Below are 288,358 nucleotides of genomic sequence, written 5' to 3'. Positions count from 1 at the left end.
GATTCCCTTGACTTTTTCCCACCTTCCCCTTCAAATTGGGAAGTTCCAGGCTTAATCTTGTTCAAAAGTGTTGCTTCCTAAGTAACTCTGAAGGTGTTGAATCTGTGGTAGTGTGGAGATTGTTCTATAGTGAAACAGGAAACGTGAAAGTTTAGTCTCCACTGATCCTCCTGATAATCTTTTCATCCCAGCTTTAAAAGCCAGGACTGCTCTCTCAGCTAATCTGTTAGAATGACGGATGGTAAGGTGCCGTCTTTATGTGTTTGATATCATTTAGGCTCACAAATCTTTGAAATTCAATGCTAGTAAACTCAGTACCATTATCCGAGATGATTACTTCTGGCAATCCATGTATAGGAAAGCTTTGCCGTAAATTTTCTATAGTCGTATCTGACATTGGCGACCTAATCTTGTAAACATCTGGCCATTTAGAATGTGCGTCAATTATTAGTAAGAATATGGTGCCTAGAAAATGACCAATGTAATCTATGAGCAGTCTCACCCAGGGTCTACCAGGCCATTTCCATGGGTGTAGTGGGCCCACAACAAGTAACTTTGTGGTTGTTGGCAACGTATACAATGTTTAACCACCTTCTCGACATCACTGTCCATGCCCGGCCACCAAATGTAACTTTGCACAATCATCTTGATTCTTGAGATTCCCGGATGTGCGCTGTGCAACTCTGCTAAGAGTTGTTCCCTTCCTGTGAAGGAACAACTACTCGCACACCCCATAACAGGATACCATCTTGACTGCTTAATTCATTCCTTCGAGTGAAGAATGGCTTCAATTTGTCAGGGACTGATTCCTGGGACCATTCTTTCAACACTTGGTCTCTCACTCGAGACAGGACTGGATCACAATTTGTCCAGTTTCTTACCTGGCATGTGTAGACTGGCGAAGAATCCAGGAAATTTATTGCTGATATTATCTCTTGGGGAACTGGGGCATGTTCATTGCTCTCCTGCAAAGGAAGGCGACATCAGCATTGGCTAGATGCATCCCTGGTCTGTGCACAAAAGTGTATTCATATGTGGATAAAATTAGAGCCCATCTTTGAATTCGTGCAGAAGCTATGGGAGGGATAGCTTTTTTTTCACTGGACAGACCCAAGAGCGGTTTGTGGTCAGACACTATCGTAAAGTGTCGGCCATGTGTGTATTGATGGAATTTTTTAACTTTGAAAATAATCAATAATCCTTCTTTCTCGATTTGCAAATACCCTTTTTCGGCCATGGAAAGGGTCCTGGACACATAGCCTATTGGCCTTTTTGAACCGTCGTCCATCTTGTGCGATAGTACCACTTCCACGCCAAAGGGGGATGCGTCGCAGGTTAGTACCAGTTTCTTTGTTGGGTCGTAGTGAACTAACAGGCTTGAAGAGTGCAAGAGTTGCTTAACTTTCATGAAGGCTCCTTCGTGGGGCGGGGGGGGTGCTTCCAAACCCAAAGCTGGTTTCTCTTTAATAATGAGTGTAGACGGCTAGGACCATTGACAAGTTGGGTAGGAATCAACCATAATAATTAACCAAGCCTAAGAATGACTTGAGTTCAGAGACATTTTTAGGTGAAGGTGCCTCCTTAATAGCTTTAACTTTTTCTTCTACCAGGTGTAACCCTTGGGCATCCACCCGGTGGCCCAAATATATGACTTCGCTTGCCTGAAAGGTACACTTTTCTTTTTTTAAGTGCACCCCTGCTTCCAACAACCGTTTCAAGACTTTCTCCAAATTAGCCAATTGTTCAGCTTCTGTGAACCCCGTTATTAGGACGTCATCCAGGTGGACCACAACTTGGAGTAGCCCTTGCAGCAAACTCTCCATCATCCTCTGGAAAATCGCACAGGCCGAAGAAACACCAAAGGGCAGACGTGTGTATTGATAAAACACTTTGTGGGTGTTTATGGTCACAAACTCTCTGGAGGTATCATCCAGTTCCAGCTGCTGATACGTGTGACTCATGTCTAGTTTAGTATAAGTTGTTCCTACTGCTAATTTAGCATAGAGATCCTCAATCTTGGGGATAGGTATTTGTCCAACTTGGTAGCTTTGTTTACTGTTAGCTTATAGTCCTCATAGATCCGGATGGTCTGATCCGGGTTTAAGGCAAGGACTATCCGCTCTGAGAATTGAACCAGCTGTATGACCTCCAGCCCCTCTGAACGGTTCAATTCGGTGTCAGTCTTCTCCCTCAGAGCATATGGCACCGGCCTTGCTTTAAAGAAACAAGGAGTTGCTTCCAAGTCATCATAGATCTTAGCCTGTAGGCCTTTGATTCTCCCCAGTTCGTCTCGAAAAACCTTGTCATATTTCTTTAGCAGCTCTGGCAGTCCTCCTACTCGTAGCTGGAAAATTTCAGACCAATTTAGTTTAATTTCTTTCAACCAATCACAACCTAGAAGGCTTAGTTCTTTGCCTTCCACTACCATCACTGGGAGTTGTGCTGTTTGGTGCTTATAATAAGCAGGTACACTGGTAATACCCTTCACTTGGATAGCTTCGCCAGTATAAGTTTTCAATTTGGCTGAAGTCTGCTCCAAAATCAATTGTTGAGTACCCTTGTTTAAATATTTGAAGATGTGCTCTCCCACCTACAGTGGTTGAAGCACCAGTGTCCACTTCCATCATTAAAGATATTCCCATTTACCTACAGAGTAACAGTGATTGGCTCTGTCTTCCCTACTTTTATATTAAATAGGGAGTAAATGTCAGAATTGGTGGTTTCTGGTTCTTCCACATATGTACTTAGATTAACTTAGTTTGCTGCCTGGGAGTCTGTCTCAATCCTGTTTCACAATGCTTCAGTATGTGCCCTCTTTTATAGCAAAAATAGCATTCCACCTCTTTAAAACGGCAAGTTTCAGGAGTATGATTGCTTCCACATCGGTAACAATTCATTCTCAGATTTGCTGCTGAGCTGTTTCCTGTATTTATTTTAAATTTTCAGGTAGCGGGGACTGTCTCCCGCTTCATGGCAGAGTCCTGGCTTTTCGTGCCATGCCCAGCTGACCGTTCCTGCCCCAACTAGAAAACAGCACTATTTTGTGCACCTTGTATAGCCTGCACTGGGTGCTTTCCATCATGAACGCTATTTCCAGTGCTTTTTTAAATTCGAGGTTTACTTCAGCTAATAATTATCATTGAATGGCATCATCTTGCACACCGCAGACCAAACGATCCCTGAGCATATCGCTTAGGGTCTTCCTGAAATCACAGTGTTCAGGCAGTTGTTTCAATTTCACCATGTATGTAGCAATGGTCTCCCCGGGGATCTAACCCTCCAATTAAATCTGAACCTCTGCATGGTGACTGAGGGTTTGGGTTGCAAGTATCCCTTAACGAGATCTACTAATTCACTGAAGGTCTTCGAATCGGAGGCGTTCAGGGCCATAAGTCTTTGGATTAAATTATAGGTTTTACTCCCGCAAATGCTTAGGAGAATTGCTCTCCTCTTTTCCATCCCCATTATTTCATTTGCTTAGAAATAGAACCCGAAGCATTCTACATATTGACACCACTACTCTGTAGATGGTTCTAAGAGGCCAATCCTGCCAAAATGTGGCATATTTGGTGAGCATATCTTCCTTTTCTACTGTTTAAACAAGATATTCACATTTGCTGGGTGAGGGACAATGCCAGACCTGATTTATCCTCATTGCCAGTCTGTTATGGACTTGATTTTTCAGATAGGTTTCTCATTAGAAACATCGAACTTTATTTACAGGTAGCAGCAGCAGTTACATGCTTACATCAAGCTCCACAACTAGAAGAAGGACTCACACTCTAAGGTTCCCTGCACTTAGAGCCGATTCATTGACACTGTCATATGACACTATACAACATAATAAGTCTTAAAGCTACAGTCACTACATTCCTTAAAGCTATAATTACTACTCATGATTAGTCCTTGAGTCTCCCAAAGTCCAACAAGAGTGTTATAGATATCAGATTATAAACAGTTGTTCTGTAAACTATCAATTTACTTCTAAAAAGAAAGAGAGTTGGGATCAAATATAGCCAATTAGCATTTCTACCTAGATATAAGGTTATGGTGTTTCACATTGCCATAGCGAAGAGGGCAGAGGAAGCCATTTTTGAGATCAGGGTACATGCTTCCCTACAAATCCATGAATATCAAACAGACAGTACTTTTTTGGGTGGGGTCTGCAGCCATCTGAGAAGCAGAGAGCGGGAGATAAAAGCAGCCAGTCCTGCACCTGAAGCAGAAAAATTGCTGTTGATTCTATTGATTAAAATGTGGAATGCTGGTGGGAGCTCACATTCAGATTGAAGACTGACTTTCTGAGGATTTAAAGGAGGCTGGAAGATCTGTCTAGCTTGGGGCTGAAGGGAAGGAGTCTATAGAGTAACTGTCACAGTAAGAGTCAATTCTGGGATCAGATGTTACCTGGCTGAGAAAGTGAAAAAGGAAGCAAGCCATTGGGAGCTGAGAATTATTTTAGACTGGTTTGTGGAGGATGAAGTGTCCACTTATGGGGCAATGTTATGTATAACCATAGTGGGAGATTTTCATTTGTGCTAAGAATGAAATGGTAACTCTCTTTTCTGTAGTTCAAGGTACAAGTTACCTACAAAAAAAAATAGTGTTGGTCATTAGGTTTTTTTGTTCATTTGTTACAGTATAAGTTTTAAAACATGAAATCATGTCAGATCATTCTTTCAGCTAATAAGTGGAAATTTAGAATCGTTTTATCTCTATGGAGATCATAACACTAGGTATGACTCCAACCATTGGCAAGATTTTTTGACTTTCATTGTGGAAATGATGAAGATTGCAGCCATTTTGAAGTTACAGTGACTGAACATTCCCTGATTATCATTGATGAATTGGGAAGAAGGACCTCTAAACACAATATGGCCTGGGCCATATCATATTACCCTGATACCCATTGACTTCAATTTTATTTGGACTCCTTGATGCCAACTCAGTCAAATGCTGCCTTGATGTCAAGGGCAGCCACTGTCACCTCACCTCTGGAATTCAGTTCTTTAGTCCAATATTGGACCAAGGCTGCAATGGGGTCAGCAACCAAGGGGTCCTGGTGGAATCCAAACTGACCATTGGTAACCAGGTTATTGGTAAGGGCTGATTGATAGCACTGTTGATGACACCTTCTGTTGATGATTGAGAGTAGTTTGATGGGACAGTAAATGGCTGGACTGGATTTGTCCTGCTTTTGTGAACAGAACATACCTGAGCAGTTTTTTGGGTAGATGCTAGTGTTGAAGATATACTGGTTAGAGACATGGCTACTTCCGGAGCACAAGTCTTCAGCATCACTACCGGAATATTGCTGAGGCTGACAGTCTCTGCCCTATCCAGTGTACTTACTGTTTCTTGATATAAGAATCTAATTGATGGAAAACGGAATCGGTGATGCTAGAGACCTCAGGGGGAGGCCAACTTGGCACTTCTGGCTGAAAATGGTTGCAAATGCTTCATCCTTGTCTTCTGCACCCATGTGCTGGGCTTTGTCATCATTCTCCTGCAGTTGGTTGTTTAATTGTCAATCACTATTCATGACTGGATGTGGCAGGACTGCAGAACTTTGAACTGATCATTTGGTTGTGATGTTACTTAGCTCTGCCTTTGGCATGCCGCTTCTGCTGGTTAGCATGTATGTTGTCCTGTGTTGTAACTTCACCAGGTTGTCACCTCATTTTTCTCCCTCCTGTCCTCCTCCGAGGAAGAGTGCCATTCCAGGCCCTCCTCTTCATCCAGTTCCAGGTCTTTTTGTTTATTCATGGTATACGGTGCACAGCAGAAGACCACAATATGAGACACCCTGGAGAGCTTTTTTTGGATCCTGACCAATCAAAGCAAGGGAAGCATATCTTCAAGATGCCAATGGTCTGTTTAATGCAGGTATGGATTGGTAGATGGGGGTAGGTGGAATGCAGAGCTCAGACCACAATCAGATCAGCCATGATCTTATTGAATGGCAGAGCAGGCTCCAGGGCTGAATGGCCTACTCCTGCTCCTATTTTGTATGTTTATATGTTCATATGTCTTTGGTTGCAACACCTCTCTACTTCTGTGCCTGGGTGCCAATTGTGAGATGCCTCTCATGTCTGCAGTGGGTCCCTGGTACAAATTGGATGCATAAAAGTTCAAGGCCATGGTGACCATGCCATGGAGGCTGCGAGGCCTCAGGTCATTATGGATTATGGAGCAGAGCACAAATGTCCAAGAGCAACTGCCTGGATAGGCACAGTCTCCTATGGCACTGGCATTCTGTTATTTACAGGTAGCTGACTCTTGAGCAGTACACCTGATGTCTTGAGTAGCGTCTTTTTTCTCTTGCAGCCCTTGCTCTGCTCCTCGGGCCTCCTCCTGACCAGGTGATACATCTGCTGAAGCTTCTCCTCACCGCTCTGTCCAATGTTAAGACTAGGCTGGTTACACCACAGTTCATTCACCTGCTGCCCATTCATTCACCAGGGTTTCCTCTGATTCCTAAGTGATGCCAACAGCTTCACATCCCGCTCACGACTCCAACCACTCACTGTTCACAAATGCAAGCCTCTCAGCAACAACAATGACAACTCTGTGCCATTGGCTGAGCAGCTGAGTTTAAATCTCCCTTTTCTCATAGCTGTTGAAGAATGCATTCATTTGCATTCCTGGTTCCCAGCCATGTTCTCAACAGCTGCATCCTGATGTGTCCCAGATCCTCCTTTTTCCCCATGCCTCCCAATTGAGAATCTCAAACTGCTGCTGTAAAGACTGTTAATGAGCCCGACAATGAGCTCAACAAACTGTTAATTGGAGGAGTGCGGATTGCTGCCCCCCCCCCTCCCCCCCCCCCCCCCCCCCCCCAGCTTCCCTCCCTTTGAAAATCGTATCACATTCAGAAGGCATCGGCAAGAAGTGATGCCACCCAAAATCGTGATTTTCAACGCACATCTGCACTCGACCTTGCACTCACTGATTATTGAAAATCCAGCCCATCCTTTCGGCATCTACCCTGTTAAACCCCCTCAGAATCTTATATGTTTCAATAAGATCACCTCTTATTCTTCTGAACTCCAACAAGTCTAGGCCCAAGCTGCTCAATCTTTCCTCATAAGATAACCTCTTCGTCCTAGGGATCAACCTTCCTTGGACTGCCTCCAATGCAAATATATCTCTCCTTAAATAAGGAGACCAAAACTATACACAGCACTCTAGGTGTAGCCTCGCAATGTCCTGTACAGTTGTAGCAAGTCTTGCCTACTTTTATGGTCAATCTCCCTTGCAGTAAATGCCAACATCCCGTTTGCCTTTCTAATTACTTGCTGTACCTGCACGTTAGCTTTTTGTGTTTCATGTACGAAACACCCAAATCCCTCTGTACAGCAACATTCTGTAGTCTCTTTCCATTTAAGTAATATTTTACTTTTCTATGCTTCCTACCAAAGTGGATAACCTCATATTTTCCCACATTATACCCCATCTGCAAATTTTTGCCCACTCATTGAAACTATCCATAATCTTTTGCAGACTCTTTGTGTCCTCCTCACAACTTGCTTTCCTACCTATCTTTGTATCATCAGCACATTTGGCAATGCACTTGGTCCCTTTATCCAAGTTATTAACACAGATTGTAAATAGTTGAGACCCCGCACAAATCCCTCTGACACCCCACTAGCTACAGTTTGCCAACCTGAAAATGACCCATTTCTCCCAAGTCTCTGGGCAGAATTGTCCCAGAATTGCACTAAGTGTGGTACCGGGCATGAAAAACAACGTTTTACCCGCCAGCCGCTATGGCGGGCTTTCATGCTGTATCGTCCGCCTCCCGCCTCATTAATTATGCAGCCAAAGGAAACACGCCACCTTGCTGATGGGCAGCCTCTGAATCGCCCGCCACGCTGTTACCTCACCATTTCCTCACTCCGAGTGCCATATCTAAACTGTAGTCACGCACACAGTTCTCAATGCTTGTAGCCCAGGACTGCTCCACTGAAGACATGGCCCTGAAAGCCAGGAAGAACTCAGTGATCTGTCAATGGAATGCCTCTTGGAAGCCCGCCATGATGACCTCCACCCCCACTTTGGCCGCAGGAGGTCCAGCAATCTCACCGCTCCATCTTGGGAAGCAGTGACAGTGGTAGTCAGTGCCAACGCTGCACAGAAGAGGTTGGCCATCCAGAGCAGAAAGGGGATTAATGATCTCATCTATGCTGCCAGGGTAAGGCAAACATTTCATCACTCTAAACTCACACACTCACAAGCCCATGACACATTCACTGGCATCTCACTCACTGCCAGCTCAAAGGACATCACCATTCATTCTCTCACACACATCCTCACATCTCCATCTGACCTCATCTCCTCTGGAGACTGCCTCCTCAGCCCTCACCATCTTGAGGCCCTTGCACAGATTAACATGTGCCCCCACAAACATCCTGGGTACACCTCAGTACAGCCCTTGTCCTGCAGCTTCTTTCCTGCAGCCTCTTCCTTTGCCTGAGGCCACTTCTCCCCTTCTCCAACAAGCCCTAGCCATGAAGCTGTTGAAAAGCCACTCCCACCTTACGCTGGTGGTACATAGAGACCTGCCCGTGAACCCCCTAAAAAGTGATGTGGTGCTGCCTGTGAAGCCTGGCACTGATGACCGGAGTGCTACACAAAGCTAGGTATGCAAGCAAACCTCAAAGCATTGAGTGAAGTGCAGCTCGCCAGGTGCACGTCGCTTAAGTACAGTTGTGAAACACATTGGTTTGGAAGATCCAGTGAGAAGGTCTGATAATGAAATGCTAAAGTATTGAAATTAGGTTCCCAACATGCAGTGGCAGGAAACGCGGCCCACCATTGACAGGTGGAGCAGACAATCGGAAACTGGTTTCACAATGGCATAAAACCAATTTTTGGTCTTCTTGCTGTATTGTGCGCTCAAGCTGCCAAACACGGCCATTGCCAAAGGGAGTGGAAAATTCCACCCTCTGTTTTCTGTTAGTTAACTATGCCGTACACGCTAATGTGTTGATTACCCTAACATCATGAGCTCCAACCTTGTGGCAATTTATCTAATGCCTTTTGCAAAACCATATACACTACTTCTACTGGTTCCCCTTTATCCACCCTGCTCATTTCATCCTCAAAAAACTTTAATAAATTTGTTAAATATGATTTGCCTTTCATAAAACCATGTGGACCTTGTTTGATTATATTATGATTTTCTAAATTGTCTACTGCTTCTTCCTTAACAATGAGTTGCAGCACTTTCTCAATGACAGATGTTAGGCTAACTGGCCTATACGTTCCTGTTTTCTGTCCTCCTCCTTTCTTGAAGAGGTGAATTAAATTTGTGGTTTTCCAATCTTCTGGGATCTTTCCAGAATCTAGAGAATTTTGGAAGATTACAACCAATGCATCCTTTATCTCCATTGTCAGTTCTTTAAAGACCCGAGGAAGCAGGCCATCAGGTCCAGGGGATTGTTAGTCTTTTAGTATCTTCTACCGTGAACAACAGTTACAAAATATTTGTTCAAAGTCTCTGCCATTTTCTTGTTTTCCAGTCTCATCCTCTAAGGGACCAATGATTACTTTAGTTACTCTCTTCATCTTTATATGCTTCTAGAAGCACTTACTGTGTGTTTTTATATTTTATATAGTCCTTTTTTAGGATAAGTTTTTTATTCTTAGAATAAAACAACTAACTTGGGGTAACAGTTTCTTCCTGTGCACCAGTGTTACAGGCACATGACCAGTGTAGGGGGTTTAGAAAACCAGGTTCAGAGGCCTTGAGTCCATTTTGCACTGATTTACACCTGCGCAGGGTTTTCGATTGGACTTGCACAGTGAGGCACAGGAGCAATCTCATTACAGAATTCATTTGGGAACGTGTTGGGGTGCGTTCTTGTTGCTCCAGGAATCATGATATACTGCACCCTTAGCGCCAAAAGATTGAGTAAAGCACACATCCATAGGTGCACAACTACCTTAAATATTCTTCCAACTGACTTTTTGACTTTATTTATGAAAACTCATTTTTGGCAATGCTTATTTGTATTAAATTTTTGTTGGCTTGTTGTTTATTTAGAGCGGATATTTATTTAGTTGTCTTTTTTGTTTTGAATTTTAAAATTTGCATCTATACATTTGAACAATGGGGCAAACACCTGTGGCATTATCGGTGTATTCCCGCAATAACATCAGGGGTACCATGCTAGAAACATCAGAAAGTGGTCCGGAGCCTGTCACAGTTTGCAGCCTGTGGGACAAGTTAAACATCCTAGATGTGCCAATGACATTAAAATTAAGAGAATTTGACAAGGTCAGCTGTAGAGATCCCAGGACTTTATAAAGGGTCTTGGTAAACTTTATCAGGGCGTTGAATTTATTCCTCAGGTGGTTAAATGATCTATATACTACAGGTACTGTATTGCACTCTTCAGGCACCTCTTCTCAGGCAGCCTTGATGGTAGCTTACTGAAGGGGGTGGCCCACATACTCACAAATAATGGTCCAGATACCAATGGGGCAGAGATGTAGAGTTTTGGTTTGGATGCTCCGCTTTCTGTGCATGTTGAGGAGTTTTAACTTCACAGTGTCCATATTTTGGTCCTTACAAGTTCCTTGCCTGGAAGTCAGCTTGATTGACAGGCTGGGATTTCAGTTGGGTGGGGAACATTTTGGAGCAGGCCGCAGGATCAGGTAGGTCCAATCCACAACTTCAGAGGTAGTATGATCCTGGGTAGGGGTTTACAGGGTCTAATCCCTGGCCCTGGAGGTGGGTTCCGATCCATGACTTCAGGGTGTCTGATTTGGGGCGTCCAATCCCCAACCTTGAGGGGGAGGGGGTTCTGACTTCTAGGTGACACTGGGGAGTCTGACCCCAATCCCAGAGGCCTTTGTATGGAGTAAGATGGGGGAGCTTGGCAGGCCCAGCAGAAGCACTCCTATTCCTCCTGGCCCACAAGCAGTGCTATGAAGGCTCTTAACTTCTGTCCTCACCTCACTTCAGCTGCCGGATTTCCTGAGACCTAGGAAACCTGGCAGCTCAATGCAAAATCTGCAAAGCAGGTTAAATCAGAGGCTGCCAGCCTCATTAAAATATTTCAGTTGCCAATTTTCCTCCTGGAAGTGGGCAGGTTTCCTGCCCTTTGCCCCACATCCATGGCTGTGGGTTAAAGTTAGAGTTCAGCTATTTAAAATTTTAGCATCTGACCCAAACCATCTATTTTTGTGTGCCAAAATTCAGTCTAAGAAGTCTCCAAGCCACCACTTCACTCAGCATGACCTACCAGACTCTCTCAAAAGTGGGATCTGTCCTCTTCCTCTAAACATTCGTCCCTTAAACTAAATATTTTATCATAGTAGCATATTTCATGACTAGAATAATCAATTTGGAAAGAGTAGAGTGCCGGAATTGGACATATTTCATGTTGGCCCATGCATTATATAATCCACAATGAAAATAAACTGTTATCGAAAAGATTAACACCTGCACAAATCATTCAAATGCTGAGTTATAATATCTCTTAAAATTGCAGCTGCTTAATAGGCTGTATATAGGATTCATATTGGTACAACATTGTGAATTTGATTACGCAAGTTGATGATACAATCTCTTTAAAATTATCATCCTACAGTAACACTGAATGAAAGAATTGCAATGGTAGACAAATCTCAGTGCACCAAGGTATTTCCATCAATTTATTATCATGCACAGGCTGAATCTATTTTGTGATGTACTTTGCTAAAAATTCCCAGTTTGCTTTAACAAAAACTGTAGTTGAAGGAAGTACCACAATTATAATACATTCTGTATTTAGTAAAGCTAAAGCAGTTGTTAATGTGATCCCTCCCTGCATACTGACAATGGGACTCACACTCTTTGGACACTGAGCTAGAAGTTCATCTAGGACAGTGATGCACAAAAGGCGGTATCGGATCACCCACCTGTTCAATGCGGCACCTGATATTTCATTCCATTGACTTCAATGAAACTGAATATTAGGCACTGCATATGGTGGGTGGTGATCCGATGTCACTCATTTTGTGTCACTATCCCAAAATGAATTTCTAGTCCTCTTTGTTGCAATAGTTTGAGGCAGCCTTCATTTGACAATGCTAGGAAAACTCCAGGTTCAAGCACACACATCAGAGCAGCTCCATTTATTGAACCAGGTACTGCTGAAGGTCTTGTAGAAAAGGGTAATCCTTTTTGGAGCTGAGGGCCAGCCTCCAGTGAAGAATAGAACCAAAACAACCTGGATAGCCATGGCTAAAACAGTGACTGCAGTCTGACCTGTGCACTGAATGTGGAAACAGGGAACAGTGACTTTTGCTGGTCTCAGGAACATTGTCAAGGTAAGTATGCTTACATTTCATGTAATGGTATGATGTTGTCTTACAAGGCATCTCATTAGTGCTTCAGTTCAAGTCTGTAGCACCATTGCAGATGCAGGTATATATAGCACTTAGCAACTCTTCATGTAATTTCCAAATGCACTGAGCACTATGTAATGTTGTCATGGCAATACAATTGTCTGTGGACCATAACATGTGGCAAGCAACAAACATCGACCAGACACCCTCAGCAGTACATGTATAATTGGGGGTGTGGGGCAGGGTGAGACAGGGTGAGGTTGTCATCCAACATGACCTTTGGTCCCTTATGAGGGGAGGTCCTGAAGATTCTTAGATGAGCGACTAATAGAGGGATGTGGATGATGAGGTCATAGGTCTCTCCCAAATTCATGAATGGTATCGTCTTTTTTCATTCTTTATCTTCTTTGTCACTCATTCACTCCCTAAGACAAAGGCATCCCCTTCAACAAAATAGTATGACATACTGGAATGTATTGGCATGTGTGTTCTTTTTCAAGGTGTCTTCCAGCCAGTATTCCAAAACCTATTTTTCTTCAGTAAGAAGAGGAGATGAAAGGGCTCTGTGTGTTGTCTCAACTGAGCATCTCAAAATGTCATGTGTCACCCACCTCTATAATGGCAAACACTAGCATAGATATATCCAGCTCAGGGAATGTCAGTTTAGTGGTGAAGCACAGAACACAAGTAAGGAAGAGCAAGTAGAGGGGAAATTGGAGGTGTTGCACTTTCTGCCTATGACTTAGCTCAAGGGAGCCAACAAGTGCTGAACCAGGCACTTACATTTCACAGTTCTTGCTTACAAATATTTGGTATCTCAACATCAGCAGTTCATGCAATCATTCAAGAACGTGCCAAGTGGCCCGTAAAGTTTAGGGATGTTTGTAGAGAAGTCCACAACCCACAGCTGTGCAATGCAGGATAACTGGGACTCCAAATACCTTGGGCTGCAAACTACATCCGTCTTCTTTGCATTCACCAGATGCCCCAGGCCCTCAATATCTTTATAGTTGCACAGAGACCTCCTCCCACAGGTATGTCAAGTTCCAGGTGAGCCAACAACAAGATAACATTCCTTTGCAAGAACTACTCTGAAATTATCGTTCCAGTGTGTATGAATTGATACCGCCTTAATGTTTTGAAACAAATGATAAATTGACTTTGGAAAGCTTTACTGGATAAAATGCTTCAACTGGATGGGAAAGAAAACACCCACTGGGACCTCGATACATAACTTAGAAAAATGATCCTAATTATGAACAAACTTGTTTAATTATTTTGTAGGCCAGGCCCTATGTAATGGTGAATTCACTATATAGCACTTTTTAATGAACCAGGTAACTATAAAAAGATCACTGGCAAATCTGGTGAATTCCTTGATTGGGGATTTAACCTTGTTTATTTACATAATTCCTGTACCGTGCTTAACAGCCCCTATGTTTTGATATTGTAGAAGGAACAATAATCTAAACTTATTCAACATTACAGTTATGCTTATTTCATATTTCTTTCATTGGTTAAAGGTTCAGATACTAATTGTAATTCATAACTGGAGTTGATTGTTAGCTTGAATTCACACAATAGAAACACGTACACAAATTATTAAATTACTGGGAATGTAGCAAATATGACAGTTATTTTTCAGGGATTAGTATATTTCAATAATATATAACAGATAACCTAAGTTTTTAAATCTCAGTTTCTGTGGTAGTTCACTAGCGCAATTAGGCAACACGTGGATCCATGGGATGTTAGTAATGGGTTTAAGCCAGTTCCCAGTATTGGGTAGGATTTCAGGGCAGGCACATGCAGGGAGGAAGAACTGGAGAATCAAACTATTCTCACCTGCAAAATAAAATATGGCAGATGCTGGAAATTGTAAATAAAAACAGAAAATGCTGGAAGAACTCAGCAGGTCTGACAGCATCTGCGCAGAGAGAAACAGAGTTAAGGAGTGGAATCGTCTGTGCGCAGTAATGTTGGGTGATCGTCCGCTCAGCCTGTCGATGGTGGGCCACATTTCCTGCCATTGGACATCGGGAACCTCATTGTAATACATCTGCTTACCCTTATAAGGCTAGCCCACCGGACTCAACGCCCCCCCCCCCCCCCCCCCCCCCCACCACCACCACCGCCACCACACTGGATCGGCTGCCATGCCGATGTGTTTCACAACTGCACATAAGTGACATGCACCTGGTGAGCTGCACGTCACTTGGGACTTTAAGATCTGTTTGACTGCACCCGCAGTCACCAGCACCAGGTTTCACAGACAGCACCACAGCACTTTTAGGGGGGTCTCACAGGCCAGTCTCTACCTACCAGAGAGGCTGGGGTGGCTTTGTGCAGCTTCAGGGCTAGAGCTTGCCTGGGAAGCAGGAGAAGTGGCTTCAGGCAAGGGAAGAGGCTGCAGGGTGAAGGCTGTACGAGGGAAGGGGAGGTGTATCCCAGGGTTTGTGTGGGGGCATGTTGATCTGTGCAAGTGGCTTGAAGATGGTGAGGGCTGGGGAGGCAGTGTCCAGAGGAAATGAGGCCAGATGGAAATGTGAGGGTGTGTGTGAGAGAATGAGTAGTGATGTCCCTTGAGCTGGCAGTGAGTGAGAAGCCAGTGAATGTGTGATGGACTTGAGCGAGTTTAGAGTGATGAGATGGTTGCCTTACCCTGGCAGCATGGATGAGTTCATTCATCCTCCATCTGCACTGGATGGCCAACTTCTTCTGTGCAGCATTGGCCCTGATCACCACTGCCATTGCTTACCAGGCCGGAGTGGTAATGTTGCTGCCCCACCTGCGGCCTGAATGGGGGTAGAGGACATCATGGCAGGTCTCCATGGCATCCAAAAGGCACTCAAGGGATGCATCAGTAAATCTGGGGGCTGCAGTCTTCTTGCCTTTCGGGGCCATGTCTTATTTGCAGCAACCCTAGGCTGGAAGCACTGAGAGGTGTGCACGGGGCTGTACTTTAAATGTGGCAGTCGGCGTGATGAAGTGGCAAGGTGACGGTGTGGCAGACAGATCAGAGTGCACCCACCATGGTACCAGCGTGTTTCCCAGGAATGCATAATTAATACGGCGAGTTTGGGACAATATGGCGTGAAAAGCCGTCATTGCGGCTGGTGGGTAAAGCATAGTGCAAATCTGGGACAATTCCATCCCACGTTTCGAATCCAATATGAGTTCTTTAGAACTCATCGAAGTCATTTTGGACTCGAAATGTTAACTCTGTTTCTCTCGACACAGATGCTGCCAGACCTGCTGAGTTTTCCCAGCATTTTCTGTTTTATTTCAGATATCCAGCATGCGCAGTATTTTGCTTTTATTTTACTGTGTTACTGCCACTTCTCTTCCAGGAATGCCTACCTTGAAGAAGTTCTGCTCTTCTCTTCAATGTGATTTCCATTAGGTGTTTACCAAAACTTGCTTTCGCAGCTATATTTCCTTCCTGAGTGACTGTCTCTGGCTCCGACAGTTCTGAAGGGTCATATTGGACTGGAAACGTTAACTCTGTTTCTCTCTCCACAGACGCTGCCAGACCTGCTGAGTTTTTCCAGCATTTTCGGTTTTTATAAACTCTCACCTGCAGCTGGCCAATTACAGAACAGCTTCAGAGACAAGAAACCAGGACACATCACTGCATTTTTTGGCCAATGAATTATAGCCAGCCCGTGATGATTTAAAGAGGAATAACTTTAAAAATCAAGTCGTTTAACTTTAGAAATATTTTGGCAGACCTCCCTGTCATTCTTCACTGAATAAGGTGAAGGATTCTCCACAGGCTCTTTCATGCTTATTCCATGGGTTGCACACTTATGGAGAGATGGAAGAGTTATTGGAAGAAATTCCAAAACTGAACTGTCAGATGACCTGAGGCATTTACTTTTCTTAATGTTTATCCCTTTTTCTGATATATTAGCTCCTCGACATGAGAAATGTCATTAGTCAGAAAAGTAAAATCTTCGATTTTTGGCGTCCAGCATGGGTAACAACTTTTCACAGGTTCTGGCTTCCAGCTGGGCTTGCATCCAATCAGAAAACCCAGGCCCTGGTGTTAAAGCCTTAAACCGTGTGACTGTTTAAAAATGTGATTGTCTATGTTACAGTGCTTGTTTCAACTTGTAATGACAGAACTGTGCCTACAGCCTTGTAATGAATGAAAAAGTGATATAATTATAAATTGTTCCCAGGATATGTTCCAGCTTTGAATTGAAGATGTGCATACAAAGGTGTATTAAATGAGGTTTCTCTAAAAATGTAAGAGGCAAAAAGTAAATGATGTTACAAGAACTGAATAAAACAATTCAGCACAAAGTAGAGGGAAATTACCTCACATAATTGTGAAAAATTAAAAATATGAAGCAGCATTTTGGAATGTAACCTAAAGCTAACTTATTTAATAAATAATAGATAGAAGATTCATGTACTCCATCACTCTCAACTCACACACTCACAAACCCATCACACATTCACCGGCATCTCACTCACTGCCAGCTCAAGGGACATCACCACTTTGGAGATTGCATCCTCATCCTGTCCATGGCTCCCCTCACTACCCACACATGCCAGGCATCCTTATCATCTGCCCTGGCATGAGTCCTGCTTACGCTTTTTCCAACTGTCTTTATGCAGAACAAGATCACACACAGTTGCAGGGAGAGGTACCAGACCTGGGGTGGACTGCAGGAACTCAAGGTCCTCTCTCAGTTCAAAAACCAAGCCATTAAGCTGGCCGGAGACGACATGGACCATGCCTGTGGTGATGGTGAGTTCGGCGGCAAACACCTACGTGAGGATCCTACGCCAGCTCATCCCTCAGACAACTATACTATGAGTGCGTTGTCTTGTTTTAGAGTCACCTGCCATGCACTAATTATCTCTACTTTCTTTCATAGGAACCTCAGCCAAGTGCCCAATGGCCTCAACCAGCAAGCCCTTAGCTTGAGCCCCAACAACACCTCGAAAGAGGATCCTGAGGACACCACAGCAGGAGACGCATCATATTGCTCACCCACACCCTCCACCAGCGCAGAGACACACACCTCGGAGGGACCTAGTTCTAGACGAGTCTCGGGGTCACAATCTGGTGAGCACAGCACACAATCTAGTCCTCAGTAGGCGGAGGCAGGGACATACGAAGTTGCCGGCACTCGGAGGACTGCTGGAAGCCAGGATTCTGCTGAGTCCGAGTCCAAAGACAGGCCTCCGGACTAGGTCCTAAAGTTGGTGGAGCTGCAGCGACAATCACGGGAACGTTAGGAAGGGATGCCAGCTGCATTCCTCAGATTGCAATGGGCGATGGAGTGGCAAAACACCCACATGAGGATCCTGCACCAGCTCATCCTTCAGACAGCCATACTGTGAGTGCGTCGTCCTGTTTTAGCGTTGCCTGCCATGCACTAATTATCTCTACTTTCATGGGAATCTCAGCCAAGTGCTGAGGTCAACCCTGGCAGCATTGCAGCTGCTATGGAGACTTTGGTCCAGGACATCAGTCCTGAACTGGTGCAGGAACTGCACTCCATTGCTGTAGCCATTGGTGACATCCATCAGTGGCTATTTGAGAGGGAGCGGGGCACCTCGATCCCACTCCAGCTGCCTCTTCTCCTCAAGGAGTCAGCCTGGGGCCCTTGGGCACCCATAGGGAGGAGGACCAGCAGATGGACATCCCAGGGCCATCAACCCAGGTGATTCCATGAGTGTCCAGTCGATCCCCCCTTCCTGTGACCCCATCATTTCCAGCTCCACAGGCCAAGGAGAGTCCACCTGCTCCACAGCAGGAGACCCAAATCAGGCTGGGGCCCTCCAGGTTCTCTGCTGTCCAGAGGACGCCTGCCAAAGTCATCCCAGACAACAAGGCGGAACTGTCAGCTGGATGCCTCCACCTCTGCTGTGGATGTCGGGGATGCACCCAGACATTGTGGTAGGGCTAGGAAAGTTAGAAAAATTTAGGAGCACAGTGATAGAACGGGTCTTCACAACATGTATATAATGTTTACAAATGTAAATAGATTCGGACCCATTTCATACCTCCTCTTGTGCACACCTTTTTATGATGTGCTGTATTTCTGTCAATTCAGGTGTGATACCACAGTGCTTCCCCCCATTTATCACAGATGTCGGTATCATAGGCCGCTCGTCTATGTAGTGCGCTTCCATATCACCACAGTGTGTGCCTCTTTTTCAGATCATTCTTGACCTTAGCGATGCCTCAACCTTAATATTATGTGTGCTTGTGCAAGGAATCTCATTCACATGTTTTGCAGGGTCATGTCATGTTTATTCTTGGCTGTGTAAGATTGAGGCAGAGGTGTTCTCCTACCTTGTCTGCATTCTTCAAAGGTGAAGGTGTAGTGTACAGGACATATGTGTTTACGCATGGGGAACGGTCATATATCATGCAACTCCGTGTGCTCTCTGCCTTCCGGCAGGGTTTTCATGCTATGAGCCCATACTCAGAGCTTGTGCACGCTGCTGTGTCCAACCACGTTTCTGACTTTGAGTATACATCTGCTAAGCTCACCAATAAGTGGGAGGACCTTGCACCTTAAGGTGGCAAATCTCTGCCTCTCTCACCCACAATATTCCCCTAGTGCTCGAACTGACAACCTTGATCGTTTCTCAACCTGTAATTGTCTGTATTGCAGCCACAAGGCTCTCATCACAATGTTAGGATGCAGCGCTGTGCATCCCATCGCCTAAATGCTCGCTGAGACGTGTGATGCTAATTGCAAATGGTGATTTTTGATGGTCAATGGAGCCTTTGAACATGCTCTGGAAGTGCACATTGTAGCTTTAGACAATGTTGAGGGGAGCAATCGGATAGGAGCGAGGATGTACTGAAGCTGAAGTCTGCTCTTTATTAGCAATGACTCATCACCTTGAGGGCCTCATGGTGTCTGAGCATTTTGGAGTTCGCATGGTCCAGGGCTGGCCACGAGTCCACAATGTGTGGCTTAAAGAGGGGGCATTATAATGTCTGGCACGCAAGTGGTTGAACGTCGTCATCCTCAGGTGGTCCACATGCATAGTAAGGGGAGGATAAAAGCAGCATCCCTAACTGAGAGTGTCGAATGTTAATGTGATAGAGAAGAATGTGACACAGAGGATTAAGTCATCTCCGATTAGATGCATACCTGCGGAATGTCCTCAGCTGCCTTGGCCCAAGTTTCACCTATTAGTTTCACCATCAAGGTTACACAGAATGCGTTGTCCCATTGTTGGAGGTGGATCTCCTTGAGGAGTTTTGTCACATTGAAGACATACAGCTACGAGCCCACTGATGATAGTGGAACAGCTCCTGGCTCTTGTAGGCTGCTGCTGCGAGTGGGATGCTGGAGAGCACCTTGAAGAGACATTCTAATGTCTGATGCTGGGACTCCCTCCTCCAGTTAGCACCTCATCTCAGCAAGGACACATGCTCCTGAGGCTTCATCATCTTTCAAAGGATCAGGACAATGTGAGCCTGATGTGTAACTATTCACTCTCAGATTGAAGTACATGTTTGAAATGAGAGGAATGGCAATGCTGGTGTTAATGTTGGCCCATGATGGAGGGCACTTGTCCAAGAGGTTACTCACTGCAACTCGTCATCCTCCTCATGGAACCTGGTGCCTATATGGGTCTCACCCCTGCCTATCTCATCTGGCCCATGCTATGGCCTCTTCTTCTGGAGCCTCAGCTTCCTCACATTCAACGCCTTCGTCCCCTTTGATGTCCTCCTCATCGGCAGAGACGTGCAGCTCCTCCATGTCAGCATCTGGCAAGTCCTCCCTCTCTGCAGCGCCAGGTTGTGCAGCGCACGATGATTCATGAGACCCTCTGAGGACTGTAGTGGAGTTCTCCGCCAGATCTGTCCAGGCATTGGAATCACATCTTTGGATGCCTATGGTATGCTCCACCAATGCTCAGGTAGTGGCATGAGCAACGTTGTACCTTCTCTTTGCAAGATTCTGTGGCCACCACACGGGCACCATCGCCAAGTCCTTTGCAGGTACCCCTTGTCACTGAAGAGCCAACCTTGTATCCTATATGGTCCCTTGAAGATATCCGGGATTTGCAATCTACTCAAGTTGTGTGAGTCATGGACGCTTCTTGGGTATCTGGCCCAAACCTGCATGATAAGTTTATGGCCGCAGACCAGCTGTACATTGAACGAGTGGAAGCCTTTCCTGTTTATGTGTTGGAGTTCCTGTTGCCAAGGAGTTTTTATAGCCACATGAGTGCAGTCAATGGCACGCTGCACCTGTGGAAATCCGGAAATCTTGGCAAAACCCAATGCTCAGGCTTGCTTTATCTCGGTCAAAGTTGACTTATCTGTGGACTTTGGCAAAAATGGTATTGTCATGTCATGTATGCATTTGTGGGTGGACTCTTGAGAGATCCACAGAGGTCCCCAGTAGATCTCTGGAAGGAGTCACTTGTGTAGAAGTTCAGTGCGATGGTTACTTTCATGGCCAATGGCAATGGATGCCCTCCCAGTCCCCGTGGTGCCAATTCCTGGAGAATGTGGAACATTTGAGTCACCAGATCCCTACATGCTGAGGCATCGGCGACACTGTTTCTCGCTTATCTGCAGATAAGGCATGCGAGTTCTGTACACCCGCCGTCTTGCGAGGCCCACTTTACCTAACTGTATTTTTTCATAGTCTTCCTTTGGTCCTCTTCACAACTTACTTTCCTACCTATCTTTGTGTCATTAGTAAATTTGGCAACTATCCCATCCATCCCTTCATCCAAGTCATTAATATAAATTGTAAACAGTTGAGGTCCCAACACTGATACCTGTCATCTTGTCAACTTGAAAAAGATCCATTTATGCCTACTCTCTGCTTCCTGTTAGCCAGCCAATCTTCTATCCATGCCAATATGTTACCCCCTCTCGCCTGAGCTTTTATTTTCTGCAATAACCTTTGATGTGGCACTTTACCAAATGCTTTCTGGAAATCTAAGTACAGTACACCAACTGGTTCTCCTTTATCCACAGCACATTTTACTTCCTCAAAGAACTCCAATAAGTTGGTTAAACATGATGTATTTTCACCAAACCATGTTGACTCTGCCTGATTGCCTTGAATTTATCCAAGTGCCCTGCTATAGCTTCTTTAATAATACTTCTAACATTTTCCCTATGACAAATGTTAAGCTAACTGGCCTGTTGTTTCCTGCTTTCTGTCCCAGCTCCCCTTTTCGAATAATGGAGTTACATTTGCTATTTTCCAATCTAATGGGATCTTCCCCGAATCTAGGGAGTTTCGGGAAATTAAAACCAATGCATCAACTATCTCACTAGCCACTTCTATTAGGATTAAGACCATCAGGACCTGGGCACTTGTCAGCCCACAGCTCCAACAGCTCACTCAGTACCAACTCTCTGGTGATTGTAATTTTCCTGAGTTCCTCCCGCCCTTCCATTTCCCAATTTATAGCAGCTTCTGGGATGTTACTTGCATCCTCTATAGTGAAGACTGATGCAAAATACCTGTTCAATTCATCCGCCATTTCCTTGTTTTCCATTATCAATTCTCCAGACTCACTTTCTATAGGACCAACGCTCACTATGTTAACTCGTTCCTTTTTTAAATATTTGTAGAAACTCTTACTGTCTGTTTTTATATTTCTGGCTAGCTTTCTCTCGTACTCTAATTTTTCCCTCCTTATTAAACTATTAGTCATCCTTTGCTATTCCTTATATTCTGTCCAATCTTCTGTCCTTCCACCCAAGTTTGCACAATTATACGCTTTTCTTTAAGTTTGATGCTATCTTTGACCTTTCTAGTTTACCGGGGATGGTGTGTCTGTCCCTTGGACTTTTTCTTACTCATTGGAATGTATCTATTCTGTGCATTCTGAAATATCCCCTTAAATGTTTGCCGCTGCATCTCGATTAACCTATCCCTGAACCTAATTTTGGGTGTTTGACAGTTAACTGCCACTAAGGCAGCTGCCTGTTTAATGAGGCTATCTAACTTACTTAAAAGCTACTAGTTCTAGGTTGTTAGTTCTAGGTCAGAATCTGACCCTTACTCTAAAATTGAGCTTGAAAAAGATTTACCAGTTGAATTTCCACTTTGAACCAAATTCCAAATATATCAATGATTTGGAAGAGGGAACCAAATGTAATATTCCCAAGTTTGCTAACAACATGAAACTTGGTGGCAATGTGTGTGATGAGGAGGGTGTTAAGAGGCTTCAAGGTGATTTGGACAGGTTGAGTGAGTGGGCAAATCAAGGCAGATGCAGTATAACGTGGATAAGTGTGACATCTGCTTCGGTATGAAAAACAGAATGGCAGAGTAATAGATTGGGAAATGTTGATGTACAAAGGGACCTGGGTGTCCTAGCACACCAATCACTGAAATCAGGCATGTAGGTGCAGCAAGCAGTTAAGAAGGCAAATGGTATATTGGCCTTCATTGCAAGAGGACTTGAGTACAGGAGCAAGGATGTCTTACTGCAGCTATACAGGGCCTTGGTGAGACCACACCTGGAGTATTGTGTGCAGTTTTGGTCTCCTTATCTAAGAAAGGATATACTTGCCACAGAGGGAGTGAACAGAAGGTTCACCAGACTGATCCTTGGGATGGCAGGATTGTCGTATGAGGAGAGATTGGCTGACTAGGCCTATATTCACTGGAGTTTAGAAGAATGAGAGGAGAGCTCATTGAAATGTATAAAATTCTGACAGGGATGGACAGACTGGATGCAGGGATGATGTTTCCTCTGGCTGGGGTGTCTAGAACAAGGGGTCACAGTCTCAAAATATGGGGTAGATCATTAGAACTGAGGTGAGGAGAAACTTTTTCACTCAGATGGTGGTGAACCTATGGAATTCTCAACCACAGAAGGCTGTGGAAGCCAAGCCAGTGAATATATTCAAGGAGGATATAGATAGATTTCTGGGCTCTAAAGGTGTCAAGGGGTACGGGGAGAGCGTGGGAGTACGGCATTGAGATAGAGGATCAGCCATGATCATATTGAATGACAGAGCAGGCTCAAAGGGCCGAATGACCTATTCCTGCTCCTATTTCCTGTGTTTTCATGTTTACCAAATATACTCACTCGGTCTCTGATTCACTCAGGCCGAAGTCTCCACTCACTGACCGTGCGCCTCTTCTGCTTTCTTGAGGTACATAGCAAAGAAACATGCTTAGGTTTTTTTGTGTTGTGTTTGGTTATAACCATTTTTTTAAAGACACAGGCAGGATTTTAGCTTCCAGTTGATAACAAACCATCTTAATTTCATTGTTATTTTGAATCCTTTAATTTAGTTACATACATGTGATTTAATTACAAGTAAATACATTATTACATACAGCAAAGTAGAAGGTGTTTGAAAACTGCTGTTTTAAATGAAACAAGCTGGTGTAAAGATGAGCACCATAATGCAAGTCTCAAGATCTGTATATGTTTGGACACATTTATTCATTCTCAGGAATTGTTGACAAAACCAGCATTTCTCTCTATTCCTAATTGTTGGTGGTGGGCCACCTTCTTGAACTTGAACTACAACTGAATGATTTGCTAAGCCACTTCAGAAGTCAGTCAGACATGTTCCCTATTTTACTTTCTGTAATTTTCAATACTTTTCCCAGGAGGTTATCTGGAGGTTTGGTTTCACAGAGCTATATCTCAGATATTGGCTCCCAACAGTAAGCAGCACCATAAATTGATATATCATAATGTCATCTTTTGAATCATTCCAATCAGGAAGCTTCTGAGACTGGAAAATTCAGTGAATAAATGTTGTGGGTTGTTCTATTTTGGAGCTGATGACTGAAAAGAATACCGAACAGAATGGATAACCCCCAAAAACAGATGTAGTGATCGCAATGCTCGATTAAGTCACCATGTCGCTTCTCACGCAGGCAGCACACAAATTTAGTACTGTAGTGTAAAGGGTTATTGTAAATTGACAGTCTACATCATCAGTGATATAAGGTCACATGACAATGGAGCACGCTGAGAGATAGTTCCATGTAAAGCCTCGTGCTAAACCTTATCCTGGACGTAGTTAGAAGAATGTTCAATAAAAGTTAAAGTTTACCAACAGCCTTGCCTCCAGCAGTCTCTATTGATCCTAACCAAGGACAACCTAAGCTAAATCTCACAACGATGATAATAGATGGTGACAGTGGTAAAGACAACAGAAAAAGCACTAAGTAAACAGCCCAGCAACTGAAAAAGCAGCAAGCAAAATGCTTGTGAGGAAAGGACAGCATGGGAACAAATGCCAACAGAATTCGAAGAAAAGCTAGAGTGTGGCCAAGAGGATGCTGTGAGAGTCAGTTACAGGAGAAAGGTAATGTGCGACACCATCGTTGAATGGGGCATTCAGATTGTGTTCACTGGTACCACAGTTGGATGAGTTGATTATGGACAACCCAGCGGAAAGGGGGATTTGGTGGCTACCTCCACCCTTCCTCCTCCTCCCTTTCAGCTGCTCTGCATATACATGGTGGCAAGGTTGTGCAGGGTGCAGCAAACCATAACAAATTGTGAAATACACTCTGGAGAGTACTGCAGGTCTCCCCCAAAGTGGTCCAGGCTATGGAAGCTTGCTTAAGCATCCCAATAATCTGCTTGATGACTTTTTGTATGGCAACATGACTCTTGGTATAAGTACAATATGCAGATGTGCATGTGTTATGCACCAAAGTTATGAGCCAGGTGATCAGTGGATAACAGTTACTGCCCAGTAGTCAGCTCTAGTTTCTCATGGTGGCTCAAATATTGATGGTACAGAGGACTGGTACAGAACAAAAGCAGCATGACTGCTGCCAGGATATCAGGCATTGACCTACATGATGTCTTGACTGTTGTTGCACATCAACTAGACATTAAGGGAATGGAACCTTGCAGTTGTGATGCATCTCTGGATTTTCATGCAGCACCTGCAGCGTGATAAGTGTGCAGTCAATGGCACCCTGCACCATAGGAAAGCTATGTGCTCACTATGCCTGCATAGAGATCGTCAGTGACCTCCCTTACGCAATGATGGATGACAAACTGCGAGATGCTAGAAATGTCACCTGCTTCAGCCTGGAAGGAGCCCCTTGTAAAAAAAATTCATGGCCATGGTCACCTCCACAGCAACTGGCAATGCTGCCCTCACCCTTCTCTGACAGCAGGTGTGATTTCAATAGGTGACAGATTTCCTTATCGACACAAAAGCCATACACTGTTCTTCAATGAAGTTGAGGTAGAAGAATTGCTCCTTGAAGACCTTGGGCGGATATGACTTCCTGCGGAGAGCCCCTCTCCCCTTCTCCCTCCTTCCTGTTTGAGCAACTTGCCCTTCTCTGTGTCACCTCTGTTCATTCTCCCTGCCATACTGCAGGCTAAGGGGGAAGGAAACCACAGTGCCCACGACTCGAAGTGGTCTGAGCAGAACCTTTGAACCTTCACCACATGCTCCCTGTAAATTTCAGCAACTTTAAGTAGCAGTACAAATCAGTCCAAAATGTCATTCCTACTGTCAAATCAGGTTAACCCATGAACTGGTGTCATGATCTGGCTACTCTGTATACTTCCTGTGCACATTCACAGTGCCCACACTAACTACCCATCCAAAATTACATCCGGCACAGCCCACATTAGAAGTGCACATGCAGAGCAGGGATGCCATTTTGGAGCCAAAATGGCACCTGTAATGCCAAAAATACATGATACACAACAAAGGTTTGCGGCCTGCGGTTCCAAACATTCATCATCTTATCTTACAATTGCTGGGGCACCACTGCAGTAATCAATATAATTGCTTAACATATATAATAGATTTTGGATTATAAAATCTTAAAGCCGTTAATTTTGCATGTGCCAACCCCTTGTTTTAATGTTGACCCATGAGCTCACCTGCACCTTGTGCCAGCCAATTCAGTTTATACTTTTCTAATTGCCGGTCTCGAATCTCGAACTTTTTGCTATCAGAGTCTCATAACTGAACTGACTCACTAATCCAAACCCTTCCCATAAAACCTAAACATAATGTAATTTGTGAGTCAGGTTTTTTTTTTAAACATATAATCATGCTTCTTTTTCAAGTCTTTTTGTTAACGCCCCACGTTACTGATTCATTTGGCATTTGGACATCTGGGTTTTATAAGTTTGCTTATACCCTGTTGACTACATATTTTTCTAAAAGAAAAGCTTACTTTGCTTGACTGTTTCAATTCAGTGGGTAAAGGTTGGTGCTACGAATTCTGTGCACGTATTTCAATAGCTAAATTTATCAAGAATCTTTAAATTGAACACCTCCTTTGACATGTGATCTTGGGCGCAGTGAGGAAATAGTCTGTAAAGAACCGAGGGATTTTGTTTTACTTTAATGGCACTATGTAAATGAACAATGTCGTAAATGTCTCTCTCACGGAGATGAGCACGTATCTTTCAACCAGAAATCTAAAAAGGTTTTTTGATATATAGAACCTTATTATGGAAAAGTTGGAGGAAATTAAACATTTATACCGTGACATAATCCATCTGCTTACTCTGTGCATCAGAAACCTGTCAGTAGCTTTTACTTGGAATGTGACTAAATTCATTCCAAGTAAAAATGCGGTTAGCTTTTGAACATGGATTTTCATTTCTCCTCACATTAAAGGAATTCTTTCATCACAGTTCTAGTCATAATGTCAAAGAACTGATTTGTTCCGAAGTCCCGAGCTTATCGCTGGAGTTGTCAAAAGGAGATCATGAAAACTTGCTTCTGACAGCAGAACCCCCACAGGCTTCCCAATGCAGGTGAGACATTGGCATTCTGCCAGTTGGGTTGGAGTACACGTCAACCCTTCATCTACTTACTTCAATATAATTTCACCCGCTCCTCCAGGTATTCCCATCTCCCCTTTGCCCATTTGATCATGCGGTGCCACCCTCACGTTGTCCATATAGCTGGGAGGATGGTGAGCTAGGGCAATCCTCCTTCTATGTGCCCTTGCATTCAGTGCCCACTTTTCCTGCAAGGACAAAAGAGAGAGAGAGAGAGAGAGGTAAAGCAGCGCAGGCCTCTCTCACCAATGCCAGCAGTTCATTTACCTAAGAAGTTACATGTATCAGTGCTGCCAGATTCTCAACATCATGAGGGCTCTAAGCCTTTCTGATGGGTCATTAACTACCCAAGGCACATATATCTCCAATATTCAGGAACACCATGCACCCTCAGGCTGCTCAATTTGTGTGTCTGCTGGAGACTGCAGATCTGAAAGCCTGCCATCCGGTTCTAGTGTTGCACAGAATCATGGAATCACAGAATGGTTACAGCTCAGGAGGACACCATTCGTCCCATCGTGTCAGCACTGGCTCTCTGTTTGAGCAATTAATCTAGTGCCATTTCCCCACCCTCTCCCCAAAACCCTGTACATCCCTCCTTTTCAGATGATAATCCAATTCTCCCCTAAATGCTTCGATCGAACTTGCCCCTACTACACTTTCAGGCAGTGCATTCCAGATCCTAAGCATTTACTCCATGAAATAGTTTTTCCTCATGTCGCCATTGCTTCTTTTGCCAATTGTCTTAAATCTGTGCCCTCTTGTTCTCGATCCTTCCACAATGGGAAGTTTTTCCCTGTCTGCTCTGAGCAAACCCCTCATGATTTTGAATACTTCTATCAAGTCCTCTCTCAGCCTTCCCTTCTCCAAAGAAAACCGTCCCAATTTCTCAACTGCACTCACCTTGCCTGAATGAAGAAGGTCATTAAATCTCTTGCAGAACTGCACCCAGTTCCTCCAGACGGCACTGTGGCTAATGACATTTGCTGCCACCTCCTGCTTGGTTTGATGGGGTGGCCTTCTTCTGCCGCCCTATAGGAACAAGATGCCTTACTTCTCTTGTACTGCCTCCAACAACTCCTCAAGAGCCACATCTGTGAACAGTGGGGCAGCCCTGCCCTGGGTGCCAGACCTCTGTCTTTTCTCCTGGTGACCTCGGCTTCCATTGATATACAAGGCTGATAATGGCTGATGTTCTGCTTTAAATCGGGTGTGCACTTTAAGAGCCCTGCCTCCATTCCTTGGGACAATGAGATCACTATGGAGATGTGCAGCACACATTGGTGGTATAAGTGCATCTATTCAAGGTTGTGTTTTCAATGGATGTGTTCTCACAGGCAGATCAAAGTGAGTGCCAGAGATTGCAGTTCTGCTGGATGAGCAGCACCGAGATGATACGAGTCTGGATCAGAGGTGCCACAGCATTCTCATCATCCTGATGAGAGCTTTGACTCCTGAGCTGGCCCCAGATACCTCCCTGCACAGCATGAGCAGCGTTCTGCTCTGCATCTTCCTCCTCCTCTTCCTGCTCCTTGATCTAACTCTTCACCCTCTTCAAGGTTTTATCCTCTTTGGAGGACCATAATAAATGGAGGGTGAAGCAGGAAACCATAAATGAGCGAGATCCTTTGAGGAATGTGTTATGAAAGCCATGACATTGAGAGCAGAGGTCAGAAACTTCAACTCCTGACAGACCTCAGAATTTTTGTGCATGTGCGGATTGGCATTTTTACATTCTTTGGGTCCAGCGCACATGTGCAGCAAGAAAAACAGCATGAATACACAGGTTATGTGACAGAGTGGAGCACCATGGAAGACTAGTGTATCAGACAAGGAGCAGGGAGAGATCCCAAAGGGAAGAGGGGACTGAGAGAGAGATCCCAAAGGGAGAGGGAGCAGGGAGAGGTCCCAAAAGAAGAGTCCCAGACAGAGAACTGGATCAGGAAAAGGTCTTGGTTCAGTTAAAAAGAGAGGAGCAGAGAAACAGGCTCCAAATAGGAAAAGGGCTGCAGGAACCAGACTTTAAGAAGAAGGCAGCCGGAGGTTGGTGACTCCATGCTGCGGACTGTTGGAGCAAAAGTACCCCTTTGGAGCTGGAGTGTTCTGTTTTATGCAGCCAAAGAGCTGAATTTGCACTTGTGAGTTGGTGTTTGAGTGTATACTTGGGAATCTAGGGGAACGGAATCTCAGGAAATGAGGTCAAAGCCCTGCATGGTGGGCCATCATTGATGCCATCTGAGTTGGAGCGATCTTTGGAGAAAATTTCCAGGTTAGACCTTTGAAGGTGAAGAATGGAGTCCCTTGTGAGACAAAGACAGGGTTTCAGTGAGACTGATTGACTCACAGTGCTTACTGATGTCTGGGTGGGTTGTTGAGAAATCCACAGACTCTGTCTTGGTCGCATCTACCATTTATTGTGCAGTGTGGTATGTTCGACCACAATTTGTTTGTTAATTCATATGTACCACATATTAACCCGGAATGTTAGAGTATAAGATAGATATTGTCAATTGTTTTATCTTTCTGACTTTGTATAGTAAAGTTATTTTTGTTTGTTCAAAACCCATGGAATCTTGTGGCTTTATTCACTGGGCAAGTGTCTTGAATCTTAGACGTTGTCTACTTGAAACAAAATGTTATTAGTCCCTAACTGTATCTCCCCACATGACTTGGGGGTCTGGTCAAAGATCATAACTAATGCAATGCAGCAGGTCACCTGACATGGCCAGGCACCAGAACCATATTTTCAAGCCCAATGGCCTGCTCGATGGTGGTCCCTGTGAGCAGATGCCTCTGTGCCTCCATTTCAGGATCAAGTAAAGGGGTGAGTAGCCATCTTTTCAAGCAATATTTCTTGTTACCTAGAATCCAACCACAAGGCTTGGATGGTGGCATGAAGAGCTCTGGCATCCTGGACTGCCAGAGGATGGAGGGGTAATTGCAGCAGCCAGGAGGGTCCCCTAATATCCCCATCCTCAATGATGGGGAAACCCATTAGTGCAAAAGATAAGGCTGAAGCATTTGCAACAATCTTCAGCCAGAAGTGCTGAATGGATGATCCATCTCGGCCTCCATAGGAGGTCCCCAGCATCACAGATGCCAGTCTTCAGCCAATTCAATTCACTCCACATGATATCAAGAAATGGCTGACGGCACTGGATACTGCAAAGGCTATGAGCCCTGACAACATTCTGGTAATAATACTGAAGACTTGTGCTCCAGAACTTGCTGCGCCCCTAGCCAAGTTGTTTCAGTACAGCTACAACACTGGCATCTACCCAGCAATGTGGAAAATTGCCCAGATATGTCCTGTACACAAAAACCAGAACAAATCCAACCAGGCCAATTGCCACCCTATCAGCCTACTCTTGATCATCAGTAAAGTGATGGGAGGGGTCATCAACAGTGCTATCAAGCAGCACTTGCTTAGCAATAACCTGCTCACTGACACTCAGTTTGGGTTCTGCCAGGGTCACTCAGCTCCTGACCTCATTATAGCCTTGGTTCAAACATGGACAAAAGAGCTGAACACCCAAGGTGGGGTGAGAGTGACTGCCCTTGACATCAGGGCAACATTTAACCGAGTGTGGCATTCAGGTGCCCTAACAAAACTGGAGTCAATGGGAACCGGGGGGGAAACTCTCAGCTGGTTGGAGTCATACCTGCCACAAAGGAAGATGGTTGTGGTTGTTGGAGGTCAATCATCTCAGTTCTAGGACATCACTGCGGGAGTTCCTCAGGGTAATGTCCGAGGCCCAACCACCTTCAGTTGCTTCATCAATGACCTTCCCTCCATCATAAGGTCATAAGTGGGGATATTTGCTGACGATTGCACGACATTCAGCACATGGACAGTATTCCATCACACTCCTGACTTGTGCCTTATAGATGGTGGACACGCTTTGGGAAGTTAGGAGGTGAGTTACTCACTGCAGGATTCCTAGCCTCTGACCTGCTCTTGTAGCCACAGTATTTATATGGCTACTCCAGTTCAGTTTCTGGTCAATGGTGACCCCAAGATATTGATTGTGGGAGATTCAGTGATGGTAATGCCATTGAAGGTCAAGGGGCGATGGTTAAATGCTGTGGCTACAACAGCAGGTCAGGGGCTGGGAATTCTGTGGAGAGTAACTCACCTCCTGACTACCCAAAGCCTGTCAGCTATCTGCAAGGCACAACTCAGGAGTGTGATGGAATACTCTCCACTAGCCTGGATAAGTGCAGCTCCCACAACACTCAAGAAGCTTGACACCGTCCAGGACAAAGCAACTGGCTTGTTTGGCACCCCATCCACAAACATCCACTCCCCCCATCACCAATGCACAGTGGCAACAGTGTGTACCATCTACAAGATGCACTGCAGGAACTCACCAAGCCTCCTTAGAAGCACCTTCCAAATCCACGACCACTACCGTCTAGAAGGACAAGGGCAGCAGATACATGGGAACTCCACCACCTAGAAATTCCCCTCCAAGCCACTCACCATCCTGACTTGGAAATACCTTGCCATTCCTTCACTGTTGCTGGGTCAAAACCCTGGAACTCTCTCCCCAACAGCACTGTGGATGTACCTACACCACAGGGACTGCAGAGGTTCAAGAAGGCAGCTCACCACCACCTTCTCAAGGGTAATTAGGGATGGCAATAAATGCTGGCCTGGGTATTGACACCCACATCCTATGAAAAAAACAGTAGGAATCTCTTGTTATGAATGTTATGGAGTGGAAACCTTTCCTGTTGCTTGACGTCTTGATGGCCACAGGGGCGCAATCGATGATGCCCTGCACCTGTGGGAATCCAGTGATGGAGGCGAAACCCACTGTCCTCTGTGCATGTGAGGCCCTATCTATCTGAAGTGCATGTACTCATAAATAGGGCATCAGTGAACTGCAAGATGCAGCAGTGTGTGGCTGCTTGCAAGATACCACCAAGGTCTAATGATGATACTTGGAACAAGCCGGAGGTGAAGATGTTCAAGGCCAGAGTGACTGTAATGGCTATTGGCAGAAAATAGCGAGCAGTGCTGCAAAGCCTGAGGTCATCCTCAATGAGGGTATAAATCTCAGATACCATCTGCATGAATAGGCAATCTTCTGTGGCACTGACTCTATGAAATGTCCAGTTAATTGCTTCTTTGGTGGTACACTGTATGCTGAGGGTATGAATTTCATGGCCTTCCTGACCCTCTTCGCTCTCCTCTGCCCTCCTCATGTCCAGGGTTCTGAGGATGTTGGTCCTCATCAGTATTCATCCCTATGCCCAAGTATTTAATCCCATCTTCAGCTGTTGCCTTGCTTGCAGTCAGCTGTCTTCATAATGCTTACAGGATATCCCTCTGATAGCCCCGTGATCCTTGAAGGGGCAAAACCCCCTACACTGATCGAGTGCAACTCTGCTCACCCAAGAGCATACGCTGTCACCCTTTAATGGGCCCACCTAATTGAATGGCATGGTAAGGACTGGCTCCCCACTACCTCCATCCACTTGAACTGTTCCTGATCCACCATACAACCTGTGCATTCCATAAAAATTCCAAAATGGCCCTTGATGAGCTGACAAGAAGCTCATAAACAAGCTCAATTAGCCAATACTCTGACTCGGGCAGGTTGCCAGGTCTCACCTTCTGCTGCCCTGAGAAAAATCACCAACAGTGAGAATTATGATGACAAACCAACATGATGGCCAATGGCACTAATTTTCATGCCCTCCTACATCTGTACGGGAAGAGTCTCTCTGAGGTGCAACTCATACCTACAGAAAGGCTTTCAGACCTGAGCATATAACGGGCTGAAAATTCTGCTCCATGTTAACAATCAAGGAAGGTTTGGTGGCTGAAGGAAGGGGGAATAAGGGTATATGAGAACAAAGTTGCATATCTGAATTTGGATTGCTTCTCAAGTGGGTGGGCTGAATGCTGTTTCTATGGTGTGCTTTCTGTGCAGTTCTGTGTAAAATATTCTTTTACTGCATATTTTGAATACAGTCAAACTGGAGGAATACTGACCCTTTGAAAGCTTTGCAGTACTTCCATGTTAGATGAACAAAATATTTGCATATGTACATGAATGCACTGTTAAAATTCAGAACAAAGCTACCGTGACATCAATTTCAATAGCGTGGTACATAAGCTAATAAGAGCTTCGTGGTTCTCTGAACTATGAATAATGTATGATTCCCAATTCAGTTAATGCAATTAAACATGTGGTAACATGTATTTGTGAAGTGCAACGTGTTGTTAACTTGAAAGTACAAAATGACAATCCATTATTCAGGTAGGAGCATATGCAAATAATCTGATTAAAAGGCTGGTGAAATAACAACCGTATCACATCAAAAGTGATGGTGACCAGGCTGAAAGGAATCTTTGAGCTGAATTTTATTGGTCCCCAGGTGATGGGATTGGAGGTGGGAGGGGAGAGTGGAGAGGTGGCTGGGGGAGTGACTGGTAAAATGGCAGAAGAACACATTGGAACAGGACCCTGGCATGTTCCCACCAACTGCAAAATTTTCAGGTGGACAATGACAATACACCCGAGCCTGTGACACCGAGGGCCAGCAACATGCGTGCCAGGGAGACACAAGAATCACTCATATGGGCACATTTCTCCTGAGCTTGCCTTAAACACCTATGTATGCACTTCCATTATCTCCCTGAAACATCCTTGTTGTTTTTTTCAAAATGCCCTTACCATCACAGTTGGTCCATCTTGACAGGAAATACACCATTGAGGCCCATTGCCCTCATGCAGACTGTCTCCTCACCTCCTTCTCAAGAGCTCACCAACTGGTGACAGCCCAATGGTGCAGAAATGAACGATCGGGACCTGAGCTGAGTAAAAACATCACCTTTAATTTAACACGTTCAACTAAATCTTTTCCTTTACAATTTAAACTATTACCCGATGAGACCCAAGTGCAGTTAGGTAGTTTTACATGAATGTTTGTGGCTGTTCCTAGAGTATGCTGTTCTGGTACATGAAGCTGAAGCAGAGGCAGGCTGCTTTCTTTTCTGCTCCTTTAGATGAACAAGGCATTTGTCCTCTGGGTGGTTCAGATCCTGAGGACCTTGGCAACTGTTGGTAGCCACCCGCAGGAGCTGCCTCTGTTATTGTGGCTTCGTGGAGCATTGGTGTCATCATCGAAGGGCCAAGAACCTGTGATCGAAGCCAGAAATGTCCTGAGAGGAGCCTCCAGAGGCTTCAGACATCTGTTCCTTCACCCTTTCAAGGCCCTCCCCAGTGCTTCCCTGTGCTCCTTAAGTACTTGAGTACCTGACGAGGGGGGCCATGCATCTCAAGCCCATCTCACACACCCATCGCTCCACAGAGCTCATGGATAAGGCAGTAGTATGCAAGTCAGCATGTACCTCTTGCATCCACTGTGTGGTTGCTGTATGTCGTTCTCCTTGAGGGTCGCCACTCTCTTGATGGAAGATGTGCTCATAAGCCAGAGACATGGTGCCACTTATGGCATGGATGGACTCCTTCATCCTCCGTTTATGGGTGCAAATAGCTGCTGGGAACTGACAGATTTCCACATATTTCATGCTGCAACTCCAGCATCTGCTGCCTTAATGACTCCTGAGGCTTGCCATCTGCTTGATGCTAACTACTGCTAGGCCCTTCCCCAGGCCTTCAATGACCAGGGGCCTCTGTTGTGAGGCAACTGTGCATTTCTCTATGAACATTGATGCTTTGTCATGCCAGATGTTGGAGTCTTCAACCTTGTCTCATATTGTATTGGCGTCTTTTGTGACATCCAGGGTTGGGAGTCTAGTATAAAGATGTTCACTCACTTTGCCATATGTCAGCAGATCATTGAATCACTTGAGGCACTGTAACCAAGCCCATTTGGCTACGCCACAACTGCTAACCTCACCTGCAGCCTCAAGCCACACCTTCTTAATAAGGCTTGCTGGCCTTTTCCATCACATGGGCAAAGCATATCCCTCCATGCCCTCATCGCCTGGAGAAGTACCTCCAGGGAAGCATCACTGAACCTGGCTGCCACTCTTCCTCTAACTGGAGCATTATTTGCATTTGACCTTCTTCTTTCCAGCTTCCCCATTTGGTAATTCCTTTAAATTTAGCAGCAATGCATCAGCTACAGGGACTTCCTCCCACTCTCTGCTCATCCCTCACTACTGGGGGCTCCCAAGCCTGTCAGCTGGTGGGATGTGAACAGCAAAATCCTCTTCCAGGCCCTGCCTTCTGCTCAAGCGGCCATGTGACCCAATGTAAGCCCTGACGTCAGTATGTCCTCGCATTTGGTAAAACTTAGTCCTTTGTTTATTAAAATGTAGTTCTGAATTAATCATTAAAAAAATTTTAGAAAGAGACAAAGCTGCAAATGCTGTTAATCAGAAATAAAACCAGAAAATACTCTCTTTACCGATGCTGATTTCCATCATTTTCTGTTTTCATTCCAATTATGTGATTAGTGAATATCTGGGTCTGGGGCTTCGAAAAAAAAAACCTGACACAGTCCAAGAAAGTTGAAACTCAAAAAATAGCATACAACTGAAAAGCTGTCCTGAGTAAAGGCAACCGCTTCAAGGTGAATGAATAAGTATGTTCAACCCTTCTTTATTACATTAGGAGTAATATGAACCTAGATGCCAACTGTGGCTCAGTTGGTAGCATTATTGCCTCTGAGTCACAAGGTTCTTCAAGACTCACTCCAGGACTTGAGCAGAAAATCTAGGTTGACGTTGCAGTACAGTACTGAGGGAATGCTGCACTATCAGAACGGCTGTTTTACAGATGAGATGTTAAACCCTGTACACCCTCTCAGGTGAACAGAAAACATTCCATGGCACTACTTTGAAAAAATGTATGAGAATTATCCCCAGTGTCCTGGCCAATATTTATTCCTCAATTTACATTCCAAAAAAAATTATCTGATCATTATTATCTTGTTGTCTGTGAGAGCTTGCTGTGCACAAATTGACTGTCGTGTTTCCTCCATTACAACCCTGACTTCACTTCAAACGTTGTCACTGGGTGTAAAGCACTTGGGGTATCCTGAGATTGTATAAGGTGATATATCGAACTGGATCTTACACTCCTCGCTGGCGGGCGGCCCTTTGCTGTCATTCGTAGTCTGATCCAGTGCAACGCTATCTCGAGGGATTTGTGGCATTTGTGAGCAAAGGAAGGAACAGCACATCTCATTAATCAATCCAGATTTAAAAATCTTCACTGACCCATGCAGAACTACACCAGGAAGTATGGATTAGATTTAAATCATGCACAGGAAGTGAAATTATTATTGGGAAAACAAGATGCGGATTAAGAGAGAGAGAAAAAAGATACAGAAAAAAATTAAAAAGTGCGGTGAAAGCAACTGCCCTTCACATCAAGGCAGCAGTTGACTGAATGTGATATCAAGGAACCTGAGCAAAATTGAACTCAATGGGGGAAATCTTTCCACTGGTTGGGGTCATATATAACATAGAAAGTGGTTGTGGTTGTTGGAAGCCAATCATCTTCTGGATTTCCATCTTTAACTGTGCGTGTACATGGACCAGAATTTGCTGTGCGACTCACACCATGTTGAGTGCTGTAAACCTTGCTGTTGTTCTTCATGCAAAACCTGGTCCAACTTGTTTTGCTCTTTTTGTTTACACTATCTGAACATTAATACCTGACAGTCAGATTAAATACTATGGCCTGAATTTTCAGCTTGGTAGGTCTGGGGGCAGTTGGGAAACAGACCCGCCAACCACAATTGGTCTCCGATCACAATTTCACGCTGCCTTGCCAATTAACGGCCAGCCAGCATGAAGCGTGCGCTGGAAAGCTCAGCACTGCCAGGGTAGGGGTGGGAGAAGGGCGGGCGATGAGGTCAACGCGGGTGCGGGCGAGCGCCGACAGAAAGCTCCCTGAAGGCAGAGAGCTGTCTCGGGGAGCTGAAGACCTGAAACCCAGGAAATAAAGATGTTAAAATCAGGAAAAAAATGCTCAAGCATCACAATCAGGCACCTGAACATACAGATTATAAAAATGCTGCCCACAGATTTCTATTTTTATTTAGCTTAATAATGGAAACCTCATCCCGCCCTTGGATGAGGTTTCATGAAAAATGTAATGGCCGCCTGGCTGATTCGCCCGTCTGCTAACCGTAAGGTTGGACGGACTACGTAAAATGACAGACAATTGCGCTGTTTATGGGCTTAATTTCCCTCTTAATTGTTGGTGGGCATCCTTCCGATTTTTGAGTGCGCCCGCCGACCGAAATATCACGTGAGCGCGGGATGACGTCGGGCGTGTGTCTGATCAGCGTAAAATTCAGCTCTGTGTCCTGTAACAAAGTGAAAACCTGAAAACCTGGATTGATAGCTTGTATAGAAATATCAGCATCAAACAATTAGAATTGACATCTAAAGCCTACATGAAAGCATAAACTAAGTGTCAAACTGACTTATAAAATATGTGCCTGAATGGTAGCAAAAAAGATATCTTTAGGTCCGTCACTAAACTAGGAGGGAATCTTAATAAGACATCTTATGAGACAAACTGAAGAGAAAACACATTATGATCTGTATTACTGTACAGAGAGATCTATTTTCTGGCGTGTTTAGATTTTGGGTAGGAATCTGTCTCACATTAAAATTTCTAGGATTAATACTGAGCAAAGACTGCTCTGCCACTGATGTCCTGGTGTATTTCCCTTCCCATTTCTCCCAGTTTTCCTGATGCCAGTTACTCTTCCTGGGGCACAAATCATGATGCCAAGAGCCCTCCAATAACTTCCTCAAGTGTTGCAGCCTTAATATGTGGGTTACAATTTAATAACTGCTATTTTGATTGCTACCTAGATGTTGTGGAAATCTGCTGCTTGTGGTGCCTTTCTGAGAGTTCTAAATATATGATATTCTTTTCCCCTGCCATTGATTCTTTTTCTTTTACCCCATACAGTGCCTTGAGCAAACTTTAATTTCCCAAGAGTGATTATTGAAGATAAAAGCAAGTTGTGACTGTCCCTGTTGGCATTACCTGATGAGACCAGATGTTACCGTCAGCTGCAGTTGGTATAGTAGCACTGTTCTACACCTATAATGGAGATGCCTTTCAGAAAGCTGGACCCAATATTTTCATATGGTCAATTTTTCCTGCCTAAAACATGCTTGACAGTGAGTAGCGTCCTGGCCACAAGAGCTTTGTGTTCTTTAAGGGCCGTCTGGGTGAAACAACAGACACGGAAATTAAAGTTAGAAAACTGAGGATGAATTATATTTTTCTTTTCTCTTTTCTTGTTTTTGAGGTCTTCCAAAAGATTATGGTAAAAGTTACTATCTCAGTAAGGGTGTGAATGTTTCTGTGCTCCTGATCTATCTCTAATTGGAGATTATGCTGAGGTGAAATGGCTGAGGGAGTGGGACTTGCAGCTCACCTCCTGAGCGATTTTCTTAAATGGCCTCAGTAGACGGATGAGCCCCTTAACCACAATCCAGTTGCTGAATGTTAAGCTGTGCTAGTTTCAGCTTATTTTTCCCCATGTGACACATTGTACAAGTCTAAAGTTCTTCTTCTGTTGCTTTGTGTTTTCTTTTGAAGCTGATTTGCTGTTTTCTTCTTTGCAGAACCAAAGGTTGCAGATTCTATTAAACAGAAGCAATGATACTAACTGGCAGATGATATCTGGCTCTTCAAAGCATTATATGAATGAGATTGAATATGTACAGAAAGCAATTCACCTTAGAAATATTTCCCTAAGTAACTTTTAGCATGTTGCCACCTTTTGTGGCAATCTTTGCTACTGCTTGGTTGGGGCCAGACATCCAACAAGAACTACTATATATAAACAATGATACTAACTGTGTGTTTATGCATACACTGAGCAACATGCAATAGGGACACTCTACAATGCTATAGTATCATCATAATGTTCTGTGGACTGTGGTTAAATGTGACTCAGTGTTGAGAAAAATGCTTGAGAAGCCATTGTATGTGAGAGTGTCAAGTGAATAAATGAATCTCTTCTACATACTTTTCCCTACTTAGGAAGAACATAGGAACATAGGAGCAGGAGTGGGCTGTTCTGCCCCTCAAGCCTGCTCCACTATTCAATCACATTATGGCTGATCTTCTATTTTAATGCCATTTTCCTGCACCATCTGCATAACTCTTGATACCTTTAATATCCAGAAATCTATCAATCTCTGTCTTGAATATACTCAATGGCTGAGCTTCCACAGCCTGCTGGGGTAAAGAATTCCAAAGATTCACCACCCTCTGACTAAAGAAATTCTTCCTCATCTCAGTCCTAAATGGTCTACCTCTTATTCTGAGACTGTGTGCCCTGGTTTTAGCCCCCGCCCCCGAGCCAGGGGAAACATCCTTCCTGCATCTACCCCGTTGAACCCTGTAAGAATGTTGAAAGTTCCAATGAGATCCTTTCTCTTTCTTCTAAACTCTGGAGAATACAGGCCCAGTATCCTCAATCTATCCTCATAGGACCATCGCTCCATCCCAGGAATCAGTCTGGTGAACCTTCGTTGCACTCCCCCTATGGCAAGTATATCCTTCCTTAGGTAAGGAGACCAAAACTGTATACAGCAGGGCATGAATTTTCAGCTTGGCGGGCGGACGCGATCATCGGGCCTTGGAGTGGCCGGGAAACAGACTGCCAACCGCGATCAGCCCCCAACCACGATTTCACGCTGGCTGGCCAATTAAAGGCCAGCTAGCGTGAAGCGTGCGCTGAAAAGCTCAGCGCTGCCCGGGTGGGGTGGGAGGAGGGCGGGCAATGAGGTCAATGCGGGCGCGGGCAAGCGCTGACAGAAAGCTCCCTGAAAGCAGAGAGCTGCCTCAGGGAGCTGAAGACCTGAAACCCAGGGAATTAAGTTTTTAAAATCAGGAAAAAAATTCTGCCCAAGCATCACGATCAGGCACCTGAACATATATATTATAAAAATGCTGTCCACTGATTTCTATTTTTATTTTATTTAATAACGGAAACCTCATCCCGCCCTTGGATGAGGTTTCATGAAAAATGTAAAGGCTACCGGACCGATTTGCCCATCCACCAACTCTAAGGTTGGACAGGCTATGTAAAATGACAGACAATTGCGCCGTTAATGGGCTTAATTGCCCTCTTGTCAGCGGGCGCACTTCTGACTTTTGAGTGCGCCCGCCGACCGAAATATCGCATGTGCACAGGATGACATCAAGACGCTCGTTTGGCATCATCTTGCGCAATTTCATGCCCAATTGGGTCGGGTGTGCGCCCGCCCAATCAGTGTACAATTCTGCCCCAGATGTGGTCTCCAGTACTCAAATCCTCTTGCAATAAAAACTACCATACCATTTACCTTCTCAATTGCTTGTTGAACCTGCATATTCACTTTCAGTGATGTATGAATAAGGACACCCAGGTCAACATTGAACGCCAACGCTTCCCAATCTTTCATCATTTAAGAAATACTCTGCATTTCTGTTTTACCTACCAAAGTGGATAACTTCACATTCTTCCACATTATATTCCATCTGCCATGTTCTTGCGCACTCACTCAAGCTCCTTGAAGCCGCTTTGCATCCTCCTCACAACTCACATTCCCACCAAGTTTTGCGTCATTTGCAAACTTGAAAATATAACATTTGGTCCCCACATCCAAATCATTGATATAAATTGTGAATAGCTGGGGCCCTTATATTACCACAATAGTCACAGGCTGCCATCTGGAGAATGACTCATTTATTCCTACTCTCTGTTTTCAATTTTTTAACCAATCCTCAATCCATGCCAGTATATTACCGCAATCCCATGTACTCTAATTTTGTGTACTAGCTTCCTGGGCAGAATTTTGCCCTTGATGGGTGGGCGGGGCGGGCCCCACCAGCTTAGCGGCGGGCGGGCAGCCGATTGCCACTGCTGAAACGGGCCCCGCTGCCATTTTAAGTGGGCAGGCCGCCCGATGGGAAGCGCTATGTGCTTCCTGTGCGGTCAGGGGGGGATTCCCCAAATGCGAGAGTGCACACATCTCCCTGAGACTAAGTGCTGCCTCAGGGAGAGTGCTGAAAGTTTTTGATAGTTTAAAAATAGAAAAATAAAAAAATTATTAACATGTCCCCCTCATGTGACAGTGTCACACGAGATGGGACGTGTTAATAAATATCACAGACACTTTATTAAAGTTTTTAAAAACCGACATAAAACCTCATCCCGCCGGTGGATGGCCATTGACAGGTCGGCGGGAGGACAGCTGATCTCTCTGTCCCCCCGCCTTCCTGAATATTTAAATGGGGCGGGATGACGTCGGGGGTTCCCACCGACGTCATCCCGTATCATTTTCATGTCGGCGAGCGGGCCCCGCCCCCAGCTCACCGACGGAAAAATTCAGCCCCCTGTGTGGGACCTCATTAAAAACCTTCTGAAAATCCAAGTACACCATATCCACTGGTTCACTTTATCTATTCTGCTAGTTACATCCTCAAAAAGCTCCAACAGGATTGTCAAACATGACTTCCATTTCATAGATCCATGTTGACTCTCCCAGTCCTACCATTATTTTTTAAGTGTTCAATTATCACATCCTTTGTAATAGATTCTAGCATTTTCCCTACTTCTGGGTCAGGCCAACAGATCTGTAATTCCCTATTTTCACTCTCCCTCCTTTCCTAAATACTGGGGTTACATTTGCAAACTTCCAATCTGAAGGAACTGTCCCAGAATCTATAGAATTTTGGAAGATGACCACCAACACATCCATTATCTCCACAGCCACCTCTTTCAACACTCTGGGATGTAGGTCATCAGGTCCAGGGGTTTTATCAACTTTTAGTCCCATTAATTTCTCCAGTACTACTTTTTTACTAATCTTAATTTCTTTCAGGTCTACAATCTCACTAGCGCCTTGATTCTCTAGTATTTCAGGGAGGATTATTGTATCCTCCTCTGTGAAGACAGACACAAAGTATTTGTTTAGTTTCGCTGCCAATTCATTATTCCCCATTATAAATTCTCCTGTCTTTTCCTCTAATGAGTCCGCATTTGTCTTTGCTAATCTTCTCCTCTTCACATGCTTATAGAAGCTTTTACAGCCTGTTTTTATGTTTCTTGCTAGTTTACCTTCATATTCCATTTCCTCTTTATCAGTTTCTTGATTCACCTTTGCTGAATTCTAAAATGCACCCAACCTTCAGGCTTACTATTTTTTTGACAATTTTATAAGCCTTTTCCTTTGATCTAATACAACCATTAACATCTCAGCCACAGTTAGATCACTTTTCCCGCTGGGTTTTTGTGCCTTAAAGGAATGTAAATTTGTTTTAGATCTTGTATTAATTCTTTAACTGCCAGCCATTGCCTGTCTACTACCAACTTGCTCAATGAACATTGGTGAAGATTTTCAGCAGAGGCAACAACAGGATGTCCGGTTGCAGTAAAACTGGAGGGAAAGGGCGTGCCAAGGCCAAGACTCGTTACTGCAGAGCTGGTCCCAAGTTCCCCGCTGGCCGCATTCACCGGCTGCTGTGCAAGGGTCACTATGCCGAGAATATCGAGGCCGGAGACCCTGGTTACCTGGCCGCCGTCCTTGAGTATCTGACCACCGAGACCCTTGAGCTGGCCGGCAACTCGGCCCAGGACAAGATGAAGACCCGCATCATCCCCGCCACCTGCAGCTCACCATCCACAATGACGAGGAAGCTCAACAAGCTGCTGGGAGGGGTCACGATAGCCCAGGGTGGGGTCCTGCCCAACATCCAGGCTGTGCTGCTGCCCAAGAAAACCAGGCACCCCAGCAAGATTTATGCCTGAAGGGACAAGATCAGAAAAAGATCAAACATGTTCATGTAGTTTCCCAATCTACCACAGCCAACTAATCCCTCATGCCTTCGTAGTTTCCTTTGTTTAGATTTAAGATCCTTGTTTCGGATTGAACTTCATCACTTTCAAACTTAATGTAAAATTCTATCATTTTATAGTCACTCTTCTCTAAAGGTTCATTTATAATGAGATAATTAATTAATTAATAATCACTGAAAACACTTGAAACTCAAATTATTAAAAAATTATTAAACCCCTTACACCCTTTTCAGTGCTATGACTGGAGACTATACACCCCTCACCCATCCATTTCTAACCAAATTTGTTACAATGGGGTGACTACCAAAGAATTTTTGCCTAGTTGTATAGAGGAACATTGAGAAAGGAGAAGGCCTTGAACATGTTCTGCCATTCAATGAGATCATGGCTGATCTGCAACCCTACTCCACGTACCTGCCTTACTGCATTTCCCTTAACACCTTTGGTTAACAAAAATCTATCAATCTCAGTTTTAAAATTAACAACTAATCTAGCATCAGTCACCATTTATGGAAGAGTTCCAAACTGCTACCACCCTTTGCATGAAGAAGTGTTTCCTAATTTCATTCTTGAAACATCTGGCTCTAATTTTTAGACTCTGCCACTAGACTGCCCATTCAGCAGAAATAGTTTCTCTCTATCTATCCTAACGGGTTGTTCTTAATATCTTGAAAATTCAATCAAATCACCCCTTAACATTCTAGATTCCATGGAATACAACCGAGTTTTTGTAATTGCTCCTTGTAATTTAACCATTGGAGTCCAGATTCTGGTAAATCTATGCTGCATTCCTTCCAAGGCTAATAAATCCTTCCTCTGGTCTCCGGAACTTCTTACATTACTCCAGGTGTGGTCTAACCATGGCCTTGTATAGCTAAAGTATGACTTCCAACCCATTGCATCCTTGTCCTCTAAATATAAAGGCCAACATTCATTAGCCTTTTTGATTATTTCCTGCACCTGTTCATGACATTTTAATGATTTACGTACCTGGACCCCCAAGTCTCTTTGGACCATCACAGTTTCTAGCTTTTCACCTTTTAGAAAGTATCCTGTTACATCCTTTTCAACACCAAAGGGGATGACCTCATATTTGCCTACATTGAAATACATTTGCCACAGTTTTGCCTATGCACTTAATCTATCATTATCCTTTTGTAACTTTATGTTTCCATGTACTCTGCTTACAATGTTGCCTATCTTTGTGTCATTGGCAAACTTGGACATATGGCTTTCTATCGCATCATCTAAGCTGTTAATAATGTTACGATCTCCGCAGAGACCGATAACTTTTAAAAAGATATTTGAATTTCCAGTGACTAACTGGAAAGATCACATGACAAGATTTCAAGCTTTCAGGCTTTTACTATAACAAATATACTAAATGCAACATTGACTGAACACTACTTTTTAGGCAACTTATACTTTAAACTACAGAAAAAAAAACTCCCTGTTTTAACTTTTAGCATGACTACAAATTCCCCCTACAGTTATACTTTATGCTATCCCTTAAGTGGACACTTTTTTTTTCTGGAACCAGTCCAAAGCTATGAGCCACTCCCAATGACCTGTTCCTTTTTCCTTTCTCAGCTGGATAACTTCTAATCCAAAAACTGACTTTCAATGGGATGCAAGAGATTCCTTCTCTTTAGCCCAAGCTAGGTGAATCTTCCAACCTCCTTTAAATCCTCACAAACCCTGTCTCATCAACCTGAGCGGTAGCTCATTTAATCTCCTGTTGCAGACTGTTTGGGCTGGATTTTCATTCCACTATGGAGCAGGTTTGGAGTCAGGTGTACCTGCAATTTCGTGACTCTGGCTGTTATGCCAGCATGTTCCCAACTATAGCCTATATTCAAGGAGGTGCCTTCTGGAGTTGGGCATGATGGCAACCCCACTCCCCCACCAGTGACAGGTAGCCAATTAGGCCAATTTAAGTGCCAATTGTGGGTACCCTTCACACACCGCCTGGATTTTACAGTCGGTGGACAGGGCCCCCGATGTGGCTGGAAGCCATAGGTGGTAGCAGCCTCCCAGCAGTAGACAAGGGGTGGGGGCAGAGGCGCATCCCACAAAGCAGCTCAACATGTATCCTCTGGGTTGTGAGGGCCACAAATGCACCATCCTGTGGAGGGAACCCTTCTCTGCAATGATGGCCTGGCTGCTTTGTCCACGTTATATTTTGAAATATTTTTCAAGTCTTCAAAAGGTGCCTCCTTGTGGCGCTCTCTCAATTTCTCATCTACAGCAGCAGTACTCACTTCTCCCACTGGGGCTGCAAGCCACCCAGAGCCTCGAGTGCTTGCATTGGCCCTCCCAGTTGCAGAACCCTTCATATCATCAGCAAATTTGGCTACAATACACTCAGTCCCTTCATCCAAGTAATTAATATAGATTGTAAAGGGTTGAGGTCCCAGCACTGATTGTGGCACCCCAATAGTTTGCCAACTTGAAAATGAACCACTTATCGAACTATCTGTTTTCTGTTAGTTGCTTAATCCTCTATCCATGCTAATATATTACCCCCAACATCATGGGCATCTTGTGCAGTAACCTTTTATGTGGCACCTTATTGAATGCCTTTTGGAAGCCCACATACACCACATCTACTGGTTCCTCTTTATTCACCCTGCTCATTACAACCTTAAAGAATGAATAAATTTGTCAAATATGATTTGCCTTTCAACAAACCATGTTGCATCTGCTCAAATATATCACGATTTTCTAAATGTCCTGTTACTATTTCCTTAATAATGGATTCCAACATTTTCCCAATGACAGGATAACTGACCTGTAGTTTCCTGCTTTCTGATTCCCTCCTTTCTTGCTAGTTTCTAAAATTTTCCCTATCTTCTTCCTACTACTAACATTGTTGCTTTTTCTTTCGTTTTGATACCACCCTTAACTTCCTTAGTTTTGTATCCTCTGACTCTTGTTGCTTAGCCGATTTCCTAACCAGGTCAACAATTTGCCTTTAATTCCATGCACTTCAAATTTAACTACCGGTCTCTTATGAGGAACTTCATATGTGGATTGTTATATGTTCTCCTCTTCAAAGAAGTACCATGTAGGATGAAAATGGGCTGTGAAAGGCGGACAGAAATGGCAGCTGGATGATTCCTTCTTTAGTTTTTATCCACAATTATCTTAAATAACCACTGTGGGTACCAAAAACACTGACATGACTCACTAAGTACTGCCAGTTTATCCCATTTCATCATATTATTGTACTTTATGTTCTGACTGACAATTCCAAATGCTGCGGGATATAAATAGTACAATCAACAAAATTGAATGTGCCTTTTCTCAGAACAGTTTGCTTTATTTTTCTGTTCTTTATTGTCATGTAGTGGATTCCAGTTTAATTCTGGTTCATCTGTAGACGAATGAAAGAATGATTTCAGATGTATTCCTTTTCCCGATTTTGAATTTTACTGCAACATTTACTGAAAATATTGTAATGAAAGTTTGAATGTTGCATCCAGCAGGAATAGCAGCAGCAGAAATAAAGAAGGTTAGGTGACAGTTTTTTGTTCCTGAACTTCTAGATTTAGTGAGATTGAAGTTAAACTTATGAACAGTGAAACAATTTATAAAGTATTGGATTGATCTCATCATAAAGAAGTGGTCCCATTGCCAAAAGGAAAGCTGAAATAAATATTTCCTTATTCAGAGATGGAAATAAGATGAAATCTTGGGTTTGTTTCTCCGCATAAAAATTAATGCCAACAATGGGTGGAATCGTCCCAGATTTGCACTGCGTGCAGTAGCCAGGATAGCAGCTTTTCACGCCATATCATCCCAATTCAGCCTCTTTAAAAATGCTTTCCCAGTAAACATGCCATTTTGCTGTAGGGCGACCTCCGATTCACCTGCCATGCTGTCACCTCACCACTTTCTCACGCCAAGCGCTATATTTAAAGTGCAGCCACGTGCACAACACTCAGTGCTTGGAGCCCGGGACTGTTGCACAGAAGACATGGCTCCGTAAGGCAAGAAGACTGCAGCCCCCCGATTCAGTGACGTGTCCCTGGAATCCCTTTTGTAAGTCATGGAGACCCACCATGATGTCCTCTAACCCCGCTATGGCTGCAGGAGGAGCAGTAACATCACCAATCCGGCTTGGGACGTAGTGGCAGCGGTGGTCAGTGCCAACACTCTGCAAAAGAGGACAGCCATCCAGTGCCAAAAGAGGATGAATGTCTCCCTGCCTATGGCCACTTGTTCTGATGAGCAGTGTTTGTGTCACTCAGATGTAAAACCTTGGTCCCTGCACAAGATAAAGGCAGGTGTCTCAGTTCAGAGCCTGTTCCCTGTGCTTTGTGCAATCTTCCTAGCACACTGATGGTGTGCCTTCACTGTCACTGGACACATCAGTCATGCCTGCACCTTCATGGGGCTAATCACTGCTGCCAGAATGTCCTGGGCCAGCGGCAGAGTTCCATCATCCTCTCTGTGTGCTCCCAGTACCTTTGAGGTGTGGCTGCCACCCCCATCTTATCAGCATCTGTGTCCGGTGACAGGGTGGTCCTGAAGGGGTCAACTCATGAAGGATGCCATAGGATCAGGAGAAGTTAAAGTTTTCCCATTGCATCTCCATGATATGACCCTGTTCACAGAGCGCAAGCGATCTGCCATCAGCCAGACAGGAGTCAGACATTTAGATAAGTTGCGTGAGGATCTATGGAGTGTCTATGCAGTCATCATCATCCTCCTGAATGTAGGGACTATTGGCATCCGCTGCATCTCCATGACAGGAGCCATAACACAGAGGGTATGTGCGCTGCCATCAGCCAGACAGGAGTCAAAGTTCCCAGACCGGTGATGGAGTGGCTCACATTAAGCCCCTCACTCACTTTGAGGAATGTGCCATTGGGCTGACTCTCCTCCAAACTCCTTCCCCTCTCTGAACGCCTTCTCTTACACCTTCTTCCCCCCCCTTACACCTACCTATCCACTCCGTTACCCCCTCCTCTCCCCTCCCAACCTCACCCACTCTGACAGCTTCATCGCCCTTCCAAACTTCACCCCCCCAACATCTTTGCATCCCCCTCCCAACCTCAAACCACAACACCTTCATCTACCCCTCCCAATGTCACCCCCCCACCTCCCGACACCTTCATCTCCCCCTCCCAACCTCACTCCATCCCTCCAGGTACACTTTCATCTTCCAGTCAAACATCAAACCTAGACCTTCCTCTCCCAACCCCCTGTTACACCTTCCTCTCCCACTCACAGCTGGACCTTCCTCTCCCCTCACTTGCCAATCATCGGTAGCAGCTCAAGGCCAAGACTGTGATGTTCCGAAGCAGACCCGAAGCATCAACAGAGAACTCCTACCTTACGAGAGCTGCTTCATGGCAGAGCCATGTCCATGAGAAACCACCCTGCATGCAATGCACATGTTCGGTTCGGTAGCTGTAGGGCTCCAGTATCTTCTGCTTCTCGGATGTCCGCCATCTGAATAAGGCCCTAATGGTAAGTCCCAATTTCTGCATGTCATACATGTCCAGATGTATTCTGGACCAGTGTGTTTTCCCACTGGCGTAACAGTACATCTGGTGGGTGAGGGGCGATTCTGGTCAGGTCTTACTTTGCATCCCACTAGTGGGATGCACAGCGGGTTCATGCTGGTCTCCAGCAGGATTGGCATTCTGCCATGGCAGACATCATCGGATGATCCCGCTGTATTTTCACACTGGTGTGAGACTGATTTTAGGCCTTCCCACCAAATTGTGCCCCCCTGCCCACCATGACGCCCAACACCAACAGGGCCGGAAAATTCTGGCCTTCGATTAACATAGCACTTTTCACAAACTCAGGACATCCCAAACCACTTCACAGCTAATGATTTCTCTTTTGAAGCACAGTCACTGTTGTTATGTAATCAAACACAAGAGCCAATTTTTACATAGCAAGATCCCACTAAAAGCAATGAGGTGAAAGAGCAGCATAAAGAATTTTTACTTCCAATTGTACCTTACTTCTTGTTGTTCAAATTCTGTAGCTCTCAGTCAATGACACTGATATTAACCACAGTGAATAAGTAGTTTTTAAATTGTGGTTCTTAAAAATAAAAAGGGAAAATACAATTGCACTAGGCAAAACAGTAAAGAATTGGCAGAGTCCATTAAGAATTATTGAGTGCAAATGAGTAAAGAAAGAAAGAAAAACTTGCATTTATATAGTGCCTTTCACATCGTCAACACTACCCAAAGCACTTCATAACCAATTAAGCACTTGTAAAGTAGAAAATGTGCAAGCTAATTTGCATTCAGCAAATGCAGTGAGATAATAACCTGGTCGTCTGTATTTGTGAGGTCAGTTGAGGGATAAATATCGGCAGGATGCAGTGGACAACACCCCTGCTCTTGTTTGAAATAGTGCCGTGGGATGTTTCATGTCCACCCGAAGACAGACAGGGTTTAATGTTTCATCCAAAAGATAGCATCTCCAACAGTACAACTCCCTCAGTGTCAGCCTAGTGTGTGCTCAAGTTTCTGGAGTGATATGTGAACTCACAACTTTGTGACTCAGAGACAGCAGTGCTGCCAATTCAGTTACAGCTGACATCATGAAGAGTAAACTTGTTTGTTGCACTTGGAAATGTGTTAACCCTTACCAATCCCAGTTGTACCACATGGAGGGGTACTTAATAAAGATAATTGTTTCCATAGGCGCAATGGGCGCAATGTCCGGAGGTGATTTATCTGAACCACCCCACTACATATAATAACATAAGAAAGTAAGAGACAAAAAAATGCATTAGGCCAATCAAGTCCACATCTTTGAACTAGCTTTGTGTAATGTATGTTGTTATCACCGCTTCCCCAATTTATTAAGATCCTAAGAGAGGTGGATAACCACAGGTAGAACCTTCAGGAAAACTAAGATCTGATTCTTTTCTGTGTCTATTGAAAGTAATTTAGCAAAACTTTCATGATATTAAATTAAAAATGCATCCATTATTAATTTTGACAGGGTTGAAACCATGGCATTCGAAAAGTATTGTGTAATCTGTCATACATAGCCTTGTAAAAACATTCTTAACCAGATATTAATTCAGTTCCTTTCTAAAGGGGCTAATTAACATAACACTGGTCACTTTTTAATGGTAGTCTTCCAACTAACGATCTCTCTGTGGAAATTTGTCTCTTGAGGTCTGCCTGTTTGGTATTTGAGTTCTCGAACTCTTCAATCATACAGTCACTTGGAAGTACAGAACTTGGGTATTGCTGAAAAATGCTGTTGAAGCTTTTCATCTTGCCATAGAAAATGCATGAGGGAAGTTAACTGACATGCTTTTGTTTTAACTCAAACCAAGCAGGTCAACTCTGATTGGTGAAGGCATTGCGATGGGAAATGAACCATGGAATGGCAGATCCCAAGCTTTTGTTTAGTTTAAAAAGGTGCAATCTTCCTTCTGTCCGCAACTGGAATTAGTTACTTGAAAAATAAGAATAGAGAAGGCTTTGGGGAGCAAGCAAGAGTGTGATATTAGACTAAATTACTTAAATAGAGAATAACATTAGCATAGCCTTTATTGGTCAAATGGCCAGCATCCGTGCAATAATGCTCTATGATTAAACAATAACTTTAAAGATTTTAAAGGTCCGCATTATCTCCCTTCTCAGTTTCCTTTAATGCTCTGAAAAAAAGTGTTGTCATCTCTCCACTTAAGTTAGGAAGACCAGTAAGTTGTGTAGAAGGGAGCAGGAAGTTACAAAGGGATTTGGTGAGGTTAAGTAATTGGGCAGAATTGGCAAATGGAGTTCATGTGGGTCAGTCAGAGGTCGTCCACTTTGTATATAAGGCAAATCAGAATATTGTCTTAATGATGAGAGAAATATAAACTGTGGAGGAGCAAAGGGATTTGGGTGTCAGGTAAACAAATCATTAAAATCTAGCGCACAGGTACAAAAGTAATCAAAAAGCCTAATAGAATATTGACCTTGGTCTCAAGTGGGTAGGAATACAAAGGATGATGTTATGCCTCAGTTGGATGGAGCCTTGGATAGATTTTGTTAGGCAAAGATGTCAAGGGATATGCTGCAAAGACAGATGAATGGAATTGAGGTACAGATTAGCCATAATCTAACTGAATGGTGTAACAGACTTAAGGGGCTGAATGGTTGACTCCTGTTCCTAACTTGGAGTTTTAAGTTTGAATCATTCTGGTGTTCTATGAAATTTTTCTCCTGCACCAGATTCATCTTCAAAGTAGAGTGCGCAAAGCTACACAAAAATGGCATTCCTATATTAAGAAAGGGTTAAAATGAGCTTTTTTATCTTATCCATAAGACCATAAGACATAGGAGCAGAAATTGGGCCACTCGGCCCATCGAGTCTGCTCCGCCATTCAATCATGGCTGATTCGTTTCTCAACCCCATTATCCCACCTTCTCCCTGTAACCTTTGAATCCCTTACCAATCAAGAACCTATCTATCTTGGTCTTAAATACACTCAATGACCTGGCCTCCACAGCCTTCTGTGGCAATGAATTCCATAGATTCACCACTCTCTGGCTAAAGACGTTTCTCCTCATCTCTGTTCTAAAAGTTCTTCCCTTTATTCTGAGTGTGTGCCCTCGGGTCCTAGTCTCTCCTACTAATGGAAACATCTTCCCCACGTCCACTCTATCCAGGCCTTTCAGTATTCTGTAAGTTTCAATCAGATCCCCCCTCATCCTTCTAAACTCCATCGAGTATAGACCCAGAAGTCCTCAAACGTTCCTCATATGTTAAGCCTTTCATTCCTGGGATCGTTCTCGTGAACCTCCTCTGGACCCTCTCCAGGGCCAGCACATCCTTCCTGAGATACGGGGCCCAAAATTGCTCATGTTATTCTAAGTGTGGTCTGACCAGAGCCTTATAAAGCCTCAGCAGCACATCCCTGCTTTTATATTCTAGTCCTCTTGAAATAAACGCCAACATTGCATTTGCCTTCCAAACTACCGACTCAACCTGCAAGTTAACCTTAAGAGAATCCTAGACTAGGACTCCCAAGTCCCTTTGCACTCCAGATTTCTGAATTCTCTCCCCATTTAGAAAATAGTCCATGACTCTATTCTTCCTACCAAAGTGCATGATCTCACACTTCCCCACGTTGTATTCCATCTGCCACTTCTTTGCCCATTCTCCTAATCTGTCCAAATCCTTCTGCAACCTCCCCGCCTTCCCAATACTACCTGTCCCTCCACCTATCTTTGTATCATCTGCAAACTTAGCCAGAATGCCCTCAGTTCCTTCATCTAGATCATTAATGTATAAAGTGAAAAGTTGTGGTACCAACACTGACCCCTGCGGAACTCCACTAGTCACTGGCCGCCATCCTGAGAAGGACCCCTTATCCCCACTCTCTGCCTCCTGCCAGACAGCCAATCTTCTATCCATGCTAGTACCTTGCCTCTAACACCATGGGCTCTTATCTTACTGAGCAGCCTCCTGTGCGGCACCTTGTCAAAGGCCTTCTGGAAGTCCAAGTAGATAACATCCATTGGCTCTCCTTTGTCTAACCTGCTCGTTACCTCCTCAAAGAATTCTAACAGATTTGTCAGGCATGACCTCCCCTTGATGAAACCATGCTGACTTTGCCCTATTTTACCATGCACTTCCAAGTATTCTGAAATCTCATCCTTAATCTAAAATCTTACCAACGACCGAGGTCAGGCTAATCGGCCTGTAATTTCCCATCTTTTGCCTCACTCCCTTCTTAAACAGGAGGGTTACATTAACGATTTTCCAGTCCTCTGGGACCCTCCCTGCCTCCAGTGATTCCTGAAAGATCACCACTAACGCCCCCACTATCTCTTCAGCTATCTCCTTCAGAACTCTGGGGTGTAATCCATCTGGTCCAGGTGATTTATCCACCTTCAGACCTTTCAGTTTTCCTAGCACCTTCTCCTTGGTAATGGCCACCATACTCACCTCTGCCCCCTGACTCTCTTGAACTTTGGGGATGTTACTCGTGTCTTCCACCGTGAAGACTGACGCAAAGTACCTATTCAGTTCCTCCGCCATTTCTTTGTTCCCCACTACTACTTCTCCAGCGTCATTTTCCAGCAGCCCAATGTCCACTTTTGCCTCTCTCTTACCCTTTATATATCTAAAAAAAACTCTTGCAATCTTCTTTTATATTACTGGTTAGTTTACCCTCATAATTAATCTTCTCCCTCCTTATTTCCTTTTTAGTTGTCCCCTGTTGGTCTTTGTAGGCTTCCCAATCCCCTGGTTTCCCACTGCTCTTCGCCGCAGATATATATTTATATGATGATATATTTATCATCAATTACTTTAGAGATGCTTGCCCAGTACTTCATTAGTCTTGTGACAGCTTTTCATTAATTGGATGCCATCAGTGTGTGGTCAGCAAGTACATCCAAATTATTTTTGGTTCCATCAATGAAGTGGGCATGAATGATTGCACAGGCATGTTCATTTTTGACAGTGGTAGCATTCAGAAATCTGTGCTGCAACCTAAATTTATATTTGTAATTTGAACATAGGCAAAAGAGGAATGATATTGAGTTTAGGTGATAAAACCAAAATAGGGGACAAAGCAAACTGTGAGGGCAAGTGCAGACTGTTGGAGCAGATGGATAAATAAGTTTGCAGAGTTGACAATAGATGCAGTTCAATGTGAAGTAGCAGAAATTGGGGGAAAAAAACGAAATGAAATTGGCCTTGAACACTGACATTCTTATCTGAGAGGAGGAACAGTTATCTATGAGTGCAGTTACGTAGACCTCTCATGGTGAAATTGCAGAAAGAATGGGCAATTTAAAAAGCCATAGGATTCTGAGTTTTTAATATATAGGGCACTGAATATAAAAGCAAGAAATTGTACTATAAATTGGTTAAGCTACAGTTAGTGTATTGTATGCAGTTGTGGACACCTCTTAAAGGAAGGACTTTAGACCTCTGGAAAGGTTACGGTGTAGATTTGTTAGAATTATACCATGAATAGAAGGTTATATTTATTAAGAATAGCCTGAAAATTGGCTTTTATCATAGAAGATTAAAGAGAGGGGAGTCAAATAACAGTTTTCAAAATTTGGAAAGGTTTTGAGTATAAACAGTTAAAGATTATTTTGACTGATAGGCAAATCAATAACAAAGGGGTCACACTCATGACTAAAAAAAAAGATAGTGGAATTTTACCACAAGATTTTTTTTCACAGAGTTGTTAGAACCATGGTGTATTTTAACAAAAGTTGTTTTTAACGTGGAAACTACAACATCAATGAGGAATATAAAATAATATGGGGAAATAAATTGAAACGAGATAGCTTCAGTCAAGGACCTAACACTAAAACAGATATAATGCACCAAAAGGGCTACTACTCTACTGTCATGTTTCTGAACCTATTTTTTCTATACTATGAATGTAGGCTACTTTTTGTGTTAAAATCCATTTGTTATTCAGCTCTTTTTAAATGCTAACTGTTTTCCTTGTACTGTAACTGTATTCATGTAGATGCAATATTGAGGTCCCAAGGATGATTTTTAGATAGATTCCATTGGCATTACTACAGTAAAAATCAAATTAGAAAATTGGAAATGATCAAAAATCTTTGGATATTTTCTTGGTTAAACGATGCTTTGATAGAAAAACCTGTCTATTTGAATAAAATGGTTATGGTCAACAGCCTGTGAACAAGTCCTCTGTGTATTACAAAGAGACCTAGGGAACAGGGAGAGTATAAATATATCTTGTATATACATCAACATTAGGTTAAAAGTACATTAGAAATCAATGCAAAATTTGTGGTTTATAATTAAATTGTCAGATACTTGTCATAATACATCCAAGGAATATTTAGCTTTTATGGTTTGGAAATGCTCCTGCTTCACTGACAAGATAATTTATGTTCTGTGTAAAGCATACATACTTCATAAAATGTATTGTTTTATCATATCACTCTTTGCTGGTAGGTTTTCCTATAATATTGATATCTCAAAAATGATCTGTAGTTGGCAAGACCAGACACAAAATAAAATTAGTAAATTATAAATTATCAAGCAATATTTTGGCATTCTATTAGTTAAATGATGGCCCAGTTCAAAATAACCTAATGAAAAAAAATTATTGCAGCTAATTGATATTCCTTCTTGTTATCCTTTCAATCATTGTTCTGGATGCCCTCAAAGCTCCTGGTAAATGGTAGCATCAAGATTGATACATCATAAGCCCCCCAAAACATGAACAATTTAAATATGAATTGTAAGGATTATTTAATTTATGTATTTACACACTATCTAATAGACAATAGAATACCAAAATAGATCAATGGTAATATGTTATCAAATAATTTATTTTTCATCCAATTTTTTATCAATATTTTTTCTGTTATGCATTATTTCTTTTGGTTAGTTCTATTTAGTTGTTCCCTTCTGCTGGTACTTTTGAATTATTTATTTAATGTTTTGTGATATATATGTAATTGCATGTTGTGTCTGTATTTACTTCTTTAAAGCACAAACACAAAGGATATAAAGAATCATAAAACATATATTTTAAATAGAATACCAGGGAAATTGGGGTGAAAATAAGAAATGTAATGCTAAATGTAATTGTGCAAGTAACAGAATATCCTGAAAAATCCTAAGAGGCCAAAATTTGCTATCAAAATAATAGCAAGGCTAGTTATTTATGGGTAGAAATGCTTTAGGCAAGGAACATGCTCAGCCTTTAGCTTTGCAAAAATGGTATCTTGCCCTTAGCCTCTCTTAGTCTTCCTTTAAAGAACTTACCATATTAACCCATTAATTGCCCATTAAACTTGCTACAAAAAATTAAGCCATGTCATTACAAGCACAAGTACCATTTTATCATGAAATCATTTTTATGACTGCCAATCGTCCCCTGGTACCAAAAATTAACTATTACAAATGTGGAACCTCATTCCTTCAGGTTTTGAATATTTTTGGGAAGATTTTAAAAACGTCAAATTTTTAAAAAGAAGTTTCACTTGTCTTTTCTGTCTCTCTTTTCTCTCAATCCAATCTTTCCCTCTCTTTATTTCTATTTCTGTACCTTACTTGACATTGAATTAACCCCCCCTTTAATTCATCCTCCTTTAATTCATCCTTCTTCTCAGTCCTTGTGCTATTTATTTCCTAATCATTAAATCACATTAGTTAACGAAATACCCTATTGGTTCGCCTGTTCACTCAGGTCCCAAATGCTCTGTTTCCCTCTCTGTGCCTTCATCAGTTCACACGGTCAGCAATTCCACAGGCAAAAACCAACAGCAGATGTCTTTGGATGCATTACTGCAGGAAATTCTGGAGAAATATGCTTCTTTGGGAAGAGAAGATTGGAAAATAGGTGATGTGTCTTAAATCTTATAAAACATGGGTTATAATTATAACCCTGAGAAATATATGTTTGTCAGGGGTATACATTAATTTTCCTATTTCACAAATGTTTCAGCAATGTGTTCTAGTTCAGGTACAGAAGCAAAAATCTGAATTGAAGACAGAAAATGACAGAAATACTCAGCAGTTTTGGCAGCATCTGTGGAGGGAGAAACAGAATCAGTGCTTTGGGTCATTGACCTTTTGTCAGAACTGGGAAAACAATAACAACAACTTGTAATTATACAAAAGCAAAATACTGCGGATGCTGGAAATCTGAAATAAAAACAGCAAATACTGGAAAATCTCAGCAGGCCTGGCAGCACCTGTGGAGAGAGAAACAGAGTTAATATTTCGAGTCCGTATGACTTCTTCAGAGCTCTGTTTATCTCTCCACAGATGCTGCCAGACGTGCTGAGATTTTCCAGTATTTTCTGTTTTTATTCCAACTTTTAATTATATAGTGTATTTAACATAGTAAAATATCCCAAGGCATTTCACAGGGGCATTATGAAACAAAATCTGACATCTAGCTACATAAGGAGACGTTAGGGCAGATGACTAAAATCTTGGCCAAAGAGGTAGGTTTTAAGTAGCATCTTAAGGGAGAGAAGTAAGGTAAAGAGGAGGAAAAATTCAGGAAGAGAATTCTAGAATGTAGGGCTCAGGCAGCTGAAGGCATGGACCACTAAGAGTGGACCAATTAAAATTGGGATGCTCAAGAGGCTGGAATTAGAGGAGCATGGATATCCCGGAGAGTTGTGGGCTGTAGGAAATTACAGGGATAGAAGGGTGACACCATGGAGAAATTTGAAAGAAGTATGAGAATTTTTAAATCCTGGCATTGCTCAACTGGGAGCCAATGTAAATCAGCTAACATGGGCGTGATGGGTGAGCAGGACTTGGGACCAACTTTTAACTGCCAAGGGTTGGCAGATTTGGGTGCAGGAGGGTGGCGGGTTATAGCCCTGAAAAGTGGTGACAAGTTTGGAACCAACTTGATCCCATCCACTTTTGGGTTTAACCCATGTGGGTTTGCAAGGTGAGCTGGAAACCCCCTGAGAGTTGTCAGATAAGAAAATAAAATCTTCAAACTGGCAATTAACTCAGGAAATGACCCAGAATTCTGGCTTTTACAGCCATTTCCCGAGCTGTGAGGAAATTGCCAGCGAGAGCACAATGGGGAGTACTTCTTTATGAAAGTTACAGGCTGAGAAGCCTTCAAACAATGAAACTGATAGGCTGCAGCTCTGCCTAAGTGAGAGACTGGTGCTTATACCACTTCTTCTGAGAGTGTGCTTTCACTGCTTCACAGGTTATTCCCAGCTTCTTAGAAGTCGATTCATTTCTCTCAGACTTTACTTATCTTGATCTGCATGTCCCTGCTGTCAGCCTTCACCACAGCATGGGAGCAACTTAAGGAGCTCTACCTTGCACATCTGATGAGGAACAAGAGAAGGAGCAGGAGCAACACCGGTGTCAGCACCAGCCATAGCCTCAGCCATATGTTGCTCTACAGGACAAGAGGGTTGGATACAGGAGGCGAGATCCCCAGCACAGGCAGATGATCAGCTTTCTCGACACATGTGAGCACCAGTGTCTTGGGAGGCTCAAACTTTCACAGCTTGCTGGAATGACTTCTGCAGCCTCCTGGAAAAAGATCTCCTTCCCAATGTATCAGGTGGCAAATAGTGCCAGGGGCTGTTACTGAAGGTCTTCTCCAGTTCTCCGCATCTTTCTGGAGTTCTGCGCTTTCTTCTCCTACAAGGAGAGAAAGCAAGTGTTTTGTGTGTGAGAAATGGATTATGTCAAGAGGACAGAAGGACATGTGTGGAGGTTGTTAGATGGCACGAAGTTGAGGGTGAGTCTGCATGTGAGTGTTAGCTGTTCAGTTGGGGTTGTGAGAAGTTGCTTAGAGAGAGAGGAGTGAGTGGAGTTGCTGAGCAGTGTTGTACAGGAGAATGCTGGGAATGTCAGAGTGTGGGGATTGGCACCTGAAAGTGCTATTCCACTCACCTTTCCTGCCCTCCTGTGTTCCTTGAATCTCTTGCGGTGCTGCCTCCAGGTTCAAGGGATCACAATCCTGCTGCTCACTTCCTCAGCCACTTCCATCCATGCCTACTTGGTTTCAGAGTTTGGATATGAAGCTTGAAGAACATTACCTCAATTTTGATTTGGCACTTTACAATCTTCTGGATTCAATATTAAGTTCAACAATTTCAGATCATAACCAGAGTCCCCCTTTTTCTTGTATATGGACAAAGGCTGTTAGTGATGATTCTACTATTCTCCTCTAGACTCATCTATTGTTTCTTTACTTGTCCCATCACCATTTCCTTTTTGCCTTCCACCATAATGCCTCTCGCCATTTAATCTCCCCTGCATTCCTCTCTATCATGGACCTTCCCTTTTGTTCTTTCCACATGCCCCCCCACCCACCCACCCACCCACCCCTGACCACCTTTCCCACTCTTTCTCTTTACTTTTTTAAAACCAGTTAGATCTCTAACTGTCCATCAACATCCAGCTGATTGGGATTGCATTCACCTGATTCCATTCATATCTATCTAATCATAGCTAGAGAATCACCTGCAATGCCTTCTCTTTCTGTTCCTACATGGTTACCTCAATTCCACATGTACACTGATGGTACCCAGTTCTACCTCATCACCAACTCTCTTGATGCCTCCATTTCCTCTAAATTGTCAGACTGTTTGTCTGACACATTTATCTTATCTGGTGCCAGTGTTCAAATTACCAATTTATGGAACTCAATTTCACAAATTGCTATGGAATGGTCACTATTCAGTCAGAAATAATTGCACTAAGGCTATGACTAACTTTTCTCAAACAAATTTATCATTTCTTGTTCTCCTGAATCAACTGTTTCAATCCATTTTAGTACTCTAAAAGCTTTTTTGCCCATCTTGAGCACAATCCACTCTTTTAACTTACCCATCTCTTACAAGATTACAATTTTTCTTATAATCAAGTTCAAGTTCTTAAACATCTCTGGTATTTCTGTAAAACCTCACACTGAATTCTTGTCTTTCCTTAACATTTCACACTTACAAGTTTCCAAACTATGAGCAATTAAAGATGCTAGAACAGGGAAAACCCAGGTTTGTGTTGAATTAATTTATCTCAATGAATATGGCAATAGGGAGGCTACAATTTATGTTACTACCCTTGAGTTGAGGAGAACACAAAAACCCTGGATTGGCTAATTGCAAGTCTTTGGCCATTGCTGAAAGTACAGCAGATGACAGAATTGGCAGTCTTTGATGCTTTCACTGTTAAATAGCCTGCTAAGATTCACTCAAGGTAATTTTCCACTTCTTGGTACTATCCGTACCAACTACAATTTTCCAACCATTGTAACAAATGAGTGAGAAATTGAGGGTTGGGGAGGACGGTGACATAGCAAAATTTCCCAATATGTGTGACTTATGGATGAGACTCCCTGTAATATGAACCTGGAAAATTGGTCCACAGATCTGAAGACCGAAGATTTGGACAAAATAATGGAATCTCAGCAGAAGTGGAGAGAAGAAAAATCAGAAGCTTATACAAGATTTTAATTTTAATATACTGCATTAATAAACATGCTGAAAAGTTTGAGCATTATACCAGATGCAACTCTGATACACATTGCCTCTCTTGTCCTGGTTGTTTGTGTCCCTCACGCCTCAGTCTTCTCATTAGGACTAGCAGTAATGCATCATTAAATATCAACTCAGCGGGTCTGACAGCATCTGTGGAGAGAAAGACAAGAGTTGACATCTAGTCATACGGACTCGAAACGTTAACTCTGCCTTTCTCCCCACAGATGCTATCAGATCTGCTGAGTTTTTCCAGCATTTTTTTTGTTTCAGATTTCCAGCGTCCGCAATATTTTGCCTTTATATTAAATATCAACTGTTGCTTGTGCATCAGATATAGATTTAAAAAAAACTGCAAGTGACATTGCAAGAATTATGTTTAAGTGATTGTGGATGAGCTTTTACTACCAGTTAGTTGTTTTTCGAGTGTGACTGTGAAAATATAAATATTTATAACAATAATCCATAGCTCAGTGTGACATAAATGAAAAGATACAAAGATGTTCCTGCTAAAAGATTTGAAGATATGACGTACTGTGATAGGCATTATGCAATGGGTATATTTTTCAAACAGAAAATTACAAATGTACTCGCTGCAGGTTACAAAGCCTGTTTTTCTTTTGACGTGTACCGCAGGGTATTGGCTGTCCAAGTGGCACAAACAACGCTATTGCGACGTAGGATTCTAGATCTATTTATGATGGCACTTTATGTCTAAATCATATTAATGTAGCTTCCTTAAGATAGGACATTTGTGGAACTATGTTTCGGCTGGTGACAACGTAGTGTCAAATTTATTGGGTTATTAAAAAAAATAGCCAAACGTCTGTTTCTGGCAATAACAGTGTCGAGTGTGGGGTTTGATTGCAATGAGAGGGAGAGAATAGAGATCTCAATAAAGCAGTGATATAGGGGGGAGGGACCCAATACTGAACCCACCTGAGAGCAAGCCGGCGCTGCAGCTCACGCGGCTCCAGGTGGCCGCGCGCACTGACGCGCGAGCGTGCTGCTGACGTCAGGACGCGGTGGGCGTGCGCCCGGAGCGGCGACGAGGGGGGGGCTGGTGCGAGCGGGAGAGCGCGGGCATGTCGGAGCGCTCATGACGACAGGGGGGCTGGCGGCTTAGCTGTTTCTCTGAATGGATAAAGTTGCAGCTTCGGGGCTGTTGTGCGAAGGTGTCATTTGGGCGGGGGGGCAGAAGAGGGGGGAGTTTGTGCCGGTGGTGGGGGTGGTGGTTGTGGCTGGGGAGGGGGGTGGGGGTTGGGGGGGGGTTAAGGAGAGAGCGAGAGCTGCGTCAGTCGGGGCTGCGCTCTTTGCAGCGAGGCATCGTGTCGGCTCCCATCCCCGGTGTGTCTCCCCGGTCCCCGGTCCGTCTCCCCGTTAAATTTGGTCATTTTTGGGGTTTTTTTTTTGGTCTCCGGCCATAATTTAAATGGAGCCTCGGGAGAGTGAGAGTGGGAAGCCGGGGCTGACGGAGATAACCGCCGCCGCCGCCGCAGTGAGTGACAACACCGGCTCTGGGGGAGACGACGACGCCGCTGGCGGTGTGGTGTCTGCGGTCGGCACTGGGAATGGCCCCGAGTGCGGTGATGGTGGACAGCAGGAGGAGGAGGAGGAGGGGGAGGCTGCAGCTCCCACCGGCGGCGGCAGCAGCAGCAGCAGCAACATGGACTCTGCTGCAGTGATGATGAGGAGGAGGAGGAGGACGACGACGACAGCGGCCCCCGGACTGAATCCCCTCGCCCAGGATTACCCGCGTCACACTCAGAGGTTCGTCAGGCGGATCGTGCCGCTGTCGGTGCCCCCGCCGCCGACGACGACGCCGTCGGCCGACAGGCCAAGCCGGCTGCTGCAGAACGGGGCTGAGCCGGAGCCGCAGAGCGCGGCGGTGAGAGCTCTGCGAGGCGAAGCGGCCGCCGAAGGCTCCAGCACCGAGAGCCAAGCCGGTAAGAAAGGCAGCGCCACCGAGAGTGTCAGCGCCGATGAAGACAAGGAAGGCAAAGCGGGCGAGAGCGCGTCCAAAGAGCCGGCGGATAGCTCCAAAGACCTCTCCAAGTCCAAGAGTGAGGAGAACGAGGAAGAAGCCGAGATGAAAGCGGTCGCCACTTCACCCGACGGCAGATTTCTCAAGTTCGACATTGAACTTGGAAGAGGCTCATTCAAAACTGTCTACAAGGGTCTGGATACGGAGACATGGCTGGAGGTCGCCTGGTGTGAGCTTCAGGTAAGGTGCTAACATTGATCGCCTGTACGCCGGTTAAATAGGTCTTCACTCTTAGTGCTGCCTCTTATTGCAGTTAAATTTCATTCATTTGGGGAGGGGTTTTGGGATTGTTTGAAGCTCCGTGCTCACTGGCTTGGTAAATTACTACAGTAAACCTCAAACCAGACCTTTCACTATTTAAATCATAAGCACTGAATATGTGAGCAAGTATTGAAGGGACGCGTTATGTCCTTGTAACCGGTGTTAGTGTTTCATCTGTCCATCTGTTAATCTGGCCAATGCCATAAACATGTCTATGGTTTCGAAGATGGTTGAATATGTGTTTATCGGTGGATATAAGTGTAAGGAATACACGGATAAAGCCGCTGCCAATAACGAATAGGATTGAGATCGGGCAGATCGCTTCTTTTGACGCAACACTTCAGCGTAACACTTGTCAACCTGAGAAACTACCCATTACCCGAGTTTATAACGTGCTTTCTTTTTGATCCGGGTTTATGAAAACAAGACCGTGCGTCGCCCACTTCATGTTAATAATTTTGTCATCCCGTAAAACTTTTTTCCCCCCCCGATATGAAGAAGTTTGGGAGTGAGGTGATGATGCTGGTTAACGTATTTGAAGTTTCTGCATTGCCCTGATAGACAATTTTTAAACCTTCAGTGCTTTGCCCTGAAATGCCCCTTGTTATGTCACAGTTATTAAATCATGGATTAAAATTAGTCCAATTTTAAATGAATTAACATTTTATCTTTTTACTTTTAAAAGTAAAAAGATAGAATGTTAATTCATTTTAAAATTGATTTCGGGTTAAACGCAGTGAGGCTAGTTTTTGTTTCACCGCTCTGGAAGAAAAATGAATTGCGCTGCCGTCTGTTCAGCGCTCAAAACGGACAGTAATTGGCTTTGTAAAAAAAAAATCACTTCCTTGGGTTTGGAAAAAATTATATTAAAATTACGGGTGTTAAAATTTGCAAAGAAACGTTGCCATAAAAGCTTGGGTTCCTTCCATTTTTGCACCATATTGGCCAAATACTGAAGACCTCATAACCATAATTAGATGAGTGAAATGTTTAGGGTAAGATGTTTTCTAGAACACGTATTTTACACATGATTCAGTCCAGATTCTGATCAACCATTACATAAAGTAAGAAACTTCAATTTCTTATTGCAGTGCAATTTAAGCTTAAAGGAAATCCTATTTAAACCTTCCAAAAAATCAGCCTAATAGATATCATTGTTTCAAGTAAGCATGAAGAAACCTGTATTACTTAATTAGATTTCTTTCCTAAAGTTATAGTATTTGTTTACCTAATGAAACAGATGTCCAATGTCTGGTGATTATTGTGTAGACATGTTCCTTCTGCCATGAGCCCATTTTAGAATTTAGAGAGCAGCAACTGTTTTTTGTCTTGTGGACAAAATGTCAAATCTTTAAAAGGTCTTTAATTTACCACCTAAAGAAGATGTAATTGTCTATGAAAAATCCACTTTCACCATCCTAAATATGAATTACTTCTCTAGTATGGAGTTAAGCCAGTGCTTTCAAAACCTTTTCCTGATGCAACCCCATTTTAATGTCTCAGACTTTGTGTGACCCTGGGGCAGGGGGGTGGTGGTTAGTGGTAGCTCCAGAACGGAGTTGGGGATGGGTTTAACAGCACAGAGGGGGTTTAGCTCCCGAGTGGTAGTGTGGGAGAGAAGTTCAGCATGTTGAGAATTGTTTAAACTGCAGGGTTTTGAAAACTAACACCTACCTTTTAATGGGTTTTTTTTACAGCACCAATTGGTCCTCAAAGATCTGTCTGTTAAGCCATGCCAATAGGGAAAAAAAAACCGAGGATTTAAAGGGGCCTTGCAGCTGTTGGCATTCAGTCCAAGCTCCATGGCAGCCTCTGAACTCACAACCCCACTGGGGGTCGTGATGCACAATTTGGAAACCCCTGGTTTAAGCACTTTTGCTCTAGCAACAGTAGGTGCAAATTTGCATAGTATGGCACTTGCGTTTTTTGGCAATAGGGCAAATTATAATTGCTATAAATTCCTTGTGTAGGGAGAAAAATGCACAATTTCTGTAGGAAGTATGGTTCTTCCTACAACCTCTTTGAGCAATGTAGTTTCCCTTGGGCTTGAAATAGGGTTGAACTAGAATTGTAGTGGTACATTACTGGGTTCCCAGTCACAAGTTTTAGATGCCGGCCTCATTGGACAGATTTTCCCAGCTCTTGTGTGGCCTTTTGATTGAGCTCGGTGGTTCTTGTAAAGCCCATCTAGCATGCGAAGATTGTGATGAGGTGATGGTTGCTGATGGGACTGATTTCTGCAGCCATCGCAGAAATAGACATGTAGAAGTGATTAAAAGCAAAATACTGTAAATTCTGGAGATCTGAAATAAAAACAAAGTGCTAGAAAAACTCAGCAGGTCTGGCAGCATCTGTGGAGAGAGAAACAGTTAACATTCAGTCCTCTATGACTCTTCTTCAGAATCAATAAGAGTCATATTGGATTTGGAAAAACTAACTCTGTTTCTCTCTCCACATAGGCTGGCAGACCTGCTGATTTTTCCAGTGTTTTGTTTTTATGTAGAAGTGATTCTTTTCCAACTCCATGAATGGGTGCCATGAATTGTGGGCAGTACTCCTTTCCCCTGATAAACTTGAGATCAAATGAGGATGTTCCAAACACAGCATTGCAAAGCTTCTTCTATCAGTTCAAAGCATGCAAGGTGATGACTAACAAACACATGTACAAATACATGTACTTTATCCGTCTTTTAATACACTTAAGAGTGTTGGGATTGAAAGATATTTTTGACCGTGAATTTTCTCAAGTCAGTATTTACCAAATGATGGAGCCTTTAACTGTCAGCACTTTGTACATGCTGATCTGTTGTCTTGATGCTGTGTAGCTATAAACTGAAAGCCCCTCCATTCAGGTTACATAGGTTTGGTAAAATTCGAAAACCTAGGTGATCTAGATAACCTAGATCACAAAAGGAATTGCATCCATTTAAAGATCAGAAAGAAATATACAAATGTATGTGAACATGTTCAACTCTTAAACATTGGGTTTTACATACTCAGTTTGGTTCTTTCAAATGCCTCCAGGAATGCAGGGTTGTATAAATTCTTGTTTCCAGTCTGTTAATGTTGGATCCATAAGAATTGGCACTGTTGATACTCTGTTGTATTCTTGTAGGTGCTAGGTTTTCATTTCTACAATGAAATTTATTTACCTTTAATGTTTGTGTTTAGTAGTTGGTCTGACAAATCTATGCAGAGACATTCTTAAGTTTATTAAGAAACCTAATGGTAAAACTGTTCTTGAGCTTTTTAAATTTGTCTAAGTGTCCTTGAAAACCAATTGAAATACACAAAGTAACATAATTAGTAGTAAGTAGAATAATGCTGGCATTGTTCTGTGTTTGGCTAGCAAAACCTTACTTTAATGATTTATCCTAGAAAGCAGGTATTATTCCATCAAAATGCCATTGTTAAGTTGAAATGAAATACACTGTAATCTCTCCAGTCCGAAAATCTGTTATTCGGAAATGCAATTATCTGGAAATATTTTGAGCAGACCCAAGCAACTCATGGCATCGTTTTAGCAGTAACATGGAAGATACAGTATTTGGATCAGTAAAACAATTTTTATTACTGCTTTTATGTTTTATCACTTTTGTGCTTCAGGTAAATATTTATATCTGCAGTGCTTTCTGGTTTACACACTTGTGATTAGGCATTCTCATGCCATTCTATAATCCAATAAGTTGCAAAATCCAGAAATGATTTAGTCCCAAGTGTTTTGGACTGGAGAGGTTAGTTATTTTTCTTAGAAGATGGACAATTTGCAACAGGAGGAGAACGTTGTCATCCTTTAATCAGTTAACAGATCAAAAAAAAGGGTGGGGGTTAAAAAAATAAGTTTAATTATAGTCTGGCTAGCAGAATTGTGGAAATATTTACAATAAGTCTGGCTTTATGGATATATTTTTGCAATCTAGATGCTCTATATCTTCACAATGTATTTGCTTAGCATTTCATTATGCCACTATTTTTGCATGGCATATTTGGTCATTTTTTTCATCTAAAGTGCTTTGCGAGGTTTCGCATTTAATGTTTTTAAAGTGCATGTTTGTAAGTAAGTAAGTTTGTCATCGCTGAAACCATCACTCTTGGTGCTAGCTACTGACTCATCTACCTCCTAGGCCACTCGTATTGAACAAAACATGTCAAATCTTTTTCTTTTGTAACTGAATTGAGCTGAAGTCCCACATCCTATTGACCATCAAGAATAGTTATCTGTCTCATACAAATGGAAACAGGTAACTTTTATGTGGCTGAACCCTTTGTCTTTTGCAACCCCCAAACTCTATTCCAATGTGCTCATCATTGGCTGCCTTTTGTCTACCCTCCATAACTTGTGCAAATTGTTATGGCTGTATTTTTATGCTTTCATGAGGTGTGGGTGTTGCTGGCAAGGTCAGCATTTGGTGTCCATGAACTGAGTAGCTTGCTGGGCCATTTCAGAGGGCATTTAAGAGTCAAACACAATGCTGTGGGTCTGGAGTCAAATGTAGGCCAGACCACGTAAGGATGGCAGATTTTCTTCCCTGAAGGGCATTGGTGGACCAGATGGGTTTTTACAGCAATCAATGATAGTTGACATGGTCACCATTACTCAGACTAGCTTTATATTCCAGATTTATTAATTGTATTTAAATCCCACCAGCTGTCTTGGTGGGATTTGAGCCCATGTCCCCAGAGCATTAACTCTGAATTACTAGTCCGGTGGCATTACTACTACGGCACCACCTACCTCCTTTGTTGTCCTTTACCAAGCCCAGCTCATCCATCAGACGAGTTCTTGTAGAACTACAGTGGTTTTCAACCACCCATAGGAAAGTTACAGTGCAGATAGAAGCCATTCAGCCCAACATGTCTGCGCCGACCTAACAAAAGAAAAATAAACTAACCTGGTCCATAGCCTTGCAGGTTACAGCACTTTAGATGCAGATCCTGCTACCTCTTAAATGAGTTGAACATTTCAACCTCAACCACCAACTTAGGCAGTGCATTCCAGACCCATTGTATTAAATTTATATTTCTTCATGGTTTCAGTCGATTCATCCTGCAACTTTCTCCCGACTTGTTTTCCCTCTCACCCTTTGTTTTATCGATTCTAGCCTCTTGCTTCCTTTATCTCATGTGCAAGTAATATGCTGCACCCATAATATTTAACTTAATTTTCATTAAACCCTTCCACTTCACTACTTCTCTTGCCTTCTTTTAAAATCTTTACCAAATTAATCTTTTCTCCCAAATGTTTGATTACCCTTCCTAAATGCTTTCACCTGGCTCAGTGTTCCATTCCTCTTACTTTTACTCTAACCTACAAAATGTACAAGCATCTAAAGTTCACATTCTTAACCTGTTTCCATTAAAATCTGCATTGGTAGTGGAAAATGGAATATTTCCATGTCTGGGATAATGTAAAAGCATTCTTCTAACTGAATTTATGATTGGATTTTGGCCTGCTTCTGCTTTCCCTATGTTTTGTAAATATTTTCCTTCTGATATCAGCATTGTAGTTTATGATACAAAGGAAACAAATTATCAATCTGTGTGCAAATAGGTTGGGAGACTAATTTTAAAACTGTTAATATAGATTCTTAACGAGTTATAATTTTGCCTTTGTCTCCAAGTTAAAACCTAGAATGATGTTTTGTAGGTTTCATTGTTAACTGAGGTAATTTGTTGCATCCATGCCATTTTACTCCAGTATTAACAACTATAGGTGGATGATAGTTAGCTATCCATGTACAATTGCTTGGATGTTTGCCCTTACAGATTGTGTTGCTTGGAAATGAGCTGAGTATGTTGAAGAAAAAAAATCAAAATTTTATTAGGATCTTTCCCTCTGACTTCAAATGTTAAGGTTGTGATCTGTTTTTCCATTTAATAAGCTCAAGTGCTCTTCAGAATAAAAGGGCAACATAGCTGAATCTGATCCCATCCTCCCTTCACAGCAACACACAATTTCAGACAAACCTCACTGGAAAGTTTTCAGAAGTAGAAGCCTTAGCTTCTTTGCTTTGCTGCTTCTCCATTCTCCTTCCCTGACCCAGGAGTGATAAGGCCACCTTTATTGCCCAACTGGTGCGTCAGCTGAGATTGCTAACTACAGGCCGGTTAGCCTGATATTAGGTCATCAGGAAGATGCTGGAATCTATTATTAAGGAAGTCTTAACAAGTAAATCACAGCATGATAAGATGAAGTCAACATGGCTTTACAAAAGGAAATTGTGGTTGACAAATTTGTTTGAGCTTTTTGACGATGTCGCAAGGCTGATAAAGGGGAAACCAGTTGATGTAATATACCTGGATTTCCAAAAGGCATTCGGTAAGGTGTCATGTAAAAGGTTGATGCACAAGATAAGAATTCATGAAGTTGGAGATAATATATCAACATTGATGGAGGATTAGCCAGCAGACAGGAAGTAGAATGTAGGGATATACAGGGCATTTTCATTTGACAAGCTGTAACTAATGAACTGCCACAAGGATCAGTGCTGGGGCCTCGGCTATTTACAATCTATATTATTGACCTAGATGAAGGGATCCAAGACTAAATGTGTCCTGATGATGCAAGGCTAGGTGGGAATCTGGTGCTGATGGGAATGGGTGACTCAAATAGTAACAATTAGGTGATGCTAAACTTGTGTTCGTAAAAGTCTAAAGGTTATAAGAGGAGGGAAGGACAAGTTAAACTTATCACAGTTTTGAAGTCAAGAAGGGGCAAGTTGAAATTGGAGACTGTGTGGTAAGGTTGAGAGTGGGGATACCACTGTCACAGGGTCTTCAGCTAAGAGAAGGCATACCATCACTACTTCATGGTAACTGGTGAGAGGCAATAAATGTGAATTTGACAGTGTCATCCTAGAAACAAAATATAGAAAATGTCAACATTGCAGGATGCAGGGAGAAGGGAAGAACACATGTTTCGTGCTCCAGAGAGAGAAATCCACAGACCATAACAGTACCAATAAAATGGAGAGAAAGAAATCAATTAATTGTAGTACAGAGATGAAAGGGTGAATTGCCATCGGATGATAAGCTCACCTTAATTCCGATTATAGTGTAGATTATAGCTTTGTCTTTGGGTCTGTGAAAGATGCAAACGGTAGGAACTTAGCGGTATTTATTTAGCTCATCTTACGAGCACTTTTATACTATGTAAAGCATTATATGAGCCAGTTTTGGGAACCAGACCTGTTTCCCTAAACGACTTGTGAAAATTTTATTACATAGCTGTTAAGGGTGTCAAGCTTGTAATAATATTCTTTGTAAATCTAAGTAATTATAAACTGATGCCTCAAACAAGAACAGGGGAACATTTCTTCTTTCCTCCCAAGTATCTACATGTCACAATTCAAACACCTTGTTGGAGTGGCCAGTTTCCTGTCAAGAAAGAAGGTTGAAGTTTTGAATGGAGACATTGTAGGGATAAAGCTAAAAAAATGATGCATATGGTTATTTGGGAAAACTAGCAAAAGGATTATGACTAAGTATGAAGAAAAAATCTTTCTTCTTGGAAATAAGTTAATATAGCTTGGATGGAAAGTAATGTTCCTTTGAGCATTTAGCACAAGATGCAGTTTATTAGAATAAGAGGATAGGGAGTTTTTACATGTGGGAATAGTGCACCTGGTGTTCTGGGTAATGCACAAGATTTCATAAACTGGAGTTTGAGAAGATTGAATATAATCAATGCATTTACCCAATGTATTTAGAGGCAGTGTAAAGTGTTTTCTAATTCACACTGATGTTAAACGTATGTAATTCCCAACAAAAACAAAAATTGCTGGACAAATTCAGCAGGTCTGACAGCATCTGTGGAGAGGAAGACAGTTAATGTTTCGAGTCCGAATGATTCTTCATCAGAATTAAAGAGAAATAGAAATGTGGTGAAATATAAGCTGTTTAAGGGGGGCTGGACAGCTGAAACTGAATAGAGGGCCAGTGATAGGTGGAGGCAAAGGAGAGATTGCCAAAGATGTCATAAACAAAAGGTCAAAAGGATGTTGACGGTGGTGATATTAGCTAAAGGATGGAGGACGTCATGCTTCCTGTAGTTTGCCATTTCAACACACCACCTTGCTTTCATGCCTACATGTCTGTCCTTGGCCTGCTGCAATGTTCCAGTGAAGCTCAATGCAAACTGGAGGAACAGCACCTTATCTTCCAATTTAGGCACTTTACAGCCTTCCAGACTTAATATCAAGTTCAACAACTTCAGATCGTGAACTCTCTCCTCCATCCTCACCCCTTTTTGATCCCCCGTTTCTAATAATTATTATATATTTTTTATATATATGTTTTTCTTTTCCCCCCTATTTCTATTATTATTTTAAAAATTTATTTCCATCCATTGTTTTATCTCCACCTTTTAGCCTATTTCGATCCCCTCCCCCCACCCCACTAGGGCCATCTGTCACTTGCTCATCCTGCTTTCTACCCTTAATGTCACCATTAGTACATCCTTTAGCTAATATCACCACTGCCAACACCCCTTTGACCTTTTGTTTATGACACCTTTGGCAATCTCTCCTTTGCCTCCACCTATCACTGGCCCTCTATCCAGCTTCACCTGTCCAACCCCCCTTGAACAGCTTATATTTCACCACATTTCTATTTCTCTTTAGTTCTGATGGAGTCATACGGATTCGAAACAACTCTGTCTTCCTCTCCACAGATGCTGTCAGACGTGAGTTTTTCCAGCAATTTTAGTTTTTGTTTCAGATTTCCAGCACCCGCAGTATTTTGCTTTTATCTTAGTATGTAATTCCCATCCTCCTTTTGAAATTCTGAATTGAGACTGTATTAACACTATAATTGCAGTGTCAGGATGAAGTGAAACTGCTTTTGCACTCACAATACATCCTGAATTGCCTCAATAATTTGCTGCAGGTTGTGTTTTGTCAATTTTAAAATAAGTATAAATTATTCTGTAGGATCAGTCTACCAAAGGTTTCTTGTCCTACCCAGCTACCGTGCTGGATTTACTTTGCTAAGCAATAGATCACAGATAATTATACCTTTTATCAAATGTAAAGTCTGCTATAAACATGACCTAAATGTTATTGCCAAGACTTTACATGTTACCAAGTAAAATCAAACTGAGTTACTGAGTAATAACTGAGAAGGATGTCTTTGCATTTGATTTGTATATCATGTCTCGATTGGAAATTGAAGACAATTTGGTATAATCTGATGCTTAGTTCAGAATTAAGTTTGAGTTACTACTTCTAGAAAAGCACAGTCGTTATCACTTCCAGTTTTACCTTACAATAACCCTCAACTAATTTCAATCTTTGTTTTCAAATATATCACCATTATTTTTGTAAGAAGTTAGCATATGACATTTAAGAAAATTGCTTTTAAGATGAGGTAATGCAGTATGTATGTGAAACTGATTTTATTTTAAAGTAACAAATTAGGCTTATTGCCGAGATAGAATCAATTGATGTTTTAGCAGAAAGCAATTTTTAGCCGAACCACTAGCTGTGGGGGGTCAAAAATGAGTTACACCACATTCATTGGATTAGTGAAAAGAAAGAAAGTTGTATTTATATAGTGCTTTTCATGATCACCGATGGCTGTAAAGCGCTTTGATATAATGAAGCACTTTTTGAAGTGTAGTCACTGTAATGTAGGGAATGTGGCAGCCAATTTTCACACAGCAAATTCCCACAACATGTGATAATGACCAGATAATACTTTTTAGCAAACTTGATTGGGTGGGGGGTGGGGGTGGGATTCTTTGCATCCACCTGAGCAGGCAGATGGAGTCTCGGTTTAACATCTCACCCAAAAGATGGCACCTCTAACGCAACCTCAGTACTGCACTAGAGAGTAAGCCCTGGAGTGGGACTTGAACCTGGAACCTTATGATTCAGAGACAAGAGTGCTGTTAACTGAGCCACAGCTGACACTGGAATATAATGGAATACAGTGTGCAAAAAAAATTCTATTTTGGGCATTGAAGATGGCCTGGTTAAAGGGTGATTTCTATGCTTTTGCATGTTGAATTATTTTGTAAGATATAGTACTTCACCTGTGTTCTGCAATGTTCTGTGATCTGGTGAATACTGAAGTCATCAGGAAGCAAACTATAAGGTCATAGAAATTTCTGAATACAAAAAGACACTTTGTGGATGTCAAATCCTTGTTCGTGACTTATGAGTAAAATTAGGAAATGGAAAAGGATTTAAGACTAGGCAGAGATGTGTGTAGACCCGCTGGTAGCAACCTTGAAATGGTAGATCGTATAAATGCGGAGAATAGGCAAGCATGTAGTAACAACAGTGTGGTTTTAATGGGGGCTATTAACTGTTGTATATATTTGGCTAAGTAGACTAGCACATTCTAGAAAGGTAATGAATGTTCAGGATAGTCTTCTGAAACTATGTCATAGAACCAGTAAGTGCGTATCATAAAATTAAAAGCTAAAGTGCACAAAAATGCAAAATATAGCTCAAAACCTCATTAAAGGGAAAGCTACAAAGAACAGCAAAAAGGTGATAGTAAGAGTTACAAAAAAGGGAGTATGAAAAGAAACTTGCAAGGCGCATCAAAATCAAGTCTTTATAATTGTGTTAGGAAAAAGTGGTCAGGAGAAATGTGGGATCTTTAAGTTGATTTAGTTAATAATAAGGAAAGGGCGAACATGACAAAGTAATTATTCATGGCCGAGGAGGAGGTCAGCATCTGGACATCTTGAGGAAACTAATATTGAAGCAGGGATAGCACTCCTCAAAATTAATGTAAACAAAATAACAGTAATGAAGAAAATACTGGCACTAAAAAGTGACAGATCCCCAGGACAAGATGGGTTCTATCCCAGTGTTTTAAGGGAAATAGGTGAGAAAATTGTTGGTGCCCTAACTATGATCTTCCAAAGTTCACTAGAATTAGGAGCTGTTCCTATAGACTAGAAAATTGCACATCATTCCGCTGCTAAAGAAAGGTGTGTGGAAAACTAGATAATTTTACACCGATTAACCCAGCATCTGTTATTGCAAAATTAATCAAGTCCATAATTAAGGATAGCATGACTGATCAGAGAGAGCCAGCTGGATGTGTAAAGAGTAGGTCATGCCTGACGAACCTGATGAATTTTTTTTGAAGAAGTGACTAATCTACTGGATAGGGAATGTCTGTGGATGTTACATATCAAATGCCTTCTTTAAGTCTATATAAAGTCTGTTAAGAGACTGTTTAAAGAATTGAAGGCAAATTATTGACCTGGTTTGAATAATGCTGAGTGGCAGGAAATAAAGTACCTGTCCATTATCTCTAATTTAATTGTCAGGATGTGACTAGTGGTGTCCTGTAATGGTCTGTTCACTGTACTATTCACTGTATTTATTAATGACTTAGATGATGGGATAGAAAGCCACATACCCAAGTTTGCCAATAACCCAAAGATGGGCACCATTTTAAGCAATGTTGATGGAAGAATAAAATTACAAAGAGATACTGATAAGTAAATGGGCAAAAATGAGGCTTATGTACACAAATGAAGTCATCTACTTTGGAGCCAAAAAGGATAAACAGGATGCTTTCTAAATGAAAGGCTAGAAGGTGTGGAGGTCCAAAGAGACAGAGAGCCCATATACATAGATCATTAACATGAACAGGTGCTGAAAATAATCACAAAGGGTTAATGGATGCTGACTTTTTATATCTAGAGGACTAAAATACAAGGGAATAGAAGTCATGCTTCAGCTATACAAAACCCTGGTTAGGTGATACCTGGAATACACAGCTGTTTGGGCACCACACATTAGGAAGGATATATTGACTTTGGAGTGTAGATTTACCTTATATTACCTGGACACAATGGGTTAAATTGAGACATTACACAAACGAGAATTGTATTCCCTGGAATTAGATGGTTGAGAGGTGATTTTTTTTTTAAGGGCAGCAGATGGATCAGGTAGAGAGAAAGTATTTCTGCTGGTGCCTAGGACTAAGAGGCATGTTCGGAATATTAGAGCCAGACCTTTGAAGAGGAAAATTAAGGCACAGTTCCGCACACAGAGTAGCAGAGGTTTGGAACTCTGATTTGAAAATTGCAATGGATGCTCGATCATTATTGATTTTAAATTGTGAGAATGATTGACGGATTTTTGTTAATCAAAGATATTAAGGGATATGGGTCAAAGGCGATTATACGAAGTTGAGCTACAGGTTAGCCATGATCTCATTGAATGGTGGAACAGGCCAGAGGTGAGTCATTCCTGTTTGAACTGGCTGCTTTCCTTCTACACTTTATACCTGTCTTCATGTGTATAATTCTGTATTGAACACTGTTGATTGATCGTCTTCAGTAGTTATTTGTGATAAAGTATTCAAGATCCTAATAATTGTGTGGTGAGGGATTACTTCTAAATTGTCCTCTTTTACTGGACAAGTGTGGTATTCCTTCTCATCTCCCCTTTGTACTTGTGGTACCAATCCTGAACTTATGGCTACTTTGTTACTGATTTACAGCAATTATCTTTCATTATTTATCTCTCTAAACTACTTCATCAGCACTGGTTTTGTGGTAATTCTAACAGTAAGGCTATCAATACACTCTACATGTGCAGCAAAATGTGGAAATCAGGAAGATGCTGTCTGATTTACTCTGCTCCTCCACACTCTTGGCTGTGCTACTTCCTCACTGACTCAGCATTAAAATATATGAAGGTTGTGAAGTTGCAGTAGATGCCCACTAAGCACATCAGGAAAAGTTGGGGTGGGTTCATTCAGGTGTATGTAAATTATTAACAGTGCATTAAGTCTTTAATTACTGTCAAACAATCCTTCTGGCACTCAAAGTTAACTTTTCCAAGTCTGGAGTCTCATTGTTTCAAATTTTAATTATTGTTGGAAGCTTTAAAAAAAATTAATTATTTCTTTGTCTCTTTTATTTCTCTGTCTCTTAATCTCATCTTTATTTCTCTTAATTTTGCTTTCTGGCTTAGCCTCTAAGCATCTGTGAAGATTCTTCAATCTGGTTGGTTTGCTTGCCCTGCCCTCAAGTCCCAGATGCCCTGTAGATGGCACCGAACTGTATCAGATTACCAATGACAAAATTGTCAAACAAAAATCTCTGGGCAGTTGAAAGCATAATGAATGCTGGTGGCGCTCGCTTACTGCTGACTACAAAATACAGGCCACCATTTAGTACTGCTATTAAGTCTCACCCCTCTTGATATATATGGTACTCGATAACTGAATACTAGATAATCCTGCTTTTAAAAACTTGTGAGCATCCCCTAATCTCCGATCTTCATTTGGGATGCTCTTCCAATCTCTGTTAACGTTTTCTGAAATTTAGTTTTTCAGTATTTTAACTTTGAACTGCAATCATCTTTTATCTACTCATTATCTGACCATGTTTTCATATGGCTGATGTGAGGCAGGCACGCTGATCTACAATAAATTGAATTATTCACTATCCCTTTTCAAGATGTACAGCTTATCATCTTTCATTTTCTTCCTCTCTCTCCAGCATTTGCTTCAAGCCAGCAGTGTTAATCCATATCCTTTCCTTGCTCTGTTTGAGTGTACATTATCCAACAATGAACAATTTTCTACATGACATTCAATGGGAATGCCCATTGTACAGAATCTCACTTAAAATATTCTACAAATAGATCCCATATCCACTGCTTGCACTAGAGCCAATGTTTCAGTGGCCAAAGTATTTTTAACAGCCTTTTTATTTTCTTAGCTTCTAAGTTAAGGGTCAATGTTTTGCAGTTTTCACTCAAATAATGTGAAAGTAGCTGCACCATAATACTTAAGGTGATGAGCATGTGAAATAATGCTAAAAATGATTAGCTTCATGCTGTTTGTGTCACTTGAGTATGCATTTCTCTAGATTTAATTTTTAAAATGTTTTATTTGCCCTTAAAATGTTCTTGCCTTTACTTGCCTATAAGTATTATAGTACTTAACTCCAACACATCAAAGCTAGCACCTGGTCTAATGTTAATGTCTAATTCAGTTGACCCATCAAACTTCCCAATTACTTTGTCACTTCTTTAGATATAACACCATCTTTCTGTGAGGACCCAGTATGATTAACTAGATGGGAGTAACAGTCTCTAAAAAGGATTGCTGATTTAAAATTATTCCACACCTCCTGTTGTGGAGCGCTACCACCATGCTAAATGGGATAGATTTCAAAAAGATCTAGCAACTCAAAACTGGGAATCCATGAGGAGCTGTGGGCTATCAGCAGCAGAATTGTATTCCACCACAATCTGTAACCTCATAGCCCGGCATGTTCGCCACTCTGCCTTTACCATCAAACCGGGGGATCAACCCTGGTTCAAAGAAGAGTGCAGGAGGGCATGCCAGGAGCAGTACCAGGCACACCTAAACATGTGTCAACTTTGTGAAGCTACAACACATGACTACTTGCATGCCAAACAGCAGAAGCAGCATGTAATAGAGAGAGCTAAGAGATCCCACAACTAACGGAGCAGATCTAAGCTCTGCAGTCTCGGTGCAGCCAGTCGTGAATGGTGGTGGATAATTTAAAAAAATTATTTGGAGCAGGAGGCTCCACAAATATCCCCATCCTCTATGATGGGGGGAGCCTAGCGCATCGGTGCAAAAGACAAGGTTGAAGCATTTGCAGCCATCTTCAGCCAGTGGTGCTGGGTGGTTGATCTATCTCAGCCTCCTCCTGAGGTGTCCAGCATCACAGCTGCCGGTCTTCAGCCAATTCGATTCACTCCACGTGATGTCAGGAAATGGCTGAAGGCATTGGACACTGCAAGGCTATGGGCCCTGACAATATTCCAGCAATAATACTGAAGACTTGTGCTCCAGAACTAGCCATGCTCCTAGCCAAGCAGTCCCAGTACAGCTACAACACTGGTATCTATCTAGGAATGTGGAAAATTGCCCAGGTATGTCCCGCCCACAAAAAGCAGGACAAATCCAACCTGGCCAGTTTCTGTCCCATCAGTCTATTCTTGATCATCAGCAAAGTGATGGAAGGTATCAAGTGGCACTGAGTCAACAATAACCTGCTCACTGGTACTCAGCTTGGGCTCCACCAGAGTTACTTAGCTCCTGAACTTGTTACAGCCTTGGTCCAAATATGGACAAAAGAGCTGAACTTGAGGTGAGGTGAGAGTGACTGCCCTTGACATCAAGGCAGCATTTGACTGAGTGTGGCATCAAGGTGCCCTAGCAAAACTGGAGTCAATGGGAATTGGGGAAAGCTCTCAACTGGTTGGAGCCTTACCCAGCGCAAAGGAAGATGGTTGTGGTTGTTGGAGGTCAGTCATCCCAGTCCCAGAACATGGCTGAAAGAGTTCCTCCGTGTTGTCCTCAGCTCAACCATCTTCAGCTGCATCATCAATGATCTTCCTTCCATCATAAGGTCAGAAGTGGTGATGTTTGTGGATGATTGCGAAATGTTCATTTGTGACTCCTCGGAAACTGAAGCATCTGTCTGTAAATGCAGCAGGACCTGGACAACATTCAGGCTTAGGCTTTTAAGTGGCAAGTAACATTGGTGCCACACAAGTGCCAGGCAATGACCAGCTCCAACGAGGGAGAATCTAACCATCTCCCCCTGACATTCAGTGGGATTACCATTGCTGAATTCCCCACTAGCAACATCCTGGGGGTTACTATTGACCAGAAACTAAACTGGGCCAGCCATATAAACATTGTGGCTACAAGAGCAGGGCAGAGGCTGGAAATTATGTGGAGAGTAAATCATGTCTTGGCTCCCCAAAAATGTCCCATCATTTCAAGGCACAAGTCAGGAGTGTGATGGAATACTCCACTTGCCTGGATGAGAGCGGCTCCCGCAGCACTCAAGAAGCTCGACACCGTCCAGGGCAAAGCAACCGACTTGATTGGCACTTTCTCCACACTGATGCACAGTGACAGCAGTGTGTACCATCTACAAGATGCACTGCAGCAAATCCCCAAAGCTCCTTCAACAGAACCTTCCAAACTAGTGACCTGTGCCACCTAGAAGAATAGGCAGAAGATGTGTGGGAACACCACCACCACCAAGTTCCCCTCCAAGCCCCACATCTTCCTGACCTAGAACTATAAAGCCGTTCCTTCACTGTCACTGGGTCAAAATCTTGGAATTTACTTCTTAACAGCATTGTGGGTTTACCTACACCACGTGGGACTGCAGTGCTTCAAGAAGGTGGTTCACCACCACCTTAAGGGCCAGTGATGCCCACATCCTGTGAACAGATGAAAAAAAAAACCCATAAATCGTCGGTGTGCATCATGAAGGTCCCTGAAAGTTGTCCTTTGATATCAGTAAAAAATTCTGGGATCATCTTTTAGCAAAACAGAGCATTAAAAAATACCACATCCTGGAAACATCATTCAGACCACAGACACAATTGTTTATTTTCCATAGTTTTCCTTCTGCATCTCCTGCCTCTTGGGTCATTTCACAAACACTTACTTATTTCTCAAAGTGTTGCCCTGCAGAAATTCAACTTCTGAGTTGATTGATCTACACTCTGTAAATACTTGGCCAAAAGACCTAAAAGGTTTTTAAGATTACTTTTCCAGCTGTGGTAGAGTTCACTCTGTATCATCCAGTTGCTCTTCAAACCCCCTAGCAATGAGCCTTGCTTTAGCATTAAATCCTATCTTCAAGTAAATACTTGTCTTAAGAGGGTGTGCAACGATGATTCACTAGATTGATTTCTAGGATGAGGGTTGCTCTTGACTCATGTGGGCTTATACTTTCTTGAGTTTAGAGAAGTGATTTTATTGAAACATTTAAGATGCTGATTGGCTGTTTCCCATGGCTGGAGAACCTGGATCTGGGGGCATAGTCTCAGGATTAGAGGCCTGTCATTCAGGACTGAAGTAAGGAGAGAGCTTTTCTCTCAAGGTTGTGAGGCGTTAGAGCTCTCTACCTCCAAGGGCTGTGGGTGCTAAGTCGTTGAGTAAGCTCAAGGCTGAGATCAATAGTTTTGGACGCTAAAGGAATCAATTGGTAGAAGAATCGGGTGGGAAAGTGTAGCCTAAGGTTGAATAACAGCCACAACCTTATTCAATGATGGAGCAGGCTTGAGGCTATATGGCCTATTCCTCCCCTTTGTTATACATTTTTATTTTTTACATCTTTAAAAATATGTATGTTTTAGAGCAAGTTTTCAATATATTCTCTAGTTCTAAGTAAGCATGACTTCAGAAGCCACTTGTATCAGTCACTCTTTCACTGCCCGCCCTGTATGGATTGTCTTTTCTTTCAAAGCTTGAGAAAAAACATGAACACAACCGAATTAAGTTTATAAAAGCTCAACCTTTTGGATAACTACTGAAGAAATATCTGCTAAGAAAAAAATATATACAATTTTTTTTTACTGAATCTCAATTGTATAAAGTTGTGGTATATTTGTTGAAGTAAAAAAATTGTGGGTTCAAGTCCTACTCCAAGAATTGAGTACATACTTAGGCTAACATTTCAGTGCAGTTCTTGTGGAGTGCAGTATTGCAAAGAGATACTACAATGTCAGCCGGGATGAAGAAGAAGAACCTTTTTACGCAGTAAGTGTTAATGACCTGAAACTTGCTGATGACAAGAGTGGTCAAAGCAGAGACATTGAATGGTTTTAAATAAGAAGTTGGATGGACACTTGAAGGAATGAACCTGCTAGGCTGTGGGGAAATGGGTCTGATTGGATTGCTCTACAGAGCCAGCATAGATTCCAAGGGCAGAATGACCACCGCCTGCGCCATAATGATTCTATGATGTGCTCAAGTCTCTGGAGCCAACAGCTCCTTAAGTGAGAATGTCATTGCTTAACCATGTTTTAATACTTCAAACAAAGAATGAGGAATGCAGTACTAAAGACAGACAATCTGAGTTACAGGTTATCAAACTGGGGCTGGCACCTGCAAGTCCAAGAGGAGACCATGAGGTTATCAGATGTGAGTGTGGTTAGGCGTACAGCATGCCATGATCGGTTTTGAGAATTCATGTATTTTGAGTATTAATTGATTTTTGCCTGGGTAGATCAACAGAAATAACATAGAAGTATGTAACAATTAGCTGACAATTTTGATTTTAGGTAGCCGGAAATTCTGGAGTCCTTGGGCTTTTGTCAATATTTGCAGGCCTTACCCCTGCTCACTGGCTTCCCCTGCCCCCACCCGTCCCACCTCACCAATATATAAAAGCTTTGAAAATCATTGTTTGAAGTTTAAGCATGTGACTTCTAAGCTCATACTCGTGCAGAACTAGAAAATGTATTAAAAACATGCTCTAAAAGGCATACATTTTTAAACAGGTGATGCTGCATTTCATAGTGCACGGAATATTTTTTTGACATCTATGCTCGTAACAGGCTACGTGCTGGTAGATGGCTTCTAACAGTGGTGCTCAGAAAAGGCTGCAGTGCATGCCATTACAATCATTAGAATGTAATCCTTAGTGAGTTTTTAAAAATTTATTATAACCGTGCTGGAATGAAGATACAATAGAAGTCTTTTAATTGTAATATCTCTGACCTGCTGTACCCTGGGATATGTCTACAAACTAAGAACAAGTTATTCCAAAAGAGCTCTGAAGAAGAGTCATAGGGACTCGAAATGTTAACTCTGTTTCTGTCTCTACATTTGTTGCCAGACCTGCTGAGTATTTCCATCATTTCGTTTTTATTTGTTTTCCAGCATCCGCAGTATTTTCTTTTATTTTAGAGAGTTATTCCATTTTGTTTGTGTGAAGAGGATGAGAAGTTCTAGAGCATTTTAGGAGTACACCTTTTGCTTAACAGTAAGAAGTGGTGCACTGACTCCCCACAAATCAAACAGCAGGGCAAATGGTAGAAATAGCCTGTATTTTTCAGCATAAAATGCAAATATTTTTAATCTTGTTTGTCACATGGTACGTTGCTTCAGTAAAATGGCTTCATTACATCATGACCGAGTCACATTGATTCTTATTCTGTCATGGAACAAGAGTAACAGGAGCTGCTCTATCCTGGATTGCAGTGCCATGGGAAAGTTATTAGAACATATACAGAACTAGTTAGTATGAAAATGACATTTGGATTTTGATTTTTTTCTACTGGCTGCCTTTGTTAAATTCCATGTAAAATAATAAATGTGATTATCAGGAATATAAATTATTAGTTATATAATGAGCCAGTAAACAACAGTTAACATATCGTAAGTGGGAAAACTCCTTGATAAACCACCTTGGCTCTTTTGGGTCAAGTTACTCAAATCAACTGTAGTAAATTCTGAAGTTGTGTGCCTAAACTTCCAAAAGGCATTTGTTAAAGCTCAATACAAAGGGCTTCTCAAAGCTGTTAGGATCCAGAGCAAAATATTTTAAAAAATAGCTAATATGTAGGAAACATTGGATGCTAGATAGGGCAGTAAATGGCAGTATTGAGTGGGGTGTCCCAGGGTTCAGTAAATGCACACAGTGCATTCCAGATTCTAACCACTTACTGCATTAAAGAATGTTTTCTCCTACCGCCTTTGGTTCTTTTGCTAGTCACCTGAAATCTGTGTCCTGTTTATCAACCCTTGCTCCAAAGGGAACAGTTGCTCTCTATCTGCTCTGCCTAGACCCCTCATGATGTTGAACACTTATTTCAAATCTCCTCTCAACCTTCTCTAAGAAGAACAAACCTAACTTCTCTGATTTATCCCTGTAACTGAAGTCCCTCATCCCTAGAAATATTTTTATAAATCCTTCCTGAACTTCCCCTAAAGCTTCACATCCTTCCTAAAGTGTGTGTCCAAAATTGGATAATTATCTATCTATAATAATCTAGTCCAGAACAAACATGGCCCTGTGGTTTGAAAACCATTTATGCTGGAATTTTTAATATGGAATGTAATCAAACAGGGTCCCTGTTGGCAACTAAGTTTGGAGAATCTCCCTCCTCATGTTAGTGTGCAATCTATCAAAAGGGGAAATGATTTTTGAAAATTTGACTAAAAACTTTCTAACTATAACACTTAAGTGGGGGTATGCTTAAAGTGTTAAGTTCTTGAATGTGTTTTTGCCCCTCAAATCTGTGCCCATCTTTCCTGGAATTCCATGACTGGTGGGATTCAAACAAGGTCCCTTTTCTGCCACAGCAACAAAATGGTTCTTGTCAATGTCACAAAAGACTTCCTTCGTCAGTCACAAAGGTGAACAATCCCTCTGGACCCATCTGCAGTCTTTGACACAGTTGACTACACCATCCTCTTCCAAACGCACCGCCACTGACATCCACTGCACTCTGGTTCTCTGGTTCCATTTTTATTTACCTAACCGTAGCTAGTGTATCACCTGTAATGGCTTGTCTTCCTGCTCTTGTATAATTCTTTTTGGTGTCCTGTAAGGATCTCTGCTTGGCCCATTTTATTTCTCATCTGCATGCTGTCTTTCAGCAGCGTCACCTGAAAATACAGCATCAGTTTTCACGTGTACACTGACACCCAGCTAAACCTCACCACCCATTCTCTTGACTCCATTATTGCTAAATTATCAGGCTGTTTGTTTACTTGACATCCAGTCCTGGATGAGCAAAAAATTCCTCCAGTTAAATATTGAGAATGCTGAAACCATTGCCCTGCGACAGTCCCTGTTCCATAGCTGCTGCCTCCGAGGTTAAATCAGATTGTTCACAACCTTGGTGACCTATTTGACCGTAAGATGAACTTTTGACCAGATATCTACGCCATCACCTAAGACCACCTATTTCCACTTCATTGACGTTGTTGACTCCACCCCTGCCTCAGCTCATCTGCTACTGAAACTCTCATTCATGCCTTTCTTTTTTACCTCTAGTCTCAACTATTCCAGTGCACTCCTGGCTGATCTCCAACCTGAGGTCATCCAAAACTCTGCTGCTGTCCTTACTTGTATTAAGTCCCCTTCACCCATCATCCCTGTGCTTGCTGATCTACACTGGCTCCTAATCCAGGACAAAGCAGCCGCTTGATTGGTACCCCATCCACCAAATTAAACATTCACTTACTCCACTACCGTTGCACAGTAGCAGCAGTGTGTACTATATACAAGATGTACTGCAGCAATTCACTAACGTTCCTTCGACAACATCTTCCAAATCCATGACCTCTACCTCCTAAAATGACGAGGGCATTTGTCGCATGGGAACACCACTATATGCAAATTCCACTCCAAGTCTCACACCATTCTGACTTGGAACTATATCGCCATTTCTTCATTGTCACTGGACCAAAATCCTGGAACTCCCTTTCCAGCAGCACTCTGGGTGTACCTGCACCAGATGGACCTCAGTGGTTTAAAAACGTGGCTCACCACCACCAACTCAAGCACAATTAGGGATGGGCAACAAATGTGACTTCCATGTCCCATGAAAGAATTAAAATAGAAGTAACGTCTTGATTTTGAAATTCTCACCTTGTTTCAAATCCCTCCATGGAGTCACTGCTCCCTATCTCTAATTTCTTCCAGCCTCACAGCTCTCTGAGATACCTGAACTCCCCTAATTGTGGCCACTTTCACATGCCCAATTTTACTTGCCACCACAATTGATGACCATGTCTTCAGCTGCCTAGGCTCTAAGCTCTGGAATTCCCTCCCTACACCTTTCTGCATATCTACCCCTTTTTCTCCTTTAAGCTACTCTTTGAAGCCTGACTCTTACAAAAGAGAGACAGCACAGAAACAGACCATTTGGCCCATGCTAGTTGATAAGCTCCACTGTAGCCTTCTTAGATCTTTTCTCATCTAAACCTAAACCTACCATCATAACGCTCTCCCTCAGATGCATCCATATTTTCCATTTCAACCACTCCCTGTGGTAGAGAGTTCCATACACTTGCCACTCTCTTTGTGTAAAGAGGTTTCTTTTGAATTCCCAATTGAATTTCTTGGTGATTATCTTATATTTATATTTCCTAGTTATGCTCTTCTTTGATCAAGCCTTTGGCAGTATGCTTAACACCTCCTTATGTGGCTTATTGTGAAATTTACCATTATCATGCTCCAGCTGTGACATGTTTCATTACATTAAAGGTGCCCTAAAAGGGTGCCTCGTCTGGCTCCTCACTGTCTCTGAGCCCACTTTGACCAGCTGGGATGGTGGCGTCCAGTGACCCCAGGGTGAAGATATCAACTGAGGCTCCAGCTGGCGCCTCCTAGCCAGACTCTGGTTGCTCTGGGGTGGATCCTGCCCGGCGGGGATGTACTGAGTCGCTGTTGAGGAGGCTGTATACCCAGCCATTGTTCTCCCATTGAATCATCTACCCTCAGCATCCATTTCTTTGTCCCCACTGAGCTTCTACCAGCTGAAAGCAGAGGGAGGCTAACCAGGAAACTGACCAATCAAGTTGCAGCTAAAATGGGATAGCATGAGCCCACATTACCCAAAGAGTCTTCAGCTGAAGTTATCTTTTCACACAGCTTGGTTATGCTGGCGTTGGTTTAGTGGATGTTCCTTTTTTCTTTATGGTGTGGCAATCCTATCAGCTTTCTAAAGAATCCGTGAATTATTGGTAATTCAGTGGATTGGCATTGTAGTGGTTGCAGGTGTACTGGTTTGGAGATGAAAACCTGACACTACCTATTCCCAGGTGGCCTCATAGCGAAATCAATGGCCAAGATTTTGCAGTCAGCAGTACATGAACACTTTCTGGGAGTTTTGCACTGGATCTTGCTGTGGTCAGAAACCCATTTTGATGCTGCACCCTCTACAGGGGAATTGGGACCTGTGCAACAAGCACTGTGCATTTTCTTAACCAACCAAAGTGAAGAATTACTACTGTATAGCAGAGTCTGAACTAGGAAGTATACATTAGAATATTTAATATGATGCCAATTACATAGAGCAAAATGAAGAGAAAGAATAGAAAGATAGGATTAAGTGAGAGATAAGAGGCAGAAAGAAAGTTTTAAGATTTTACTTTTTAAGTAAATCTCCAATAACTAAAATCTGAGGGAGTGAGACTGCATACTAGTAAAAGTTAATTTTCAGTGCCAGAGAGGAGGTTTGGCTGTAATTAAGACTTAACACACCATTTGAAAGTTCACTTACACTTGAATGGGTAAACTTTTCTGGTGTGTTTCGTGGATATCAAGTACCAGAAATTCAAACTCTTGCATGCATTTCAACGATGAGTGTCTCAGCGAGAGATTGATGTGTCAGAATTTGTGAAGCAGGGCAAATTGGACAACGATGTCTTGATTTTCCTGCTTTACTATGTATATGCAGTCACCAGAGATTGCTGTCCAAAATGGTGAGCGCTGATGGCCTCGCCATTATTTACTGGAAAATCTAGACCCATAAGTTTATCTTTTACAAATATATTTAGCTTGACTGCAAGGTTGCATTCAGCCCTACGAACTGGAAATGCTGAACATAAACCATTTTTTAACGAAAGAAAAATTTAAGTTGTCCTGAAAAGAAAATCTGAGTTTAGCTAAATTTTGAACATAAAATCCATTCCTAATTTTTTATAAGAGTAAGAGAAGCAAAGATGAATGTATAATGTTGTATAAACAAACTGTCTCTTTACCCATAAACTTAGGGAGGAGAGCAAAGGAGATAAGTGCACTCAAATATTCTTGATGGTCCCCTGCTTGATCGCAATGGAGTTCTGCTTTAGTCTTCAGTAGATTTCATTTTCCTATTCCCTCGCCATGCCTCCAAAGAATAACTGATACTATATGTAAATTTGAGTGAAAAGTGGACCTGTAAAAGTGTTAATTTGTATGGTCGGATCGTTCTAAAAAGCTGGGGTCATGGTGCATGATGCACTCTTTCTCATTTGTACACATTTTGGCATTTCCAAGTTTCTTAGGAAATCTTTGTACTAAATTAATTTGGATTTTCCTTCTATTTCTAACATGCAGTACTTTTCTCAGCTAGATTTATCACCAGTAAAACTTCCACAACTGTTGCTTGCCTCTTGGAAACCTAATCATGGCAGGTATTGAAATATGATCTTCTCCCTCGCTTTCAGGTAAAATCAATGCAACAGCCATACTTTGTATTTATGTAGCACCTTTAACATAGTAAAATGTCCCAAGGTGCTTTCTAAAGCAAAAATCAGCAACAAGCCACATAATCTTAGGGCAGATGACCAAACAGTTGGTTAGAGGTAGGTTTTAAGGTGTGTCTTTTTAAACATTCTTTCACAGGATGTGGATGTTGCTGGCAAGCCCATTCCTAATTGCCCTGGCGAAGGTGGGATGAGCTGTGCACTGTGGTCTATGCTGTGTAAGTACACCCATAGTGCTGTTAGGAAGGGAGTTCCGGGATTTTGACCCAGTGACGATGAAGGAATGGCGATGAAGTTCCAAGTCAGAATAGTGTGTTGCTGGGAGGGGAACTTGCAGATAGTGGTGTTCCCATGCATCTACTGCCCTTGGCTTTCTAGATGGTAGAGGTCACTGGTTTGGGCCATAGTATTAAAGGAGGCTTAACAAGTTGCTGTAGTGTATCTTGTAGATGGTGTACACTGCTGCCACTGCATTGATGTGGAGGGAGTGAATGTTGAAGGTGGTGGATGGGGTGCCAGTCAAATGGGCTGCTTTGTCCTGGATGGTGTCGAGCTTCTTGAGTGTTGTTTGAGCTGCATGCACCCAGGAAAGTGATGAGTGGTCCATCATACTCCTGACTTGTGCCTTGTAGATGATGGACAGGTTTTGGGGTGTCAGGAGATGTGTTCCTCACTGCAGAGTTCCCAGTTCCTGACCTGCTCTTGTAGCCACAGTATTTATATGGCTGTTCTAATGCAGTCAATGGTAACCCCCAGGATGTTGTTTGTGGGTGATTCAGCGATGGTAGTGCCATTGATTGTCAAGGGGTGATGGTTAGATTCTCTCTTGGTCATTGGAGATGGACATTGCCTGGCACTCTTGTGGCATGAATATTACTTGTCACTTATCAGCCCAAGCCTGAATGTTGTCCAGGTCTTGCTGCGTATGGGCTTGGACTGTTTCAGCATCTGAAGTCGCAAATGGTGTTGAACATTGTAAATTATCAGTGAACATCACCACTTCTGACCTTGTATTGAGGGAAGGACATTGAAGCAGCTGAAGATGGTTGGGACTGAGATGATTGACCCCCAACAACCACAGCCATCTTCCTTTTGTGCTAGGTGTGACTCCAATCAGTGGAGAGTTTTCCCCTGATTCCCATTGACTTCAGTTTTAATAGGGCACCTTAATGCTTGGGGGAGAGAGTGGTGAAGTGAGAAAGTCACTGGACTAGGACATGGGTTCAAATCCCACCATGTCAGCTGGTGGAATTTAAATTCAACTAATAAAATCTGGAATTAAAAGCTAGCCCCAGTAATAGTGATCATGGAACTATTATCGATTGTCATATAAACCCATCCGGTTCACTGGTTTCAGTCTTAACCAATATTTAGTTGGAGGAAATTTCTACTCGTCCAGTACTGAATGTCAGATAAGCAGCCTGATAATTTGGCGACATTGGAGGAGATGAGAGAGGGAAGGAAGATGATGGCAGATTTAAAGGCGAGAGGAAAAACACTTAAAGAGAGAGAACTGTTAACAATGTTGTCTAACATGGGGGCCAGGAGGCAAGCTGAGTAGTCATCAGTTTAGTGGGGGTAGGCTTCAGTGGGTGTCATGGACAAGATGAACTTGGACAGGGTGAGAAGGGAGATGGGAGAGAAACTAGAGAAAGATGAGAGTTCAGGGTTGGGGCAGGAGGAAACCTTAAGAGGAAGTTTGACTGAATGGGCTACCGGAAAGGCAGGAAGCCCAATGGTAGCTGGTCGGATGGCCTCGATTCTAATGGCAAAGAAATGCTTGAGCTCTTAATATCGAAAGTGGGGTGGAGGGATATGCATCCTGCTTACTCTGCACCCCCCCCAAAACTGCTTCCACTGTGTGTTGGCAGATCTACAGTACAGGCTAGTCCAGGATCATGTACATAACCTGGAGGAAATCCTTCTGTTGCATGCCTAGAAGTTCTGAGTTGTGAAGGAGATTTGTTAGGATGTGCCCTGTACACAACAAGCTTAACCTGCACAAAGACCCCGCTTTTATTGAAGAAAGCCAGAAAGGATTTTTATTAGCCTGGAAAGTACATCTTTTAACAAAATGAAACCAAATTTTAAACACCCATTTTAGTAGTTTTTTTGCACTAGATTTTTACTTCTCTGCATGTGACCTACCAGGGCTAAACTGCTCCGGAGCAAAGACACTTCTATACACACAGTATAGAGTATGTAGAACCAGTTTGGCGGGAGATTGTTTAGCTTGCTTCAATTTAGCTTAGCGAAGGAGGAGCATGGAACAGAGAAGCATTTATACAAGTCACAAATTTAGCACTCAATAAATGACAGTTCTATTGTTTCAATAGCAATAATTATTGTGGGCCATTTACAATGACATATCTTGTGTTGGCTAGAGGCAATAACTTATAATTGTGATAAAAGCAAAATACTGCGGATGCTGGAAATCTGAAACAAAAACAAAAATAGCCGGAAAAACTCAGCAGGTCTGACAGCATCTGCGGAGAGGAACACAGTTAATGTTTTGAGTCTGAATGACTCTTCTGAGTTTGTTGTTCGTTCTGATGAAGAGTCATTCGGACTCGAAACGTTAACTTATAATTGTGCCTGGTTTTAAATGCTCCATGCTATAGGGCAGCTTGATTGGACCTGGGGAAAATATCTGTGCAATATATAACATTGCCATGGCAATGTAAATGAGCAGCCTATGTGGTCTCCTACTTCCATGTAAAGTGCCCAGGTCTGTGTAATTGAGCAAGATGATTTTTCTATGGCTGTTTGTTTCATGGACAAGTTTGGTACAGAATTTCCAGTCTCTCTCTTTAGAAGCAAGATAGAGTAGTGACAGATTTGAATATAAACATCTATTATCTAAATTAGCCAATCTGGGTTTTGGTTTTGAACAGGTTCTTTGAGACCTGAGGTGTTGATAGTGGTTGACATCTGCCATATGGGTACTGTACTAAAAAGAATTTGTAGAAACATGCAAAAACAATGAAAAGATGTGGTCCTCGTTTGCTAATGTGACCAATGACCTAATCATATGCTACCTAGACAAATAAAGCACAAGGAACTGAGGAACAAATTAATATTTCATAGCATGCATCTAAATTCCACTGCAAATCACACCTGGAGGCTCATTGTTCCTTTATCATTGCTGCATGAAAATCATGGAGTTCCCTATTTATCGTCAAGGTGGGAGCAACACAGTTCAAGAAGACATCATTGATTTCTTTGGGCATTCTGGTATGGACAAAGAAATACAGCCTTACCAGCATCACCCAAACAGGGAACACAAAATACCCAGGAATACATCTCTATCAGAACAAACCAGTGCTTCCACAGATGAGGCATCATACGTGAACCAATATTTGACATACTGTTGTAAACATGACAATCTGTTGCGCAGTACAGTTATTGTATAAAATGTTTGTTGTCCAGAAATACGCAATGTTGCAACTAGCTGGATTTGGCGAGTTCAGAAAATGCGCCCATAATGGATGATCGGCACTGAATTCTGTGTAAACCTTGGGTTTAATATATCTTGAAGCAGCTAAATATGATTCCAGTAATGCCCGTGAAAGCTAGCCTTTTGTAGCTAGCTCTGTATGCTCTTCGTTATTCCCCTGTGGAATTAAGGATTCTCAGGCTCCCAACTGTTGTGAATAAGTAATCCATCTCTATGAATGCATGTATGCTCTCAGTCTACATCATTTTCATTAAAGACTTCTCCCTTGTGAGGCACAATTACTTCTATCTTAAAAACGAGGACTTAAGCCAACAAAGATATATATGGCATCCTTACCCATGACCATGCTGGTGAATCGCAAGACATTCAGATCATGACATCTCCACTTTCAGTTGTTGCAGTTGGAGGACAAAAAAAAGGCTGCTACATTGTAGCACGCTGTGGAATTGAGCAAGATTTAACTTTCAGCTTGCTCCTTGGCAGATTTGCAAGGCTGTGTTACGGCACAGCGGATGGTAAATACTGAGCTGTTCAAATCCCAGATGGAAGCTTGAAACAGCTGCCAGAACTATTTTACAATTTGTATTTATTTTGAGATGTGTGCCTTGAATTCAGTAGTAATAAAACCACCAAGTCTTATGGGTTTCTTACAAAACTAAATTAAGCCTTTATTAATTAAAAAAATTATTTTAAGCATGCATAGCTTTACAAATTACTACTATGTTAATTCCTAGCTCCACTAGTTAATCTAACTCCAGTTACACCTCCGTTAAGGCAACAGTAAACCACACAGATTTTAAAAGACCCAGGCAAAGAAACACAATACCCTGAACAGTCAAATTCAAAGTGAGTTTTCTTCACTTCAGTTTGTGTAGACAGCAACTTGAGGCTTAGAGGCTGGAGGCTTTACACACTTGTTAGATCTTAGAATTCCTTCCTCTTACACACAATCTCATCTCCTTTATACAGGTTTCTCCCTTTTTAATGTAAATCCCAATGTCCCAATATGTCTTTTTTCAACTCTACTTTTCTAATAATAAAAATCTTTTCATAGTACCAATTTTATCATTTGGCTTTAGGATAAATAAACCTTCTGTTTGGCTTCTTCTGGCCAAGTGTAACATTTCACCACCTCTTTTGAAATTCAAATTACTCTGGTTTATCTAAGAATGCAAATTTTCCCTTTACACCTCACATTCTAGAATTTCAACCATGTTTGCCCATTTAACATTTCAAACCTAGCTTCTCTTCTGATACATCAAAACCTTCAGACCAGCTGTCTTTAATTCAATTAAGCCCACTCTCTCTCTCTCTCTCTCTCTCTCTCACACACACACACACACACACACACACACACACACTTCCTACCTTACAATAAATTCCAATAACATTATGAAAGTTATTATATTTTCTGAACGGTATGTATCGCTTCACTCTCTTGAGAGCTGCAGCTATTGCTACAGCCATTTAATGAGCAAGCTGTTTATGGGAATCAGTAGAAGAACTGTTGGAATCATCTTAGGAATAAAGATGAACATGTATGCTATCATAAATACTTGACTATGAAAACAGGATCTATTTTAAAAAGCCCCCTACTCCATTCAGTTGGGATTACAGCAAAGCTGGGCTCAACAAAAGCCAAAGTCAATATAAGTTAGCCTCAGAATATGGAGGGATTGAATGAGGTGGTGGTGAGTCAGATCTGGATGTTAGAGATTCTGACATCATGTCTTTAGATGTTGCTGAGGGGGCAGCACGCAGATGAGAAATAGGTGGTGGTGATAGATCTTTAGGGGATGTTACAGCTAACAAAGTGGGGGTGGAAAGAGAAGCCATTTTAAATGAATTTGTGGCTGCAACTAAATAAGACCGTAAATAAGCAAGAGCAGCTCCCCTCAGTTTAGCAATGCAAGAGCATGGCATAATCAATTGTGTCAAATACTGCAGATATTTCACAGTGATGAGGGGACAGTGTAAAACAGTTAAAGTAGGTGTCGTTTGTGACTTTGTTTACAGCCATATCAGTGATGGAAGCCTGATTTTGAAGGCTGAAACATGAATTTGTAGGAACAATGTGCACAGATTTTGAAAGTGACAACCATTCAAGGACTTTGGAGTAGTAATGGAGATAGATAAATAGGAGATGAGCAATAGTTGATAAGCATATAGGAGCCAATGGTTTTTTAAAATTTGTCTCATAGATTCCTAGAAGTTTACAGCACAGCAGGAGGCCATTCAGCCCATTGTATTCACGCCAGTCAACAAAGATCTGACTACACTAATCCCATTTTCCAGTGCTTGGCCCATAGGTCTGGAGGCAATGGCAATACAAGTGAATATCTAAACACTTCTTAAATGTTACAAGAGTTTCTGACTCAACCACCCTTTCAGGCAGTGAGTTCCAGACTCTCACCGCCCTCTGGGTGAAAAATTTTCACCTCAACTCCCCTCTTAGCCTCCTAACTTAAATCTATGCCCCCTGGTTATTGACCCCTCTACTAATGGAAAAAGTACCTTCCTATCCACCCTATCTATGCCCCTCATCATCTTATACACCTTTATCAGGTCCCCTCTCAACCTTCGCTGCTCCAAAGAAAACAACCCCAGCCTAGCCAATCTTTTCTCACAGTTCAGACCCTCCAGCTCAGGCAGCATCCTGGTAAATCTCCTCTGCACCCTCTCCAGTGCAGTCACATCATCCTATAATGTGGTGACCAGAACTGCACGCAGTACTCCAGTTGTGGCCTAACCAGTATTTTATACAGTTCCAGCATAAACTCCCTGCTCTCGTATTCCCTGCTTCGGCTAATAAAGGCACATATCCCATATGCCGCCTTAATCACCTTACCTACCTGCCCTGCTACCCTCAGGGATCTGTGCACCCCTGTGAACACCAAAGTCCCCCTGATCTTCAGTACTTTTCAGGGTCCTACCATTCATAGTGTAATCCCTTGCTTTGTTAGCACCCCCCCAAGTGTATTTGCATGTTGAATTCCATTTGCCACTGCTCTGCCCGCCTGACCAGTCCATTGATGTCCTCCTGCAATTTACGGCTATCCTCACTATTTACCATTCTACCAATTTTTGTCATCCGCGAACTTCTTGATCACACCCCCTACATTCAAGTCCAAATCATTTATGTACACTACAAACAGCAAGGGCCCCAGTACCGAGCCCTGTGGAAACCCAGTGGAACTAGACTTCCAGTCACAGAAACACCCTTCTACAATCACCCTCTGCTTCCTGCCTCTCAGCCAATTTTGGATCCAACTTGCCACTTTGCCTTGGATCCCATGGGCTCTTACTTTCTTGACCAGTCTGCCATGATCTGCCACCTTATCAAAAGCCTTGCTAAAGTCCATGTAGACCACATCAAATGCATTACCCTCATCAACACTTCTGGTTGCCTCCTCAAAAAATTCCGTCAAATTTGTCAAACATGACCTTCCCTTAACAAATCCATGCTGACTATCCCTGACTATAATAGTTATTTTCTGTCCCTCAGAATTCTTTCTAGTAACTTCCCCACCACTGAGATTAGACTGATTGGCCTGTGATTTCCTGGACTATCCCTTCCTCCCTTTTTTAATAATGAGACAACGTTAGCAGTCCTCTGGTGCCTCACCTGTGGCCAAAGAGGATTTGAAAATTACTGCCTGATACCTCTTCCCTTGCTTCCCTCAACAGCCTGGGGTGCACCTCATCCAGGCCTGTGGATTCATCCACTTTTAAGACCACTACACCCGCTAGTACCTTCTCTCGCTGTTAATTTACTCTAATATTTCACAGTCCTCCACCACGATGCCTATACCTGTGTTGTCCTTTTCCATTGTGAAGACTGATACAGAGTATTCATTGAGGACTGTATCCAGGTCTTCTGGGTCCACACACAGATTACCTCTATGGTCCCTAATTGGTCCTACTCTTTCCCTAGTTATTCTCTTGCTCTTTATATATTTAAAAAACTCCTTTTGGGTCCCTTTATTCCACCCACCAGTGCTTGTTTGGTGTTGATAGCAATTTTGAAAGGGAAGAAAATAATAGCTGAGGCAGGAAATATACAATTAGCTAACATGGAGGCCAGGTAGGGAAGTTGGGTTGTCAGAACGGTAGCAATAGGGCTGATATAGCAGATGGTGTGTCTTGTGGATGAGATGAGCTTGGAGACAGCACGATAGAGAGAAGCTAGAAAAAGCAGAAGGTTCAGAGCTCAGGTGGCGGGGTGGGGTGTTCTCTGAGGGGTGCTTGGCCTGACGAGCAAGGGGAAGGGAGGGGTCTGGCAGTGACGGGCAAATGGATGGTTATAAAGACAAAGAAATCCCTGAGCTCCTCTCCCTCATTGGAGGAGGAAGGGGAGAGGGGTTAAATGGTTGGCAGTGAAGAAAAGAAACTCTGGTTAACCTGCAATTCCAATTTTGGCAGAGGAGCGCAGGGCTTTGGAGTTCAGAACAGAGAAGGTTTGACTGTACTGGGGGAATGGCCACGTTAGGAGTTACATGCTTTCCTGAGAGCAAGAATAATTCATTGCATAATGCTTCTATAATGCTTCTGAGGACATGAAAGGCAATGAAGTTTTTTTTTGTTTCATTTGTTCTGTTTGTTTATTCTTTACATTCTTTCCTTCCTAAAACTCAACCCATCGATCCTAACTGGATAAAGAGAAAACTGCTTAAATAAGTGTTAATGAAGCCTCTCCATTGTGCCAAAGAGCACATGACAGTATGTGTCAGTGGTCACAAACAAGTAAAAATGTATTGTCTTTGTGCACCAAATCTAAACGGATTCTTTATACCTCTAAGATATAATAGTTGGGATACATGTGGCCTCGGATTTCTTCTACAAAATTTTCATTAGCAAAAAATTGAGATCTACAGTAGCGTAACATATCAAAATTTTGTCCTTTATACACTTACCCTATCCAGTTCAAGATAGTAAGAGGAACAGGTAGGGTAGGTAGAGAAAAACTATTCCTGCTGGTTGGGGATCAAGGAAAAGGTGGATATTGACTAAATTAGACCCAGATTTCTAAGGAGTAGAACTGGAAAAAAAACTTCTCCACATAAAGCAGTTTTTTAACTCATCAAATGGAAATTATGCTAAATCAATTTTAAAAACTGAGATTGACAATTTTGTTTTAGATGAAAGGTATTAAGGGATATAAGACAAAGGTGGGTATGTGGCATTAGGCTACAGATCAGCCATGACCTCACAGAATAAGGAACTGGCTCGAGGAGCTAAGTGGCTTACTCCTGTGCCTGCATTCCAATGAAACCTCTGCTGAATTGAATATAATATGTACTGGAAATATTATGATCTCCATTGAGACCGATAACTTTTTTTTAAGAAAAGAGAAATTTGAACTTCTAGTGAATAGCTGAAAGGATGCCATGGCAAGATTTTACATTTTTAGACTTCCAACTGTAACAAATAGACTAAAAGCATTTTTGACTAAACACTGTTGTTGCGGGCAACTTATACTTTTAGTTATAGAGCAGAACTTTCCCCTTTTTACTTCTAACACAACTGAGAAAATTCACTTCATGGGTATATTTTACATAGTCACTTAAGTAGTCATTAGACTTCCCACCCAGTCCAAAGTGATTCTTAGTTCCCAAGGGTTTACTTCCATTCCTTTCTTTTCACAACCTGCTAACTGTCTTTCACAGTGAGGGGTTTTTTCCTGGCAATTCTCCCTCTAGCTCAGCTAGGCAAATCTTCCAGCCTGTTTCAAATCCTCACAAATGTGTTTTTTTCAATCCAAGCATGAGCTCCCCCACCTGCATTCCTGTGCAGTAAACCAGAGAGATTCGACCTCCAGCTGCGCTCTCTGTCCTGGATCCTGGCAGATTGTGTCCAAGTGTTTTTAGGAATTTCTTAGAAACCCTTCCCCTCTCGAAGCCAATTTTCATGGCAACATGAACCACATGGGCCTGTATCCAAGTGGAAATGCTGATTCACTGTTTTTGAGTCTCCAACTTCCTTTTATCTGTGAAGTAAATGGACAGTTTAAAGCACAACTGTTTGCAATCTGACATTCTCAACACCTCCCTGGGACTTTGGAGTCCAGCAGTCTAACCACTGTAAACACAAGTGCTGCTCTTATTGTGTCCAAGTATAAACACCTTGCATCTTCTTTCTAGCAAACAACCTGAGCGTCCCTTTAATCTTTAACAGCCGCGTCACCCAGGCCTTTTCAGATTAACTTCAGAACAGGTCACATAACTCCCTTCATTTTATCCTAAATAAAAGACAGTGCCAAAGCCCAAACATCTTATAAACCTCATATTTGTAACAATATGTTGTAAAATGTTTTCTATTTATCACATTTTGAAGGCTATTCTGAATATACTGAGTTTTATGAAGTAATTTTTTTAAAGGGTTTGAAATTTCAAGTGTCAGTTTATTTTTAACATTTGGCAATCTAGTAATTTTACTGAATCTGCTTGAAAACTTGCTATAATCTTGCATTAAAACTGTTTCTAAATGTTCCAGGAATTCTGTAACTAACCTTACAGTAGAATTGATTTTTTTTAATTAAGAGTGACCCTATCTGTATATCCATGGAAAGCTAAATATATATTGTTTAATAAATTTGAAGACCTGGGTAGAAAAGTTAGGCAACGTATCAATAAACCACCAAAAATCTTCAAATATAAGATGGATAGAGTAGAAAATAAATTTTACAGACAAAAATACAAATGCATCAGAAATTAGAGTTCTGCTGCTAGCTTGAGACTTAAAAGGAAGGCATATGATAAAGCTAGAGCTGGTAGTAAACTAACTGAGTATAGAAAGTAGAGGCTAATGGGAAATATGAAAGAAAGCTAGCAGGTAATATAAAAACCTCTTTTTACTTTTATAAGTAAAGAAAGAGTAAAAATAATTTCAGAGGGTGTAGGACAGTTTGCAATGGAGGAGGAATCGAGGTCTTGCAGAAATTTGATTTTGTTTAGAAATGATTGTGGAAGTGTAAACATGGATGCACTAGAGAAGGATCAGAGCAACAATTAGTTGCAGAAAAGTAATTGTTCTGGAAAAACTGAAACTAGAGGTGGATAAGACCACCAAGCAGGCAACCTGGGCTGTTCAAAGGAAGGAGAGATTCTGGCCATAATTTTTGCAATCTTCATTAAATATGCAAGTTGTGCTACCTGACTGAGAATTGGTTGATACAACACTTTGTTGAAGGATAAACTGGTGATAATTTAATCTGATGCCTGTTGTGGGAAAATGTTTGGACCTATAATTGTAAATAAAACTATTGAGCATTTGGAAATGCATGGATTAATGGACAGTCAGAACAGATTTGCTAAAGCCAACTGATGTTTAACAAATTTAAAACTTTTTGGACTGCAATACGGTTGGTGTAAATGGATACCCAAGGTGTCTTGAATTTTTAGACCATATGTCTGATTTTTTTTTGAGGAAATCTGGAAGCTGGTTAGCTTTGGCTCCTTGCACTCTCTGACTTCCTCTGTGGTGCTGCACACATTTAAAAAAAAATAAAGCAACATGTAAGCTTTACCTGCAAATAATTTTAGAAATCGGTTTTCTAGCATTTTTTCCACCTAGTTTAGAAAACACAATGATATCATCTTGGAAGCTAAGAGAAAATTCCTTTTGGGAATGATTAACTGCAATCTGGGATTTGGCACACACTGCATGTTAAAATCACAGCATCTGCTAATTTTGCTCTTGTGCAAAAATATTAAGACCAAATCTTGGGTTTGGGGAGAGCTTGAGGCTTTCAAGTACTAACTCTAAATGAAGGTTCTTAAAGTCACAAAAGCAGTGTTTATAGTTGAGTTTAATCATGCGATTGTGAAAAGTGTTTTTAATGCCCTTATATGGGAGTTAGAAAGTTGGAAATTATAGATCATTTGCTTAGAACCCTGTAAGGTTCAGCATATTTAATTTGTGATTGTTTCCTGAAGCTTGCAATAAAACTCTCATGTTAGTTTAATTTTCTTCCCATTGTCACCGCTCAATGATCTCTTGTTAAACTAGCCATTCTATTTTGTGTAAAAGCTTTTTCTTCTACAGGTGTAGTGGTTTTTTGACATTCCATTTTTTTATTGTCTACTGCTGTTTCTCTAAATAGGGTTCAAAATTAAGTGCCCATGATGTACATTTTAGTTGGAGTTTAATAGCATTACTTTAATATGACCTGTTTTTAGAGTTATTTTCAAAATTACAAATAGCGTTGTTTCTGTTTATGCTGTGCTTTGAACAAAGATTATTGTAGTCAAAAAGATGTTGTGAAGTGCCCCACTGGGCTGAATTGTTGTAACTGAACACATTTGGAACTAATACTGCTTTTAACTTGGGCAATTACAGCCACTAATCAGACAATTACCTTTAAATCTAAGCTTAGAATTATGCTTTGCATAAGGAAAATCAAATAATAAACTAGATAAAAGATAGTTAATCATCCCATTTCAGAAATAGAATAAGGATTTAAGAGCTTTAATATGTTTTCAGGATAGATTGTATTGAATTGATAATTTACAGTGAACACTTGGGTTGCATTCACCAGAAAATGACAAAATACAAGAGATAACACTTGCATTGGTTTGTATAGAATCCCCTCTAACACAGTATGCTGAGGATATTTGTACTCGCTGCCACACAAAGTGGCTGAAGCAGATAGCATTGACAAGTTTAACAGGGGCCTTTTTATACATAAGGGAAACGGTAATGGAGGCATGCAGAGTGGGAAGATATAATTAAAATGAAAGGAGGCTATAATGTATTCAGGAAAGAAAAAGGGATGGGCTTGGCAGTCTAGATCAAATATACTATTATAGCACTAGAAAGGGACGTTAAGTATCTATTTGGTTAGAATTAAGAAACAATAGAGGAACTCAGCAGGTCTGGCAGCATCTGCGGAGAGGAACACAGTTAACGTTTCGAGTCCGAATGACCCTTCAACAGAACTAAGTAAAAATGAAGAGAGGTGAAATATAAGCTGGTTTAAGGGGTGGGGGTGGGACAAGTAGAGCTGGATAAAGGGCCAGTGATAGGTAGAGATAACCAGAAGATGTCACAGACAAAAGGACAAAGAGGTGTTGAAGGTGGTGATATTATCTAAGGAATGTGCTAATTAAGGTTAGAAAGCAGGACAAGCAAGGTACAGATAGCCCTAGTGGGGGTGGGGTGGGGTGAAGGAATCGAAATAGTCTAAAAGGTAGAGATAAAACAATGGATGGAAATACATTTAAAAATAATGGAAATAGGTGGGAAAAGAAAAATCTATATAAATTATTGGAAAAAAAAGGGGGGGGATCGGAAAGATCATCGCATCTGTTCTGATGATGCCACTTTCAAAAACAGTTCCTCTGACATGTCTTCCTTCTTCCTTAACCGAGGTTTTCCACCCACAGTGGTTGACAGGGCCCTCAACCATGTCCGGCCCATCTCCCTCACACCTTCCTCCCCCTCCCAGAAACATGATAGGGTCCCCCTTGTCCTCACTTATAACCCCACCAGCCTCCGCATTCAAAAGATCATCCTCCGCCATTTCTGCCAACTCCAGCATGATGCCACCACCAAAAACATCTTCCCTTCACCCCCCCTGGCGGTATTCCGCAGGGATCATTCCCTCCGGGACACCCTGGTCCACTCCTCCATCACCCCCTACACCTCAACCCCCTCCCACGGCACTTTCCCATGCAACCGCAGAAGGTGCAACACCTACCCCTTTACATCCCCTCTCCTCCGTCCAAGGGCCCAAACACTCCTTTCAAGTGAAGCAGCATTTCACTTGCACTTTTCTCAATTTAGTCTACTGCATTTGTTGCTCCCAATGCAGTTTCCTCTACATTGGAGAGACCAAACGCAGACTGGGTGACCGCTTTGCAGAACACCTTCGGTCTGTCCGCAAGCATTACCCAGACCTCCTTGTCGCTTGCCATTTCAACACTCCACCCTGCTCTCATGCCCACATGTCCGCCCTTGGCCTGCTGCATTGTTCCAGTGAAGCTCAACGCAAACTGGAGGAACAGCACCTCATCTTCCGACTAGGCACTTTACAGCCTTCCGGACTGAATATTGAGTTCAACAATTTTAGATCATGAACTATCTCCTCCATCCCCACCCCCTTTCCGACCTTTTTTCCCCAATAATTTATATAGATTTTTCTTTTCCCACCTATTTCCATTATTTTTAAATGTATTTCCATCCATTGTTTTATCTCTACCTTTTAGCCTATTTCGATTCCTTCACCCCACCCCACCCCCACTAGGGCTATCTGTACCTTGCTTGTCCTGCTTTCTACCCTTAATTAGCACATTCCTTAAATAATATCACCACCTTCAACACCTCTTTGTCCTTTTGTCTATGACATCTTTTGGTTATCTCCAGCTATCATTGGCCCTTTATCCAGCTCTACTTGTCCCAACCCCCCCTTAAACCAGCTTATATTTCACCTCTCTTCTATTTTTACTTAGTTCTGTTGAAGGATCATTCGGACTCAAAATGTTAACTGTGTTCCTCTCCACAGATGCTGCCAGACCTGAGTTTTTCCAGGTATTTTTGTTTTTGTTTTGGATTTCCAGAATCCGCAGTTTTTTTTTGCTTTTAACAATAGAGGAACTGTTAGGTGCATACTATAGGCCACCAAATAAAGAAGAGAAGGTTGCAGCAAGACGAGGACTACAAGGTAATAATGAGAGACTTTGCTTATGTTGATATAGAAATTAACAGTGCAAAGGAGGGGAGGAATTCCTGAAAAGTGTGCAGGAAAATTTTTATCAATGTTTCTAGCTCGAGGAGGAAGAAAGCAGTGCTGGATCTAGTTCTATTGAGTGAAGTGGGTCAGTCGGAGCATGATTCATTGGGGGAATATTTGAAAACGGTGATCACAGTATCATTAGGTTGAGAGTAATTATGGAAAAGGACAAAAATATCATGTGTGAAAATACTCAACTGGAATAGGCTAACTTCAGTGAATTTAAAAGGGACCTGGTGCATGTCGATTGCAATCAGAGTGGCAGGTAAATAAGTAATGGGAGGCCTTCAAAGCAAAGATAGTTTGTGTACAGACTGAACACATTACCACAAGGGGGAAAGGAATGGAATCCAGTGCTAGAACTTCCTGAATGACTGAAGGTATGAAAATTAAAATCGATCAGAAAAAAGGGGGCTTATGATAGATGCCAGCTTCGTAATTCGGTAAAGAAGCAAGCTGAGTACAAAATCCAGGGAGAACTGGAAAAGAAAATGAGAGGCAAGAGCTTGTATGAGAATAGATTAATGAATAACATACAAGGGAACCTGAAAGTCTCTATAAACAAAAAGTAAACAGTAGATATAGGGAGGGTAAGGTTGATTTAGAGATCAAAAAGGAAATCTTCTTTGTGGCAGCAGACGGCCTGACTCGAATGTAAAATGAGCACTTTAGCAACATCCTCCTCTTTAGTGAAGATAAATGTGATGTGAAGGAAAAGAAAACTTCCTTTCATATCCACTGGATGCCTCAAAGCGCTTTACCTCCAAATAACTACTCTTTTGAAGTGTAGTTACTGTATTTTAATGTATGAAATGTGACATGCAATTTGCACAGCAAACTCAATGTAATAACCAGATAATCTGTTCTTGGAATGTTGATTGAGGGATATATATTGGCCAAGACGTGGGATAAACCCCTGCCCTCCTTTGAAGTAGTGCCAGGCAATCTTTTATGCCCATCTGAGGGCAGACGGGGCTTTGGTTTAATGCTTATCCGAAACCTCTGACAATGCAGCACTCCCTCAGTACTGCACTGGATTGCCAGCCTAGATTTGCACATTCAAGTCCTGGAGATGGACTTGAAGCTGGAACCTTTTGATTCAGAGGTGAGTGCGCTACCATTGGTACCACAGCTGATGCAATAATAACGTAAACGGCAGAGGATGTTACAGTAAAAGAAGAGGTAGTAGTGAGAACGGATAGGATTAAAAATAGAGGAGGTACTTAAAAAGTTGGCAGAACTCAAAGTAGAAAAGTCACCCACTCCGGATGGGATGTTTTATAAATTATTGAGAGAAGTTAGAGTGGAATTTGCTAAGGCTCTGCCGCGATAACCAGTCCTTAGATTTGGGAGCGGTGCCTGGGAAATGGAGGATTGCAAATGCTACAGCCCTGTTCAAAAAGAGGCAAAGGATATTTACTCAACTATAGACCAGGCAGTTTAATGTTGCTGGGGAAGCTTTCAGAGACAGAGGCAAAATTGATTGCCACTTGGAAAAATTAGTTAATAAAGTGTTATGGACAGGAGGGGGCTTGATTTAACCAGCACTAATTTCTCCTCTTACCACCCATCTGCAAACAGAAAGATGTTTTGATTTGTTTCCCTCTGAGCGGTGGCGTACTTCTCAACCCTTTGGTTTTTTTTTGTGATCCAATTTTCTATTAATAACCCCACAGCAAACTCAGGATGAACTCAAAGGGTTAGTTTATTTGCACACACTGAAAATGTGGGAGGAGAGTTCGGAACGTCACCTCCAGATCTAGACAATAAAGAGAGGGATAGAGAAAAGAAGGATCTACAATAGAGACCACAGAAATAAATATTGGTTCATGTGGGTTCCAGAGCCCAGAATCAAATTCCAATGAGATATTCGTTCACTGAGATTGGTGGGCTGAAAACCGATGTTGTATAATTCACTTTTTTCTGGTGGTACCCAGATGAATTGATCTTGTAGGCAGTGGTACAGAACTTCCAACAGAAGCAATGTAGGTGGGGCCAGGTGTTCCACCTGGCCAGAGCTTCTTGTCTGTGAGGCTGTTAGCCAGATGAGAAGGAGCCGACTGAGCTATTCAGTTCAGCAAGGCAATATTACTTGTTCCATAAGCCAGAGGTCTATGCCACATGACCCCCGCCTCTCCACTCGATCTTCAACAAAGGATGTGCATCCATTGTTTGGAATATGGCTGGGTTTTGAAGATCGCTAAATATCCCCAGCCATTACAAATTGAAAGAAAGGTTGTGGGGTCTTTTGTCTTTGCAGACCATTAGTCTCCTTCTGGCCAGCCTTGGTTATTAAATGCAGATGGCCTTTGTACAGCTCTCTTTGAAGTGGACTGTGAAGTCCACAGGTTAGTGGCCCCTCAGAGAAAACGAGGTGTGGGTTTCCCTGAAACTGCAGCATGGCTTCTTTTGTTCAGGGGTCACAGACAGACGTAGGTTCAACCATTTTAAGGATTTTTGGTCAGTTAAAAATTTTAGAAATGGCAATGAGGAAACTTGTGTGTATATTTTATAAAAATATATCGGGTGAGGTCATAGTCCCTCACAAAAGAAGTCAGCATTGATTTGTTAATGGTAAATTGTTTGACTTAATTTGAGTTCTTTTGAAGTAGGTGGTTGATGAGGATAATGCAGTTTGTGGTTAGCCGTTGAATGACATGAGCTGTTCATCACGGTTAGACTTGCCCAAAGATTTTGTATGGGCTTTTACGCTGGAAGTTGTAATTAGAAATCCATTTCAACATGATGCCCTCTATGTGTGTTCTGTGATCTGTGTGAACAGGGCAAACAGCTGTGTATCTTGTTAGCCAATCAAATTGTAGAATTCTAATGAGGCTCACAGAGCTAGGAAATGTAAATTGGAGTATTTAATTCAATCAGGAAGAGAAATAGAGACGACAAGAAGTTGGGATTAAGCAGACAGCGATAAGAGACGATGAAAAAGTAAAAATTTACATATGGATTAGGAGCAAAAGTGGGCTGTTTGGCCCTTTGAGCCTGCTCCACTATTCAATCAGATCATGGTTGATTTGATTGTGGCCTCAACTCCACGTTCTGCCTACCCTGATAATCTTTGACTCCCTTGTTAGTCAAGAATTTGTCTACCTCTACCTTAAAAACATTCATTGGCCCTGCCTCTATTGCTCTCTTGCAAGAGAGTTCCAAAGACTCATGTCTCTGAGAGAAAAAAAATTCTTCTCATCTCCGTCTTAAATGGGAGACCTCTTAATTTTAAACTGTGCCCCTAAGTCTCTCCGACAAAGGGAAGCATCCCTTCAGTATCCACCCTGTCAAGTCCTCTCAGGATCTTTGTGATTCAATAAGATCACCCCTCATTCCTCTCAACTCCAATGGGTACAGGACCAACCTGTCCAATCTTGCCTCATAAGATAACCCTGTCCCCCCCATCCCAGGTTTTGGTCGAGTGAACATTCTCTGAACTGCTTCTAACACATTTGCATGATTTCTTAAATAAGGAGACTAAAACTGTACACAGTGCTCCAGATGTCTCACCAACACCCTGTACAGCTGTAGGAAAGCATCCTTGCTTTCATATTCCATTCCCCTTGCAAAAATGACAACATTCCACTTGCCTTCCTAATCACTTGCTGTACCTGCAGACTAACTTTTAGTGTATCATGTACTTGGATCTCTCTGTACCCCAGAGTTCTGCAATCTCTCCATTTAAAATAATATGCTGCTTTTGTTATTCTTACTGCCGAAGTGGACAAGTTCGTATTTTCCCACATTATACTCTATCTGCCAAATTTTTGTGCACTCTCTTAACCTATCCATGTTCCTTTGCAGGCTTCTTGTGTCCTCTTCATAACTTAATTTCCTATCTATTTCCTACCTATCTTTGTAGCATCAGCAAATTTAGCTATCATACATTCGGTCCCTTCACCCAAGTCATTGATATAAATTAAAAGCAAAATACTGCGGATGCTGGAAATCTGAAACAAAAACAAAAATTGCTGGAAAAACTCAGGTCTGACAGCATCTGTGGAGAGAAAGATGGAGTTAAAGTTTTCAGTCTGTATGACTTCTTCAGAACTAGTGGGGGTGGGGTGGGGGGAGGAGATGGTGTGGGAGAAAAGATCGAAATAGGCTAAAAGGTGGGGATAAAACAATGAATGGAAATAATTTTTTAAAATAATAATAGAATTAGGTGGGGAAAAAATATATATATAAAAATTATATATATATAATCGATGACTGTTTTGGTGCCGCTTCATGCTCTCGCCTGAACCTGGAAAAACTTATTAATTTTGCTTCCAATTTCCACCCCTCCATCATCTTCACATGGTCCATCACTGACACTTCCCTTGACCTCTCTATCTCAATTTCTGGTGATGGATTGTCCACCAATATTCATGACAAGCCCACCGACTCCCAAGCTACTTCAACTACAACTCCTCACACCCTGCTTCCTGTAAGGACTCCATCCCATTCTCTCAGTTCCGATGATGCCATTTTCCAAAACAGTGCTTCTGACATGTCTTTCTTCCTTCTTTAACCGAGGTTTCCCACTCATGGTGGTTAACAGGGCCCTCAACCGCGTCCGACCCATCTCCCGCGCCTCTGCCCCCTCACCTTCCTCTCCTTCCCAGAACCATGATAGGGTCTCCCTTGTCCTCACTTTTCACCCCATCATCCTCTGCCATTTCCACCAACTCCAGCATGATGCCACCACTAAACACATCTTCCCTTCTCCTCTCCCCCCCCCCCCCCCACCCCCTTCCCCCCCCACTGTCAGCATCCCATAAGGACTGTTTGTTCCAGGACACCCTGGTCCACTCCTCCATCACCCCATCAACCCCCTCCCACGGCACCTTCCCATGCAACCGCAGAAGGTGCCAACACCTGCCCCTTTACTTCCCTCCTCCTCACTGTCTGAGGGCCCAAACACTCCTTTCAAGTGAAGCAGCATTTCACTTGCACTTCCCTCAATTTGGTCAACTGCATTTGCTGCTCCCTCACCCTCACTAGGGCCATCTGTCACTTGCTCATCCTACTTTCTACTCTTAGTGTCACGATTAGCACCTCCTTTAGTCAGTATCACCACCATCAACACCCCTTTGACCTTTTGTTTATGACAAATTTTGCAATTTCTCCTTTGCCTCCACCTATCACTGACCTTCTATCCAGCTTCACCTGTCCCACCCCCTTTTAAACAGTATATATTTCACCACATTTCTACTTCTTAGTTCTGAAGAAGAGTCATACGGACTTGAAACGTTAACTCATTAAACGTTAAACGTGGCGCTCTCCTCGTCATGTCTTGCCAACCCAAAAATGACCCAATTATGCCTACTGTTTCCTGTTAGCTAACCAATCCTCTTATCAGTGCTAAAATGTTACCCCCTATACCACCGCATCTTATTTTGCATGGTAACCTTTGAGGTGCCTTTTCAAATTGATTTTTTTCAAGTTGTCAGGCAGTGAATAGTGTAGTGCCACAAGATTAGTGCCGAGGCCTCAGCTGTTTACCATCTAAAGAGACAGGATTGTGATGTATCTAAGTTTTCTGATGATACGAAGCTAGGATACAAAAGGTAAGCTGCGGGAGGACACGGAGGCTGCAAAGAGATATGCAGAGGTGAGTGGGCAACAATATGGTAGATGGACTATAATATTCACTTTGGTCATTAGAATAAAAAATAATATTTTTTAAAAGGTGAGGAGTTTGTAAGTATTGATGTTCAAAGAGGCTTGGGTGTGCTTGTACAAGGAATGCAAAAAGTTAGTGTGCAGGTGCAGCAAGCAATTAGGAAGGCAAATGGCATGCTGGCCTTGCAAGGGGATTGGAGTGCAAGAATAAAGAAGTCTTGCTACAGTTGTACAGGTGAGATTGCATCTGGAGTACTGTGTGCAGTTTTGGTCTGCACATTTAAGAAAGGATGTACTTGAATTGGAGACGGTACAGTGAAGGTTCACTAAATTAGTCCCTGTGAAGAGGGGGTTATCCTATGGTGAGAGGCTGAGTACATTGGGTTTGTATTCTTTGGAGTTTAGAAGAATGAGAGGCAATCTCGTAACCTTCAAAATTCTGAAGGTGCTTGATAAGATGGACACTGTGTTTTCATTGGCCAGGGAATCTAAAACATGGAGTCACAGTCTCAGGATAAGGGGCCAATCATTTAGAACTCGAATAAGAAGTTTCTTCACTCAAAGGAATCTTTGGAATTCTCTACCCTAGAGGATTTTGGAAGCTCCATCTTTGAAAACTTGAGTATACAGGGCATAATTTTACAATTTGCAGATGACACCAAACTCTGAAATGTCGAAGTCCAGGAGGACATGGATAAATTAGCAAAATGGCCAGATGTGTAGCAGGCGATTCATTTTGGTAGAAAGAAGCTGAAGAGGAAGCCCTAAGACCAGATGAAAAGATGCGGTTGCAAGAGACTTAAACACCGCAGAGTTGGAAGAGGAATGCGTAACTAACAGGAGGAGATGGAGATGGGTGATCAACCAGTATTGTGGTAACTCCAAGTAAAATGGGAAGCTGAAAGAAGAGTGAGGAGAGGCAATATAAACTAAATGGTATGAAGAACACGAACACTGGGAGCGTGCTATACAAATCTTTGAAGGTGGCAGGACGAATTCAGATAGCATATGAGCTCCTTGGCTTTATAAATAGAGGCAGAACATAAAAGCAAGGAAGTTGTACTTAACCTTCATAAAACATTGATTAGACCCCACCTGGACAATTATTGCCAATTCTGGGCACAACACTTCAGGAAGAAGGCCTTTGGTTTACAAGAATGGTACCAGACTTATGTGGAGAGACTAGAGAAACTGGGTGGTTCTCTTTAGAGCAGAGTAGGTTAAGGGGAGATTTGCTAGAGGCGGTCAAAGTCATGGCAGGTTTTAATGAAATAAATAGTTTGCAGTGGCAGCAGGGTTGGTAACCACAGATTGCAGGTTTAAGGTAATTGGCAATAGAACCAGAGGTGACATGAAGGGGAAAAAACATTTATGGAGCAAGTTATGATGATCAGGCATGTACTGCTTGAAAAGATGATGGAAGCAGGCAATAACTTTCAAAAGGGAATTGGATAAATATTTGAAGGGAAATAATTGCAAGGCTATGGGGGAAAGAGCAGGTGAGTGGTCTAAATGTATTTTTTTCAAAGAGTTGAAGAGCATAATGGCCACCTTTCTTGCTGTTTGATTCTATTTGTGAAGTATGAACACTTGTGTAGACTAGTTAGATTGAATGACCTGTTCCTGTTGGGTTGCCTTGTGGAATTTTCCAGACAGCAAGTAATATTTGGTCCACACAAGTACCATGCACCATTTCCAGCAAGAGAGAATCTAACCATCGTCCCTTGACATTCCATGGCGTTACCATTGCTGAATCCCCCACTATCAACACCTGGTTGGGGGTTTTGTGGGGTGGGGGGGGTTTACTATTGTCCAGAAATTGAACTGGACAAGCCATATAAATACTGTGGCCATAGGAGCATGTCAGAGACTGAAAATTTTGCAGTGAGTAACTGACCACCTGATTCCCCAAAACCTGCCCACCATCTACAAGGCACAAGTCAGGAGTGTGACAGAATACTCTCAGCTTGCCTGGATGAGTGCAGCTCCAACAACACTTGAAGCTTGACCCCATCCAGTATAAAGCAGCCCAGTTGATTGGCACCCTATCTACCACCAAGGCACAGTGGCAGCAGTGTGTACCTGTACTATATAAAGGTGCAATTCAACTCACCAAGGCTCTTTTGAGAGCACTTTCCAAACCTGTGACTTCTACCACCTCGATGGACAAGGGCAGTAGATGTATGGGAACACCACCACCTGCAAGTTCCCCTTCAAGCCACAAACCACCCTTGGCTTGGAACTGTAGCACCATTCTTTCACTGTCACGCAATCAAAATCCTGAAACTCCTTTCCCAAGAGCACTGTGGGTGTACCTACATCAGATGGACTGCAGTGGTTCAAAAAGGCAGCTAACTCCCACATTCTCATGGGCAACTATGGATGGGCAACAAATGTTGGCCTTACTCGCGATGCCCACATCCCATGAAAGAATAAAAAAAACAGATTTTCTGCATTAGTCTGTGATTGGTTTAAATTTGCCTTTTTAATAAAATGACCTGAATAGGTTTACAACTATGCCTTTTTTAAAAAAAAAACTTTTAATGTCATGGACCTCATGTTGATTAATATTTGGAATCTGTGATGAATATATTAATGAGTATATTGCATCGATCTCCTTGCTGTAAACTCCAAGTGCAGTCTGATCTGGTTTCCATGGGAAGAGTTATGTAGCAGCTGTTTTTAAGGCTGGTGACAACCAAAAATAGTTGGGTTATAGAGTCTGCATCTTTCACTTTGCATTAACTTTATTTTTGAAAATTATGATATAATTGAGGGTGTAATAGGTAGGGAATATTTAGGATACTGAAAAATAAGAGCTGAATTTGCAATGGGATATGGCGGCAGATAAGCCCGCAATTTCCCTCTACCGGCCAGCATTCTGTGTAGTCAATTAGGCCAATTAAATTGTCCTCGAGGGTACTTGTCAGAAGTCATCTTGAGTTTTCCAGACAGCAGATGGGCCTCCTGCTGAGGCCAAAGCCTGGGCAATGAATTGAGGTGGCCTCCTGGTGGAAGAACAGGGGGCTATGGATGCCTCAGTGAATGTAATCGCCCACACTCCAATCTCAATTGCCAGAGGGCCGCAGCTGCACCAAAACCTGCCTACATCTGGCCTGATCTGGCAGCTGTGGCCACTTTACATTTTTAATCTTTGAAAAATTCTTTAGAGGGCAACTCTATCTTGAAGCACTGCTATTGGCTCTCCAGCCTGGGAGCCCACCCACTGACATGAATTGGACAGGGTATCCAGAGGCGGCCATCTAATTGGTCATTCTCAGCAAATGCCCGGATACTGTTGGGTTCCTGACCCATATATTTTCCCGACAGCGGGATCAGGGCCTGGGAATTATTCAGCCTCCTGTGTCTGGATGTACTACCTCCTTACAAAAGCTTATTTTCTGTTGTCCTATTTTCATCTTTGCCCCCAATTATAATTGAAACTTAATGTATTATGCTTCTAGTGGTGGTGCTGTAGCAGCTCAGGTTTTCGCCTCCCATCTCTTTAGTCTGCACTACAAAGAAGTTAATATGCTCCAGCAAAAAATTATTTATCTGCTTTTCAAATTATCATATGTTTTGCCATTTAGCTACAAGTAATATTTTTAATATAGCACTTTGATTTTAAAAGGGCCAATTGTTTAAATTTAAAATGGGGACTGAATTATATTTGCATGTCCTGCTGTAGTTATACGCTCTGTTTTGCCTGAAGATTGCATGTGGCGTTGACTCCACCTAATGACAGCCATGGATAATCTACTTGTTTCATTGTAAAAGTTAAATTATTCTCGTGTTTTTTTTCTGTTTGAATAATTACTTAATCTGTGGAATGAGAGATTCAAAGTTAGCAAACATTAAATGGTGCTGTATGATAAAATTAGGGCTAGCATACGTTGATCATTATGGAATATTCAAACTATAATGAGGTAAGGAATTTAAGACTAAAATAGATTATGTAAAATGACTAGCACATAATCTAGACTGGTAGGAAACTGTAAGGGAGGTAAGAGCACTGGATTCAATATCCCATCTCTCATTGTTGGTATGCTGTGGCTGCAATGTGTACAGAATGCACTGCATTCTGAAGCAGAGTCATTTCAGCAGCACCTCTCTTGGTGACGTCTGCCACTGAAGAGCAGCAATGTTGTGGGAACATCACCTGTAAATTTCCCTCTGACTTGAACATAAGCTTAGACATAGATATAAAAAAAAACAAAAGAGTCATATTCGATTCGAAATGTTAACTCTTTCTCCCTCCACAGATGCTGCCAGACCTGCTGAGTTTTTCCAGTACATTAAGTTTTAAGTAAGCATTATTTTATTTTTGCTGGATCAGTACCCTGGAATTCACAACCTCACACACCTTTATGGGAGCACCACAAAGACTGCAGTGGCTCAGGAAGGTGGCCCACCACCTTAGAACTGCAAGGAATATGCAGTAAATTTGGCTTCACCAATGTCATTCAAACCTTGAAAACAAAAAATAGTAAGGCTTTTTTTCAGCAGATAAAAAGTGAAAAGACTGTTAGTGAGGATAAGACCACTTCAGTGAAGGAGAGAGCCTTATTTCGGAGGATACAGTTATGGCAAATGATATTAATTAAATGCTGACTTTATATAATTGGGGAAGTGAGAACATGAGTGCACAAGAATTAAATAAATAATAGAAATTCCTAGAATAAGAATTTGTTCTGAAAAAATAGAATAGTTGACAAGTTTGGCATTGTTAATGTACCCTGAGGCTGTTGAAACAAGGGACAGCAAAGACACTGACCACAACTTTTCAATTCTTACTAAAGATTCAAAATGTGGCATGGAACTGGGGAATAGCCAACATAATGCCCTTTCTCAAGATGGAAAGAAATAAACTGAGTATCTGTACTCCAAATGGTCTAATAAATTAAGGGAAAACTCTTAAAAAGAATTTTACTTGAAATTCTAGATTCTTAAACATTCAGAAATGCATAGGTTGATGTTGAACAGTTAATGCAGAATTTTAATTGTATATGTTTGGAATTGGAGTTATTTTTAACCATCTGAGTATACTTAAGGGAAGGGAGTAGATGTAGCACGTGCATTTTCAGTATATACATTGCTGCGGCTGTAATTGAAAAAACAATATAAGACAAATTTACAAAATATATCTCACTTTCTACAGTTTCCGAGATGTCTGGCTGAACTGTTCAAAAGTAGCATATTTGCAAATCTCTTCTTGGTATCTATTGCATTCATACTATATTGGAAAGTTTTTCTACACCAGTAGTTTCTAGTAGAAGCACTAAATTTCCACTGAGATTAAAATGAAGTGCAAACATAGGATGATGACAGAAACTAAGAATAGAAAAGCACAATATTATTCAAATGGAGAGACTATAGAATGCTGCGATACAGAGAGATCTAGTGTCCTTGTATGTGAATCTCAACATTAGTATGTAGGCACTTTAAGTTATTAGGAAGGCAAATGGAATGTTGGCCTTTATTGCAAGGGGCATGGAGTATAAGAGTCGGGAAGTCTCCCTTCAACTGTACAGGGCACCAGTGAGGGTGCACCTAGAGTACAGTGTCCAGTTTTGATTTCATTTATTTAAGGAGGGATATCCTTGCATTAGAGGGAGTTCAGAGAAGATTCACTAAATTGATCCCTGGGGCTGAAGAGGTTGTCTGATTGAATAAAGATTGAACAGGTTGGGCCTTCAGTATTGGAGTTTAGAAGAATGTGAAGTGATCTTATTGAAACATTGAAGATTCTGAGGTGGCTTGACAGGGTAGATGTTGAGAGGATATTTCCGCTCATGGGGATGTAGAATTGGGGGGTTGTGCAGTTTCAGAATAAGGGGACTCCCATTTGAGAAAGAGATGAGGAATTTCTTCTGAGGGTTGTCAATCTGTGAAATTCTCTACCTTGCAGAGAGGTAGAGGCCGGGATCATTCAATATAGTCAAGGCTGAGATGGACAGATTTTTGATTTGCAAGGAAGTGAGGATTATGGGGGCAGACGGAGAACTGGAATAGAGGCCATGACCAGATCAGCCATGGCTTTATTGAATGGTGGAGCAGGCCCGAGGGATTAAATAGGCTACTCCTCCTGTTTCTATGTTCTTACGCACATAGCCTATTCGATATTGTCATGGTGTAACTTGTGCTCTATATATTTTGCCATAACAGCTAGCTATGTACCCTCTTAAGAAGAAAAAAACCCAAAATAAACTCTATTGTCAACTGTGCAACTAATTTAACATAAGTGCTTTACACACTGAAAGACTCAATGTAGTTTCCTACAGGTTTGAAATCACTTATGTGAAATGTTAATGATTTATTTTCACAGACGTTTTGTGGTTTTTTTTTTCACTTATTTACTGGTTTGGTGGTTAAGCCAGGAACTTAAGTTGCCTGTGTTGATACATAGATTGAAAATTGCAGAGGCATGAGAATATGACCCCCGCATGAGGAAAGATATATTATTATATATATATTTTTTTCATGTCCTGAAGTGGCTGTGGCCATTTGCAAGGGGATGCATTTTTAACTCAGTGAGTAGAGTGCACACATCAGTGAAACAGCAAAATATTTCTTCTGAGGGATGTTAAAGCATGTTATTTGTACAGAGCAGAAAGAATTTAATCCTACCTGTAGCCTGTGTTTTACGAGAGCAACTGATGTTGATACTGAATATCAAAAATGGTAGTGTGCTCAACTCTCCAGTTATAGCTGCAGCTCTTCTTGATAAGACTAAACTCTTCACAAACATTTCCTCATTTTTGTGCAAGGTGTCTGGAACATCTTGGGTTGTCTTTTTGTGCATATTTATTTCATTGTGAATGACCGCTATGAGCTTATTGCTGAGGTTGAACTAATTAACCCAGCCTTTGTATCTAATCCGTTCACCCCATAAACAAATGATTACTTTTCATCCCTTGTGGCCGAAGTGAATGTCCACCATGTGTCATACTGAATCTCTCACTACTGTAACTTCCCTGTTCTCTGCCTTGCATCACAATATCTACCTTGTTTTTGTTTAAGCTACGGTGACTTTTCCCTTAAATGTGCTTAGTGCTACTGAGCAGCTGAAATGTATTTGAAACTCTTGTTTCCACTGCTCCAGTAATTCCTACAAAAGAAAACCCTTTTATCTAACATCCCAGTCATAGCTTTTTGAAGGAACAATCCATTGATCTGGATTTTCCCCATTTGTCCTGCAATTTTTGCCTTCTGTTAGTAATCCAGTTCTCTTTTATTATCGAATCTGCTTCCAGTCAGTGCAATCCTGATCATCATGACTGGCTTCATGATTTTCTTTTACTTCATTTTGCCTCTAGTTCTTTTGTCAAATATTTTAAATCTGTTTACTGGAAACTTTCTGCTACTGGAAACACCTTCATGATTTTGAACACCTTTATTCTTTCTCTGCTCCAAGGAGAAGAACCACAGTTTCTCTAGTCTTTCCATGTAACAATTCTTTTCATTGGTGTCATTACAGTAAACCTCCTGCATCCTCTCAAAGGCCTGTATTTCCTTCCTGAAGTGTGGTGCCCAGAATTAAACACACACTGTCAACTGAAGCTAAACTAGTGTTTTGGAAGGCTTAGCATTACCTCCTTGCTTTCATACTCTGCCTCTTTTAATAAAGCCAAGGATCTGATGTACTCTTTTTTTTAAAACGGTCTTCTCAAATTGTCCTGCCAATCTTCTAAAATTTTTGGAGGCACACCCCCAGGTCTCTGTTTTTGCACTCCCTTTAAAAGTTTAATTATTACCTTCGCCACTGAAGGTGGGCAGAGGTAATTTTTTTCCCCTGTTTGTAATAAAACAATATACCTCAAAAATTAATAGACATTTCAATGCAATTTAGCACACAAAGTATGGCCGATGGAAGAACTTATTAGCTTTGGCAAAGGTGCGGATATGGATCCCAGAATGTTTTAAAGGATCCGTTAACATTGGAAGACGGGACAAATTGACATTTTTGTTTAGAATGTTGTCAGTTGTTTAGAATATTGTGGATTGCTGTGGTGAAATTTGTCACAGCTGTCAAAATGTGAGCAGTTTTCAGAGCAGGTTGTTGGTTGTGGATTGGCCTGAAGCGTCCTCAGTGAGTTGGAAGCTCTTAATAAAAAGAATTATTTTTTCAGCTTTAGTTACAGAGCATCAGTCAGGCAGGAAAAAGCCTTGAAGAGCTGCGTAATTGTAATAACGTTGAGTTGATGCAGTATCGCAGGCATATATGTTCTACCATCCTCTTCGCTTGTTAAGTTTAAATTGCCCCTCTTCATTCTTCCTACTGAAATGATTTGGGATATGGGGCACAATCTCAAAATTTGCAGATGACACTAAACTTGGAAGTGTATTAGAAGTGTAGTAAATAGTGAGATCAAGAGGATATAGGCTGATGGATAGACAGGTGATAGATGAAGTTCAGCATAGGAAAGTATGAGGCGATACATTTTGGTCGGAAGAATGAGAAGCAACAATAGATGCTTGGCTAATAGTCTTTTGGTAGTACAGAACTTGAGTATTGTTTGAAAAAAGAGACACGTCTTGCATTCATCAGGACGCTTACAAAAATACCAATATAAGGGGGAAAAACAACAATTTGTACTGTATGTGAAGAGAGTACTGATTGGTTGGCAAGTGGCATTGCCATGGAGAATGCACCAGTGATGGTGACTGACAGTTCAATAAATTTCATTGTTGAAATTTAAACCAAGCAGCTTGACCCTGATTGGTCAAGGCATTGCCCTGAGGAATGAATTAGTGAATGGCTGTCACTCATTTTGTTTAGCTGAAACAGGTGCAATGTATGTACATGTTCTTTCTGTCTGCAAAGAACAGGGCCCTGTGTACTAATACATAGCAAAACTCAAAACAACGTCCAATATTCGATGTGATTCCACAATTGGACAACATTTGCTAATTAATCCTCAATGTGCTAAGAATTACGCTGACAACCAATTTAAGATTGTCAGTCGGTCTCGCAGTGTGGTGCATTTGTGTGTACTTGAAGCTACATGTAAAAAATAAACAGGGCCCTACTCTTTGCAGACAGAAAGAACATGTACATACACTGCACCTGTTTCAGCTAAACAAAATGAGTGACAGCCATTCGCTGACTCATTTCCTCAGGGCAATGCCTCCACCAATCAGGGTCAAGCTGCCCAGTTTAAATTTCAAACAATGCTTGGCAGTTAACTGTCAGTCACCATCAGTGGTGCATTTTCCTTGGCGATGCCACTTGCCAGCCAATCAGCACAGTCTTCACATACAGTATAAATTGTTGTCCTTCCCCCTTATATTAGTATTCTTGTGAGTGTCCTGATGAATGCAAGCTCAGACACGTTTTTTTTTCCAGAAATACTCAATAGATGCTAGATAGTACAATTTCATGGAGGGGTACAGAAACCTCGATACCGAGTGTGTTTGTGCACAAACCTTTGAAGGTGGCAGGTAAGGTTTAAAAAACAGTTAATGAAGCATGTGGAATACTGGGCTTTATAAATTGAGGCATAGAGTACAAAAACCAAAAAACCGATATAAAAATGTAGTTTGGCCCCTCCTGCAGTATTGTGTCCAATTCTGGGCACCGCTGTTCAAGAAGGATGTGTGCAGGCTATGGAAAGGGTATACAAGATTTACTAGTTCCCAGGATTAGGGATTACAGTAACATGGATAGACTGGAGAAGCTGGAGTTGGTTCCTTGTAGGCCAGATAATTTGAAGAGGAGAATTGATGGAATTGTTTAAAATAAACAATTTACATAAAATAAATAAGGGAAATTGTTGCTAGTGGCATGGATATATCAAAAAAAGAGCAGTGAATGATAATCGGGTGAAGTTACAGTTCATAAAAATGTAACCCTATTCTTAAATGAGGAGCAACATCATCTTGGGTTTTTGATCTACCATGTGTTTGTTCCTGAAGTTAAACCCTTCAGAAGCATCATGATGAACTATATTTTTAGTCCGTTTGGTTTTATTGATATCCCTCTGGGCAATGAAACAATGAACTGAATGGAACAGGCCTCAATAGAGGAGTGCCCCAGTTTTGGATTTTGCAGCTCCTCAATCTGTATTGAAGGAAACACCTATGCATCAACCCACTCTGCCTCCCAAACTGCTATGTTTCCTATTTTAACTATAAACAGTATAAAATTGAAGTACTAAATAATTTAATCCTATGTAAAACGATGACCAAATTATATCTGTACATCTTGGTCCAATTGTCCACTTTCCTCCAACTTCATTTCAAACGCTGACACTTTTCACATGGAGTCAAGACCATCGAAGATTTACCTGCGTTCATTACCAGTGGTAGATCCATTGAAAAGCACAATTGGGAAAAGAAAAGACGAACAAGTCACTTAGTGGTCATAGAAATGGGATTTGAGGTATTAATTTTGTGGGACTTTACTGTGTGCTGCTTGGCTGCCTTACTTCCTCCATTTCATCCATGACTATATTTCAAAAGTACTTCAAAATGTTTTGGAACATCGCGATCATGAAAGGTGCTTTATAAATGCATGTCCCTTCTGTCTTTGTCTCTTTTTCTTAAAGGACAATCATGATGAAAATAAACCCTTGCTTTAGACATTCATCAATATTACCCACACCACCTAAAGACAAATAGAAACTGTGTACATTCTACTAAAGAGATACCTTCCATGCCCCCTTTCACTCAGTAGAAAGAAGCATTTTTAGGTCACTTGTAAATTTAAATGAAGCATCCAGGACCAAAAGTCAGCTGGTTTAGTTACATAAAGAGAGCCTCATTAGCATAAGATCCCTCTTGCAAAAATGTGCGGGTAATTGATCTTTGTCCAAGAATTAGTACAAACAATGTGATGAATTTTGAAAAGCAGCACTTCTCATACAGTGTAATTATGTATGCTACTGATGCATCTATATTGGAAAACATCCTTTTTACTTGCAAATTTCCCAACAAAAATAGGAATATTGTTTAGAAGATGGAGGTCAGATTGAAGAATTTTGTATTCTACTGTGGAACACATCTCTTTTTAATGTGTAAATAATGCAAACAGATACTGCATTTGTAATGCAATATATTGTTTCAAAAAGATGAACTGGACAGTATTTTAGTGTCTAGAAGTTTATTAACCTTAGGACTGGTGTGACATTGCTGCATCAAAAACATTTTCATAATAGAAAGTTGATGTGTTCTAGTAAAATTCAACACTGCATGTTATTTATCAATGTTAGTTTTTAAAAAAAGAAATAATTTCAAATGACTTGCATAGCGGGATATGAATTCTTCACTAAGTTCCAAATCAAACTAGTATCAACTTTATTTTATCCATTCCTTCTGCTATCCAGCTCCAAAGAGAAAAAGGCTTACATTTATTTGGTGCTTTTCATGACCATCAGACATCTCAAAAGCATCTTACAGCCAGTGAAAATGTTTCTTAAAAATGTAGCCTCTGTACCTACTGTACAAAACGCAACAGCCAATATGCACTCAGCAAACCCCACAAACAGCAAGGTGATTATGATCTGTTTATTGTGATGTTGACTAAGGGATAAATATTGACCAAAACACAGTGGAGAGCTCCTAAGCTCTTCATCGGAAGTCTTTTGCATCCACCCGAGGTACGTGGGGTCTCAGTTTAACATCTGACCTGAAAGGTGGCACCTCCTACATTGCAGTGCTCCCTCAGTAGCGCACTGGAGTGTCTGCCTAAATTTTTGTGCTCAAGCCCTGGAGTGGGACTTGAATCTGGAAAAGCTTAACAATTCTACCACTGAATTGTGTTTGAATTTGAAACTAGCAAAATTATAATTTTACATTTAGATCACCATTTTTGAACCTCGGTAAAATATTCAATAACCATCTTTAAATATTTGAAGTATAATAATATCACATCATCTGTTCCAACAAATGGTATTGATTTAGGAGATTAAGGATTTTCTGAGAAACAACACAGATATAAACTGAAAATAGCTTGTGGTTATAACCAATATGAAAATAACATAACTACTCGGGTTAAAAAGAAGCACATTACATTAATAGCCTGTTAACTTGGTTCCTTACATAGTTTAAAAGATGGGTCCCAATCTAACACTATACAGGCATGTTTACAGCACTAACAATGTGAAACTATCCATGCATTTAAGCATTTAGGAACCTTTCATTAAAGCAACAACAATGACTCCAACTACAACAGAATAGCATCAAACAGCTACATGGAGAAATGTGTGTACAGTTAAAGTTAGATTTCAAATGTGCAGTTAGTGACCTAAACAGTCGATTTCCATTATGAATGTAGACATAGTAACATACTTATAAAATTTGACAGGATGCATGCCCATCTACAACATTTTTAACATGTTACATACAATTTTGTTTCTCATATGCATTTCCAATTGTTAGGAGTTAATGATGTGCTAATGTCTGCTTCTATAACTTAATAGCACTAATGCCACATTCAGCCCTGACACCACTTATAAGACTATAGCACGTGTCCAGATTGCCATTTTGATAAACATGGCTCAAAGATGTGCTGTTTCATGTGACTAATCATGAACAAAGCCACAGCATATTAGCCAAAATAAAAGCAAAATACTGCAGATACTGGAAATCTGAAATAAAAACAGAAAATGCTGGAAAAACTCAACAGGTCTGATAGCATCTGTGGAGAGAGAAGCAGAGTTAATGTTTTGAGTCTGTATGTCCCTTCTTCAGAGCTAAAGAGTAGTAGAAATGTGATGAAATTTATACTGTTTAAAGGGGGTGGAGCAGGTGAAGCTGGATAGAAGGTCAGCGATAGGTGGGGACTAAGGAGAGATTGACAAAGATGTCATGGACAAAAAGATGAGAGTGTTAATGGTAGTGGTAAGGGCTAAAGGAGGTGATGACAGTGGCATAAAAGTAAGAAAGTAGAATGTGTCAATAGCAGAACAAGGGTATGCACTCTGAAAGAACAACGTGGAACAAGTAACAGATGGCCCTTTTGGGACGGGGGAGAAAGGTTGGGGGAAAAGGATGTAAAAAGGGATAAAAGAGATAAAATAATGAATAAAAATGAAAATAAGTGGATACATTTTTTAAAGGGGTGAAGATAGAGGGGAGTTCATGGTCTGAAGTTGAACTCAATGTTAAGTCCAGAAGGCTGTGAAGTGCCTATTAGCAGATTAGCCAGTTTGTGCTGATCTTACAAAGATGAAAGACTGAGGCAAAGTGTATTTTATGGCCTGTGGGCATAGGAAATGTTTGATGGCATATTAAAATAGGGTTAATATTTAACATTTGAAGTCCTGGCTATAAAACCAGAATGTCAGGCTTGCTCAGTGGTACTTCTTAAATTCTGATTCAGAAGATTGAGTTTAAGACTTGAGCAGATCATCTTGGTTGATACTTCAGTGTAGCATGTTACTGCTAGTTTTGACACCAAGTGCAACAGTGAGATAATGGCATGTAACTGATTTTCTCTCAATATCCTGCTTATTTTAATTCCCAGCTATTGAAATTTGTGTTGTCATTTTTGTACAGCACACCAGGAGGGATCTGTGTAGTAGATGATCAAAATTTGAAGGCTGAGTCGGCCATCTTAGTTTTTAATAAAGCAATCTGTAACCATTTTAGAGCTATATACCCCTATTTAAAAGACATCAAGAATCTCATGCCTTTTGAACTGAAAATTCTATTTAATGTACTGTTCAAGTGAGGGAACAATATCTACTCTTAAACTGGGCTTGACTACGTGTAAAAATGCAAGAGACTTAATTTTGCTTTGGGGGCATGGGGGATGGTAGAATGCACAATAAAGTGGGGAGGATCATCTGATGGGAAGGCATAATGTGTCCTTAAACTTTAGAAATGCTGAGAGCTTTGTTTTTGAGTTTTTTAGGCATAAATGGCTTTGCATCACAGCTTATTTGAAATATTTGAAAAACAATGTTTAAAGGTATGGAGAATGGGACTTAAGATAACTCTAAAGATTGGTGTAAGAATAATGCGCTTGTTGGTCCAAGTTGAGTGGAATGCCTGAGGAGGCGATGCGTCCTGCAAGGCGTTGAAGCAGTCACTGACTAAAGTCACCAAGAAGCGGACGAAATCTTGCAAGCAGAGCTATTCCACTTACGTGTACAGGATGTTGACCCTGGTCCATCCTTCCACCAGGATCTCATCTAAAGCTGAGTGTTGTGAATTCCTTCGCTGTCGACGTTTTCGAGAGCATCATCTCCGAAGCTGTGCACCTCGTTCACTATAACAAGTGCCACACCATCTCAGCCAGAGAGATCCAGAACGCCATCCGCTTCATGCTGCCAGGGGAACTGGCCAAACACGCCATCTCCGAAGGCACGAAAGCAGTCACCAAATACACCAACTCTGTTTAGGTCGTTCATTCTAAAGATTATAATGTGCTTAATGGTCTTTCTAAGAAATTGTTCTTGTGATGTAGGAGATTCTTGCACAGCATATTTAATTCCCATTTCTAGTTCCCCACAAGAAGATGGTGATAGGCCACCTTGAACTGCTGAAAATTTTGATTTGTTTTGTAAAGGATATTTTCAACTCTGGTTTAATAGGTCACTTCAGAACTGTTAAAAGTGAACAAGTGGATTGGAGTAGTGTGTAGGCCATACCAGTTAGGGATGGTAGATTCCCTTCTCTGAAAGTCATGAGCCAGTTGCTATTTAAAAACAAGATAGATGGTTCTGTGTTGTAAAAAAAATACAATATTTCTAATAAAGCACTATTATACAGCAGCAATGGATGAGGATGTTTTCAGCATTTTGGAAGACAATATAAGGTCATCGGTTCACAGTCTGGGAAAAACATGCAGCATTTTAAATTAATTGCTGAATTAATTAGCCATACTAATCTGCTGCAAGAACAGAAAGGAAAATTTAGAGAAGAAATTACAGAATTGAAGCTGCCTTTAGGTGCTGAAAGGTAGATTTTGGGGAAAAAAATACTCACTTAAATGAACTAAGCAGACACAATGTCCTGCTCGTGCAAAGAGAATGTAAAGAAGCAGCCCTGAATAGGTCCTACTGAAGTGTAAGAAAACTGAATTGAGATTAAGAAACCAATTGTGCTTTAGCTTATGGAGAACTAAGTATTTCTCTGGTGGTAACTAGTTTCAATTAGTCCCAATGTGAAGCACACCCAGGATTTTCGAGTTTGGAGGAATTCTTACGTGAATATAAATGTCCTTACTATAGGGCATCCTTATTTTGATCTGTCTCTGCTCTTATTTAAGACTGAAGAAATGATTTTTTGCAACTGATGAGCAGATCTGACTTCTATCAGACAATTAGATTTTGCTCATTACAAATTCTTGATTTGTCTAAGAAATCCTTGTAATAGAATCAGTCACATGATTGGTCAGCTATTTGAATGGGAAAAAGTGTTTTTAACCTTGTGGAGTTAAAATATAAAAGAGTTTTTGACTCTGAAAACCAGAGCAATGATTGAAAAATAACATTATAAGACTTGAGTAGCTTGGATAAATCTAAGAGTTTGGAAGATTAAAAACGTAACTAGTGAAGCACAACCTCTAAATTAGGAACGCTAGAGCAAGATTCCAAAGTTTGAGGTCCAGCTAGATGTTGGCAAACACTACGTAGTACATCACTTACAAAGGAGCTTTCTGAGCACAGAAGGTAAAGTTAGGTCCTTCCAAAACAGAGCAGACTTGAAAGTAGGAAGGAATAGCATGACTACAGACAGATTCATTACACTGGCCAGCCCAGTTAGTGATAGATGAACTTTGAGGGATAAATTGTAAAACTTCTGACAAATATGAAATAGTAGAATTTCATTTGAATATTGTCAAATACACTGTGTCTAATCTTCTAAAGAACAAGCAAGCTTAAAAAGCTTGTTTTTTTAACAGTTCTGGAGCTCTTTAGAAATTCTGTTCGCACAAACAGCTCAATTTTTTTGCCCTGCTTGAGCTGTGCTTTACTTTATAATATATTAAAATGTGATATGCTGGTACTGAAAGTGACATGAACAAATTCGATCTTTTGGTAACCAAGGCTAGTTAACTGTGGGTATATATTAAATATATATATTTATGGAATAATGTACATTATGGATTTGATGTTCAGATCTCTGGTATATTTTCTGGGTGCACTCTCACATTAAGGGCAGTTTAACAGAAAGGCACAGTTTCCAGATTGTGGGACACAAGCTTATTTAAACCACTGGATATGCATTTACTATACAACTTTAACATTGTAGAGTGGTTTTCTGCCGTTGCTGACCATGGCATGTAAATCCATGCACACAACTTCTGCCTAGATAGTGGAATTCAAGTTTCAGCCAGGTAATGCCACATGACAGTGAGTACAGAAATAGGAGGATAAGGCAGATGAATGCATGGCTGGAAAGATGGTGCAGGAGAGAGGGCTTTAGATTCTTGGGACTCTGGGACTAGCTCTGCGGGAGATGGCACCTGTACAAGCCAGGCGGGTTGCACCTGAACAGAGCTAGGACTGAGTTCCTTGCGGGGTGTTTTGCTAGTGCTGTTGGGAGGGCTTTAAATTAACTCGGCAGGGGTGTGGGAACCTAGAGAAAACCGTGGAATACCAGGGTGCACAAAATACTGGGAGAGACAGATAGCACTAGTATAGAGAATAGTAAGTTAATGGGTAAAGTTGAGGTAAGGGAGAAAGTAATAAAATCTAAATCAAGGTTACTATGCATGTATGTGAATGCACGGAGTATAGTAAATAAGACTGGGGAGTTACAGGCGCAGATTGCCATGTGGAATTATGTTGTGGGGATAACAGAGACCTGGCTTAAGGAAGGGCCGGACTCGGTACTAAATATTCCTAGGTACAAGATGTTCAGAAGAGATAGGAAGGAAAGGAGGTGTGGCAATATTAGTTAAGGAGAGTATTGCAGTGCTGGAGAAAGAGAATGTCCCAGAGGGTTCGAGGACAGAATCAATTTGGCTAGAGCTAAGGAGCAAAAAGGGTGCAATTACATTGCACGGTGTTGTCTATAGACCGCAAAATAATGAGAAGGCTTAGAAGAACAAATCTGCAGGTAAATTAGAGAGTGATGCAGGGATTATAGAGTAGTATGAATGGGGGACTTTAATTACCCGAATGTAGACTGGGACAGTGGTAGTGTAAAGGGCGGGGAGGGGCTAAAGTTCCTAGATTGTGTTCAGGAGAATTTTCTATAGTATGTGTCCAATCCAACAAGAAAAGACCTGGTTCTTGGAAATAAGGCGGGCCAAGTAGATCAAGCGTCAGTGGGGGAGCATTTAGGAGACAGTGATCATTGTGTTGTACGCTTTAGGATGATGATAGAAAAGGACAATAGGCAATCCCAGATTAAAAATAATTAATTGGACAAGAGCTGACTTCGATGGGGCAAGAACAGAGCTGGGCCAAATAGACTGGAACAAAAGATTGGCAGGAAAACCGTAGCTGAACAATGGGCTACCTTCAAAAAAGAATTGGTTCAGGTACAGTTGAGGTATATTCCATCGAAAGGGAAAGGTAGGACAAACAAATCCAGAGCTCCCTGGATGAAAAATGAGATTGAAATTAAGATAAAAAGAAAAAGTGCGCTTATGACAGGTGTCAGGTATAGAAAATACAATTGAGAACCAAGAGGAGTACAGAGGTCCGGGGGTAGGTGAAAGAGCTTATTAGAGAAGCGAAGAGGGATTATGAGAAAAGACTGGCAGTCAATATAAAGGGGAATCCCAAAGTCATATAAATAGGCATATAAATAGTAAAAGGGTGGTAAAGGGAGGAGTAGGGCTGATTGGGGACCTAAAAGGGAATTTACACATGGACAAAGGAGCCAAGGCTGAGGTGTTAAATGAATACTTTGCACCCGTCTTTACCAAGGAGGTAGATGCTACAGGCCATGGTGACAGACGAGGAAACCATGTCACTAGGTGGTTTCAAAATTGATGAGCAAGTGTTGAATAAACTGTCGGCACTTAAAGTTGACAAGGCACTGGGACAGGATGAGATGCATCCAAGGATATTGAAGGAAGTGAGAGTAGAAATTGCAGGGGAACTGGTCATGAACTTCCTGTCTTCCCATGGCTCAGGGGTGGTGCCAGAAGACTAGAGAATTGCAAACATTATGCCCTTGTTCAAAAAAGCCCAGCAATTATAGACCAGTCAGTTTAACTTCAGTGGTGGGCAAGATTCTAGAAACAATTATTTGGGATAGAATTAGTAGTCACATGGAAAAATATGGGTTGATAAGGAAGAGTCAGCGTGGATTTCTAAAGGGGAAACTGCATTTAACTAACTTGCTGGACCTTTTTTTGAAAAGGTAACAGAGAAGGTTGATGAAGGTAATGCTGTTGATGTGGTGTACATGGACTTTGAAAAGGCATTTGACTCAGTACCACAATGGACTTGTGAGAAAAGCTATTGCTCATGGAATAAAAGGAACAGTAGTAACATGGATACAAAATTGGCTGAAAAATAGGAAGCAGAGAGTAATGGTCAATAGATATCTTTCGGGCTGGAGGAAGGTTTGTAATGGAGTGCCCCAGGGGTCAGTATTGGGACCTTTGCTGTTCCTAATCTATATTTATGATCTAGGTCTTGGTGTGCAGGGGACAATTTCAAAGTTTGCAGATGATACGAAGCTTGGGAGTGTTGTGAACTGAGGAGGATGGTGTGGAACTTCAAGAGGACATAGTCAAGTTGGTGGAATATAGGTGGCAGATGAAGTTCAATGCAGAGAAGTGTGAGGTGTTGCATTTTGGTAGGAAGAACATGGACACGCAATATAAAATAAGGGGTGAAATTTTGAAGGGGGTGCAAGAGCAGAAAGACTTGGGTGTATGTGTGCATAGATCATTGAAGGTGGCAGGATAGGTGGAGAGAGCAGTTAATAAAGCGTATAGTATCCTAGGCTTTATTAATAGGGGCATAGAGTACAAGAGCAAGGAAGTTATGTTGAATTTATATAAGACACTCGTTAGACCTCAGCTGGAATTTTGTGTACAGTTCTGAGCACCATATTATAGGAAGGATGTGAACACATTGGAGAGAGTGCAGAAGAGGTTTACAAGAATGGTTCCAAGGATGAGAAACTTCAGCTATGAGGATAGATTGGGGAGAAGAAGGCTGAGAGGAGATTTGATAGAGATGTTCAAAATCATGAGGGGGCTGGACAGAGTAGATAGAGAGAAGCTGTTCCCACTCGTAAAAGAATCAAGAATGAGAGGGCACAGATTTAAAGTGATTTGCAAAAGAAGCAAGTGTGTGCAAAAGTTTTTTTCTCATGTCACGATGAGTGATTCAGGTCTGGAATGCACTGCCTGGCAGTGTGGTGGAGGCAGGCTCAATCAAGGCATTCAAGAGGACGTTCGATGATTATTTGAATAGAAGCAATGTGCAAGGGCATATGGAAAAGACAGGGCAATTGCACTAGATCATAATGCTTATTTGGAGAGCCGGGGCAGACATGATGGGCTGAATGGCCTCCTTTTGTTCTTTTTAAGATTCTGTGATTCTGTAATGTGAGCAAATCTGGACTACAGCTACTGATCTAAGACTGACAGCTACAATGTGAATGCAACTTGAACAAAAATTAGATAATACAGTTATATTAGAATGACAAATCCATATGTGATTGATCTTCATAACCTTGGCATAATTGGTGTATGTACTGCAAAATGATTTGGTTGCATTTTTGAAACATGAACTAGTCATATTAAAGCATTAATTGTACATTCCTCAATCTACGATTAGACTTTTAAATCTGTCCTTTTGTTGTAACTTTCAATACAGGACAGAAAACTTGCAAAGGCAGAACGTCAACGATTTCGAGAGGAGGCAGAAATGCTTAAAGGACTGCAGCATCCCAATATTGTTCGATTTTATGACTCTTGGGAAAGTACTCTGAAAGGGAAAAAATGCATTGTACTAGTTACTGAATTAATGACCTCAGGAACTTTGAAAACGTAAGTATTTATTCTAAAATATTTGCATTTATTCTGGTGGCAAAATGAACTACAGTAATTGTAGTTTTTAATCCTTTTATCAAGAGGTAGGTGATATTCTTCAGTGTAGGAAATAAAGCTGGTTAAACTTTAAATGGTTATATACATTTAATCATGCTGATAAATGGAGCTAAAAGCTATTACATATTAAAATATTTAATGGGGTTTAAGATTCTAAACGTCCTGTACCTGCAGGAGATGCTGCAAATGTAAAGCTATATTATTATTCATTTACAAAAGCCTGGTGTAACTTGACAGTCGCTTGTAACAAACCTCAAATCCTATCCATCAAAAAAATATTACATTTGGAGGCCTCTGAGATGTTCCATTATACAGATATAAAATATAAAAGTGATCAAAAAGTGCCTACCATTGCAGAGAATGAAATTGAGATCAGAAAAGCAAATATTGGCCAACAAACTGAATTGGCTGATGTCGCATTAAACTGACCAGCCTGGAGAAGATAAAAGAGCAATTTAAATACAGTAAAAATCATAAAACGATGGAACGAATTATGTGTTACACAACTCCTTCCTCCCAAGCACACCTTGATAACGATAACCCTATTCCCTCAGAACAGAAGCCTGCAGACTGTATACTTGGTACAGAAATTCAGCTACTAAGCCGTTATCCCTTCATTCGCAGAAATTCAACTGGTTTACATGCAGTCAGGAGAAATTTGGCCTTCCTCACATTCGACTAAGGATAAACTGGTTTTGCCACACCACGCTACCAGTGAGGACATGGAAAACTTGGCTTCCTGCCTTACCCCTGCCCCCCGCGCCCCCCCTCCCCCACCCCCAGAGGGCAAGTGTGACCTTACCCCCTTTCCCCATGATGAACACTTTTTTTCGTGTGAAACTCCATCCTCACTCTCGAACCTCATTCCCCCAGGATAAACTTAGCTTTCAATAGTGAGGAATAGATGCAGCTTGCTGCTAGTTTTATTTATGTAGTCTTTAACATAGAAAAAATTCCAATGCACATTAAGAAGACAAATTCAGCAAAGGGATTTTGAGCCAAAGGAGGAGATAGTAGTCAAGAGGAGAGGTAGTCAAAAGCTTGAACAAAGAGGTAGTTTTTAAGGGTGTCAAGGAAGGAGAAGAGGTGAAGGTGTTTAGGGAGGGAATTCCAGAGCAAGAGGGCCTATGTGACCAAAAGCATGGCTGCCAATGGCAGGGAAATGAACAAGAGGCTAGAGTCAGAGGAACAGAATGTGTGATTGGTGGGGAGATGGTGGTGGTCAAAGGGCTGGTGGAAGCTACAACAATGGGAGAGACATGGCCATGAAGAGACTTCAGTTCATTAATGAGAATTGAAAAGACATTGAGGAACCTGGAGCTCATGCAGGTGAACAAAGGATGATGGGTAAGTGGAACTTGGTGTGGGATTATAATACAAACATCAGAGCTTTGGATGAGAAAAAGTTTGAAGAATGGAGGCTGGGATCTTGTCCAGCAAGCATTGGAACAGTTAAGTCTGATGGTAACAAAGGTATATATGAAGGTTTCAGCATCACATTGGCTGAGATAGCAGTTTGAGGTGGGCGATCTTACAAGTTGAAATGGGTGGTATTGGCCATGGACAGATATGGGGCCAGAAGCTCAGCTCATGGTTGAGTAAATAGTTGGAAACAATCTGGATCAGCTTGAGATGGTGGCTAGAGAAGGAGGTGGAATTGGTGGCAGTGGTTGAAGTTCGGTTTGGTTTTGATTGTCCCAATGTTTACCTGAAGGAAATTACAACTTGAGACTACTTAGCTAATGTTATGCCTTAACAGGACAGTAGAACTAGGTGTTATTATTAATATACACAACAAAAAACTACTGCGGATGCTGGAAATCCAAAACAAAAACAGAATTACCTGGAAAAACTCAGCAGGTCTGGCAGCAATTCGAAACGTCAACTCTTTTCTTCTCCGCCGATACTGCCAGACCTGCTGAGTTTTTCCAAGTAATTCTGTTTTTGTTTTGTTATTATTAATATACAAGCTGACCTCATGCCTGCAATGGTATTGCCACTGAGATGAAACGTGGACACGCATACACCACATGCTACATACCTACTCCAGTCCCTCTCAGAAGCAATTCAACACCCACCCCACTCTAAAGTGTAAATAAAACCTTCATATTGTCCCCTTTGCCCCTCTCCACTCCCCTGAGAAAGCTACAGTCAAATCCTGGCCTGGCCCAGTATAGCTCCTTGCTTTAAACAGAAAGCAAAATTGGACCTGGCTCAGTTTCAGTCAATCCTTCCCCCATTACTGTTACCCCTCTTCTCCATTCCTATCTCTCCGTCCCTTGCTCAATCGTTTAGCACCTGGTTTTTGTAATCTCACTCCTTCCTAAGTTGTTTCACCTCGGTACTGCATTTGGTTGTCTTTTCCTGTGTGCAATACAATGTGACATCCATTAGTTAAATGTAAACCGAATAATTGAAGAGGTTGATTTTGTTTTTTGGGCAGGAGTTGATATTTGGTCTTCGTTCTGGAAATCAAAGGGCAAACTTCTTAAAATAACTCCTATCAGGGCTCTTTCCCTCCAAATTTTCTCGAATGACCTAGTTCAAATAATGGTGGAAATACAATTATCTGATTGTGTCATAATTTCTGCTTCTGAGTTGCAGGCTCTTTCCCTATCTTGCTCTTGCTGGCCAACAAAAGGAGAGGGTAAAGGTGATGGTGCAGGATTCACAGGTATCCAAGACAGGATGGAAGCAAAAATTGGCCAACATCTCTATTTGGTCTAAGTTAGGAAGGTTGAACGTTTTCATTTTCCTAAATGAATTCTGAAATGTTGCAATACATTGATCTTGAAAATCATAATAGAAAAAAATAATATATTTGAAGTAGAAATTAGTGAAACACAGTCTGGATTTAGATCTGGAGTAGGAACAAGAGCCAATATTTAAGCTAAGAACAATCTTTGATACATATCTAGAAGTAAGCAAGAACATTTACACATGCTTCATAGACCATGAAAAAGTGTTTGATCATATTTATCATCAAACTAGTATTGTTGCTGAAATGTGATGTTGAAAATAAAGATGTGAGATTTATCCAGAGCCTACATTGGGATCAAATAGTAGCATCAGGCTAGAAGAGGGACAATCCGATATCCTATCAACATCCTGGGGGGTCACCATTGACTAGAAAGTGAACTGGACTAGCTATATAACTACTCTGGCTACAAGAGGAGGTCAGAGACTAGGAATCCCGTGGCGTGTAACTCACCACCTGACTCCCCAAAGCCTGTCCACCATCTACAAGCCAGGAATCTAATGGAGTACTCTCCACTTGCCCGGATGAGTGCAGCTCCAACAGCACTCAAGAAGCTTGTCACCATCCAGGACAAAGCAGCATGCTTGATTGGGACCCCATTCACGAACATTCACTCCCTCCCACCGACGCACAATAGCAACAGTGTGTACCATCTACATGATGCACTCCAGGAACTTACTAACACAGCACCTTCCAAACCCAAGATCACTACCATCTAGGACAAAGGCAGCAAGCACATGGGAACATCACCACCTGAAAGTTCACTGTCACTGGGACAAAATCTTGGAACTCCCTCCCTGATAGCACTGTGGGTGTACCACATGGACTGCAGCAGTTCAAGAAGGCAGCTCACCACCACCACCTCAAGGCCAATTAGGGGTGGGAAATGTTGGCCAAGCCAGTGATGCCCACATCCCATGAAGGAGTATGCAGCAAGAGAGGAGTATGACATGGCTGTGTACTGTCGCCAAAATTATCCAATCTATACACAGAACAAATATTCAGAGAATTGGTATTCTTTCAGGCATTAAAAAGTGGAGGCAAGGAAATAACAAACTTGTGGTATGCTGATGATACAGTGCTACTTGCAGAATGAGAGGAGAGGCCCCACAGAATATCTTAGATCAAGTAAAATCTAGAAGTTTAGAATATGGATTGAGCATGAACACCAAAAGACACAGACAGTGAGAGTTAGAAGGAATACATTAGCGGAAGCTAGAGTGTAGATTGAAGTGAATGGTGTCACACTGGAACAAGTAGATAAGTTTGTCTGTTTAGGGCAAATGAGAATAGAAGATGACAGATTGGCAGTTGAGATGCAGAAGTTAGAAGAAGGCTAGAGAAAAGCCAGAAGTAATTTTGCGAAGATGAATAATGTGTCAACAAGAAAACTCATGCTTGTAACAAGGAAAAAATACTCTGCTACATTCTATCCACTTTCCAGTTTGCCTCAGAAACCTGGAAAATAAGTAAAGATCTTTGGAAGAAAACAGAGACATTTGAAATGCAGACACTAAGACCCAAGCTTCAAATTCCACATAAAGACTATAAGATAAATGAAATAGCAAGAGTGAAAAGAACTCTTAAAAAGTGATATCCAGAAAAGAAAATGTCAGTATTTTGATGAAAGTTACAGAGATCTCTTCTAGAGGGCAAAGCGGAGGGCAGCAGAGAAAGTGTGATCAACCTAGGTGTAATTAGGTTGGCGGATGTCACAGAATGATTGCAGATGAGCTACAGTGGATCTGTGAGGATGGCGCAAGACAGATGAGTGTGGCATACCGTGACAGCAGATCTCCTGGCAGGAGTAGCTGCAAGCAGCAGCAATACTTTGTTTTGCACAGATAATAACATAAAATATTTACAATAATAAAAGCAGAAAATGTTGGAAATACTCAGCAGGTCTGACAGCATCTTCACTCATGACAGTTGTTGGATCTGCTAAGTATTTACAGCACTTTGTTTTCATTTCAGATTCCCAGCATCCATAGTATTATCGATCATTTAACTGTTTCTCTAAATTTAATGCAAAAGGTGATTGCAACTAGTGGCTTTGTCTTTTCTGAATTTTTCTTTGCTCCTTCAGTTACCCAGTTAAATGTGGGCAATCATTTTGCTGGATTTTACATCTAGTGTGCTTTTCGTTGATGGGAGGTCAGTCAGCTATGACATTTTACTGTTCTAAATCGTTTTTTTAAAAAAAGGAAAACGTTATTTCAACTAGATGGAAAATGCCCTCTGGAGTGCAGTGTATTTAAAATGTAAATAAAGCTCTGTGTGGGGCAAAATAGAGGCTGCACATTAGGGAACTGTTGCATATGTTTGTGATCAATAGACAGAGGCAACTGAACAATGCATGAGCAATGTTCTAGCTAAACTCTGTTCTGAAGTGTTACAGGATGTTAGATAAAGTAATCAATCAGCCATAATAGTCGTCAGGAATGCAGGTGATGAGTCTGAAGTTTGTGAGATTGCAAGGGAGCATTTGTTGGCATTTGACTTGCCATTGTGTGAGTGAAGGAAAGTTGGTGATTTGATTTCAAATGGTGGACACTTTTGAACTACGCTCATATGAAACAAAAATACAGGTGGAGTATCCTTTATCCGTAAATCCGAAAACCAAACACACCCAAAAACTACACTGAACCTCATCGACCTTTAGCGCAGGAAGTACCTGACCCGAGCTGACATGACCCAAGCCAACATGAACCTCATGACTGCACCTGACTTTTAGCACAGGAAGTCCCTGACCTGAGCCGACATGAACCTCGCTGACCGTGCCCAACCTTTAGCACAGGAATCCTAGTTGTTTGTCTGCACATGAGCACTATGAACCCTCTCCTACAAACAGAATCGCAGATGGCACCATGGTGGGAACTTAGTACAAGTACCCTGTATTTATTATTCAGTGGTACATCCTACTTTTCTGGCCACTTTATTTGCTTTAGGCTATAGCAAGCCTAGGCTTAGACTACGGTAATGTAAGTAGGCCTAGCCCTATATGCGGTATCCAAAAACCAAATTATCTGAAATCTGAAACTCTAACAGCCCCAAGGATTTCAGATGATGGACCTGTAGTTAAGTACTATGCCTTGCGGATTTAACAATGAAGTCTTTGTTGCAAAACATTATCTTTTTTTGACCCTAAATACTGACCTAAGCCAGAAGTCCTAGAGTCGTACAGTGCCGAAGGTGGTCTCTTAGTCCATAATGCCTGTGCCAATGCATGTTGGTAAAGGAAAAATGCAAATATGTTAAATTGGTATAGATGTGTTTTCCAGTTTTTTCTAACCTTTTTTTAAGATATTGACTGGTTTGTTGTAGTCTGATTCTAAGGGTACTGGGGATCCATCTTTGATATCTCTCCCCTAACCCAAAACTGCTGAGGTTTGTTGTAGTACACCAACTGCTGCCCACGTATGATCAGCTGATTTGATGCAAGCAAGGAATCAAACTCAGTCTGTTTGGCTACTTAGGGACAAAGATGATATCTTTGAAGCATTAGGATGACTTTATTAAATTTTTTTTTTCTGTCACCTTTTGCACTTGGTATGTATATGACTTCATGGTACAGTGTGTAACACTTAATGAAGCAATCCTACGCAATCCTGAATCAGTTTGTATTTTGGCTTTATAAGGAACAGGCTTAATGATGAAATTCGCCATTGGGCAGGTTTCAGCTATTCTGGGTAGTTCAAAGAAATGAATGAATTTATGTAGAACGATAACATAGTAGTTATGCCACTGGACTAGCAATCCGGAGCAAAAACAAAAATACCTGGAAAAACTCAGCAGGTCTGACAGCATCTGCGGAGAGGAATACAGTTAACGTTTCGAGTCTGAATGACTCTTGCATTTCCCCCAACTCCCCCAGGTTTGTTCATGTTTTGGCCTTGACAGGGATCTGCATGCATGCTAACTGGCCATCACACCCTACCATCCGTCCACCACCCCAACTTGCTCTACTCTTGTTTTGGATTTCCAGCATCCGCAGTTTTTTGCTTTTATCTTAGCAATCCGGAGGCCTGGACTAATGTTCCAGGGACCACCATGGCAGCTGGGAATATAAATTTAATTAATTGAAATGACTCTGGAATAAATAAGTTAGTATAAGTAATGGTGAACATTTGCAGAATTTTTGTTTGCCTGAGGAGTTGGGTGGGCCTGCAGTTTCTTGCTGCCAGCTGGCATGCTAGTCACCCACCTCTGGGCTATTTTCGTTCTTGTAGAGCAAGTTGGGGTGGTGGACGGATGGTGGGGTGTGACGGCCAGTTAGCATGCATGCAGGTCCCTGTCAAGGCCAAAACATGAACAAACCTGGGGGAGTTGGGGGAAATGCTCTACCCCTACCAGCACCCACCATAAACATAAGAATGCAACAATGGCTGCTGGAATCCAGAGGAGGGGAGGGATTGGCCCTTTATGATACAGGCCTGGCAGCTGTGACCTTTTTGAATTTAAAAGTTTATTAAAACTCTTCAGAGGGCGCCTCTATGTTGAAGGCCCTTTTTTCCTATTTAAATCAGCAACCTCACCTCTGATAGTGGGACTGCTGACCTTATAGTGCTGGAGGGCCTCTTATTAGCACTTCCAGCTTCTGAAGCTGGCCCACCATCGTTAATTGGAAGGCAAGCGTGTACCCTGACTACTAGTTACCTTTGTTAAAAATCTTGTCGGGCATCAGGCACTGATGCGATGTAGGATGGGGATGTAAGGGTCTTGACACCAGAATGAATATTTAGCTCCATGAAACTATTGGATTGTCATAAATACCCACCTGGTGCACTAGCATCCTTTTTAGGGAAAGAAATTTGTCCTTATCCACTCTGGCCTATATGTGAGTCCGGTTAAATACTGTGGCTAAGAAAGCAGATCAGAGACTGGGAGTTCTGCAGTGAGTAACTCGTCACCTGACCCCCCAAAGCCTGCCCACCATCTACAAGCCGCAAGTCAGGGGTACGATAGAACACTCTCCACTTGCCTGGATGAGTGCACCTCCAACAACACTCAAGAAGCTTGACACCACCCAGGGCATAACAGCCTGCTTGATTGGCACCCCTTCCACCACCTTAAACATTCACTCCCTCTACCGCTGATGCAGAGTGGCAACAGTATGTACCGTTGACCAGATGCACTGCAGCAACTCATCGAGGCTCCTTCCAAACCTGTGACCTCTACCATCTGGAAGGACAAGGGCAGCAGATGCATGGGAACGCCACCACCTACACACACCATATTGACTTGGAACTATATCACCGTTCCTTCACTGACACTGGGTCAAAATCCTGGAACTCTGTCCCGAACAGCACTGTGGGTGTAACTGCGCCACATGGACTGCACTGGCTTGCCACCATCTTCTCAAGGGCAGTTGGGGATGGGCAACAAATGCTGGCCTAGCCAATAATAACCACATCCTGTGAAAGAATGAGAACAGTTGAATTCAAGAATGCAGCGCTCAACTCCCTTCTCCACATCCCACGTATAAATTTTAAAAAAATCTCTCAAGTTCTAATTTTTTTTTTACATCTACCTTAACATGCATAGGTTCAAATTAAGATTTGAATTGAGTAATTCCGAGATATTCACAATCGCTATTTTAATCTTAAGCATGCTGCTGTAACTGTAAACTTGTGTAAAATACTTCTATTTATTTGCAGATATTTAAAAAGATTTAAAGTGATGAAAACAAAAGTTATGCGAAGCTGGTGCCGGCAGATATTGAAAGGATTATATTTTCTCCACACGAGAGCGCCACCGATTATTCACCGGGATTTAAAATGTGATAATATTTTTATTACTGGACCTACTGGATCAGTGAAGATAGGAGATTTGGGTCTTGCAACTCTAAAGCGTGCCTCTTTTGCCAAAAGTGTTATAGGTAACTACCTGACAATTCCTTCAGATTTATTGTGTTACACAGAAGCATAAGAAATAGTAGTATAGGTGTAGGAGATATGGCTCCTCAAGCCTGTTCCTCCATTTAATAAGATCATTGCAGATCCTCAGTCTCAACTGCACTTTCCTTCCATATCTCCACATCCAAAAATTTATGGATCGCATATTCTCAATGAATAAGTATCTACAGCCCTCTTGGATAGAGAATTCAAAAGATTCACCAACTTCTGAATGAAGAAATGTCTCCCCATGTCAGTCTGAAATGGCAGTCCTCTTACCTTGAGACTATGTCTCCTAGCTCTAGATACTCTAGACAGAGGAAACAGCCTCTCAGCAACTACCTGTCAAGCCCTCTCCAAATCTTATATATTTCAATCAAATCTCCTCTGTCTTCTAAACCAGACACTATAAGCCCAGTCTACTCAATGTCTCCTCATAGGACAAGCCTGTCATTCTAGAATCAATCTAGTAAACCTTTGTTGCGCCCCTTAAAGGCAAGTACATCCTTCATTGGGATGGAGACAAAACTCCAGGTGTGGCCTCACCAAAACCTTGTACAAATGCCTTTCTGATTGCCTGCTGTACTTGCATGTTAACTTCAGTGTTTCTTGTACAAAGATGGCAAATCCTCTGAACACCAACATAAAAAAAATTTTGCTTTCCTATTCTAACTACCAAAGTGAATAACCTGATTTTCTTGCATTTTACTCCATCTGCCACCTTCTTGCCCTCGCACTTAGTCTACAGTGGAATACAGATAGGTTCTGTCCTTCTCTCAACTTACCTTTTCCCACCTAGCTTTGTATCGTGAGCAAACTTGAATAGATTACACTCTGTCCCTTCATCTAAGTTATGAAAATGACCTGTTCATTCTTATTGTTTTCTATCTTTTAACCAATCCTCTACCCATAGTGATAAATTCACACACGCGTGCGCGCGCGCACACACACACACACACACACACACACTGCCCCCCCACAAATACTCCCATTTCTCGTGTAACAAACTTTCATGTGGCATCTTATCAAATGCCTTTTGAGAATCCAAATATACTGTATTCACTAGTTCCCCTTTATAGAAGCATAGAAAAGTTACGGCACAGAAAGAGGCCATTCAGCCCACTGTTTCTGCACCAGCCATAAAAAGAGAAAAAAGAAGCTAGCCGCTCATTTGTAATCCCACTTCCCAGCACCTGATCTGTAGCCTTGTAGGTTACAGCACTCCAGGTGCTAACTCTGCCAGTTACACCCTCAAATTCAGAGATTTTTCAATCATGACTTCCTTTTCATAAAACCATGTTGACTGTGCCCAATTATATTATGATTTTCTAAGTACCTAGTTATAACTTCCTTCATAATGGACTCCATTTTCCTAATGACAGTCGGCCTAACTGTAGTTCCCAAATTTTTCTCTCTCCTTCCTTGCTTGACCTCCTGCTGCTTGTCATTATGATTAGGAGGGATGAAAACTTGATGGAAGATTTTCCAGAAGTATTTTTTGATTTGTCTCAGTTATGGGATCTGATGAAATTCATAGAGTAACCTTTACACTTCACTACTAGTAGTTTATTTCACAGAAACACAGAATTGTTACAGGAATTGTTAAGTGCAGGAGGAGGCCATTTGGCCCGTCATGTCTGCACTGGTTCTTTGAATGAGTAATTCACTTAATGCCATTCTCCCACCTTCTCCCCATAATCCTGCATATACTTCCTTTTCAGATAACGGTCTAACTCTCCTTTGAATGCTTCGATTGAACCTGCCTCCACCACGCACTCAGGCAATGCATTCCAGACCTTAACCACTCACTGTGTGAAAAAGCTTTTTGTCATATCGCTTTTGCTTTTTTTGCCAATTACTTGAAATCTATGCCCTCTTGTTCTCGATGCATTCATGAGTGGAATAGTTTCTCCCTATCTATTCTGTCCAGACCCCTCATGATTTTGAATACCTCTATCAAACCTCCTTTCAGCTGCCTTTTCTCCATGGAAAACAGTCCTAATTTTTCCAGTCTATCTTCATAATTGAAATTCCTCATCCCTGGAACCATTTTTGTGATTCTTTTCTACACTCTCACCATTGCCTTCATATCTTTCCTAAAGTGCAGTACTCCAGCTGAGGCTGAACTAGTGTCTGTTATAAGTTCAACATAACCTCCTTGCTCCTATTAATAAAGCCTAGGACATTCAATGCTTTATTAACTGTACTGTCAGCCTGTGCTGCAGCCTTCAATGACTTATGTACATGTACTTCCAGGTCCTCTGCTCCTATACTTCCTTCAGAGCTCTTTACTTTATATCGTGTCTCCATGTTCTTTGTACCAGAATGAATCACTTGATAGCTTGAGTGCTTGAGATCTTGACTCTAACTCTGTTTGTAAATTTGGGTCTTAAGAGTTGCCTCGTTGCTTTCAACAGGCTTGCCACATGGATCATAAGATTACGGGAAAATGGAGAGGTGAATCTGCTTATCCTTCAATTTGACTGTTGCATTCACTGTTTGCAAATTCATAAGTTTACTCTGAATTAATCATGTATGCTTTAAACTGGTATAAGAATCTTGTTTATATGACCTGTGTATATATAATGTCTGTGAATTTCAAATTAACTGCTTTATGATGTTGAGCTAAATTGTGGTGTTATTGAAATGTTTAAAGGAAGTTGATGTCTGAGTTAGTCCAGAATTATTTAAGATGAATTCCTGCAATGTATGGTTTTATTTATTTCTAAAAATGTTAGTGGCACACCAAGCTGCTAATGGAAAAGTCCCTCCAAAGTGACCCCGGAGCACAGAAAGACAGGTAATTGTACTTAAAGTGCCAATGGGAAAATTGCAGTGTCACGTTATCTAATATATGATTTTGCAGTCCTCTTAAGTAAGTGATAGTCACTACTTTCTAATTTGTACTTGGAATGCAATAGTTCCATAGGATGGTACCCCCTTGGGCAGTTCCACCGGCAGTTTCACAAATAAAAAGTGAAATGAAAGTTTGTTGCTATTACTCTGCATATTTTGGATGGATAAAGAATATTTCAATGTAGTCTGCAGCAATTATTGTGTTTGTGACAAAAATGTGGAAACTGTCATGTTCTATAGTCATGCTGTATTCTGAGAGTTGACCATTTGACCATGTCTTTTTTTAAAGTTGGATGACTCGTATAGAGTAAACCAGCCTCATTGAGTCCATTGTTCTGCATGGCTTTAGACCTTTGTGCAGGGACAGGGAATTCTTTGAAGATTTACAACTTGTTTTTTCAGAAGCTACATAAGCAACGAGCTTGCAGTGTTTAATATGTTTTTTTATTTATTGACGACTGTTGTCAAACTCACAGACCATTAAAGCCTAGCACTTATCAGGAATCGTCCACCCACAGGCTATGATTTCCTGTTCATGATTTTCTGTGGGATAGCAGTTTTTACTGTCAGTTAAATTTTTGAAATGTTACATTTGCTTTTAACGATCTTCAGGTACTCCAGAGTTCATGGCCCCAGAAATGTATGAAGAACACTATGATGAATCTGTGGATGTATACGCTTTTGGAATGTGTATGTTAGAAATGGCTACCTCAGAATACCCATACTCAGAATGTCAGAATGCTGCCCAGATCTATCGGAAAGTTACAAGTGTAAGTGATCATTATCCAAATGAATAACCCTTAATATTTCTCATGTAGCAAACTGATTTATGGCTAGATGAAAAGTTGGCTTAGTAATATAAATAAACTTGCGTTAATTGTGTAAGCTTTTTGTTTTGTGCACTGAAATTTTAAGCTATCCAAATCCATTAAATTTGTGCTAAAAGGGAATAGAACTATTCCAAGAATTCTTCTTTGAGCCTTTTCCTCAAAGTTTTGTGTGTGCTACTTTCGTGTACAGTTTCAGTATGAGTTTTTTATTGCATATTGTACTGACAGAATTAGCATCAAATAGGTTAATAGTATTTTTGACACATCTCTAGTTGTAAGCTTTGTTCAAAGGATATAGCATTGTTTTAATGTAAGAACTTATTAAATGTATCATGCAGCATTTTTTAGACTATTTCAATTTAAGAAACTACATCCTTTAATTCCTCTTTTGTGTCCCCACCCTTTTTCCATTTTCTTTTTGTAGGTTTCAACAAATACATTTTCATTGATTAGCAGACACTAGATGTTGCATACAACACAGCTGCACAGGAAAAGAACCATTGTAATATAAATCCTGACACGTTGGAGATCTTTCCAAAATAAATACACTTAGCTCAACACATATTTTGTGGAAGAAAAGCATTTATACCTTGCCTCAAAATGATTGCTGAATAATTTTCACTGAGGACTACTTCTGTAGATATCCCAGATTCAAACTCATCAAACTAATGAAGTCAAAAGCAGCCAGAACCATGGGCTCTTTTCATGTAATACTATTTTATTGCAGGCTTGCTTCAGCTAAAATCTCAGTTTTAAAAAAAATCACTTTCAATAACAGTTCCTCATCTGAACTAAAACTTGTTTTCTTATGAATTTTTTTTGTGTGAGGCAAATGGATATTCTGTGTCGGGGTGACCAATTGCTTATTTGATCTTTGAATTTCACACTAAAAGTTACCTGGGTGACAATCACGTTATCTCAAGGCAGCTGGAACTCAAAGGGCAGGAGGTTATGTTTCAGTTATTCAGGGACCTTGATTGGACCCCATCTGGATTAAAGCATTCCGTTCCGGTGACTGCACCACAGCCAACATATGTTGACCTTGGAATTGGGTCCAACACGGATTCACCTGACTGATACCAGGGCTTAAAGGATTAAATTATGAGGGCAGGTTGCATAAATCTGGCTTGTATTCCGTTGGGTTTAGAAGGTTGAGAAGTAACCTAATTAAGGTATTTATCATGGACAGAATGTATCTGCTCTCTTATTGCCTGTAATCAGTGTGTTTTGTAGGGAAAGAGGTGTGTCTTTTTGTGGTAAAGTGAGGTACCCTGTCCCTTTAAGAGAATGCAAGTGTATTGATCATGTGACAGCACTGACCAATGACTATACAGTGCGGGCAACTGGGAACCTGTAAGTCTAGTTCTGGAGGTTTCTGAGTGAGCACGTATGATCTGGTGCTCTGCCCTATGTCTCAATAAACCATTCACTGTTTATTCTTACATCAGTCTCTCCCTGTTATTGAATGCAAGCAGCAATTGATGATAACCTAGGAAGGCATGCAGTTAGAGTCCGTTTGGCCAATGAACTCATTTACCCAAAACACAAAATTTTTCTTACCCTTGGAGTTAGTATTCCAATTAAACATTTCAGCAAACTTTCAGGAGTTTGGTACAGAAAGTTATTTATTCTCTCATGCTTATCCCAAATTTAAGCCAGGTGTGCATGCACGCATGCAGTGTGTGCTTTTACAAATTGCAGTTAATTCAGTATCTGATTTACAATTTCTGGTCTCCAACATAGCAGGCCCGTGGTTTTTTGGATGGATTCAATAGTTTAAAGTTGAAGTGAGGCCCTTGTAAAGCGAAGGGTTGCAGGTTGAGGTTTCTTGGAGTGAAATATCTAGTAGGTTGTTCTCAGGTAAACTTTGGAACTGGAACAGGCCAAGTACTTTGGCTGTTTGATGACTTGCAGCTAGTTTCAGGGCCTGGTTCTCAGACTGGCTGACGCCTGATGGTTCTGATGGATTTGCTGTGCTGTGGGGTAATAAGGGAGCAGTCCCTGAAACCAGCTTTGATCATGTGACCTCTGGGTTAACGCTTCTGAGACCCACCCAGTCTGGTTTGGATAGGGGAGACCATCGTGACACAATTGGGAATTGATAGTGGCCATTGAGTTTTGATCTTCCTTTTTGTCCAGTATAAAACATGGAGACAGTCTGTAAACTCCATAGTCTTTAGGTGTTGGCGCATCCTTAATGAGGTGTGTGAATTCCACAGATGGCCATGAGGTACCCTCACTTATGTCTGTATTTAATTAGGCATTCGCCAGAAACTTGATATTGTCTGTAGTCAAAATGCCAAAAGGCTCATGATTTATGGCAACCATCTTAACAGCTTTTTTGTGTCCAATTTTTAAAAAGTATTGACTGAAAGTTCATAATTCTGATATGTCTGTACTAGGCATGGCATATTTAAAATGATAAAAGAATTACAGAGATATTGTTGTGTCTGGTGGGGGTGTGGAAAAACAATGAGGTACAGTTGTCTTACAATTAGAGCTAGGCCATATAGGAATAAAACCAGTTTTGTCTCACAAAGGTAGTGGAAGATCCTGTTTAAAAAACTTTGGATTTGTGGTCAATTGAAACATTCAACTGAGATCTTTTGGTGGGCATGGATCAGAGGTGGGTAAATAAAATTGAGGTAAGGGTGAACAATCTGATTGAAAGGCCAGGCTGGCCTGTGAACCTGATTGGTTTGTTCCTAATAATCAAAAACATTTCTTGTCTAAACAAAAGCTTAACATTTTTTCTTTTGAGAATTTAATACTACAGGAGAGCATGGCAGCTCCTGTAATCATGCGTTGGCCACTAATTTAAAGATGGAGGAGGGGAATAGATAAGAAATTTAAAATTCAATTAGGTAGCTCATGTTCCATAATCAGTTTCTTTGATTTGCAGTATTTGCTTCTTACGACTATGGTGTGGCTAAAACTTAAAAAAAAAAGATTTTTAGGATGGTAGCTGGGAAAGATTCTCAGCTCCTGCTCCTTTGCTGTGAACTTCATGGTAATCAAAGGAAGTGGGCTGTCATAATATACCTGATCCAGTTCATTGTTGTAGTATTCAAAGGGAGAAAATAGCTTTTTCATTTAAAGTAAGCAGCAAGGGTTTAGCTGGTGGGAAAGCTTTTCATTTTTTCTTCAAGTATGGCACTCAGATTTGAGTGAACTTATTAGTGGTGTATATTGTACAAAGAAGAAAGTAGATACAGTACAGCTCACACTGCAGACTGTTGGAGAATTTTCACTGTCTTACAGATGAGCATGCAGGTTAGAGACGAAGAAGATTGCCTATTCTGCAAAACCTGCCAAGCACAATTATAGTTCTACAGATTGTAATTGTAATCCTGGTTGGCAATTAAACTCCAACCCATCCCCACTCAAAATTGCAATTTTTATAGTTGATAATTATGAAACCAGATTTTAATTGATCACAAAGGCAGCAACACGCCCATAGTGTTGTGTAGTAGTACCACAGTACTAAATGGGATAGACTCAGAACAGATAGGGCAGCTCAAACCTGGGCATTCAAGAAGTGCCATCAGCAGCAGCTGAATTGCATTCAACCACAATCTGTAACCTCATAGTCTGGCATATCCCTCATTCTACTGTCTCTATCAAGCTAGAGAATCAACCCTGGTTCAATGAAGATTGCAGGAGAGTATGCCAGGAGCAACATTAAAGCATACCTAAAAATGAGGTGCCAACCTTGTGAAGCTACAACACAGGACCACATGCATGCCAAACAGCAGAAGCAGCAAGCAATGGATAGTAAAGCAATTATAATCAACTCATCAGATCTGCCACATCCAGTTGTGAATGGTGGTGGGCAATTAAACAACCAGCTAGAGGTGCCAACTCAATATCTCCATCCTCAATGATGGGGGAGCCCACCACATCTCTGCAAAAACCAAGCTGAAGCATTTTCAACCATCTTCAGCCAGAAGTGATGAATGGATGATCCAGCTTGGCCTCCTCCTGAGGTGCCAGTCTTCAGCAAATTCAATTCACTACAACATTGGCACCCACTCGACAATGTGGAAGATTGCCCAGGTATGTCCTGTCCACAAAACAGGGCAAAACCAATCTGTCCAATTACCACCTCATCAGTCTGCTCTCTGTGATCAACAAAGTGATAGCAGGTGTCCTGCACAGTGCTATTAAACTACACTTACGTAGCAATAAATTGTTGACCTTACTCAATTTGGGTTCTGCCAGGGCTACTTGGCTCTATACTTCATTTCAGCCTTGGTCCAAATGTGGACAAAAAGTCTGAATTCCAAAGGTGACATGAGTGATTGCCCTTGACATCAAGACAGAATTTGACCAAGTGTAGTATCCAGGAACCCGAGCAAAATTGAAGTGGGAATTCACTGGTTGAAACGGTACCCAGCACAAAAGATGGCGGCTGTTATTGTTGGAAGCCAGTCATCAATTCAGGCATTCCTCAGTGCACTGTCCTAGTCCCAACCTTCTTAAGCTGCTTCATCAATTATCTCTCCTCCATCATAAGATCAGAAGTGGGTATGGCTGCTGATTGCACAGTATTCAGGAGTACCTGTCCATACACAGTAAGACCTGGGTGACATTCAGGTTTCGGTTGATAAGTGGTAAGTGACATTGCCTGACACTTGTGTGGTGTGAATAACCATCTCCAACAAAAGAGAATCTGACCATCTCCTATTGACACTCAATGGCATTACCATTACTGACTCCCACACATCAACATTCTGAAGGTTACCACTGACCAGAGACTTCACTGGACCAGCCACACATACTGTTGGCAGGAATTTCCCGTTGGCGAGTGGGCCCCATTTAAATTTTCAGGTAGGCGGGGTCGCAGCGAAATCAGTTGTGCGCCCGCCAACCTGTCAATGGCCAATTGAGGCCATTGACAGTCAATTAAGTAATTAAAGGACCTGCCCGTCCAACCTTAAGGTTGGCAGGCAGGCCAGGAGCCCCAGCGCAAATTAGAAAAAGCATGAAACCTCATCCACGGGCGGGATGAGGTTTCATGTAGGTTTTTAAAAATTTTAATAAAGTTTTGGTAAAAACTATGGACGTTTCCCAACTCATGTGACATGTTAGGAAAATTTTATTTTTCTATTTTGAGCTTTTTTACATTTACAGCCGTCTCCCTGAGGCTGCACTTAGCCTCAGGGAGATGAGTGTGCTCTTTCATTCGCATGCGCAAAAGAGCGCGCTCTCGATTTTGGGATTCCCCACCGCCCACACAGGGAGCACAGAGCGCTTCTGTGCAGACGTCACACTGGGCAGGCCTTAATTGGCCCGCCCACGTAAAATGGCGCTGGGCCCCCGATTGGGGGCGCCAATCAGAAGCACGCCTGTGCGCGCCCACCCTTCAACTTCACCTCCAACGGGGGAAGAATTCTGCTCTGTGGCTACAAGAGTAGGTCAGAAGCTGGGAATTCTACAATAAGTGTCTCATCTCCTGACTCCCTAGAGCCTGTCCACTATCTACAAGGCACAAGTCAGGAGTGTGATGGAATACCTTCCACTTGCCTGGAGAAACACTCAAGAAACTCGACACCTAAGACAAAGCCCATCCGCCTTAAATATCCACTACTACCACCACCACTGGTGCACAGAGGCAGCAGTGTGCACCACCTACAAAATGCACTGCAGCAACAAGCCAAGCCTCCTGTGATAGCACCTTACAAATCTGTGACCTCTACCACCCAGAAGGACAAGCGAAGCAAATGCATGAGACCACCACCACTTGCAAATTCCTCTCCAAGCCATACACCATCCTGACTTGGAGCTATATCACTGTTCCTTCATGGGACAGAAACCTGGAACTCCCTTCCTAACAGCACTCTGGGTGTACCTACACCAAGTGCACTGCATTGGTCCAAGACACCACTACCACCTCAAGGGCAATTAAGAATGGGCATGAAATGCTGACCTTGCCATCGATGCTCACATCCCATGCAAGAATAAAAAAGATAATTTTCAACCTCTGAATAAACACAAGATTGTTTGATCCAGTTGGCAGAGTGCTTCAGTATATTAATGCTTCACTGTAGATAGGGAGAAACTGTTTCCACTCATAAGCGGATTGTGAACCAGAGGGTACAGTTTCAAAGTGTTTTGCAAAAGAAGCAAATGCGAGGTAAGAAAAAAACGTTTTCTCACAGCGAGTGGTTAGAGTTTGATTGAGGCAGGAAGGAGACAGGTTCAGTTGAGGCATTCAAGAGGGAATTGGGTGATTATTTAAATAGAAACAATGTTCAGGGTTATGGGGAAAAGGCAGGAGTTTGGCACTAAGTTAAAATGTCCAGAGAGCCGGTGCAGACATGATGGGCCGAATGGCCTCCTGCACGGTAGCAATTCTGTGGCTCTGTTCATGTTCAAGATAGAAGTGATGAGAAAAGGAGTCAGGATTTAAAAATCCGAAGTACGAACTGAATTTAAAATAGTACCAAATACCTGCAGATTTGTTCTAAGCACCAGTGCTTACTAAGTGTAGAATCTGTGAATGATAATTGAGAGCATTACAATAAATGATTTTTGAAAGCTCTCAACATGATGGGGCCAAATGTCAGGATGCCCTCAAAGATGAGGGTCTTGAAAATGGTCTTGCCTGCACAGTTGCTAGCAGTAAAACTGTTAATGGCTGTAAAAGGACTCGGAGAATCACATTGATGAGATTGTTAATGGGAAAATTGCACCATTTAGTGTCCTAACTGACTAGGTCTCTTCAGTGTGGTGATGAAAGGAATGACCAGCCTGATTTTGTGAAAGTGAAACAGTTTATTGTGAATGCAAAATGCTGTTCAGGTTTCAGTAATTTGTTTTGGATGAAGTTGGATCTGATTAATTTTTTAGCATTATTTTGAAGGTGCAGATAGTTGTGTATGCCTTTTGAAATCTCTGCAGTTCCTGAAGAATTTCGGAGCACATGAAGCACTTGAAAACCTTTATGGAAGTGGTATTGTGAATGTTTTTTAAATGCGTAGCTGAGATAAACAGGATCATAATCAGAAGGTAGGAACCTTTTAGAAGCAATACCAACAGAAAGGTGTCACATTGAATGAGAATGAAATGAAGCTAGGAAAGAAAGGGGAAATGTTTGGGTCATAGATATTTTGAATGTATACTAAAAATAGATCCTTCTGAAGTTGTAGTACTTAAGATGTTTTCTCCCACTGATAAAATGTCCAGAGAATTCTAGAAATAATGAGCAATCTGCATCAACTTGCTCCAACCTTATAAGAGAGAACTGCTGCTTTTTTTGAATGACTGAGAAAAGTTTACATGGCAGTGTTACCATGAGAAGTGTTTGTCTAATGTCAGGCAGTAGTAATTTGGTATCAGTTGGGAGTACTTTCACAGTCTAGCAGTAGCACATCTGAAAGATGACTCACTTCATGCCTTGTAAAAGAAATTCAGCTTGCAGTTTATGCCTCATTCAAACTGAGGAGTAATTTATTAAAAATGAATTCAACTATTGTTTCTGATTGGGGAAATTGTGGTACAGTATATACTTGGTTTCAGGTAGTTTCTTTTCTCCATTTTAAAAAAAAAACGAAAAAATGAGAGTCCAAAATGCTCCCAAAAATTTGGGATGTCTTCCATGAGAGGCAAGGAGATGTGACTTAACTTGCTGAGCATATGCATCTACCTCATTTGACCAAAAAGACAAAGAATTACGACTTTGTATTTGCATCAATTGAAACAGAAAACAAGATCAAAGCTATTAATATTTGTCCTGAATTTGTCCTGCCTGACATTAGACAGTTCTCATGGTAACACTGCCATGAAAAAGATTCAGCAAGCTTCTGGAATGGATGAAGATCTGAAATAGTTTTCTGGCTTAAGCAAAGAAAGTGGTTGAAACAAAGAGTGGCTTCACTAGAGTGAAGTGCCATTCCAAATTGCTGTTTGACACATTAGACGTCAACTCAACATACAGGATGAATTAATAATTGAGGAAATTAAGTATTTATACTAAGTGTGAGAAGAGTTGAAATGTAGAATTCATTCCAACCTCATTTGAATCCAGGGTGATTTTTGGAGATTTAGAGTGCACCAGGTAAGATGGGGTAGCATTGTAACTCTAACCCTATTTTGGCAGATGAATACTCTTTCCTACAGTCCTTTGACTTTTAAAGCAAGGCTAGTTAACCGTCGTAGAAAGGAGGTTTTTCCTCAAAAATACGCTGAACAGATCAGTTTAAAAAATAAAGGCACCAAACAGCTTGATGAGCTTTAGGAAAAAAAGTGGTTGGAGATTAGCAACATGGCATTGCAACTTGATGCTAGTACCAGTGCAAGCAAACATTCAATCTTATTGAGGGACTGAAAAGGGGGGATCATGCACACATAGGGAACGCATTTGTGGAGAAACCATAGCAGATAATCCAATTAAAAAATTAATCAGCACAATAGAGTTTAAGTTCTGAGAACAGATTCAATAAACTTGGATTGTATTCCCTTAAAATTAGAAGTTGAGGGATGATCGAAGTGAGGTCTTTTAAAATGCTAAGAACAGGGTTGATACAGAGAAACTAATTCCACTGGTGCGGGAATCCAGAACACGGAGACATGATCTTGAAATTAGAGCTAGGCTTTTAGGAGTAAAATCAAGAAGTTCTTTTTCATGCAAAAGATACTAGAATCTGTAACACTCTCTGAAAAGACTGTTATGCTCAGACAATGGAAATTTTCTAGACTAAAATCCTTGGTAACAGTACCAAGCAATTATGGATCAAAGGTAGGAAAATGTAATTGAGGTACAGATTGCATATGACCTAATTCAGTGGCAAAACATGCTTTTGATGGACTGTATCTATCACAAGTTCCACTGCTTCAGCAGTAAGATATGGTACCATTGTATAAAAATATACTACTGTAATTATATCAGTAATTTTGTGCAAAACTAATACCATTGAACTTTATAATTGATAATTTGTTATTTTAAAGTTTGTTTAATTTTTGAGTAGAGAGATATAACTGTTCATAGTCAAGTAAACATTGTTCTTTGGCTCTTGTCACCTGACCTGTAATGTTTGTATAACAAAAACAAAAATACCTGGAAAAACTCAGCAGGTCTGGCAGCATCTGTGGAGAGGAACACTGTTAACGTTTCGAGTCCGTATGACGCTTCAACAGAACTAAGTAAAAGTAGAAGAGGTGAAATATAAGCTGGTTTTGGGGGGGAGACAAGTAGATAGGTGGAGATAGCCAAAAGATGTCATAGACAAAAGGACAAAGAGGTGTTGAAGCTGATGATATTATCTAAGGAATGTGCTAGTTAAGGGTAGAAAGCAGGACAAGCAAGTACAGATAGCCCTAGTGGGGGTGGGGTGGGGTGAAGGAATCGAAATAGGCTAAAAGGTAGAGATAAAACAATGGATGGAAATACATTTTAAAATAATGGAAATAGGTGGGAAAAGAAAAATCTATATAAATTATTGGGAAAAAAGGGGCGGAAAGGGGGTGGGGATGGAGGAGAGAGTTCATGATCTAAAATTGTTGAACTCAATATTCCGTCTGGAAGGCTGTAAAGTGCCTAGTCGGAAGATGAGGTGCTGTTCCTCCAGTTTGCGTTGAGCTTCACTGGAACAATGCAGCAGGCCAAGGACGGACATGTGGGCATGAGAGCAGGGTGGAGTGTTGAAATGGCAAGCGACAGGGAGGTCTGGGTAATGCTTGCGGACAGACCGAAGGTGTTCTGCAAAGCGGTTACCCAGTCTGCGTTTGGTCTCTCCAATGTAGCGGAAACCGTATCGGGAGCAACGAATGCAGTAGATTAAATTGAGGGAAGTGCAAGTGAAATGCTGCTTCACTTGAAAGGAGTGTTTGGGCCCTTGGACGGTGAGGAGAGGGGAAGTAAAGGGGCAGGTGTTGTACCTTCTGCAGTTGCATGGGAAGGTGCCGTGGGAGGGGGTTGAGGTGTAGGGGGTGATGGAGGAGTGGACCAGGGTGTCCTGGAGGGAATGATCCCTGCGGAATGCCGCCGGGGGGTGAAGGGAAGATGTGTTTGGTGGTAGCATCATGCTGGAGTTGGCGGAAATGGCGGAGGATGATCCTTTGAATGCGGAGGCTGGTGGGGTGATAAGTGAGGACAAGGGGAACCCTATCATGTTTCTGGGAGGGAGAGGAAGGTGTGAGGGCGGATGCGCGGGAGATGGGCCGGACACGTTTGAGGGCCGTGTCAACCACCGTGGGTGGAAAACCTCGGTTAAGGAAGAAGGAAGACATGTCAGAGGAACTGTTTTTGCTCTACTTGTCACCCCCCCAACCAGCTTGTATTTCACCTCTCTTCTATTTTTACTTAGTTCTGTTGAAGAGTCATACGGACTCGAAACGTTAACTGTGTTCCTCTCCGCAGATGCTGCCAGCCCTGAGTTTTTCCAGGTATTTTTGTTTTGGATTTCCAGCATCTGCAGTTTTTTGCTTTTATCTGTAATGTTTGTATGATTGTCAGTTGCATGTGGCTAATTAACATGACTGAACAATAAAAAAAAGCATGTTTTCGAGTTCTGCCTTTTCTCCCTCGCTGACTGAAGTTAACAATAAATGCTTTATTAACGTAACTTCCATTGCCGGGGTTTCAGGAGTGCAGAATTGCCCTAGCGCTAAAAGATTTGTATTCGAGGGAGAATTTACCACCTTAGAACCTTGGAGTGCAGTGTAACAACTGAGCAGAGTGAGAGAAACTAGTTGAGCAAATGAAGGTCAGGAAGGGGTTTGCTTAATCTACAGAGTAGATGAAGGTCGAAATGGATTGGTGTACTTCTCTACTGCACAGAAACTGACGATGCCCAGAATTTTGACCAGAATGAAAAAGCGTTTTATATCACAACCATAAAGTATGATGTACACGTTTAAATAAAAATCCTCAAAAACATGGGATGTGAACATCTCTGCCTAAAAATTAATAGCCCTGATTAGGTTATTTTTGTCTCATTTTGTATATCGCATTCTGCATAAAGCAATGACCAGAGCAACACTAGACTATAGTAAGGCACATGTAACACATCCATGCTTTCTAGATTCCTGTGTTAAAACTATAATGGAGCTGCAAAAATTAGCAAGATAAGACATCTAGCCACATCAGTGCTCACCCACCCACTATAAAGGGAAACAGTGTGCAGCATACTTCCCAACTGCTAGTTTACTAACCCCTCCAGGAAGCAGAACATGAGGAAAAAGTCTCGGACCAGTTTTAGTAAAAGATCTGGAAAATTTCTCTGCCACGAGGCAATCAATTAAGCTTCAGGAGACTATTGTTGCCCATGGCACATCACCAGATGAGCTTCACTAATGCCCACCAACCCTTCACAAATATGCTGCAATTTTTAATTGTAAGTCTTCATTGATTTAGGTTTTTTAATAACCGAGCAATTGACTTGAGAGCAAAAACATCTGTAGTGCTGAATTATTTATGTATGAGTAGCCTCTGGTTACAACTGCTTCACTTTGAAATGTCATTGTTTTATTTAATAAACGTCTAATCAATCCGATTGAGTCTTTGTGCGGGACTTTAAAACTTTACCCATATTGTAAAGATAGAGTTGTTGCAATATGGAGGCCAAGAACAGAGGTTAGAGGTGTAGAAAATTAAGTGACTACTGGAAACTCCAGGTCATGTTACAGACCAACTTGAGGTGTTCAGCATAGCAATAACCTATTTTCTGGAGTCCAACAACATAGGTTGAAAGGAAATTATGGCTCTTGTGTATCTGTATTTATAGTGCTAACATTATTTCATACCAGTATGTGAAGCACCCAGACAAGGATGTTTACTTTTACTTTGTTTTGGAAAGTGACTACATTGTGTTTCCTCTAGGCTGTTAATGTTATATTAAGTTCGCTCTATCAAGAATTGTGCTGTAAATTTATAGCTGTAGGCACAAATGTCTGTTGCAGTGTCTTGATCATATCTCTAGTTTACTTTATCACCTTCTCTTCCTCCCCTCCTGTTTCTGACAACCAGATTTCAAAGAATGTTCTATATTTTCAACTTTTTTTTCTACCCTTGTGCTTTCTCATCATATGAATGAACTCAATTGGTGATGAAATCTTAAGGTGTATTTGCCCTTGAAGCATTTAGCTGGAGTTAGATAATTAATCTGATCAGTAACCTCTACCATTGCTAAATTTTAAAATTTGCATTGAATGTCTTGGATTATTTCTGCCACTTGATTTATAACACTTGTTATCTGATGTAATGAATTTCAGAAATGTGGGTTATTCAGCAAATGCTGTTAAATGTGTAGCTGTGATTTTTTTTTCAATTTGAATTGCCATCCTGACAACAAAGTTGTCCAAGCTTAATTTCTTCTTGATATATGGAGATCTGTATTTGCGTCTGACCAGAAGCGTACTTCTAAGTAAAAAAGGAAAGGTGCATAGGAAGAGAATGCTTTCATCAACTTTTCAGGAAACATGCACTAACTAAGCAAAGTTCTGTCCTGTCAAGGTAATGGGCTCTTTCAGTGGCACAGTCACCCTCCAGTATTCATCACAAACATGTCACAAATAAGTTCTGAATAACTAGTCCAGTGTCACTTGACAATAGGTCACAATAAGTGACTGTATTATTGCATTTGATTGCTGAGAGGCTTTGGTGAAGTTTTAGGCAGTTGCTATGGCATCACTGTCAATTTTCTCAATTGATATGAGGTAGGAGAACAATGCTTGACCACCCTCTCCTGCTTGAAAGAGTGAGGTTTCAACAAATGTCTTAAAAGAAAAAGCTGAGGCACTCTGAAGGATACTTTTGTGATACCTTTTGTCTGTAGAAATTCTTTAATAATTCTGCGCTTTAATAGGTGTGCCTGCCAGCCAAACATTCCCTGAATTTCAGCTCCCTCCCATGTCAGCAGCCATAACAATTGTGAGAATTTGTCAGGCTGGTCTAGTAACTTTTTGTCTAGATAAAGTACACTGTATCAATACTGATGCCCACCATTAATAGTGTTCCCGTTATTTGTCATGGTCAGACAAGATATGGGCAATCTACTAAAGTAGGCGATGTTCCCAGCTTCAAAAGTAGAACAGTTGGATGTCTGTGAAAGAAGTTGTTTGTATAAAGATTGCCGTGGCTAACGCCTGCATCCTTTGAAATCAAGATGAGATAAAATGGATAATAGTACCAAGGTAGCTTTGCTGCAGTAATTTTTCTGTGGATCTTGACATTGGTACTAGAACAGTGGACCAAGGTATCAAATTGCAAGGATCTTTAGTTTTCTTGTAGATCTCCAGAAATGATCATCTATTACTTTTGTTTACAACTGAAAATCTTGCTACTCAACTTGTTATTTTTATGGGCCAAAAAACACTATTCTTCTTTGCTTTCTGTAGGCCAGCTATCTCAATCAGGTTTCAGAGTTTTAAACCATTACTATATTTATTCCATGACTTATGATAGCAATATGTTGGCATTGTAATTTTCAAAGCTGTACTGAACATATAGGTCTTAGTCCCATTTCCAGTTGCTACATCAAGTTGGTGTACTATTTTAGTGTTGAGGTTCAATGAGAAACTTACTATAGATTCCTGTTCCTTTTGACTTAATATTGATGGCTTAGGAAATACATAAATGTAAATCTGTTAAGTTGAATTATAGTCCTGATGTCCAATTTTTATCCATTTGTCTTTTAATCTTTGGCCTTCCTGGTGGAAATTTTGCCTGCTTGTACAATGCATTGCAGCAGTATTTTGAGACCATACAAGTTGCAAATCATACTTTTTCTGTCAACAGAAACTATTTCCTGTGGCATAATTTGCTTTGGTGATGGTTGGCACACAATATTGCAGAATCTGAAGTTTAAATCCAAAGCTGGACAATTGGTTATAGATTGATGACAGAAACACAGCTTGGATTTGAGCCCACATGCTTGAGTATGCATTTGAAGCAGTCAATATGCTGTGTGCTGCAGAATTTTATAGAGATGAGTAAACTGAATCCCTTGATAATTGTTAGCTGCAATATTTAAGCACAAATTCTGAGAGGGAGAGGGGAGAGTAGAAGCTGCAGTCCATGATAAAACCAATGACAGAAAAAATGTTGGGGCCTTTCAGGGTAGAGTTTCAGGAGCTAGGAGAAAATTAAAAAAAAAAACAGCCCAAGGTAGTAATCTGAAGATAGCTATCAATTCTGCGTGTTAGTGAGTTTATAAATAGAAAGATTAGGTGCAGGTAAAAGCATGGTCGGAGAAGTATTGCAGGGGGGAACATTTCAGACTCTTGGGGCATTGGAATCCATTGTGGTGGAATGTACACTTGTATGAGATATAATGATTTCACTTGAACAGAGCTGAGATCAATATTCATGCTCTGAGGTTAACTAATAATATTGTTGGGGAGTGTTTAAACTAATTTGGCAGGCAGATGAGCACCAGAAAAAAGCAAAAAGGGGCAGTAGTGAGATTACAGGACATCAATAAAATCAGAAATATCCCAAAAGTTGTAGGAAAAAGATTAAGAAAGAAAGCAAAAGTGATGGAAAAGATATTGTTGGAAGTCACTGTCCATTTTGTAACTAATATGGTTGGTGAGCTACAGACATAAGTTGTGACGTGGGATTATGAAATGGTTTTATTAACAGAGAAATGGCTCAAACAAGGCTAGGAATGAGTTTTTAATGTTCCTGGTTACCAAGTATTCAGGAATGATAGAAGGAAAAGGTGGAGAGTCTGGTGATATTGATTAAGGATGATACAGTTCTACAAAGGGCATGCTAGATAGTTCTAGGACTGAACTATTTGACTTAAGTTAATGAACATGGGGGAGCTGTTTACATTGGTTTTTTTTCAGTAGAGCTCCAAATACGTGAGAAGCAGATGGGCAAGTTTGTTGGCAAATTGAAAGGCGCAAATAACAAAAATATAGTAATATTAGGAAACTTGAATTATCCTAATATAGACTGGAGAAAACATAGTACTAAGGCTCGCAAAGAAGAGGAATTTCTGACATCTGTACAGGTAAACTTTTTTGGTTGATGCATCTCCAGCCCAGCAAGGAAGGAAGCAGCTTTGGATCCAATTCAGAGGCATGAAGTGGTGCAAATGGAGTGTGTTACAGGAGGAGATCATCTAGCTAACAGTGATTGCTACCTAATTCAACTTACACCAATAATTGACAGATCAGAAAATATCAGAAGTAAAAATGCTGAACTGGGGAAGAGCTCATTCCATTGATTAAGTAGGAATCTAGCACAAGTAGATTGAAAAGGCAATTGCGGGGTGTAAAACATTTCTGAGCAATGGAGGGCTTTCAGGGAAGGGATGGTTCAGGTACAAATTAGGCATGGAAAAGGTAAAGCATCCAAAGCTAATGAGCCCTGGATGACAAATGAAATTAAAGTTAAAACAGTAAAAGAAATCTCACAACAAATATCTGGAGCAAGTTTCATCTAACAGCCAGGAAGGTCATGGGAACTAAAATAATGTGGGAAATAAGGAGAGGTTATGAGAGAAAATTATCAGGCAACATTAAGTTGAACCATGAAACATTTTCTGAACATATCAAGTTGTGCCAATTAAGGACCCAAAGGAAGAAACCTCCATGTTGAGGCAGAGGCTAAAGTACTTGCATCTGTCTTCACAAACGAAACGGGTGATCTGAAAGTTACACCAATAGAAGGGAGGGATATTATGAACAGGATAATATATAAAGTGGCACAAAAATGATTAGCAGTATTCAAAGTTGGAAAGTCACCTTGTCCAGATAGAATGCATCCTAGGTTGCCAAAAGAAGCAGAGGCATTGGTCACATTCTTTTAATTCATTGGAGTAGTGTCAAAGAACTTGAAGGTTGCTAATGTTATACCACTATTCAAGAAAGGCAGAGGAATAAATGAGGAAACTATGGGCAGGTGAATCTGACATTGGCAATGGGAAAGTTATTGGAAATGATCAAGGACGAAATAAACTTTTATTTGGATAGTTATGAGTTAATCAGGGAGAGCTAGTATACAGTTGAAGACAAATTGTGTCTGACTAGCGATTGAATTCTTTGAGGTAAGAGAAAAGGTTGATCAAGGTAGAGCAGTAGATTTTGTATAAATGGACTTTGAGAAGCCATTTGAAAAGTGCCACATTAGCACATTAAGGTGGAAGCCCATGAATTAAGGGAAAAATGGTAAAATGGATATGGAATTGGCAAAGTGACTGGCGGCTAAGGGTGCAGTGGAGGATGGATTTTTTTCAGACTGGGAGGTGATTTGCAGTGGTGTTCCCCCGAGATCAGTATTGGGTCCATTCCTTTTTCACCTGTGGTAAATGACCTGGACTTGGGTATAGGGAGCAGCATTATAATGTTTGTAGATAATATAAAATTTGGCAACGATAAAGATAGTTGTAGACTTCAGGGTGTTGAAATGCACAGAAGCATGGCAGATTGAGCTCAGTAGGGAGAAGTATGAAGTGATGCACTTTGAAGGCTAATATGGAAAGACAATTGTACTATAAATGGTGCAACTTTGGACAGTGCAGATGAACTGACTACACCAAAGTGGGGGTGTCCATACGCACAAATATTTAAAGGTAGCAGGGCAAGTTGATAAGATGGTTCAAAAAACATGGGCTGCTAGGGTTTGTAAGTAGAGCGATAGAATATAATGTTTTTTTTCAGATATTCAGAAAACCAAAGTCCTCCATCAGCAAGCTCCAAATGCACACGCCTCAGCCCTATTGATCAGGATTCACGATGAGTGCCTGGAAAATATGGAACACTTCCAGTACCTTGGAAGTTATCCCTCTCGGAACGCTGACATTGACAAAGAAATCCAGCATCGCCTGAAATCTGCTGATGCAGCCTTTGGCCACCTGTGGAAGCGAGTGTTTGAAGATTGTGACATAAAACTGAATCCAAGCTCATGGTCTACCACACGGCCATGATCCCCTCCTTATCTATGGGTTTGAAATATGGACAATGTATAGGAGGCACCTTTAAGCACTGGAGTCATACCACCAACGCTGCCTGCGAAAGGTCTTACATATTAAGTGGGAGGACAGACACACCAACATCAGTGTCTTCTTACAAAGCGAGCTCCACAAGCATTGAAGCTATGATCATCTGCCATCAGTTTTGTTAAGTTGGTCATATAGTCCAGATGTCAGATACCAGGCTCCCAAAGCAGGTCATCTTCTCCCAACTCAGTCAGGCAGATGCACCGAAGGATGGCAGAAGAAGCACTTCAAGGATGAGCTAAAGCCAACTTGAAGAAAAGCAACATTGACATCAATTCCTGGCAGACCATTGCCTTGAACCGAACCAGATTGTGGCAGAATCTGTGGGAAAGATGATGGCATTTTGAGACCCAACATCGACAATAAAGAGGAAAAGCAAAAGCAGTGGAAAGAACATGTCATGACTCGAGCTGACATCCCACATGACAACAAATGCAGATCCCGAATCTGCCTCATCAACCATCTTTGGACCCATGGAAGGCAATCATCCTCTCTTGTGAGGCATAGTCAATAATAATAGAATATAAAAACAAATAAATCATGCTGAACTTTATTTCCTACTTTAGAAGTCCAGTGTATGATCTGGCTAGATGCAGAGCCGATCTCCCTCTACCCCACCCAACATTGTGGTTTGATCCAGGTGGCACTTTCCTGGGCCAGCCTCCCTTATTGCCAAAATGAAGCTGACAACTTGTCCTGATGTTGAGTTTTTTGGCTGTGGGCAATGCCTACTCATTGCAAATAGGATCTTTGACAACTGATAGTAAGCTGAAGTGCTAGACTTGCTTCGCATTTGTACTCAATGGGCAGAAGATGTGACTTGAGGTGTTCATCCCATCAGTCTGTACTCCATTTGGACATGTTTCTTGTTACAAGGACAACATCCTAATTAATCCCAAGCCGCCCTTTAGGCTTTTCAAAATGTTATTTAAAATCTAGATAGCTCCATTCTTTCCATTAACGGAACTATTATTTAGATTTAGAAAATTTAGAATGAATAGTAAGGTATTTTGGAATAATTATATTCTTTCATTGAATTTAAAATATGCCCAGTATTAAATATCAAACAAATCTTACTATGGGCCACTGCTCTGTGCTTAATTTAACTTTCATGCAGGTGGGAATGGTGTACCAAAGTTGCCTTGAAAATTTTTTGTTGGACAAAAGGAGATGGAGTGTGTTATGATCCTGTTAGAGACTGTTAACATGTAAAGAGAAATCTGAGCACTTCATAATTAACTGACAGAACTATGCCACAATATTTCACGTTTTTATACCAAAAAAGTTTATCGTATGTAAAAAGAATTAAGCAAAACAAGCACTGTTAACTTAACACTGTGTAGTACTGTGGTTTATAACCACTTGTGCTATGAACTCAAACCTACATTTTATTTTTCTCCCCCACCCACCAAAGAGTTCCCTTTGAACCTTCAAGATTCTTGTAATGTATATTCACTTTTCTTGGGACTAACTCAAAGTATGTCACGGCCTTCTGGAATTAACTTTAATTCTCCTCAGTGTTTCAGCTATTCTATTTTGAGGTTCCTTCCATTTGCTTTCTGGCTAAGTGTCCAACTTTTTAATCCCTCACAACTGTGGATGCTACAGCTCCTTTCTCTGGTTGCTGGCAGATACCCGACTGCCTTCTCATAGCTTCTAAGCTAACTCTACTGGCTGCTTTGTGCCTCACGGCTCTGAGGACCACCGTAGATATTTTTCCTCTAGCTGCAAACTAGGCAAATCTTCCAGCTGCTTTTTCCCTCACGAAATCCAAATTCAGCTTGAGCCCAAGCTGCATTCCACATGGTAAACAATTAAGTTAGTATTTTCTCTGCATAATGTGCAGGTTTGACTAATGATCATCTCCTGTTGGCTCTCTCAATTCAGTGAAATGCAGTCTACACCAAAGCAAAATTGCAACTGCTTGCTTTTTGTGCAAAAACCCAAATAATATAAACAAAAGAACCTTCTACAACCACAGCCAATTTCTATGACAACATGGCATACTTTGGGATGCCATCAAACAGTAATGTAAATTAGTTGTTTTGCCTTCAACACAGCTCTTTGATTCTGTAACCAATATGAGTAATTTATATTTATTAATGTAATTGACCACTCTCCAGAATCCCTGGTTCTACTACGTGATCCTGAGATGGACGTTTAAGTTTTTTCTTATTATGAACTCTGACCTTGTAAGATAAATACAGGTTAATTAAATCCAGAGGCTTGTTTGATCTGTCTTTACCTTAAGATTGTTTCAGTATCTTAACCAAGGTCTTTCATTTATGTTGCTTTTAACCATTTAATTTCTAAAACTAAAAGTTATTCTAAAACATATGAATTATTTGCAACAAGTGAAAAAGAGTAAGAGCACATGGAATGCATGCCTCCATGTTTGAGATATGGTGTGACTTAAACACTGGGCAATTAACACTTTGAACTTGCCATTTAATTGTGACATGGTATAAAAATAAGGGTAATTCTGAAAAGATTGCATTATGTCAACAAATGTCTTTAATTTTTCAAACAGAGCTTCATGAGAATTTTAAAGGTTCTACGAGATCTGTGCATCTGAGACCAGACATACCACATACTGTGCGGATAGTGTCTTGGATTCTGTGCTCAAGATCCTGTTTGCAATAAGTTTGCATGGCCCACAGCCAAAATATTCACAGCATTCAGGGCAAGTTGTTGGCCTCACTCAGAAAAGGGAGGCTGGCACAGGAAATAGTGTCATCTAGATCAAGCTGCACTGTTGGTGGAGTAGAGGGAGTTTTGCCCTGCACCCAGCCATATTATACCTGACTTGTGGTTCCAAAATAGAATTTTAATTAAAAAAACAAAGAACAGATACTTGAAAGCATATTGCGGGTGTTGGAAGTCTGAAATGAGAACAGAAAATGATCAGTGACAGAAAAAAATGAATTGCATTAAAGATCAAGTGGTTTTGGATGTAGCAAATTTAAAGTGTAATGTACAGTAGCATTTATATAGGTGAGGTACAATGGGTTGCAATCCTCTTTTTTGTGACGTGCTTTTTACTAAGGTTAACCATCTTAATTTGTTTAAAGAAATAATACATTATTACAAAATTGGATTAGCAATGGTTAAATTGGCAATGCATTTCATTTGTACCAGGATTAAAAGAAAGACCATAAAAATATCTGGATTTAAGTAACTACTTTTCAAGTTTTTAAGTTTTTCCGACCTCCGAAAGATAGTTTAGATATTTTTCTTTGAAAACAATTGCTTTCCTGGTAAATTGTACTGTGAACTCTATCTGGCTCTTCCCAAGGAAATGAAGTAATTCAGTCAGGTGAAACACCCGTTATCATTATCTTAGAAACTACTTTGTCTCAAAGTGAGTCCAGTGAAACCAAAAATTACTGCCTGAAGATCATTAAAGTGGAATAAAAATAGAAAATTGTATTTTTATTTTGAGTGATAATGATTTCAAATTGCTTTGTATTCACTCTTTTTCTGCTTTTCTTGTACCCACATGGCTTTATGAAAGCAGAGAAGTAACTTGTGTCTCAGTTTCTGCTTGTGTACCCCCAGTAGCCCATTGTCAGTGATATGAGTAGGGCTAACTGACACAGTGACACTGTTTAATGATGGCTGTCATTTCAAACTTATAAAATGCTTGTGGTCTACATTTTATGGGGGGTAAATATATTCCATCTGGCTGACATGAAACGTGCAACTTATCAATGATATGAAAATTATTTGACAGATTAATGCTTTTGTGGGAGAAATAATGCAAGTAAAATCTTTTTTGCTGACTTGATGCCAGTTTTCTTTTGTCAAATACCGGCCCGGCCACAATTAAAATTTATCCAAATATAGACTGGGATAGGAATAGTGCAAAGGGACAAGAGAGGTGCAAGTTCCTGCAGTGCGTTCAAGATAATTTCTGCAGCAGCATGTTCCCAGTCCAATGAGAGGGCAGGCACTGTTGCACCTGGTCCTGGGGAATGAGTTGGCCCAAGTGGATCAAATATCACAGGGAGAGCATTGAGGACAGTGACCATTGTATCATAAGGTTTGTGTTGGCCATGGAAAAGGACAAGGAACAATCCAGAGCAGAGATAATTAATTGGGGGAAAGCCAACTGCGATGGGATGAGAATGCATCTGAGTCAAGTGAGTTGGAATCAAATCTTGGCAGAAAAGATGGTGGCTGAACAATGGGCCACCTTCAAAGAAAAAGTATTGCAGGCAATGTCAAGGTATATTCCCTTGAAGGGAAAGGGAGGAAAAATAAATCCAGAGCACCCTGGATGATGAGAGAGATAGAGGTGAGGAGGAAAAGGAAGAAGTGGGTGTACGACAGACGTCAGGGAGAAAATACAATGGAGAATCAGGCTGAATATAGAAGGACCAGAGGAAGTGAAAAAACTCAAGAAAAGCAAGAGAGAGCATGAAAAGAAACGGGCAGCTAACATAAAAGAGAATCTCAAGGTCTTCTATAAGTATGTAAGTGATAAAAGAAAGTAAGGCCAATTTGGGATAAAAAAGGGGACTTGCATATGGAGGCAGGAGAAATAGTAGCAGTATTAAACGAGTACTTTGCATCTGTCTTTACAAAGGAAGAAAATGCTACCCAGACCGAGGTGAGAGAGGAAGTAACTGGTACAGTAGAAGAATTTACAATTGATAAGGAGGTCGTGTTAGGCTATCTTTACTTAAAATAGATAGGTATCACGACCGGATGAGATGCATCCAAGGGCACTGAGGGAAGTCAGAGTGGGAATTGCAGAGGCACTAGTGATGATCTTTCAGTATTCTTTAGACATGGGTAGTGCCAGAGGACTGGAGAATTGTGAATGTTACATCCTTGTTCATAAAGAGGTGCAAGGATAAAGCTGGCAACTACAGACCAATCAGTCTGACTTCAGTGGTTGGGCAACTCCTGGAAACTATAGTTAGTGACAAAATCAGTGATCACTTAGACAAGTGCAAGAAATCAAGGAGAGCCAGCAGGGGTTCATTAAGAGAAAATCATGTTTAACTAACTTGCTGGAGTTTTTTTGAGGAAGAAACAGAGAAGGTTGGTAAGGGCAGTGCTGTTGATGTGGTATATATGGATTTTCAAAAGGCATTTGATAGTGTCACACAACAGACTTGAGCAAAATTCTAGCTCACAGAATAAAAGGGAAAGTAGGCATTTGGATAAGAAATTGGCTGAGTGACAGGAAACAGAATAGTAATAAATGGATGTTTTTCAGAATGGAGGAACGTCTGTAGTGGAGATCCCCAGGAGTCAGTGTTGGGACCATTGCTCCCCCTGACATATATTAATAACCTAAACTGTGGTGTTCAAGGCATGATTTCAAAATTTGCAAATGATATGAAGATTGGAAACATTGTCAGCTGTGATGAGGATCATCTTGAATTTCACCAACATGTCTATGTCCTTTGGAATTGGGCAGACAAATGGCAGATGAAGTTCAATGCTGAGAAGTGCAAAGTAATTCACTTTGGCAGGAAGAATATGGCGAGACAGTATAAAATAAAGGGAGAAACTCTAAAGGAGGTGCAGGAACAGAGAGGCTTTGGTGTATATGTACATAAGTCATTCAAGATGGCAGAACATGTTGAGAGAATAGTTAATAAGGCAGAAAGTATCTTAGGATTTATTAATAGGGGCATTGAGTACAAAAGTAAGGAGGTCATGTTGAACTTGTATAAGATACTAGTTAGGCCTCATCTGGAGTACTGCATCCGGTTCTGGGCACCATACTTAAGAAGGATGTGAAGGCATTGGAGAGAGTACGGAGGAGATTCACAAGAATGATTCCAGGGTTAAAGAACTGTAGCTATGAGGATAGATTTGAGAGGTTGGGACTGTTTTCCTTGGAGAAAAGAAGGCTGAGAGGAGATTTGATAGAGATATTTAAGATCCTGAGGGGCATGGACAAGGTAAATAGTGACAAACTGTTCCCACTTAAGGGAGCATCAAGAACTAGAGGGCAGAGTGATGAGAGGAAAGTTTTTCACCCAGCAGGTGCTTGGAGTCTGGAACGAACTTCCCAAGATGGTGGTGCAGGCAGGTTTGATCAAGGTATTGAAAAGGGAATTGGATTGCTATCTGAAAAGAGAGAATGTGCAGGGTTATGGGGATTAGGCAGGTGAGTGGAACTAGGTAGAATGCTCTTTCAGAGAGCAGACTCGATGGGCCGAATAGTCTCCTACATTGTAAAGATTCTGTGATCTACTTGTGGGATGACAAATCAAGTCACCTTCAGTTGAAATATCTCATCAATCTGGATGAAAATTCTTACTGTAAACCCAGACCAGCTGTGGCTGTTTCATAATGGCATCCGACGTGAGTTTACAATTACGTATTAAAAGGTGTTCACACTTTTTTAAAAGTACTTTTATAATTCTCCTGTGTTGTCTTCATTGATTAATGTTGCTAAACAATAGATGATGAAAAATCCGGTTTTTCCTCACTTTTGCTATTCGTGAATATCTACTTCATGTTCCTGTCTTAATTTCCACCACCCATGCTATTTCAAAACTGATGCAACAAGATACAGAAGAGCTGAATGATTACTTTCCTGCCACCTTTCCCAGTTAACAAAATGGTGGGGGGTCATCTTCTGGCACTTTTCAAGTATGTTTCTTGCTGGACAATGAAGTGATCTTGGTAGCCTCTGTCTTGAAAATAAGTTATTTGTTACTGTAGGAGACTTGAGATGGAAGGTAACTTTGCATCATTGAAGCTATAAATAAAAGCAAATTAAAGGTTATATCCACATTAAGGACTTTGCTGTATGGCATAACACACACAAGTGCTAAGTAGAACACTGGTGAAATTATTGAATTTGAGCAGTCTGATATGTGAGCTCTCGAAGTATAAACTTTGGACTGCTCGAAAGGCATGAAATGAAAGGCAAAAGAAAGTACTTTAATAAACCAATTGTTGCAAAGGTTACAAGTTGAAAGAGGAAAACTAGCAAATATTCAATAAGTGGTCCAGATAAGCAGAAGCAAAAAGAAGAATCTTGCACTGTTTATACTATTTTACTATACAGTAAAATGTATGCTTATCACTGTATTTATAGGAGGGTTTATAGACTGCATAGTTGAACAAAATTGTACAGTAGTTTTAACAGATTCTTAGGAGAGACTGATGGGAGAAACTCAGCCAGACAAAAGCTTTTTTTAATCCTGTATATGTGAAGGTCAGTAGTGCTCTGACTGGCAAGAATCTATCCCTCCCTCTATAGGGATGTGTTGTTGGATTTGTGAGAAGGGATAGGGGGATGGATCTATTATACTTTCTAAAGAAAGTGATCTTGAGAACTTGAAATACAGCCTCTATATCACGTGGTGTCACCAACATCCCATTGGTGTTTAATTAACATGTTAGTAATGGAAAAATGTTGCTATAGTGCATGAAGTTCATTTTCATTTGATGTATGTAACATATATGGCTTCTTTGAGATGCTGCTGGAAAGTTGATCGCTAAGCAGAAAGCATTTTGCAGCTGTGGCAATCTCTCGGGCAACAATATTGTGTGTATACGAGATATAGCATCAGTTCTTCCTTTAATAATTTGTGTATTTGCTGTAATTTTTAAATTTGCTTTTCCACATTTAGTTTTAAATGTTTTTAACCAATGAAATATTCATTTGAAATTCCATCTTGCCTACACATATCTAAAAATGGAAGTGGTATTGTGATGGAGTACTTACTCCCTTTGAATCGAGAGAATTTTTGTGAATTGCTAATTGTATTGTGGTGATAGTTGAGTTCAGTGTAATTTTTCTGTACAATTATGGAGAATCCACACTAAAACTATACCTTTCGAAGTTTATGTTGATTTTGATAATTGATTTTGAATACTTTGGATAATATTCCTCCAAACTTCAATGGCAAAAATCACCAAGTTTGTGCAACTTTGTTCTAAATTTTCAGGGTGTAAAACCAGCAAGTTTTGGCAAGGTCACAGATCCAGAAATAAAAGAGATCATTGGAGAATGCATCTGCCAGAATAAAGAAGAAAGGTTTGTAACAAAGTCATGAACAAATGTGTATTGTTTCAGACCTGATGATAACTAATTACTATATATTACTAACAAGGCAATTGCAGTAAATGTTTCTTCGCCAGTTATCAGCAAGTCCTTGACTTAGTTTACAAAGTGTATTTTTTTTTGCTTTTAATATTTATTTATTAAAGAACAATATATTGCATTCAACATGGAGTGATACGATGCAACATTTTTGTCTAGTATTAATCATTCACTAGCAGAGACCCCCCCCCCCCCCCAAAAAAAATATTTGTGGTCAAATTAGTATCTTTACTTAAATAATACTTCTTTACAGGATTTCTAGTTATTCTTTCACCAAAGACTTTAACAGGACAAAAATGTCTCCATTCTGGAAAAAAGCTACATAAAACTGTCAATACATTTAAAAACTGGCCTAGGAATATATATACAAATTTTGTCAAGAATCTGTCCTTGTGACTTGTTTATCATTTTAGAATATGAAAATCTAATTGCAAACTATTTTCTCATGAGTTGAAAAGGCAGGTTAAAGGGCTTAATATTTTTTGAGGGACAAGCTCTTTCCTTAAAATCTGCTTCTTGTAATTTTAGCGCATCTCAGTAAAAGAAATAGTTTTCAAACTACCAGCCTTGGTCCATGACACAGTCCCAGGTTATCGTAGCAACATTATCCCTTCCTTCAGTCTTAGTTGGCCTGGTGACAAAATTATTGAAGTTAGACTGTGGAGAAACTCTAGGGGGTATGAACTGTTATCATCTTCATCTATAGAGTCAACACTGATGTATTCTTTTAATTGACCTGACAGCTTCTCTGCAACTTTTTTATTCAAGTTTATTAAATCTTAATTTTTAGCTCAAAGAATAGCTTTTGAATAATTTGTGTCAATGTGTTTTCCCTGCCATTTTGCCACACAACCAGTTCCATCATCTCACCCATCCCTCCATGCCATCTTCTCTCTCTCATGCCACTCATATCCCATACAGTGCCATCCCTCTCATGTTAGATCACACCTAGAATACTGTGAACAGTTTTGGTCCCCTTATCTAAGGAAAGATATACTGGCATTAGAGGCAGTCCAGAGAAGGTTCACTATGTTGATCCTGGGTATGGAGGGATTTTCTTATGAGGAAAGGTTGAGTAGGTTGGGCCTGCACTCATTGGAGTATAGAAGAATGAGACGCGACCTTATTGAAACACACAAGATTCTTAGGGGGCTTGACAGGGTCGATGCTGAGAGGTTGTTTCTCCTTGCGGGTGAGTCTAGGACCAGAGGAAATAATCTCAGAGTGAGTGGTCACCCATTTAAGACCAAGATGAGGAGCAAAATCTTCTCAGAGTTGTTAATTTGTGGAATTCTTTACCACAGAGGACTGTAGAGGCTGGGTCGTTAAGTATATTCAAGGCTGAGATAGACAGATTTTTAATCAGTAAGGAATCAAAGGTTATGGAGAAAAGGCAGGAAAGTGGAATTGAGGATTATCAGATCAGCCATGATCTCATTGAACGGCGGAGCAGACTCGATGGTCCAAATGGACGACTCCTGCTCCTACGTCTCATGACCTTTTCCATTTCTTCCATCACTCCCATGCCATCCCCATCCATCGCATCTTTCCCAACCCATCTCTCACGGAAACAATCTCTCCAGCCAGGGCTTTCCTGCCACCTTTTCCCCCCCACTCCACTACCTCAAACCCTGACGCTGTCGTTGCCACCAACTGTTGGCAGCTGCCTGCGCATCAGTGTTTGCGGCCCATGTGCTTCCGCGTGCACTAGGCTCCGCCCACAAAATCACTCACGAATAGATGCACTCAAACTGACCAAGTAAAACAGTCCAGTCCAACAAAAAAACTGAGCAATATTGTAGATATGAATTTGTTTTCTTGAATTTTTGATACTCGACAAGCGTTAAACATACTTTTCCCAATAAACTGAGTTGTTTTACACGTATAACATATTTTCAACTGCTTTTAGAGTTTCTATAAAGACTGATCTTTTAAAAAAAATTTACTGTTGCTAAGAATGTGAAGGTTGTATATGATCATTTAGCACATGAGAAATCTGAAGTACAGCTGCAAAGAGAATAAACATTACTCATTTTCGCTAGCTTTTTCAACACAATTTGCCTGAAATCAGTGAGACCTGTGCAATAGATAGTCAAATTGCATCCAGCGCAGTTTCCAGAATCCTCTCTGCTGGATTAAAAACATTGCCCTCAACAGACCCCATCCACAACTTTTTTTTAATTATTCTGTCATGGGATGTGGGAATTCACTGGCAGACCAGCATTTGTTGCCCATCCCTTATTGCTCTAATGGTTTGCTAGGCCATTATGGAGGGCAGTTAAGCCTCTGGATTACTAGCCTAGTAACATTACCACCATGCCATTTCACTACCATCACTATTGGGAACATCCAATAATTGTGTTCATTTGCAGACCTAAGGCTCTTTTTTAAAAAAAAAAGCTGGTTCTTTTGGGTGCAAGGTCACTAATAGGCATATTTAAATGCTTTTGTATGTAATTCTTTTAGATTTATGAACAGCTGAATCCCAATACAGGTTGGACATCCGAAATCTGGCACACTGGGACCTTTTTTTTAATTCGTTCCTGGGGTGTAGGCATCGCTGGCTGGGCCAGCATTTATTGCCCTTGAGAAGGTGGTGGTGAGCTGTCACCTTGAATCGCTGCAGTCCATGTGGTGTAGGTACACCCATAGTGCTGTTAGGGAGGGAGTTCCAGGATTTTGACCCAGCGATAGTGAAGGAACAGTGATATATTTCCAAGTCAGAATGGTGAGTGACTTACAGTGGAACTTCCAGGTGGTGGTGTTCACCGTGCTGGATTTTTCTAGATTTTGGACTGCTCTGCTTATTGCTCTCATGTTTATTATGCTAGCTGCTGAAGTTATATTGCACAAGAATTTCTCATAAAATATACGCAGATGCAAGAAAGTTTGAATATTAATCCTCAACTCTCAGATGTCCAACCTATACAGTCTTTCACAGGAGCGTGGGAACTAGACCTGCATGCCATTTCAAAAATGTCTGGTTTTCAGACAGCTGGATTTTGGATGTGGTTCCTATATAACATGGAAATGGCTCCAAATGGTTTTTAAAAGTCATTTTCAGTAACATAATTTTGATTTACTCACAGGTAATGGATTGATTAAAATGCTTATTTTTCTGTGGTGAACTCATTTTCAGTTGTGAACTAAATTCTGCCAAGTTAATACTCTTAAAGTAAAATTTTAATACAAGTATTCTAAAATGCTGTTTGATTGCACTGCTTCACAGCAGATATTGCATTTGACAATGTGCAAAAAAGTTTGAAGGGAAACTTGAAAACCATGAACCTCTCAACTCTGCAATTGTGGGCTTGGTTTACACCTGGAGTGCTGACTGTGCCCAAAGCAGAAACTCTACCCTAAGCTGAATAACGAGTGTTGAATTATTTTCCAGGTATGCTATAAAAGATATGTTAAATCATGCATTCTTTGCGGAGGACACTGGGCTAAGGGTTGAGCTTGCTGAAGAGGATGATGGGAAAAATAATGCAATTGCAATGAGGCTCTGGGTTGAAGACCCCAAGAAGCTGAAGGGCAAGCCGAAAGATAATGGAGCTATTGAGTTCAGTTTTGACATAAATAAAGAAAATCCTGATGATGTTGCACAAGAAATGGTAAGATTCATATACTACAATGAATATGAGGTTAAGTTGAGTTAGAAATGGAAAAAGTAACTTTAATTTATGTACAGAAAGTGTGTGATCACATTCCTGGAACATCCCAAAGCATTTTACAACTGGATTTCTTCTGAAGTGCAGTCACTGTTGTTTTGTAGGCCAATGCAGCAGGTTCACAAACTGAAAACACATGAATGACTGATCTGTTTTTGGTGGTGATTAAAGCATTAATGTTGGTTAAGATGCCAGAAGAAGTTCCTATTGTTTTTTGGGGGAGTTCTTGTCTTGTCCTGTCCTGGGAAGGATGCCTCCAACAATATAGTATCCCCTTCATGGCATAGAAATGTCAGCCTAGTCCATAATGAGGCTGAGCTCTCTTTTAACTTTCTGACAGATGAGAGCATTATAAATTAAACCAACCTGGTACCCAACATGTCATGAGGAACAAAGGCACCTGGTTTAAAAGCTTTACCTCTAATTAACAAGGTGTTTTCATGGTCTGCCAAGATGATGCATGGGTTGCTTGCCTCCATTTTCGTACTCCTTTTGAATGTTCCAACTGTGCACATGCATGGTTCCTGTGTTTAGCCACGATGCTGATGGGGATATTTCCCTGCAGGTTGGGAAAGTTTGCCCCCTCACTTCAAACTGTTTTAGAAGAGATGTTTGAAGAAGTTACCTGCTTGGATCTTTGGGCATGGATGGCCTACCGAGAGTGAAAAAGGTGTGGTAACGAAAGATGCCCTATCGTGGGAAAGACTCACCAATCTTATGCAGTCAGTTTATATCTCCTTTTAAAATTGAGTTATTCAACACTGCATTTTCTGGAAAAGAATCTGAAACCCATGCTTCCTTTGAAGCATAGCAGTCAAGTTAGTTGAATCAAGGCCTGGTGCAAGTTATGTACCTTCTTCAAAAGACACAGTTTCAGAATAAGGAGCCTCCCATTTAAGGTGGAGATGAGGAGGAATTTCTCCTCTCCAAAGGGTCAGCAATCTTTTAAGCTCTCTACCCCAGAGAACAGTGGAGGCTGGGTCATTGCCTAACTCTGTATTGAATATATTCAGATTTTTGATCCACCGGGGAGTCTAGGGTTATGGGGCGCAGGTAGGATAGTGGCGTTGAGGTCATGATCTGATTGAATGCCGGATCAGGCTTGGGATGCTAAATGGCCTACTCCTATTTCTTATGTTCTATGACAGCTATTTCAATTACCTCCGACAACCAGTGCCATTGCACTGCAAGTGTTAGTGGTAGGCCAAAAGATTTGGAAAATTGGAGCAGAATGCAGCAAGTGTATCCCCATAAAATATGAACAAACCCTGTTAACTACACATTATTATTGTAAAGTGTGCTGAAGCTATTAGAAATCAGAGAATAAGTGAGAAGTGCTTTAAATGCCTAATGGTATTGTCACAGGATGCTTTTTATATTAGCTGTTTTCTCTCCTCAAATAGGATGAGGTCAGTGTTCATTGTTCATTAAGCATGCAACACATGCAGCCATGGTTAACATACTCTCAGTAGATTGTGCTTAACTGAAGTAGGGAATGGATAGGTTGGTGACTTAAACGTGTTAACATTTCTGAGCTCAGCATACTGTTTGACCAGGTCAAACCTGTGTACAAGCTGCCATTTTTTGCATATTTTCTGCCAGGTGACAACCCACATGTTTTTGCACTGATGTTAAAATACAATTTAATTGAACTTGTCCCATGTCATAACTTTTGTTAAATATTAATGAGCTCTTTTTTCCATTGGGTAAACAAGATTGCTATAATCACCTTACTTTATTTATCAACAGTTTTACTTTTGTTATATTAAAGGACTGTTATTGTACCAATTGACACCTTAAGTTATAAGTATGTCTTCAATTGTCATATCCCATTCTATAAAAACCCCAATTAAATAGATAATGTTTACCCAAATGTTTTTCTTCTGCTGAACTAATGACTGTCCTTCCATCCATTGACCCACCAGAAGTTTGAGATCAATGACATGTCTTTAATTAGATTCCCTCATGATACAGCTGATTATTTCATCCTGAAAATGATCATTGCTGTGGTGCTGTTGTCAGTGTAACAGTTGTGTTCATTACTTTTGAGATGCTGGTCTCTTATAGTGAGGGTAAAAGGGGTCAGAAATGTGTGGAGTTCAGTCTTTGGGTGCTATGCAGATTTACTTTGTCCTGAAATTAATATTTCTTTGAAATGAGCACAAAGAGCTCGTGCATGTGATAAAATTTCCCAGCTTTGATCTTTGCATCAGTGTAAGTTCATAAAGTGCTACCACTCATCCTGAGGTTTTGTGAGTTTTTCAAATTTTTCCAGAAGACTGAAAAGGGAGATAAATTTCCTAAAGCATTATTTCAGACAAGTCTACAATTATATAACCTCCTAATTAATGCCATTTTTATGCTGCTCTCACAGTACCTGTGATCAGAGCAGCTGTGATTTCTTTGACCATAAAGAAAACAGATTGATATTCAAGGAAATATTTTTTTATTATTGCCATCCTTCATTTTTTAAAAAAGAAAATCCTGAAAAGGGTGGGGATTTGATGCACGAAAAGGAATATGGAGTGTACTGGGAAGGGGGCCACCAGAACATGGCAAGGGAGTGGAATCTGATAGTCTGAAAGGGAACAAAGGTGTTTAAACTTCATTTTCTTGAGTCTCAGCCTCTGCAAGGCTGCTAGGTCCTGTCTCTCAGTCTCCATAATTTCAGACTATCCTATTTTCCCAAATAATTTCCCTAGTCAAGTAGAGCCCCAGTCCCAGATTGCAGGATTTCCATTTCAAGGCTCATAAAATGTCAGACTCTATTCCCAGAACTCCCCAATCACTTATTTTGCAGTAAGAAACCATGGCCTGAATTTTCCCGTGGGCTTCAGGACCCTGACGTCAGGGCCATTTGCGAACTTTGAAGCCTACACTTGGCTTCAGCATGCCCACCGGAGTAGCTTTGTCAGATTGCTTCTTAATTGGCATCCTCTGTATTCTCCAAATAATGAAGGAAGGTGGGTGGACCAGAGCCCATTCCAATGTCCAGACAGTAGACCCACGAGGAGAAGTATGCTGCTGGAGAAGAGGGAAATCCCTACGGGATGCCTCAAAAGAGAGGTGCTTACCAAAGCCCCCTTCTTAAGTGGTGAGAAAGATGACAAAACAATGGTGGGGGGGGGGCTTCAGGGTGAAGGGTTGACCACTCTACAAGAGTGCCTCCTCATCCCCTTCGAGTCTTGCAGCTCCCTTTATTCAGACAGCCAGGGCCTGCTCCTGGCGAGAGGCTGCAACATTGCCGGGTTCCCAACACAGTGGGGCCAGGAAAGTTGCGGTGCTTGGGGAAAAAAGTCCCTTGAATGGGGCCTTAATTAACTTCATTGCTTGCTGCCTCTGTGGATTGGTCTGCTGATTCCTGTGGCAGTCTGCCCTGGGAAAGTTGTGCCCCATCACACCACCCACAAACCTGTCTCCATGTGGCAAGAACATTTAGCCCCCTGTTTTTAGAGAGCTTGTGCATTCTCTCTCAGCTCATTGATACATTCAAAGACTGTTCATCCTTTCTGAAAGTAAGGTGTAAGCACAGAGATGGAGAACTTAAAGAATTTTAATGGCAGAATCTCAATGTTTTTCTTCTGTATCCTGTCCAAAAGCTGGCCAGAAGGACAAAATACTTTAGTGGACCCTTGGATGGTCCCTGGCAATTGGAAAAGGGAGGAAGTGAGAGAATGGGTTTGGGAGGGAGGGACAGGGAGATCGTCAGTTGCGGTCAGTGGGTAGCCTGTTTTGGGGGAAGAATGAACCATAATAAAATTGCATTGTAGCTTTTTGATATAATACTCAAGTGCTTGATGGTAAATTGTGTCATGACAAGTATCTGTTAGAAACTAAACCATGAAATGTGACTTTGTGTTGTGGATGCAGTGCCTATTTTCACATTTCTGCTAATGACCCCAATGGAAAGGTTTAATGATTAGCAGAAGCCACATTTGGTGCACAATTGTTGAACAAGCAGCTAATTCCCCACCACATTGTCAGTTTCTTGTAATCTTGCTATTAGTAGGTAATAGGAGCCATGCTTGATTTGTTCACTTAAGCAAACCAAATTAATGGACTCATTTGTGAGACAACTAGTAATAGACAAATGTATGAAATGTGTGTTTAGAAAAGACACTCTGTAGTTATGCTGAAAAAAGAGACATGTTGCTGAAGCTTTTCGTGTTGCACTCATCAGGGCAAATGCAAGAATGCCACATTTCAAATGATTGCAACAATTTATACTACAGGAAAAAAGGCTGCTGATTGGTTGGCGTTGCTGAGGAATTGCCATGGAGGAAGCAACAGGGAACTATAGGCTCCCCAAGCTCCAGGCTAATTCAAAAAAAAATCCAGGCTTGAATATATTCCTTTTGTTTGCAGAGAACAGGTTCCTGAAAATGAATGTATGTTGCTTCTAGCGAGCATAAAGGAGCTACGTTACGAGCTTGACTGATTATCTTAAATTGGTTGTTAGTGTAGCTATTGGCCTCAGCCAATCAAAATCGACTTGCCAACCAATCAGCACCCTCTTCTCCTGTAGTAAAAATTGTTCTGATTGATTGAAATTGGCATTCTTGTGTTTGTCCTGATTGCAAGATGAAAAGCTTTTGCAACATTTCTCTCTTCAGTAATATTCAAGTTCTGTACTATCAAGCGACTGATTCTACAGTTTACAAATCCAGAAGGGCCATGATTCACCTAAAATTAGGTTTCAGTTGGACAAGTACAGAGAAGTATTTTGAGTATTACTGGTTTAAATCAGCCCTCATCAGGACATATTTGCGAGAATACCAATTGTAAAGGAAACAACCGTTTATACTGCATGAGAAGAGAGTACTGATTAGAGGTACCATCTCTAGCAGAGGCATTGCCATGGAGAATGCACCAGGGAACAGTTAACTGCCAAGCTTTTGTTTAAACTCAAACCATGCAGGTCAACTCTGGTCAAGACATTGTCATGCGGAATGAACTAGGGAATGGCTGTCCCCGAAGCTTTTGTTTAGTTGAAAAAGATGCAATGCGTGGACATGCTCCTTCTGTCTGCAAAGGACAGGGCCCTGTGTGTGAATGTAGGTAACTCCAGACACATGTAACTGGGCCACACTGCGAGCTTGACTGATGATCTTGAATTGATTGTCAGTGTAGTTCTTAGCACAGTCAGGATTGCTTAGCAAGTGTTGTCCAAGTGCGGAATCCATCTAATGTTAGACACTGTTTTGCAAACAAAGGGCTGATTGGGGTCGGCCAGTAATTTGCCTGTTGCGAACAGCTGAAGGGCCGTGCTATTTGATACAATCTGCCAGTTGTTGGGATGTATGGCCTACCCACCTCGGATCAGACTGGCACTAAGATGGACAAAACGCCTTTTTGGCTTCACAGCAGCACCCTGTTAGTGGAGAATACCACTTGTGTTGCTACTGCATAGAAGCAGCATGAAACAGGTAGCTTCATCTGTTGGTCAAATTTTTGGGATGTCTTACCCTTCTGGGATAACCTGAGGTAGACTAGGCACTTTTCAGATCTTAAAGTGGTGGTCTTAGACCCATTCATGAGTTTGCGTGATATGTAGTGAGTAATGATCTGATCAGGGTAGCCATTATCCTGGAGGATAATTTTGATACACCCTATTTCGTAATTGTCCTTAACAAGTGTGACTATATCAACAAAATGCATGCCATTCTTAATGGTGGGTCCAAATTCATATCCATTGGACCTACAGCTAAGCATGACTGGATAGCCCCCCTCGAAAGCAAGTCCCAAAAACCTTTGTTGGACTTATGTAAGAATAACTAGTTGCTGGGTGGTATATATTTTAGGATTTGTTCTCGCGGCTTACTGTGTATGCATGGGCTGTGCAAGACACACAAAAGTGATGTCCCTTTATATCGTATCGATTACTATTTCTGTATTAGCCAAATGGTTGACCAAGTTGCTAGAACCAGTTCTGAGCAAGCTTTCCACATACACGATGAAAGGTTCCATCACCTTTACGAAGACCATACAGGGCTTGTGAATCAATAGCAATGCTGGGTCGATGTGCTTGTTTGGCATTGCTAGCCTATTCACCAATATACCACTCAAGGAAGCCATAGACATTTGCACCGCTCCACTGTCATGGTGATGTAGACGCACCACCATTGTCTGAATCTGTATTAATTGAATTTGTGAACTCAAAAACTCGTGCAGCTGAGTTCAGTTTTAACAACACCATGTATCCCTAAGTAAATGGTGTTGCCAAGGGATCCCCTCTAGGCCCAGTTCTTTCAAACATCATTGTCGATTTCTATGAGAAACGAGCCTTCAATGGAATGACACCTAACCTCCTACCTCTTGCATATTTCTGATATGTGAAGGATACATTTTCTATATTTGAATTTGCAGCTGCATGTACGAATTTCTTTACACACCTTAATGGACTCCATCCTGTGCTCAAATTCACCTTTGAAATGGAGCAGTCAAATGAGCTCCTTTTCATTGAAGTGCGAGTTCAGAAATCTGCCGATGGATTCCCTACTTTGTCAACCGCAAGCCTACCTTGACTGGTCAATATACGTGTTGGGATTCCTATAGCTCCATGCGCTATAGGGATTGGCCTTATCGGTGACCATGTAAATAGGCCCAAGCCATTTGCTCACCCTGCAGGCTTGATGCTGAAATAGGGCGCATCGAGCTATCCTGTGGGATAATGGCTACCCTGATCAGATCATTGCTTGCTGTATATCCTGCAAACTCATGAAACTCTAGCGAAAAGGGTAAATAGGGTGGTCAACAGGATTTTAAACTAGAAAGTGGGGGGGTAGGGAAGGGTAAAACTCCAAGAAGTTTGACTAATGGGAAACAAAGCAGCAGGTTAGCATGTGGGGGGGTGGATTCAACTTCATGGAAAATTATGAAAAAACTGAAAAGAAAGGAGAGCCCAGGAGAGGCTATTAAAGTCTCCAGAACACAAAATAGGACGGAGTGTTTGGAAAGGGCTAGGAATCTAACTTCAAGCACATCAGATAAAGGGATGACAATGAGAAAGGGGATGGGAAATACAGGACTGAAGGTGTTGTATCTGAATGCACACAGTATACGAAATAAGGTAAATGAGCTTGTGGCGCAGATTGAAATTGGCAGGTATGATGTGGTGGGCATTACGGAGACATGGCTGCAAGGGGATCAGGACTGGGAGCTAAATATCCAAGGATATACATCCTATTGAAAAGATAGGCAGGTTGGCAGAGGGGGTGGGGTTGCTTTGTTAGTAAGAAATGAAATTAAATCAATAGCAAGAAACGATGTAGGGTCAGATGATGTAGAATCTGTGTGGGTAGAGTTGAGGAACCGCAAAGGTAAAAAAAACCATAATGGGAGTGATGTACAGGCCTCCGAACAGTAGTCAGGATGTGGGGCACAATATACACCAGGAAAAGGTGTGTAAGAAAGGCAAGGTTACAGTGGTCATGGGGGATTTCAATATGCAGGGAGACTGGGAAATTCAGGTTGGTAGTGGATCCCAAGAAAAGGAATTTGTGGAATGTCTACGAGATGGCTTTTTGGAGCAGCTTGTGGTGGAGCCCACTAGGGAACAGGCAATTCTAGATTTAGTGATGTGTAATGAGGCAGATTTGATAAGGGAGCTTAAGGTGAAGGAACCCTTAGCAGGAAGTGACCATAATATGATAGAATTTACCCTGCAATTTGAGAGGAAAAAGCTGGAATCAAATGTAACGGTATTACAGTTGAATAAAGGCAACTGCAGAGGTATGAGGGAGGAGCTGGCCAGAATTGACTAGGAGATGAGCCTAGCAGGAAAGACAGTAGAACAGCAATGGCAGGAGTTGCTGGGAGTAATTTGGGAGACACAGCAAAAATTCATCCCTAGGAAGAAGAAGCATACTAAAGGGAGGACGAGGCAACCATGGCTGACAAGGGAAGTCAGGACCAGCATAATAGCTAAAGAGAAAGCATACAATGTGGCGAAGAGCAGTGGGATTGGGAAGCCTACAAAGACCAACAGAGGACAACTAAAAAAGAAATAAGGAGGGAGAAGATTAAATATGAGGGTAAACTAGCCAGTAATATAAAAGAAGATTGCAAGAGTTTTTTTAGATATATAAAAGGTAAGAGAGAGGCAAAAGTGGACATTGGGCCGCTGGAAAATGACGCTGGAGAAGTAGTAGTGGGGAACAAAGAAATGGCGGAGAAACTGAATAGGTACTTTGCGTCAGTCTTCACGGTGGAAGACACGAGTGACATCCCCAAAGTTCAAGAGAGTCGGGGGGCAGAGGTGAGTATGGTGGCCATTACCAAGGAGAAGGTGCTAGGAAAACTGAAAGGTCTGAAGGTGGATAAATCACCTGGACCAGATGTTCTGAAGGAGATAGCTGAAGAGATAGTGGAGGCGTTAGTGGTGATCTTTCAGGAATCGCTGGAGTCAGGGAGGGTCCCAGAGGACTGGAAAATCGCTAATGTAACCCCCCTGTTTAAGAAGGGAGTGAGGCAAAAGATGGGAAATTACAGGCCGATTAGCCTGACCTCGGTCATTGGTAAGATTTTAGAGTCCATTATTAAGGATAAGATTTCCGAATACTTGGAAGTGCATGGTAAAATAGGGCAAAGTCAGCATGGTTTCATCAAGGGGAGGTCATGCCTGACAAATCTGTTAGAATTCTTTGGGGAGGTAACGAGTAGGTTAGACAAAGGAGAGCCAATGGATGTTATCTACTTGGACTTCCAGAAGGCCTTTGACAAAGGTGCCGCACAGGAGGCTGCTCAGTAAGAGAAGAGCCCATGGTGTTAGAGGCAAGGTATTAGCATTGATAGAAGATTGGCTGTCTGGCAGGAGGCAGAGTGTGGGGATAAGGGGGTCCTACTCAGGATGGCGGCTGGTGACTAGTGGAGTTCCGCAGGGGTCAATGTTGGTACCACAACTTTTCACTTTATACATTAATGATCTAGATGAAGGAACTGAGGGCATCCTGGCTAAGTTCGCAGATGATACAAAGATAGGTGGAGGGACAGGTAGTATTGAGGAGGCGGGGAGGCTGCAGAAGGATTTGGACAGGTTAGGAGAATGGGCAAAGAAGTGGCAGATGGAATACAACGTGGGGAAGTGTGAGGTCATGCACTTCGGTAGGAAGAATAGAGGCATGGACTATATTCTAAATGGGTAGAGAATTCAGAAATCTGGAGTGCAAAGGGACTTGGGAGTCCTAGTCCAGGATTCTCTTAAGGTTAACTTGCAGGTTGAGTCGGTAGTTTGGAAGGCAAATGCAATGTTGGCATTTATTTCGAGAGGACTAGAATATAAAAGCAAGGATGTGCTGCTGAGGCTTTATAAGGCTCTGGTCAGACCACGTTTAGAATATTGTGAGCAATTTTGGGCCCTGTATCTCAGGAAGGATATTCTGGCCCCGGAGAGGGTTCAGAGGAGGTTCACGAGAACGATCCCAGGAATGAAAGGCTTAACATATGAGGAACGTTTGAGGACTCTGGATCTATACTCAATGGAGTTTAGAAGGATGAGGGGGGATCTGATTGAAACTTACAGAATACTGAAAGGCCTGGATAGAGTGGACGTGGGGAAGTTGTTTCCATTTGTAGGAGAGACTAAGACCCGAGGGCACAGCCTCAGAGTAAAGGGAAGACCTTTTAGAACAAAGATGAGGAGAAACTTCTTTAGCCAGAGAGTGGTGAATCTATGGAATTCATTGCCACAGAAGGCTGTGGAGGCCAGGTCATTGAGTGTATTTAAGACCGAGATAGATAGGTTCTTGATTGGTAAGGGGATCAAAGGTTACGGGGAGAAGGTGGGAGAATGGGGTTGAGAAACTTATCAGCCATGATTGAATGGTGGAGCAAACCCGATGGGCCGAGTGGCCTAATTTCTGCTCCTATGTCTAATGGTCTTATGAATGAGCCTAAGGCCGCCACTTTCGGTCCTGAAAAGTGCCCAGTCTACTTCATTGCTCTGGCAGGGTAAGGTGTCTCAAAAATTTGAGCAATAGGTGAAGCTAGCCATTTCACGCTGCTTCTATGCAGTAGCAACACCAGCGGTTTTCTGTACTATCAGAAGCTGCCGTCAAGCCAAAAAGCCATACTGCCTATCACACAAATGAGTAATCTGGGATATGAATTTTACTGCTGGTCTGATGCCTGGTGTGTAAACCGTATGTCTCAATGACTGGCTGATCGTATCAAACAGCAGTCCCCTTTGACTGTTTGCAGCAATTGAAGTACTGACCCAACCAGCTGGTGCTTGCAAAACTCAAAACAAAGCCTCTAATATTAGATGTAATTCTGCGATTATCAGTTGGCTCACAGTGTGGCTCACTTATGCACGCTAGAAGCTAATGCTAAAACACAAAGGGCCCAGTCCTTTGCAGACAGAAGGAGCATATCCACGCATTGCGCCTTTTTCTACTGAACAAATGCTTTGGGGTAGCCATTCCCTGGTTCATTGGTCAAATCAGAGTCAACCTGCCTGGTTTGAGTTTAAACAAAAGCTTGGCAGTTAACTGTCCCCTGTGTATTCTCCATGGCAAAGCCCTTAGCAATCAGAGTCTACTTACCAACCAATCAGCTTCTCAGGCAGTATAAATTGTTGTTTCCTTTACGATCGGTATTCTTGTAATATGTCCTGATGAGTGCAAGACAAAAAGCTTTGACAGCATGTCTTTTTTTTCAGCAAAATTCAATCCTGTACCCCCATACAACTATAAGAGAAATGCCTGTTCAGTAGGTAGAGCTTGGCAGCACTGCACAAACTTGGGAGTGAGTCTTGGTTGTTGGCAGGTGATTACTGAGGAATCTGAACTGAGGAAGGGTCAGGAAGCGTTGGGCACATTATTTTACTGTGTGCACATAACATCCTCTTGAGATGATGGCCCTAATGGGTTGGTCAAGATACCTTTGAGATCCCCATGGTGTCAGCACTTGAGAGCCCCAACATTGTGCTCTTTTTGTAGTTCCAGATACAGTCTGTTGAATATCTGATTTGACAAGCACATGTCCTACAAGTATTTTTACCATGTTTTTATTGTAGAGCGAGGAGAAAACAGATCTCTAGCACAGCTGATGAAGCTATTCACTGGGCAGCAGACCAGGTGTGCATGCAGAGCTTCAGGAGTTAGTGCAGGGGGTCGTGGCTTGTGTAGCCTCTCGTCTTTCTGTGCAGATTAACTGGTGGGTGTAGGCCCAGAACTTCTACACCTGTTTATCCACGGCTTTCTACAAGGGCTGGATTTGTTGAGTACCTGCAGGGTTAGGTATGCTCACTAATGCTGAGATATCTCCGTTCATTGCTATAGGTGAAAATGGTGATGGTTAACCTTCATGCTACTCTTTAGCTCGTGATTTTACTTCTACTGATAACTTTGCCTTTTCACATTGTCAAGCTCAGCAACTCCTCTAAACTACCAACTATCTATACTTGAAGTCTTGAAAGTACTTAATGTGGGAGTGAGTTTTTTTTTAAAAAAAGGAAATTAACGGTAATAGCCTTTTGAGTACTTTTCAGTTTTAGCCTTATCAAACTCCGAATTGTAACTAGTTTAAACTTCAGTTTTATATACAGTATACTCTGTCAACCATTGTGCTATTTTGTAGTATTGAAATGAGGGAAGGGATAAGGTGGGAACTAGAGTAAGTAAAGGATTTGTCAGTTCTATTATTTGCACTTTGCTTCAAAATGTTAAATACGAAAGAAGTATAAATATCCTTCTTTTTACTCTGCATTGCCAGCACTTGTGCACTAAACAGATATCATTTGATTTCCTCTACAATTTTGAGTATGAAGTTCTTTCAGCTTAAGAAGTTAAGATCATTGACTAAACCTGAAATTTACAGCAACCTTGGTTAATATTTTCCATCAGATTCTCATGTAATGGGGGAGAACAATTTTTGTACATTATAACATTTATTCAATGTTGATATTTTGGTTGCAGATTGACTCTGGTTTCTTTCAAGAATGTGATTCCAAGACTGTTGCCAAGTCGATACGAGACAGAGTAGCCTTAATTAAGTGGAGAAGGGAAAGATGTCAACAAGTAAATGTGACTAATGCACAAAGCGAAAAGGCAGAATTGGAAAAACAGAAGGATTCTTTTCATCAAGTTGTTGGTGCACCCCAGCCAGGCCAGCAAATCCCCTCAGAACTGGAAGAACCTGAAGTTGATCAACACGTGCATCAGAATCTGCTCATCAGTGTCACATCTGTTATGTGTAAGTGTAGTCATTTGATTTTGACTTTGTTTGTGTTTGGGGATATGGCAGAAACATTTAAAAGTTCTGTCTGGTATGAAATAAATTAAACTAACCATTTTTTAATAAAAGCTGTTTATTGACATCTAGCATTTGAGAATTATGTTTGGTCATCTCCACAGAAATTCTGAGATCAGAAAGTAGTGTTGCACATTTACTTTTTTCTTCTCTCCATCTACCCCCTTTACCTTATATATTTAAAAAAAATACTTCTTTAGGGATCTCAACAAGAATAGCCTTGGAGAGTATAACTTGCTTCAGTTCCACCAAAACCAAATTGAATGTTAGAGCCTCTCTAACCTCCTGAAATGTATCCTCACTCAATTTGTCATAAAATCATTTTAAGATTGTGAGAGGTCTAGAAAGCGAATTATATTACTAGAGTAGGTACATGCATTACAAGTAGGCAACTTCCAATGAGACAGACATTTCATTTTGTCAAATCCATTCATCAATAAGATGTCAAAATTAGTATTGCTTTTGGCATTTTGCAAATCTCTCTCATTCTGGGAGAGTTCTCAGCTATGGATAATATGCAGACAGCTAAAAAAGCCATAGCAGTCCATTCACTATAAAGCTGCGATCTGCTACCAAGAAGCAGTATGATTGCATTCTCTGCTTCCAGGACTCCTCCAGTATTAGGAATATATTGCTCCAGGTGGCACTCATTATACTTAATTATTGGTTAATTTATCGAAAGGTACTTTTTTTTTTATACGTGCTTTTCATAAAGTGTGAATATTTTCAACTGGTTTGAAGGCTATTCCATATTATTGGCCAAAATTCTGTTCCTCTGTGCTTTCTCCTAATACATCAAAATGAATAAATACTTGTGGCAGGCTGTACTATCCATCTGCTGAGTAACCAAATGAACTTTGAAAAAAATCCTAACACTAAAGTCAATAATTGCATTAAAAGCAAGTAAGTAGGCAAAAGTTTACAGAATAAATAGTATGCAAAAACAAGGAAGCCAAAAAGAGTGAGAGCACGATTAGGTGTAATAAGTTAACCATAGAGAACACAGTTAATTAAACTTGAAAATAATGTGGAAAAGAATTGTTAGTGACAAAATTAACTGAACCCAGATCAAAGCCCATCATTCTGTTTCTCCTGGAAAAACTCAGCAGGTCTGGCAGCATCTGCGGAGAGGAACATAGTTAACGTTTCAAGTCCGTTTGACTTCAACAGAACTAAGTAAAAATAGAAAAGAGGTGAAATATAAGCTGGTTTAAGGGGGGGGTGGAGGGTAGAGCTGGATAGAGGGCCAGTGATAGGTGGAGATAGACAAAAGGGCAAAGAGGTGTTGAAGGTGGTGATATCATCTAAGGAATGTGCTAATTAAGGGTAGAAAGCAGGGCAAGCAAGGTACAGATAGCCCTAGTAGGGGTGGGGTGAAGGAATTGAAATAGGCTAAAAGGTAGAGATAAAACAATGGATGGAAATACATTTAAAAATAATGGAAATAGGTGGGAAAAGAAAAATCTATATAAATTATTGGAAAAAAAAAGCGGGCGGGGCTCGGAAAGGGGTTGGGGATGGAGGAGAGAGTTCATGATCTAAAATTGTTGAACTCAGTATTCAGTCCGGAAGGCTGTAAAGTGCCTAGTCGGAAGATGAGGTGCTGTTCCTCCAGTTTGCGTTGAGCTTCACTGGAACAATGCAGCAGGCCAAGGACAGACATGTGGGCATGAGAGTAGGGTGGAGTGTTGAAATGGCACGCGACAGGGAGGTTTGGGTCATGCTTGCGGACAGACCGAAGGTGTTCTGCAAAGCGGTTACCCAGTCTGCGTTTGGTCTCTCCAATGTAGAGGAAACCGCATTGGGAGCAACAAATGCAGTAGACTAAATTGAGGGAAGTGCAAGTGAAATGCTGCTTCACTTGAAAGGAATGTTTGGGCCCTTGGACGGTGAGGAGAAGGGAAGTAAAGGAGCAGATGTTGCACCTTCTGTGATTGCATGGGAAGGTGCCGTGGGAGGGGGTTGAGGTGTAGGAGGTGATGGAGGAGTGGACCAGGGTGTCTCGGAGGGAACGATCCCTGTGGAATGCCGCCAGGAGGGGTGAAGGGAAGATGTGTTTGGTGGTGGCATAATGCTGGAGCTGGCGGAAATGGCAGAGGATGATCCTTTGAATGCGGAGGCTGGTGGGGTGATAAGTGAGGACATGTTTCTGGGAGGGAGAGCAAGGTGTGAGGGCGGATGTGCAGGAGATGGGCTGGACACGGTCGAGGGCCCTGTCAACCACCGTGGGTGGAAAACCTCGGTTAAGGAAGAAGGAAGACATGTCAGAGGAACTGTTTTTGAAAGTGGCATCATCAGAACAGATGTGACAGAGGCAAAGGAACTGATAGAATGGGATGGAGTCCTTACAGGAAGCGGGGTATCAGAAGCTGTAGTCGAGGTAGCTGTGGGAGTCGGTAGGCTTGTAATGGATATTAGTGGACAGTTTATCACCAGAAATTGAGACACAGAGGTCAAGGAAGGGAAGGGAAGTGTCAGAGATGGACCATGTGAAAATGATGGAGGGGTGGAAATTGGAAGCAAAATTACTAAATTTTTCCAGGTCCAGATGAGAGCATGAAGCAGCACCAAAGCAATCATTGATGTACCGGAGAAAGAGTTGTGGGAGGGGGCCCGAGTAGGACTGGAACAAAGAATGTTCCACATACCCCATAAAGAGACAGGCATAACTGGAGCCATAGCCACACCTTTTATTTGGAGGAAGTGAGAGGAGTTTAAGGAGAAATTGTTCAGTGTGAAAACAAGTTCAGCCAGAAGGAGGAGAGTAGTGGTGGATGAGGATTGTTCAGGCCTCTGTTCGAGGAAGAAGCGGAGAGCCATCAGACCATCCCGGTGGGGGATGGAGAGGTAGAAGGATTGGACGTCCATGGTGAAGAGGAGACGGTTCCAGTCCGACTCCGGCCCCCTCCCACAATTCTTTCTCCGGACATCGATGATTGCTTCAGTCCTGCTTCATGCTCTCGTCTGGACCTGGAAAAATTTATTAATTTTGGTTCCAATTTCCATCCCTCCATCATTTTCACATGGTCCATCTCTGACACTTCCCTTCCCTTCCTTGACCTCTCTGTCTCAATTTCTGGTGATAGACTGTCCACCAATATCCATTACAAGCCTACCGACTCCCACATCTACCTCGACTACAGTTCCTCACACCCCGCTTCCTGTAAGGACTCCATCCCATTCTCTCAGATCCTTCGCCTCCGTCGCATCTGTTCTGATGATGCCACTTTCAAAAACAGTTCCTCTGACATGTCTTCCTTCTTCCTTAACTGAGGTTTTCCACCCACGGTGGTTGACAGGGCCCTCAACCGTGTCCGGCCCATCTCCTGCACATCCGCCTTCGCACCTTCCTCTCCCTCCCAGAAACATGATAGGGTCCCCCTTGTCCTCACTTATCACCCCTCCAGCCTCTGCATTCAAAGGATCATCCTCCACCATTTCCGCCAACTCCAGCACGATACCACCACCAAACACATCTTCCCTTCACCCCTCCTGGCGGCTTTCCGCAGGGATCGTTCACTCCGGGACACCCTGGTCCACTCCTCTATCACCCCTTACACCTCAACCCCCTCCCACGGCACCTTCCCATGCAACCGCAGAAGGTGCAACACCTGCCCCTTTACTTCCTCTCTCCTCACCATCCAAAGGCCCAAACACTCCTTTCAAGTGAAGCAGCATTTCACTTGCACTTCCCTCAATTTAGTCTACTGCATTTGTTGCTCCCAATGCAGTTTACCCTGCATTGGAGAGACCAAATGCAGACTGGGTGACCGCTTTGCAGAACACCTTCGGCCTGTCCACAAGCATGACCTAGACCTCCCTGTCGCTTGCCATTTCAACACTCCACCCTGCCCTCGTGCCCACATGTCTGTCCTTGGCCTGCTGCATTGTTCCAGTGAAGCCCAACGCAAACTGGAGGAACAGCACCTCATCTTCCGACTCGCACTTTACAGCCTTCTGGACTGAATATTGAGTTCAACAATTTTAGATCATGAACTCTCTCCTCCATCCCCAACCCCTTTCCGATTCCCCCCCTTTTTTTCCCCAATAATTTATATAGATTTTTCTTTTCCCACCTATTTCCATTATTTTTAAATGTATTTCCATCCAATGTTTTATCTCTACCTTTTAGCCTATTTCGATTCCTTTACCCCACCCCACCCCCACTAGGGCTATCTGTACCTTGCTTGTCCTGCTTTCTACCCTTAATTAGCACATTCCTTAGATGATATCACCACCTTCAACACCTATTTGACCTTTTGTCTGTGACATCTTTTGGCTATCTCCACCTATCACTGGCCCTCTATCCAGTTCTACCCTCCCCCCCTTAAACCAGCTTATATTTCACCTCTTTTCTATTTTTACTTAGTTCTGTTGAAGAGTCATACGGACTCGAAACATTAATTGTGTTCCTCTCCGCAGATGCTGCCAGACCTGTTGAGTTTTTCCAGGTATTTTTATTTTTGCTTTGGATTTCCAGCATCCGCAGTTTTTAGCTTTTATTCTGTTTCTCCTCTTTTCTCTTTACCCTTTCAAGATGCCTCTTTTATCATCATTCTTCCTTTCACTTTTCCACTCTCAGGTGCTCTACCCTCCCAATTCCCTATCCTAACCCTTGGGTACTCCTTGACTTTCTTGCTCTTTTGCCGCCATCCCAGGCTTGACTTCCTCTTGGATAAACCTACAGCTTCCCCCTGTGCCTCTTGCAGCACCCTCCTAAGGGCACGCCAAGGCACTTGGCACTTGGCACTGGCTCATTATGATCAGCAACCCCAATTGCCCAGCCCACACACTCTTGTTGACCTTTCCACTCATTGTGCCTACTAGTGGCTAATCTTGCCAATCTCCTCCTTGCCCAACTCACCACTCCCACTGTTGACCCTGTGGACTCAGCCAATACATCAACTCTCATCAGTCCTCTACGCACCTACCTTCCAAATATCTGTTTATTCACGAATAAGGCACTTGCAGTCTATGAGCATGTTATGGATGATTGCATGGACATCATGGCCTTAACAGAAACCTAGCTGAGGGGTAATACTACCTTCCCTTTAAATGAAGCCTCCCTGTCTGGCTATATATTCTATTGCTTACCCTGGCAAGATTAACACGATGGTTGTGTTGCACTTAACACCAAATCTCACCTTGGCCTGATCCCTGACTTCTCTGAAACTTTATCCTTTGACTATTTTGAATGAGAGGGATGGAACAAGGCAAGATGCTCAATCACTGCCATTCTTCCAGGAACAAGAAAAATATTCTCACCTCTTTCCTCCCTCAGCATGTGCATCAAACAACTTCTCATCCTCAGTGATTTCAGCCTCATCATCAACTCATCATGTTCTCTTTCCTCTTGAGTTCACTGCCCTGTATTTCTCCCTTAGCCTCCGCCTTCATGAAAACTCCCCAACATATATTCTTGGCCATCCCTTGTTCTTGCCATCCAGCATAGTTTTGCTCACCCCATTGTATCGATCACACGAGGCCACCTCTGATAAATTCCTTGTATCACTCCACCCATATTCCCCTTCTTTGCTCCAAACCTACTGTGTCCACCTCAGAAAAAGAAATCACCAACTTCGTTTTCATATTCAATTTCAAAATCCGAACTGTCTAAATTTTGACCTACTGTTTACCACAGCATTTCTGCACCTATTGATTTACTCAACCACAGCCTCACATCCACCTTTGATCCCCTAGTTCCCAATAAAAACCATTACTCTTTCTCACTCAGAGATTGACCTTTATCTCTGCTTTTTATCCAAGACATGCAGACATTGAACGATGTGGCGGGCAACTTGGTTTAGCCATCACAGCAAGATTTGGTTGAATCATATACTGGGTCCTGCTCATATCTGCTAAAGTGCAAAGATAACCCTGTCTTCTTTCCTCCATTACAATGCATCTGCTTAAAGCCCTCTCTCCTGTCATCTCCTCCCTCTGCCACCAATAAGTGCAAGGAGCTCATGGACTTGTATATCACTAAGATTGAGACCATCCGATGAGCTGTGTCCCTCTCTTCCGCTAGCGCACCAGATGCAACTTCCTCCCCCTGCCTTAGCCCTGAACTTTTATAATTCTGTCCTATCACCCCTCAAGCCCTTGTCCATGTGACCCACCACCTGCTCCCTCGACCCTATTCCTACTAAGATTGGTGGCTGTACCGTCAGTTGCCGAGGTTCTATTTAGCCTAGGCTCTGCTGATTGCTTCACAAAGACACTCCTTAAAATCTACCTCCTTGACCAAGCCTTTGATCATTTGACCCAATATTTCCTTATCTGGCTTGGCGTCACATTTTGTTTCATAATGTTTGTGAAACGTCTTGGGACATTTTATTATATTAACTGCTGTATATAAATATGTTGTTGAAGGAGAAACAGAGCATGGATTAAAGGAAATGTAGAGTTAATATGACAGTATCCCTTCTTTAAAATGACTCTCATACAGTCAGAATTTGCTGTTTTCCATAATTGATCTTTGTTTCCATTTTGAAATAGCTATAATGCCATATTCATTCACATTTGGAGCCTGTCACCCTTCCAGAAATGCCTGCTCACAATTGTTAGCATTCCCTAAATATGGAATTGGTGGTTTTGGTCACAAATCTAACTTGAGTCAAGGATGATTCAAAGAAAGTGAGCATAAATAATAACTAGAAGATGCCTTTGAAATGAATATAAAATTTTGTATATACTTCTAGTATATACAAAACATTTTCCTTCCTTAGCTAAGCTGCTTTAGTGGGCAGGGTTCTGCAGAAATTCCATTCTGTTGCAAAATACACCATTCTGACGCATTTTCAAAGAGCTGTGGAATGCAGGAGGTAGATAATATAAATGGAGGTGGTTTTCCTAATAATAGTATTGACACCTCTCGTTCTTTCACATCTTTAGCAATGAGAGTGTCAGTTGATTTTTGTGACAAATCAAATGTGTAGAATTATCTGTTGGGATTCAGCAAAATACACGATCTTATGGGAGAAGCCTTGGTGTGTAAATTTGACTGGAGCACATCATAGCCAAGATGGCTCAATGAGGAACAACATAGTGTGGAACAAAATCACTGCTTTAGAAATCATCAGAATGGCCACTTCAAACACTAATGACATTTTGCAATAGGAAACCTGCCCAGGAAAAAATTACGAATCCTGAAACCTGTCATATTGCAGCAGTACACAAAATTAATGTAGTTTTGAAAAGACACATCCAATTACATTTTCATAACCTAATATTCTGCTGGTCTGGTCAGTTATATGGGAAACTGGTTTACAGTGGAACTGTCAATCACTAAATTAAAAAATGATTGACGCAATGAGGAATGTTAAGGGAGTGAGAAAGACATTCAATATAGGGTACGTGCACTTGTGTTTTCCACCACCCTGCCCTGTAGTTTTTCAGTGTTATCATGGAAATACAGCTTCCATGGTCATTTTTAGTTTGTGGAATGAATGCTAGGCTTTACTGATTGCTTCTGATTGATTGATTGATTGTCAGCAGTGTAGAAACATAATATTTTCATTAACTTTTTTCTTCGTTTTTGAGACTCAGTAAGAGGAGAAGCTGTAAATTTTGGAATAAACTTTGTTGACATAATAGATCAATATTTTGACATGCTGTTATATTTTTTATATGATTACACTATGATCAAATCTTTTGGCACATTAACTCTTCTAGAATAAACGTTGCTGTGTAGCATGCTGCCGCTGACCGCAAGGAAGCAGCTCCTCTAATGAAACTTGGGGCCATTGTGTTTATCTCTTTGTATCACTGAGTCTCTCTCCAGGTTTCCACTTCTGCAGTTAGGCTTTCTTTTTTAAGCTGGTGCCACTATATCCAAGCCTAACATTATTTCTCATCATCAAAGCTAATTCGTGCTATTGTGATTTATTTTTAAAGAAGGACAATAAATAAAAAGAAAAATGCTCAACCTGACGGAAGAACACAGAGGGCGTGTTAAGTTCCAAGAATGTATTTTGAGTTGCATGTGAGCACAAGATTTAATTGCAGTCTTGACTTGCTCCGTTGAGTTCATATTGTCCTTGTTTGTTCAACAGTTAGTCTTACTACTTATAAGTAGTGCTGTGTTGATAATTCCTGAATAGATTTCTTGCCAGCTGGTTGCAGCGTTGAATGAAAATGCAGGCATCTAAATTTGTAATATTGTGAAAAGTTTGCTAACTGCAGTCACTTCAAAGAGTGGCCTTAGAAATCAACTGGAATTTTCATAGCAACATTATTGAAGGAAGCCATTCAGTCCATTGTGTCTGTGCTGGCCCTCTGAAGGAGCAATTCATCTAGTGCCACTCCCCTGCCTTTTTCCTGTAGCCCTGTAAATTTTTCCTTTTAAGATGATGATCCAATCCCTTTTTGAAAGCCTTGAGTGACCCTGCCTACACCACCGTCTCAGGCAGTGCATTTCAGATCCTAACGTCTCTGCTTGAAAAAGTTTTCCAAGTGCCACCATTGCTTCTTTTGCCAATTGCCTTAAATCTGTGCCCTCTGGTTCTTGACTCTTCCACCAGTGGGCACTGTTTCTCCATACCTACTCTGTCCAAACCCCTCATGATTTTGAATACCTCCATCAAATTTCTCAACCCTCTCTTCTCCAAGGAAAACAGCCCCAACTTCTCCAATCTATATACTTAATTGACGTTCCTCATCCCTGGAACCATTCTTGCAAATCTTTTCTGCACCTTCTCCAATGTCTTCACATTCTCCCTAAAGTGTGGTGTCCAGAACTGGACACTGCTTCATTTGAGGTCGAACTAATGTTTTCTACAAGTTTAACATAACTTCCTTGCTTTAGTACTCTATGCCCTTATTAGTAAAGTCAAGGATGCTGTATGTTTTATTAACCGCTCTCTCAACCTGTCCGGCCATCTTCAATGATTTATGTATGTAACCCAGGTTCCTCTGATCTACACCCCCTTTTAGAATCGTATCTTTTTTTATTGTTTCTGTGCATTATTCTTACCAAAATGAATCACTTCACACTTCTCTGCATTAAATTTCGTCTGCCATTTGTCCGCCCATTCGACCTACCTGTCTATGCCCTTTTGAAATTCTAGATTGTCCTCGTTGTTCACATTATTTCCGACTTTTGTATCATCTGTAAATTTTGAAATTGTGCCCAATGCACCAAGGCCTAGGTTATTAATATATAAACAAGAAGAGCAGGGGTCCTAACACCGATCCCTGGGAAAGTCCACTGTCCAAAAACTTCCTCCAGTCCAAAAACAACCATTCACCACTGCTGTTTGTTTCCTGCCTCTCAACCAATTTCATATCCATGTTGCTTCTGTCCCTTTTCATGAGACCTAACTTTGCTCTCAAGTCTTGTGAGCTTCATCACTCTATCAAATGCCTTCTGGAAGTTTTAAGTTATCCTTTTTATCCCATGCATGTTCTTGTGATAATATCATGGAGAATCTGTGTCCGATAAAAGTAACTTTTATTATCTTCCTATTTAAACCAGCACTCATCACATAGGGGCAACTTGCTTGTTGTGTCAAGATAGCACTGTCTTTTGCTTTTTCACAGTTAGAGTGGAGGTTTCCTCCTCGTAAGGTTTATTTGTTCCTGCCTGGAAGCAAGGATAACAGAAGAAGGTACTTCCGGTTTCTGGTTGCCTAGAAGCCCTAAACCAGAACAGGCTGTCATGACTTGTCATTTCCCAGGAAGCACTGGCTCTGACCACCCAAAAATGAGTTTGAAAACACATGGGAACAGTGTTGTTTGTACTGAACATTTATTTTAATACTTCATGGCACAGGGTGCTACGTTTCATTTGGATTGTCAGAATTGACCTCAGTTTATGTTGGTGTTTTTACAAATAAATTCTGTGGACTTGTAAGCAATATTACTATTTATCAACTCTATATTTTAAAGCCGACAGCACTTGTGACAGTGGGCAAGGGTCAACACTTTACTCTGACTCCCAAGGAAGCCAGCAGAGCGTAGTCCACTCATCTGTTCATGAGCCAATGCCCCCTGGAGTACAGCAGATCAGCAGTCCACCTCAGAGTGAGATTCAAGCACCTTCCATTAGCTCACAGCAACTGTTGGCTCACTACCAGCACACATCTACAGTAAGTTTTAAAATTCTAACATGCTATTTCAAAATTTATTTTTTGCATTACTATAAAACCAATTTCTTTCTCTTTCAGTTGAAGTAACTGCCAACTAAAAGTTGCATGACTGGACCAATAACTACTAACAAAAGTAAAATAATTGAATTTCATCCCAAAGCTGATTTATGATTCTCTTAATTCATCTGACTCCGAATGGGGACACTGAGTATAGCACGAGCTAGTATATGCAAATGACATCAAAATAACTAAGCTTAATAGCTAAATTGTAATGTTTAAGATCTCTAGAAAATAGTTAGGTTTGTTAGCAAGCTCTTAATAATTGTATTATTCACTGGTAACTTTCAAAATGCACTAAGGATAAAAACATAGCTCCACTGTAGCCTTGATGTAAGTGTGAGTAGGAGTTTTTCCAAAATAAAACTGCTTTGAAAACCTTACTGTCCTGTGGCTGGGCTAGCCATATTTGTTGCAAATATCTCGGGTATACAGACCGAGGTGTTAAAACCTATTGTCTTAACTTGTAAATTGTGGATTATTGCTTTTTGGGTTTGAAGATGACATATAGTCATGCTTTAGCCTTGGAAAATTTGAGATAAAGCCCATCCACCATGTATTGAATTTTTAAAAAATGAACTGTGTGGGGCCTTGTCTTTCATGGCACATGGAAAAAATAAGAATTTTATTTCCCTACCTTTTTAACTGGAACTATCTCTGACTTTGCAAGTAAGCAATTTGTCCCAGTAACTTATTACAAAACTACAGTTGTATTTTGTTTGCTTAGTTTAAATTATGAAGTTGTCGAATGCCATGCTAAAGCATGGTTGAGTGTTTCAGTGGCAGATAAACTGAGGCTGGGTGGATGGGCATTGTCACAGAGGTGGATATAGGCGGTCTTTGTTATAGAAAGGAGTAGGGTTGAAGCTCACCTTGGTCAAATAGAAAGCTGAGCATACAGACAGTCTGAGCTTTTTGAGACAGTGGCCAAATAGGGTGTTGGAATTGATTGTGATGGAATGAGTTTCTGGCAAAGGCTGAAAGTGATGGCTTTAGTTGGCCCATTGTTCAATATTAAACATTTGCTGCTTATCCAAGATTAGATTTTGGACAAGTGATGGAAGGGTTGAGATATCATCAGTGCACATTTCGCACTTGCTATTGTGCTTTTTGATGATGTCGCCAAGGGGGCAGCATGTAGATGAGAAAAAGGAGGGGGCAAAGGATCGATCCTTCGAGTCCAGAGGTAGTGCGTGTAAGGGGAAGACATTTGAAGGAGATTCTCTGGTTATGACTGGATAACACAAGAATTAGGAGCAGGAGTAGGCCATTCAGCCCTTCAAGCCTGCTCCGTCATTTAATAAGATCATGGCTTATCTGATTGTTGTCTCAACTCCACTTTCCTGTCTCTCTCCCCATAACCCTTTACTTCTTTGTCGATCCAAAACTTACCTAACTCAGCCGTGGATATATTTAATGACCCAGCCTCCACTGCTCTTTGGAGAAGAGAATTCCACAGTCTGATGACCCTGAGAAAAAAAAAATTCTCCTTATCTCAGTCTTAAAAGGAAGATCCCTAGTTCTAGACTCCCCCACATGGGGGAACATCCTCTCACTATCCATTCTATCAAGTCCCCTTAGGATCTTGTATGTTTCAATAAGATCACCTCTCATTCTTCTAAACTTCAGTGGCAATAGGATCTGCCTGCTCAACCAATCTTCCTAAGATGACCCCTTCATCCCAGGAATCAGTCGAGTGAAGCTTCTCTGACCTGCTTCTAATGCAGTTATATCCTTTACTTAAGAGACCAAAGATGTACACACTACTCCAGATATGATCTCTCCAATACCTGTATAATTGTAGCAAAACTTCCCTACTTATATATTGCATTCCACTTGCAATAAACAACATTTCATTTGCCTCCCTAATCACTTGCTGCTCCTGCATGCCAACTTATTGCAATTCATGGACCAGGACGTCCAGATCTCTCTGTACTGTAGGGTTCTGCAGTCTCTCTCCATTCAAATAATGTCTTGCTTTTCTATTCTTCCTGCCAAAGTGGACAAGTCCACATTATACTCCATTTGCCAATTTTTTGCCCACTCACTTAATCTGTCTATATCCCTTGCAGGCTCCTTAAGTCCTCTTTACAACTTACTTTCCTACCTAACAATTTGTCACAAGCAAATTTGGCCACCATTGATCCCTTCATCCAAGTCATTAATACAGATTGTAAATAGTTGAGACCCCAGAAGTGATCCCTGTAACACTCTACTTGTAACAGCTTGCCAACCTGAAAATGACCCAATTATCACTACTCTTTGCTTCCTGTTAGCAAACCGATCCTCTATCCTTGCTAACATGTTACCACCTGCATCATGAGCACTCTCTTAGTGTAGTAACCTTTGAGGCACCTTGTTGAATGCCTTTTGGAAATCCAAGTACACCACATCTACAGGTTCCCCTTTATCCGCCTTGCTTGTTACTCCCTCAAAGAACTCTAAATTAGTCAAACATGATTTTCCTTTTACAAAACCTTGTTCACTCTACCTGATATGATTTTCTAAATGTTCTGCTATTATCTCTTCGATGAATTCTAAGCTGCTGGGACCTTTCAAGAATCAAGGAGATTTTAGAAGATCACAACCAATGCACTTACTATCTCTGCAGACGCTTCTTTTAAGAGCAGAGGATGAAAGCTAACAGCTCCAGGGGACTTGTCAATCTTTAGTTCTAATAGTTTTCCCGGTACCTTTTCCTCAGTGATTGATTGACTGTTTGAAGTTCCTCCCTTCGTTTGACCTCTTGATTTTTAAGCATTTTTGGTATGATTTTTGAGTCTTCTACAGTGAAGTTGGTTACAATACCCATTCAACGCTTCTGCCATTTTTTGTTTCCCATTATTAATTCCCTATTCTCACCATCCTAAGGGACCAACGCTCACTTTAAGTTACTCTTTTCCTTTTTAAATACTTGTAGGAACTCTTACTACCTTCTTATATTTCTAGCTACCTTTCGCTCATATTCTAATTTCTCCCGCTTTTTTTCGTTATTCTTTGCTGATTTCTAAAATGCGTCCAATCTTCTGATACCACTATTCTTCACAGTATTGTACACTTTTTCCTTCAATTTGATACGATCTTTATCTTTCTAAGTTAACCATGGATGGTTCATCTTCTCGTGGAGTTTTTCTTAATGGAATACATCTTTGCTGAAAGTTATAGAATATCTCCTTAAATGATAAGTAAGCATAAAACTAAGCAAGGCCAGTTCCACACTGCTGGGTAACAGAGGAAAGATGTTTGAGGAGGATGGCATGGTCCAATATTCAAGCCTGCAGAGAAGCCAAAGGTGAGGAGAGGGGTAAAGCACCAAAGTCACAGAGGATGTTATATTAAAGGAAAGCCGGGGGGACATCAAAACAAAAGATCAAATGAAAGACAATTAAAAATAAATATATGATAAAGAAAAGGATAGAGAAGTGGAATTAGTGAGTAGGAAATGGATGGGAAAAGAATTGTAAGGAATAAGGAAACCGAAAAAGGGGGAAAACCAATGGCAGGTTAGGGTTGCATATGGTACTGGTTCAGAGAACTTGTTCCATTGCACTCTGTTTCCCTTCCATCCCAAATACAGTGTGCTCTAGCTCTGAAGTTGCTTCTTAAGATTCCTGTGCTCTGTCCATTAGAATTTTTAGAAAAATGCAGCTCCCTGGAAAAACTCTTTATTAGTCATTGTCCATAGTCATTATTTTTTTGGTTTAGCATCACATCATACATAAGTTGACTCATAGGAAGTTATATCCCTGACTCCTAAAAATTGTGTGACTAGCAGGCATGCTAAAGAGCTGAGTGTTTGCATTAAAGGTAACCAGACCATGAGCCAGTGTGGTGTTGGTCAAATAGTTGAAAAGGTATTCTGGAAAGCTATGCCATCAAGACTGTCATGACCTGAGTGAGAGGTTTGTAGAATTGTGCCCTGTCGGTGTTAATGTTATTTGAGGACTTTGGATGGAATAAGTGACTTGAGAGTCAAATCCATTGAGTGGGAAAAGCGAAACATCTTACCTATTGGAGGCCAAGTTGGAAAGACTGAGACACTGCATGTGGTGCCACATTTGTGCAGAAAGTGATGCAAATGCTTGTAATTTAGTGAGATCGTCTTTGTTGTATCTGCTATTCCATGTTTAATTTATAGTTCACACTAACTGCAATTTGCCTGTTAATTCATGTTTAATTTACATTGATTTTGACATGTTAAAGTAGAAGTTACAAAAAGTGAAATTGCTGGTAATTTCTTTATGTGGGGGGGGTGGGAATAATTTGGTTATTTTGGTTTACGATGCCCCTGCCCCCAAGGTATTTGAAATAACTGTTGGGATTTTCCAAATGCATGATAAATACAGTTTGAAGAAAGTCACAACATGAAAAAGCTGTGTGCAGCACAGTATAAATGGTCAAAAAGTTTTATATATATATATATTAAAATTTTGATAGGTTTGAATGAGTCTTGTCCAAAGCCTCCACATATTCAGGACTGACCTAGTGGCTGAATCTAGCCTCACCATTCTGCATCTTTACCATGAGAGTCTGTCCATATAAATTAAATGTTCTCATTAGACAGAGGGTTGATTGAGAAGAGCTTTGAAGATTGTATTAATGATCCATAAACCTATCCATTAATGAAACTGATAGTAGTGTGCTAAATGTTCCTTGTATCGTTGCATCGTATTATGTAATCAAAAAGACCGTTTTGGTCATTAAGAATCCACTGTAGGTCCTTGCTCCGTGTACAGAACCACTCATTGTCAGTGCCAATAATTCAAAATGGACTTGGTGTCCAGCACTATCAAAATGACCAGGCTCTTAGTAACATAAAATTGCAAAACCCTCACTGCATTGAGTCTGAAGTATGATGATTTCATGTGTATGTTTCAAATCTACTACTACATGGAACATTTGTATTTTGCAAGAATATTATTCCATTGTGCTGATTTCATACAATTTTGCACTTGCTCAGGATGTCATCAGCACTTTGGTTATTTAAATATTCCTTTTCATTTTGTAAATTCTTTGATTATTGAAAACATTTATTCATAATTTTCATTAGTTTAAATGTTATTTTTGTTTGCTGATGCCTTAACATTTAAATAATTGAAATGAGAAAGAACAAAGAACAAAGAAAAGTAGAGCACAGAAACAGGCCCTTCGGCCCTCCAAGCCTGCGCCAATCATATTGCCCGTCAACTAAAACATTTTGCACTTCCAGGGTCCGTATCCCTCTATTCCCATCCTATTCATGTATTTCTCAAGCTGCCTCTTAAACACCACTATCGTACCTGCTTCCACCACCTCCTCTGGCAGCGAATTCCAGACACTCACTACCCTCTGCGTAAAAAACTTGCCCTGCACATCTCCTCTATAGTTTTCTCCTCTCATCTTAAATCTATGTCCCCATGTAATTGACTCTTCCACCCTGGGAAAAAGCTTCTGACTACCTACTCTGTCCATGCCACTCATAATTTTGTAAACTTCTATCAAGTCGCCCCTCAATCTCCGTCGCTCTAGTGAGAACAATCCAAGTTTCTCCAACCTCTCCTCATAGCTAATAACCTCCAGACCATTCAGCATCCTGGTAAATCTCCTCTGCACCCTCTCCACCGCCGCCATATCCTTCTGGTAATGTGGCGACCAGAATTGCACGCAGTATTCCAAGTGTGGCCTAATCAAGGTTCTATACAGTTGCAGCATGACTTCCCAGCTTTTATACTCAATACCCCTGCCAATGAAGGCAAGCATGCCATATGCCTCCCTGACTACCTTATCCACCTGCGTTGCCACTTTCAGTGACCTGTGGACCTGTACACCCAGATCCCTCTGCCCGTCAATGCACTTAAGGGTTCTGCCATTTACTGTATAATTCCTGCCTGTATTAGACCTTCGAAAATGCATTACCTCGCATTTGTCCGGATTAAACTCCATCTGCCATTTCTTCGCCCAAGTCTCCAACCGATCTATATCCCATTGTATCCTTTGACAATCCTCCTCACTATCTGCAACTCCTCCAACCTTGGTGTCGTCTGCAAACTTACTAATTAGCCCAGTTACATTTTCCTCCAAATCATTTATGTATACTACAAACAGCAAAGGTCCCAGCACTGATCCCTGCGGAACTCCACTAGTCACAGCTCTCCATTCAGAAAAGCACCCTTCCACTGCTACCCTCTGTCTTCTATGACCAAGCCAATTCCGAATCCATCTTGCCAGCTCACTTCTGATCCCATGCGACTTTACCTTCTGTACCAGTCTGCCATGAGGGACCTTGTCAAAGGCCTTACTGAAATCCATGTATTCAAGATCCACTGCCCTCCCATCGTCGATCATCTTTGTCACTTCCTCGAAAAACTCGATCAAGTTAGTGAGACATGACCTCCCCTTCACAAAACCACGCCGCCTCTCACTAATATGCCCATTTGCTTCCAAATGGTAGTAAATCCTGTCACGAAGAATCTTCTCCAATAATTTTCCTACCACTAATTTAAGGCTCACCAGCCTGTAATTTCCTGTATTATCCCTGCTACCCTTCTTAAACAATGGAACAACATTGGCCATTCTCCAGTCCTCTGGGACCTCACCCGTAGCCAGTGAGGATGCAAAGATTTCTGTCAAGGCCCCAGCAGTCTCCTCCCTTGCCTCCCTCAGGACTCTGGGGTAGATCCCATCTGGCCCAGGGGACTTATCCACCTTAATATTCTTCAAGACGCCTAACACCCTCTTTTTTGATCTCAACATGATCCAAGCTATCTACACACTCTTCCCTAGACAAATCAACCGCTAAGTCCTTCTCTTCGGTGAATACTGATGAGAAGTATTCATTTAGTATCTCTCCCATTTCTTCTGGCTCCACACACAGATCCCCACCTCTGTCCCTGAGTGGGCCTACCCTTTCCCTGGCTACCCTCTTGCTTTTTACATATGTATAAAAGGCCTTGAGATTTTCCTTAATCCTGGTTGCCAGTGATTTTTCATGACCCCTTTTAGCCCTCCTGACTCCTTGCTCAAGTTTCTTCCTACTTTCTTTATATTCTCCACGGGCTTCATCTGTTCCCAGCCTTCTAGCCCTTACGAATGCTTCCCTTTTCTTTTTGACTAATCTCACAATATCCTTCGTTATCCAAGGTTCCTGAAGCTTGCCATGCTTATCCTTCATCCTAGCAGGAACATGCCGGTCCTGAATTCTTATCAACTGACGTTTGAAAGCCCCCCACATGTCAGTTGTTGATTTGCCCTCAAACATCCGTCTCCAGTCTAGATTCCTCAGTTCCTGCCTAATATTGTTATAATTAGCCTTCCCCCAATTAAGCACCTTAACCTGAGGACTCCTGTTATCCTTATCCACCAGTACCTTGAAATTTACTGAATTATGCTCACTTTTCCCAAAATGCTCCCCTACTGAAACTTCAACCACCTGGCCGGGTTCATTTTCTAATACCAGGTCCAGTATTGCCCCTTCCCTAGTTGGACTATCTACATATTGTCTCAGGAAGCCCTCCTGCATGCACCTTACAAATTCTGCACCATCCAAACCCCTAACACTAAGTGATTCCCAGTCATTATAGGGAAAGTTAAAATCACCCACAACAACCCTATTGCTTTTACATCTTTCCAAAATCTGCCTACATAACTGTTCCTCAATCTCCCGCCAGCAATTGGGAGACCTATAGTAAACCCCCAACATTGTGACTGCACCCTTCATATTCCGGAGCTCTACCCATATTGCTTCGCTGCATGAGCCCACCGAGGTGTCCTCCTGTCGTACAGCTGTGATATTCCCCTTAACCAGCAGTGCAACTCCCCCATCTCTTCTATATCCCTCTCTATCCTGCCTGAAACATCTAAATCCTGGAATGTTTATCTGCCAATCCTGTCCATCCTTCAACCAAGTCTCTGTAATAGCAATAACATCATAGTCCCAAGTACTAATCCAAGCTCTAAGCTCATCTGCCTTGCCTGTTATACTTCTCGCATTGAAACAAATGCATCTCAGACCCCCAGTCCCACTGTGTTCAGTAATTTCTCCCTGCCTGCCCTTCCTCTTAGTCCTACTGGCCATATTCACTGGCTCCCAGTCATTTATTTCACCTGCTGACCTATTGCTCTGGTTCCCACCCCCCTGCCATACTAGTTTAAACCCTCCCGAGTGACACTCGCAAACCTCACAGCCAGGATATTGGTGCCCCTCCAGTTTAGATGCAACCCGTCCTTCTTGTACAGGTCCCACCTGCCCCCGGAAGAGATCCCACTGATCCAGATATCGGAAACCCTCCCTCCTACACCATCTGTTCAGCCACGTGTTCAGCTGCACTATCCTCCTATTTCTAGCCTCACTGGCACGTGGCACAGGGAGTAATCCTGAGATTACAACCCTAGAGGTCCTGTTTTTTAACTTTCTGCCTAACTCCCTGAACTCCCGCTGCAGGACCTCGTCACTCTTCCTGCCTATGTCATCCATACTTTACAATCTTTTATACGTCATTTTTATACGCACAATTCATGAAATTCATTATCAATTATGTGTCGTTACAAAATTTCTCAAGCGTGGGATGTACTCTTTGAAACGCTAACAACAGTTTAACAGCATGTTCTAATTCCTTTAGTGCATCCCTGCTTAGTGTTCATCATTAAAATACCAAGTAGTTAAAATTAAACCTCAGAGACACAACGTCAGTGGAAAATCTCTCAGGATGTATTATTGGCAGCTGATCCACTGCACCTCACTTTGCATCTTTGAAATTGCAATTTACACCCTATGTTCTAGAGCCTTTTATAAAATAAAGTACAATGCTTTGAACATGTAGTTAAATCTTTGTGTAGTGTAGAAAATAAAAAAAAATTGAGGGATGTCTGGCAGCAGATGATCCTGCCCTGAATCAGCCCTGAAATGCCTTATGATGCAACAGTGTAAAGTTTCTATTTCCCATACCAGCCTGAATTAAATAACAATGAAAATGTAGAAACAAGTTTTGTGCTATAGTGTGCTGTATTTATTTACAGGCACTTCAACTGTTTGCATTTCGAACGATAACCATATGGCAAATAGAGTAAAAAAAAACAATTGAGTAAAAGAGCAAATTACAAAAATAAGGAAATATTGTCATTTTTTTTAATAGCCCAACCCGATGATGCATGCCCCATCTGTTGCTTTGCCTATACAATCTCAGCAACTTGGGCCCCAGCAACATTACCAGGAACCAGCAGCACTTGCTGCAATGCACATAGGACAACCACAACAGGTGAGCAATTTCAGTCAATTTGTTATTAAACTAAGGGTCCTTTTAGGAATGAAATGCATGCTGTGCAGTTTGTGATTCTTTCTAGTTTTGTTACCTTACCCATATATTCTGATTTCTCATAGTTGGATCCTTATTTCTGCACTGCAACATTCCATTTTCAGGTAGGTATTACATTCTAATTGCACATTATGTTCTCATTGGTTTGTTCTTCATAAGATGGCAAAATCTTATACTAATTATTCTAAACATGGTGGCTATTACTGTTAGAATCACCTGCATTTTTGCCTCTTGGTCCAGTTTCTCACACACCTTAAGTAAGAAGGGTGTCTTAAAGGAGCTAATCTTACAGGGTGATTTATGTGGCCAGTAGATGAAAAAGGTCAGATGACAAATAGTTTTGAAGCCAGTGTATGGTTTCTGTCAGCAATTTTTGTGTAGGGGCCATCTTACTTGAAATTTTGATGGGCACTGTACATAGATACAGGTAAGCAAAACAAATTGTGTGCAAGTTCTGTCAATATTTTTCAGCTGTGCAATGAATTCTTGTGTATTTTTTTTCAGAAACAGGTGCCAACAGTACAGTCTCTTGTCCAGCCTGCATCTCTGCCACTGCCACAGTATCAGGTCCAACAACCTCTGATGCCAGCACAGCTATCCCAACCTGTTACACAATCGAAACCATTACAGATTTCTTCAGTACCACCTCAGCTTAACCAAGCGACTCTGGTACAGCCCTTATCTTAATATGAGCAATATATTTTTAAAATTGCTGTTGCTAGAGCATAAGAAAGCAATTGCTTTTACACTGAGTAAAACGGTTTTACATGCACTTGCACTCTCACACTGCCCTCACGTCAATCCTGCTTTAATAAAAGCAAAAAACTGCGGATGCTGGAAATCCAAAACAAAAATAAAAATACCTGGAAAAACTCAGCGGGTCTGACAGCATCTGCGAAGAGGAACACAGTTAATGTTTCGAGTCCGTATGACTCTTCAACAGAACTAAGGAAAAATAGTAAAGAGGTGAAATATAAGCTGGTTTAAGGGGGGGAGAGTAGAGGTGGATAGAGGGCCAGTGATAGGTGGAGATAACCAAAAGATGTCACAGACAAAAGGACAAAGACGTGTTGAAGGTGGTGATATTATCTAAGGAATGTGCTAATTAAGGGTAGAAAGCAGGACAAGTAAGGTACAGATAGCCCTAGTGGGGGGATCGAAATAGGCTAAAAGGTAGAGATAAAACAATGGATGGAAATACATTTAAAAATAATGGAAATAGGTGGGAAAAGAAAAATCTTTGAGTTTGGTAACAGATCTACTCTTGTATCCCATTGCAAACTGCATGATTATGAAGTAGCAGTTGGGAAAAAAAAAATATTTTACTACTGAACTTTTCATCCACATTAGTAATGTTAGACAGCCTTGTCTTTTTATATCCTGTTGTTTCAGAAAAATTAAAAGTATAGACATTTTAATATGATTTATTGATATTTGGGTTTTGAAGTCAGTGTCATATGGTTAGATATGTTTACTGCATTTGGATTTTGTGCATTACATTCTTCTACTTTCAAACTTGCCTATTTATCATTGTACCAATTTTAAAAAGTGTAGTGCTTTTAATTTATTGAAAAGCATTCTGAAAGAGCAAGGGCAGGAGTAAATAAGTTACAGATAACCCTGAAGGGCTAATATTATTTTGTGATAAGTGTATTTGGTTAGGAATATCAATAGGGAAGGAAGCTAACATAACTTATTTCTTACTTTCTAGTCTGTAGTTTTGCTGTAGACATTATCCTCTATTTGAGGCAGCACCATTTACTTGATGTGATATATTAGGTGGTCTTATAAATATCATTATATAATATAAAAGGGTTAGGTGCATATTTTAAAACTTAAGTAAATGGGAGCAGTTACTGTTATTTTGGGTAGGCAGATTTTGTATTAAATTTGTCAGGTGAACTTTGATCCAAAAAGATAAAATATACGCATGCTAGTTGATGTGCTATTTAATGCAGTGTTTAGGCGAAACTCACTGCGACAACTAAATTATAAGAATTCTACTGAACACAGAAGATGTGTGACTTGAGAGGGTGAAATAGGACATCAATGTGCTTACTCTTCCTGTACAGAAATTAAAATGTCAACTTCGTGGGACCATGTGGAGCTTTATAACCTTTGCATTTGGTTGAGTTGGTAGCACTCTTGCCTCTGAGCCAGGGTTTAAAGTCCTAGTCCAGAGACTTGAACACAAAAATCTAGGCACCCTACTGCAGTACTGAGACATTGCTGCACTGTCAGAGATGTTGCCTTTTAGATAAGGTGTTAAACTGAAGCTCTTTGAGGTGAACATAAAAGATTGCATGCCACTAGTTTAAATAAGAGTAGGGGAGTTATCTGTTGTACCTTGCCCAATATTTATCCCTCAATCAACACCACCAGAATGGATTACCTGGTTATTATCACATTGCTGTTTTTGGGAGTCTGCCGTGTACAAATTGACACTGTATTTTCTAGGTTACAACAGCGATTACACTTAAGTACTTCATTAGCTATAAAGTGCTTTAGGATACCCTGAGGTCTTGAAGGTGCTATATAGTGCAATTCTTTTTCACTTCTGGGATGTGGCTTCAGATCTAGCCTACTCTGTCAGGATAGTCTTTTAAAATGCATCCTAAGCTAAATAATTGTAGGCAACTTTAACCCAGCTCCTAGTAGACATGAAACTGTCCATAAATTAATTAATGCTACCTTGGGAAGCAATAAAGTTGGTTGGTGTGATAAATGGGGGAGAAAAATCCTTGGTCTAGTTGCAATCAAGGCAAACTGTTGGGCAAAGCAGAGACGCCCAGATCTTCCAACCAGAATCGGAAGCCCTATTTCCGATTCTGATCAGGCAAAAAAGAATGCATACTTGCCTTCCTCCAGTTTTTCCGAGTGACCATCCGATGGAGGATCTTTCACGTCCAACCCAGTGCAGCAAACATTGGAGGGAGCAGTGCACAGAATCCATATAGAAGCCACTCCCCCTTTATACATCACTAACTGCCATATTCTGTTAAGTAAAGAGTTTAACTGTCCCAAAGCTTCTTTGAAAACAGCTATGGAGGATAGGTAAGTGGGTAGGGTGGCAGAAGGGTGAGGTGGGTGGGGAGACGGGTGAGGTGGGTGAGGCGAGGCGGGTGGGTGAAGTGGGTGGGGAGGCGGGTTGGGGTTGGTCAGATCGGGTTGGGGGGTTAATCGTTGTGGGGGGCAATGTCACAATGTGAGTGATTAGGGGGTCAGTTGTGTAGTTACCCAGATGTTGGACTAGATATTTTTCCTGTCAACGTTTCCTGGGTAACTATCTAGGTAAGTCAGAACCATTTAAAGTCTCCAACTTTAGCTCAGAGTTGGAGATTTTCACGGAGGGTCCCAGGGAGCAAGGAATTGCCCATCCGAAGTTCAAACTTCCAGAGCAATATATGCAGAGCCTTGTGTTGGACTTCTGAGAGGTCCCATAGCGCATCTTCTGGGGTACGACTATCTCTGACTACCCGGAGACTGGAAGATCTGGGCCAGGCAAGCTGTTGGGCAAAGCAGAGAAAATTTCCATCTGCATCTAATTTTCCTATGCCTTACCAGGAAGTGTTCAATCAAGGTTTTGGATATCAAAACTGGAGGATTGTTCGAGGCTCTAGCACTGATGATTTTGCAATTTTAGAAGTACAATGCTTCACCAAAAAACACAGTATTTAAAAGCTGCTGAAACTTACTTGTGTACAAGTGTTTTCCATTTCCTTTGATATTCGTGTAATGATTTAGGCATGTAAACATGTTTCAATCTCGTTTACAAATAGAATTATTTTCTGTTAGAATAAGTTGAAATATTTTGTATCTTGAAAGTTATATTCTTTTCAATGGGTAGATAACCTGTAAAAGACTAGAATCGTGCCTCTCAGATTCTCTTGCAATGTGGAAACAGCATATGTAGGAAGTGAAGTTTCAAATTGTATCAAAGAAACTTGCACTGTAATATGTCAAACCTGTGATTGCTGAGACACATTCTGTACTGGTACATTGATATGGTATGTGCTGGAGAATTCTAAGAATTAGGATAGTGTTACTTGCCAAATGATTTGATGGTGAGAGCTAAGCACTTTATTGAGGCTCATTTCGCTTTTAGACAGATTTTTTTTGGTTGGTCGTTAGAATTTTTTTTAACGTATCGAAAAATGACAAATACAATGTAACAAGTAGTTCCAGTGAAAGACAAAATTTTCACGAAACAAACTCTATTGTTACTTTTTACTTCTAAAACTTAATTTACCACGTCTGGAATATGCATTTTTATTTATTTTAGTTTTTCATAATATAGCAGAGGCGATTGAAGATGTGTTTACTTGGATGTTTGGTGACATGCATGCGCGTTTGCATTACTGTCCTTAAGTTTGTGAACGAAATTTTTTTTGAGTAAGTGGTACTCCTGGATATGACTTTCAGAAGCAATCCTTTGTCATGCAATTTGCTGATCATATATAGTGGCAGATATTGGGCTGGATAAGGAATTGGCTGGATTCTCGTAGGTAGGTGGTGTGGGAACTAACGAGGCAAAACGTACCTGACCTCATCCTCGCCAGCCTGCCGCCACAGATTCATCTGTCCATGACAGTAACGGTAGGAGTAACCACTGCACAATCTCTGTGCAGACGAAGTCCCATCTTCACATTGAGGGCATTGAGGCAAACCTCCATAGTGTTGTTGCGGTACTACCACAGTGCTAAGTGGGTTAGATTTTGAGCAGATCTAGCAACTCAAGACTGGGCAATCATGAGGCACTGTTGGCCATCAGCAGCAGCAGAATCAGAATTGTACTCAACCACAATCTGTAACCTCATGGCCTGACATATCCCCTACTCTACCATTACCATCAAGCCAGGGGATCAACCCTGGTTCAATGAGGAGTACAGGAGGGAATGCCAGAAGCACCAACAGGCATACCTAAAAATGAGGTGTCAACCTAGTGAAGCTACAACACAGGGCTACTTGTGTGCCAATCAGCATAAGCAGCAAGCAATAGACAGAGCTAAGCGATCCCACAATCAACAGATCAGGTCTAAATCCTGCAATCCTGCCACATACAGTATTGAACGGTGGTGGACAATTAAACAACTCACTGGAGGCAGTGGCTCCACAAATATCCTCATCCTTAATGATGGGAGAGCCCAGCACATCAGTGCAAAAGATAAGGCTGAAGCATTTGCAGCAATCCTAAGCCAGAAGTACCGAGTGGATGATCCATTTCTGCCTCCTCTCAGATGCCAGTATTCAGCCAATTCGATTCATGCCACGTGATATCAAGAAACAACTGAAGGCACTGGATACTGCAAAGGCTATGGGCCCTGACAATATTCCGGCAATAATTCCAAAGACTTGGCTGCAGAACTTGCCGCACCCGTAGTCAAGCTGTTCCAGTGCAGCTACAACTTGGCATCTACCCAGCAATGTGGAAAATTGCCCAGGTACACAGAAAGCAGGACAGCCCAGCCAAATACCACCCCATCAGTCTAACCTCAATCATCAACAGTGCTATCAAGTGGCACTTGCCTAGAAACAGCATGCTCACTGACGCTCAGTTTGCATTCCACTAGGGCCACACAGCTCCTCACCTCATTACAGCCTTGGTTCAAACATGGATAAAAGAGCTGAACTCCAGAAGTGAGGTGAGAGTGACTGCCCTTGACATCAAGGCAGCACTTGACTGAATGTGGCATCAAGGAGCTCTAGCAAAACTGGAGTCAATGGGAATCAGGGAAAACTCTCCACTGGCAGGAATCATACTTACCACAAAGGAAGATGATTATAATTATTGGAGTTGAATCACCTCAGTTCCAGGACATTACTGCAGGAGTTCCTCAGGGTAGTGTCCTGGGCTCAAACATCTTCAGTTGCTCATCAATTACTTTCCCTCCATAAGATCAGAAGTGGGATGTTCTCTGATGATTGCAAAATGTTCGGCACCATTCGCAATTCAGATACTGAAGCAGTCCATGTCCAAATGCAGCAGGACAATATCGAGGCTTGGGCTGACAAGTGGCAAATAACATTTGAGCCACATAAGTGCCAGCCAATGACCATCTCTAAAAGAGTGAATCTAACGATCGCCCAATGACATTCAGTGGTGTTACCATTGCTGATTCCCCAGCATAAACATTCTGGAGGTTATCATTGACCAGAAACTGAACTAGACTAGCCATTTAAATATTGCGGCTACAAGAGCAGGTAGGAGCCGAGGAATCTTGTAGCAAGTAACTCACCATCTTCAAGGCACAAGTCAGGAGTGTGATGGAATTCTCTCCACTTGCCTAGATGAGTGCAGTTCCAACAACACTCGAAGCTTGACACCATCCAGGACAAAGCAGCCCACTTGATTGGCACCCCATCCACAAACATTCACTCCCACCACCACTGACGTACAGTGGCAGTAGTGTGCACCATCTACAAGATGCACTGCAGGAACTCATTAAGGCTCCTTAGACAGTACCTTCCAAACCCACAACCACTACCATATAGAAGGACAAGAGCAGCAGACGCATGGGAACACCACCACCTGGAAGTTCCCCTCCAAGCTACTCACCATCTGGACTTGGAAATATAACCCTGTTCCTTCACTGTTGCTGGGTCAAAATCCTGAAACTAGTTCTGGACTCACCCACAAGAACAAACATCCTTTCCACATCCACCTTGTCAAGAGCATTCAGGATCTTATATACTTCAATCAAGTCACCCCTCGCTTGTAACTCCAGTGGAAACAGCCTGTCTAACCTTTCCTCATAAGACAACCCGCTTATTCCAGGTATCAATGTAGTAAACCTCCTCTGAACCGCCTCCAACGCATTTACATCCTTAAATAAGGAGACCAAACCTGCACACAGTATTCAAGATGTGGTCTCATCAACGCCCTGTATAAATGAAGTATAACATCCTTTTATGTTCAATTTCTCTCATAAAAAGGATAGCATTCCATTAGCCCACTTAATTACATGCTGTACCTGCATACTAACTTTTTGTGACTGCACGAGATCACCTAGATCCCTCTACACCTCAGAATTCTGTTGTCACTCTCCATTTAAGTAATACTCTGCTTTTTTTATTCTTCCTACCAAAGTGAATAACTTCACATTTTCCCATGTTATTCTCCACCTGCCAGATTTTTGCCTGCTCTCTCAGCCTATCTATATCCATCTGCAAACTCCTTATGACATCTTCACAACATACTTTCCTACCTATCTTTGTGTCGTCTGCAAATTTAGCTACCGTATCTTAACTACCCTCATCTAAGTCATTGATGTAAATTGTAAAAAGTTGAGGCCCCATCACAAACCCCCACAGGACTCCACTCGTCACATCCTGCCAAGCAAAGACCCATTTATGCATATTCTGTTTTCTGCCAGCTAGCCAATCTTCTATGCAGGCTGATATGTTACCCTTACACCATGAGCTTTTACTTTCCACAATAATCTTTGATGTGACACCTTATCAAATGCCTTCTGGAAATCCAAGTATAGTACGTCTACTGACTCCCCTTTATCCACAGCACATGTTACTCCTTCAAAGAGCTCCAATGAATTGGTTAAACACACTTTCCCTTTCACAAAACTATGCTGACTCTTCCCGATTACCTAGAGTTTTCCTAAGTGCCCAGTGATAAACTCTTTAATGATCAACTCTAACACCTTCCTCATGACAGATGTCAAGCTAAAGGCCTATAGTTTCCTGTTTTCTGCCTTCCTCCCCCCTTCTTGAATAGAGGGGATATGTTTGCTACTTTCCAGTCTTCTGGAACCTTTCCAGGATCTAGGGAATTTTGGAAAATTAACACCAAAGCATCTACTACTTCATTAGCCACCTCTTTTAAGACCCTAGGATGAAGTCCATCTGGACCTGGAGACTTGTCAGTGGAGACTCCATCAGTTTGCTCAGTACCGTTTCCCTAGTGATTGTAATTTCACCAAGTTCCTCTCTCTCCTACACCACCTGATTTAAAGCTATTACTGAAATGTTTTTTGTATCCTCTATAGTGAAGACAGCAGCAAAATATTTGTTCATTTCATCTATTTCTTTATCATCTATTTACTCCCCATTCTCACTCTCTAGAGGGCCAACACTTACTTTACTTACTCTTTTCCTGTTCAAGTACCTGTAGATACTCTTCCTATCCGTTTTTATATTTCTAGCTGGCTTCCTCTCATACTCTAATTTCTTTCACCTGATTAACCTTTTAGTCATTCTCTGTCGTTGATTCTGATCAATCGCCTGACCTGCCACTCATCTTTGCACAGTTACATGCTTTTTCCTTAAGTTTGATGTTTTCCCTAACTTCTTCACTTAACCACAGATGGTGGGTCCTCTCTTTAGAATTTTTCTTTATGGTAGGAATATACTTATTCTGAGTATTCTGAAGTATCCCCTTAAATGCCTGCCACTGCTTCTCTATTGATCTATCCCCTAGCCTAGTAACCCAGTTCACTTCAGCTAGCTCAGCTTTCATACTCACATAGTTGCCCTTAATTAAGTTTAAAATAGCCTTAGACCCACTCTTCTCCCTTTCATACTGGATGGAAAATTCAGTCATATTGTGGTCGCTGCTACCTGGGGTTGCCTTTACTTGAGGTCATTAATCCTGTCACATTACACAATGTCAAGTCTAATATGACCTGCTGTCTGGTTGATTCCAGAGCGTGCTGCTCTAAGAAAGCATTCTATGAGCTCCTCATCCAGGCTACTACAGGCAGTACCTGGACTTGTGAAACAATTGGTTCCTGCAGACCCCACCTTAAGTCAAAACATCGTAACTCGGAGCTGATTTTCTCATAAGAAAAATGTTATAAATGGGGGATTGATTCCTGAACCAAGGCCTGATATCCTATTTTCACCAAAATAACCCAGAATTTTGTAGTCGGATGAATTATAGAGTAATATATCAACATTGATGTATTTATGTTATGAAAGTTTGGAAACAAAGATTCGCTAAGTAAAAATAGCGTCAGTACAGCAACTGAGCGTCTTGAGTCCGGGAGATGGGCAGCACAGAATGTCAATGCACATGTATGAACATTTGAACTTGTTCACTGGCGTGGTGTCGTAAAGTTAAAACTGACGTGGGAAAGTCAAAATAAGGTGTCAATTTATAAACATAAGTGCCATTCATCGTAACTTGAACGTAATAAAGTCTAGGACTGCCTGTACTGCCAATCTGATTTTTCTAGTTTATGTGTAAATTAAAGTCATCCATGATTATTGCTGTCCCTTTATCACAAGCACCCAATATTTCTTCTTGTATACTTTGTCCTACATTGTGGTTACTGTTGGGGACCTGTAGACCACTCCCACTAGTGACTTCTTTCCTCTACTCTTCCTCATCCCCACCCAAACCAATTCTACACCCTGATCTCCCGAACCAAGGTCATCTCTAACTATTGCACAAATGTCATCCTTGTTTAACAGTGCTACCCTTCCACCTTTACCTAGCTTCCTATTCTTCTTGAATGTCATTTACCCCTCAGTATTCAGGACCCAATCCTTGTGCAGCCATGTCTCGTAATGGCTATCAGATCATACTTATTTACTTCAATGTGCGCTATCAATTATTTACTTCATTAAGAATGCAGCGCACATTCAGATACAGAACCTTTGGTTTTGTATTTTTGTGTTCTTTGTAAGTTCTAGTCTTGATTTTTGGTGCATTCTTAGGTTTTTTTCCCTCTTTGTTCCTTCCTGCCATTCTCTGACCCTCATTTCCTATATTACTATTTTCCTCCCTTACCTCGGCTCTACTGTTTGATATACCACATCTTTCCACATTTGATCCCTTGCCCCCATTATTTAGTTTAAAACTCTCTTTACTTCCTAGTTATGTAGTTAGCAAGAACAGTGGCCCAGCATGGTTCAGGTGTAGACCATCCCAATAGTACTGATCCGGAGCCCACTTCTCCCACACCATTCTTTGAGCCCCTTATTTATCTTTCTAATTTAATGTACCCTATGCCAATTTGCATGTGGCTCAGGTAATAATCCAGAGATTATAACCTTTGAGATTCTGCTTTTCAATTTAGTGCCTAGCTCCTCATACTCTCCTTGCAGAACTTCTTTCCTAGTTCTTCCTATGTTATTGGTACCTGTCGTCATCGGTCCCTCGGAATCTGTCAATCTTGTTGAGACTTCTGATGACTGAGGAGCCTAATTCTGGATCCGCATGTTCTTCCACAGTGGGGACACATTTTTTGCGCAGGGGCGTGGAAATCGCAGCCCCAGGTTGGCTTCCTTCACCTTCTTCTGGCGCAGCCGTTCCACCTCGCTGTCAAACTGCTGAGCCTCAAAGTGGTTTGTGCCTTGATGTACCAGGTGGTTCCATGCTGAGCAATTGGCAGCATTCTCCTCCCAGTCAGTTGAGTTAATGCCTTTGTGCTTTAGAGCATCCTTAATCATATGTTTATACCTTTTTCTTGGGCCGCCCTTTGAGCATTGGCCAACGGAAAGCTGTGAGAAGAGAACTTGCCGAAGGAGGCAGCTTTCGGGCATCTGGATGCAATGGCCCGTCCATCGGAGTTGGTTCTGCAGGAGCAAGGCTTCAGTGCTGGTAGATACAGCTTCATGGAGGATGCTCGCATTCGTCTAGTGGTACTCCTATTTGATCCCCAGGATTCGATGCAAGCACCGCTGATGGCAACTCTCAAGGATCTTAATGTGGCATCGGTAGACAGTCCATGTTTTGCTGCAGTAGAGAAGGGTGGTTGACACAATGGCCTTATGAACCAGAACCTTTTTGACTTTCAAAGGTTCCTGTTGTCAAAGACATGTTGGGGCAGCTTGAAGAAGGCAGTGCTGGCACAGTTGACTCGGTGTTGGACTTCCTCATCAATGGAAGTCTCTTGGGAGAGGTGGCTGCCAAGATAAGGGAAGTGCTGCATGTACTCCAGAGCCACTCCATCTACATGGTACCTACATGGACCATGACACCCGATCCTTCCCCCCCCCCGCCCCTACTGCAAGTTACTCTCCAGCCCTGAGCAGGTGTCCCGAACCCTGGCACCAGGCAGGCAATGCAGCCGCCTGGACTCTCGCTCTTCTTCAGAGACCAGTGTCAATTCCCCTCTATACTGTCCCCTCTATACTGTCCACTGCATTCCCTTTTGCTCCCCACACCTGAATGGGTCCCTGTACTACAATGCCATGGTCAGTTCGCTGATCCACCCTGCAGCCCCCACTCTCATCCAAACAAGCTGAGAGAACGTCAAACCTACTGGACAATTGCAGTGGCTGACACACCTGTCCTGTGGGTCCCCTTACCTGCCTCACTTGCAGTCACACCCTCCTGTCCCTGACCACTGACCAAAGCAGAAGACCCTATCCTAAATAGGCTGAGAGAGTTGGGTATCTTTACTCTACGAAAGTAACATAACGAAGTGACAAAACTTAGTCATTTGGTAGTGCCGGACTTGAGTATTGCTGAAAAGAGAGACATGTCGAAGCTTTTCGTCTTACATTCATCAGGATACTTCGTAAGAATAATTGTATAAGGGGAAAACAAAAATTTATACTGTGTGAGAAAAGTGTGCTGATTGGTTGGCAAATGGCCTCTGGTAGAGGTATTGCCATGGAGAATATACCAGTGATGATGACTGACACTTAACTGCCAAATATTGTTTGAAATTTAAACCAGACAGCTTGACCCTGATTGGTTAAGGCATTGCCCTGAGGAATGAGTCAGTGAATGGCCGTCACTTATTTTGTTTAGCTGACGTAGGCATAATGCGTGCATATGTTCTTTTAACTGCAAAGTCAGTCTGTTGTTTTCCCCTTATATTAGTGTTCTTGTGAAGTGTCCTGATGAGTGCAAGACGAAAAGCTTTGACATGACATAACTCTGCACATGCTGGTAGACCGAATTAGGTTAGGAAGGAAAGGGAGAGATGCATGTAAGTTATCTGATCTTAAAGCCATTTGCTAAGAGAACTTGTGGGCGGTATGAAACTGTCAATCAGATTTTTTTTTCGCTGCTTCTCTTTGTATTCTGTTCAATTCTACTTAACTTTTTTTAATGGTGAGTTCTGGTTAGATCATTGGGAGCACTAGTTTTTAAAACATTTGTGAAGTCTAGTTAAGGTAAAAAGAATTTGTATTTATGTACCATATTTCATAAGCTCAGGAAATCTCAAACTGCTTGACAGCCAATGAACTATTTTTGCATGATAGCCTCAATTGTATATAGGCAATTTGTGTGTAAAGCAATGTTCCACAAACAGTAATGAAATAACTCACCAGATGATCTGTTTTTTTTAATCATGTTGATTGAGGGATAAATGTTAAATTGGACATAGGACATAGCCCTACTCTTAAAATAGTGCCATGTGGTCTTTTATATTTGCTTGAGGGCAAGAGGGCTTTGGTTTAATCTCTATCAAAAAGACAGCATCTGCAACAGTGCAGCATGGCCGTAGTATTACGCTGTAAATGTAGAGTAGATCAGTTTAAATGGCAATTAACCCAAGTTTCCTATAGCACAAATTGTGCTTTTGGATTTGCACCTGTGCAAGAGCCAAGGCAGGGGCATTTGCAACTGCCCTCAGCCGGAAGTATACTGTGGATGATCCATCTCGGCCTCCTTCTGAGATTCCGACCATTATGGAAGCCAGTCTTCAGCCAATTTCAGTCCATGTAATATCAAGAAATGGCTGAACACACTGGATACAGCAAAGGTCTGGGCCCTAACAACATCACAGCCACAGTGCTTATGACCAATGCTTTGGAACTTGCTGCGCTTCTAGACACGCTATTCCTATACAGCTACAGCAATGGCATCTACTTGACAATGAAATGAATTGCTCAGATACATCCTGTCCACAAAAATCAGGACAAATTCAATCCTGTTGGTTGCTGCCCCATCAGCTTACTCAATCATCAGAAAATGATTAAGGTATCATTGACTGTACTATAAAGCAGCACTTGTTTAGCAATAATCCACTCAATGCTTAGTTTGGGTTCTGCCAGGACCACTCAGTTCCAGATCTTGGTACAGCCTTGGCTCAAACGCGGACAAAAGAGCTGAATTCCAGAGACGAGTTGAGAGTGGCTGCCCCATGACATCAAGGCAGCATTTAACCAAGTATAGCATCAAAGAGCCCCAGAAAAATTGAAGTCAATGGGATTCAAAGGAAAAACTCTCCAATGGCTGGAGCCATATATATCACAAAGGAAGATGGTTGTGGTTGTTGGAGGCTAATCATCTTAGCCCAAGGGCATGACTGCAACAGTTTGTCAAGGCAGTGTTGCAGTCACAACCATCTTCAGCTGCTTCGTCAATGACTTTTGCTCCATCATAAGGTCAAAAGTGGGGACATTTGCTGATGGTTCCACAGTGTCCAGTTTCATTCGTAACTCCTCAGATAATGAAGCAACCAAACATACTTGCAGCAAGCCTTGGGCAATTTTCAATCACAGGCTGATGTGACAAGTAATATTGTGCCGTACGAGTGCTAGGTATTGACTACCTCCAACAAGTGAGAATCTAACCATCTCCCTTGATGTTCAATGGAATTACCAATGTCTAATCCCCCATCATCAACATTTATGTCACCAACAAGGCATAGGTCAGGAGTGCAGCTCCAACATTGCTCAAGAAACTCTTCACCATCCAGAACAAAATAGCCCACTTAAGCATTCACTGTTTCTACCACTGATGCACTTTGGCTGCAGTGTACACCATCTACAAGATGTACTGCAGCAACTCATCAAGGTTACTTCAATAACACCACCCAAACTCCTGACCTTTAATGATTGGAAGGATGAGAACAGCAGTTGCATGGAAACGTCACCACCTGCACATTGCTCTTGAGTCAGACTATCCTGACTTGGAAATAAATCAACATTTCTTCCTCCCTACTTAAGTGCTGTGGGAGTATCTCCATATGAGCTGTGTTTCAAGAAGGTGGCTTACCACAGTTATCTTAAGGGAAATTAGAGATGGGCAATGCATGCGGGGCTCTCATGCAATGAACAAATTTAAAGAAAAAAAAATCTTCCTCAAATTAGCAGGGATCCTCTGGCAACCAGTAGACTGGTGTCAGAGGTGCTACTGAAAATGATTAAGCATGAGACTTTATCAAAAAACCCATGTATGGCTACTTTGCAGAAATGTGCAAAAAATCTGAAACCAGACATTTTTTAATTCTAAAAGCTACGACATATAAAATGACAGAATTGCAGATATATAAATATGTTTATGATTACTGAGGCGTAAACTAAATGCACTCTGACGTTAAGATGAGAATCAGCTTAGATTCTAAATTCTGTTCTTGAGTGTAACAATTCCACTATGGAACAAATTTATTCAGTGAAATATATTGACTTCAAATCATATATATCATTGTTGAAATACCTTGACTAATTAAAAATGAAACTTATTTGCAGATGCTCAATCCTCAAGTTTCAGTTCACTATTCGATTGAAATAGGAGTTCTACCACAAAGGCATCAAATAACAATTGTGCCAGAGCAGCCTTTAGTTTTGCCACCACTTCTGGCTGAAACTGTTCCAGCAACTGGTACCTTCTACACTGAACAACGAGTACAAGTGCAATCCAGTGATCTCCCACAGTCAGTGCAACAAACAGTGCCAATGCAAGTCAATATTCCTCAGTTGTTAAACCAACAGCACAAAGATACTCCTTTGTCAACAATGCAGATCTCTACAGATGTTTCTCAAAGTATACGTTTAAATTTTGTTGTTGGAGAAACTAATTTGAAGGCGTCGTTCACAATTAGTTACTTAACATATGGGAACAGAAATAGGCTATATGGCCCTTCAAGCCTGCTCCATCATTTAACAAGTACAGGGCTGTACCTCAACTTGACCTCTGCTTTCCTGTCTGACTCCCTTAAAAATCTATAAATCTCAGCCTATAAATTGTAAATAGCTGAGGCTCAATAATAAGCCCACTGTACTCCACCAGTAACACCCAGCCAATCTGAAAATAATCCACTCGTTCCTACTCTGTTTTCTGTCCTTTATCCATGCTAGTATATTACCCCCAATCCCATGAGCCCTTACTTTGTGCAACAACCTTTTGTATAACACCATATCAATTATTTCCAGGTGATGCAGTGATACAAATAAACCATATTCTGTTCTGTGTGGTAGAAAAGGTTCTGTTGTGAAAGCTTACGCTGCTTCATTCTTACTTGCATTGTTACTTGACTGAGAAAGGATGTAAATAATCTCTTCCTTGGAGACAGTAGTGGGTGCTGAAGTTTTCATTTTTCAGATCCTCTCCTCCCATAGTGAAGCATCCTTTTATTACTTGTTGCCTTCCTGATGAAAGCAACTACTAGTTGGAAATTATGGATTAGTCCCAATTTATGTTTTCTTTGTTTGGACTTCAACTATATTGTGGAAACATAACCGATCACAAAGTACTAATGCTATCAAAAGCTCTACCCTTTAATGGTCCTTTCTCTGCTTATTTTAACTGCACAAGAATTGCTAAAGTAGTAAAGTAAAACTTCTTCGAATGTTTGAGATTTTGAATTGTTGCATTATAAGGCTGTTGTTTTGTTTTTATAAACAGGAGAATCAACTGCAACAAGACAAGCAACAGACAGCAACATATGGTGGCTGTTATGAAAAGTAAGTAATGTGACATCCAGTGTAATAACTTATTCAAACTCTTTAAAAGAGGTAGTCTAAGGGAGTTCTTTTATTGAAATTACTTTTTTAGTTTTAGATTGGAAATAGATAAACAAGGTAAAAAGTCTATTGACATTCTTTAAAACTTCCAGTTTCCTTCAAGAATTTCACTTCTTCATTGTTGCTGGATAATGTCCTTGTGTGCTTCCTTGAAGTATAGAACAACTGCATACTGCCTGAGACTTGATGCAGAGTTCCATGACCATGGAAAAACCACGCAATCTGCCACGTATCTGGCAGCTGCGGCTGATAACATGTCTCCTTTGAGTTGCACATTAGATCAGCCCTTAGTCTAAAGTTCTGATTAATATTTATTCAGTGCGGTGGGTTATCCCTATTGGTTGTATCAAAGAGCTGCCTGACAAAGAGCAATCATTTCATGTTTCCTTGCAATTAAGTATGTAGTTTTTTTTAGCATTTATGTAGTTTTTAAGCATTAAATGGGTAGCACATGGCATCTAGACTTCCTTTTAAGGAATCCTAGCTAAGTAGCTTTGTTTTGAGCAAGATACAAATAAAATAAGAATGGTGAAAACTGAGAGATTCATGTTTCGGCAGGGCACACAGCCTTAATATATTACGTTTCTGTGATTATTTGCCTCCAAACAGTATATGTTCTGATGCTGCTTCAGGAAAAGAGATGAGTGATGGATACGAAGGAATTCACGCCAGTGGGAAACAGGAGAGCAAAAGTTCAAGGAAGCATCATAAGAGGTCTACACGCACTCGTTCACGTCAGGAAAGGGCCAGTAAGCCAAAGCTGACTCTTCTTAATGTGAGTATTTAAAAACCTTTTATGTAAAGGCCTGACAATTGGTAGCTTTAGTTATCTTAAATGCACAACTGATATTCACTTCCTTACAGGTGTCAAATTTAGGAGATAAGATGGTAGAATGTCAACTGGAAACTCATAATCACAAAATGGTAACCTTTAGATTTGATTTGGATGGTGATGCTCCAGATGAAATAGCAAACTATATGGTAAGTTTTATAACTTAAAGAAATAGGTGAAAATGTAACATTTGGATTTGATTTATTGAAACATAAACAATTTTCATCAAATGAAGAAGAGAACAGGTAATTTTAAAAGATATTTTGTCGCTTTGTTAATAGGTAGATAATGATTTTATACTGGAAATTGAGAAGGAGATTTTCATTGAACAGATGAAAGACATAATGGATAAAGCAGAGGATATGCTCACTGAAGAAACGGGGGTAGAAAGAGGCTCTACTCTCAATATAAGTTTCCAGCAAGTTGCTGGCAAGTCTGAAATTGAGGGTCAGGTTTGTAACTTATTTTGGTGTTTATTGTACTCTGAATAATCAGACCATACCATTTGCCTTCTCTGATTCATCTGATAGTAAATGGATAGTTGGTGATTGACTAAATTCAAAACAAGTGAAGAGGTCACTCAGTAGAGCACATACCTTTGCCACACTCCGTTAACTCAATGTTATTGCCATTACCTAGCACTTGAGGTTTTTCCCTGCCTGGTTAATGCTCTGTAACTAGAAAGCTGAAAAATTATTAAGGGCTTCCGTCACACTACACAGGCCAATCCAGATCCAACAATCTGCTCTGAAAACTCTACTCATGTTTTGACAGCTGTGACAAATTGCATCACAGCAGCTGAGATAATCTACAACATGATAACACAATTAGCAGCCTTGTAAATAAAACAACCCACAATGTTCTTAAAAAAAAAAGTCTATTTGTCCTATTTCCCAATGTTAACGGATTCTTTTTAAAAAAAAAATCCAGGATCCGGATCCTCGTTTTCGCCAAAAATTCATCCGTTCTTCCTTGGGCCATGCCCTATATGTATGCAGAGATTCTTTGAAATCCGTCCATTAGTTTTTGAGATATGTTGTTTACAGACACATGGACTAATGGGCGAAAACATTACCTTTAGTGTCAGACTTAATAAGAATGAAAAAAATTGGATTGTAGAATGCTTGCTGAAAGAAAATACCAGTATTAGTAAATGCTGCTGTTTTCCCAATTTGTTTTCAAATTCCAGATGTAGTATTACCAAAATATCAGCTAGGTGCATTAGGTCTGGGTATATTCACAGGTTCTCAGAGCATAATATTATTTGATAAAAATGAATTCAGACATTTTACTTATGATAGCAAACTAGGAATATTGCGGTTCAGTTCAACATTCCAAATTTGGACAGACTGACGACTGTCTTAAATCTAAGATTCTAAGCATCATAAAACAGAATTTTACTCTGTTACAGTAATTTATTTAAGACAGTGGTGCAAAAATAATAGTCTATGTAAATGCGAATTAGAGTGAAGGTTTTAGGTTTCTTAGTTTGTGTTCCCCTGACTGTAGCCTGAAATGAAATAATCATTCTAAAGTAATTTTCTATCCCTTGTATTTTGGGAGGCATTCAGAAATGTTAATAATCTGTTGACGGTGATCTTTTGTTTTAAGTAGGATTGTGGTGTTTTGCACTTTGGTTTTTGCTCCAGGAAATGTTTGTATGAAGGTGGGTCCTGCATTAGAAAGGCTTTGCCTTATGTGCCTATAGGTCCTAGTCTAATGCTTGCACCATTTTCCTTGTTATTGTAGATGCCAGCTTCTCAACAATGCCAACAGAATGGTAAGCAATGTTAAATACCTTCTATTGAAAAACTAAACAGTTTATGAAGTTTATTATTTTTTTGAAGGAGATCAGTATGTTTCAGAAATGCATGTCATGGGCGATGACAATAACACCTTGCATTTATATAGTGCCTTTAACATAATAAAATGTCCCAAGGCATTTCACAGGAGCAAAAAGGAACAAAGTTTGATGTGGAGCCACTGAAGCAGATATTAGGCCAAATGGCTAAAAGCTTGGTCAAAGAAAGCAGTTTTAAAAAGTCACTTAAAGGAGGAAAAAGAACACAGAGAGGGAAAGGGAGTGAATTCCAGAACATGGGGCCTCGGTCGCTGAAGGTAGGGGCACCAATGGTGCAGTGATTAAAATCAGGAATGCTCAATAGGTTGCAATTTGCTAAACACGGCAATCTAGTGTGATTGTGCGTCAGAATGAGAAAACCGAGATAGGTGCAAGGCCATGAAGTGATTTTAAAAACAAAAATGGGAATTTTAAAATTGAGGTATTGCTTAACCAGGAGCCAGTGTAAGTCAGAAAACATGGTGTGGATGGGTGAATGGGACTTGGTGCAAGTTGGGACACGGGCAGCCAAGTTTTGAATAACCTCAAGTTTGCAAAATGTAGAATGTGGGAAATTGGCTAGAACGCATTGAAATAATACTAGAGGTAACAAAGGCATGGATGAGAATTTCAGCAGCAGATAAGCTAAAGCTAGGCTGAAGTCCAGCAATGTTATGGAGGTAGGGCCAGCTGGTCTTGGTGATGGTGTGGGTATGTGGTTGGAAGCTCAACTTGGTGTCAAATATAGCACCAAGGCACTAGTCTGGTTCAGCCTCAGAGAGTGGTCAGGGAGAGTGGAGTTTGTGACTGGGACTTAAGGCTTCTGCCTTTCCAATATTTGATTGGAGAAAATTTCTGCTCATCCAGTGCTTGATGTCAGACAAGCAGTCTATTTAGAGACAAAGGAGGGGTCAAGAGAGGTGGAGGCGAAGTAGAATTGGGTATCATCAGTGTATATACCGAAGTTGATGCTCTGATTTTTGGATGATGTGGCCAAGGGTCAGCACATAGATGAAAAAATGGAGGGTGGCCAAAGGTAGAACTTCAAGGGACACCAGTGATGATTGTACAGGAATGAGAAGGGAAGCCATTGCAGGTCATTCTCTGGCTACAACAGGATAGTTACAAATTAAACCAGATAATTACCAGATGAGAGTGGAAATCCATTGGGGTAGAATATCATGGGCATCCATGTAAAAGGCTGCACACAGGTCAAGGAGGATGAGGAGTAATTGTTTACCTTTATCACACTTAACTAGGTTGTTGTTTATGACTTTAATAAGAACCATTTTGGTACAATGGCTGGAGGAGAAACTTGATTGGAAAGATTCGACAATGAGTTCCAAGAAAGGTTGGCATGGATATGGGAGTTTTGTTTTTATTCAGATGTGGGTGTCACTGGCTAGGCCAGCATTTAATGCCCATCCCTAATTGCCCTGGCGAAGGTGATGATTAGCTGCCTTCTTGAACCGCTGCAGTCCATGTGGTGCAGGTACACCCACAGTGCTTTAGGGAATTCCAGGATTTTGACTCAGCGACAGAGAAGGAATGGTGATATATTTCCAAGTCAGGATGTTGTGCGGCTTGGAAAGGAACTTGCAGTAGATGGTGTTCCCGTGTATCTGTTGCCCTCGTCCTAGATGGTAGTGGGTCGCGGGTTTGGAAGGTGCTGTCTAAGGAGCCTTGGTGAGTTTCTGCAGTGCATCTTGTAGATGGTGCACGCTGCTGCCACTGTGCGTCAGTGGTGGAGGGAGTGAATGTTTGTGGATAGGGTGCCAATCAAGTGGGCTGCTTTGTCCTGGATGGTGTTGAGCTTCTTGAGTTGGAGCTGCACTCATCCATGCAAGTGGAGAGTATTCCATCACATTCCTGATTTGTGCCTTGTAGATGGGTGGACAGGCTTTGGGGAGTCAGGTGGTCAGTTACTGGCCACACGATTCCAAGTGTCTGATCTGTTCTTGTAGCCACAGCATTTATATGGCTGATCCAGTTCAATTTCTGGTCAATGGTAACCCCCAGGATGTTGATAGTGGGGGACTCAGTGATGGTAATGCCATTGAATGTCAAGGAATGATGGTTAAATTCTCTCCTGTTGGAGATGGTCATTGCCTGGCACTTGTATGGCGTGAATGTTACTTGCTACTTGTCAGCCCAAGCTTGGATGCTGTCCAGGTCTTGCTGCATTTGGAAATGGACTGCTTCAGTGTCTGAGGAACAAAGAACAAAGAAAAGTACAGCACAGGAACAGGCCCTTCGGCCCTCCAAGCCTGCGCCGACCATATTGCCCGTCAACTAAAACATTTTGCACTTCCAGGGTCCGTATCCCTCTATTCCCATCCTATTCATGTATTTGTCAAGCTGCCTCTTATACACCGCCAACGTACCTGCTTCCACCACCTCCTTTGGCAGCGAATTTCAGACACTCACCACCCTCTACGTAAAAAATTTGCCCCGCACATTTCCTCTATAGTTTTCTCCTCTCACCTTAAATCTATGTCCCCTAGTAATTGACTCTTCCACCCTGGGAAAAAGCTTCTGACCAACTACTCTGTCCATGCCACTCATAACCTTGTAAACTTCTGTCAAGTCACCCCTTAATCTCCGTCGCTCTAGTGAGAACAATCCGAGTTTCTCCAGCCTCTCCTCATAGCTAATAACCTCCAGACCAGGCAGCATCCTGGTAAACCTCCTCTGCACCCTCTCCACGCCTCCATATCTTTCTGGTAATGTGACGACCAGAATTGCATGCAATATTCCAAGTGTGGCCTAATCAAGGTTCTATACAGCTGCAGCATGACTTCCCAGCTTTTATACTCAATACCCCTGCCAATGAAGGCAAGCATGCCATATACCTCCCTGGCTACCTTATCCACCTGCGTTGCCACTTTCAGTGACCTGTGGACCTGTACACCCAGATCCCTCTGCCCGTCAATGCACTTAAGGGTTCTGCCATTTACTGTATAATTCCTGCCTGTATTAGACCTTCGAAAATGCATTACCTCACATTTGTCCGGATTAAACTCCATCTGCCATTTCTCCGCCCAAGTCTCCAACCAATCTATATCCCATTGTATCCTTTGACAATCCTCTTCACTATCTGCAACTCCTCCAATCTTAGTGTCGTCTGCAAACTTACTAATTAGCCCAGTTACATTTTCCTCCAAATCATTTATGTATACTACAAACAGCAAAGGTCCCAGCACTGATCCCTGCGGAACTCCACTAGTCACAGCTCTCCATTCAGAAAAGCACTCTTCTATGACCAAGCCAATTCTGTATCTATCTTGCCAGCTCACCTCTGATCCCATGCGACATTACCTTCTGTACCAGTCTGCCATGAGGGACCTTGTCAAGGGTCTTACTGAAATCCATGTATACAACATCCACTGCCCTTCCATCGTCGATCATCTTTGTCACTTCCTCGAAAAACTCGATCAAGTTAGTGAGACACGACCTCCCCTTCACAAAACCATGCTGCCCCTCACTAATATGCCCATTTGCTTCCAAATGGTAGTAAATCCTGTCACGAAGAATCTTCTCCAATAATTTCCCTACCACTGATGTAAGGCTCACCAGCCTGTAATTTCCTGTATTATCCCTGCTACCCTTCTTAAACAATGGAACAACATTGGCCATTCTCCAGTCCTCTGGGACCTCACCCGTAGCCAGTGAGGATGCAAAGATTTCTGTCAAGGCCCCAGCAATCTCCTCCCTTGCCTCCCTCAGGACTCTGGGGTAGATCCCTTCTGGCCCAGGGGACTTATCCACCTTAATATTCTTCAAGACGCCTAACACCTCTTTTTTGATCTCAACATGATCCAAGCTATCTACACACTCTTCCCTAGACAAATCAACCGCTAAGTCCTTCTCTTCGGTGAATACTGATGAGAAGTATTCATTTAGTATCTCTTCCATTTCTTCTGGCTCCACACACAGATTCCCACCTCTGTCCTTGAGTGGGCCTACCCTTTCCCTGGCTACCCTCTTGCTTTTTACATATGTATAAAAGGCCTTGGGATTTTCCTTAATCCTGGTTGCCAGTGACTTTTCATGACCCCTTTTAGCCCTCCTGACTCCTTGCTTAAGTTTCTTCCTACTTTCTTTATATTCTCCACGGGCTTCATCTGTTCCCAGCCTTCTAGCCCTTACGAATGCTTCCCTTTTCTTTTTGACTAATCTCGCAATATCCTTCGTTATCCAAGGTTCCTGAAACATTGTGCAATCATCAGCGAACATACCTACTTTTGACCTTATGTTGGAAGCAAGGTCATTGATGAAGCAGCTGAAGATAGCTGGGCCTAGGACGCTACCCTGAGGAACTCTGGCAGTGATGCCCTGAAACTGAGATGGTTAGCTCCAACAACCACAACCATCATCCTTTGTGCTAGGTATGACTCCAACCAGTGGAGAGTTTTCCCCCTGATTCCCATTGACTTCAGTTTTTCTGGGGCTCCTTGATGCCACACTTGGTCAAATAATGCCTTGATTTCAAGGGCAGTCACTCTCACCTCACCTTTGGAGTTCAGCTGTTTTGTCCATGTTTGAACCAAGGCTGTGATGAGATCAGGAGCTGAGTGGCCCTGGTGGAACCCAAACTGAGTGTCAGTTAGGAGATTTTTGCTAAGCAAGTGCCACTTGATAGCACCGTTGATGGCCCCTTCCATCACTTTACTGATGATCGAAAGTAGACTGGGGCGGTAATTGGCCGGGTCGGATTTGTCCTGCTTTTTGTGTACAGTACATAGCTGGGCAATTTTCCACATTGCTGGGTAGATGCCTTTGTGTAGTTGTACTGGAACAGCTTGGCTAGGGGAGCGGAACGTTCTGTAGCACAAGTCTTCAGTACTATTGCCAGAATATTGTCAGGGCCCATAGCCTTTGCAGTGTCCAGTGCTTTCAGCCATTTCTTGATGTCATGTGGTATGAATTGTATTGGCTGAAAACTGGCATCTGTGATGCTGGGGACCTGCAGAGGAGGCTGAGATGGATCATCTACTTGGCACTTCTGGCTGAAGATTCTTGGAAATGCTTCAGCCTTACCTTTTGCACTGCTGTGCTGGGCTCCCCCATCATTGAGGATGGAGATATTTGTGGAGCATCCTCTAGTGAGTTGTTTAATCCATTGGTTGTAGGATTGCTTAGCTCTGTCTATTGCTTTCTGCTTATGCTGTTTAGCATGCACGTAGTCCTGTGTTGTAGCTTCACCAGGTTGATACATGATTTTTTGGTAAGCCTGGTGCTGTTCCTGGCATGCCCTCCTGCACTCATCACTGAACCAGGATTGGTCCCCTGGCTAGGTGGAAATGGCAGAGTCAGGAATATACCGGACCATGAGGTTACAGGTTGTGGTTGAGTACAATTCTGCTGTTGCTGATGGCCCACAGTGCCTCATGGATGCCCAGTCTTGAGTTTCTAGATGTGTTCAATATCTATCCCATTTAGCACAGCGTTAGTGCCACATAACACAATGGAGGGGATCCTCAATGTGAAGACGGGACTTCATCTCCACAGGGGTTGTGCAGTGGTCACTCCTACTGATGCTGTCATGGACAGATGCATCTGCAATAGGCAGGTTGGTGAGGATGAGGTCAAGTATGCTTTTCCACCTTGGCTACCTCACCACCTGCCACAGACCCAGTCTAGCAGCTATGCCCTTCAGAACTTGGCCAGCTCGTTGTGTAGTGGTGCTACCGAGCCACTCTTGGTGATGGACATTGAAGCCCCCCGCCCAGAGTACATTCTGTGCCCATGTCACCCTCAGTGCTTCCTCCAAGTGGCCTTCAACATGGAGGAGTACTGATTCATCTGCTAAGGGGGTGCAGTGCGGTATTCAGCAGGAGCTCTCCTTTCCCATGTTTGACCTGATGCCATGAGACTTCATGGGATCCAGAGTCGATGTTGAAGACTCCCAGGGCAACTCCCTCCTGACTATATTGCAATGAGCCTCCACCCCTGCTGGGTCCGTCCTGCCGGTGGGACAGGACAATACCCAGGGATGGTGATGGTGGTGTCTGGAACATTACCTGTAAGATATAATTCCATGAGTGTGATTATGTCAGGCTGTTGCGTGACTAGCGTGTGACACAGCGCTCTCAATTTTGGCACAAAACTCCAGATGTTATTAAAGAGGACTTTGCAGGGTCGACGGGTCTGAGTTTGCCATTGTCATTCCTTTGCCTTAAATACCAGGTGTTCCATTTGGTTTCATTCCTTATTGACTTTCAAGTGGTTTGATACAACTGAGTGGCTTGCTAGGCTATTTTGGAGGGCATTTAAGAGTTAACCACATTGCTGTGGAACAGGAGTCGCATAGGCCAGACCAGGTAAGGACGGCAGATTTCCTTCCCTAAAGGACATTTGTGAACCAGATGGGTTTTTACAACAATCGATGATGGTTTCCTAGTCATCATTAGACTTTTAATTCCAGATTTTTATTGATTGAATTCAGATTCCATAGTAGGATTGAAACCTGGATTCCCAGAGCATTACCCTGGGTCTCTGGACTACAAGTCCAGTGACAATACCACCATGCCACCATCTCTCCTAGGAGCGCATGGATTTTGGAAAGTTTGAGATGCACAAGTATTTTTCAGGGACGGAGGGGTCAAGTGTTGATTTTTTGAGGAGAGGATTAATGTCGACAGACTTGGAGGGGAGGGAATTGTTAGTAGCTTCAACTGACATACGAGTCAGGAAGGGAAAGTGGGTGATCATAATTTAGTGATCATAAGAGCTAAGGTGCAAGAGATGGGTCTGATCAACAAGATGAGCTTGGAGAGGGCATGTGAGGAGATAAGAGAGAAACTAGAGAAAAATGCAAACTTAGGATTGGGGAAAGGGAAACCTCAGTGAAAGTTTACCCCAGTCTGTAGGAGAAGGGAGGGAAGCAATGGAGGTGGTTGATTGGATGGCCTCGACCTTTGTGGCACAAATATCCAGGAGCTTTTACACTCATTGTTGATGGAGAGGGTGGAAGAGGCCAGGTAGGGTGGTTTAAGAAGGCAGTTTGTGATGAAAAGAAATAGAAGCCAAGTGTTACCTTTACCTTCCTCGATGTTCTTTGAATAATGGACAGTTTTTGTGATGGAGACCATAGCCTGATAAAGCTTGAGGTGGCCTAGCCAGATCTGGCATTGAATATTTTAAACAGTAGCTCAGTAAAAACTTTCAAGTCTCCAGCTCTTGGATTTAAGGGAATAGAGGTAAGAGATACCAAGGGAAAGGAGTAATAATTCTAGTGGGGATAATGGCATAAATGGTGGGCAATCAAATAGCTTGTGATGGTGGTTGTTAATTTCTAATCCTGAATTTGATTTCATTTCAACTTCCTTGGCTTAGTTGCGCTTATTCTGTGAATTTGTTAGTTGATAAATAACTGCTTGACATGGTGTTTATGATCACAAATCATATAACCACCAGTATAACTGGAAGAGCGATCCAAATAAAGGCCAGAGCAGGGCATCATCAGCATTTATTTGGAAGATGATGTCATGTCTGTAGTCGATGTTGCCATAAGGTAGCATTTGAAGAGGCCCAAGGTTGGATCCATGCAGGTCTTGGGAGGTAACAGTGTGAGGGCAGGAAGGGAAGCCATTGTTGGAGATGCTCTGGCTATGTTCTGACAAGGAACAGTGGAAGCAATGAAGATAGTTCCACTGAACTAAACAACAGTGAAGTGACATTGGAAGAGGATAATTTGGTCGACTATGTCACAAGTTGTAGAGAGGATGAGTATGTATAACGTATTGTGGTCACAATAGGTATCATTTGTGAGTTTTGCAAGAGCTATTTGAGCGTTATTGCAAGGGAGAAATTTTGGGGAGATTCAAACATGGAGGTGCAGGAAAGATGAGCATGGATTTTGGAATGTGACAGCATGTTGAAGGGTTTTTAAGAGTACCGGGAAGCTAGAGTTAGGATGGGAGGTTTGAGGCAAGGCAGGGGTGAGGAAATGGTGGTTGTGAGAAGTTGGATGTCAGTACCTAAGGAGAGAGAACAGTTTGTAATGTAATCTATAATGATTTTAATAGTACAGTGTAAGAAAATCCTGAGTCGTGTCCAGGGTAGTTTATTAATTCATTCATTAATGAATGAGTGTAGGTGGCAAGGCTGGCATTTATTGCCAATCCTTAATTGGTCATGAGAATACAGTAATCAGTTGTTGACTGCTGCAATCCATGCGGTGAAGGTACCGCATGTTAGGCAGGGAGTTCCAGCAATGATAAAGAAATAGTAATATATTTTGAAGTCAGGATGATGTGTGAGCTGGAGGGGAGTTTGCATGTCGTGGTGTTCCCATGTACCCACTAACCTTGACTTTCTACGTGATGGAGGTTGTGGGTTTGAAAAATGTTGAAGAAGCTTTGGGGAGTTGGTATAGTGCATCTTGCACTGCAACCATGTTATACTCGTGGTGGAGTGTGTGTGGCGTGCCCATCAAAGTAGCTGCTTCGTTCCGAATGGTGTCAAGATTCTTGAGTGTTGTTGGTGTTGCATTCATCAAGCAAGTGGATAGCATTCCACCACAGAGCCGACTTTTGCTTTGTAGGTGGTGGAAAAGCTTTGGGAAATCAGGAGGTGATCAATCGTTACAGAATATCCACCTCCTAACTTCCTTTTCGCCACAATAATTTTGTGGCTGGCTGAGTTAAATTTTTGTTCAGCGGAGACCTCCAAATGTTGATGGTGGGGCATTTGATGATGATCAAACCCTCGAATTTCAAGGGGAGATGAATTGGAGACTCTTGTCAGAATTGATCATTGTCAGGCACTTCTGTGGCATGAATCCTACTAGATTCGGGGAAGGTTCCATTTGATTGAAAAATAGCTAATGTAACTCCTTTACTCAAAAAGGGAGAGAGACAGAAAGTAGGAAACTATAGGCCCTTTTCCTTAACATCAGTCATAGGGAAAATATTAGCTATTAAAGCAGTTATAACAGGGCAGTTAAATAAATTCAAGGTAATCAGGCAGAGTCAACATGGCTTTGTGAAAGAGACATCATGTTTAACCAACTTATTGGAGTTCTTTGAAGAAGCAATAAATGGGAACCGGTGGATGTACTGTACCTAGATTTTCAGAAGGCATTGATAAGGTGCTTCATCAAAGGTTATTATGGAAAATAAAAGCTCATTGTGTAGGGTAACATATTAGCGTGGATAGAAGATTGGCTAGCTAACAGGAAACAGTAGGCATAAATGGCTCATTTTCTGGTTGGCAGGATGTGATGAGTGGTGTGCCACTTATCCCAAGTCTGAATGTTGTCCAAGTCTTGCTATTTGCAGGCATGGACTACTTCATATGAACATGCATACAAACATATGAATTAGGAGCAAGAGTTGGCCACTCGGCCCCACAATGCTTCGCCATTCAATAAGATTATGGCTGATCTGACTTCAACCTCGTTTCTGCCTACCCCTGACAACCTTTCACCTCCTTCCTTTCAAGAATCTATCTACATCTGTCTTAAAGATATTCAAGGACTCTGCCTCAATCACCTTTTGATGGAGAGAATTCCAAAGTGTCTCAACCCACTGAGAAAAACTTTTTCCTCACCTCTGTCCTAAATGGGCAACCCCTTATTTTGAATCAGTGACCGAGTTCTGGATTCTCGCACAAGAGGAAACATCCTTTCCATATTCACCCTGTCAAGTCCCCTCAGAATCTTAAATGCTTCAATCGAGTCATCTTTTACTCTTCTAAACTCCAGTGGATACAAGCCTAGCCTGTCCAGCCTTTCCTCAGAAGACAACCCACTCATTCCAGATATTAATCTAGTAAGCCTTCTCTGAACTGCTAATGCTTTTACATCTTCCCTTAAATAAGGAGACCAATACTGTACACAGTCTTCCAGGTGTGGTCTCTCCAATGCCCTGTGTAACTGAAGCATAACCTCCCTACTCTTGTATTCAATTCCTCTTGCAATAAACGATAACATTCTATTAGCTTTGTTAATTACTTGCTGCACCTTTATTCTAATCTTTTGCGATTCATGCACTTGGATACCCATATCCCTCTGAATCTCTGAGCTCTGCAATCTCTCACCATTTAAATAATATACCTCTTTTTTTTATTCGTCCTACCAAAATGGACAACCTCACTTTTTACCACATTATACTCCATTTCTCAGATCTTTGCCCACTAACCTATCTATATCCTTTTACCCTCCTTATGTTCTCTTCATATCTTGCTTTCCTATCAATCTTTGTGTCAGCAGCAAATTTAGCAACCATTTCATCAGTCCCTTCATCCAAATCATTTATATAAATTGTAAAGAGTTGAGGCCCCAGCACTGATTCCTGTAGCACACCACTTGTCACATCCTGCCAGATGTTAAGCTAAAGGGCCTATAGTTTCCTGCTTTCTGTCTCCCTCTTTTTTAGTAAAGGAGTTATATTAGCTATTTTCCAATCTAATGGAACCTTCCCTGGATTTAGTGAATTTTGGAAAATTAAGACCAATGCATCAACTGTTTCACTAGCCACTTCATTTAAGACCCTATGATAAGATCCATCAGGACCTGGGGACTTATCAACCTGCATTTCCAACAATTTGTTAAGTACCACTTCCCTGGTGATGATTTTCTTGAGTTCCTCCCTTCCAATTCCTGGGGGAGAATTTTCTCCCTGGCAGGCAGGCCAGTTGGGAGAAGGTGCGGACGAGCGCAGAGCCAATCGTTGCCCACGATCAGCTGCATGCCACCATTTTATGTGGGTGGGCCAATTAAGGCCCACCAAGCGTGACGCACGCCCAGTAGCGCTCAGCGCTATTTGTGCAGGAGGAGGGAGAGTTGGGGCCTGCACTCTTTCACGCATGCGCTTGAAAGAGCTCAGAAATCTCCCTGAGCAGGGAGATAAAGTTCACTTTTAAAGTTTGTTTAAAAAAATGAAAAGGTAAAAATTATTCAGACATGTCCACACATGAGCTGAGACATGTTTATGAAGTGTCAAAAATTTTTTTATTCATTTACTAAACCCTTCATGAAACCTCATCCCGCCCGTTGGTGAGGTTTCATGAATAATGCGAAGGCCACTTGGGCTCTTTGCCTGCCCGCCAACCTTAAGGTTGGATGGGCAGCCCTGTCAATTAGTTTAATTGTTTAATTAATGGCCTTAACAGACCTTTGACAGTTTGGCAGGTGCGCAGCCAACTCTGGTGCGCACCCGCCGAACGAAAGATCGGAATGACGTGCGGTGACGTTGGGACGCATGCCTGACGTCACGATGCATCGGCGTGCGGGGCCCGACCCTGCACGCCAAAGAGAAAATTCTGCTCCTGATTTACAGCTTTTTCTGGGGTGTTACTTGTATCCTCTATAGTGAAGACCGATGTAAAATACCTATTCAATTCATCTGCCATCTCCTTATTTTCCATTATTAATTCCCCAGACTTACTTTCTGTAGGACCAACGCTCACTTTAACTTTTCTTTTTTAAATATCTATAGAAACTTTCATATGTCTTTATATTTCTAGCTATCTTTCTCTCATACTCTAATTTTTCCCTCTTTATTAATCTTTTAGTCATTATTTGCTCTTTTTTAATATTCTGTGCAATCTTCTGACCTGCCACCCATCTTTGCACAGTTATATGCTTTTTATTTAAGTTTGACACTACTTTTAACCTTTCTCATTAACCATGGATGGTGGACCCTCCCCTAGGAATTTTTCTTTCTCCTTAGAATGTATCTATTCCACGTATTCTGAAATATCCCCTTAACTGTCTGCTGCTGCATCTCTTTTGGCCTATTCCTTAACCTAAATTGCCATTTCACTTTCGCTAGCTCTGCTTTCATGTCCTCATAATTGCCTTTATTTGAGTCTTCTCTCTCTCAAACTGAATGTAAAATTCAATCATATTATGATCACTGCTACCTAGGGACACCTTCACTCTGAGGTAATTAATTAATCCCATCTCATTGCACAATACCAGGTCTAGTGTAGCCTGCTCCCTGGCTGCTCCAGAACATGCTGAGCTAAGAAATTATCACAAAAACATTCAATGAATTTGTCATTTATGCTACCTTTTCCCATCTGGTTGTTCCAGTCTATATGTAGATTAAAATCCACCATAATTAATGTCATACTTTTCCGACAAGGTCCCACTGTTCCTTCTTTGATACCCTGTCCTACTGTGTGATTACTGTTAGGGGGTCTGTACACCACTCCCACAAGTGACGACTTGCCTTTATCATTCCTCATCTCTACCCAAACCACTTCTATACCCAGTTTTCCTGAATTTAGGCCATCCCCCTCTATTGTATTGATGTCGTCTTTAATTAACAGAGCCACCTCTCCACCTTTTCCTAACTTCCCATCCTTCCTAAAAGTCACAAACCCTTCAGTGTTCAGGTCCTAATCTATCCCCCTCCTATAGCCATGTCTCCGTATTGGCTCCGTATTAGATTGTACTTATTTATCTCTACTTGTACTTTCAGTTCATTTGTTTTGTTTCAAATGCAATGTGCATTTAGATACAGAGCCTTAAGTTTTGTCCTTCCATTAATTTTGTAACCTCTAGCCTTATCTGTTGGTTTAGTCTTGGAATTGTACTCTCTGTACCCCTTCCTATCATGGTCTGTTTAACATTTCCCATATTAATTCCTCTCTTACTTTGTCCCTACTCTTTGATATAGCACATCCTCCCACATTTGATCCCTTCCTCCCCATGATTTAGTTTAAAACCCTTTCTACTTCCCTAATTGCGTGATTCACAAGAACATTCATCCCAGCATGGTTCAGGTGTAGACCGCCCCATGAACTTAGGAGATGCGAATGGAAGGGAACTCACTGCAATCATCAGCGGCATTCCCCACTTCTGACCTTGAGATGGAGGGATTGTCAATGATGAAGCAGCTAAAAATGGACAGGCCTAGAACACTGCCCTGAGAAATTCCCGCAGTGATGTTTTGGATAATGAAATGACAAAGCTGGAAGGAAAATCATACTGACCAACTACAGAGCATGACTCTGCCAACGGTGGATTTTTTTTTTCCCCACTTCCCAGAAATTTCTGGTTCAACTCAAGAAATTTTCAGATTTGCTTTGGAACAGCTTCCCTGCTGTGTTTCTAATTGACAGCAGTTGGTGTGATACTCTGCTGTTTGGCGACAATAGGAATAGGGAGAAATCATTAATGCAAATATTTCAGCCATGGCAGTTTTTTGTGATAATTTAAGTACTTCTCACTTACCCATTTCTCCTCCTTTCCCCACCCTCCCAGCCCTACTCCACACTAAAAATGTAGTTTCATTCATAGATCACAGAAGATCACAGCAGAAAAACAATCCACTTGCCCATCAAGCCTGTGCTGGTATTTTTCACTTCAAGGACCACCTACTGTATTTACGTCATAATATTCTAAGAACCCAATTCTATATTTTTCACACCAGGACCATCTTCCAGTTCTGCAAAGTCCCAAGACTGCCCCAGACTATGCACTGTCTTTTGCAGAATAATGGAATCCTGTAATTGGATTTCCAAAGCGCCAGTTTAAAAAAAAAACTCTCAATACAATTGAATACACATTGACTGAATCAGTCAAATTCAATACAGAGTCAGTGGCCATGATGTTATGGCCTACTAGGCATAAGTAGACCATTGATATAAAACCCTGCCTTCCAGTTTGCCATTGGAACATTGCATGAAGAAAGTCAAAGAAAATCTCCAAATATAAGTGCTACCCATCATACTTCAGTTATCACATTTAGTTGATTTGGGTGGAAATAAAATGGAAACAACTTGGAATTCAAGATGTAGGGATGATACACATGAAAAGCAAGGTGCATGTCTAGGAAAATTAGTGAACCGTAAAGTGTATTGAATGGCATAACATTCCATTGTCATAATACAACATTCTTGCACAGGAATTCTGCGCTGTTTCAAGCGACTGTGACTAATGTAGCAAACAGCCTCTCTAAGGTGGTAGAGGATCTCCTCAAAATAAAATAGAGCTGGAATACTCTAAACTAATATTTTGATATAACATTCATGTAACGTAGTTTAAGTTGATGAACAGCTAAATTCTAATACACTCTTTAATCTTTATTAGTACTACATACTGGCCGAAGGTGGTTTATTGTTTGTCCAGTTGTGGAAAACCTTGCAACGCAACTGCCAGAATCTGTACCAGACATTCCTTCAACTCAACCACAGCCAACTCCTGTTCTGGGTAGGATTTAAATTTTTATAACTGTAGAACTGTAGAAGTTCGAAATGCAAGTAGAGAAACAAATTTTGGCATAATTTTATCAAGATGGGGAATTGGCCTCCTAAAATGAAAGAGAAATGTTCCTCTTATGCGACATAAATATTTTGCATTTGCACAAGCCCCTTAAATAATTTAACATTTTACTTCCCATTTAGATGCTTGTGACCTTTAATATTAACGGCATTGATAGTATTTTAGTGTTTATCACTTTAAATATTAATTATGTGCAGTAAATTAATATTAGCTTGCATGAATATGTGAAATAAGTCAATAAATTAGGTTTTAGGAGCAGTTCTAATTTAACAGTTCATTTAAATTTGCAAAAATGTTCTTCAGCAGTAACACCTTTTATATTTGATTTCAGAGGCAGAAAGCGGAATTGATGATGAGCAAGTGGAATCTATAGCAACACAGGCAACTGCAATGACTTCACTCGTTGCTAATGATAACACCTCTGGACATCACATTGCATCTCCACCTTTGGTACCACCGCTGTCTAATATTACTCATCCAACAAATTTGCCTGTCCAAGTAACAATGTCACCTGTTATTTCTACACTGTCAATCCAGAGAGAGGATAAAACTGGAAATGAAGCACAACCAAACAGTCACCAGATATGTACTGCTGTTTCAAATGGATCAAATGTTGCACTTCAAAGTCAACTTGCAGGTCATGAGTATGTAGAACTTCAATCGAAGACTGGTCTGCTGCAGTCAGTAGAAGAACAATCGGATTTGGCTTTTAGCCCCCCTACAGTTGTAGACGTGCCATGTTGTGCGGTTGTTCAGCCTCTTCCCATCCAATCAATATCTATCCAAACAGAACATTCACTTCCTACTCAATATGCTGAACCTAGTCCAATTCACAGCCTGGTCTTGGAGCACCAGTCTGTACCACAAGCCTATGTGCCTGATGTTATCCCACAATCTGTTGTAATGCAGCAACCTGGTGCAAACCAGGTGCAGTCAGCCATGGGCATTTCTGGAACAATGAGTAATACAGCAATAGGTTCTCAGCCCCAGAGTCCTGCACAATTAGTTCCAGGTGTTAACCAACAGTACGCAGCACAAGCACAATCTCAGTCGATTACTTTGACTGGTATTATTAGCAGTCAGCAACAACTTTCTCTCATGGTTGAATCAGATAGTGAAGGTCCACGTAAAATTGAATTTGTAGATAATACAATAAAGACGCTGGATGAAAAATTACGTACTTTATTATATCAAGAACCAGGAGGGATTCTCCATGTATATCCTGCTGCAGAGTCTTCTGAAACTGCCCCCGTGGGAGAGGTGGGTTGCACTGAAGAGCTTTATACTGAGCCTCTTGATAAAGTCCTTAATGCTGCGCTTTCTGTGGCTGTTTCTGTTCATGATGTAAAGAATATAGATGCACCTATCCATTCTGTTTTACCAATTACCCAAGTTCCTATTATGGGATCACCGCCAAGCTTGCCCACTCTACCTGCAGAGTTGCCAGAAGAAACTTCTAATCACGTTCTTGGTGAGGTTCTGTATCAGCATGTGACAACACCAGTATTACCTGTAGTGGGAGACTCCATTTTGGCTTCTAAAGTTACAGAGACTAGATCCACTGATATTAACGTAAGTCATGTTTGCTTTCTCCTTTGTCTTTGGAAGTTGATTTGCTGTTGAATTTTTAAAATTAGCATTTCTGAATTGTAGCTACATTCATCTGTTTTTATTTTGTATTTTAAATCCCAATGGATTGCTTAAAGTTAGTATAGAATCAAATTTTCAACTAAACGTTATATGTATTTGGGACTGGTGGGAAAACACTACCTTGCTGGCTAACCTGTGATGCCAACTTTGAAGAAATGTCCTCCAAGTTGCTTTCCTTCCATTTGGATAATAGCCTATTCATTTGTACCTGAATGTAGGACAACTTTGAAAGAATCAGGAAGATCGTATGAAAAGTAGTTAATCAGTCATTCAATTTCATGTTCTGACTGCACAACCAAGTTCAGTCTCCTTTTGTTGTTTAAGCTGGTGTCAAATTTTAAGAGGTTATCTTGAGGCGTAAATTTTGAAATACATGTTTTAAAAAAAAATTAAAACTGGCATTTGTTATTCTAGTATGGATAATATGAAAATGCGCTCAAAATTGATTATACTGATGAATATTTTGGTTGCTTGACGCAACTAGGCCATTTGAGAATACCAGTCCAAAATTGAAATACTTCAAATACCGGTCAGGCATTATCTGAGAATTCCAAACTTTGTTTGAATTAATTTAATAATCTCTACAGAATATTTTTAAAAGGGGTGAAACTAAATGTTGATGTTCAGAGAGACTTGTTTATTTGTACAAGAAACACAAAGTCAGTATGCAAGTATATCTAACAGTTGGGAAGACATGGCATTTTGAACTTAATTGCAAGGGGATTGGAGTACAAGAACAAGGAAAGTCTTGCTATCATTGTACAGAACTTTGATGAGACCACACCTAGAGTACTGTGTGCAGTTTTGGTCTCCATACTTAGGTAAGGATATACTTGCATTGAAGACAGTACAGCGAAGGTTAAGTAGATTGGTTCCTGGGATGAGAGGATTGTCCTATAATGTGGTGCTGAGAAAATTGGGCCTGGGCCTATTCTCTCAAGTTCAGAAAAATGAGACGACCTCGTGGAAGCCTACAAGATCCTGAAGGCTTGATCCGGTAGACACTGAAGTTGGTTCCCCTGGCTGGGGAATCTAGAACATGGGGCACATTCTCAGGGTAAGGCAATGATCATTTAGGACTGAGATGAGGAGAAATTTCTTCACTCAAAAGGTTGTAAATTTTTGGTTGTTGATTCCATTGTTGATTTAAGATTGAAATAGTTTTTTGGTGTCTCAGGGAATCAAGGGATATAGGGAGCAGGTGAGAAAATGGAGTTAAGACAAGTTCAGCCATGACCATGGTGTAGCAGATTTGAGGGGCCAAACAGTCTACTCCTATTTCTTATGTGCCTATGTTCTTAGATTTTTCAACTTGTGGGATTTTAATTTATGATCTCCCACTCCTCTCTCTCCCAACTCTCTTTCTCTCCTCCCCCCACCTCCCCATTTCGCAAGTTGCATAAGAATCTGCTTGTATGGATCAAAAATGTGAAGTTAGTGATATACAGAGAAAACAATCCTAACACTTTGCTCTCCTGAAATAAGCCTTAGATCTGGGAGTGCATGGTGTACGGTTTACTGTACATAAACACTCTTCCTATTGATTTGGAATTTGGAAAATTATGCTTGTTTGGTTCAAGGCTCAATATGGAATCAAGTCTGAGGAGGAAATATTTCTTATGGATGCACTTCAAAAAGGTTTTCTACAATGCGTCTAGCATTAGACATAGGCTGACATTTCAGTATTGAAGTTGTGGGCATGTAGCTGACCTAAGTCAGTTCAGGGGCAGTCTAGAAAAGGGCAGTGAAAATGTGGACTGACATGACTGCTCCTCTGCATCTGGGGTTCTTAGCCAGGAATGCACAAAAAGGTTTCAAGGGGCTTACCATGCCTTCAGATTATTTCTAAAATCATTTTACATTAACCCCTTTTATATATTCAGCCACTGAGAGCTTCACTGTCTGAAGCAGTTCCCTGGAACCGATTATCTTTGTGGACAAAGGTGGGGTTTAAAGGATTGAAGCCACCCAACTCCTATCCCACCTTGTCAAGGATAAAGGTCTTTGAGTATTTATACAGATGAGATGAAGAAGTCAGTTTGTGCAAAGGCAGCCTGCTGCCTGGAGAAACATTTTCTCCTCAGAAGCATGTAGTGTTGCTGATCCAGCTACTCCTTTGAAATTCAGCACCCGTGACGACAGCAAGGATAACTTGTATTTATATAGCGCCTTCAACACAAGGATGGGAAAAATTTTTGCAGCTGCAGGAGTCGCTGTTGGTGCAGGATAGCTGGATCTTCTCGCCCAATCTGTGGCCCTTTTACTGAGGAAGTGACTTGGCGCCAACCCCACCACAGCCCGCCACTCAGTTTCAGGCTCCAGACCCACCCAGGAGGGAGGAAGATTCCATCCAGCCATGATCTCAGCCACAGCCCATCCTAGGCAGCAGTTACTGCTTTATACTGCCTCTGGCTTGGCCTACTCAGGACCCTAGTGTTACCCAAGTGCATGGTGATGGAAGAGGCTGTACTCCTTGGCCCGCTGGGGTCTTAGCCTCTAGGGTCCAAGCTCCTATCCTTCAGGGAGTTGGCTCGCCAGCCAAGGAGAAGCCACAGCCACCCACTGATGGGCAAGGGCAGCAACAAAGAACTGAATCTAGGCAAAGTGGAGAAATCCAGGTGAGGTGGGAGAGTGGAGATGGATGAGGGAGAGCGACTGGTGGGGAAGGAGGGAAGGGTTGAGTAAATAGAGTTGGGGAGGGAGGGCATGAGTGAGTGGGGGGAGAGGGTTTGGAAAGGGGCTGTTGAGTGATTGATTGTAAGGGAGAAGCAGCTTTACATGCACTATCTGCATTGACTGCTGAAATGCTGACATCACTTTAATGATTTTATACAAATGCATTGGTCCACAATCTTAACGGTAATAGAAGGTAAACAAAGCGTAAACTAATGTTTCTACCCAGTTGAAATCTAATAAATCCACCCATTTGAAGCGGCCTGGAAGTGTTTACATTTCACTAAAAATTATAAGACGTGCTATACATGATTTCTTGTTCCAAAAAATTTTCAAACCTTTGTTTTCGGCCACTAATTTCAGACCTTATCGTCTTTGGCCACTCTTACCCCAAACATAATGAAATGTCCCAAGGTTCTTTACAGGACTGTTATTAGGCAAAGTATGATACCGAGCCACATAAAAGGTCAGATGACCAAAAGTTTGTCAGAGGTATTTTTATGGAGTGGCTTAAAGGAGGAAAGTGAGGTAGAGTGGCGGAGTTGTCTGTTGGGGAGCTCCAGAGCTTGGGCCTAGGCAACTGAAGGCATAGCCACCAATGGTGGAGCTATTATAATTGGGAATGCTGAAGAGGCTAGAATTACAGGAGCAACAGGACTTGCTTTGAGCTAAGACACTAGGAGCAGAGTTTAGGATGACCTCAAGTTTATGAAGGGTGGAATGTGGGGGACCAGTCAAGAGTGCATTGGAATAATCAAGTCTAGAGGAAACAATGGCATGAATGAGGGTTTCAGCAGCAGATAAGCTGAGCCAGGGGTGATGCCGAGTGCATTTATGGAGGTGGAAATAAGTGGATTTAGTGATGGGACAAATATGAGTTCAGGAGCTCATCTTGGGATCAAATGCCCAAGGTTGCAAACAGACTGACTTGACCTCAGATTGGTTCCAAGGAAAGGGATGGAGTTGGTGGCTAGGTAACAGAGTTTGGAGAGGAAACTAAAAACAATGGCATCAGTCTTCCCAGTACTTCATTGGAAGAAATTTCTGCTCATTCACTATTGTGATAATTTAGCAACATTGGAGGATCGAGAAGGTGGTAGTGACGTATAACTGGGTGTTGTTAGCGTACATGTGAAAACTAGCATTTAACTTTTGGATGATGTTGCCAAGGGGTAGCATGTAGATGAGAAATTGAATAGTGCTAAAGATGAGTCCTTGGCGAATACTGGAGTAATGGTGCAGGAGCAGGAAGAGAAGCCATTGCAAGTGATTCTCTAGCTATGATTAGATAAGAATGGAACCGTGTGAAAGCCGTCCTACCCAGCTGGATGACCGTGGAGAGGCATTGGAGGAGGATGGTGTGGTCAGCCTTGTTCAAGGCTGCAGATAGGTAGAGAAGGACAAGGAGGGGAAATTTATAGTCGTAGGATGTCATTTGTGACTTTGGTAAGAACTCTTTTGGTATCATGGCGGAAGTGGAAACCTGATTGGAGGGATTCAAACTTGGGGTTCTGGGAAAGATGGGAACAGATTTGGAAGGTGATAGCACGTTCAAGGACTTTGGAGAGAAAAAGGAGGTTGGAGATGGGGCAGTAGTTTACAAGGACTTTTTTTGAGGAGAGGAGTGATAACAACAGATTTAAAGGAGTGGGACAACATCTAAAGAGAGAGGTGTTTGCAATATCAGCTAACATGGGAGCCAGGAGGGGTAGTTGGATGATCAGCGGTTTAGTGGGAATAGGATGACCTCAGAGATGGCATCAGGAGAGATGGGAGAGAAACGAGAGAAAGATGCTAGTTCAGGGCTAGGGCAGGGAGGAGCATTAAAGGAAGTTTGGCAAGATAGCTTAGTGATGCTGCGAGACAGACTTCAGAACAGTGAAGTGTCTCTATTGCAACTAGTTTATTTAACAAAATGATTAATTCCTGAATGTCTCAGAGGGATGGAAAGTGAACTACTGAGAATCTTATTCTTACATGTAATTATTTTTGAGAATGTTTTTGCATCACGTTTCATTTTGATTCTATATACTGGCCGAATGCATGTGAAATGATATGCCAGTCGACCTGTGTAATCTTCTAGTGGGTTGCCTGACTTTAAATAGGATTACAGTGTCAGGGGTATTGATTTCATGGGACAGCTTGACAGACATTGGAGTATGATCTGCTTGATCTCTATCTGGAGATGAAACTGATGTAAAAATACGTTTGAAATAATGGCATAACATTGCTATTATGAACGTTGATTCCTGGCTAAATAAGCAACATCCTGAAAACATCAAACCATAATTCTCTGCTTTAAAACCACAAACCGCCACCTTCGTCAGTCAATCCTACTTTTGTGTCATCCTGTTTAGTTCTCAAATATTAACATTGAATGTTAACATTGAAGATTTAGTTTGACTAGTTTGGTGCTTCAAGTTTTGAGACGCAAAGCAGAATCCTATTGTGAGAATATTGCAAAGTATGAAAATTTAAATATTTATCTAATTGGGAAAGATGGTTTGATACTTGTTTGGTAGTTATTGGCCATTTTAAAGTTGCAGATTACTAATGCACAATGAGCCTGACATGCAGTCAAGTTTACAAGATGAATGAATTTATTAAAGACATTAATTGCTTGCTTGTCATATTTTCGGTAAATAAACCCAGCAATTAAAACTCCTGCCAAACCTGTTAAACACCATCCTTTGCTCCTAACACAGATTTACAAGTAAAAGTTGTGAATTTTAGGAATTTGGCAGCATACAGATGATAAGTAAAGTTAAATGACTGTGCTGCAGATCACTTTATCCCCAAATTATACATCCTGACCTTAATATGCCGGAATTCATCAAATCTTTCCGGTGTTTACTTTCAGCCTTTGCCAGGATGTAGCTACCTGGTTTCCTGAGGCCAGGAAACCCAGTCATTCATAGCTAAATTCAAAAAGCTGAATCATAATGAAGCTCATAGCCTCATTATGATATTTAGATTGCCAGCCTGCCTCCTTGGAACAAGTTGGTTGCCTGCTCACCCTGCTGACTTCGTTAAAGCTGGTAGTAGGCAGGTTTAAATTTCTGATTTGCATGACTTTACCCCCCGCCCACCTCCCCACCGCCCCACCTTGCTCAGCCTGGTTTTTGTGGTTAAAAATCCTTCCACCTGTGTGTTATGGCAGAGTATCTGTATGTTTGTACCAAAATCATATACCACCTCTTCAGGATATTGTTACATGAACTACTGAGGGAGTCTTTCTTTCAGGCGCACTTATAAAGGATGATACCATTTGTATTTGAACTATTCAAAAGTAATGGATCAGCTTTCATAGAATCATAGAGCACATGAGGAGTCCGCTGGGCCCATCATGTCTGTGCTGGCTCTTTTCAGCTGTATAGCTATTTTTTATAATGGAAAGAAGCGTGTTATGCTATGGGTGGTGTTGGGGTAGGTGGTCAGTCGAACTTCTACAGCCGGGATGGGGGAAAATAAGAAGTGAAAAGGGTTGAGAATCCCTACAATGCATCATCAAGCCAAACAAGGTGAATAGTCTTTTCCAGTCTGAAGCTTTTCTAAAACCCATTTCTTGGTGCCCTGTAACAAGGCTGCATAGATGTGGCAATAGTGCCTGTGTTGTCAGCATTTATTAGCCTGTAAACATGGACCCTTCATGTGGAGAAATTTATCAGGAGATAATAGCCTGTTAGCTGTGTTGCAGAACAGAAAGCCACTGGAACTTTGTTCAGGTCTTTTGAGCAACAGAGCAGTAGCCCTTGGAGGTTTCAGTCCTCTGGCTGGCAGGTGGTTGGTTCCTATATTGATTGCCTAATCTTCAATTCACTTTCATAGTATAAGCAGTCCCATAAGATTTGGCTAAAGGAAGCATACAAATACCTGTTGTTGAAAAACTGTGTTATTCTGTTTATTGTGATTAAATGATCACATATTCCTGTCACCATTTTTTATCATCATGATTCCTGGAAGTCTAGCAAGAGGAAATGGGTTTCAACACTCATTTGTAGCAATGTTGCTAGCTTTTGTGGAGAGTCTCAACCAATGTTGGCAACTAAATGGTTTGTCCACTCCAGTTACAACACTACTTCATCCAATGAAGTGCAAAGGTGCCAGCAATCTTATTGGTTCAATGTTGTTAAATTCAGAGCAAACTCGCTGAAATTTCACACTGCTGTCATCTCTACTCATCAGTCATCTATCGCCTATCATTTACTTGCATTTCCTGCAGTTTACTTCTCTCAAGAAATTGTGATGCAGAAAGTATATTTACTACAATTCTCTTGAAGATGAAACACATTTTTCTGTTTTAGCTATTTAAAATCTGCAGGGTATGCTCATGGGTTTTGAATCTGCATGCTCTTTTTTGCATTATAACAACAAAACTTCGAGCGATCCCATTTTAAAAAGATTCCTGGAATATGTTTTTGTCATGGTGCTTACCACTGGGCCAAAAAAAAAAGGAAACATGGTTTCAGTTAAAATATACTGATGAGTGATCAGTGCTTGCAGTATTTTCAGTGTGGAAACAAGGGACGATGTACAATTTTAAAAATAAGAAGCTGTTAAAAGATCTATTTTGAAATCAATTTGTTATTAACAAGCTATGTCACAAATAACTGAAAGAATGAAGAACATCCTCAGCAGATAAGTAAGTGATATTTTCTTCCTGTGGTCAAAAAGTGGAATGCACAAATGCATTATGCATCAAAACCAAAAAAACTTTGCCTGAAATAAAATAAAGTTTAATTGAAATGAGAAAATGTATTCCTCAGCACGTCCTCAGGATATCCCAAAGAATTTAGCAATCATTGGATTAATTTTGAAGTGCAGTTACTGTTGTTGTGTCGGTAAACATTACAGCCTGTTCTTCCACAGCAGGATCTCACAAATAGTACATTAAAACTTACCACATAGGATTGTGTTAAGAATAATGGTGAGGTTATTAGAACTCACCATTAGTATGATGCAAGTCAGACATCATCTTCTGGTGTCCGCAAATGCATGGTGAAGCACTTTCCAATTTACCCTGCTCCTCCAGAAATCTTGTTGCGTAGTGTTTATCCAGTGGCTCGTAAATTTATGAAGTTGCTGTATGTACCCACTAAGCATGCCAGAAAATGCTGGGCCTTATCGATTCAAGTGTAAATGAAGTTTTAAAGGCATCATCAGTTTTAATTGCTGACAAAGCTCCCTGGCACTGAAATTTAAATTTTATAAGTGTAGAGTCTCATTCCTTCATGTATTAATTATTGAAGATTTTGTAACAATTAAAATAACATTTTTCTTTTTTTGTCTGTTTATATCTCTTCTTCTTTACCACTTCATTTCACTTTCTGTACATAATTTTACAGGAAGTTAAATATTCTAACTTTCACTCCCTTGTTAAGACTCAATCTGTTTGTGAGGATTCATCAATCTCGTTGAAGAGATATACTCTTGCTTACTATGTTTGTACAGATCCCAGTTGCCCTGTAGAGGGTGCTGCGCTGCAGATTGACAACCATAAGTTTTTATTTCAAAAGCCTGTGGACAACTGTAAGCGTGATTAATGATGAGCGATGTTTGTTCACTGCTGAGCAAAATCCCTATCATAGCTTTTGGTGTTGGTAATGGAGGAAGGAATGTTGGTTAGTATACCAGGGAAGCTCCCTGCTGTACATAAAATAATGCCATAGAATCTTTTATGCCCACCTGCACAGTGCAGATGACCTTGGTATAGTATCCCAGGCAAAAAATAGTACTTCCATAAGTGTAGCATTTGCTAAATATATAGTGGGTTTAAACTCAATAGAGAGGCATGAGTACTACCAGGTGAGACAAACTAACAATTAATGCTAACTGCCTTCTATAAGAAAAAAAATCAAACTTATACCATTTGTTAAAATGTCCCTAGAACATTTAATCTGACCAGAATGCTTATTGAACCACAGTTTAATGCATTACACTGTGAATTTCTCACTTAATTATAATTTAGCAATTTGATACTCAATCAAAACTGTGCGCTCAGTCTCTTTTGTAACTCTGCAATTTTTTCAGAAGGCCACTGGAAATGATCACTGGACGATTCTTGGCCCCTGGGTTAACTTATTCGCTGTTTGAATTCTCAACTGCCAATCAATGAGATGTGTAATTCAGGGTTTAAAGCTTGTATGTTGCCCACATGATGGCTAAAATCAACAGTTTTGCCTTTTAGAATTAATCTATATTGAAGTAGTTTAATAGTCTGTTATATTTTTTGTATTTTCATTAAAGAAAACTGGTTTACATTTGTTCCTATTTTTGCACATACTTAGTTTACATTCTTGACACATTCAGTTAACACGAATTTCAGACAAAATAATCTCAACATTCTTGTAACTGCAAGAAAACTTTAGATGATATCTAACAAGATCTTAAATTCAGATAGAGTGAATATTTATAGGATTATTCCTACACTAAAAACACAATTTGTTAAAAAGTCTCTGTCTAAGAATGTTTGACTGTAGAGCGCTTTCAGTGTCAGGGTCCGTGCTGACCACATGACTGATCATGCCACAAGCTTAACATTGACCGAATCGAAAAGTAGAATACTGTGCATGTTGGAAATCTAAAATAAAATTAGGAAATGATTCAGGTCAGGCAGCATTTGTGAAGAGAGAAACAGTGTTAGCTTTTCAGGTCAGAATGACCTTTAATCAGAATCACAGACCTGAAATATTAACTCTGTTTATCTTTCTACAGATGCTACCTGACCTGTGTACTTTCAGCATTTTCTGTTTTTATCTTAATGAGACCAGATTGATCCAAAACCAAAAACAGAATTGTGCATTTGGGACCTGAGTGAACAGTGCGAACAACTTTAACCAATCAGATTGAGGCATTGAGAAATTAAAGGAGAATGACTGAGAAGGAAGTGTAAATTAATGGACGAGTTTAATGTCAAATCAGAGAAAGAGAAATGAGAGGGAAAGAAAGAATGGAGTGAGGGGGAAAATATAGAACTGAAAAGTTTTTATTAAAAATCAAATTTATCATAATCTCCAGTAACAATCAAAACATAAAGGAATAGGATGTCACTTGTAATAGTTCATTTTCAGTGCTAGAGAGGTTGATGTGGCAAGTTTAGTTCATATCTACTGTGCAAATACAGCAACTTTTTGACATTTATTGCATGTCTATGGTGAGGTGGACAGCAAAATGTTGTCTTTGCGAATCTAATGGTAGAGTGGCGCAACTTCAACAACATTTGGATTTTGATCTTTAACCATGCATCTGCTCCTCACCTCAAGTTGCTGCATCATTTAAATAAGGCAACACTTTTAGCATTACCACTACTTGACAGAAAATTCTAGTCCCACAGAATGGCAGACGAGAGGCTATTTGGCACATCAGGTTTGTGCTGGTGATTTTTTTTTTTGCACAAGTCACCTGATTTCATCTAACTCTTACTCCACACTTCTTAATATTCCTATTTTGCAAGCACCTGTCTAATTCCTTTCTTAAATCGAATATAATTTGTGGCAGAAAAGTCAACATTCCAACCACCCTCTGTAAAGATTTTTTAAACTCTAACCTCCCCGTTAATTCTCTCTCTGTTTTTGTGCACTTATGCTGCAATCTTGCTATTGAGTGGAAACAAACTATCACTCTTTACCATATCAAACACTACAGTTTTGACAAGATCGCATTATAGGAACAACAGAATAGGAGTAGGTAATTCAGCCCCTCAAGCATATGGTGCTATTCAATTAGATCATGGCTGATGATCTCAGTTCCACCTTTGATCTACATCCCTTGATACTCTTACCTATATTATAAATGAAACTACACTTTAAAAGTACTTCATTGACTGTAAAGAAATTCTAGATGTCCTGAGGTCATGAAAAGTGCATATATAAATGAAAGTGTCATGCCTAATAAAAATTTGTCAAATTAGTCTTGAAAATTTCAGCTGACCCATCATCTATAGCATTTTGGAGGAAAGAATTCTGCACTCTGTGAAAAAGCATTTCCTGATTTCAATCTGAATGGTCTACCTCTAATTTTAACATTGTGCCTCCTTATTATGAATTATCCCCATCTCCAGGTCGTCCCTTAAATCTTCTCAACTCCAGTGAAGGCCTGTCTCAAGTCTCTTCATAACTGATAACACCTTTTCCATTGCTTTTATATACTCTCTATAATTTTAGATGATAGGACATCACCTAAACTTTAGACCCTATTACTGAGCAAGCCTATGCAGGTGCATAAAAGTCCCAGTTTGTACTCTCCAAATGGCAAGACCACAAACAACATGGAGACTCCACAGGTGTTTGTTTTTGTCATTTGCAGTTATGCTAATTTAAATCTATCTTAGCTGCTATTGGCCAAACCTGATGGTGGCAGTGGTGTAAAATAAGTTCACATTCATAAGTTTCTGATTTCAGATGCTTATTGCAGGGGAATGCAGTGGATGGAAGGAAAGAAAGGCTTGCAAATAAAGTACCTCCCAACTTCTGGGACTTCAAAGTGATTTTAAAATGAGCTGCTGTTATTTTGTAGACAAACATGACAGCCAATTTGCAGCCAGCAAAGTCCCACAAAAGGCAATGAACTAGTTCATTAATCTGTTTTGATGGAGCTCGAGGGATAAATGTTGACAAGGGAAGAAACCCCTTTCTCACTTGAAAAATACCAATGAGAAGCAATAAATTCTCCAAAAAGACGAGGGAAATTTACAAGGTTAAGTTAATCAATAGAGATTCAGCAAATCTTATGATTGCTGTTGTTATTGACATCATGTCCCCAAAATAGTGGGTGGAGGAAGGAATTGGGGAATACTTACTGTAATATATCTGAAGAATCACTGAAGTCATAATGTGCAGAAAAGGCAAATAAGCCTTTGGATTGACTTGAGTGGATTCATTCATCTTTTGTTTAAAGTAAACATTTCAGTTAAAATAGATTTTAAAAATTGTCTTCGGGTAACCAACTGTTTATCTACCAACTCCTATCTGTACATTTTTGTTTCTTGCTCAACAGAATCAAAAGCTAAAAGTAAAAGAGTGTATTCAAAGCTATGTACAACCGCAGACAACAGCATTGTCCACAGGAACATCGATTATAAACAGTCAAGGTGCGTTAACTGAAGTGTTACTTATGTTCAAACTTATATTCTTATTGAATGGTAGGGCAGGTTTGAGACACTATATGGCCTGCTCTTGTTCTTATGCTCTTTAAACCTATAGGTTTGTCTTTCCAGACTTCAATGTTACATGCATTCCATGACTGATTCTACTTGGATTAATATATTGTGGTTAGAATTTTAAATGCTTCAGTCCTTCTTATTAACCCAATGATTTATTACATATTCTGTTAAATAAGAATCATAAACATGTTACTCAAGAGCTGTCCCATGATATCATCAGCTATCCATATAAAGCGCAAGAAATGTGCAGCAGTGTTTGAAGGAAGCACTTAAGAAATCTAACCATATGGTTATTCTCAGCATGATTTACAATCTTAATCACAGCAGTTGTCCTCGGAAATATATGCATTCAGATGGGATAAGGTATCTTCGAGGTTGGTTGCAGTGATCCAGTTGTGCTAGCTAAATGTGTATGGGTGTTCTTCAAATTCTCCTTCAGTGAAAGCCCTCAAGTTTGGCCCTGTTAATTAATGGTGGTATTAGCACAATAGAGAGGGATGAGCTAAGTTCAGGAAACCAGGATGTGGAAGCAGTTTGGGTAGAGATGAGAAATGATGAAGGCAAGAAGTTACTTGTGGGAATGGTGTACAGGCCCCCTAACAGTAACCACACGGTAGGGCAGGGTATAAAGGAAGAGATATTGGAAGCTTGTCAAAATGCTACAGCGATAATCATGGGGATTTTTAAGCTAAATATGGACTGGAAAAATCAGATGGGCAAAGGAAGCCTAGATAAAGAATTCGTAGGACGTTTTCAGGATAGTTTCTTAGCATGCTCTGGCACCAACCAGAGAGAAGCTATACTAGACCTGGGATTGTGCAACAAGATGAGGTTAATTAATGACCTCATAGTGAAGGTGCCCCAGGTAGCAGCGATCATAATATGATTGAATTTTGCATTCAGTTTGAAGGAGAGAAGAGTGGGTCTAAGACTAGTATTTTAAACTTAAATAAAAACAATTGAGGGTATGAAAGTAGAACTAGCTAAAGTGAACTGGCAATTTAAGTTAAGGAATAGGCCAAAAGAGATGCGGTGGCAGATAGTTAAGGGGTTATTTCAGAATACGTACAATAGATACATTCCAACGAGGAAGAAAAGTTCCAAAGGGAGAACTCACCATCCATGGTTAACTAAAAAAGTTAAAGGCAGTATCGAACTTAAAGAAAAAGCATATAACTGCGCAAAGATGGGTGGCAGGTGGGAAGATTGGAGAGAATATAGAAAACATGACTAGAAAGAATGACTCAAAGATTAATAAGGAGGAAGAAGTTAAAGACATTAAGTGTTTCTATAGCTATTTAAAAAAGAGAAGCGTTAACAGAGTGAGCATTGGTCCTATAGAAAGTGAGTCTGGGGAATTAATAATGGAAAATAGAGATGGCAGATGAATTGAACAGGTATTATGCATCAGCCTTCACTATAGAGGATGCAAGTAACACCCCAGAAATAGTTGTAAATAAGGAAATGGAAGGGAACTCAAAATTACAATCGCCAGGGAAGAGGTACTGAGCAAATTGTTGGAACTGCAGATTGGCAAGTCCCTGGGTCCTGATGGACTTCATCCTAGGGTCTTAAAAGACGTGGCTAGTGAGATAGTTGATGCATTGGTTTTAATTTTCCAAAATTCCCTAGATTCGAAGAAGATTCTATTAGATTGAAAATGTAACTCCTTTATTCAAAAGGGGAAGAAGACAGAAAGCAGGATACTACAGGCCAGTTAGCTTAATATCTTTCATAGAGAAAATGTTGGCTATTATTAAAGAGGTTATAGCAGAGCACTTAGGCAATCAGGTAGAGTCAACATGGTTTTGTGAGAGGGAAATCCTGTTTAACCAATTTATTGGAGTTCTTTTAAGAAGTAACCTGATGTGGATAAAGGGGAACCAGTGGATGTACTGTACTTAGATTTCCAGAAGGCATTTGATAAGGTGCCACATCAAAGGTTATTGCAGAAAATAAAAGCTCATGGTGTAGGGGTTAATGTATTGGAATGGATAGAAGATTGGCTAGCTAACAGGAAACAGTAGGCATAAATGGGGCATTTTCTGGTTGGCAAGATATAATGAATGGTGTGCCACAGGAATCAGTGCTGAGGCCTCAACCTTTTACAATATATATATAAATAATTTGGATAAAAAGACCAAAGGTATGGTTGCTAAATTGGCTGATGACACAAAGATAGGTAGGAAACTAAGTTGTGAAGAGGGCATAAAGCTACAAAGGGATATAGATAGGCTAAGTGAGTGGGCCACGATCTGGCAAATGGAGTATAATGTAGGAAAATGTGAAATTGTCTATTTTGGCACGAAGAATAAAAAATAAGCATATTATCTAAATGGTGAGAAATGGCAGAGCTTAGATTCAGAGGGATCTGGGTGTCCTAGTACATGAATTGCAACAGGTTAGTATGCAGGTACAGCAAATAATTAGGAAAGCTAATAGAATGTTATTGTTTATTGCAATGGTAATTGAAAAGAAAATTAGGGAGGTTATGCTTCAGCAAGACACGGCATTGAGACCACATCTGGAGTACTGTGTACAGCATTGGTCTCCTTAATTTAGGAAGGATGTAAATGCTTTGGAAGCAGTTCAGAGAAAGATTACTAGACTAATATCCAGAAGGGTTGGCTTATGAGGAAAGGTTGGTCAGGCCAAGCTTGTCTCTGCTGGGGTTTAGAAGAGTAAGGGGCAACTTCACTGAAACACAAGAGAGGTCTTGACAGGGTGGATGTGGAAAGGATGTTTCCGCTTGTGGGAGAACCTAGAATTAGGGGTCACCTATTTAAGACAGAGATTAGGAGAATTTTTTTCTCCCAGAGGGTCGGGAGTCTTTGGAACACTCTTCCTCAAAAGGCGGTGGAAGCAGAGTCTTTGAATATCTTTAAGACAGGAATAGATAAATTCTTCATAAGCAAGAGGGTGTAAAGTTATCGGGAGTAGGTGGGAATGTGGAGTTGGGGTTACAATCAGATCATCCATAATCTTATTGAATGGCAGAGCAGGCTTGAGTGGCCTACTCCTGCTCACAGTTCAAATATTTATATGTTTGTAATTTTGAAATATTGAAAATGCTAGAAACCTAATAATTCTTCTGCGCTATTTCAGTTACCATTGCTGACATCTGTGGAGCAGGATCATCTGATACAATGCTTGTTATGTCATCTACAGTGGATCATCTTCCTCTAGCAATAGACAGGTTTCAGGTATGTCTCAAAGGATTTTTAAATGTTCTGTATATTTTTGTACCAATTGTCATTTATGTTTCTGCTTCATGTTTTCCTTTGACTGTTGCACTTGTTTTTGAGACAAGATGCTTATACTGATATTTCACTGCAGTAAATATGTAATCACAGATTAGCATAATGTTTGTGTAGTTCATTCAGACTACATGCATTTTGTTTGTTCGTTTGTAGCAGCTGTTGTTGCTACTGTTGCATTATTTTTCTTCACTGAATCCTCTTGAGCTGTTTAATAAAACTTATTAATTTGCTGCCAAAATTGTTGTTAGTAATTGAATGGTCATGGATAACATTTTCACTTTGTGAACAGTGACACAATTGCACAGTGGTTGGTGTTCTGTATTTTCTCCAACAGAATGCAACTAGAAGCACATTTAATGAGAACAAATGTCTTATAAAACTGATCCTGGTGGTTTCTGAGTTCTAAAGAATCTATGCTGAGGTGCCAATGGAAAATTAAGATTATTAACATAATTTAATTTGTGAATGATATGTAATGGGATGTCTATAATAGTCATATGTTTGCTAGTGACCTGAAGCGATGTAGGCAGGTGCTGAGTAATAAGTTTACCATCTTAAGAGACTCAAGACCAATTGGGCTGCCATAGGGTGCATGATTTTAGTGTGGGAAAAATGTAGGATAATGCATGTACAAAAAGGTAGAAGTCATTATCCAAAAGATGAAAATGTAGCTAATAGTCACGTACGGCACAGGAGGCTATTCGGCTTATCTAGTCCTTGCTGGCAACCCAGTGATACCTACTCTGCCACTCGGTCCCGTAACCATGCAAGTTTATTTCCATCTAAGTGCCCATCCAATTTCCTTTTGAAATCATTCATTGTTTCCGCATTCACCATCCTCATGGGAAGTTGTGCTCCAGGTCATTATCACCTGCTACATTAAAGATAAGTTCTTCCTCACATTCTCCCTGCATCCCTTGCCCAAAATCTTAAATCTGTGTTCCCGAACCCGTGTACAATCACCTAATGGCAATAATATTTCCTTGCCTGCCTTATCTAAGCCTGTTCATAATCTTGTACATCTCTATTAAATCTCCCCTCAATCTCCTTTGCTCCAGGGAGATCAACTCCAGCCTTTCCAACCCAACCTTGTACATAAACCGCCACCCCGCCCCCCCAAATCCCTGGAACCATTCTGGTAAATCTCCTTTCCTATTCTCAGGGACCTTCACATCTTTTCAAAAGTGTGGTGACTAGAACCAGGTGCAATACTTTAGCTGGGGCCTAACCAGAGTTTTATAAAGATTCAGCATAACTTCCCTGCTTTTATTACTCAATACCTCTATTTATGAAGCCCAAGATCCTATATACTTTGCTAACCATTCTCTCAATATATCCTGCCACCTTCTAAGATCGATGTACATGCACCCCCAATTCCCTCTGTTCCTGCACACTTTTTAGAATTGTGCCATGAAGTCTACATTGCCTCTCACCATCCCTTCTGCCAAAATGCATCACCCCACACTTCTCTCTGTTAAATTCCACCTGCCTGTTGTCTGCCCATTCTACTGGCCTATTGATGTCCTGTTGCAGGCAGTTCATATCATCCTCACTGTTTGTCGCGCCTCCAAGTTTGGTGTCACAGCAAGTTTTGAAATTTTTACTCTGTATTCCAAGATCCAAGTCAATTATATATAGCAAAAAAAGTCATCCAAACACTGACCCTTAGGGAACACACTGTCTACCATCCTCCAGTCTGAAAAACAACCATCTCCTTAAGCCAATTTTTTATCCAGTTGCACACGCCCTTCTACTCCACAGACCTCAATTTTGTTAACCAGCCTTTTAAGTGGTGCCTTGTCAAATGCTTTTTTAAATCAATATAAACAACATCCACTGCATTCCCTTCAACCTTCTGTTAGTTTATCAAAAAATTCAATTATATTAGTCAAGCACGATCTGCCTTTTACAAATCCAGGCTGGCTCTCCTTAATTAACTCGAACCCCTCCAAGTGCCTGTTGATATTTTTTTCCCTGGTTAAGGATTCCAAAACCATACCACTGTTATTAGACTAACTGGCCTGTAGTTGCTAGGACTGTACTTGCACCCTTTCTTGAATAAGTGTGTCACATTTGCCACTCTTCAATCCTCTGGCACCTCCCCCATATTTAAGGAAACTTGGAAAAATTAAGGCAAGCCCCTCTGCTATCTCAACCCCCAATCCCTTTACCATATTTTTTTCTGAGCTGAGAACATACTGATCAGAAGGTTCTCCTGAACACAGTTCAGGCATTTCTCCCTGTCCTTGCCCTTTATTCTAACATTATCCAAATCGGTATTTGGGGAAATAAAGTCCCCCAGTATCACCACTGTATATCCTTGCATATTAAGTGCCCAATCCTCACCATTTTTAAGTCACGTTTTCCTTAACGGCACTACATAATATTTCCACACTGCTATTTATGCTTGTAGCTCACCAACCTTATTCACCACACTTTGTGCCTTTCTGCACATGCATTGTAATCCTGTTTTTGCATTCCCCGTCGTCATCCTTAGTCCACTCTTACCTAATGTCGTATTACTAGTACTGTCCAACATACAGACTCCATGCACCTTATTCTTTTTTTCTACTTAGAACCATAGAACCATACAGCACAGAAAACAGGCCATTCGGCCCCTCTAGTCTGTGCCGAAATATTATTCCGCTAGCCCCATTGACCTGCACCTAGTCCATAACCCTCCAGACCTCTCCCATCCATGTATCTAATTTATTCTTAAAACTTAAGAGTGAGCCTGCATTTACCACGTCAAATGATAGCTCGTTCCACACTCTCACCACTCTCTGAGTGAAGAAGTTCACCCTAATGTTCCCCCTAAACCTTTCCCCTTTCACCCTAAAGCCATGTCCTCTCATGTTTATTTCTCCTAATCTAAGTGGAAAGAACCTACTTGCATTTACTCTGTCTATACCCCTCATAATTTTGTAAACTTCTTTCATATCTCCCCCCATTCTTCTACGCTCCAAGGAATAAAGTCCTAACCTGTTTAATCTTTCCCTGTAACTCAACTCCTTAAGACCCGGCAACATCCTAGTAAATCTTCTCTGCACTCTCTCAATCTTACTGATATCCTTCCTGTAGTTAGGCGACCAGAACTGCACACAATACTCCAAAGTTGGCCTCACCAATGTCTTATACAACCTCACCATAACATCCCAACTCCTATACTCAATACTTTGATTTATGAAGGCCAGTATGCCAAAAGCTTTCTTTACAACCTTGTCTATCTGTGACGCCACTTTCAGGGAATTATGTATCTGAACTCCCAGATCCCTTTGTTCCTCCGCACTCCTCAGTGCCCTACCATTTACTTCTATAATGCTGGTGCCCATCCCCCTACTAATTTAGTTTAAATCCTCAAGCACACTGGTAAACCCCCCCCCACAAGGACATTGGTCTCAGCCCTGTTGAGGTACAACCTGTCCGTTTTGAATAGGTGTCTTCTGTCCCAAAACTGGTCCAAATGCCACAAGAACCTGATGCCCTCTCTACTGCATCATGCTTCAAGCTACGCATTGATCATCCTATCTTCTTATTTCTACTCTGCCTAGCACAAGGCACGTGGAGTAATCTAGAGTTTGCTACCCTCTAGTTCCTACTTTTTAACTTCCTCCCTAGCTCCTGAAAAACTGACCGTAGACCTCAATACCTGCCCTTTGTGTTGTTGGTACCAACAAGCACCATCACCTCTGGCTCAATTCCTTCCCCCTGCAAAATATTCTGCGCACTCTCCATGATGTCCATTACCCTGGCACTAGCGATCAACACACCATGCGGGACTCGCAATGACGGTTACAAAAGTCCCTGTCTATCCCCCTAACTATGAATTTCCTTTAACAACTGCATTTCTACACTTTGCTGTTCCCTCTTGTACAATCCCTTATCCATTGGTGCCATGGTCTGGGCTGCACTTCTTCAGGGTATCATCGCTCCCAGCAGTCTCTAATTCTGAGTATCTGTTTGAGAGTGGCACATACCCCAAAGACTCCTGTGCTACCTATTCTTCCAGATGGCCACCCACCTACTATCCTGACCTCTTAATGCCTGTGGGGTGACCATCACCTGGAATGTAGTCTCCAAGAAACACTTGTCCTCCCTGATGCTCTTCAGTGATTCTAGCTGCCCCTCAAGTTCAGAAATCGTGAGCTTGAGCTTGAGCTTGAACTGTAGCAGCTGAAAACACTTCCCACACTGGTGGGCACGCAAGACAAGTGAAGTGTCCTGAAGTTCACACGTGGCGCAGGAATTGCAAGCAACATGTCTCAGAGGCCCGTCCATTATGTAAAACAAACTCTGTTCCCTCTCTAACCAACTAGTTAGTGCCACGTTTAAACTATTAATTTTAATTCATATCTCTGGACCTGTTAATGCTTACACTCTTACTAATTGACTTACTGCTATACTAACCCAACACCTAATTTGAAACTATTACCCTAGTTTAGAGAAAAGAGAAAAATACTAACGAATGACTTGGCTTCTTCCTTGTGACTTCACATTTTGATTTTCTTTAGAATGCAGTTGGTCAGACTGTCTCGCTGTCTCACCCAGGCCTATATAGCTTTCTCCTGTCTCTCTGTGCTCTCTCCAAGGCTATTATAACTCTCTAGTCCTGCTGTGCTGTCTGCCAGGCCGCGTCTTTATAGCTCTCTCTCGTTTTGCGGTAGTTTCACCCATGCCTGCTCCCTTATAGCTCTCTTGGTCTTGCTGTTCTCTCACTCATGCCTGCTCCTTTATAGCTGCTCTTGGTCTCACTGCGCTCTCCCTGGCCTTTATAGCTCTGATCTCACTATACCCATTCCCAGGGCCCCCCCCCTGCCCAAGGTCCTGCCACTTGTTTTCTGGCCCCCCCAGGCCCTGCCCCTCAATTGCTGGCTCCCCCAGGCCCCACCCCCTACAGTGGCCTCACTGGAGACAGACCAACAAAATAAAGGTTTTGGAAATCGGGAATGAAGAGAGTATTGGAAATACCCAGCAGGTCAGGTATCATCCATGGTGAAGAAACAGAGTTAACTTTTAAGGTTGATGGCATTCTGAGAGAACTGAGAAAAGTTAGAGATGTAACATGTTTAAAGCAAGTGCAAAGGTATGAAAAAGGAGTGGTGATGATGGGCGGAATTCTCAGGCTGACCTGTTGAGTATTTTCAGTACTTTGAATGAAAATGTACCCACTTAGAGGCTCAAAAGGATTTGGAAATGATCTTTGCACCTGAAAGCATCGTGTCAGTGTGAAGCAGCTATCAATAAGACAAATCAAGGGCCTTGGCAACTCTAAATAACGTTGAATTACAAGTTTGAACAAGATTTGCTGACACTACAGATCAGTTATGAATCTGGCAAGCAATTTTGGTACCTTCTCTGAAAAAGAATATCGGTGCATCACAAGGATTCAGAAGTAGAGTGAAATCAAGGGGAGGCAGTGGCGTAGTGGTATTGGCACTTGATTGGTAATCCAGAGACCCAGGGCAATTCTCTGGGGACCTGGGTTCGAATCCCACCACAGCAGATGGTGGAATTTGAATTCAGTAAAAAATAAATCTGGAATTAAAAGCCATGAAACCATTTTCAATTGTTGTAAAAACCCATCTGGTTCACTAATGTCCTTTAGGGAAGGAAATCTGCTGTCCTTACCTGGTCTGGCCTACATGTGACTCATGTCACACCAATGTGGTTGACTCTTAAAGGCCTTCAAGGGCAATGGGATTGGCAATAAATGCTGGCCTAACCAGCAACACCAAGAACGAATAAAAAAAAAATAGAATATTTCAAAGCTCAGTTTTCGGCAGGAGAAAGGAACTTAGTGGAAAGATGTGATATATCTCCTCTTTTGGCCAAGCTCTCTCGCTCACCCACCCCCGCCCACCTCACCTTACACACTCATCTCCCCACTTACATCCTGCTCACTCTTTCTCCTCAACCCTTAGCTCACATGCAGTCATGTATACTCATGCTCATCCTCTCTCGCATTCTCTCTCTCCCCTGCCCTCCCCTCCCCTTTTCAAGTAAGTTGTAACTCGTTTTGTTTCCGTGTAAGAAATCAGATCAATTTTTTGCATTCGTCCATGCTGTGTTTAAAAAAGGGAGATTGCGAAATATTGTGTTAAACTGACCAGCTGTACAAATGGACATCTGGCCCAGATATATTTTTCCAGATAGTCAGTGAAACATATAGTTCGCATGAAAAGCAAATGGAAGTTTACAGGTGTTGATTTCCAGCTGCTTGGAAGAGAATTACTGGATAGAGAATGGACAGATGTACTGGTTTCCCTCATATTAAAGGTCCAATGAAAATATGTACATTGCAGATTTAATTATTTAACCCGTACACTTGCCAGATCAATTTCTCATGTGAATAAAATGTAATTCCTTCTGAGAAGGATTCATTTCAGACTAACAAAGAGTTCCTTCATTTTCCAAATAAAGCTGACTATTAACCAGCTTGTTTAATTCAATGAGGCCTAAATGAAGTAAGCTTTGGGCTCTCCTGTATATCTGATAACCATTAGCTTGTAGGGGAAAAGAGGAAATTGTTATATATAAAATATATTAGTAAGAGTTGAATGCTGTTTTGCATTTTCTCAAAATTGTATAAAACGAGCATTATTATAGTAAAGCATGCTAGTGTGTCAGAGACCCACTCTCTAAAGAATGGTGCTGATCTTGTGAATAAGATTGTTCACTAATTTATTTCAGGTTGTTCCAGCATCTCAGGACATTGTTCATAAAATTGACCATTATGCAAAAAGTGAAGCTAAGCCAAAAGAAGCACCAGATCCACCAGGGGGAAATTTATTATGTCCATCATTAGCAAATGGTGAAAATGACCCAAAGAGAGAAAAAACGGAAAATAAACTGCTGTCCATTACAAGAATCAACACTATTGGCAGATTTTCAGTTATCAGTACAAAAGATGAACTGACTTTAAAATACCCATGTCGCAATAGATATTCTGCACCTCCTGAGCTTTATTCAAATGAATCTCCCACTAGTTCCGATTTAAAGCCTTTGGTTTCTCGAGCTCAAACCTCTGTTCCTGTGGAAGTTATGCTTCTCAGTCATCCATCTTCAGACTCTGATGAACCATTCAATACACAACCAAACGTTATTCAAACATCAGTTATTTGCAATCAGACAAGCACAGCTGGAGAGTTTCCTTTACCAAGAAAATCAGCTGCTTTGTTGAAGACTGACGGGCAGAATACAGAGCTTGTACATGGCCAAGCAGCAGCTCCTCCAACCATAACTATTAATTCTGCATCTCCTTCCCACTCATCTTATATGAGCAGTGACAATGACTCTGAATTTGAAGATGCTGACATGAAAAAAGAACTACAGACACTACGAGAAAAGTGTGTTTGTCCATACTTGGGTTCAAGTATACGTTGTCTGCTTTGATAAATTACTAGTCTGTATATTATTTTGGAAATTGCAATAACACCCTTTTTAGTCAATCAATACAAAAAATAGAAAAAATTATATTTGTGATGCAAATAGAATAAATTAACACGCTATAATTTTGTTGGCATCTAATGCACACATCAACTTATGCAGGTTAATTTGCACATGTACAGTTAATTTCTCAAGTCTGCATTGATTTATGCGCTCAAATGCTCAATTAACGAAACCTTTATAGTTAACCAATGTAGCAGAACTTCATGTAATTTTGTTATAAAGTTTAAGACATTTTAATTCCTCTCTCCTAGACACATGAAAGAGATCTCAGAACTTCAAGTTCATCAAAGATATGAAATAGAGGAATTGTACAGACGTTTAGGGAAACCTTTACCAACAGCTTTAGGATTCTTGCAAGCTGTACCACCGACAGGTAGACGACGGAGACCCAGCAAGAACAAACTAAAAGCTTGCAAGCTACTAAATCCATTAGTGCAGTCACTGAAGAATACAGCCTCCAATATAAGTGAGTGCACGTATTTGATTGAACAGTTTATCAATCAAGAATTAAAATGTTTCAACTTAAAAACGTTAACATTCTATTAACTTTGCGAAGAATCGTGCACCCCGATGAACGTGGCGAGGTATCAATACTTGTCTCTTGTATTAAAGCTAATTGTTTCTTAAGGAACTATCTATAGTGGATTGCCGAATGGAAACAAAAAAGCTTTTCTGGTGCAGATGTTTAGCTTAATATATCTTATGATAAGGCAAGCCATCTTGATGACTTTGCAATTTTCTCAGTATTGTGGAGTCATTTGGGTACTTAGAATGCACTCTCTTTCCTATCCCAGGTCTTCAACCAGATAATTACACAATTTCTACAGCTCAAGGTGACCTATGTAGCTGCGATACACCAGAACTTGCTCAATCTCAGGCAGTGCAGACACAACAGCCCTGTTCTATCAAGCCCTCTTTATCCTCTGACGATGTTTATTCAGGCTTTGTTAGTGATACAGCAGGTGCTGCACAAGGAGACATTGGCCAAGGTAACTGTATTAACAGTTTATTAAATATGTGGTACCATAATGAGCATATTTTGGTTACTGAAAATCTGTTAGATTTTAACATGGTATGCAAAATTAAATACCAGCTTTTACCAAATTTCTTTTTACGTTATGTTAGGAAACCATCCTTGAGAATTGGAAATATAATTGGGCCTTGTCGCAAATAAGTTGCCAGGTCAATGGCAGATAAGATTTGATATGGCCAAGTATACGACATAAGAAATTGGAGAATAAAAGTGTGAATGATGTTGAGATGCTCAAGTATGAATTGTCCTGATGCTCAACATGTTCAGTTAATGAAGAACAACAATCAATACAGCAAATTGAATGCTGAACAATATAACCAAAAAGCACATTGAACCTTGGAGGAAATTCAGAGAAGGGCTAGAAGATTGATCCATAACATTAGAGAACTGAATTATAAGGAGTTGCTTGAGAAACAAGCTTTCCTGCCTTTTAAAGAACCGACTGAAGGGTAAATGAGATAGTAAAGAGTGTTGAAAATATTTATCCAGAACAAGCAAACATTTAGTAGGATAGGTAACTATAGGTTGGCCAAGCAGCAATGCGTGCCAACCAGCCACCCAGTAGTGTCAGTGGGAGATATGGTAAGCTGCACACTACAAATGGTTGTTCCAGTGCAGCTTGCTAACTCTGGCACAATATCAGTCAGCCCTGCCAGAAAGAAGGTAGGTCATGAGTTGCAGTTGGAGAGGGAGGAGAGGCTGGGTGACAGCAGTCAATGTTATTCTTGTGAAACAAGAGGAGCACTTTTGCTCATCCTGGTCCCAAAAAAGAATTTTAGCATTTTTTTTTTTCAGGCATTGTTTTCTGTACTGCCAAGATTTACTAATCAGAACATCCACAGCAGATATTTTGTCCAGTTGTCCATATAAAATGACTTTGGAGTCCTATTTATGTCATGGGACTCTGGTTTGCATAGATTAGTGTGGGTCCTATCTGATTCAGCCCTACTCCATCCAGCAGAAAGATGGCGGCAAAGAGTAAACAATTCACCAGCAACTTAATAACTCCCCTACTGTCCCAATTCCAGAGGGCTTTGAAATCTTCTCCAGTGTGTTTATGTTGTGTGAATTTTACAATTAGAAACACCTGGTGTTTTAAATATGGCAAGATTTTAGAGTTGTTCCACCTTATAATTTATTTTATGCAGCATTTATTCATCCTAGCCTTTATGATGATTTTACATGGAGAAAATTAAACAGTTCAGCTCACTGTTGGTCCCAGAAATGCCACCCTGTTTCTTGGTCATCCTAGCAGTTGATCTGCTTGATTCACATACAGCCAGTCATGGCCAGTTTCTTTTCCATCCATCAGATATGTAGAAAGCTAGAAACCTCTCTGCTGCCTGGGAAATGAGTGAGTCTCGGTCAAGAGTTTGGAATTTTCTTTGGCATTGAGCTGTCCATGAAAGCAGCAGAGGAGATGCTCAATATTTCATTTTACTTCAATTCAAAACTAGCAATTATCTGTTCTAGTATTAAAATGTATGTTTTACTCTCTTTTCCAATTCTGTAAATGCAATCTATACACATTATTATACAAGAACTTGAAGATTTTGCACCTGATACCCTTTTCCACACATGGTGTAGTATTTTTGCTCATTACAAACTATTAACTCACCTCACCTCAAGCATTTTTCATTAAGCATAACAAAAAGCAATGTGATTAATGATAAGGGAAGAATTAGACTTTTGATTTACTGCTGTCTGTATACAGTATACACGTAATTCACCCTGGCTGTTCATGCTGCCTAATCATGCTTTCTCAGCCTTGCTACTGAAGGAATATGCATGTAGCAAATTAACAGCAAAGTACTGCAATCAGAAATACAAGAAAATTATTTCTGCTGATGCTTGATACAGAAAATATTAAAATTACCACTCTCATATTTCAGTTCCAAAACTGAAGTGCTATTTTTGAAAAGGATCCAAATATCTGGCCTGAAAAACAATATACGCACAATAAGTTCGGATTCTAAACCTCGTTTTAAAATGTGGAAAACTTATTGATGAAATTGAATGCACTACTTCACACTTCAAAAGAAAATCACTTGAAACTTGGTAGCTGCAAAATACCCTTCTAATAATTACTGGAATACATTACCAGTAATCCATTAATCTAGCTACACTACTGAACTGCTACACAATGTCCTTCTTTTCTGCTCTCACCTCTTTCATTTGCCCACCCAAAGGAAAAACCAAATGCTCAGGGCACAAGACCTGTTTCTCAAGCTGCAGTTTTCCATGATGGACTCCATGCACACTTTCACACACTCAGGTTGAAGTTACACTGCACTCAGTGTAAACTCAAAATGGTTGTAAAATGACTCCCTTAGCTTTAACGTGCTCAGGAGTCAGATCAAAGCTATATCCATGAGTGAACTGTCACCTATGTGTAGATAGATATTCAAATGCAGTTTGCACCGATGCAGAATTTGCAGTATAAGTGCAGCAGTAGCTTAAATTCACTTTGACCTTAGGAAAGCTCTGGTTCATCGACTGCAGTTTTCTGCTGACATAAATACAAATAGAAAGAATGAGATCATTGTAGACAGAAGTATAAATTCTGGAGAAACTAGTACTTAATTTTGCTTGTGAAAGTTAACTGTAAACATGTTAAGCACATAGTTTTATATGACAGATTAGTAGTAGTGTTATGTGAAAATAATGGGTTTGCAACTGTCGTTTTTCCGAACTAAGTGTAGAATCTTGGCTGTGATATCAGGGTAGATGCAGAGCGGGATATGTAATTCTATTCATGGTGATTGGTGGAAACATCTGATTGGGTCATGTGCACCCTTCAAAAAAAATGCACAGGAAATTGATGGTGATCGACGAGGTCTCTAAATGTAAATGGTGACTAGGTAGTATGGTACTTAATTAGAGAAGCAGCACAAATGATTAATTTAACTCAGTATCTAACTACAGTGTACTGTTGGACCAATTGTCTTTGCCTTATATGTGAGTCTGCTATTACATTTTGCATGCCTATGCTTGTACGTAGCTGTTCAAAAATTCTTGTTTTGTGGACATTACACCAGTATGTGTTTACATTAAGCATTGTGACTTTTGCTTGAAGTTGCATTGCCTTTTATTTTTTTTAAAAATGCTAGATCCTCCTACGATGAACAAAATCTCTAAGCCTGTGACTGCTGGGCAGCATCAAGGGTCGAGTAAAAGAACTTGGCAAGTTCAATGGGAGCTCTTCTGGTCTCCAAGACTTCTGTCCAGAAGGACTGGAGGCTGGTACTTACTCAGAATATGTGCATGAGTGTGCTCTTGCTCTAACAATGTTACCAGCGCTCATCTTCGTTGACTGTGAAGCCCTTTGGAAAGTCCTGAGTCTTGGAAGATGCTATAAAAATGTTCTGAAATTGTCTAGGATGACCGTGCACTCGAGGATTTTACTGCAGGTGGAAGTTGTAAGGGTTAATCTCCGAACCTGCTTTCAGTCCTCCCCAGAAATTGAGTGAATTATCTTGTGCATTAACCCAACAACTCTGCTCACAATATGGACAAAGTGCCAGTGAGATATCTGCCAATCAGAGCATGGACTGCATATGAGTTTAGGCAACCTCAAGAAATATGGGTACCTTTACTGTTAATAGCCAATGCATTCCAGCTGGAGTCCGACCTGGGGTAACACTTCAGACAGGTCACATGTTCGTTCAATACTTATAGCCCACTACTACATTCTTAGCCCACTGCCTGGTGAACCTTGTTCCCTTTCTCATGTAACCCTAGCCAAGGAATAACCTTGGCCTTTTCACTAACTATTCCCAAACAAGCAAAAAGAACTGCTTAACTCCATTAACAACCCTCAACTTAGGCATCCGATTATATCGTTATTGGTTTCCCTTCGTTATCAAAGATGGCCGTTTCTTGCACACGTAGAGTCTTCTGCTGTACGTTCTAACATTACTATGGAGCCCGATTGCATACCTTCATGACTTTCCACAGTGTGGGCAAGGATGAATTGTCGATTTTGTTGGGATTACCCATTCTTTCTAGCTTGTATTTTGTCATTTGCTGCCTGTATTCTTTGCTGTTCGAAGGAAACAGTGCCACTACTTGCGATTGCTCCTGAGGTAATTCTTTCTTGTGCATTTATCTCCCAGTCTGTGGCTGGCCATGCAATATTTCCTGAGGTTCGCCATCAAGGAGTCCTTGAACTTTAATCTCAGCCTACCTAGCAGACGGCGTCCAAGTTTAAGTTGTGAATACACAACCGCCTTAGGGATTTTATCAGTCATATGTGCTATATGCCCTTTACACCTGAGCTCGGCTCTGATGATGAGTGTTTCAATTCCAAATATTTCTGCTGATTTAAATACCTGAGTGCTGGGCATTTTGTCTTCCCATTTGATGCCCATGACATTTCAAGTGCATCTCATGTGGAACCTGTCCAATTGCTTAATACATTTTAAAATATAACATTAAGTTGTGAAGAAGGATTTAAAATGTGAAAGCTAATTTTATAATTAATATGTGTACTGCTGCCAGACCCAAGGAAATTGGATTCTTCATTGAACTGCAGCAGCTCAAGAAGGCAGCTCACCAACGCCTTCTCGAGGGCAATTAGGGATGGGCAATAAATGCTGGCCTAGCCAGCGACGCTCACATCCCATGAATGAATTTTTTTAAAAAGTAGGTAGTCCATGTCTCTCAGGCAGGAGCAATGTAGGTATTACTGCAGTTTTGTACACAGCAAGTTTTGTTGTAATTCTGATTCTAGTTCTGATAAGGGTCATTCGGACTCAACGTCAACTGTATCCCTCTCCGCAGATGCTTTCAGACCTGCTGAGTTTTTCCAGATATTTTTGTTTTTGTTCAAGTTTTGTTGTAAGTTTGATGCCTCGTTTTCTCCAGTCTCCTATGTAAACAGGCAAGTGCTGAGCTTACTCTGGCAATTCTATTTGCCAACTTGCTATCAATGTAGACATTCCAGGAGATTGTGCTTCCAAAATAGGTGAAGTTATCTACAGCCTTCAGGATTGTGTTATTGATAGTTATAGTAGGTGTGGTATAGTCAGAATTTGGTGATGGTTGGTGGAGTATCTCTGTCTTAACCTTAAGCTGCTTTTGAAAAATGGTCCATGATCCTTTGAAGGCTGTGCTCACATTGTGATACAAGTGCACAATTGGCAAACAACAATTCACAGGAATCATGGGAATATACAATCTAGAGTATATTGTAATTAATTTAAATGGGTATTCATGTAAACATTTAAAAGATAACATTAAGTTGTGAAAAATGATTTAAAATATGAAAACTAACTTTTTAATTAATATGTATACTGCTGCCAGATCCAAAGAAATTGGATTCTTTATGGGCCAAACATATTTTTACATTCCTACTTTGATCTTGTTCAATAGACCTTCTCAAGGGTAAACTACAAAAATGAAACTACTTATTTAAAATATTTTAAAATACTAATTCAACTTGCCCTCTACCCTTTCCATTACATTTTCTGTTTGATTTTTATCTTTTTCCTGCTTAATCTAACAAATCATATTTTACTTGTGTTCTGCAAAACTTTTAAACTTTCTGCTTCTCTCCTGTCATTCATCCATCTGAACCCCAGTCTACATTTTGAAGATGGGAAGGAATCTGTTTGTAATTTAAAAATGGAAATAAGCAAGTTAATTCACTGTTTGCCCACAGTGCAGTAGTGTGTCTGGATGATTCAACTTGGGCTGAGGGTTGGTGCTTCTGGCTCAGTTAAAATGGAAAATTGTTTCCCAGTCCTTCCCTTTGCTGGCCCTTAGGATTAAAATGCCAATTTTTCAAAGACTAAATGCTTGCTAGCATTAAAAATATATATATATACACATTTAAAACCAGAAAATTTGAAAACATATAAGCATTGTAAGATTTGCTTTTGATGTTATCTGGTGTAAAGTTGTGATATATTAAAATACTGATTTGAATGTATATTCTACAGTTTAGTGATTTATAATTAATAAAGCACAGGTTTATTTTTGCAACTTATTTTAGTATTATGGAAGAACCCTTGATAGTAAATTATGATAGCAACCATGTTACCTCCAGCTGTTATGTTTCAAATGCAAATTAACCAGGCAATGTTATCATCAAAATGTGATAAATAACTTCTCCACAAAAGATTTTAACCTTATACTGGAATAAATATGATAACCTTTATATAAATGGTAAATGAATTTCTTCCAAGGCTTGTGGAATATTTTCTTCTCTCTGTTTTTGGATGCATGTTGCACTGTGGTAGTTGTGATTAAAAATAGCCACCGTGTTATCTGAAGGTCTTCCAGCATTCAAATCTAGGGGAAGGAAAGTTTTTTACACTATCATGCTAACATTTTCACCATCTTTAAGTTTATATATATATATATAAAAGCTTCTTTGCTATGTTATCATGACAAAATGTCCTTTCAAAGCTTATTTTGAAAAGGCCAAACAAGGATCAGCAAGGTTAATTAGGTTTGAGGTAGAAGTCCAGGTACCATAGCGTTCCAAACTTAAAATCATTATACTGTGTGTTTCAATGTTTCCAGCTCTGGTTATCTTGTACTTTTTAATGGTCAGACATGGCTTCTGTTCTAGCAAACAGTTTAATGGTTCTAATTGCAGTTTAATAGTTATAGTTGCAGTTTGTGCTAATATAGTTATACTACCTAACACTAACACGGTATTGGTTTATAAACTCCACAGTGATTTATTAGCTCTTATGTCCTAGAGGATATTGTGAATGCTCAAGCAAAGCAAAATTGGGCCAATTTTAAAGAGCTGTTTAGTGTAAATTTCCAATTTACTGAAATAATTAAAACAAGATGCTGATTTACGTGTTCATATTACTGAATATTGTGTATAGTAGTACTTAGTTACAATCATAAATGTCTGCTATGATATAGTGCCTAATCTTGAATAAAACTGTAGTCTCTGAGCAGATATTGCTATGACACTAATAATATAGTATTTCAGCAACACATTGGATTGGTGTATGAGTACAAGACAGTACAGAACTGCAAGATATAGATCTGCAGCTGATAATTCCAATATCAGGAACTAGTCAATTGGGAAATACTAGATTTGCTATAATCCAGAACCATGGTCACCTTTGGGAATACTCTGGCTAATTAAATGATACAATAATATTTTAGTAAAACTATAAATATTGCTAGTTGATAATGTTCAGGATTGTATGGTGTAACAATTATTAATTAAGTAGTGTTTACAGGTAAATTGAATAATTCACTGCAGAATCTGGGCAATGTAGCTTTCCATCATATGATGGGCATGTTATATTAATCTAATCTAAATTGCATCTAATGACAGGAACCATTTACTATTAATGCACCTTTTTCCAATATGTTCAAAGAGCAAAAAAAAAACTTGCATTCATATAGTGCCTTTCATGACACCTCAGAGCACTTCATGGCCAATAAATTACTTTTGAACTGTCATCATGCTTGCTTTGTAGGCAAATATGATTGCCAGCAGGTTCCCACAAACAACAATGAGGCAGATGACTAGGTAATCTCTATTGGTGGTGGTGTTTGAGGGATAAATGTTGAAGAACTTCCCTGCATTGGGGTCCTTACCTGTATTAGAAAGGACACACAGGACTTTGTTTCATTGTCAGAGGTGCCATCTTTCCGATGAGACAATATAGCACTCTCCTATCTAGAATATGGCTTAAACCCATAACCTTCTGAGTCAGTCCCCACATGCTACTACTAAACTATTGACAATTTCACAGTCCCTATGCTAAATATTAAGTGAGCATTGACAATAAAATGTCTTTAAGTCATTGCAATAAGAAAACAACAAATATGTAGTTCCTTTTTCAGAAGAATCTGAGGATTATTCTGTTCAGAGAAATAATGGAAGAACCAAATACAGTGCAAAATGTGTCTCTTAAGTGGTTCACATCTTGTTTTGGATGTTGTTAGAATTAAACACTTACAAAGATTCATGAGAATGGTTCCAGGGATGAAGAACTTCAGTTGTGAAGGAAGATTGGCGAAGTTAAGACTGTTTTCAGTGGAGAAAAGAAGGCTGAGAAGAGATTTAATAGAGGTGTTCAAAATCGTGAGGGGTCTGGACAGAGTAGACAGGGAGAAACTATTCTCACTCGTGAAAGGATTGAGAATGAGAGGGCACAGATTTGAAGTAATTGGTAAAATAAGCAAAAGCAACATGAGGAAAAGCTTTTTCACACAGGGACTGGTTAAGATCTGGAATGCACTGCCTGACAGTATTCAAAATAGAAATAACCTGTTATCTGAAAAGGAAGAATGTGCAGGGTGACAGGGAGAAAGTGGGAGATTTACACTGAATTGCTCATTCGGAGAGCTGGTGCAGACATGATGGGCTGAATGGCCTCCTCCTGCTCTGTAACAATTCTGTGATTATGTGAAATAAGTTGGTATTTATAAACTCACTAAAATTTTAGTAATGAAGCAATATAATAGATTTTCACTTTAACTAATTTTATAAGCATTGCTTTGATTCCAAAGTAGCTCTACCTGTAATTGTATATGAGGGAGCTGATTGCAAATTTATTCAACATGGCGCACTACTTTATAGCAGATCCTTAAGGGAAATTATTTGTAGTCAGTAAATTTTCAGTAATCTTTCATCATAAATCTTGTGACATAAAAATTAAACTTTGATTTTTTTTCCTCTCATTGCATTTATTTGCACATGATCAATTTTAACTAAAATTCTTTCATTGTTGTATTAGTAGTAAGCTGTGGATGCTAAATCCACCCAGCTAAATTAATTACGATTTCGAGTCACTGCTGTATGTACTTTACGAGTGTCTTGTTTTTTTCCCCTTTATATTCATTCACAGGCTGGACGGTTTTCCACCAAACGTCAGAGAGAGTGACCTATAAATCTAGTAGCAAACCTCGTACCAGATTCCTCAGTGGACCTGTGTCTTTGTCCATCTGTTTGTATTTGTTCTTTTGTATTTGAACTAATCATCCCATCACCTTCTCTTGCTATCACAGTCCATTTTATATTTCTGCAGGAAGCCTGCTTTTTAGCCCACTTTTTTAATTTATTGGTTATCATAACTGCATATTTTCATTTCACATACAAATGCTTTAGTGCACTGCTTTTGGCTCATCACTAAATACTAAAGGCATATGTGGAAGAGCTCATCTTCTGTGTGTGTATATATATAAATATATATATATAAATATGTATAAACTTGTGTAAAGTTTACTCAGAACATTTACCGAGTGTACCAAAGCTTTTGTATTTTAATGTAATTTCTTTTGAAGTAATTATTTTAATTTTCTCAAAATGTGGCAAATATACAAGTCTACTCCCCTAGTCTCTCATTTCACCAAAAATGGGGAACTCAGAACTCCTGTAGAAGACTGGTCTCTTTCACACATGTTTCGTCAACGAAGACTTGCATGTAACAAGCTGGATACTTAGCAGTGTATTTCCTTGATGCAATACTAGGAAGGTCACTGGAGGCTACAACTCTTATTTAAGGACTGTGTTGAATATTTTAATATTTTTACACTGTTGTATCTTTGAGATGTCTGCATGTGAAAAATGCTGATGCATCAGTGCTCCAGTTAGTGTTCAGTAGAATAGTCTAACATGGTTTTCAATAAGCTTTGTGCACCCACATTCATTTGAATATTTTCTACTCTCATTAATCACACTTGTAACCACTCCTCTATTTTCCTACTAGTTTATTAACTGTTAAGTAACAGATTTTAGGATGTTTGATTGTGTGTTCTGGGTTATAATAATTTTTGTGCCAGATACACCTTACTGTAAAAATCCTGGCTGGAGCACTAGAACTGATAATTCTGTTATGCTGTTGTGTAAATTGCCACAGTAATTGTGATGTAGTTTGTTTAAACACTACCTTAAAAATCTCTAGTATTCTCCTACGTAAAATCCACTTTTAAGATGTCTTTATTTAGGACAAAACTTTGTGCTCTCAGTAATGCTTGAAAGCCAAGATTTTGGGACAATGTTTCTAATCTGCATTGAAACATCACCTGTAAGCAAGGACTTGGGCAGATGGCAAAAGTTACTGTTTTATTCTGCAGAGGATACAGTCAGGGGTATCGAACCTATGGCTCTCAACACCAATGTGGGCATGCAGGTTCAGGAGTGAGGAATAAATACTGCATGCAATAACCTGAAAACACACAATCAGATGAGCTGGTGCTGCAGCAGATGATAAGTTGCCTGTTTTTTGTCAGCTCTCATGTTTGGGCATCCACCTGGCATTGCTGCAGCCCTGCTGGCTACATGTCGCACAATTTGTTGGAAGTTCCATCTGTGAAATTGATGAGTAAAATTTATACAAAGGGCTGATTGGTTGTCTTCAACCACCCATAGGAGCTATCCCAAGCAATTAAAGAGCGGCAGTTTAAAAATCTGCACATGTAAGATACCTTCTCAAATTGGCAAATTATATGGAATGGGGAGTATCTCTTCAAATTGACTTATTGAGCAGTTGTGAAGTATTAGTGCACAAAGCTCCTGTAGAATAGTACACTTGTGATTCCTCAGGGGGAAGATAATATATATTTGTCTAGCTTTTTTCCATGCTAGCATTCTTTACACCATTCAGATTGTTTTAAGTGACTATTTTACCATATTTACTGACTTGTTGGTTAAATTTATCTAGAATATATCAAGATATAAATGGTAACCTATAAGCTGCACTCTGAGCACATAGTTTTATACTCCATTTTGTGCACCATAATTTGTACAGCTTCCTTAGAATTTAAAAAAAACTGTTTCCTTCAAGAATGTATTTTTAAAAATGCAAAGTCTGTGTGTTGTTTTGAACATATAAAGGTATATTGTCCTGATCAGGTACTGAAGGCCATTTAACCATTGTAAATTACAAATATTTTGTGATGAAATTTTTATTTTTAAGGAAGAAATGTGGATAAGTTTTGAAATTGCTAAGTTAGAGCAGAGGTCAACCTTTATACTAAACTAATATATTTTAGATTTTAGTAAAGAAGGCTTTGAATGCTATGTGTTTGAGTTTTGGTTTCGTTGTGGATTTTTTGACAATGTAAGTACTTTTATTTAGATCAAATGCAGAAAGGAATATTTTTTCTAAAGAAATCCTGCAATAAAACATCCACTTCATAGTAATTCCAACTTAACTGTTTGAAATTCTGGTGTATGATATTTGTAATGAACTCTCTATTGCATTCATATGAAATTCCTTTATAATTTTAGACAATGTTAATTTATTTATTTTGATACTTTTACTAATTTTCCACAGTATAAGTTCAACTCATCAGCTTTGCAGGATTGTTACCATCAAAACTGAGCTAGTGAAGTTAATTCTCCTGAAAACTACAACCTGATTTGTGTAACTACTACCTTGTGAGATAGTAGATAGATGAAAGGAGAGCTTTTAATATGCTAAAAGCAAAATACTGCTGATGCAGGAAATCTGAAATAAAACTGGAAACTTTCTGGCCAGGCAACATCCCTGGAGAGAGGAAAGTAGGTTTAATGTTTCAGGTTTTATGATCCTTCATTAGAAACCCTCTTGACCCTTTATCATTCTGACAAAGGGTCATAAGACCTGAAATATTAACCCTTCCTTCCCTCTCCACAGATGCTGTCTGACCGATTGAATGTTTCCAGCAATGTTTTTGTCTTTTATTTCAGTTTATCTTGATTGTTTAATTTCACCTTAGTATCCTAACTGTAAACTTGGAATTGTTTTTCATTTGTTTCTGATTCACGTGAAGAAAAATGTAAATATACTAACTACTAGGAGGGTGGCCTTCAGTTATTAAAAACCAATGATTTGCACGGTCTGGCTCATCAAGTCCAGAGGGTGTTGGATAATAAATCCAGCACATCTGCATTGTCATAACTCTTAGGTGCCAAAGCACTCCAAGCCCGAGTGCAAGAGCCTATTATAGCCCCACCCGTCTTCCGATTTGGAACAGCTTTTGGAAATTAATTAATTGGCACAGGTAAGCTTTTTAAATTAATTTTCAGTGTCAGGTAATTGCAGTCAAAAGAAGAATATTCCTATTTGTGTGACTCTTTTTTGAAATATTCCCTTAAAATTGGATAATTTAAAACAATTCTCATTAACATATTAGTTCAACCAGATGTCTGGCTGCATTTCACAATAGTTATGAAGCATGTACCCTTCCCAGGAAGATGTATACTATTACTTTGCAGTATGCTGACAACCAATTGAAAGCGCAAGTGTTTCCCTTCAGGATTTCCACTGGTTACCTTTTCATGATGGTGCTGAATTTCAGCTATCCGTAACTATGTCTATGTTGGTATTTGGCTATCTTTACAAACTGTAACATAATTGCACAGAAATCTGCCTTATGATGGTCATGGGTATACTAGTGAAATACTCCAAATCATATTTGATATTCTTTTGGGATCTTTTATTCACAGGCATTTGAGACCAGGCTAGGGGTCTTTCTAAATACACCTAAGTTCACAAATCTTGAAACCAGCCACAATTTTCATCATAGACTGTTTTTGCAAGAAATGGAAATTGAAATACTCAGACTCCATGTGGTATTGTTGGAGCAGGATGTGAAGTGCATGATGTTCAGCTGAACCTCCTGGTATCTCGTTACTTCTGTTTTCTGCAAAACTCAACAGCAGAACACTACGGAATGCAAATTATCTTACTCTAATATCAATCACTCTTAAGGAGTCTCGGATGAGATGATCACTTGGGGATTTAATTTGATCTCTGCATTAGAGCTAGCACGCTGCAAATATGTATAAAAGAGCAGTAGTTTTATACATTTGCATTAACCAGGTATTGACTCTGGATTTACTTCATTCCCATGTTATTAATATCTCCCACTTCAAAGTTGACAAAGCATCAGATTTATCTGATGAGGTTACAATGGTAAGCAGAACAAGTGATTTTAGTCCAGGAATTTTACCCTCTTCTGATAGTTCAGTGAACTTTGCAGCACGGGTTTCTGCCATTGCTAAATATGTAATAGATCAAGGAAGAGCAGCAGTAGACCATGGCCATGGTACCTGAGTTGTAGGTGGCAGATGCAACATTTGTTTTTAGCCTGTGCAAAGAGAGTGTCACAGGTCAACTACCTGGACCACAGCTAAGAGCAGCATGTTAAGATAAAATGTCTTGGCAGGAACTTGGTGTTAGATTGCAGTCAGCTTATGAAACAAGAACTTCAGCTACAGAGTAATTTCTCAACAGCGGTCTTGCGTGAAAGTAATCTCATTAAGTTTCTACGCAGCAGGGGCCAACAAGACATGGCACTTTGATCAAGTTTACATTCCACATCTACATCACCAAAATTACATTTCCTTTTCTGATACAAAGCAGCATGTTTCAAGTTCAGTAGTGGTATGTAACACCAACTGGTGAGAAAATCCTAATTTTGAATCAGGTGGCATTGCTTGAATAAAAGCCATCATCAATTTTTTTTGGAAAGCAAGACAATGCAGATTTAGTTTCCAAGAGACATAGGTTATTCTCTAAATGTGATTGACATTTCTGTCAAACCCACAAATCTCTTCTCTGTTCTTCTCCCCTCTCCCCCCACCCTCCCAAAAGAAAGCTCCTGCAATTTAAGGCAGGAATATAACAGAAAACCTTTAGCATTTGGATTACTTTACTGCCTTGCAGTGTAAGCTGGAATAAATAGACAAAATGATTGTAGTGTGTTGCAACTTGAAAGAGGTAGACATAAGATTGTTTAGGAAGTGGTTTGGCTTGTTTCCTTTTACTTGTGTTGTCTTCTGGCTCAGTGAGGTTTCACTTACTCTAGGAGTGTCTTGGAGATAGTCAGTATTTAGTTTTCCTTGGAACTATTTATTTAGAGCTATTTACATCCAAGATCTCATGATAAGTACAATGTTCACTGGACACATTGTTCTGTGTCTTGTTCCCTTGGATTCTCTTGGTCATCTGACCCTGATGTCATGTTTACATCATCATTAACATCATTGTCTAATTAATATAACCATTAACCCTCTACTCCCACCCCCCCCCCCCCCCAAAGTATAATCTCAAAACTCTTAATTTGTTAAGCTATTTACAGTCCCCACATCTTCCCCCAAAGTCATAACATCACAGGTTGAGCCTGTCTTGTGCTTTTACGACTCTCCCTGATATAATCTTGAGTATTCTTGGTTGAGGGTCCTGGTCTACGCACTGTTCTTGGACTTGAGCGTCACTTCTTGATGTGTTTGCTGTAGAGTCTGTCATTCATTCCCATCACTAATACTGGAATGATTGTCTCCTTGTGGCTTCTGAGAGTATCAGAGTCTTTCTGTTTCTTCAGAGAACCCCAAGTGGTGTTTGTATGAGATATGATTACGGCTGCTGAGTTTGCTCTATAACTATACCTTCCATCCGATGGTCTCTTATCCACACCTTTTGCCCAGGTACTAGTGTGGATAGTGTTTTCACTCTATGCCAGAGATCATACCAACTGGACTGTTTTTCTTCATGTGTTTGCTTGTGACACCCTACTTGGTCATAACCTTGTAAGGTGATATTGAGTCTGACGTTATGTTGCAACGAAGGAAGTTGGGTCTTTAACCGACTCCCCATCAGTAGTTCTGGCAAGAAGCCATTATTTAATGGCATTGCCCTATAATTAAGGCTAATTTTAGGTCATTGTTCTTTTACATCAGCATTTTGATATTTTTCACACCTTGCTCTGCTTCTCCATTAGCCTGTAGTTGGTGTGGCGAACTGGTCACAGGGTGAAATCCATATTCAGCTGCGAATGGTCGGAAATGTTCGTTTATAAACTGTGGACCATTGTCCAAGACTACCTTCTGAACACCACGCGTAGAATAAATGTGTTTCAAAGGTTTTACCACAGCTTCTGCGGTTGTGGTATGGGGTCTGCTGATTTCCAACCAGCGGGAGTAATGGTCAGTGACTATAAGATTTTTTTCCTGAAATCAAATAAACCCATTCCTAACCTTTGCAAGGTCTGGACAGAAATGTTGATGGTTCTTTTGGTTCTTGGCTGTTGATGGCATAAGTGTGGCACATCGAAATAAGTTATTTTATGGCTTTCAAAATTCCAGGCCACCATACAGATTGTTGCACCTGTGCTCTCCATTTGGTAATGCTGAAGTGACCACTGTGGAGTTTACCAGCCTTTCATGGATGACTAGAAAGGTTGTCAACAATCATCAGATGTTGTTGTGGTTCATGGTATTGTCTTAACACCCAATTGCTTGGGACATATTCAGGCCAACCATCTTGACAGTATGTTCTGTTGTGACTGCATTTCATTCTCCTTCAACTGGGCTTTTCTAATCTCTCTCAATTTATTTGTAGAGGCTGGTTGGGTACTTGTCATTGATGAAGAATATGCTTCCACCTCAGATGAGCGTCAAGTCTTGTTGGGTAGCCTGGTCAACTGTAGCTCTCAATAATGTATTGTCCGACCTTTCCCCAGCATGTACTCTGTTCTAGAGTCATAGCACATGAGTCTTAGCTGGAAGCACTGTATCCTTGGCAGCATCTTTTCAATTTCCTTGGACTTCAAAATGCTTGGAAGCTTGTTCCAGCTTTTGTCCCTAAATTGTGCTCTAGATCTGTAGAATTGTTTAAAATGTCTGGTCTTGCCACCGAGAAATCATTCAGCTTCCCCTGCTGGGCATTCTCCTCTACAATGCTGTTTTTTGGCGCTGCATCTGGAACATTTTAAAATAGTTGGAAAGGCTCTTCCCACCCCTTTGACAGTTTTGGTGGGCGGGGCTCCCAAATTTGGACCTTCATACTGGATTGAGCCCTCCCAAGCCTTAACATCTCCCTGGAGTACACCCTGATCCTGCTTTTGCAGCTTCACCTGCCTTGTAAACCATTCAGCCTTCTGTAATGTTAAATCCTCCTCAGTTTGCAAAAAGTCCGACAGCACCCTTTTGAGCATGCTGGCTACAATGTGGTCACAAGTTAACTCATGTTGTAGCCCCACTACTCGCCAGTTTATACAAGAAATAAATGAATATAAATGAATCAATGGATTCATCCTGCCTTTGGCTCCTTTAGATGACTCTTGCTTTTTCAATGACCCTGCTTGGGGCTGAAGCAGTAATCGAAGGCTCTCAAAATCTCCTGGTTTGATGCTGAGGTCTCCTAACTCGTTGTCTTGCCAGGACATCATCAGTTATGTCTCCAACTGCATACTGAAAGGTAGAAACCTGGTGTTTTTGTGCCTTTTCTCGTAAGCCCGAAGCTGTTTGGTACCTTCTAAACTGTCAATGCCAGAGCTCCTATCATTGTCCTTGCTGTGAACCCTCGATGCATTGGAAGGGCTCTGGATGGAGTAGTGGCTGTAAACATCATGAGTGGTTCGTCCACAGTCCCTTACCAAGGTATGCCTTATCTTTGCGAAGTTGAGCTGTCCTAGGTCTGTGGGTTACCAATCCGTGGTCTCAGTTGTGGTAGAACCTATAGCTATCCAGACCCACTTGAATTGCCTCATGCAGTGAGACAAGTTATCAATAGCCTCTTCATCCTTGTGAACGACCTTGCATTTAGTCAATAGCTCCATGAGCTTGAAACTTCAAAGTGACTTAGAATTCATAGCCATGTTGTACTTCTACATAACAGCAATCCCTTTTTCACCCGCCATCTCTTTGTTTCCTTCCCTGTGATCAATGATCCATCCTGTATTCCCTTCTCAAACTCAGTGATGCTTTCCAAAATTTGCCTAAACAGATGGCAACTTCAAATGTATAGTGTGGAACGCTGAGGTAACCACAATGGTTCCACTGACTCCCTCCTTTGCGAGTTTCCAGTAAAATAAAAGGTGCTGGTGAACATATGGACATTGTTGAAGTGACAGCACATACTTTGTCTTATGGTGGAACACATATAATGCTTTGAATCTAGTGAAATAAATTATTGTTGCAGTAAACAGACTGTAGTTCACAAGATAAACTGCCCACAGTGGTTCTTGCTCAAATCAGACTCCAGCAAAGCAGACTGTATTAATCCCATGAGATGTAATTCTGTGGACAGGAACAAAAACTACAATATAATGTATGTATTTGCAGTGTACGTGAAGGAAAGGAAAACATTCTTGATAGCTGAAAATGGAGTAGCAAAGTTCAGTCAATTCTGTTTGTACACAAAGATATCTAGAGTAGCTGTATGTACTTTAGGATATAGAGGAAATAAATCTAAAATATCTTGCTGGCTGATGATGGAAAAAGCAAATATTTATTTTGCATCTGCTCTACATAAACATGGGATATCTAGAACTGTTTTCCTCAATTATTAATATACACGTTTACCTTTTCTAGACTATAATCATTTGGAGATACCCCTATTATCTCTCCTTGTGCTTCATTTGCAGCTAAATTTGGGCTAACAATATTATTGTGTGAAACTATTCAACCATGGCTGATCAGCCTACTTAGATAAAAGTTTATCAAGGTAGAATAATTGAGAATCATGGCAATACCGAAATCATACCGGAATGTAGCAGTGTGACACCTCATTTTGTGTGTCTCTGTGATAAGTTGTAGAGACCTCTTACAGCCTTCCATGCTGGCTGGGCTTTGTCATGGGTGCACTTCTTATGCAGGAACAGCATTTTCCTGCTCCTTCCTACATTCACAATAATCTGCATGGCTTGCTTAATCCACTCATTTGTGATCACAGTTGTACATTTCACCACTGGAATGTTGCATCATATGTAGAATTTGCTTGTCTATTAAAAAGCCATTTTTATGTAGTATCTGACCACATCCTTTGGACCTACTAAAGCACTTTACAGCCAATTGATTGCTTCTGAAATGCAGTCATTGTTCTGTAGGCAAATACAGCAGCTAATATACAAATGGCAAGATCCAACAAACAGGAAATGAATGAATGACCAGGTAACCTGTTTTTGGTGTTGTTTGAGAAAGGAATATCAACCAGGACAATGGAACAACTCCCCACTCTTCTCGTGGTACCATGGCATGTTTTGCATCCACCTAAGCAGGCAGACTTTGGTCTCAGTTTAGCATTTCATCTGAAAATTGACACTACTGACTAGGGGACATCATTCCGTTAGTACAGTACCACAGCATTTTCATTGAAAGACGAGTGCTACCAAGTTGTTAAGTAGTTGCAACTCACCTCCGATCCAAAAATGTATAATGGATGAACCTGTAATCTCATGAATGAGAAAATATTGACTCATTTAACAATGGACTGAAAGAAAATTGAAGACCATGGATGGTTACTTTGAATGGGCCGCTGCTTGTTTTAGAAAGTATGCCAGAGCTTGGGTCCCTGGTACTTCCAGTGAAATCAAACCATAGAAAAATTGTCAAATCACTTTTTTAAATGTAGCTTGTAATGTTCAATATAGACTCAGAGTGAAAATTGGATTGTTTTGCTCAAGACTTTCAGGTGAAGCCTTGTACTTTTCCACATCAGGTTGGAAGATGAATTTGAAAGAGAGAAGCTGCTCTCTTTCAGATTTATATGGAGCAAATACCTTTACAGATTTTCCAGATGCCTGGGATAGCAGAGCTAATTGACAAGGTCCCTTTTTTACTGGGCAAGGTATTAACATTTAAAAATATTTTGGGGTCAAAGACTTGTTTTGCAGTTGATCACAGGCACCTTCACTTTTCAGTCCATCTTAGTCAACCAGTACAATAATACTCTGAGAAACTAAGATTGAATTGTAGTTAATTGAGTATTACTATACTGGTCAAATCAGGATTGAATCTCAGAGCTATGAACCTTTGTGGAAGAAAACTGTGGACTTCATGAACTTAAAGCCTTTGGCCTGCAGGTCTATGCCAGTGTTTATGCTCCGCATAAGCCTCATCTCAACTTCCTTCATCTTGAAAGATTGTTCTTCTAAGTGGAGAGCAAATTCTGGGATTAATAACATAAAATAGACAATTGAAGAGCTGGATGATCTCATGCTAGATTTCTAACTGAGGTTTTAGATTTTTTGTGACTTCAGGAATAACACTGTGGTTATTAGCAGCACTGTAAATGTACCTACATCACATGGACTACAGCAGTTCATGAAGGTAGTTCACCATGACTACTATCACCACCTCCTTGAGGACAATTAGGGATGGGTAAGAAATGCTGGCCGAGCCAACGATACCCACATCCTGTAAAAAGAATTTTAAAAAATAGATTCCATCAGCTCTAGAAATTGTAACGAGAGGTACACCCGTTTTTGGCATAACTCATCTATAACTATTTTGCTTTTGTTCTGTTGTTTGCAAATTTAGATAACTGTCTAAATTAGTCTTCAGACAATTCCAGTTGTGCATATAAGTAAGCGACTTTCATTTGAGTTGAATCTGTGACATTGGATTATTCAGATACCTTGAATATCAATTTGATTCCTTAAAAATACTTGAATTTCAACTTTCAGAACTTTTTGAAGCCACCATTTAAATTAATCACTTGAGACCACTTGTAATGTTTCCTCGTGTGGGAAGAGCATAATTGGAGGCTATCAATATAAAATAGTCACCAAGAAACCCAATAGGGAACTCAGAAGAAACTTTTTTACCCAAAGAGTGGTGAAAATGTGGTACTTGCTACCACAGGGAATGGCTGAGGCAAATTGTATATAATGCATTTAAGGGAAGACTAGACAAGCATTTGAGGGAGAAGGAAATTGATAACTACAATGGTAGATTTAGAGATAACAGATGGGAGACAGCTTGAATGGAGCATAAACACTTGTATGGATTGTTTGGAATGAGTGACCTGTTTCCGTGCCATATATATTTGTCATGTAAGTTTCTATATGTAAGCCCGCTGCATTTACCCGTGACCAAATCCTGGGAGAGGTACGACTACATTTGGGCAAATATCTTATAGGGCCAAGTTGCACGACAACTCTGGTAGATATTGCACCTCTTTTTGGTTTTCTTTGGGTTGTGAAACAAAGCACTTGGAGCAAGCTGATTTGCATAAAAAATAAATTTTCTTATCAGTAAGTTCCATTATTTCAGTTTAAAAAACAGCTACATAGTAATATATTTCCTTGTCATACAACTAATATTTATGTAAGCTGTTGGTAAGCGCTTGTAAATGAGATTTAACACTAAGGTGACTAGCCTATATATCTATATAATAGATTATGGGGCTATCATTTACATCTTATCTGTACTATTTATCTTTTGAGTCTTCCAAATAAGATGGGATAAATTTCTTTGGAAGAACACTTATTCATGTTTTTGTACTTCTGGACTTCTCTGATATCCTATTGCCATCTTTTCAACATTCAATCTCCGAAATATCTAGCTTATCCAAAGCTTAATTTTGCTTATCTTTTTCTCCTCTTTCTTTCCCCTCCCCCCCCCCCCCCGCCCCATTTAACTCCTCCTCGTCCTTCACCTCATTCTAGACCTCTAAACTTGTCACCTTAACACATTGAAATAAAAATCCTCATCTTGAAATCCCTCCAGGCTTTGCCCTACCCTACATCTGCAACCACCCCCAGCCTTGCATCCTATTCTACACTTTTCAGTCTACCAACTTGAGCCTTCTGTGCACCCCGCTCTTCACCACACCATTGGTGTAAAACCTTCAATTGCTTTGGTTCTCTTCTCTGCATATTCTTACATAGAACCATAGAAGCTTATAAAAAAGAGGCTATTCAGCCAATCATGTTTTTGTTAGCCTTTAGAACAAAAGACATTACTGCCTCTCTAATCCTTTCTCCCTCCATCTTTTTAAAAAACATACTCCTTGAAACCCATTCCTTTAGCCAGGCATTAGTTAACTCTTAGTTTCCTGTTATAATGCACTGTGTATTCGCTAATTTATTTATTCCCCCCCTTCCCCAAATGCACAAAGCACTTTTGCCATCTTAAAGGTGATATAAAAATTTATAAATGCAAAGATTTTTATTACAATATCATTGGATTACTGAAAAAAACAGATGGGCACTGAGAATTTTCAAATACCTCATTGCTAGATTGTAATTGTTTTATTGATAACTGTTTGCATTAGTTTTCATAACTGTTTATTGTTCATTTTTAGGTTCACTACCTGTTCCATTGAATCTGTTTCAAACGTCATTTATAAAACAAATCACATGACAAACTTTGCATGTATGGCAAGATGTGATGTTTGAGCTATGACCAATGCTGCTAGACATGAGATGTGAAGATCTATTTACAAGGAATATCAAATATACCTTGCATGCAAAACTTTCTTTTAAAGCTGTTAATTAGCTCCAACAGAATAGCTTTGTTAGTTTAGAACATAACATATGTATTGAGAAATGGTAATTTATCCTTTCTGTCCGTTCCTTCCAACAGACAAAGATTGTAATAATGTATTTATCGGATACTTTTGAGATACACCGGTCCTTTAGGTATATTTAATACACCCAAATATTTCCTCCACCTTTGTTAATAGACACTGATCCATTGCACAAACTTTCATATTTCCTGTACTAGTGTGTTAAATTTATCTACACAATCTATTTCTATTTCCTTAGTCTATTCATTCAGTTGGTTGAGATCATTCTGAATAATTTAAGCCTCCCCTAACCTTATCGTATGGTTAAGTTTATTAGAAAATTCTGTAATATTACAAAAAGTAATCTCTTCCATTTGTTTACTAGCAATGCCAACAACATAGAACCTAAAACAACTCTGGTAGATCTTCAGACTACAGCCCCTTTTCACCATTATCCCTCTCCTAGCTGGAGTTCCCTCCTGCACCACAAATCTTGCAAATCGTCCTGATGAGTGCAAGACAAAAAGCTTTGACAAAAAAGTCTCTCTTTTTTCAGCAATGCTCAAATTCTATACTACCAAATGACTAAAAGCTAAATAACTCTTCTGAAAACAGCTAACCAAGTTCATTTTAATTTCCCAACATGATGCTCTATTTAAAATTTCATGCCAAGATATTTTAAAATGCACAACAGAATGCAGCTGTGATGCACTTACCCCACCTTATATTGTCGATCAAGTTTTCACTAGCTAAAATTTGGAAATTCAGGAAACATGGACATAGTTATTTTAGAAAAATATGGTTTGCTGAATTTCACCAAATCTCTATGAAAATCCATGTAAATTATATTGCCTTGGTGGTTTTATCCATTGATTTGATTATCACCAGAAAGAATTTGGGATATATCAGCCATTTTTTTTCATCTTGTATCCATACTGACCCCTTTTTAGAGCACTTATGAACATTGATAGCATCCTGTAAAATCCTGCCAACACTTTTACCTGTTACTAGTTAGATATTAGCCCAATTTGTCTCAAGAACACCAGAAGGTCAGTTCAGTGAAGGTAGCATAAAGAAGTAACATATGGCATGATTGGAATGTGCAATTAAAGTAAAATTTGAACGAAAATTAAAATATGTGGGATACTGAATGCTGAAGTGATATCTCCAGCAACCACCATTGTTACTTATCTCATCTTTGTTTGGAACTCAGGCATGTGGCTGAAGTAGGATTGGGATCATTTTGAAATGTGTGATGTCACCTGTTCAAACTCTGTGTAGGAAAAGGAAGACTGAGGGGTGACCTGATGGAAGTCTAAGATTATGGAAGGATTAGACAGGCTAGGCTTGGAGAAGATCCTTTCACTTGTCGGGGAGACAAAAACTAGAGGCTTTAGGTACAACTTAATCACTAATAGATCTAGAAGGGAATTCATTATCCAGAGTTTGTTTAGAATGTGGAACTCACTACCACAAGGATTTGAGGGAAGCTAGATAAACAAATGACAGAAAGAGAATAGAAGGATTTGTTAATGAGCTTCGAAGAAGGAGAGGAGGTGGTTTGTATGGAGTAAAATCACTGAATGGACCAGTTGGGCAAAATGGCCTCTTTCTCTGCTGTTATTATTATGTAATGTACATTGTACCTAATAACTTGTGCCACTTGGAAGTGAAAAGTTTGGCATATTTGCTTTGTTAAACTTGGCTAATTGTTTTTGAACATTGTGGCTTCAGCTGAAAGTTGGTTGTGAATGTCTTGGATTTCATGGTGTAAAGATCGTCACTGGTCTGACTCTATGGCTAATAGGAAAGTGTTTTGCTGCTGTATCAAAATTGGTATTCTATAGTCTTCAGATAAAAGATCTCGTGTTGTGAGGCAAGATATATTGTGACATAATTTTCCTCCAAGTTTTTTAGAAACACAAGGGTCTAGCAGTTGCGTACAGTCGGAAGCTGTGTGATATCAGCACTGCAAAATGAGATACCCTTGTATCTCGGCACGCAGTATCAGTATTATGTAATACACGTCCAGAGGCTGCACAGCCTATGTAGTACAATGTCATGGAAGTCATAACAGTTCATTTCCCACCCAGCTTAGCCCACAGCTTGAAGTGAAACTATTATTATTGTAAAGTTGGAAGGGTGCATCTGCATTTTTCATGACCCAGCATCATTTTGCAAAGGAAGTGTTCCATGCAGCAAAGAGAGGAAATTTTGATTGGCCTGGGTTGGTTTCAAACTGAGTGAAAGATGAAAAAAATAATTCAGTTGTCCACCAGGTCCCCCAACTTTGCTTTTTCAGCCACAATGTACAGCACTCAATGACCGCATAATATCTAGTTATTGATTCATAGCTAAATATATTAAAAATTGTTCTGATATTTCCTTGTTCTAAATCAGCAGTATTTCTTTGCCACTGTGACATATTTCGTTATGTTGAACCCATGGGAGAGAGGAAAAATTAACCCTTAAGAGGGGGAAAGGGGGAATCTACTCAGAAAATAAATCTTACCCGATTATACAGCTGTGTTTGTATTTGAATATATTTTAAATGAAGGCAATTAGTGACGTAATTTCAGAATAGTGGTTATAACTTAAATCCTCAGCATTTGCATATTTTCCAAGTTCATTTGAGGTTTTAAAGGTTGTAAACAATGTGGTTTGCTTTTCATCCATTGATATGTAATGGCCACAGACCTGCAGAACAATGTATCTTTATAAGACTAAGAAGTGTAACAGTTTACGTGCAGCCAGACCAGATTATTCTTAATTCTGGAAGCATCAATTAGCCATAATTGTTTGTGGCATTTTATCTATTCCCCATGCTCAATCTAATTATTTGGTCATTTTTCCATTCCACTGAGAAACAATCATTTTGTGTCAATTCAGGAAATATTTCTGAAATTAATAACAATTTCCTGTATAATACATTTTTAAATTAATATCAATGCTGTGTTCTTTTTCAAGATTATAGAATTAATTTTACAAAATGTTTATGCTCAAAATGTCTATTTGAAAAGAAAATATTAAAACCTCTTTTCCTTTGATAATACTAAAATGCCACATTTGAAACCTTCTGGTAAGGGGGAGAAGAGAGGAGGGTTGCAAAAAAAAAACTTGATCATCATGTGTCTCTCTTCTTCCAGAGGTCACAGATGCGAACTATACTGGTGTGGTTGCACAGTGGCTTTTATTAGATCTTGTTTTTTTAAAAAAAAACTGGCAGCAGGATAACCCTGTTAATTTAACATTTGAACTACTGATTAATTGAGCAAATGAATAGCTTTGTACTGCATCAGCAGAGTATTTCCATCAGAGCTGGTTAAAATATTTTGAGGCCTAACTGTGTGTGTCTTGTATCGTCTTACATTATAGGGTCTACCCTGAAACGGCTATGTCTAGGCAAAGATCGAAGTAGTAACTATCCAATTTTCTTCCTACTGTACAATTGCATGAGCTATATTTTTGGATTGAAGTTAACTGCTTCTGTAGTTGCCATGGAATGTGTATTACTTTTCAGATGACATATCACTGGTGAATTGTTTTGCTTTATTAGAGGTGCATGCATTGGCAATTTTGTATTGTTCTATTCTGTATTGTGGTTTTGTTAGATTTAATTTGTATCAGTATTATTCTAACATTTTGATTTCTTGTTTTAGTGACTGAATATTTATTTACAGTTCCACTTTCTCTTACAGCATTTTAGCCTGGTAATTTTTTTTTATAAAGTCGATACTTTTTTTTTCAGGGTCTTCAAGCAGCAGTAGTACAAACCACTCAGTGCAGCAGATTCTGCAACAGCATCAACACCAGCCCCAACGTCATCAGCCACCTCAACAGCAAAATCAAACCAACAACAGTAACAACAAGAAGGGAACTTTTACAGATGACCTGCACAAGCTTGTAGATGATTGGACGAAGGAAACAGTTGGAGCTGCACAGTTCAAGCCTTCTTTAAATCAATTAAAGCAGAACCAACATAGATTTGATAAGGAACCTCGGCAAAAACTGTCCCAACCTGATGTGAGTGGTAAAGACCTTGTCCTGTGTGATGACATTGAATATTTTAACACATTTTAATTAAAATTCAGACAGAAGTCACCAAAATAGGCAGGAATTTCATTTAAATGTAACATTAATATTACACAGCACAATTTTAAGGCATTAATTCTGTGAAGCTGCTGTCAACTGGTTTGTGTTTGTCAGCTCCATTGTATGTTTCAGCTTACTTCCTTATTTACATTCCTCCTTTAGGGTCCTTACACCACAAGTAATTCAATAGCTCAGATTGTGATTTGACATCCACCATGTCATGCATCTTTATAGGTTCTTATTTGTACAATTAACAAAATGGTTGTAATGGTAAAACATACGAGCAGTTGCCTGAGTAATTAAAAACATAGACCCCAGAAGAGTGTTTTAGATCCAATGCAGTTTAAATGTGGACTTGAAGGTATATTGTGGCATCAGGTCAAATATGGGCAAGGAAATCTGATTACCACCTACCAACCCACCACCACCAAATGTGAATCCGTACTCCTCCAAGTTGAATACCAATTGGAGAAGGACTGAATGTGGCAAGGGCACAGAATACTCTGAATAGAAGACTTCAATGTCCATCACCAAGGGTGGCTCAGTAGCACCACCACTGGCTGAGTCCTGAAGGATACAAATGCCAGATTAGGACTGTGGCAAGTGGTGAAGGAACCAACAAGAGAAATAACGTACTGAGACCTTGTCCTCACCAATCCACCTGTTGCCGATGCATCTGTCTATGACAGTAGAGGTAGGAGTGACCACCCTACAGTCCTTGTGAAGACAAAGTCCTGTCATCACACTAAGTAAAACCCTCCATTGTGTTGTTTGGTACTATCACTCCATGCTAAATGGGATAGATTCAGAACAAATTTAGCAACTCAAAACTAGGCATCCATGAGGTACTGTGGGACATCAGCAGCAGCAGAATTATGTAGAAACACAATCTATAACCTCATGGTCCACCATATGCTCCACTCTACCATTACTGTTAAGCCAAGGGATCAACGCTGGTTCAATGATGTGAAGGGGAGTGCCAGGAGCAGCACCAGGCATACCTAAAAATGAAATGTCACCCTGGTGAAACTACAACACAGGACAACTTGCATGTCAAACAGCAGAAGCAGCATACAATAGACAAAACTAAGCAATCCCACAACCAATGGATCAGATAAAAGTTCTGCAGTCCCGCCATGTTCAGTCATGAATGGTGGTGAATGATTAAACAGCTAACAGGAGGCGGCGGCTCCACAAATATTCCCAACCTCAATGACAGGGAGTCTAGCACATCAGTGCAAAAGACAAGACTGAAGCTTTTGCAACCATCTTCAGCTGGAAGTGCCAAGTGGATAATCCATCTGGGCCTCCTCCTGAGGTCCCCAGTATTACAGATGCCAGTCTTCTGCCAGTTTGATTCACTCCATGTGATATCAAACAGCTGAAGGCACTGGATACTGCAAAGACTATGGGCCCTGATAACATTCTGGCAATAGTACTGAAGCCTTGTGCTCCAGAACTAGCTGTGCCCCTAGCCAAGCTGTTATAGTACAGTTACAAATCCACCCAACAATGTGGAAAATTGCCCAGATATGTCCTGTTCAAAAAAAGTAGAACAAATCCAATCCGGCCAAATACTGCCCCATTTGAACTCTCTGTCATCAGCAAAGTGATGGAAGGCATCAATGACAGTACTTTCAAGTGGCACATTATTACCAACAACCTGCTCACTGATGTTCTGTTTGGGATCCACAAGGGCCACTTGGCTCCTGATCTCATTGCCATCTTTGTCCAAACATGGACAAAAGAGCTGAACTCAAGAGGAGAGGTAAGAGTGACTGCCCTTACATAAGGCAACATTTGACAGAATGTGACGTCAAGGATCCCTGGCAAAGTTGAAGTCAGTGGGAATGGCAGGGGCACTCTCCATCAGTTGGAGCCAGACCTAGCACAAAGGAAGATGGTTGTGGTTGTTAGACACTAACCACCTCAGTCCCAGAATATCACTACAAGTGTTCCTCAGGGTTGTGTCCTAGGACGAGCCATCTTCAGCTGCTTTATCAATCACCTTTCCTCCATCATAAGGTCAGTGAGGGGATGTTCGCTGATGACGTGACAATGTTCAGTACCATTCCAAACTCCCCAAATACTGAAGCAGCCTGTGTTCATGTGCAACAAGACCTGGACAACATTTAGACTTGGGCTGCTAAGTGGCAAATAACATTTGTGCTACAAGTGCCAGGCAATGACCATCTCCAACAAGAGAGTATCCAACCATTGCCCTTTTACATTCAATGGCTGTCACCATTGACTAAAAGCTGAACTGGACCACCAGCCATATAAGTACTGTGGCTACAAGAGCAGGTCAGAGACTGGGAATTCTGAGACAAGTAACTTACCTACTTACGCCCCAAAGTACATCAATCATCTAACAAGACACAATTCAGGAGTGTGATGGAATACTCTCCACTTGCCTGGGTGAGTACAGTTCCACCAACACTTGAGAAACTCAACACCATCCAAAACAAAGCGGCCTGCTTGATTGCACCCTATCCACCAACTTAAACATTCACTCCCTCCACCATCAACACACAGTAGTAGCAATGCACTGCAGCAGTTCTCCAATGCTCCTTCCAAACCCGTGACCTCTACCTACCTAGAAGGACAAGGGCAGCAGACAGATGGGAACATCACCACCTGCATGTTCCCCTCCAAGCCATGTACCATCCTGACTTAGAACTATATCACAGTTCCTTCACTATTGCTGGATCAAAATCTAGGAGCTCTCTTCCTAACAGCACTGTAGGTGTACCTGCGCCAGGTGGACTGCAGCGGTTTAAGAAGGAAGCTCACCTCCGTCTTCTCGAGGGCAATTAGAAACAGGCAACAAATGTTGGCTTCCCAGCAGCAAGGCCCACTTCCCATTAAAGAATTTTTTAAAAAAACAGTTTTACAAATGTCTATTATTGTTCCTTCGTTTGACAGTTTTTAGGAAAGAGTTCCAAAATTTGGTTACACGTGTATTTTATTATTTCACGCCTCATGCCATTATGCCAGTTTACCAAACATTGTTCTCTTTATTTTAGGGAATAGCTGCACCAGGGAAGACAAGAAAGTTCTCTGCTCCAGCGACATGCCCTGCGTCAGCTGCTTTAACACCAGGAAAATCAACAGTACCAGCAGGATTGCCAGCTGCTCCTATCCCGGGTACAGTACCTGCTTACATGCTGCCTCTGTGCCAGTATGGTGGCATGATCCCAGCACCACTGTATGGTGTACAATGGCCAGCTGTCTCAGGTCCAACTTCACAGCCTGGGGCATTCAGTACTCAAGGAATATCCTCATTTCCATCTCTTAGCAAAGGAGGCTTACAGATGTTTCCAGTACCACTCCAAAAACCTATTCTAAACCCATCTGGGTCCAACATGAGGACTACCTAGCTTTATTGTGAAGAATTTGAGACAATAAGGGCATGGGGGAAATGTTTTTGAGAACAGTTTTGTTTAACTGCTTTCTTTGTAAAGACAAAATTAAATATACTTGATTGTAGCTGAATACTATTGGCAGCCAGAGTGGGCTTGCTAATGCACATAGCCATACATTGCAATGAGCAATCAATGTGAAATATTTTCACAAAGCGTTGCTGAAAGCTAGATAGTTCTTGGGCGATAGTTGCATTTGTCTTGCAATTCAGACACTTTATATTTTGCTTTGTACATTTAACACTAGTAACCTTAAACTAAGTTTAATTAACTTGAATAGATATTGAGATAAATTTAATAACCCTGCAGGAGTACAGTGCCTTGAATTATGCTTTTCAGTTTCCACTGGAAAGAAATATTTAGAAGGTTTTTTAAGTTTCTGCTGTGGTCTGTTGGACACGTTTTAGTTTAGTTTGAAAGGCCTGAAGGTTTACAAGATGTCTGTTACTGGTAATTTAGCTACATGCACATGAACAATGAATATTTATATCTGTTGCTTTACTGTCTTTGTCACATGAAAGTAACTAAATTAATGCTGCTAGAATTGTCTCCCTTTATCCAGGGGCTGAATATCACACATTCAAAATGATTTAGCTGCTGCTCAATCCACTTGCTTCTGTAGGGATAACTTAAGAGTAATTCTGATTCTAAATTTGTTGAGGAGAAAAATAAAAATGTGACCTTTATCTGCTACGTTTAAGTAATCTGCACTTAAGTTCACTCAAGTTGTGGTATTGTTTTAGAGAAGCATTGAACTTTGTTTAAATTGCTGATATACCAACAGTATTAACACTACACAGCAATCTGTCATGTCTTTTAATATGATCTTATGCTTTTCAAAGATAATGAACCCTTTTTATTTATGTATTCTTAACCATGAATGGATTTGGCTGAAATGATTATTTATCAGAAGGTCTGTTTGTAGTTGGGATATTACTGGATGATTTTTATTTGTTTAGTTAAACTGTAACTTATTCAGCTTATAGGTTGCTTTATTTTTGAACATAATCTGTGTTGATGGCAGAGGGGAAACAAACCTTAACTGTTGTATTGTTAAGCCTCATACAGAACTTGAATTGATAAAACACCTAGTGGAATGCTTTGGGGGAAGAAAGGCAGATGAGGGTTGGATGCGACACATTACAAAGTCAGTCTTGAAGGCATACTGCTCTGATTTCTTTCCTGCAATGTTTTATAGTACACGCTGAAAGGCAGAGATGTCTTGTGCTGCCAAGCTGTGAAGAATTGTATTGTTACTGTACTTCTGATTGTTAATGTCTAAATTATTTTGTTTATACCCTTTAATATTCCATCAATTCAGTTAGAATTGGAATTTTATAGAACATTGTGCAGAGTCTTCTGCCTTGGCAAAATACTTCCCGTAGTAAGAGATTTCTGTTCTCTGTTATTTGTATCTTGCATTTATTTGTTTATATTTATGTCTGTATGCTTCATGAGCAAAAATGGAAAATCTAACCTAAAATCAGACATCTAATGCTTGCACTAAGAACAGTTGGATTGCTTTGCCTGTTAAATAGTTGACTTTTGTTTTACTGACATGGTCAGTGGCATTCAAATCACAGATTGTAACTGTTAAAAGATATAAATAAAACATATTTTGTGCTTGACTTTGTATACTCAATTGTAACTTTTTGGATGTTACTGTACATGATCATTTACTTTTCAATTGGCAATGGAAGCAGAACCCTATTATAATTTTTAATTTGCTTTTTGATTGGCCACAGCCCAAAAACATTGGTGGCAGGGGGACAATCCTTAGTTGTCTTGGGTCAACAACGCAGTGTGGAACTGGAGCCACATGCAGGCCAGACTGAGTAATGGTTCACTCTGCTGAACCACAAGTGAAACAGTTGGATATCTACAATGATCAAGCAGTTTCCATGGTAATTTTTCTAGTGTCAATCCACAAATTTAGCAAATTCACTTTTGCAGCTCGTCACGGTGGAATTTGAACTCTCAGCCACTAGGTTACTAAACCAGTACCATAATCATTGCACTACTGTAACCTAACCTATTATATTTCAAACTTTTATATGACTTTAAGATAAAGGTGTGTATTGATGACTGAAATTAAGATAAATATTTTTATCTTTATAGTACCTTATCATGTTCTTGGATGTTTCAAAGCTTACATACAATGAATTAGTCAACTCTGTATGTGCTAAACATGTTAATTAATTCATAGACCCAAGATCCCACAACAGTAAAAGAGGCTGAATAAATAGTTAGTCTGCTTTCAATGGTATTGTTTAAGGGGGAAATGCTTGTTGCATTTAAAATACTACTGTGGGATCTCTTAAATCAATCTGAACAGGCTGACAGAGCCTACGCTTAATGTCTGATCCAAGGGATGGCACCTGCAACAACCTAGTACAAGACTGAATTTTCTGCTTAGACATTTATGAAGTGCTGGATGGTGCTTGAATCTCCAAACTTCTGACTTAGAGATGAGTTTGTTTTATTTATTATTTCAAAGGATGTGGGCTTCGCTGGCTAGGCCAGCATTTATTGCCCATCCCTAATTGCCCTTGAGAAGGTGCTGATGAGCTGCCGCCTTGAACCGCTGCAGTCCATGTGGTGTAGGTACACCCACAGTGCTGTTAGGAAGGATGTTCCAGGATTTTGACCCAGCAACAGTGAAGGAACGCTAATATAGTTCCAAGTCGGGATGGTGCGTGGCTTGGAGGGGAATTTGCTGGTGGGGGTGTTCGCATCATCTACTACCCTTGTCCTAGATGGTAGAGGTTGCAGGTCTGGAAGGTGCTGTCAAAGAGCCTTGGTGAATTTCTGCATTGCTGCTAATTAAGCTAAACTGACAGTTTTTTTGTCCTTGTCAGAGAAAGAAATTGTACAAAATTTATCCATGGATAATCTCAATGCCAATTCGTATTTGCAAATCAATTTAAAAATTGTAAGTTACCTCAGACATGTAAATGCGCAGACACCAATTGGATACTCAGATTATGCATCTGTTTAAGAGAAGGTAGGCTGAAAGGCCGATGTTGAAAGCAAACAAAAACACCAGAATGGAAGACTGTTGTTCAGAATGATTGCATTAACTATTATACATGTTTCCCTACCTAGTGGGAAGAATTCCTTCCATCTTGCATGTTGTAATTGGGCTCAGAAGAATTGCGTAAGAGATGTAGACTCCCATATTCTGGCAGGTGGACATGAACA

At 41.0% G+C, this 288,358-nt stretch overlaps 1 protein-coding gene across 4 annotated transcripts; it reads left to right on the top strand.

Moving 5' to 3' along the window:
- Window positions 1-61,187: 61,187 nt before the first annotated feature.
- LOC144681669 (serine/threonine-protein kinase WNK2-like) lies at window positions 61,188-286,785 on the top strand. Of its 4 annotated transcripts, XM_078543479.1 has the most exons (27): window positions 61,188-62,097; window positions 125,687-125,859; window positions 134,335-134,555; window positions 138,040-138,197; window positions 163,132-163,220; window positions 166,681-166,900; window positions 178,873-179,149; window positions 189,095-189,294; window positions 198,462-198,584; window positions 198,707-198,745; window positions 199,146-199,310; window positions 214,186-214,244; window positions 214,914-215,079; window positions 215,169-215,285; window positions 215,418-215,588; window positions 216,886-216,916; window positions 231,024-231,143; window positions 231,547-232,787; window positions 244,533-244,626; window positions 247,804-247,901; window positions 254,649-255,304; window positions 255,659-255,873; window positions 256,202-256,396; window positions 265,272-265,370; window positions 281,019-281,060; window positions 281,392-281,666; window positions 284,762-286,785. In XM_078543479.1, the coding sequence occupies exons 1-27, from the start codon at window positions 61,306-61,308 to the stop codon at window positions 285,113-285,115; spliced, it is 6,390 nt and encodes a 2,129-aa protein (XP_078399605.1). In that variant the 5' UTR covers window positions 61,188-61,305; the 3' UTR covers window positions 285,116-286,785. The 4 variants fall into 4 exon arrangements, with proteins under 4 accessions (XP_078399605.1, XP_078399606.1, XP_078399607.1 ...); XM_078543480.1 differs by lacking the exon at window positions 265,272-265,370; XM_078543481.1 differs by lacking the exons at window positions 265,272-265,370; window positions 281,019-281,060.
- The last annotated feature ends 1,573 nt before the right edge of the window (window positions 286,786-288,358 follow it).

Source organism: Cetorhinus maximus, chromosome 6, assembly GCF_964194155.1.
Source record: "Cetorhinus maximus chromosome 6, sCetMax3.hap1.1, whole genome shotgun sequence".
NCBI lineage: Eukaryota > Metazoa > Chordata > Chondrichthyes > Lamniformes > Cetorhinidae > Cetorhinus > Cetorhinus maximus.
The sequence above is the reverse complement of the archived record's forward strand: the minus strand, read 5'-3'. Positions and strand labels throughout refer to the sequence as shown.

Coding starts and splice junctions, on each gene's coding strand:
- LOC144681669 (XM_078543479.1), top strand. CDS start 61,306: ATGGAGCCTCGGGAGAGTGAGAGTGGGAAGCCGGGGCTGACGGAGATA. Junction 198,746..199,145: donor CTGCAACATTCCATTTTCAG/GTAGGTATTACA, acceptor ATTTTTTTTCAG/AAACAGGTGCCAACAGTACA. Junction 215,589..216,885: donor AGTCTGAAATTGAGGGTCAG/GTTTGTAACTTA, acceptor TTGTTATTGTAG/ATGCCAGCTTCTCAACAATG.